Here is a 244629-nt window from a genome sequence, read left to right as displayed (position 1 = left end):
TCAAGAAAATCTTAATGAGACACACAGCACACACAGCCTCCAGCAAACTGACCTCTAGCCAACAGACCCAAGGCTTTCGTGAGTCCAGATATTCATCTTTTTATTTGACATAGGCAGGCAGAGTGGAGACGGTGCACCAGACTGCTTGCTTCCAAGGAAAATTTGATGCTGCAGGCAAGCACGTGGGTGCTCACGTGCACGTGCACCAGCGTCTGTGTACTTGGGTGTGTACACACGTACTTCACCTTTCATATTGGCCTTGTTCCTTTTACACTGGGGCCCTTTATGGTGAGCTGCGTTTACTTTGGGTGGTAGAAAATGGAACAGGAAACATAAAGCCCCATTAAGACTGTGGGCAAAGGGGCAGTTGCTTGTGGAAGGAAATCACTGTCGTGTGCCAAGCAGCCCCATTGCCCGTGGCAGAGGAAACAGGCTCCACTGTGTTAGCACCAACTGCTGACTTGTCCCCGGTTTAGCCACTGCCAAGAAGGGGGTCAGGGCGTTTGGAGCAGCTTTTAACCCTGTCAAGGCCACCTCTCCCAGCAGCAGCTGATGGCATCTTCAAACCCTCTCTTTGGCAGCAGGCATAGAAAGCCATGCTCCGCTCCTCTCCTTTCCTTCTCTGTCTCCACAACATCAGCAAGCCTTCTTCCTTCCCCTCTCCTCTCCTCCCCACCAGCTTCCCAGGAGGTGCAAGACCCTTGCTAGTGCTGGGGAGAAGGGAGGAGAGGCAGATTCTGGGTCACAGGAATGGAGGTGGGCTGGAGAGGAGATTCCACCAGGGCACAACCTTAAGGGAGAGGAAGAGGAGAGGGAAGAGACCTGACTTGGTGAGGGAGAGAAAAAGAGATGCCTTTAACTTGTGTAAAGTTCCCACAGTTCCCAAACCACCTCTGCATAATTGACGCTTTCCCACACTGTTGAAAAACCTTGAGTTCCCTCTGGCCAGAGTCACAACTTTCTGCTATGAGAAAGATGTTTTGCAGGCATTTGAATCTTCTTTGTGAATTGTCCCACAACTGTGTGTTTTCTCTTTTCTGTTAAGGTTGATTGGAAATTCAGCAAAGTGACTCATGGTGGATGAAGTAATGGCTTAAGGTGGCACACTGTTTGCACATTCAGCAAAAGAAAAGTACTATGGGTGTGAGCTTTCCTTTCCTTCTTCTCTGTTTGGTATAATACAGTGAATACTACTAAGTTTTGTTTTTAAATATAAACATCCAGATGTAGCCATAAGTCAGCTCATTTGACTTCAGTGGATGAGGAAAGCAGTTGGTAATTTACAGTATGAAACATGTATGAGTTTTTGTTATTGAAATATAGTTTAATAGTCTTAAGACATCATGGGAGTTTTGATCTACATAACCCCCCTTGGGAGCTGCTGTGGGGCTTCTATTTAGTTGCATTTTTGTACATAGTCTTTTATTGAAATAGCTTAGTGAATTTTTATACACACCCTCCCCTCTCTAGTAAGACAAAGATTCTGAGTTCAAGGGGTTAAAAATTATGCAATATAATATATTTTGGTAAACATACAAAAAAAGGAAAGAGGAAAATGTTTCTATATAGCAGTTTGCTGAACTGAACAAGACAAGATACTGCAAACGGATAGGAAATAATAAAAATTCCTTTCTCATTTCATTGCACAGTTGATGAAGTGACCAAAAGTTTCTTCACTGTGCTTTCTGAGAGACAGAATTTCTTCCCTTATGTATATTTGTGCTCTACACAGAAAGTGTTGAAAGATTACCACAAAATCACTAGGGATAAAAACTATCACCTTCAGAAGACACAGGCTTTAAGTGCATTGACCTAGTTTTCCAAATACTTGCAATTGGCTATAATGTTATGAATCATTTTACTGGAGCCAACAGGCTAGCTCACGATGGCAGAGCATGCCTAACAGCAGGTATTCAAATCAACAATGTCTACGTTCACTGAAGATATAAAAAACCCTTCATATTTGATCTAGATATTATTAACAGACTGCTATCTCTTAAACAAAAGTAAAAAGAAAGAATCAAAAGTCTATAAAAGACATGTTATAGCATCTCAGAAAGAGGAACTACTGAAACTGTAACCATTGTGCTGCCTGACAACACTGACATTTCTAAAGGCTCAGCCAAAACTCATTTCCCTACAAGTGGTGCCACTGAAGTCCGACAAGATTTCTTATGAGAATGGACATAATGATTTTTTCATTCCACATTACTATATACAGGCAAAAGCCACACTTAGACATACAGTTTACTGGTTATGAAGCTTCATTACTTGCCCCAGTTCATAACTTTTTAATGATCACTAGAAAATATTTTAATATTGTAGAGGCAAGATTATAATGGAAATTCTTTTTATACCATAGATACCATACAAAACAGGCCTGTCTTTGATACTACTTAAAATATCTTATAAGCTTCATATGGTGTCACTGCATTACAATACCTAAAAATAAAACCTGTTCTACTTCTTTCATCAAACTATTTTGTCAAAGAGCAAAACCATTACCCAACCAATGCAGCTGAGGTGGTGATTCCTTTCAGGTGTGTAAGAACTGTTTAGAACTGCATGCCAAATGGATACAAGAGTAGTACAAACTTGACTTACCATGCTTTTCCTTGCTACTCTGCAATACAAGTGGACTGATAAAACCTACCTTATTCCCCAAGTTCATACAAAATAAAGAGGCAAAATATTTAATCTCATATGCAGTACCAGCTTCTCTATACAAGCAACAAAAAAAACCCCTCTGTGTAGCACAACAGAGAGCAGAAATCATGAGGTCTGCATAGAAATGTCATACTGTTCTTGGGCTCACTTCCTCTTTTGAAGATGTTAAACTTATGGCAACTTCTACCTGCTGCACTAAATTATCTAAGTAATGCAGTCTCTAATGAAAAGCAGATAGAGTCTCTAAAAGCAGTCATCCTCAGTCAAGCTGCTTCTTCCAGTGAATTCTGAAGCTCTTTTTAAACAAGTCACATATTTCTTGCATTGTCTTTTCAGAGAACCCCATTCACAAGTTCAGAGCACTCCCTGCTTCCAGTAAACATTCTACAGAGCAGTAGGCTTCCATTTTTTTCCAGCCACGCTCAAAAAAATGTGTCAAATTAGTGCTGTTTGTTGTCAGTGACGTTCTGAGTCCATCCATGGAGAGGGGTTGAATCACCTGTTTGAGGGGTAAATAACCTTCTGTCCCTGTAAAGCAGAACCTGGAAATGCAGGTAAAGAATGAGTTACCTCATAGGATAAAGCTTAAGACAGGGAGACTGAAAAGGATTTGGAAATCTGAAAATCTGGATCAGACAGTGGAAGAGCGGTGAGAAAGTTTACTGCCCCTGTCTGACCTCCAGCATTGCCTCTCACATGAACACTGCATGATGAAAAAAATGCTTCCTGCTGAAACCTGGTGTTTTGGCTATTTCTGATATCCATGCTGCATGACAGAGAACACCATCCTGGTGGTGCTGTTCTAGGTTCCCAGGACAGCAGAGCTTCGCATTAGACTCAAGTCAAGGGCAAGCTGGATGCAAGGCACAAAGTACAATTGAGGATCTGACAGAAGGTTAAGCTGATCTCAAACTACAATTAACAGCCCAATGGCCCTGGCAGCTGAAACTACAGAATCACTGCAGAGGAACAACAGATATAAAGAGACCCAAGTACCAAGCAGGGAAGCTCAAGTGGACTTTATTATAGTTATTAGAATGTACAGGGACATTAGTGCACTGGTTCTTAATTCATTTCTCAAATTTAACGTAGGAGCCTTCAGACGCTGAAGTACTTGTACCAGCTCTTTGCTTTTTGCACATTTAGAATGTGTAATGTGGGACATCTTTAAATCATTTTCTGAAATATCCTTGAAGAACAACATAGTCAAAACCAGGCTAAACAATTTCTTCATAGACTGCTTGGTATTTCAAGGAAATGCTACAGATACCAAACATTTTTAATAAAAGAAGTGATTAAGAAGTGCTAACAGGGCGGTAGGATACAGATAACCAATTTTATCATCACCTTTATAGTCTTTAAAGTCCATTCTATTCCACGATCTTGAAACAGTACTTGAAAACTTCATTATAACACTCTTTATTACAAATATTTACATACTATATATTAGTACAACTTTTATTTCCACACTTTAACGATTCCATCCCTTGATGCAGTTACTATAAAGCCTTGTGTGGTCTGGAAAGTTGCGATATCTGTGATAATATCATGATGTCCGACAGGGAGAGACTCTGGACCCTTCCGAGGGGTCTCATCAGTGGGACCCAGTTTTTGCTTGTTTTGAATTTCCTGTACAAAAACAAAGTGAGAAATATTATTTACAGAAAGGTAATAATTTCAAAGGAGAATTATCATACATATTAGGTTGTATAAAGATCAAAAAACCTCTTAAACAAAAACAAACCCCAAAATCTCCCACCCTCTGATGGTTTTCTTAGGATTACTCCTTGGTTCATTTCTTTTCATCACACAAAACCCAAGTCTTAATCTGAAATGACATTACAGGTCTCCAATTAGGGAAAGAATGGTTTTTTTCTCATATTTATTTCAGTGACACTAACTACTAAGATTTGATAGTCGGGGGGGGATGGGGGGGGGGGGGTGGAGCTTTGAAGGGGATCACCTTTGAAGTAGCATTCATTCAATTGCACTGAAACAAAAGAGTGTGCTATTCAACTAGCAACATTGCCTGTTCCAAAAGTCACTCTGAAGGATGTAATAAAAACTGCAGCATTCTGCTACCATATTATTTTGGTTCCAGTACATCTCACAACACCTTGCTAAGATCCTACACAAAAGATATTCCAAAGACTGGTTAAAACCAAAAGTAGATTTCAATATCCCAAAAGAGACATGACTCTGGCTTCTGCATGTAAGTATTATTTGGTAAGTCTAATTCTGTCAAAAACAACTGCTTTTTTTTCTTTTAAAATAACTTCTTCCTAACTGCCTGAAAATGCAATGCTGACATCATCCATAAAAGGTAAGAGTGAGATAGTTATAATTAAATCCATCATGCAATTAATGTAATCCATGGCGCCATCCAAAAGGCAAGCAGAATAGGTGTCTATCAAACAAAGCAAAATACCTGAACCACCTCCGTGCCCTCAATTATCTTCCTGTAGTAGGAAACAGATGGGCAGTTAGAACTTCCAGCAACAACATATGATCTCTCAGGGTAGGCTAGATCCCAAAACCTAAAACACAAAAAAACAAAATCAAGTTGAGATGTTAAATTTTATCATCTTAATACAGTTGTTTAAAAGCTGTCTTGCTCTTATGATGAAAATGAGTGGGCACAAATGCTATATGCTTTCCACACTTAGTGGAAGACAGCAATGCAGAGAAATCAACATCCATACCAAGCTGACACGAGTTATTGTTTTGTTTCACGCAGCCTATCAAGAACTTTACAGAAGAGTACAAGTTGTGTTTCAGAGAAGCACCAAGTTTCGCACTACTTTTGCTGAGAACAAATTTTCTAAGCTCACTGATGCTTACTAATGAACACATCGTCAGCATTATTGTTTTGACTTCTTGGAGCTTACTTATGCAACGCTTGGCAAAATTTAGTACACCAGCAGGGGCGGAAGGGAAGGTGTCAAACAAAAATGTTGTTGGTTTTATTACCTTATTTTCATGTCTGAGCCTGCTGTCAGTAATATTGGATTACCAGATGCTGGACTACAGTATATTCCGTGGATGCTGTGAGGAGAAGGCTAGTAGGGAAGAGGGATATATAAAAATAAATCATCACCAATAGCTGTTGCCATGCTTCACAAAGGGAATGCATTCTTTGCCACTTTCATCCATCCATCCAATTCCCAAATGTTTCTGACAAATGCCAAGTTACTTTGTTAACAGGCCACATCTTAATATATTAAGGTAAATTGCTTCCTTTTATTCCTTATGTTTCACAGAGCAATGCAACAGATTTAACACTGCATAATGCTTTTTTGGAATCTTGGAAATTACATTCTCAGTGATGGCAAATGAGAAAGATTGTTTCTAACGGAATCAGGCAGGTGAATCATGCTGAAGAGCACATGGATGCTCAAATTTTTACACTATGAAGGCATTAAGGGACAGACATGTAACAGAAAACTAGCTTGAATCACAAGTTCCCTGTGTGCAAAGTCCATGACCAAAATGAACTCAACCTGCAATCTTTGTAGCACGTACAAATTCAAGTTTAGGTAGATTCCAGATCTGCATTTACAACATTTATAGAAGCAGCCGCTGTTAGCTTTGTGTATGTATTTGTGTTTTAAGAAAGATATCCAAGATTGCTCTTTCCCCAATTAACTCCTTGAAGAAGAGCCACTTCATGCTTTAAATGAGCAGTTAAGTGTAGTAGTGGCATTATATTACAGAAAGAATGTGCAAAAGAGCAGATGCTTACAGAAGTATGCACAATCCCAGAAACAGCAAGTAAAAGTAAGTACAAGATGCTACACCATGAATTTTGGCTTTGCCATAATCTTTACAGGCTTGACTGGCTCACGGGTTTTCTAAGAACATGACTGGATACAGCAAGTGAGTGTTACCAGTACATTCCACATATAGTGGAAGATACCAATGAAGATTCAGGTTACACTGCTGGTTTACAAAGGGGATTTAATTTTGACAGCAAAACAATTATGGTGCCAAAATAAATCCCAGGGCAAGTTCCTGGTGCCAAACTGGCAAGGCCACAGAGACAGGTAACTATACTGACGCACAGCATGGAGTCTGAGGTTGTTCTAGCCCTGGCTGCAGAACAGAAACAGGAAAAGAAAAGACGACCAGACCTGCAGTTCTGAAAGAGGAGGCGCACTGCTGGCCCACAAAGTGAAGCGTCGATCGCCAGTTTCCATATCCCACATGGAGACTTCATTATTGCCTTGAACAGCTACAGGAAAGATATTGCCAATGCAAAAAAATATAAAACAGGTCAGTTGGCTCTCAATACTTGTGTTCTACTGACATGATACAGAGGATATGACATAGAGACACTCTCCAGTTGCTCTCTGTAGCATTCACTAAAGTGCCTCATTTAGGAGAGTTTAAATGAAATCCGCTTCAATCTCCAACCCTTTTTAAAAGGTATTAAAACCTCAGCTTCCTCCCTAGATAACTTCTCATCCTTCTCTGAGGATAGATGGTCTGTTCAGCATGGTCATCAGGGACTTCTAAGATTACTCCTGGACAGGTAAGACAGCAATTCAAAGTTATAGAGTTCAGTAGCTACAATGATGTTCCACACCCACGTTTAGTGTGGACAGGCAAAGAATACTGTTCAAGGGATTGTTTACATGCCTGGCAGCAACCTAGCAGGCAAGGACTTTTTAATAATACTCCAAAGTGATGAACTTTGTCACTCATTTATTCTTTAGCAGGGAGGAAACAAACCAGAAAGCACAGAGAAGCTTGCTTTATTTGTATGTTTGTTTTTTTGGGTTTTTTTGTTTTTGTTTTTGGTGTCGTCCCCCCCCCAAAATTCATTTTATCTCCCAGGGTGGTTAATAACTAAAATAAGTGAAGCCTAAGAAGAAAGTAAAATATGAAACTCAAATTACTCTCATTTTACAGCTACTTTATCAATTTTGTTACTGTAGGATTAGTTTAAGCTACTTGTCCATTTCAGAATGTGTTCCTGACACAAACACTCAAAAGTATATGACAGTGGTACATGCAGTGGGGATGAAGCAGCTGTGAGCATACCAGATGGGGAATCTTGGGAGATTTTTGAAAGCTCTAACCCAGCTGGGTTAGATTCAAGTGGGAATTGGAATGGCACAACCTTTCAGTCTCTGCTCTACAGAGGCACTGAAGACAGTGGCAGAATTCCCATCATTGTATGTCACAATTTTGGGTTTTGTCTTTTATAACATTTTGTCCTTAAAAAGTGATGTGGTAGACAGCACGCAGGGAGGGACCCTCATGAGAGCTGTCATGCTCAGAAGATAAGAATTGTAAAGGCTGTCTGTCATCTTCATAATGGCTTAACACTACTTCTCCCCCACACCCCTTTTTTAATTTCAAAAACCCAGGAAGAGCACAGTGGCAGAACACAAGTATGAACCTTCCCTTTTTCCTCTCCCAAGCAAAGCACAAGAGAAACCACAAGGAAGAAAGAAATAACCCCAGCTGCCCCCAGGGCTTGAAGCAGAAGCTGAAACAGAAGCTGCTTTAATCACAACCTCTGGCAACTGTGAGGAAAGTTTAAGACATCTTTTACCTGCAATTACCCAGGACTGATAGACAGGATGCATGAGCAAGCGTCTGATTCGGGCCTTGGAAGGATGAGAATGGCTGGAGATAGGTAACTGAAACCTCATGTCCCAGCATGCCATGGTACCATTGCTTGTTCCTGGTGAGAGAAAGCTCCCCATAGTCAGAGGGATAAATATACGGGTTTTGCCCATATCCTTGTGCTCTGTTCCTAGGGAGATGGACTTCAGCCTCAAGTACTTAGAGGGCAGAATACTTCCCACAAATAGATCAGGACGTATTTCTCTCCTCTTGTTTGAGAAAAGCATGTTCTAGTCAAATCAGTTCAAGCAAAAGCTTGAGCTATAGTCATTGTAAAAGAAAACCAGAAAGGGGAGGGAGAGAGAGAGAAGCTAAGAAATACAGGCTTACCAATACACAGCCAGCACTGGTGTATGTCCACAGCAAATGAAGTTATGAGGCCTAACTTCAAATCATGTTTCAGTGTCCAAGCATTGCTGCCAGATCGCAAATCCCATCCAACCAGAGATCCATTAACTGTACCATAAGCCAGTACTGACTGGGCTCCTGAATTGAAGTGATGCATATCTACCACACAGCCATCATCCTTCAGATCTAAGGACCTGGGTTTAAAGGATAAACTAATTTAGAAACAGATATGACTCCCTCCAAGTTTAAGGCTTCTTTCAATAGCTAATGCTGAGCAGCATTTTCCTCTTCATGTCACTTCAAGGCATCTGCCAGAAACAACTTTCCAATTTTAGTACAATAGATGCTTACGCTCTCTCAAATCTCTCTGCCGATAGAACCTGCAAGCCTTCTACAGGCTAGTAAAATGCTGTCAGCAGCTCTTTGCAAACATAAACATAGCTCTGTGCTCTGGGACTGTCAGTGTGTTTGATATTTCTCTCCCATTCACGCTCCACATTTATGAGATATTCATCTACCCAGAGTTTACAGGCAGAAACACCCCTCTCCATGTTATACTGCCAGCACTGTCCTCAGTCACTTACTGTGTGTGCAAATTGACACCTTCAGGCACAAATGCAGTGTATAGCAAAAGGGAAAATCTGGTTTGTAGTTTCCATCTCCATTAGATTTGGCTTATTTAATTTCTGAACTTAATCCCAAATAAGACAGGACATTTGAGACAGATACCTTACTTTTACTTTGGACAGAAAAGAGGTCTTTGAGATGGTTGCTAGATTTGCCAGGGCCTGGACATGTCCCTCACTCAAGCTGGAAGATTAAGCTGTTGAATCAGTGCCAAATATTCAAAAACTGCTCATATGGAGAGAGGTAAGAAAGAGCTAAACCATCCCCAAATACTCCCCTACATAGCATCCCATCCCCCATATCTTTGCCACCTTACTCACATTAAAAGCCTGGGAGAAAAAATTGCAGGCCTGAGGCCAAACCACATGTTGTACATTTGTAAATGTTTATCTAATGACCTGTAAAAGAATCTCCAAAATTACTTTATAAGTGTTGACATTGTAACAGAGGAGGTAAGAAACTACCAGTCCCAGTGCATAAATAAAAGAATTGAGAACTATTCAGACTGACTGATTGTTTTAAGCTCATAACAAATCCAGTGACACAGGAGGCACCAGTAACCTACAGCTATCAATCCTCAGCCCTGCATGACTGCCTTTCAACCCTTCTTTATGAAGCAGGATAAGATCACGGATTACAGCCTTCCAAGTACAGCCTGGGCTCAGCCAGCACGAAGCCTGGAGCAAATCAAGGGATCTAATCAAGGGATATACTAACAGCTTGAGCTCTGCGGTGAGATTTAACTGCTCTAGGTACATACCTGCTTTGTATCGGATTAATTTTAGGAGATTTAGGGAGCTTTGAAGCTTCAATACCAAGAAGCTGGATGGCACCATTATCCGAAGCTATAGCCAAGTAATGCGAGCCTTGGCAGAACGTAAGTGTCTTTACATGTCCTCCAATCCGAGAGTAGGTCAAAATTGATCTAAACAAAAGAGAGACAGAGAGGAAAAAATAAAAAAGAGGAAATTTTTTCTGGCACATTAAAAAAAATTAATTCTCTCAAACACCTACTTAAAACCAATGACTCTTGAGAGAGCGCTCAAAATAACATTTTCTAAGTGTTCCAAAATTAGAAAGCAACACAGCCTAAGTTGCCTCTGCAAGCTTAAATCCTCATCTTTGAGCCTCTAGGTTACGACAGTCTCCAACTGCAGATGCACACATTTGTCTACCAGTAAAATAAAAGTCTAACCCAGACCTGTATCAACGTAGCATACTGTAGTTACTGTTATTTAACTGACACTGTGGTCCACTACATCTTTTTCAAAGTATTTTGAGACAGACACCCTCTTCTCCCAAAGGTATCTCTCTCACACAGACGGTCAGCCCCATACCACCCATGTTTCAACCAGCAATACAGCTTTCCTGCATCAAATATCAGTGGATGAGACAGTTAAGCATAAAGCTAATTTGTTCCAAAAACCTCAGATGGCTTTAAACAGCAGCACCAGAATATATATATGTCTGTATAGAAATGAAATCAAAAAGCCTGCAATTACAACTGTGAAGCAGTCCCTTTGCATTTGCTAGCAACTTTTTTTTCTTTTATTAACCAATTGAAACAGCAATCTAATATTTTAGAGTTGCATATAAAGAGGAACACCAGTATATTTCATTATTGGTACCTCTAGCACACCCACAAGTGATTAATATTTTTCTCCTTGCTCTAATTTATTTTGCACTCCAAAATAGCAGCCCCAAAATTCTATGAGTTTTAAATCTACCTGGTTGTAGTGGTTTTTCCTTCCATTTTTTGGCTGTTCCAGATTTTCACGGTACCATCGTTTGAGCAAGTGGCAAAAATGGAGTGTTCATCAGAGACCCGAATGCGGTTCACCGCAGACTTGTGTTCATGAAGGTGAGCTACCAACAATCCTTTGGGACGCCATCCTTCAGGGAAAAACAAACCCATAAAGTTTGGTGTTGATTTCATAACTTAATAGGAACGTGAAAATCCCCCTCATCCCATCCACCAACAGCTACACTGGGATATAGTTATTACAGCTGCAAAGCACAGAAGGCACTGAAAACACAGAGCTAATGCATTTTAAATATATAAAGGCAAAAGCCTATTTGCTTGGTTCTAAACTAAACCCTACTGGCAGATCTGGGTAAGAGTTTTCTTTTAGATGAGTTCCATGTACATTCAGTGAAATTCCAAAGAGCCCTTCTTCATAGACTTTGTAGAGATACTAGTGCACAGTTCTCCTGCTATCAGCCTATGCAGATCGCTGTGCTGCAAATGGCAACCACATAAATGCCCAAAATGCACATAACGAGCAACACATTTGAACAGACTTAAGTTCCTGGATTGTCTGTAGAGTGCCTGAAGTGACAGGCTCAGTGTGGCACTACATGCTACTTTGCCAGCCTTATGTACCTAATAAAATTAAATAACAGCCCTTCTAAATCTCATAGAAAATTTATTCCAGAACTTCAAAAATAAATTGAGTAGTTGAGTTGCCATGCAGTAACTCTTGCCAAGAAATTGCCAACATTTGTGCGGTATGTTTCCTCCTCTGAACTAAGCAACGCAGAAGTATCTGGCTGCATGTCTAACACACATCTACTATAGTGAAGGATAACAGCAGATGAAGATAATGAAGGACAGACCACAGCAAATTTCAGAATGAGACACAAACTTTAAATATGAACATTTTTCTGGCACTCACTCACTTGTGTGGCAGAGCAGGTCAGCTGCTTGTATTGGGACACGTTATTTCATAGGTTGTAAAACTCTCTTCAGAAGACAAACACACGGCTTAGCCAAGCTCAGTCAAGGTTAGCTATGTTCAAATGCTATCTGGTTGGACCATTTTCCTGACGATTTTCTACTGCTTCCCTTAAATTGACATGGTAGCTGCATATGCCCAGGTGTGTGCCTTTATGCTAGTTTTACCAAAAGACTTTAGCATGACCATGTTGATTACTGCAAGCGTAGCTGGTACAGATTCTGCTCCCAACATCTGGAGTTTAAGCACATGAAACTGCCATTAGTAGAAGACAGTCAGGAATCTCCATATGGGATACCCAACAACAAGCACATGGAGTAGAGAACACCAGCAGAAAACGCTGAGTACTAATCTGGGTAAATCCCAATCTCAATTTGGAAATTCAAAATTTAAGCTGAGGCCATAGGAAGTTGACTGTGATTTAAAACCATGTGTTTTTTCCCAGAGTGGCTGCCAGAGCCCTAATTAGCAAAACCTGGGTGTTGCTCCATTCTGGTAAAGAAAAGGGAACAAGAGGTAAAAATATCTCTCCTTCCACTCTGAAAGCAACAGTGTAGTATGGGAACACACATCTTCTCTTCGTGGCTGGGCCCTGTGTCACCGTCACCACTGCTGGCGGGGACAGGCTCCTTTGTAAACAAGGGCAGCTCAAACAACCCACCCCAGTATGTGTGCCACTGGGTAAGAAAACCTGTCCAAGAGGTTACAACACTCACAGGATGGCTGAAAATTTGGAGCCACCCCAGGCAAAACACTCACATTTCTCACCTCCCAACACAGTGTTTCTCCCCTTGTCAATACCTAACTACAGGCTGTTACAGGATGGCAAGTTGTCTGCCATATACCTGGTTACAAACAACCCACTTCAGAAAACTCACTGGATGTGGAATAATTGCTGGAGGTGACTTAGAAATTAAACTTATATTCACACTTTTAGGTAAGGCACAGCACTGAAGAAGCTTCTTGGGTGGAGTGTGGCTGACATGCAAGGAATCCATTCCACGGAAGTTCCCTAGGCCTGCATCCTTAGATGTTGGCAACGCCAGGGGAACTTGGTGTGTTGGCTCTAAGAGGAACTGCTCGGAGGGTGGAGCAGTGTGGAGGTACCACAGCCAGGCTCTGTGATAGTATGGGAACTTGAAGGTACCACGGAACCGATAAGCTGCATATTTGCTACCCTGGGCCAACAGCCTATCATGTTTTTGACAAAATGCTGTCCTTTTGGTGAACTTTGCTCATTATAACATCATTATAATACCAAAACACACCTCCATCCCAAAAGCTATCCACCTCCAAGGTGCGACCACCCCTCACTGAGCTTGCGCTTTGAATTTTTCTAGTTTATACCTTTAAAAGTGAAGCAAGAAAATTTTATACCAATCATAACAAAGGTATGTATGACTAGAATCACTCAAGCTCCACCTGAAAGGTAAAAAAATAGTATAAAATAGCTTAAGAGAGAAAGAATGTTAGGGAAGATACCATCAGATACCACTCTGGCTTCTGGGATCAGTCGATAGGCTGAGCCTCTCTTCCCCCCCATCGGGACGCCTTTGGGTAAGATCTGAACACTTGGTTATACCAAGTGTCTCCCCAGGAAACTTAGGAATCTCTATAGAGAGTCGCTTTATATCTTTTAATGCGTTCGTAGCCAGCAGTGTTACTCATACTCTTGGTATTTGCATGTGCTTTGCAGAGAGTGAATTTATCACTGGTAATCCAAAAGAACCTGTGTATCTGTTGCTTTAATAAACTGCACTATGCATTATCACATTATTTGTGAATCCGTAATCGTGATAGTTCAGTACACTGAACGCAACTGGACTTATAACACTGTCAAATTACTTTAACGCTGTTGCCTTAATCAACTTTGCGAAGCTGTTTCAGTGAAAGCCCTGAGAGGGCTCTGACAGGCAAACATTGACTCTGATGGGTGGCTACATATAGAGTCCCTAGAAAATAAACCGTTGACCAAGTCTGAGACTAAGACTGAACTTAGCCACACCTAGACTCCTCTCTGAGAAGGAGTTTAGAAAGCAAGGGGGTCCTGTCTGAACCTCGCGACTCAATGGGAGGGTTCCTCCCCCCAGCCACGCCTCAGACTCCTATGCAACAGTAACTTTTAACACAACACTGGAACAAAGCACACAACCTGGACTGCAGACCAGTGGTTTGGGTCCGTCACCACAAAGTTAAGGATCTCAGTTCCAGACCCTCTTTCATGGGTCATGCATGTATTTTGCCAAACAGGCGTTCTGCATAGCAGGCACATTTCCTAAACTAGTAATTTCTTCTTTTCCTCATCTTTTGCATTTTTTTCTTGAGATGATGATGTTTTGACCCCCCCCCCCTTTTTTTTTTTTTTTTTTTTTTACAACAACCTCAGTGGCCTGTGATTTACCTGGAGGTGGGGGCTTGCTCTCCCACTCAGCATTCTCCATCATCTGTTTGGCAAGTCTCTCTGCATTACACTGTTCTCGCTTCTGCTGGATCAGCTGCTGAAGATCAGTTTTGCAAGTGGTGATGCGTAACTGGTGTGCAGATGGGGAGGCGGTACTGGTCGGTACCTGTATGGTCGGTTTCCTGGGTTGAACAACTGTTCCATCAGATGCCTGTAAGAGATAAGCACTTAAAAATATATGCCTTACAGTCTACACACAGATAAATACCTACTCTTAAGATTACTGGGTCACACTGAAGAAGAGTGGAAAAATCTTTTTTATTGAATCAATTAGCAATGAATTAGCATTAAAATTTCATGCTTGCATGAAAACAATTAAAAATAGTGAAAATTATTATTTACAGAAAAGCTTAACCATTCATTTATTCTACCCTGTTTACCTAGCCTGTTCTGTATTCTGTTTGTAGAAACTGTAATGTGCTGTGCACACCTCTTAATATGATTATTACAGAAGCAGTTATTGCTCTCAAGACTGACAGAATTACAGGTTAGCTCTCAAATGATTATTTGTTTATACTGGGCTTTAAAAATAAAAGTGTGAAGTGTTTCCCTCAGTTCAGAGTGGACACTCATTTAAAGCTAGCAGAAGTTAATCTCCAACTAGAAACAGAACAGAAAGAAGTGTTCAGCATCAAGAGATGCCTCCACAGCCTGCAGGGCTCCCAGCCCATCCTTCTGTAGCCAGTACTAAGTATTACAGGTACGGGATGTCTAAATGCAGGTATGATGTGATACACCAGTTCCAAGTTAAAATCATGACATCTCTTCTCTTCCTCACAACATGTACCAGGGCATGCAATTTGAGGAAAAGCGTTCCCTGCCAGAACAGCTTACCTAATAACTGGCTAATTCACAAAGCCCCATCTCTTCACGCAAAGCATCTATTTGTTAGTGAAGCTCATCTGTCAAGTGACTAAACTTACTTCCATCCTCTCTCAATCCCCATTTTAAAAATAAGAACTTGAAAGTCAGCTACTCTGCTGGAGAAGACACCAGGGAATAGCACCAGTGTAAAATAACCTCCAAACAAAACAAGAGCACCACATCCCTATAGTTCCACTTGGCTTTAAAACCATTGAATCATTTCAGTTTAAGATGTGAAGACAGTATTTTTCAGTAATACCTGTGGGGAGGATGACAAAGTGGCACAAATGCCAGCTGAGGACTCTGAACGAAGTGGTTTCCCAGCCTGGATGCCTTCAGGATCAGTGGTTTGCCCATGTCCTTTGGGTATTGGCTGGGAGATGTTAGTTGGTTCCAGGGACCCAAACATGCTTTTCCATTCTTCATTTACATTTGAATCTTGCTTTACATGTTTTCTAGCTATAAGCAGTTGGGAGGGAGGAGGGGTAGGGAGAGAAAAAAAAAAGCCCCATAATCATTACAACATTCACTCAGGCTGGTCATTACTTTCAGACTAAGTGTGAGTCCAATGTTTACATGCCCATTTATTATTTATATACTTAATAGAGAAAAACATACTGCTAGGCTGTTTAAGCCAGCTGACAGGGATTTATGAGTCAAACAGAACACATGTGGCAAGTGCTCTGTTTACACCTTCTTAATCCTACAGTTGACTCATGCAATAAATCATTCCAGTATAGGGAAATTTTGCATCTAGAAGGCTGCAGGATTAGATGCCCCACGATAACTCCTTCTTATGAGAGTTATTGCATTACTGGCATAAGACAGGGATAAATTTGTAATAGCATAGTATGCAAATCATTGTCAGCATCAAATACAATCAGTTTCACATCACAATCACAACATCACCTGTACATTCAAGAATGTTATCTATAAATAGGAAATTTATTTTCAGCATTCCTCTGGAGTCACTTAAAACTGTAAAATATAGAAAGCAAAATGAAAACATGGGACAAATTACATTTGGACAAAGTCAGTGAAGAAGTTAAAGGCGTGAAGACTTTGCAGGTGACAGTTTTGGGTGAAGTCAATCAGTTCAAATATGGACTTCATATACTAACTTTTAAATCCTGTCCACTCCTGACTCCACAGGATGCAAAAAAATGAAAAATCCTGCACTTACGTACTTTCCTTTAAAATGATATGCAAAACATTTGCAGACTAGCATCTTAATTCTGTAAATAAGACGGCAATAGCTACTTGGTTTGTAGATATTTCTGTGTTTTTACATCTGAAAACACAGAACCTATCAGTGGGGTACAGAGGAGGGCCTTACAAGCTTGACAGAGCAAAGAGGAAGCTCACTGTCTGGAAGAGAAGGATTTTAAGGATACAGAGAACTGGAATAGAGTTAGCAGCAAGTGGATTTCAAAGCTAAACAAGGAAACATAAGAGGTTTTTCAAGCTGAAAGAGCAGCAGGCGACAAAGTAAAATGGGGGTGGATGAGCAGCTGAAGAACCCTAAGGTCAAAAAGCACATACTTGGTGGGTGAGCAACAGCTGGCACTCCTCAGTGCCAGCCTGTTTCAGCATCACACCTAGGCCTCAGTTTCCTCGAGGCTACCTCAAGAAAACATCCTGGATTTTCACAGTTAAAGAGCTCATTATTTCTTGAGAGGAAACAGAGATAGCAGAAATGTAGCCTTCATAATTTACACTGTTACCATGCGTCACTGGAGTCCTGTTTGTCACAATCAGCTAAACAACCTGTGCATATTACCACTGCAAATGCAAACTAATTTAAATACTCAGAGGGAAAATATCCTCATCTTTTACTGATCCAAAGAGCATTCCAGCACCTCACATTTCAAATAGCAGTAGTAATTTTCTTATTTCAACTTGATGAGGATGGCGATAGTTATGTAGGCTGAATTACTGAGAACACTTGCTGAGTAAATTAAAGACTTAATTCTTTGACCCTGAAAGAAAGGCTACACTTTATCTATACGGACCACAAAATATACCAACCACGTTTGTCATCAGGCTCCTGCTTTGTTTTAACAAGATCCACTTGTCTCCCAGTTATTCCCAGAGCTGACAAGTCAATCACCCCTTTCTGACTGCTGTCATGCAGGTGGCTCTGATCCACTATATTGGCTTTAGCTTTATTTGATTTTAACATAAAGTCTTTCAGTGCTAACAGTTTGTCTTCTTCCTCCTCAGTCATCCCCTACAGAATAAAAGAAAAGATATTATTATTTACTTTTGAACAAGAACATGCATCAAGGCATGAAGATGTAAGAAGCAGTAAGATTAATGACTGGCTCAGAAGTGGAAGGAGAGAGCACATCCCCAAAATTCAAGATATCAGTCTATCACTCATACAAGACTTTGGGTAAGCTGCTGTAGTATAAGAATCTCTTTCCTCCTCAGGAACAGGACTAGGAATAATGAAAGGGCAGAACAGCATTTAATGTTGGATCACTGTCTGATGCAATCTCCTTCGTTGCCACCTAGGCCATGCTTACAGCCCACAAGCCATAGGAAAAAAAAAAAAAAAGGAGGAAAAAAACAACCCTGAATCCCCCTCACACACTCTCAGCTGCAGTCCTTCCTCTTCCCAGTTCTCACTACTTTGTGCGGGTGATTCTTAGTGTTCCCCTCTTCACATATAAGCCTCAACACTTTCCAGCTCCCTTTGGCTTTTGCACTGTTACTTGCATGTCTATCTCTTCAACAAATGCATACTCTTCTCTTCAACACAATACACAGCACATATTCTGTAACACTGATACCATCACAGATGTGTCAGAAATCTGAGACATATAACTAAGTCTTTAACGAGAGGATGTACTTGGGAAATCCAAACATAAGGTTGCCCTATTTCTGGCAGATCTTTCCAGAATCTTCCTTAACTTCTGAACTCCTTGTCCTACAAGCATATACTGAAATCAATGAAGTCAATGGTTTGCAGGATTAGAACCTCAGACTGGGAATCCCTCAGAGCAGCAACTGCAAGGTTAGGGTCTGTGGAGACATAAAGAGCCCAAGAATCTCAAGCCTGACTTCCGAAGTACAAATAAAAAACAATCACTTGTGAAAGTAGCTTCTTCAACAGCTGTGCAATGGCAGGGTCCTCTGGGGGTGGGCAGTCAGGGAGCGCACCATTCCTCTTCTTCTGACGCATCTGAAGGTGTCGGAAGAGGCTTGTGATATCCTTTGATCTTAAGACATAATCAAATATGGAACGGCTGACAGGCTCTTTAAGTACACTGAGCAGGACTATTTCTTTATCTATCTGCAATTCAAAGAGAGAGACCAGTCAACGTGAAGGAGGATGATATCCATATAAACATGGGGAAATCTAGCAGTAAGTGCTGTCATCTCATGTCTACAATGTTTGCACTTTTGTTTTTCCTATAGCCTGAAAGTCAGTAACTGGACAACTGCAAATATTAATATAAAAATCAATCTCTTTATCTGAAGGCATGTTCTGTAAACCAGTTTCCAGCTCAGTCCTGAAGAGATGCTTTCAAACTTACAATAACAAAAAATTATGTAGGACTTAAAAATTATTGCACATGATTGTGCCTATAATCTAGATTCAACTTCTCCTTTTGTGAAAATAGTATCTTTCCCTGTGTTGGTCATATCAGATTTTCTCTGTTCTCTTTCCTTGTTCTCCCAGCAGTCTCAGAACCTTAACTTGGCATTGCTAAATGGGATTTAAAAGTCTACTACTAGTACAATGATATTTCAAGCTTTGTCCGTCTTTGTCCTACATTTACCCTGTAAAAATACCAACTAGAAGAGCTCTTCCCCCGTGTCAGTCAGATTACCGGGTTTCCTCCTATGTATACAAGGGAATAAGGATGCACAAGCACATAATTAAGTAATATTCAAAAGCATATTGGGACATTAGTAAACAGTCATAAGAAACTGATGAGTTAAGGCATAATTTAGAATCATTAACTGGGGCAGTCCTTATAAAGACTGTTCATTACTATTAAAACAGGAAAAAAACGAACAAGTTTCTATTGTCCCAGGTGGCGATTCAATGTCTGTTTGTGTCAAGAGAACATGTCTGGACAAAAAGTATTGTATGCAATCCAGACTACTTGCAGCCCAAACATTCCTTTGAGTTTACACTTTGATTTTAGTACTTGATCTTTGCTCTTTCAAGAGTAGGTCTTAAGACAGCAGGGGGGAAGGCAAGCCATATTCATTAAATAGGCCCCCAGTTACAGTCCCACAGTTAAATGACCAAACCTAATTGGGCCCAAAATTATGACATAAATGCTTGTATAAAAGTTAGAATGCTCAAAATAATTAATGGGAGATGGGGTTGGGACTGCAATTCTTCCTTCACAACAGTGTCAGAAGACCTCATTCCTGTAACACGCTTCTCATAGCTGACTGTCTACATGAAAAACAACTTCAATATGAGTCCAAAGCGAGAACTTCTTTATTACAGTCCAACTTAATGTTACCTGCTATTTGCTTACTATATTTAGTGTTACATAGCAAAGAAAAGATTTCTATACTAAAATGAAGCAGGAAATGAACAAGACAGAAATTTATCAATGCCTAAAACACAGCACAGGGTGTCTAGGGAGATGTAAACAAGGAAAAATATTATTTTAGTGAAGTTACCACCTGCATGGTTCACAATAAAATGTTAAACATGTGATGCAGTTTTCAATGTAAGTACTGCAACTGTTTCTTATTTAAACACCTGACAGGTGCATTCTACAGGTCCTAAAGTTATATGCAAAGATGCCTATATGATATTACCAGCATCATGCAGGTCATTCCTAGACATGTGCTGTTATGAAATGACTTAATTCATTCATGCTGAGCACTCTGCCCTTATCCTTGGCAAAGCACTGAAACACAGGAGTAGCACTGCTGAAATCCCAAGCATGGTAATCGCTACCTAACAGACTGCTCATGTTTTCAGAAGGTCAGGCCCACAGTCAAACATGTTAGCAGGGCAGGGCTGGAATACTCAGTCTTGTAGATGAAAGCATAGAATATAGAAACACTTGTTTCACAGCCAACTTTTCATGCCTTTTAGACTCCTATAAACTAGCACAATATTGCAAGAGTTTTATTGTAAACAAGGTAGAGAAGAGCCTGAACCAAAGACATACCTGTTGATTTTAGGCTTTGTAAAATGTTCTGCAATCTGCAACAGATTTGAGACAACAGTCTTTCAAACACAGAAGGCAATGGCCATTCTGTCAGTGTCTGACAGCAGAGATCAAAAAACTACATCGCCTCTAACAAAAAAAAAAAAAAAATCTAATATTCTTATAGCCAGGACCATGGCCAAGACAGACTTAAGAATTATGACTAGTCAAGATATATTCACATTAATATTATTTGAGGTATTACCTGTATTATTGGTTGTGTGATAAAAGGATGGAGGTATGGCATTAGCTTGCAGTAGACATCAGCAATATTCAAATACTGTGCTACCACAGTGATAAACCCAACTGCACCATACCGTATCCAAAGATTAGGATGACACAGGAAAGGTGCTGAAAGAAAATTAGGCTGTTAAAATATACCATTCATATTAAAGAGAGGAGATCATCCTGTATATGGCAGCCTGTGATGTCATTTCCTTCCCCTAGAATTACCCCCAAACTGAGCCTTCCCTCCTGCAGAGCCCCAAGGGTAAAATTTCTTATATTGAGAAAACCATTTCATGGACTTCAGTGTGCCCATGCTGCTCAGCTTCCTTGCTGTTGTCAAAAAGCATATTTTTCCTATTTATTCATTTCAATCCCTAATTGTCAACTCCAGATTTGCAAAGGAGACTAATCCAAAAATAAATCTCAACCTTATTCTGGACAATTATGGAGAATCCTAATACCAGTGATTTATTTTTTTCTTTTTAAGTAAATACTTTATTCCTTCCTTCTTCCCCTCTCTTCCTTGAATAGTCACTACTTATATTGTAAGATTATCAGACTCAGAAGTCCATCTCAATTATGTGGGATTTAAGAAGTTGTAATCAAGGGACTATATCTAGTAATGAGATATAATCACAGATCATCTGCCCCAAATTCTGAGTGCATTTGAAAAGCCATAACATTAGGAAGAAGCAGCCTACATCTCAAAAGATCAGTTAGTATTTTCTTTTCCATAAATAACTGGTAAATCTTGGGCATGTCTAAATTAAACTGATAAGCCTTATGAGGAAGGAGAGACCAACTCTGTATTCAAGGTTCTATTGAGTTAAGTGGGTTTTTATGGTGTTAGACATAGGATGAGAAAGGATCATGTATTGTCTGAAGGACTGGATTCCCCCCTTCCTCAAAGGCTGATGGGTAACAGTTTGCAAGTTATGTGCCTGATCAACTTCCAGAAGTAACCAGGAGTTTTTCTTTATAGGAGGTTGGCATGAAGAACAAGGAAAGATCTTAAAGCAGAAAGGTTTTGGACTAAACGTTGTTTACTGCTGTCCTATATAAAATCAGAGAAGATGCTTCCAATTTGTTCCACCAAAATTATTACTTTAGAGTTCTGAGCACTAACATGGTCCAACTAGTAATAGTTCATTAACACAATTTTACGTAGATTCTAAAACAGTACTATAGGTTTGCATATTGGACAGCTAAGTTGACGGTGAAGCTTTATGTAGTACTAAGATTTTTTTTCTTAACTAGGAAACAAAGGTATTCTCCAGTATTCCAACTTACCGATATCACAAGCAAACTCATAAATATGGGGTTTTTGCAAGAGCCCCAACTGGCACATACAAGTAAGAGCATTGAGGGCTTTATAAATAACAAATTCTTCAGCATCACTGAGACCTTGCTGAAGCAGAGGTTTCAGTATTGATGAGCTTTGCCAGCCAACGTAAGCAGCAACACCTGAAACATAAAAAGAACACATAAAAATCCAAAGTAGCACTTCCTTGCCTTTCCTCACCAAAGTTTAAAATTGCTATCCCACAGAGACATCTCAAAACAGATTATTAGTCATTAGAAAAAAAGGAAGCTGCTTTCCATTTAAAGTTGGACCAATATTCTGAAAACTTTGATAAAAGCAGATCCCTGTGCCTGTAGAGGTCCTTCCAGATGCCAGCACACAGCTGGCCAGCAGAAGTCTGAAACAGCAAGGCAAAACCAGAAGTGCTCCTAAGGGGTGGGGATACAGTGCCTACATTTGTACATGGAAAGGACAAGTGAGCAACAGTGAAAGGTTCTGTTAGCAGGATTTTGTCTTTTAACTTAGCAGTGACTGTAATTTGAGTATCATTCAGACTCCTGAAAAGACTGAACTGGATACTGGACTAATTATCAGCAAGGAACATCTATAACATACATTCGCTTAGCCACAAAAGAAAGAATCACTAATAGTCAAAAAGGAACTTTTAGAGCAATCTTCTAAAACTCTTCCAGCCTGAAATGACTGCAAGATTTGCTGTTTAGTTAACTAGTCTCAAATTATTTGCCATCATGAAGCCACCTTGATCCTAGCTTCAAAAATAAATCCAATTTTAAAACATATTTCAAAAAGCTTAGAAAGAAGCCAAGATCAAAGGCAAAATGAAAGTAACTCTTTTGAAGCTGCTGGACAAAAATATATCAACTGCATTGCAGTAAAAGAAACTGCTTTCCCTTTCCCACGTGAAAGTCAGCCACTGGCCACATGAAACGGTCATCTGGAATTGCTTGTTTGGATTAGACAACCCATCTACAATAATTAATCTCTGGCAACGGTCAGGGAGATTGGTGGAGGAAGATCAGGGACCTTGGTGGATTTCTGATCTTTCCTCTAGCTTTACATCCATCAAGCTAACATGCCTTCCCACAAACAACTTGACAAGTCCTCTGACCGTTCTCAAGAGAAAAAAATTATTTTTCATTGAACAGCTCAGGCTTATTGTTGCTATTGTCATATGTGGTACACAGCATAGACCATAACTGCCTCTGCTTCTAACCCAGTTATTTGGGATTGATAAATACCAGAAAAAAAAAAAATGCCTTCCCATCAGAATTGAGATTAAACATAAAATAACGTTATCGCTTTTACTCTAATAAGTTAATAATCAATATACTTGCTCATGTATTAATGCTGGGCTTTGCAACCGTTGCTAAAAGGAAGAGAGGAAGAAGGGAGAAATAGCACAGGTAAGAGAAATCCCCTCAGTGCCACTGTTACAGAAGGGCATCTGCCCACAGCCACAGGCACCAGTGCCTGCACATACTTAAACACCAGTTAGAGAGCTCAGTTTTAAAGATGTGCAAAAGCTTTAAGTAAAACAGCATAAAACAAAAATATAAATTTTGACCTTTATCTGAATTCTTCTGTGGAGGTTTTGAACAGATACTGGGAGAGGAGGAGGAGTTAAAAACATAGGTTACATGTCTTGACTTTTACACTTAATTGCCTCACATCTCTCTACATGTCTTTTGCAAGAAGCCAGGACACTGTGACCTGTGCTTTGGCTACCCCATTGCTACTTCTAAACAAATTCTGACAGGTTATTAGGATCACATCTTGGCAGGGTTTGCCCGTACAGCATTTTGTGGCTTCCAGTCATAATGGAATGTGTGCTTACCATAATGGCCCTGCTGGAAGTTTGATCATGCTTATTTTTCTTGCCATGCGCCTGAAGTACCATTTCCGCCCCCAGATACTACAATGGGAAAAAGTTTTCTTGACCCACAAATCCTGAGCACTGACTCTCAGCTATATTCATGTGAAATAATTTCCAACATACATGGAACACTAGATATACTTAACAGCTGATGTCATCACTGGTGAGATTTTTTAAATTGTTATTAAGTTTTCTGAGCTGACAGGAATCTTTAAGTGAGCTTTTTAAGGCACTAAAAAAATTTTTCAAGTTATAATTTTAGCCTATACCAATGCCTAGTTTTCATCATATGAACAGGTCTACTGAAGTTAATGGGACCATGCACACATGTGAAGTGATGCATCTACTAGACAGCTTGCAGAAATCTTAGTATTTACTTGTCATAATTTAGCTTTTTGAGTTAGTGGCTTTATCAAAGACTCAGGAAAACCCCAGCATTTACAGTTTATTTTTTATGTTAATCTAACCTAGACTTAAATGCCTCAGTCTCATTTGTATTAAATATCTGGAGTAAAAGAAAAATATATTTGTATTTACATTGTTTTGTCTTCACTCCCTAAAGAAACATTTACAGTCAAAAGTTCAGCAAAGTCTTTTCCTATAAATTATAGCAATCTTTATAAGAAAGGACTTTTATATGACTGTTAAGTTTCCAGGATATGCAAAAGCTAATTTATTTAGATTATTATCTCTCTACTCTGTTTGGCTGAAACCAAACACTTACCAACAATGCTGTCAAAGAAAGCTCCTCGAAGATGCCAGTCATTCTTATCATTTAAGAAAGTGATCATATGAGACAGAAGAACATCATTGGCTTTCTGACGTCCAAAAAAGACACAGAGACGTGTTATTCCATTTTCCATCAGTGTTTGTTTCACAATATTCTCTGGGTCACTTAGCAAAGTCACAACTTTCTGCTGAACCATTTCATGCAAGGCTTGCAACTCTGCAAGAGACAAGAGGATGAACATTTGTGTTGGCAAGAAACAATACGTGTATATGTACTACCTGCTGCTAAAGGAGTTACACTGATAAGTCATCCTGAAGAACGCCTGACCCAGTAAGATGGGCAACGCAACAGAACATCAACAATTCCAACAACTGGCTTACCAAAGACTTCAGACTAAGCATGAGGTCGTGGAAAAGCCAAAGAGTACAGAAACGTGAGACATTCTTACCAGATCAATACATTCTAAACTTGTCATAACTTCAACTAAGATGATCCAGCTCATTATATATATAGGTGAAATGCAGATGTGAAGAAGCATCAGAATGAGTCAGCAGCAATGTTACAACAGTAAACAAAATGCTTCAAGGCAATGCTGGTTTGATATGTTTATTTGACTATCGGTTTCAAAATTTGTGAACTGACAACAGATCAAGAGTATATTTTTAGTTAGGTAGATAAATTGGCTTCATTAAGGATACAGAGAGGAATAAACAATACTTGAAAAAGTGAGTACTTCCAATCTCATTAAATATCAGCAGTTACCCTAACGATACCGATTAAAAATCGGAAGATGATCTTGCCCATGGCTTCTACTCCATGATGCAACTAATATTTATATTAAATGGAAATAACAGAGTTGTTAATGCACTGGCTATTATTGAAAGCTGTACAAGGGAAGCTCTCAAACAAGTAGCACAAAAATTTCAGCTATTGCTGTCCGAGCTTTGCAGGGGTGATTACCGTTTGCCTGCAGTCAGAACACCAGCTAATTTGCTTTGTATCGTGACTCTCTGTCACATGAGTTGCCTTCTGGGTTCAAATTTCTCATGCTTGGTTTCTAAAAGGGTAAAAAGAATAGAACTATTCAAACTTCTTTCCTCCTTGCGTTACTTTCATCTCCAAGCTGTTTTGAGGGATAGCGGACAGTATTTCTTAGAAATACAGCCCATCCGATAGGGCTTCCTCTCTCACTCCTCAGCAATACTGAGCACCCCATGCCTTATGTGAAGGAACTTGAAGGGGATTTTTTATGTTTGGTTTTGGTAGGTTTGGGTTTTTTTTAAAGTATCATCGTGCAAATAGTTAAGAGATAACTGAAACATGCCTTTTTCCCTACCAAATGGAGTATGTGTGGGACATTTACCAATTATGATTAGTCACCAACTGATCTACTTAGCCCAAAAGAGGAATGACAGTTTTTAACCACAAACTTTTCCCAGCTTAGAAGACTTGCTCGGCATTGTTCCAGAAATCTATGCATCACTAAAAGGCACTGGAGTTGACACACAGATCACTTATTACCATTCCTCTTTCCCAAGGGAAAGAAAAAGAAAAGCCATCCTTAGGATTTTAACTCATTCTCTGTGCTACAGTTACAATACCACAGATAGCTGTGTTACTGCCCAATGGCATCCAAACATTCAGCATCTTCAGGCAAAAAGACAGACAAGAATTGCCAGGCACAGGAACAGAAAAGGAAGAATGACTGAAAAATACAGTACTATGACCATGTTAGAATTTGACAGGTTTTTCAAAGCTAATGCTGCCTGCCACTTCAACGGAAGCGGTATTTGGAATACAGCCATGTTTTTGCAGCGGACTTGTTTACGGGACTGTGAATTAAGCTGGATATGCAACCAGGCAGCCAGCTTCACAGTCAAATACCTTGAGAACTTTTGGAGAAGAAGTGTGCTTGTTTATATACTTTTTTGTCTTTCACAATGTTCAGAACAGAGGTGTCTGTTTCTGCATGAAGCTGTAACACACGCTTTGATACTAGTTGAGGCAAAGCATTCTTCCCATTTAGTAGGAAGGCTAAGCTTTAAGAGATGAGGAAGATCAGTGCTAACTAGGAGCTTTGGCCCATGATTTGCCATTATATGCAGGCAAGGTAAGTAGAAGTGACATTACCTGTGTCATAGTTATCACTAGGGTGAGATGTTTCATCCATTTCTTCACCATTTGGTTCATTTTCCATATTCAGATTTTTCAGCTGTACTAACTCCAGAAATCTCAGAGCTGTTTCTGCCAACAACGCTATGTTTTCTGCAGAGGAAAACATTTTGGTGAAGAATTGTTCTACTTTGCCAATTTACATCAGTCTGATGATCCCCCTGATGAGAGATTATAACCACTGACAATACCAGTCATGATGGGCAAACGGGATTGAAATTACACAACATGCTCTGGTCAACCCACTTCTGTTGACCCTGACCCCAGCTTTGCTACCAAGTACATCAAATCACACAGTACTTTTGTAAACAAGTGGAAAAATTGTAAGGATATCAAGTGTAACAAGGACTAATTTCAGTCTTCTAGAACTAGCCCTAAATGCCACCTAATCTCAGGCTAATGACTAAATAACTTGATAGAACTTAAAGACCAATTAACCTGAATTAACCAACATGCCCACATGGTAGACTGCAACAAAACAACAATGACAAACCACCACACCAGGATATGTATCCTAGGGAATAACAACAGGAGAGGAATCCCCCTTGAGGGCTGGATTCCACTTTTAGGGCATTTGTCCCCATATCTATCAATGCAATTTGGCACTGTTCTGCACTGTTTGGAAGCTGCTGAAGCAACTCGGGCTATATTATATGGGTCAGGCCACTGCTGTCACAGGAATCCTGTTGAGGCAGAAGTCCCACTTAAGCAGCCGTTCTTAGTGTCATCCTAGACAACAGCAGCATGCCAATGAAGCCTGTCCACAGCCCAGATCAAATGCTGTAAGTCACCAGTCTGACCACTTCTAAAAAGTGTGCTATAGTAACACAAGTTAACTCAGGTATTAGACTACCTTTAAATATATATATATATATATATTTATTTGAATTTTAAATTGCTTTCTTAAAAGAAAAGCTATTTGAAATTAAGGCAACTTAATCAGACTTAACCATCTACAGTTCAAATAACCTTTTCAAATTTCAGAAAATATTCTAGCTGTACTTGGTTTGAAAATAAAGTCAAACCACTGAACAAAGAGAGAACCTCTGTGTAAGGAGATGCAACTGGAGTCTATGGGTACTGAGACCTGTAGCCTTTTTGCACTTGCAGAAAAGGAGATTGTATTTTATTTCTTCCATTTCAGCTTATTTAACAAGTTCAGCTTCATATTAGTTCATTTAAAAATTCATTATGAATAGACTATCATTTTACAAGTTGGGGTTTTTTTTTCTAAGCTACAAATAAAAGTGAGGCATGAAAAAATGGTTCTTTCATAAAGCCCTAAAGGTGACCAAAAGCAATTGGTTCTATTCATTAACTATATATTGTCTTCAAGAATTTCTTTTATCAGCTTATTTAGTAAACAACAGAAAAACATCACCTGGAACATCTTCAACTGAATTCTCCATTTATAACTTTAAAAACAAAGCCAAAAAACTTAAAAATATGCTAGTCATAGCAAATAAGGGAACATGGTAAATAGCAAATATGGGCATGACTTCAAAGCTTCGTCCTGAACCAGGCAGAACTCATATATCTGAATAACATACAAAGAAAGCACCTGCTACGGTATAAGCCAGTCTATTACATAGCAAATAATGTAATTTCAGCCCCTGAATATCAAATTTCATTTTGTGGGAAAATAACTCTGAAGCATAGCAACACACTGATGCTTTAAGTTAGTTTCATATTTATTCAGGTCAATCAGGCCACTCTAAGTAAACAATGTGAGCTAATGAAATGTCAATTAAGATAAATTAATAAAAGCAGCAAAAGGGTGGGCAAGCTCAGAAAGCCCTCTTCACATTCTTAGCTACACAAAGACCGCTTGGACAAGTACTTTTCTTCGTTACACTCTTTCTTATCCAGGGAATAAAGCCAGGGCTGCTTCCCTGAGCATGAGGCTCTAAATTCTGACCCCTTACCTCAGCTGTGGGCAGACCTGCTGTGTGCTACATCCAGGCCCTAGCCCAAAGCACATGTACACTTTCTGCAAGTTGCTTTTACATGCAGAACTACAGAGAATAATTAATGTTAATTTTTAAAAAAGTTAATTCATCTAGCAGAGAGCAAGCACATTTTGTGGACTATTTAAAATGTAATTATTTACTTTGGGTACAGATCTACACTGGAAACTCATCTGTTAGTATAAGTCAACTCATTAATTATTAAGTTGCTGCCACCACCTGCACCAGTTAGCTTAAGTGAATACAGGTGTCTTTACCTGCAGTCATTTCTGAGACTTCTGGGGAGATTTACTGAAATAGAAACAGCAAGCTATGTGATGATTTTGAGCAGAGGAGAAAACAGTTACGGAAATACAGAAAAGCCCAAGATTTGGAGTTTTGACTGGATTTCCTCTTACCAGCATATGCAAGTCTGACGATGGTGGCTTCATCCTGGGCCAAGTGTGCAATGCCTGGCAGAATGTATTCTGGGTAAATGTTAATATCATTGCGTGGCACCTCTTTGACGAGAGCAAGAACTTTAGTTAGTGTCCTCACAGATTCTGCCCTCACCCTGGGCACAGAGTCGTTGCTGAAATGTAACAGATAAGGAGTAATACGATCCAGAAGAATCTCTACACTTAATCTTGGTGCTAAATGAAGAATCAGTTCCAAAGCAGCCAGTTTTGAATCACAGTATTTGAGAGTCTGTAAACAGGAAGTTATCACAGACACTAGAATAACCAGCCCATTCTCTTTTGTTTCTCCCTCGGCTTTCTCTGTGCGATCATGCCCACAGAGATTGTGAATGATGTTGTCCAGATCTTTACGTATGACCAAGATACGCTCATCTGCCGATACAAACGTTTCCTTGGCAAACTGGGCCATGTAAGGCTGAAGGAAAGTGTAAAATATTTCAGGAAATGCATTGTTACGTTGTTGTTTCAAATAATCTTCAGCTGCTAAACGTTTATCTGGCTCACGATGGACCATCTGAGTGACCTTGAGAAAGGCAGAAGTAGGAGGGAGCGGGAGAGAAAGATTAAAGGTTTAGACATTTGTAATACAAAATAAAAAAAACCCAAACAATAAGCAATTTGTCACCAAAGGAGGTGAAATAAACTACAAACAGACCACACAAATGGTTCTAATGCTGTAGTCCATCCTTACCAGTTCTCTGATACTGCAGTCTTCGATTTTGTTTAGGACTTGATCAGGGGAAAAGAGGCCATTTCTGTAAGCCAAAAGCTGAGATAAATCAAACAAGGGTACGCCTTCTGTGAAGAGCTCTGCTATTACACAGCCTGGGGAACAAAAATCAACAACAACAACAAAAGTCAAAGATGTCAGAGGATTATAAACAGACACTTTAACTTTGCTTTCTATATGCAGACAAGAACAAGCCCTATGTGACTCTTAGCTCGATTAAATGTAAGGCAAATGAGTTACCAAATTAACTTGCGGAAAGGAGATAGCATCTCGAGCTCCAAAAACTGGCTTTTACACTCGATCCCTGAAATATCTCCCAAGTATTTTGTTTCAAACATGCCAACAGCAGAGGAGTTTGCAATTAGGAAACATGAGGCAGCGACTTCAGCCACCTGCCAGCTGGAAAATACACCACCAGAAAAGGAACCCACATCACTGGTCACATGGAAGAAGAGTGCCAGTAAGTCAGCATGGATCAGGCAGTAGGTCAAAACTAAGCAGCCCTTTTACAGAAGGTAATGAAATAACCTCTATTTCCACAGTGATGCTGGGAGACAGCATATATTCACTCACACAAGCTCATAAGCACAGCGAGAAATAACATGATTGCTGAACACAGGACCCCCCCCCCCCCCCCGTTGTGTACGTGACACACATTCTCTTCAAAGGTCCCACTCCTGCAGTTTGCTCCCAACAGTCAGCATCTTGCTTTATCAGTGGAGTGCCCTGGAAGTTTGGTCATAAGAGCAGCTTATAAAATGAAGTAACCATTACTTTTAAATTCAGATTTTCAACCACTTTAAGGAAAAAAAAAAAAAAAGGCCAAACTTATGGCTTTCAAACTGCTCAAGACAAGCCCAAGACAGGCTCCCACAGTTGGACTCTATCAAGTATTTGCGAGTGGGACTATGACAAGAGCTTACTTAGTTATCCAACTTCCTGTCTCTCGGGAAAATGAAATGAGAAGGGACTTCTAAAGCCAATATTGCCAAATGGCACCAAAAGCTGGCTCAGTCCCCAGGCAGCTGGACCTTAGGTGAACCACTGACTGATTCCTCCTCTTGGGTCCCAAGAGGCATATGCTATGCACCCCCAGAACCTCAGCCACGAGAAGATGATGGCCTGTGGCCTACAGAACCATCTCCTTCCCCGGGCAGAGTTGAGTCATAACAGAAGAGTTTGTGATTTCCCTCCTCAGATAACATGGTGAGGCACTTAAGTTACGTCCCTTACTGTATGGTGTCTGTACTTTTTCTGTGAATGAATGTTTGGGGTTGGGTCTTATGCTTAAAAAAAGCAAGTTTTTCCACATGCTGTTCTCTAAGCCCACTGTAAAAAAAAGAACCAAAAAAAAAAGCACCCCCAAATAAGCTTTTCTGCACCGTGACACACAATCATAAACACCACACTGGTCTCTCCTGATGGCCCCAAGTACCTGCAGAAAAGATATCCATTGCACGTTTTAACTCCCCTCTTGTTCGCTGATTGCTATTTGCCAAGTCTACTAAAGGAGTTGAAGGGTCCCGCATGTTTTCCAACTCCGTAGCAAACATACTGCCATCGACAAAGCGCTCGGGAGCAATGTAACACGTTCTCCTCCGTGATGTGTCAAAGAAATAATTGAAGTCAGCGGGATTGTCTTCAGGAAGATAAGTTGGTTTAAAACTGGCAAAGTCAGTTAGAAGAACCCAGTTCCAGCTGGTCACCATTATATTCTCTGTTTTAATGTCCCCATGGCGGACTCCAGATTTGTGCGCTTGGTCCACCGCAGTAAGGATCTGGAAAGCGATCCACCTTTTTTCAATGTTGTTCAGGAATGGCCTAGTACTAATTCGATCATAAAGGTTGTCCCGTACGTACTGTCTGAAAAGCATTGCGGCCTTCTCTGACAGGGTCGCTTTCTGGAAGGGAAGGCAGTTCTGTGCCGAGTGTAACCTTATCTTCAGCTCCTCCAGCTCTTGCTTGTAGCTCGTCAGGGGTAAGGTGGGATCCTGAATGGCAAACACCTTCACGACCACCAGCCCCTCCCGGTGCTTGGCTCGGGCGACCTTGAAGAAGCGGGTGCTCCCCAGGCTCTTGTCGTATTCGAAGTCGTGGATGTCCGAGAAGTAGCTGTCCACCGAGAGGATCTGCGAGGGGGCGATGCCAGCCAGCTGGTTCCCCATGGCGCCACCTCCTCCCGGGCGCAGGCACCGCACCAGGGCTCTCCCGCGTCAGCCTGGGGAAAAACACAACGCGCATTTCACACAGCCCGCAGCGACGGCTTCACCCCGCTCCCCCCAGCCCCGCGCAGCGCGGCCCCCGCTCCCCCGGGCCCCCCGCCCCGAGCGGGCCCTGCCGCCGCGGCTCCCGCCCCTCCCCAGGCCCCGCCGCCGGGGCAGGGCTGCGCGGGACCGGGCCCAGGGGAGCGGGGCGCCCGGCGGCGGGGGTTCCCCCCCCCCCAGCACTCACCGGCGCGGCCCGACCGGCCCAGGCAGAGCCGGGACGCCCCAGCCCCGGCGGCGGGATGGAGCGAGGCGGGACCGAGGGCGGCGGAACCGGCACCATGAGGCGGGCGGGGGAAGGGGCGGTGCTGTGAGCTCACATCCTGCGCCGCCTGCGCGGCCGCGGGAGCGGGGCTGGTAGCCGTGTGGCCTGCGGGGCTGCTGCGCTGTCCCCGCAGCTTGTAAAGAAAGGAGTTTGGGAGTGATACTCGCCTCAGTGACGTAATTTCGGCTTTTGCTGTGATCTGGGCTGGTTATCTTCTGGTGAAGTGTTGTTGTTTTTTTTTTTGCTGGTTATATTCCCTGGAAGGGTTTCTTCTTGTTTTGTGCTTTGTAATGGGAAGAGGGGATGACAGTAGCAGTAACAGTGATGCGTTCAGGCAGTTTTTAAGTTATTTTTGTCTATTTGTTTAGCAACGTCAAGGAAGAGCTGAGGGGGGTACAGCCTATCTACTTTTGTGAGCTTGGTACTGACGCAGCGCAAGAAAGTGTTGGGAGGTCAGGTATGTTGGCAGAACAGGCCTTAGATGCATCAGTCAGGACCTTCTCTCGGCCGAGCAAACAGGAGAATAGCTGCCATGCTTCCTTCTCCTGATGCTTGCCGTTAGGTGCCTGTGGGGAGAAGGCTTGTTTAGATGACTTCACTACCAGGTCTTTCCTGAGAGGGTTTCATGTATCTGAAGTATGAGAAAAAAACTTTTCATAGCAAACTCGGAGTGAAACAAAAAGGGGGGTCTTTCTTATTGTTTGATCTGAAAGTGCTTGAGAGCAAGGAGAAGCCCAGGGCAGAGTTTGCTCATCCTTCCCTTTGCTTTTTGCCTTTCCCATGTTGTTTCTTTGCTACCTGTAACACATTACTAAAGAAGTGATGTTTGGGTCCCCTACACCAGTGCCTGTATGATCAAAACTTACCCAAAGATATGATTTACACCAGCCATGCACGAGGTCACTTAATCATGTTGTCACCAAAGTGGTTGGGGTTGTGCTAGCGAGGGCCTCCTGCCAGCAGGACTCTCCCACCAGCAGTCTACACCTGGAGGTTCAGCATGTCCCAGGGCAGAAATCTTAGCCCAGGCCTAGGGTTACGGTTAGGGCTAGGATGAGGGTGAGGAGAGTGAGAAGTAGGAAACCTATAGGCATTAGGTTGGTGTCTGGGCACAGTTCCTTCTAGAGTCGTAGCTTGCTGTTGTGCCCTTTCTTTCCCTTTGGGATGCCATGATCTGGACATAACTGTTCCACTCACAAGACCTTTACCTGGATGGCAGGCAGGGTATGCATCAAGTGCTGCCAAAGGGGATCTGGGAGAGAAGGAAAATAGAGTCAGTTTTCTGCTCTGCTCGTGGCTTGGCAGGTTGGCTTCATGCTATAACACTGATGCTCTTGACCCCCACTGTTTAGCTCCTGTCATAGCGGGTAGAGAAGGGAATGTGGAGTCGTGACTCCTGCGCTCCTTTTTTGACTTTGAAACGGACAGTAAGCTAATGGTGCCCTGTTCTGATCACTCCTAATCACCTAAAACTTCATCCCCTCCTTTTAGGGCATAACATGGGTGGGGACAGCTGTGTGGGGAGAAAACTGAGTGGCTGCTGGAAGTCTGTGGCTAAGTTGGACATTGATTGTCTTGTAAGTCAGTAAGTGGGTAATCAGAAAACCTCCATTGGCTTGTCTGCAAAACAACTATGTAGGGGTTACTCTCTCTAATGGAAAAAGTTAATGGATTTAAAGTAGAAAGATTTTCTCAGTTGAATCAGATGCATGGAGTACAAGTTCAGAATAAAGTATCTGAGGCTGTTTAGGAAGCATAAATCCCATGGAATTGACTTTAATTATGCTCTGGCTGTGCGTTCAGTGAAGAACAGAACCTGTATTTGTGCTACAACTTACTTCCTGCTCAAATTATTGAACCATGACTGTAGCTATAGCACCCCTTAAAAGGTTTTGAAACTGTCAGGGTTTGGTCAGAAGAAGGCCAGCCCACCCTGGTGATGTGCCTTTGGTGCTCTTTGAACAGGAAACACGTTACTGCTAGCAATGTAAGAGCCTACACCTCCCAAAACAGAGTGCACGAATGCTGACACTTCCCCTGTGACTGAGCACCCATCTCAGTTGTGAACGGACGCCAGAGACCGCAGAGTCAAGCTCCAGACTTGGCTGGAGAGGAGCATCTGTCAGCCCCTGTGGCTTAGCTGTGCTCTCCTCCCTTTGCTTGTAGGAGGTAAGTTTGGTTTTCAAAGGTAAGAAGGTAAGGCTTTATCATACTGAGGGCTTTTTGTAACTCCTGTAGGCAGACTGCTCCCAGCTAAGCCGTTATTTACTGCCTCCTAGCTAAGATGTATTGTCTATGCACACGGTTGTGCTGGGCTAGAGTTACAGTTCAAGCCAGTTTTTCAACCACTTGTCTTATGGTGAGAGCCTCTGCAGTGCTGCCAGGCATACAGCATGAGTGGGCAGAGGTGCTGAGACAAAAACAGTAGCACATTTTCATGCACTGTAATTGAAGTTAATTCTAGTTAAGCTAAACTGGCCACAACAAATGGAGAGGATGCATTTGTGCATATAGCAATAAAACAGAAAAAAGAGCGACTTGTGTGTATGCTCTCCTCCTCCCATTCCTCCCCTTCCTAAGTTATATACTGTTTAGCTGCTCCCCCAAATCGAAAACTAATAGAAGGGAAAACCTGTCATTTCATTGTTGCATCTTTGGTCCACATTTATTCAGATGTATACAGGAAGTAAAAAGAGACACTTACCAGTGGCTGTTGACCATGCTGAAGTTAATGGAAATGAATAAGCTGCCAAATACATTGCCATCTTTTCTCCCTGTTACCCAAATCTGATTCCCTTCTAAAGCAAACATCCATGGGTACCTGTGCAAACTGTTTTGCCTTTCATCATGTCTTGAAAACGTCAGAACTTCGTTGCTTCTACAGAGTTGAGCTTAGATGCAGAAAAGCAAAAACATTATGGTACCAGTAACCTCATTTCAATCATGGATGAGGATTGGAAATATCCTGGAAACTCACTGTGCTCAGTGCTGTGTCCTATGGACCTCCTGCCCCAGCACTAAGAATTTACCCCATATGTAGAAATGAGTGGGAGGGGGTCAACATGCACATTCTTTAAAAATAGCGGGTTGTCTGTAGCAGTGGGAAGAATTATGTCTATGAACCACAAAAAGTGCTAGTGCAAGTTAGGCAATGAAGGAAAAGATACTGAAAAAAACAGTGGGGCTGTTGTTTGGCAAGCTTAAAATCTTCATCATTGTGGAGTGTAGAACTGACCGAGAATGCCTAATGCAATGCTTATTAGCCTACTCTCCTATAGATAAAAGGCTCAAATTAATCACACTCAGACAGATTGTTTGTGCTTTGGGGTGTTTGTGTATGTGTCCCTTCCAACTCTTGAACCTACTAGCTGATTTCTGCCAAAGTTGAGAGAGATGCAGTTTCTAAAAATCAAATTTCTTAAAATGGGGAAGACAAAAAAAACCTCTGTAGGTGTCCTGGCTGGGCACCTGCTCTGACTTCCCAGGTTTTTGCTGACAGAGAATCCCCAGGGCAGACGGATCTTTTCCGTGTCTCAGCTGTGGGAAGAACTTCAAGGAAACATGAGCTCTTGTGGGACACCAGAGCTGATCAACCAGGAGAGACAACTCTGTAGGAAATCCCATTTCACTAATTCCAGGGCTTATGGAGGTATTAATGTTGTCTGAAACCAAAACTGCTTTGGAAGAAAAAAATAGATTTAATGAATCTCCATTCTAAAGCATCTTGGAATAAGAACAAAGCTTTTGAAGCTCCTGAATTCATACGTTTTACTGAAAAGGGCTTGGGAGGTTTTCATTTAAATGATTCTTTATGTCAGTGTTTTGGATAATTTTTTGCTTTTAAAAAGGCTTATTAATATATCAGTTTATCTGAATGGCGCTTTTTTCATTACTAATTTGTAAAGGAATTCAAGATTTGTGCATCTCACCCCGGATTAGTACATGTAAACATTTTAAAACCTTCTGCAGCACCATTCTGCTCTGTTAAACCTTCTGACAGTCTACCCTGCTGATTTAGCACGGCTTCACGACATGTGATATGGCAGTAATCCCAGGGACTTAAATGGGTGAGAGAAACAGTTTGTAGAATACTTTATTTAAAAGCACCTAAAGCAGGAGAATTGCCTGTAGTCTCCAGACTGACATACTGACAGATTTGTTCCCTAGTTATGTGCTAATCATTTTGGAATGAGAATCACTTGCCCCTGGATGCTTTTACCAAAGCAGCATGTACAAAATTAATTTCACAAAACTCAGCAAGAGACCATATGGAAGAGGAAAGTGATATTTATTTTAAACAAAGTTGATTTCAGACACTAACACGTGTTATGGATGTCACTCCCTTGCACTCCCACACTCCCACCACCACTTGGAAGCATCAAGACGTGTGTGATACTTTCATACGCACTTTTCTGTTAATGTTTCATTCAGGCCAAGTTTAGTATTTCTGATACAAATTTCTACAAGCCGCATAATAAGTTAAATTGTACTAGCATACACTCCTGCTGTTAGTTTATACTAGTACAATTTTCTTCTGCATCTGCAGCTACTTTTAACTTTGGGGGTTAAAAAGAGAAAGCAGGAAATGGTAAAACCAAGCTTGATTATACCCTAAACATACCTGTAAGCTGTTGAGAGTGCTTACCAACCACCTGCTTGCAGCGGGAGTAGGGCAGGAAGAATGTTTTGCTTTTTGTTTCAGAGAAAAATGGAAATTCACAGGGAGAAATTTCAGCCCATTTTGAGCTTCAAGTGAAAGTTTGGTAACTCTTTAACCTCAAGGACTAACGTATGTAATTTTCCCCCTTCCTACATTTGATTGCTCTGCCTGAGACTCAGAAATGGCTCTTCTGTATTAGCCACAAGTCAGGTAATGGCCATCTTTTCTTGGCCTGAGTCAGCTCCAGTGCCAGCCAAACACCTTACGCTCTTTTTAAAAATGTTTTAATTTTTTTTAAGACTATGACTATTTAGTCTTCCTTAGAAATCCTGGGTACAAAACCAAAACGGTGCTCTTAGGCAGTGCCTCCCTCGATACGTATTTCACGTGTCCTTCGAGAAAAATACCAGCCCTCTGCTAAATGCGCTGATCTTGGCAAGATCTGAACCTGCCGGTTCAGCCTCGGAGAGAGCCGAGCCCAGGCGTTAAGCCCGGCCCGGGCGTGCCCGCCGTCGCCGCGGGGTGGCAGCGCTGCCCCTCCGCGCTGCTCTCCCGGGCGGAGCCGGTGCTTCGCAGCAACCCCGGGGCTCAGGGGCCGCTCTCCCGGGAGGAGCCGGTGCTTCGCAGCAACCCCGGGGCTCAGGGGCCGCTCTCCCGGGAGGAGCCGGTGCTTCGCAGCAACCCCGGGGCTCAGGGGCCGCTCTCCCGGGAGGAGCCGGTGCTTCGCAGCAACCCCGGGGCTCAGGGGCTCCCATCTAGCTATGACCTCTCTGAAATGTTAAGTATTTCCAAGCGAGCAGATCTGCTGGAATCTTATTGTGTATGATGATGAGAATTTGGGAAGGACTAACAGGGTAGCTAGCACATTTTGGAAGTCTGTTTGTATAGGCAGATTTTATGGAAAGCGGAGACCTTCCGAAAACAATTATAATTCACCATTTCCAAGGCTTTGGCTTCCCATGCCCCACTTGTTCTTGTCTCAGCAGGAAATAATTTTACCAAAGACAGAGGGGACTGTTCAAGCATCTACTGACAAAAGGCTGAGTATTATATTGTAAATGCATCTGCTTATTAAATTATCCTTTGCTGGAATTTTAGAGGCAAAAGATAGCACAGAACTGGGGTTGAACATAACATTTCCAAGCAAAGAAGAGCAAGCAGGTCCTGGTTGCTGTGAAATCTGGATCAAATTAAAAGTGGTTCCTCTCTTGCAACGGAGATGATGATATGAGTGTGAGCTCTTTGAGAGCTCACTGAGATAACTGTGAGAGTTATCTGACTGTAAGCCTACTGAGATAACTCAGTTGTTAAGCAGAGTCAGCTTGCCTGGCACACAACTGGCAGGAGAATTGGAACGGCGACATCTGGGAAGGTGATGCAGGGCTGGGAACATCTGTTTGGCCAGTGGTGTTAGTTATGGGAATGTCAGGGAAGAGGACAGTGAAATAGTTATGGGCGGTCCCATAACTGGGTATGACAATTGCCCTCCCGACCCATGTGTGAGAGCAGCCACTGTGATAGTGGGTTTGTCCCCATGAGAAAAGAGCGAGAACAGAATCGCTGCTTTTCGTGATCTCCTCATGTAGACATACAGTATTAAAAACGGTGGCATCTTGTTCTTTCAGTGACAGCTTCCTGGCAGACAGAAGCAGTAATGTTTATACTGTGCTATCAAACAGTGCCCTTTTTCCTCCACTCTTACCCTTCCTCACTGAAACACTAAAATATCAGGGAAATCCACTCCTAGAGTCTTCTGTCTCGCTGGAGTCGGCAGTTATGTTTAGCTCTAAATCCCAGTCTGAAAACAACATCTAATATTGTCAAAGAATTTGATTATTCAAATTTGAGAGGAAAATGGTTGATTCAGGCACATCTTTAGTGAATGATCCATTATCAGATGCCTGGGATGGTTAGACATAGCAGATGCATAATTATGTACATCAGTGCAATATTAAGTTGTTAGTCATTCTTTATGGCAAAATACAAGCTAGTTTCTGGTTTTGATTAGCATCTCCATTACCTGCTCTCAGTAAACAGGTTGTTGGCTTCTTTTTTTTTAATAGAAATTTGCATGCATCTTCACCTTCCACATAATCTAGTTACCCAGCTGCTTTAATGTATGCTGCAACTAATAAATGAGCAGCTGCCATGGCTACTGTAGCCATACAAGTACAAAGAAAAGCTCTTCAGCTTTTAAGGAGTGGCTGGAGGCAGGTAATTAACCATGGTTTCACTTCTTGCACACAATGAGTGTGGAAAGAAACACACCGGGCTTCCCTGTGGGTTTTGCTTTTATGAGCACGTACTTCAAGGATTGCAACATCGCTGCCATTTCTGGGTACAGCAAGACAGTAAGAAAAAGCAAGGCTGAGTGCTACAACGCTCAGCAGAATCCTCTCTAGCAAATCCAGTTATAATTAAGCTGGCAGTAACAAAGGGGCCTTAAAAATAATAGCAGATTCATCTTTGGAGAACTTCCTTTTCCTGCTTCCTTGCCCCCATTTTCAGGCTTTTCTCCTTTGCTCTGTTCTCTCTACTGCTTCAAGAAAAGCACCTCTAATGCACCCAGGAGTGGGAGAGTGTTCACCAAAAGATTTTGCAACTTTTCTGAGCTCTTGGCTTTTTTCATATCCATGCATTGTCATTTATGCATCTTAATACGCTGGTCCTATATTTTTAAAGAATCCCTGATATTATAGAGCTATTAAAAAATCACTTTTTTAACATGCAGGGTAAATCACATTCTCCTATGTAGCAGATTATTATTTGGCTGTCAGCTCACAGGAAGAGGTCTGATTTCTGCCCACCAACTTCACTGGGAAGTTCTCGGTTGCCTATAACGAGGGTAAAATTGGGTCCAAGAGTGTTAAATTATATCTCTCCAGCACAGAAGAGCATACCCAGGTTTTCAGCCATATCACGCTATTTGCAAACACCAGTGAAATTCTTTTTTTGGTCTCACTGAGCCATGACAACATGATAGTCTCTTAGAGCTATAGATTGGATTTCAGGACAGAAATTGCTGCTACCAGCTAGTTTGAATTCTTGTAGAGAGAGGCAAAAATTCAGCCAGAAACTTGCTGCAAACCTGTACGTCCTGGTTGAGCTGTAGGCCAAGAATTGCAGCCTCTTTGTCTCAATAACAAAATAGTTACCAGGAAAGCTCCTGGTATTGGTTTATTGGAGGATATTTTCTCTCTGTCTCTCTCTCATGTCCCATTCAGAGCTTACTCTTCCTTACTTCACTCGTCTCTGAAATGCAAACCATTAGTGGTTGCTCTTTAAAGGACAACAATAATTTTAAGTTGCTATAAAATTAATCTGAAGCTGAAGTTGCATTTTCATTCATACTTTTACTGTTCGTCTAGTGTATTTTAAAGTGTTTGGGGCTTTGGGCCGAGCATTGGTATAAATCAGAATAAATACTTGGCTGACTTACTTGGGTATCTTCCTTCAGCAGTCTGTTTCTAGCTCACGGTTTGGCCTTCTTTGCAGCTGGGATACCTGTTTCTTTTCCTACCAGCTTTTTTTTTTTTTCTTTTACATCTTCTGTCTCAAGCAAAAAAAATCTTGGTTCAGCAGTCTAACATCTTACTTTGTGATTCCTCAACACTCTTTCCAGTCAAGAGTTTTCAAGCTTCTTTGACTTCTGACCCCGCAATCCACCTGTTTTTAAAAAATACTGCTTATTGCCTAACTTATGAAGTTCTCTATAATTCATTTTTCTGAGACAACAAATAAGAGTATGGTGATAACTGCTGGCATTGACTCACATTGCTGTTTGTGCCCAGCCTGCCTATCTGTTGACTTCAGTAAGGCTGCTAATGTAAGGTTTGCAAGCCTCCACAAGAAAGTATGCGCAGCTTCTTCTTATAGAGGCCCTTCTTTTAAAAATCCCTGTGGGTTAGAGTTTATCTCCCTTCTCTCCCCAGACCCCTTCTGATTCCCCAGCTGTGTTTTCTGTGGCCTCACTCCTAAGGCATATTTGAGCCTTGCATAATGCCTACCTGGAGAGGAAGGAAATAGTGATGACAGCCAGGTCCCTCAGTGGGCTGGGGAACTGAGTGCTCAACTTAAGAGGGGGAAATCAGCTTTTGTCCTTGGTCTCCACCATCCTCTTCTACATCAGCATCGACTGGTTTCCACCATCCTCTTCTACACCAGCGTTGACTGTGGGAGCCAACTTAGTAACTGGTGAGAAACTGCAGCTGACTTGGAGTGACTGGATGCCTCCAGAGGGGTTCAATTCTAGGTGTCCTCTGGGCTTCTGCAGTCTTTAAGAAGGCTGAGTAGGATGTTTTGTTGTCCTTCTGTAGCTTTTAACTGATTTATGTCTCTTTTAAACTTTGAGACAGTATTTGGGTAGCAAGTCAAGTGAAATAGTCCTCTTAGCATCTTTGGAAAATAATACTTTGAAGACCAGCAGAGAGCAACATAGTGGGAAAATATTTCCCATGGGACTTGCACGTTTTGGGGTGATTGTGTTTGCAGCCCTGGATCGTTTAGAGAATCTTTCAGCATGCATGCTGTAGACCACCAGAAAAAAAATGCAAAATTAGAAGCTAAATAACTGGATTTTCTACTGTGGTAGCATCCACTGGCCAACCAATACAGTCACTTTGAAAAACAGCGTATCACAACTCATCCTGGTCAAGATCTGAGTAGTGAAAGAATAGTGAGAGTGAGCTGGGAGGGTAGGCATCGCATCTACATGGCTCAGTGCTGGCAAACTCGCTCCAGATATGAGACTGGAAAGAGACCTCAAGCTCCTCTTGGGCCATACTTTTGCTGCGAAGCCAACTGATGGCAAAAATACAGGAGGAAGGACCACTTGGGGAGTTATGGCAGATAATAAAGAAACATGCCTTTGTAAGGAAATGCCTCTTCTTTGCACCACGAAGCCAGGCACAATCCTTGTCCTTGTGCTCTTTGAATACAGGGACAGCTTCTGCCTCCTACAAGAGCAGGGTTGACCATCTCAAAACACTTGCAGAGGAGCAAAGCACAGGCAAGGCCCACTCTCCCCCATCTGCTGCAGCTCAGCTGGCACGGCAGCACTGTATGAGGAAAACATATTTTCTTCCTTCAGTAAAAAGCCCATTGCATTAGAAGCATCAGGATGAATTCTGCTATGCTTCCATTTTAAACTAATTGTGTATTGGGGTATACACAAGATAATTTTAAAGCAAGATTTTTCATTCCCAGCCTGCAAAAGATGCCATTTTCCAGCTGCTAGAAAACATCATGAGCTGATCCTGTAATGAACTCTCTCATGTAAGAATTGCCTCATTACCATTAAATGTTGCCAGCTCTTAGATTTGTGTTCTGCTTCATAAATTCCAAAAAGCAGCTCAATATATTTAGGAGCTATTTCCCTGTTTTAAAAGGAACCAGAGTCTATTCCAGGACCCAAGCCAGATCCCTTACAGTTTAAATGAAGACAGATTGCCATGAGCTTATTTCAAAAGATGAAGAAAAAGTCTTTGCAGAGCAATTTCTTTTTTTTCCTTTTTTTTTTTTCTTTTTTTTAAGGAACAAGAACTTGTGCTTTTTGTGGTTTTGAAGAACAGTGAATAAGCCCAGCAAGATTACACTATCGTATGTGTCCACTAGTCAAGTATTAACATTATAATCAATTTTTTTCCCTTGGCAGAAGGCAATAAAGGGCCAGAATCCATTCTCCCTGATTCTTTATACCAACTCCATAGGGTTCAATTCAGTCCAAACCAAGGTGGAGCTGCTTTGGAGGGACTAACGATGAGGTCTGGAGGATTTCTCCCTTCAGTTGTTAATTTGAATATAATCTAGGTCAATGTTGACCACTTTAGGTCAGCTCTGTGTTGCCTGACTTCTGTAAAACAATGCAAATTAAATCATGATGGGTGGTTACTGCAACTTTTCACTTTTATTGGCAGCCTGAAGTACTGAATAGGAAAAAGAGGCAATTTTCTTTTCTTACCTAGAAAGGTATAGGCAGAGCAGCACAACAAATGTGTACTGTTATTCTTGTTGCATATGCCCATAAGAAATAGAATGGAATTTGCTACGGGCTGCAAAAGTACTTCACAAAAATAAATTCACCAAGGAGAATATCAGTTCTGAACTGTGGACCTTACAAATATCTGGGAAATCTGCCTGGGCAACACAGTATGTTGGTTCTTAGTGGACAGTGTTACATGCATGTTGGATTTAACTTATAAATCTTTCCCAAAGGAGCTGGAGAATGGAAAAAAACTATAATGCAGTTGGGCATTTGTCATTTTCCATTAAAAACTGGCTGCTTCCAGCATGTCCAGGCAGATTTAAACAGATGAAAGGGTCAACTAAACAATGATTGTACATAAATTAAGACATGAGAGCTTCCAGTAATTTATTTTATTTATTAAAATGCTGCTGTGATTTTGACTTTGAGAAAGGAAGTGCCTTAGAAGGATCAGAAGACAGTATCCCATGGCAAACAACCAAAATTGGATGAGTTCAAAGATGCAAGAGGATATGTATTCAGTCTGATCAAGGGAGAACATGCAGCTGTGTCCTAATAAAAAGAAATAATTGAATTTATTTGATCTCCTAGGGTTTTTTCCTTCAAAATCTATGCAAGAGAGCATTTTTTAATGCTGCAACTTGTTTTTTTCATAATGCCTTTCAAAACAAGACCTAGTGTCAAGAACCCCTTCTTTTCCAGCATTAGCACTGACATTTGGCTATTAGCGTGTTCATTACATAGGATCCTTCCTGCACTGCTCCTGGAGAACTGCAAAGCAGTTGGGACAGCAGACCAGCCTGGAAGGCCATGGCTGGACCTGGACTATGGGTTTCCCGTGCTTATTGGGTAGAGGTGTACAGAGGGGGAAAGCGCTGGGTCTGACATGACAGTGCCAAAAGAACAGACTAGACTAGACTTCTAGTGTAGTTAATGCTTGCATCAGCAAACCATTGGACTCTCTACAGGGACTTCTTTTATTATCTGAACCCAAAATGCAATTTTACTTGTCATGTCCTGATTAGAATTATAGCACACTGAAATTCCAAGTGTGGATATATAAAAAATTTAACCGTTGTACCCTATTCAGTCATCTCTTGCTGTTCCTCTCAGTTGAAAAAAAGTGGGTTTTCTTCCACATTTTCCTCAGAAAACCTGTTAACAATTATCATTTCTTATTGCAAGAAGGGCTGAAAAATTTGGCATCTGAATATCATCACCTTATGGCATGTTGTACCTGAGCAAAAGCTTACCCACACACTTCACAAAAGCAGAGTCCATGGGAGGAACAGTTGTAGCACTTTGAAGTGCTATTTATGCTGTCAGTTCTCTTTCCACAAATGTTTTTAAATCACGGATTTAAATTAAGCATTCACATTAATCACTCTCAAACTAATCAGTGAATCAATTCCAAATCTGTCAGCCAGTCAGTGTTGATACAAGATTTGCTGCATGTATACTCCCAAATTTTGTTTGCACAGTATTTTATTGCAAATATAAAAAGGCAAATGCAGTTGTCAATTATGAATGAAATCAAAATACAGTAAACTGAAGAACAAAACTGGTGTATATACCCTCAGCAACCTGTCAGTATGGACAAAACTACCTGTGAGTTGACATCTAGTACTTATTTGCTAGATCTTCTTGTAAATAATAAATCACCTTTTCTTTCTGCAAACAACATGAACCGTGTTCATCGCCTGAGATTCTTTACATTATTAACAGCTTGGCAGGGAGTTCAGAAACTCAGCTGAAGAAAATATTCAGGAGATCCTATATAGTTTATATTAAGATTCCATGCTGATCTTCTGTACGTATGCCTTCCTATTTTACTAGAAAGTTTCCATAGTTTTGTATTAGACAGGAAAGTCATGCTTTTCTACTTCTTTGGGGCACTTCCATACTGTAAGTATTCTGAAATATGATTTGAGTAACAAGAATCATAGAATCATTGAATGGTTTGAGTTGGAAGGGACCTTTAAAGATCATCTAGTCCAACCCTCTGCCATGGGCAGAGACATCTTCCACTAGATCAAGTTGCTCAAGGCCCCACCCAACCTGGCCTTGAGCACTTCCAATGATGGGGTATCCACAACTTCTCTGGGCAACCTGTTCCAGTGCCTCACCACCCTCATTGTAAAAAATGTCTTCCTCATATCCAATCTAAATCTTCCCTCTTTCAGTTTAAAACCGTTGCCCCTTGTCCTATCACTACAGGAAGGCTGGAATCTTTTTTACTCAAGTAATGCATACAGTTTGCTGTGTACTTTAGAAAGTAAGAGATTTCTATCAGTGCTGTTACGCTTTTACAGCTTCTGGAGCTGATGTGCCAAGGTGTAAATTTCTTCTCAGGAGCAGTCTGGCTCAACATGGGTCCTAAAAGAAGCCATGGCAAAACAAGGGAAGAAAGACGAAAGGCTCAGGTGCAAAGACCATACAGCCAACTCCCAAGTGACTGGAGAGCTTGAGTACAAAATAATCCTATTCCTCCTCTGAAGACAGTAACACACAGAAATCTGTCTTTGTAGCTAAAGCTGGTTACTTTCTAGCCTCGACATGCTTCAAAAAATTATTTCTATGATGTAGTCAACAATAACAGGCCATTAACTGATGAAAGCAGTGGTACCTTAAGAGCCTCACTGAGTGATGCGGAGCTGGGCCTGCATGTTTACTCCAAAAAGTGCCAAAAGACAGGATGTCCCTGTGTAGGAAGGAAATTCTATATCCTCACTGGAACAGTTTAGTATCTATGAAAGAAGAAAAGAACTCTGAGGTTCAAGAAGCACAAAACAAAGTCTTGATGATGTAGCCCTTTCTCCCAGTCTTTTTTGTTACCTGAAATACACCTTCGCAAATTAGAAACTTGCTAGTAACGATTTTCTTCTGCATAAAACCCCTACTAATGGGTTCTATTTTGTTATTTGTTCGCCTGGGCTGGCCAAGAGTATGCGGGGCAGAGTGTGCAGCACAGCCCCCTGCTTTCGGAACGGAGAAGTGGGGAATACAGAGGATTGCTGAGGCAGGGAGAAAACTCAGCAGGAAAGGGTTTGTGTTCAGGCACAGACCTCATGCCTTTTTCTTGGAGCTGTAGTGAGCATGGGGAGGGTGGGCATGGAAGGTGGGGACAATGACACAGGCAGGGTTTTATTGCAGTTCATCCACTTCATCTTTGGCCATAGCGGTAGAAACCCTCTCACCTCATGCTTTCAGTACAAGAGCCAGGGTCCTGAGCACACTGGGGCAGGCGTAGGTGTTTCAAGAAAGATGAGGACCATCCTGTTCTTGCACACCCTAAAAATCTCCACAGGAAGAGCCAGGTTTGGCTTTAGGCCTTGAAATTCCAAGCTGCTGAAACTAAAGCTACTCATTAACTGTTCATTAATTCCTTTCTAGAAGTAATTTATTCTTCTTCCCTTTTTATATCTCTTCCTCTGTTTTTGTGGCATGAAGATAACCTGCAGGGATAAATGGAAATGGGGTTTGTGCCCTTATTTCTAGAGTGATTTGGGTTGGTGGTGCATTGCTGGAAAAAACAGCCGTCCTAGCTGCTAGGCAATTTTAATAATGATTTAGACACTTTTCCCTTATTTATTGTGGACTTCTTTCTTTTCTTAGTTTCTTATTTTATTTTCCTTAATCTAAACATCCAGTTTATAGATGTATAATCATTTAATGTGAACAAAACATAGATTTCTTCCAACAGTGATTTGTAACAGTGATACAAAATTTAAAAGGAAGAAAAGCAGTCTGATACACTAAGGAACGTATAATATCTGCAACATATCTTCTTCATTGCTCTAACCTATACTCTCCAACATAAAAGCTTTGCTTTTCTAACTGAAAGACCTGCAGAAACACCACACCTGCACATTTGATTAGCTAAAGCTAAGCAAATCTGAACGTTAATTCAGTAGAATCCTCTGAACTGGTAGACAGCCAACTCAATTAAACAGCTATCCTGATAAGGAGAGGCAAAAATGCTTCTGAAAAGACTCGCCATGGCATAAAGTACCCACCAAAGTAAAACTACAGCAATAAGGAGATTATTCACAGCATTTAGTTTTTCTTTGGCATTTATTTCCTTATTATTACTGGAATCTCTGTTTGTGATGGAAGTGAAGTTTGGCATTTCACACTGATTTAAGAGCTTGCTAATACTTAACGCCCTGTGTCACTGACTGAATATATCCCTGTTAAGCAGTTTCACTGTCATTAAGTATAATTGTGCTAAATTAGCATCCATGGAGATGTCCCGGTTAAAAGGTTTTTACTATACCAGCAATTGTATACCAATAACATAATCCTGGCATGAAAAAATCCTGAGCAATAGCTAAGAGAAGGAATTTGTAGTTGCTCTTCAGAGCAGCAGGCAGGGAAGTGCCTCCACACCAGCATCTCCTGGGGCAGGAAAGATTGCTTTTCTCAGCTAAGTCAGCAAAATGGTCATGGTCCCTGAGCATTGCTATTTGATACAGGTGTTTCTCTAAAAGAGATGCGTGACCATTGCAGACCAAGGTTTGGCAGAATCCTGATTTTCAGAGCGCTCGGCTCCCTTGCTGAGTGGAAATTATCTGCAATGCTGGTGTGTCTCTGGCTTCCTCTGAGCACTATGCACAAGAACAGTTTGCCATACAAATTCTTCAAACGATCCTCTTAAGAATTAATGTTGGAAGAAGGCTTTTTCCTTTTTGAGCTGTTATGCTTAACATCTAATTAGCCCATGGTGTCAAGGCTAACACGGTAATTCTGTAGGCCAGACATTTCTCATGAGGAGTAAGGAATAATTTAAAACAGTCATTAGGAGCTGCATGGTCTTGAAAATATAAATTATTTTCACTTTATCTATCACTTTAGATAATTGTGCTACAGCATTCCTTCCAATTTAGTGCTCATTTCTGGAGTTACTAGGTAAAATAACAAGCTGACATCTGTACTGTATAATATGTTTGATTACCTGTATGCAGAAAGTGGCCAAAGAACAATTTCAGATAACCAAGTGATTTGATGCTTGAGGGAATTTTCAATATAATTAATCAACATCTGGGGACATTAACCTGTTTGCTTAAGAAGCATTTTTGGTTAATTGAGGTTCACAAACTAAGGTTACATAGAATGCAGAGCAACCTTTAGTTCAGCCTTGAAGCCTTGCACTGAAGGGTGTTTCAGAGGATTATTTGAAAAAATGTTTTTCATATCTAATAATTTGCCTCTTAACCATCCTTAATCACTTGCCATTTGATTATCTTTCATCTCATGTCCAGTAAGCTAAACTGACAGAAAATTATCTTCCTTTTTTATATAAAAGGAAGCGTAAGAGTTGGTCCTTACCTACATACAGAGAATCTTTGAGTAACAAATCTTTGCTTCCAGTAGTGCTGAAGCATGTTAAAGTATTATTAATTCATATTCATGTGCACACAACAAACAAACATATATTCTGAAACTATACTGATATAATCTATCTTTCACAGCCTGCTTCAGTCAAAGCACCAGGACTGTGTTAGACAGGAAGGAAAAATGAAATCCAGAAGGAGGAATCTCCACTGATCATGCCTCTTCCCAGCTTCTAGACATTCAAACCCAGATACCTGCAATCAAGAACTTCATACATGATTTTGACAATTAAGCAAAAAAAGTGATGGACTTTCTCAGGTAACCAGGCAAGATGAGCTGTATTGTCTGGAGAGTAAGGGGTTTGGTTTTATAGCACAATATTGCCTCCCAGAGATGACTGTTTATGCTACTTTTACTGCATTGTTACAGGAATAATATTACCATATAGCAAATTGCTTTTTCACCAGCAGCACCTACCTCCTACGTACCACACCTTCATTTGCACTTCTTGGCAACTCTTGCATGGCAGCATGCAGATCCCTATGTTGGCCTGGCATACCAGATGGGACGCCTTGGCTTGTGCTTAAGACTAGAAGGCAGGTTTTGTAACATTTTGCTGCACATTTTCATGTGCTAGTAACAGGAGCACGTGATCCCTAATTCCTGAGGTACAGCATCACTCCTACTCCCATGCCAAGCCTTTTCTGAACAGGCTCGGCCAGTTTTGCAACTGCAACAGTCATTTTTCTCTGATACCTATGGACAGGGACTAGAATAATACTGTCAAACCGCCTTTCGGATCTTGTCGGTAAAGAAGGATCTGCAAATGTGAAAGGCTAGTATCATAATATCTTCTAACGCCATAGTATCATATATTGCTAGTTCCTGGGTATTTGTTTTAACATCCTAGTAGCACAACATTTCTTTAGACTTTCAGGGCAGTTTTGAGTAAGGTCATTAAAATTGTCTAAGGAGCCAAGGACTTTCAATATTGCATTCTTTTATGTTTAGTTTTTAATTATTCCTTGTTTAATTCTCTCTGACAATTAGTGCTCTTTTCCAGCAAAGAATGAAAGAACATGAGTTATACATGATTTTTATATTATGTTCATTTTCTTAAGAAATTGCTGAATGAACGAATCACAGGGTCCACATTTTGACCAACGGATTACTCAGTCAACTCAACTGACCACTAGATTGGTCCATGTGTCGCTCATGGAAGTTGTGTAATTTCCATCCCTGAAAGTCTTTGGTTACAGGGCAAACAAATGCTGTGAGGAATAACATACACAAAAGTTAGGACAGAGCAATAGTCTATGTCAGTGTTTCTCAGCCTTTTTTAGTTGAAGAACAAGCCAAACTTTAAGCAAAGAAAGATATATCTTATTTGGTTTTGTCATAATTGTTTTCTTGTATAACTAAACAACACGTGGGCTGAAATGGGATCATTCGTGCTTTAATTTTTTTACTGTCATTTTTATTCATTTGTTCGCTTATATTTGGCTGTATATTTTGCTAACATTATGGGTTTTAAATCATTCAGTAAATGTGCCATCTAAGATCTGATGAGCCAGTGGTGGAAGCATTCAACTAGACAACTTCTACAGGTCCTTTCTATCCATTTGCGTTACAACTCGTTGATATGTAGGCATTTGCAAGTAGGTGTTCCCTGGCACCCAGCTTGCATCACTCACTCTAGACTAAGGATGCGAGATCTTCTGCATTCCTCTGGTCCTTTTACACACACTGTTAAGCTACCAGGGCAAACAGAAATGTTTACTGCTACTGTCTGCAGTCCATTCATCCAAATTTCATTATTTCCATGACCTTTCTTGTAGTAGCTGTGTGTAATGTTTGTAAAAGCAGCAAATTTTGAGGCAAGGGATTTGTCTATAATTTCTCATTTACTTCTAGCTGTTTTATTTCTCATGAAAGGTCCCGATTGACAAAATGAAGTGTAATCTGTTTAAAGACCAGCCAAGATAGATGCTGCTTTACAGCTAATATTTTGTGAGGTTTTTGTGAACTCCGAGTCAGTATGAATGTCAGCATGGGAAATATATTTAATCTTTCTGCACAGCTGTTTTTATCAACCTTCTCCTCAACCATTAATAAAAAGCTGATAAAGCTCTCAGGGGAACTTGCCATGATGCATACTGAAATTGGTTTGTCCAGCCTGTCCCTTCTGTTGCCTAGTGAAAGGTTAATGCTTTAAATTGGTCAGAGAGTTTGAGAAGACTTGGAAAAATTCAGGAGTGGTTACACAGGTGGTAAGAGGTCTGACCTTAGCCCACCATCTCACGTGAAATGAGAACACAACTCATTTCACGAGAAGCAAGACCACTTTTTTAATGGTGGGCTGCATTTTGTGATTTGCTAATTTATATCAATAGCTCAGCTGCTCCAGATGGAAACTCCGACTCACAACCTGGGGGGCTGCAGGTGAAGTGAGGGCAAAGCACTTCCCACCCGTCTGCAAGCTCCAAAAGGAGGCTGTAAGCAGAGTAACTTGGTAAATGCTATTCTGGACTAATGCTTTAAAAAGGGCTGAAAACCTTCTCTCAGTAAAATTGATAAGGGCATTTCCATTATTTTCAGTACAATCAGAATTTCATGCTGAAGAGGGAGGAATGTAATTTCAGAGTGACTACCATGACAGTAGAGACCATATGCCCATGATTTACCTAGAAAGTTATTTTTCTAGTGCCTGGGAATTTCTGTTTTTCATTTCAGTCAAAATTACTCTGTGTTTGTTGACAATATTTATTCATGACACATTGCTCTGCAGGATGGTCTTTGTTTGCTGTGTTTACCTGCCAGAAGTGACTCGGTCAGACAGTTGTGCCATTGGGTAAATGATATTTAGGTTAAAATGTTTGAATGGTCCTTGTGGCTGGAAGAGCATGTGAGTGTTGCTGATAGTTGTTCATTGTGTCCGTTTTAGAACTTAAAAGATACTGAGGGAGTGCTTCAGTTCTGAAAATGCTTTTAAGTGAAAAAAGGATAGTATTGTAAGTGAACTTTTGTATCGGTGTTTTGTGACCTTGAAAATGGTATCACAAGAATGACAAGTGTTTTCCTGTGAATTTATGGCCACGTTCATAAATGGCATCCTATAGTATCCCAGTGTAAACCCTTAGAAGCCCGACATGACTTTATTGGAGGTACTCTGGATTTACATCAGAGCAAATTCACTGGAAAGTGTCCTCTGATACCTCCAGTTTGAACTTTCATGTTATTTTATAATTCAGTACGGTAGTTATACAAAGGGGCTTTAATGTCAGCTGTAGAAACTAAAGCCTTTTGTTTGCAGCCAAGATGTAACGTGCAGTGCTCTTGTAAAATGCCTGTTTTGCCTTCTAGTGTCCCTTCAGCTTTTGGTAGAGAGGATCACAGCTGAATCTAAGAATGGAGGTAAGGCTTGGTTTTCATGCTTTTCGCAGAAAATGCATGTGGTAAACGCTCCTCTTAACAACTGTGCTTCATCTGTGCTACCTGTATGTACACGCTCATCACCGGACAAAATACATGAGGTAATTTTGCAGTGGATGGCAAGTGGCTGAAAGACGGAAACAAGCACACCTTGTAATTTAATACTAGACATTTGGAATGATTTGTTTTAAATGTTTAATAACAGATGCAACTTGCAACTATTTATTAGATCCTTAGAGCACTGCAGGTTTGTTTAATATCCCAGCTAGTCAGTGTAACCATTCTGTGGTTACTGAGTGGTTATTTACCGGGAAGATGGGGAGGCAACAAGAAGAATGAGAGTCCAGGTAGCAGGTCTGGGAGACAAACATGTCTATTCTGTCTGTGTCCTACACCATATGTAGGAAATGCTCAAATAGCTCAGTTACCAAACCTTTAATAGTTAAAAGTTAGAATCTAGGCCAGTGGGCAGAAAATGTTTTTATATATGGCTATTCTATCATCAATATGCAATGAATTAGTGGTGGCAAAATCCACTTTATAGAACACCAATGTTCACTTCATCATAGTGGCCGTGACAAGACTGACTGGGTACTGGGACTTAAAGAACCTCTTACCCTTGGGTGAGATTTGGCCTGTATTTCCAGCTGCCTGAGCTTCATGTCTTGTGATAAGAGAACTCCTTGCAAATGCATTGGGTAAATTATGCACAAATACTCTACCTGAGACACAAATATGGATATAAAGACTGCTTTCCTTTTCACCAAAAGTGCTTGTTTCTATCCCCACAACCTTCTCCTATCTCACACAGTACCTTTATTTTATTTCCATTAACGGGCACTCCATGCACCCGTTTAATCAAGGGAATGAAATAACCCAGTACTGTTGAATCAAATTCTGATATAGTAAAAATAAATGCAGTTGTTTCCTATAAGCAGGCTTCCCAGGTGGTTAACTGACAGTTTAGGCAAATGTTATTTTCTTGCACTGTTAACAATTTTTTGTTAAGTAAGTGTGTCATAATGCATTTATTTACAGAATCTTAACATTATATTGACAGCAGGGAGTATAGTGCACTTTTTGTAAAGTCAGTTTGAAGATTGTTATTTAAAGCAGGATCAAAGACAAAGAAGATAGGGACTTAGCTCCCATGAGGTGATAAGGGAAATTGCATTGAGGCAACAGAGCAAGAGGTTAGCTTTCTGCACTCTGGAATGGAGAGATAGGAGAAGCAAAAGGGAACAGCAGTAAAGCGTGGGGTAATGGCATCGTGTTATTTCATGGAATGCCCTGGAAAAACAAATGGAAGGAGAATAGTATTATGTCTTACACATGCACTCTAAGCCTCTACAGGGTGTGACTGAATGACCCATGTGCTGAAGATGGGCTTTAAATAGAAAAATGGGGGGAAGAGAGCGGTGAGATGCCCTGTTAACTCCAGTAGTGACACCCCTAACTCCACTAGAAACCCTATCTTGAAATGATCTCCTGAGAGCATGAAATGTAACTCTTTATTCTCCCACCCAAAAATCATAGCAGGTCAAGAGCATTCAATAACTTGATTGTTCTGTGTACAGGAAGCCCTTGAGGTGACTCTTGCAAGGAAAACCCTGAAATGGAGGCATGAGGAAAATGGAGGCTTCCTTTTTCATCACTGTTTTAAAGCCAGCAGAGCACGACTGGCATCAGCTTTCTGCATCAGATGGGAAAGTGGGTATCTTCTCTTACAAGATAAGTTGCTGTTGGAGAGCAGCAACAGCCTGAAGTTGCTTGGAGCAACTCGAGATAGGCTGGAAGTGCGCTGTATGTGACGCCTTAAGCTGGGCCCTATGGCATATACGCCCAGCTAGCTTTCGCAGTGAGCTCTCAAGAGCACTGTTTGAAAACCACTCCTTCAATCAAATGCATGTAATGCCAAGAAAAAATATTCAGGGATGGAGCGAGTTTTCCTGCACTTCAAAAGGCAATGTGACAAAGGTATAACAGCGCAGTATCCTAATCCCCAGTGTGCACATTCCCATTGCAGAGACATAGGGAAAAGTCCCTGTGTTTGCTACCAGCAGTGGATGATATCATTCGGCTGATGTCCCAGATCTGTCCCAGTTCTGCAACGTTACTTCTCAAATTTTTTCCATAATCCATAAAGTTAGCGAGCATTTCCCAGTTACATGCTGCATTGAATAATCCAAATACAGCATTTGTATGGTAATTTTCTTTTCTGACTGACATTGTGTACTGTTTCTCTATAATGAAAACTCGATTGAGTTTGGAAACAGCATTTGTGCATATTCGATGTATCATATTGATCATAACGGGGAGAAAGCCAAGAGAAGGCCTTCTCCATAGAAACGCAAGGTTACAGTGGGAATGCCGAGTCTTCTCTCAGTGATAAGTGGCACTGACACTGAGATTGCTCTGCTTGTTTATTCTCTGGAAGTATCTCTATACAATAAAATTTTTACTAACATGCCCTTTACTTTCCTTTTTAATCTGCTCAACATTTTGGCTGCCAGATTTGACAAAAACCAAACACATTGTATCATTTCTTCCCAAGAGTCCTTTTACTGGTATCTCTAAGCCTGAAATTTTATATTTGCATGTGAACACAGTAGTATCAAATCAGTCAAAGCAACTGGTACTTCTATAGCTATACCAGATCAAGGTCTGTTCTCAGTTACCCATACGAGTTCAGCAGTAATTTAGCTACACATATGTATAGTTTTTGCTTTTTAGAGTGATTCATAAAGGAATTTGACAGACAGAGGAAAGCTAAGAAGGGGAGCTCATTGCTACAGGATGGTGTAGGTGCCAGCAGTTTATATGGGCTCTTAGAGGAATTAGACAAATTCATGCATGAAAAATTCATCTGGGCTGTTACACCTAAAGGCACCACTTCTGGTGCAGGAAATCCTTGACCTGCAGATTGCTGGAAGCTGATGAAAGTACCCCGGGGAAGCGACGCTATGTGCCTGCTCCGCTCTTAGTCGGTTCTTTGTGCATCTGCTACAAGCCATTGCAGGAAGCAGGTCTCAGTGGACAGGTACTCTGACCGGGTACGGCTGCTCTTATGAATCGCTTAAGGCAAATGGTGGGACCTACAAAGAGAACCCCCAGGACTGTAACTTGTGATACAAGAACACGACAATACTCCTTCCGTTTGGCAGGAATGGGTGAGGACAGTCTCTCACCTCATGTCAGGGTCCTGAGGGCAGGGCATCCCCCACCTGGGGGTTTGGGTTTGGCTGCCTGGGCTCAGGGCCAGTCTGGTGCCCTGTGGTGCAGGTGGTGGTGTTAGGGAGAGAGCTGGGAGGACTCAGTGAGGTCCCTCCCCACCTCCTGTTCGCCCAGGATCTGGTTTTAAGCTCAGGCTCTGGCTCCTTGGGTCCCAACCAATCTACATTGCAACCACATCACGGCCATGCCCATGCTTGGCTGTGGACCCTGCTGATGCACGCACTGACCCTGACCCATGAACTAGCTTCCCAGCCTGACCCCGGACCTGCCTCATCACCCATGGCCTTGTCCGATGCCCTGGGCTCCAGGCTGTGCCTGGCTGCCCCCTTCCAGCCTGCCCTGCTCCCTCCATGAGGGCAGCAGAATAGGCCCCGGCTGGTGACGCCATGCCTTCCCAGCCCGCAGATCCCCCATGGCTCACAGCTACTGATCTCAGCTTTGTATCTCACTCCTTTGCTGTGCCACTCCAATGTCTGTAACCCACTCTGAGGTCTGATAGGCCATGACCAGGTCGTTGACCCAGTCTGTGATCCATTGACCACTGAGCATGGAGTAGGTGATGAACGGTTGGTGTTTTGTGCACCTGTCTTTTGGGCACCTTTAGCTCTGGGGCACAGGCACACACCCCAGCTGTCACCCCCCATCACATTGCCTGCTTGCCTCTCTGCCATGTGAATCTAGCACATGTGGTCCCACACACTGGAAGAAAAAGTGATAGGTCTGACAGTAATATTATGCTCGATCACGCAGCATCGTGAATCTTATAATTCAGTTACATCTTCACAAAGATTCTCTAACAATAATTTATAAGGTTGAAGGTTACCGTGCCAAACACAAAGGTTAGGGGTATGTATGGACATAGCTGCTCGATGAACTCCAGCAACGATGGTAAAGTGACTAAGGCATGTCTTGCCCAGGGTCCGTAGAAGAAGTTTGCCAGGGGTTTCTTTTGACTTCAGACAGGAGAAGATAATAAAATGGCCTGGGCTGGAACATGGCTTATGGCACACTTGTGGCCATAAGCTAGGATAATGGCTAGGATAACTAGGATATATAAGCTAGGATAACTCCAGCTACCAACAGATTGTCTATCAACATATGCAGTGTTCAGAGTTGAGAGAAGTTAATAGCACAGCATACTCTGCAATTGGAATCTGTTCATCTAATTTGCCTCATGAGACAGAAAATCAGTGGCAGGTTTTCTCTTCCTGCCTTCCTTGAGAATTCAGTGTCAAAGGAAGCTAGTGTCAAACAGCCCTGATGAATGATCATTTCTGTGCACAAAACACATAATTCAAGTTTCATTGCCCTTTCCTGTCAACAAGTTTCAGTGCTGTTGGGGAAGGACCATTTCTATGTTACCTTCCACCTCTGCTAGAATTGAACCATGTCCAGGCTCAGGATGAGAAAGTATATATAGCAAATCATTTAGACAAATTGCTTCCCTCAGTAAAGCATCAACTTATATTAACAAAACTTTTAAATGTTTAGTATTGCATCTGCTCTGTAATTTGGCTCACTGTAATTTTTGTTTTAATAAAAAATCCATTTATTCATCTCTTCAATATGCTGCAGTTCTGTTTCACCCTCTTTACAACTGTGATGCATTTTTCTCTTCTACTCAAAAATGTGGAGCACTTTTCCTGTCTGCTCATATTTCCACCTTACTGGGCCTAACCTCAGAACCTTGCTCTGTTTCTCTCTGGCTGATTAATTGATGTTTCATCCCTTTCCTTTTTCTAAAGATTAAGTTGGGGTTTTTCCTCGTAAGTCATCACATGTTGATTCATTTGTATTTTTGCTAATTCTATTCGTATTTCCTTTTGCATCTATATCCTCTCCTTGTGTTTTGGGTCAAAAGCATTATAAATAAATGCACAACTCTTTCCCTGTCTGCCAGGATAACTGCTTATAAAAGCCTGGTTTCTAATTCTTTAGAGTTGATGAGGGACTTATGCCCTGAAGCATACAGTTTGATATCCCAGCCTGTACCCTCTTTCTAATGAAAGTTCCCATTATATGCTTACTTGTCCAATCTTCTTTTGAATCTGAGTAACATTTGACCTCTAAGATGACCTGCAGCAAAAAAAATCCACATTTTAATCACTTTCTATTTTATTCAACTGAAAATCTAAAAAAAAAAAGATTTCTTTCCTGCGTTTTAGATGTGCTGTGGCTTGGTTCTTCCCCTGTGTAGGGTAAAAGTAAATAAGAGCTCAGCCATTCTTTGCTGTATCTCGTTCTTCTGCGCTGTCTTTTATTTCCCTCTGTGTCTGTCTCCTGCCTGCTCTAAACAGTTTGCATCTTTAAAATCCTTTTTCATATAAAAGCTTTTGTATGACTATTCATGACCATCGTCTGTCTCATGTCTTTGCATTTCTGCAGCTGTTTTTTGTGAGACGATGATATGTCTGGCTATGGATGCTCCCAGTTAGACACATCTTTAGTTTCTAAAATACAAAATAATACTGCCTCATCTCATTCTCTAGGCATACTTTTTTGATCATCTGTTCATAATGTGAGCAATACCTTCTGCCTGATGTCTTTAAAGTGGCTGTATATCCTCTGCACTGGAGATCCAGGCTATCCAAAACTGACAGCTAATTCAATCCTAAAATAATTTTTAGAGTGTGTATAAAGCAGAAAGAACAGATTGACATGCAGCTACTAGGAAGAGTGTCCTTTGATACATAAACAGATAAAGTCTAAACCAGACATAATTTTTTAGAATCCATTTTCTGAGTGTCTTCTTACTTTCAAATACCATTGTTCAAGTCAAGCATTTGCCAATTTACTACATGAAATTCAGAGCTTGTTGACCAAGCTTTTATTCTAAACTATCATGCTGATTCTTCCTTTTAGTTGTATGTAGGTTTCCAACACATTCTTCTTTTTATCTGATCAATAGAGAAATGAACTGGCCTGGGAGGTAGACCTTTTATAAACTGAGTCTTATAAAGTAGGGAATGTTTTTTGGAGTAAATGCTAAGCAGCTGAACTATTAATTGCACCTGGAGTTTCAGGTGCTCAGCACTTGGTCCTTATTCTCTACCAGCTTTCAAATTATATATATGCTTTCAATTGGATCCTTTATACCCTGTCATTGGCAGGATTCACATTCTCCACTCTAGGATAAGTCACATTTCACGCACTCACAATATCTCCTCTCCTTGCTTGCTTACTTCACCAGCCTCACATCTGAGACCTTCACAAAGACAAGAGGAAAAAATCTAGAATTACCTAGCAGTACTCTCCTTAAACCACAGGCTAGGCTATGTCTCTTTAAGTGAGAGGAACAGGCCCCAAGGTGAGCCCTTATAAAGCCAGTATTGCAGTCCCCTTCCTTTCTTCTGTGGTTTGTAGCAGTCTTATCAAGGGACATGTTCCTAGGGGGACATTTGGAAGGGCTTCAGAAAAGGAAAAGAAGAATTACAGACCATGAGAAGATGGGAAAAAAGGTTAGTTATTTTTGGTTCTCAGCTGTGGAATTATCTTGAGAATGGTAGCTATGTTTAGAAAGAAAAAAGTTTTACATAAGTATAAAGCCATAAGGAAATGTAGCAGAGTATATTGCGCAACAAGTTTGAGGAGCAAAGTTGAGTTGCTAGAAGGTGCTACTTCCTACTTTAGTGAAGTGTCTCCTTAATTTCAAGGAGAAAGTGGTATGTCAAATCTGGCAGAGTGCATGTTGAATTTCCCTGTTATTTTTCCCTAGTCTTATGTGAGAAATATTTTTAAAACCTAGTGCCAAGTGTTCAAGGGTGAATTGCTAGAATCACACTCAGTTTGATAAAGACCTTGCTGTTGTTTAGGTGTGAAGATGAGGAAGCTATCTCAAAATCAAGCAGCACTTCTGGCTCTTACTATAACTCTTTTGATAAGATTAAAAAAAAAAAAAAATTCGACTTCTAAAGCCTCTTATGGGACTCCTAGCAAGAATGAGTCTCTTATCCCTAAGTACATCTGCAGATCTAGCCTTTGATGTCCAGTATGCAATTTCTGTAAAGCTTGTACTTAAATAAGAGAGTGTTTTCTCAATAATCTGACCTTGTATGTATCTGATTATGTCTTAAGTAAGTGGGCCCATTAAAGACCAGGACTGTACTGTAAGTGTTCTCCACCTGAGGCAAACCTCCTGTGAAAGTGCCTTTGCATAGGACTTTTCTGAGTAAGAGATGGAAAACATTCAGATGAGTCCTCTCCAGAGCTGGAAGATTTGTGTGTCTGAGAAGGGGAAGGCTAATGAGTAAAGGCCCCCTTCATTGCAATACTTCTTCCCCTGCCTCAAGCATTTTCTGCTGGCTAGGAGCTTGGTGCGTTTTTGCATAGGCTACCTGATTTCCTGTGTTTGAAGGCAAAACTGAGGATAGTTACTGTGCAACAACTCTATAGGAAGATTAATTGTGTTAGGCAGACAAGACATCCCCACAATCTAATGTGTTGGACCTTGGGTGAGAGAAAGTTAGAGGTGAGAAGAAGCTCAGCTGGCTGCCAGGTTCACAAGCAGCGGACTTCAGCCTGGCCTTCCTAGCCCTACCGCTCCATCAAGCACCCTAAAACTAGCCCACAGTCCATCAGTACAGTGAGGAGCATGTTTTTGTGCTCCTTTGAGACATATGTGAATAATTAGTTGATCTCTTCTATTCAGACAAAGTTAATAGTCTGCAGTATATTATGTGTTTAGTAGACAAATAAAACACAGTGGATTTCTGTTATCTAACTCTACCATGACTTCTTGTTGCTATGTGTGGGAAGCTCCTTCAGGAAGAATTCGGTAGGAAAAAAGCCTTTCTCTGCTTCATAATCCTGTCATATGAATACAGAATTGCCTGGGCTACAATGTCAGAATAATTAACAATGAAACACCAGTGGCGAGGGAGCTATCAAATGGGATATCTCTGGATCAGTATTGGGTCTGATATTAATTAATGAAAACATTAATTAAGGTTTCTATTAAACAATCTGAAGATAAAATGAAGCACACATTGATCAAATTTGTAGAGGCCAAGCTGTAGCTACAGGATGATTGATCAAGAGATTTTAGAGTAAGAGGCAAATTTTAAATAGGGTGAGATTTTAATTTAGATAAATGTTAAACAATGCACTAGAGGGTGAGACTTTATAAAATGGAAGGCTGCTGATTAGAGATCGGTAATGCAGAGAAGAACTTAGGAGAGTGGGTAACAAATGGGGCACAAATCCCAATACCATGGAGCTTTAAAAGTACAAATAGCTTTCCTGGCTTTACAGAGAGTAAAAGGGAGGTTGTTTGTAGGACAGTGGCCGTAAGGATATCTATTCTGTGTTTCTAGTGTGGCAATGCAAGTGTAAAGCTTCAACCTGTTATCCATGTGAAATAAACTCTTTAATTGTGACCTCGAGGTTGGATGGTAAAGGAATAAAGTTTCTGAAAGCGATGTAGACCTGATAGATATGTGTGCACAGCCTCTGAGATGCACATGAGCACAGTGTGCTCCACTGACAGTCCACCTCAGCCATGTGGCCCCTAATCAGGCACCCCACATGTGATCCATTGATGCTAACTTCTGACGCATTCCTGTACTTGGCAAAATGCAGTGGGAGGGAGCTGCTTTGGTCACGGAAAATATAGCAGGATGTAAGTGTAGAAGTCTCAGCCTCTGTCTACCACCTTATCAACCTGTTCTGACCGGCTACAAAACTGAATTAACAGTATCATCTGATTGGTGGGGAAGGCTGGTGAACATGAATACCATAACCAAGTTTTGAGAAATCGGTGCTGCTTTTGAGCCTCTTTTTAGAGCTGTGGTCTTTCTTTTCTAAGAGTGACTTCATCTAGATTGAGGCTCTGGCAAAGCAGAGGTACCATTGCAGGCAGTTGCTTCTCATGACTTGGTATTCTTGGGAAATTAGAGATCTCTAGGAAGAAAATGGGGAAGCAAACTGCTTCATGCATGTGTGGGAAAGGTAGAAAAAAATCTCAAAATACTTCTGTGTCTAGGAGAAGTTATAGACCAGTTATCTGGTCAAACAGTTCCAAGTAAGCTATTTGCAACAAAACTTGTAGCATATATAGTTGTCTGTGTGAATGCCTCTGCACAAGAATACTGTATTATATTTGAGAAGCATTATGAAAACTCAGGTAAATTCTTTCTTGCAGTAAAATGAAATATTATATTTTGGCACTGCACCAACAATGAATCTGTACATTTGGGAATTAGTTTACTGGTGACATTTTTTAACTATATCTTCTTTTTTAAAAAGCACTTATTTTTAGGCAGACTCGATACCATTTGCATATACTTAGTACATTTTTTTATAGTAATAGCTTGTAATTTCACAGAACTGTAGAATAGCTGAGGTTGGAAGGGACTCCTGGAAATCATCTAGTACAATACCCTTGCTCAAAGCAGAGACAGAGCAGACTGCTCAGGACTGATTGTAGGGTTTTGAATATCTCCAAGGTTGAAGACTCCACAACCTTTCTGAGCAGCAGGTTCCAGTGCTTCATCACTATTACAGTGGTTTAATAAATAAATAATTATATTTTGATGCAACTTCCTGTATTTCAGTTTATGCCCATTACCTCCTGTCCTTTCACAGGGCACTGCTGAGAAGTCTGGCTCCTTCTTCATTTCCCCCCCTCAGGTATTTATGCACAGCAAGAAGATCCCCCTGAACCTTCTCTTCTCCAGGCTAAAAAGTCCCAGCTCTCTGTCTCTCCTCCCATGATAGATGCTCCAGTCCCTTAACCATCTTTGTGGCTCTTTGCTGGACTTGCTCTAGTATACCCGTGTCTTTCTTGTAGTGGGGAGTCTGTAACTGGACACGGACCTAAAAATATACTGTTTCATTAAAATCTTAGAAAATCTAAATCAGTGATGCATATTGAAGATAGAGTTTGCATCATTCAAAATAAAAAAGGACCCGGATCAAGTTTTAACTAGAACTGAACTAATATATCCTGCTCACATGAACAGGAAATTAAATTAGTTGAAAATCTTATACTAACAGCTATGCTGGAATTATTGTTATTTATCAAAGCAGTAAGGTGGGGGGAGATGGGGGAAGAAGCAAATTCTTATTGTGACAGTACACAAACCCAAAATGCAATACTTCCTTTACGCATATAGGATGCGCTTAAAGGATCCAAAAGCCATGGCTTCATTGGGATAGAGAAGTCTTTGCCCAAGGAACTTTGAAATGAAAGGTTTTGGAAGATGAAGGTCTCTGGCTGAGACACCAGGACGACAGGACAAGATGACAAAACAGCTCACAATGAGCAAGAGTTACATCTTGCTACCTGTCCAGCTACTAGCAGCTTGCAGGGAGGAGCAGGACAAAGTCTCTATTTGTTGCTCAGCTCATTATATGTATTTGCAGGGTGGGGGTGTTGTCTATATATGCGTATATGCATCTATATAGCTATACACATATACCTGTATAGATGCATATATATCTCTATTTTTTTCACTCAACGTAAAGAGAATTATTTACCTCTTTTACAACAGGATCTGGATGCTGTTTGTGGATTTTAGCTGCTAGTGATATATTTTGTCATTATCATTAAAGATTTTTATAATATGGGGCAGGGGTTGTCTAAGTGCTGTGTGGGAGCTGCTAAATTCACCTTGACTGATACCACATGCATTAGTTGAACAAATAGGTTAATGCTGTTCTTGTTGATACTGGGTAGTTGCCATGTCAGAGCTGAGGGGTTTAATCTGTTGTTTGGTGTTTTCTGAACATATAATAGATCATTATTTTAGTATAAATTGGGTTCGTTCCTAGGTAAAGCTAAAGTGTTTAAATGTCTTTCTTTTCCTTTTAAATATATCATGGCATAAGAAGCCAGGGGTTTCTTTAATAAAAACATGGGGCGCAACAAGAAGAAACTGTTCTGTCAGGTGTCAGAATGCCTGTTTGGAAATTTTTGTCATATTATTTTAAACCAGAGAAAAGAGAATTTTTCACTAAAACTCTTAAACTAAAACATTCTGACAGCTGATATGGTATGTTGAAAGCTTGTCTTTGCTTTCCTTGGCTTGTTACTGCCTTTCTTAAAGGGGGGCGGAGGAGAGGAGAACATTAGTGAGATGTACCACTGACTTACTCTTGTTAGTGCAAGTTTTTCTAGTTAAGAAAGCCAGTTCAATACTTCACTATTTCATCTCTGTTTCAATAAGAAATTTAAGGGGCTATTAAAGAAAATGTAGAATTCTGATATTGGCCAAGTCCAAGTTATGTAGCAACCAGATGATGTCCTCTTACACTTTCGAGGCTCCAGCCATCTGGGTTACTGCAGATGTTTCCCTTTGTGCTCAGTAAGTACCCATATGCAGCGTGCAAGAGGTGGGTGTACACGTGGCTGCTGAAGCACTGATGTTAGGCCAGCCTGAAACAAGCCTACTGACAAGTGGTCCATTCCTCTGGAAGAGCTTGGTGTCATGCACTTCAGAACTTTGCAAAGAAGCACCTTCAACCTGGTATGATTTTTCAGCAAATGGCATAAACCATTAGGCTGTGATCTTAAATAAAAGTTAAAGGTTATACAAAACAAATATGTCCCAGTAGTTGTCCATTTTAAGGAACCATTACAGCAAAGTGGAGCTCAATGCTTTCACCTGTTTGAATCTGTCTGTGGCTTGTGTCTTCAGTTTTACTATCCTTGTCGTTTTGCTTATTGTGATTCTGGCTTTGCAGAGTGTTTGCAATTAAAATTCTCGTGCTATAATGTGTCACTGATCTTCATAACATTCCCCTGGCTTCACAGCAACAAGCGTAATTGGCAATTTCCAGCGCTGACAACTCCAGTTTTCTTCCTCTGCTGTTCAGGTGGTCAGAGCCACACAAGTGCCAACAAATTTGATAAAGCACAGAAGCAGTGTTTCTGACTTGGCAGGGCTTTGTACCAAAGTGAGGGCAGGGGAGGTATTGTGCCGAGTGCCCAAAATTGGCTGGCATCTCTGGATGGGAAGGGAAATGAAACTGGAAGATCACCTTGTAAGCAGGCCTGGGTGCCATCCAAACAGATGGGCTGAAGTATAAGCAGCCAAGCAGTCATTTAGGAACACAAAATGGATTTGTTGAAGGCAGGTTTCCAAGCATGAAATGTCAGAATGGTTGCCTGTGTCAAGCCTCCAAACCTGAAGGGAAGGATATGTGCGAGTAGTGTGGGATGAGCTAACGCTGAAAACAAACATGAAAATCTGTCTTGGATCCTTTCCTGGGTCCATTGAAAGATTTTTTTGTATCTGTGAGACCTAGAAGGGATGAGTGGGAGAAGAGTCCTGCAAAGCAGTATTTCCCTACCACATGGATCACTTTCCACAAACTGTGCTGACAAGGTAAAGAAATTATTTCTCTTGCCTCCCACAGATGTTGGTGTGCAGGAGGCCCATAACATTGCTCTGGCTGGGTAGTCTTTGGCAGCTGTATTTAATATCTTCAGGATAAATTCTGTAGTTTTAGCCAAGCTTAAATAATTTATTATAGACAGAAATATACCTTAGTAAAGACTTAAAAGACTTTGAGTTAATCTCCAATGGCTGTGGAGTTGTAGTGAGGTCTGAATTGTCTTGCTGTAATAAGAACCCAGCTCCTCTCTGGGACTTTTCTGCTTAAAAGATCAACAACAACAAAGCAGGGAAAAACCCAACCTAAACTTCCATAACTCTAAAACTTTAAAACTTGGGATGGTAATTGATGGAAATGTGCTTTGCTGCTTTTCCATCCACTACAAAAGCCAGGCAAACACTTACTGCTTGTCTGCTGATCAAAGGTGCAAAGTAGAGAAGGGCTCACAGAAAGAGAAATGTAATGACTTGAAAGGAAATGAGTGTGCAGGTAAGATTCAAGGCAAAGGCTCCAGTTGCAAGCTAAGCTTTATCTGAGCTTACATTGTTATGCCCTGTAACTGGTGCCTTGCGGTTCCAGTTTAGAAAGTGGAGAATGAAAGAAAGCATTAATCTGGCTGAAATCCATATAACAGGATTGTGTGCGAAACAAAAGTGAAATCAGACAGTGCAGTTGGTGAAATACAGCTTGAGGAGGAGGGGGGAATATGCTAGAAACAGCAGTTTTCTAACCTCTACTGCAGCTGAACAGGCTTTAAGAGGCATTAAGATTTATTCTTTGTAGTGACAGGGACAGGAAAAATCAGGACCTAGTTACTGTTATTTTGTTTTTGCAGCAGAATATTCTTATCAGGAGTAGGCCTGTTAGAGCATGCTGTCAGAGAAATGATTTGCATTTGGTAGAACTGCCCCTCAGTTCTTCCAGCTCACACTGCCCTTGTGGCACTTTAACACTGCTCATTTGTTGTAGGCTCTGCATTTGATGTTTTGATTTTCACCAGTTGCTCTGCAGAAAAGGATTGTGCAACAGTCCAGGACTACTGATCTTTGGGAAGAGGCAGAACACATGCATTCAGATCTCAAACTCCAGACGGGGAAGCCTGTGCAGTAACTGAAATTGCTTAAATTATGGATAATCTGCTGCATAAGTATGTCTTCTCCTATTTCATAAAGCTTCCTGTCCATGCAATTTGGAAACTTGTATCGACAGTGAAAGACAAGAGGATTCAAGAAAAGGTAAAAACAAATTAAAAGAAACCTCCTTCAGTTGTAACCCTGTGGGTGACCTAGCTGTATCTTAAGCTATTTTAGCTATATCAGAAGTTTAGCTGCACTGTTTGCTAAGTGTCAGTATCTGGGAGTAATGGCTGTATTTAAGTTTTTATAAGAGCTTTGTGACTTTGAGAAATTGGCCCTGAGAACAAATAATTTTTGACTCTGAGGAAATTACTGGACACTTAAAGCAATTGGGGTCTGAGACGATGAAGCTTTAAGTAGTCATTGCCTGTTTGTTGAGGATCACAAAAATCCATATTGCACTGCTGTCATGAGCCATTTTCAGTGTAATTCCAGTTCATCTTGAATCACTCATCTCCATCCTAGCTGGCTGAAGGAATTGTTAAACTTTCTTTTACTTTTGATAGTCCTGAATCCCCTTGTTACACTAAGGGTGGTATATTTGAGAAAAAGAATTCCTAAATATGTATATAAAATAAACCAGACCTCCCCTCTCTTAACTCTTCTGTTAGCCATAAACATTAAGCTCTGCTGTTCTCTGCTGTATGGGCTTTGTCTCTGCTAAGAGGTGTTAATTAGTCTGAGATCAGGTGTAGGCACTGGTCACCATTTGGGCTCTTTGTCATGTAAATCTGTTAAATAAAAGGTTGAATTCTTGGCAGTAGGGCTTGTAACTTAGTTTCTTAAATGTTTTGGTAGATTATGATTTCTTGACTTAAATGCAACATGAATATCCTTAGAACTAAATTATTATCTGAAGTTGTTACTGTTTCACAAGGAAAAGGAAGCTATTTAGCATGGGGGGGAGAAGGGGTGAGTCTGGAATGGGGCCATCTCTGAGTTACTGGTTTTTTTCATGCAATATATGCTCAATATTAAGCTATGTGATGAGCAGCTCTTGTTATAGACTGCTTCTGAATGAAGTTCTGCATTCCTTTGAAACAGTTAAACTTCTTTACTCGTTGTGCACTAAATGATGTTGAATAGCATACTTCTCTAAATAAGAGGTCAGCAGGCAAAGAAAGGCACATTCCTTTCACATGATATATTTTGGAAAAAAAGTACCAGGGCTATAACTGGCGGGGGGGTGGGGGAGAAATCTGCTTTTCCTGTTTTGGTACAGTAATGTTCATTGTTTTCTTTCTTACTTGTAATGTTTTTACAATGGTTAACAGCTCAAGCACTACATGCTTAAAGAAACATGGTATTCATTCTCCTTGTTTTTGTCCGATGTTGGCAGGGCTGATACTCACCAAATACTAACATTTGCTGCTTTAACTCTGCAAACACAGGGGTGGGAAGTGCAGTTGAGCTCAGCAGGTTGCCCTGCATGGTGTTGAGAATAAGCTTTTTATTTCTGAGGATCACATTCTTTTATCTAGCAGGCTAAGTCCTTGGGATTGTTTGCTTAATACTGGCTCAATGCCTTTTAATAAATATTATCAATAGATGACTAACTGCTTTTTCTTTGAGGGTTTTTTGTCGTTGTTTTCTGAATATTGACCCATTAGCGATCTGGACAGGCATTAAATTAAAGCTCAGGAGGGCTGATGGATCCATGCTAACAGTGCTATTGTCATGTTCTGTTCAGACAGTTTTTCTCTGATGCTTATAGTGCTGCTTGTACAGTTAGGGAAGCAAAAATCACAAGCAGAGGATGTATGCAGGGCTAGTTGGCTAATAACTTTGAGTTGGTCAAGGTCTGCCGTGACAGCTGAACTTCAGAGGATGCACAGATCTGTTATAACTTGAACATTAATTGGTGAGATTGAATGGTTTAGAGAGCAACCTGTAACTTGATACTAAATTAAATCATTCCTTATGTGTAAGGATGTGAACATCTTCAGTGCAATATACTTCTGGCATCGCTGCTCCAAACAGCTGGAAGAAATCCATTTAATCCAAACAAGCATTCACGTGGTTATTAGCGTGTTAGTCCCAAGACATAAAGCTTTATCAATATAAAATGAACTGAATGTGATGCTATTATTCATTCTCTTTACATTGCCTGATATTATGCAGTGAATGTAATGAGGCTTGTTGAAGAACTGCTGTTCACTGTGATGTTCCAGAAAAGATATGCATCCTAGGAGACTTATTCACTGATCAAACATTTTAAATGAAATACAACATTAAAGTAAGTGTAATGGTTTCAATCTGACCTCAGCTTTGCATGCTCAGTTTAATGAGTTGCATTTTACTCTGGAAACTAGACAACTAAAAATCCCGTTTACTGGTTGCTTAGAAACTTTACAGAAACTGATCATCAGGAAGAGAATTACACATCAAATATTTCAATAAAAACTAAAGCTGTGAAATAAATGCGTATTGTTCAGAAATGATAGATTCTGGAAATTACCACAGAATCTTATGAAGTCCAGGAGATAAACAGATTATAAGAAGGACATGCGTATAAATAAGAACATCCAGACTTATACTAAGAAGGATAAACTTGCTTGCTTCAGGTATACAGTATGGTTTAGAAGACTGTTTCCATACTGGCAGTGTATTAAATGTTTCCTTTCTTGGATCACCTTCTGGAATTATTCCTTACTGAACATACCAGGCCCAGGAGCATGGACTTCATGGAATATTGGTATGATCCAATAATGGAATTATTTATGATCTTTAAGATTTTCATTCAAGATTGTGTTAAAAATAGGAGAGTTTTAAAGCACAAAAATCTGAAATATAGACCTGAAATATAGAAATGGTATGAAAATGCGTTTTACGGCTATATGGTAGAGTTTCTTTGAGAGTAAGTGACATTTTAACAGCATAGTTGAGTTTAGGAGTAATTCTGGTTAAATGAGGTTTTATCTAGACCTGCTATTTATTATGGGAATATGTATTTTTTACAAGTAATTCTTATTTCATTCTATACATTGAATTTTTCCATAAAAATTATTAAGTTCTTAGAAGGTATGAGCCATTTAATAATAATTCAGCTGGCATAAGGAAATGAATGAAACAATGTCCTAGGATGTGGAACAGTCATTGACAAAGTAGAATTTTTTTTCTTATAACTTAAAAAATACTCTTCAAAAAAAATGATAATGAAGGAACTTAGAAGATATAGAAAGGAAGACACCAGAGAGAAGGTGAAAATACAATGTATGTTTTGATATGGTTACTGCTTCTTTTGAGGGGCTGGAAAATCCAAAGCCCTGTGAATTTTAGCCTTAGAAGTGACTGCAAGCAATCCTGAAACAGCAGCTGAGTAGCCCTGGAAATGGGTTTTCCTCGGCGACTATGCAATGGGTTTGTGGTTTTAATGACATGGCCGACTAATCCCAGTCAAACCCATTTCTGAGTATATAAATCAGAAAACTTTGCTCCTGCTGATAAAGCTGTAGTATAGCTATAAACATGCCAGTTATTTTCGTGTCAAATATGAAAGGCCTATTATTTCAAGGTGTTTAAGAGGCCTCTCTGCTTAGATAAAATACAATAGAAAGTGTGTATGTGGCTTGTTTAATGGTGTAGATGCTGGGAGGGTTATCTCCTTTCCTTGAAGTAATTTTTCAATTCATTCAGCAAAGCAAGAAATAAATTTTGTCTTTGTTGCTAGTTTGAGTGTACCTGAATTAGCGTTTGAGTGTACCTGAATTAGCATTTGAGGAAATGACTTCTCAAGAGTATTGTAAGGTTACCTCCTTCCAAAACATGGCCGCAAAACTTAGGCTTCCTGTTGAAAATGCCAGTTGGACCCAGATAAAACTTTTTCCTGAAAGAAACCACAGGATGCTTTTTTCCTTTACAGTCAGCTTCCAAAGAACATCTGACCCGTGTTAAAGAAAATGGAGGAATCATTGTTTCGTGCTGAGCTTTCCTTCTGAATCCTAGCAGTAAATAGACATTTCTTACAGCTTCTCCAGCCAATTATTAGAATTATTTTTGAGCTACACACCAGCCACAAGATGAATGCTAAAATGATTTCCCTAGCTAACAGTTCATGCATAAGAGTGATACTATCAATGAGCTTCTATACATGAACATTAACAGATGGGGTTTGGCCCTTTAGGGAAACCACCAAATGAGCTCTGGGAGTCCACAACTGAGGCAGCACAGAATGATTTGTACATTGTGCTTGGCATTAAGAGTATGTATGTCTTTAGCAATTAACACAGCTGCTTTGGCAGAACCCTTTTTAGCCTCTTTTCTGAAGTGAGCTATATCTGTGCCTCTCCCCCAGTAACTGTGGAACTCATGGATAGAAAAGTCTCAAAGATATGAAACACCCACACACTTAATGAAAATAAGACTGGTAAGAGGGGAGGCATCCAATTAAAACTGCCTTTAAGAGCAGCATTTCATCAGAGATAATGCAGGGGAGAACAATCATGAGTACTTCATACACTAGAAAAGCTCCAGTCAGTGTTGTCACCTCTTGGGTATTAAAAAAAAAACCCAAAGCCTGCTCTGGAGAACGTATCTGAAAAAATCCTTGACTCAGATACCTGGTAGTGGTTGATTCCCTGCTGCAGCTTAGTCAGTTAACAAGTCAATCAACCAGAGGACACCAGACTGCTGGAGACCAGGCAGGATATTCCCCTAACTGTCATGGGAGAGCTATTCCCTGCCATGAAAACATATTTATCTTTCTCGAGGTCACAGTTCAATCACTGCTTTCTAAATTAATTTGATTAGAGTTGGATAATAGCACCTATACTGTGTTGCATCAAGCTGTGTTTCCTTCAAATCACTGTCCTAACTGTGACTGGGCAGGATTTGTAAGTCGCTGTAAGGTCTGAGTAGGAACAGAGTACAGTTCCTCTTGTGAGGATGTTCTTGTCACAGAGCTTATCAGATGTTTGCTTGTGTAGTGCATTGTTCTTTTGCCTTGCCTTTTGTTTTCCTCACAAATGGCAACTCTGCCCAGTTTAACAGTCAAAGTCTTATCTCCAAGTAACTGTTTGAGGAAGACAGTGCTCACAAAGGATGGGTCTTTAATCAAGGAGAAAAAAGCTTGCAGGCTGCATGCAAATAGGAAATAAGGTACACCCTTCAATCAGTATTTAACCTTTGGAATCATTTATCTGTTGTCAGCCCATACTCTGAAATTTTGGTTAGAGGTGCTTATAAAAGATTTCATATATAGATGAAATGGAGGCTGTAGTCTTTGTGCAGTTTACAGACAGAAGTTCTCTGTTACATATACAGTCAGCCTGGATTACAGAAGTAATTCCTCACAGCTTTAAAATCTACATTAGTTGAATCAAAATGTCACTGTTCAACTTTGTCTATAAATGTAGTCATTATATACCAGGCAACATTAGTATGCCTGAATCTGACATATGTTTGACACACAGTTCCTGAAGCTACAGGACTACAGACATTTTAAAGGACACATTTCATGTCCTCAAGTGACAATCTAAGACTTTTGCAAGAATCAACTGTTCCAAGTAGGAAAAATTTCAGACATCCAGTCAGCCTGGAGATGAGATACTGAGGATGCAGCTAAAGGGTCTGAACAGGACACATTACCTAGTAAAAGACCTAGCAGCGTTTGCTGAAATAGCTGGCACTTGATTTCTGCTCTGAGATTTATAGTACCTCCTATCACACACAAGTTAACCTCTAGCTGGAAATGATGCTTTCTCTTAGTGTGTATAGGAGAGATGAGATCTATTATTACCAGTGTTGTAACAGTGAAAATGCTTGTATTATGGCTGTGGTAGTCCAAGTGCTACTGTTGGGTTAAAAAAAAGAGGGGGGGCACCTGTAGTCTGGCTTTGGTTTTGCTTTTCTAAAGATTTCTGTATCTAAAGATGCATTTGGTGTAGCTGCCTCAAGTTTCCAGTGTAAGTGCTCTATGAAATATGTGGGTATTACAAATGACATAGTACTTCTCTATTAGGAAAACGAAGAAATCTATATGGCTATTAATGAAAACTTCATTATAATGGCTTTAGACATGTCAAGTTTAATAATAGTGGTATACTTTTTGGTATATAAAAACTATGCATATGTTAAATTTGAGATGACACGTTAAAAGTGCTGCTTGCTTTGAATGACTAAAGTGCTATGATTTTTATGGTTAAACAGAGGCTTGACTCATTTCTCTAATGAAACATTTTCCCTAATTTCTGTTCTTTGTTGTTCTGAAGCATAAAAACTGCTAACTGATTGCTGTGTATCCCTGGGGTGGTATGTCCAGAATCTGAAATACTTTGTGATTCTCTGGGGCTGATGGGTATTATGTTGTTTAATATTTTACGCTTAACACCATCATGTCAAAATGATTCTTGTGTCCTAACAGTTCCTTGCAGTTCACAAATGCATTTGGAAAACTCGGTCTTCTAATAGAGATGGGTGGCTTGGGTATCCTCTTTGTCATGTTAGCTTCTTACAAGCTCATTTGGATCAATATTTGAGAGACTGCATCAGAAGAAATCCACATTTGCTCTGCCACTTTCTACTGTATAGTTGCACAGAAATTCCTGTCAGGATTGTATGAAGTTTTCCAGGGATGTGCAGATTCTTCTTTTTTCCCCCAAGTAGATTTTCTTCTTGAATTATGATAATTGATATTGAAGCTTGGATGTTTTGCCCCTTCAGATAAACATCTTTGAATTAACCATCTTATGGTTGAAATATAAGCTGGGTCTGCACTGCTTTGTGTCAGACACAACTAGTCAATTTTTCAAGCATATGCTACGTCTATCTATATACACACATTTTAAGATGAGCAGGTTTTGGTATTGTCATAAGAAAACAGCAATTAATAAAAACCACTTGAAGGAAGCACTACGCTAAACAAGGATCCTAATCTTAAGGTGTTGAGCTTCTGCCTTTTTGACAAAAGCAAAGAGGAGCTGTGGTTCCTTAGCATCTTGAAGAACTTATCTAGCTGCTTATGGACTGTGGCAGCTCTTGATTAATGGTTTACACTATTCAAATCCTTATTTTAAGAAGATGAAAACTTATTAATCGAAATGGTCAATGCTTATTTATTTTTTGGAGTCTGAGATGGTCTGCTGAAGAATTCTTATATCGTTGACATTTAAAATAGGATTGTATTACATTTTCTGAAAAATTATTTTTCATTTAGGCACTTTTAGTGACACTGTCATCTCAATCAGATATGGTCAGGTTCTTCACTTAGGCCAGTATCATGAGTGAATGGCTGCTGCTGACAACTATTGCTTGGGGAGCAGGGGGGAGTGGAGCAGGCTGGCTGCCACTTCTGAAATCCAGTAAAATGAAACACCTTAACAGAATAGGCAGTGCAGTAGAAAGCTTAAAGATTAGAGAGAGACTAAGCTGGACTTTTACAGCGTTATTTGAATAACTGGTAGAGCAGTGTATGTAAAAACAAGACAGTCAAGGATTGAAGGCCAAGAGAAAAGATTTCAGAACTAAGGTACATTCCATTACTGTAGATTTATTTGTGTACAAATAAAACACATTATTTTTAATTTAAAAACTCTCTCTGTCCCATCCCCCTGTTTCCTCCCTTTTTAAACTGAATAAGTCTGCCAGATACTGATGGATTAGATTTAATTTACGGGACCTTGTTGTTAACATTTCTAATGCCACTGAAAGACAAGAAACCCACCAAAATTTAGGTAGCATTTAAAGTTCTGAGGCAGTCAAACAAAACAGATGCTTGTGATTCCTGTTTTCTTAATTGAATTTCTTCAGCTGTGCCCTGTCAAACTAGCTATCACACCATCAGATGTACTGAACATGTGTTATTATTAAGAGGTGCTGGGCTCATGTGCACTCAGTAACACATGTATATATTCACACTTCTCCCCAAGAAATTAGACAGAAATATAACAGCCCTATTTATTACCATATTTTAAAATGAATTAGAGCAGAAAATTCTCAAGAGGCATTAAAAAAGGCTAGTTGAAAATGCTTGTGAATGCTAGAAATTCCAGGACTGTCAATCCCAACAATTACAAAAATGACTTAGCCTTTCAAATTCTGATTTCTTTTCAGAGAAACTTCATTTGGCCTTTCTGTTCAAGTTTTGAGGTTCATGCTTTCAAGCTTTTCTATGCAACTGAAAGGATTAGAAACTTTTTTCAGCATAGGCAAAGCATCTTTGATTATAATTGCACAGTTCCAGGAACCAGCATGTAATATCAAAGAATATGATATTAAAGCCCAGGAACTGCAAATGCTATCAACACAGCAGTATTATAGGAATCGGGCTTTTGGTTGTAGCCTTTCTCTGGTGCTCATGCCATGCCATGCCTCTTTCTTCATGGTATTTGCTTTGCATCCACAGGAAGTTTGTTATAGGCTACTACAGCCTGAACTCAGGACAAAGGGAGGAACCTGAATTAGTGATAGCAATCTTAATAGTGGTTGCCTTTAACGTGTGGTATTTTCAATGAGGGCTAACATTAAAAAAAAATATTTGCAACCATCCTATATATAGGACTCAGAAGTGCTGGCATTGCTGTGAGAAACTTTTAAACCTGAACAAATTTCATGTAGTTGTTCCTTCAATTACAGTGCTCCAAGAGGCACTGGGTTTGAGCAGGGCTAATTTTGCATAGAAGGACAGGATGTCAAGCCCCAGCTATTTTAAATGCTTGAAAGGAATTACTGTCACAAATGATTATGCTGGTTCAAAATCATGTAAACATAAAAAAGACTACTGCTTAAAGATAAGTGCTTGTGAAGCTTGTATACCTGCAGTAAACCTGGAACTCATTAGAAAATATTTGCTAAAAAGTTCCTGTTGGGATCAGAAGCTATTGTGTGAAGGGCAGCAGAAATGTATGAAGTCACTTGTTCTTTTCTTCAACATGGATGTAATTCTTTAAGTGGCCTAGGTCTTGGGGGGAAAAAAAATGGTGGTTTTCCTTTTGTCACAAACTGCACAAGAAAATGCTATTTGAAACGTTTTGGCAAATCTAAAAATGGACCTTATTTTTTCTCACTGATTTTCAGTTTCTCTGTTAGTTCTGCATTCTTTACGCTTTGACCCTAGAAATAGGATCTTGATTAGACTCTGTAGGATGTAATAGCTTAATTGCTGCAAAGCTTAATTTCTTCAAACCTAGCTCTCTCTTCAGATATTCTGGTGAGGCTACGGCTCAGGGTGTAACAGACTTTATCAACAGGAAAAACGGAAACACTAAGGTTAGCTAATTTAAAATCCTTTGTAATCTGTCCCAGGAAGTGAAAAACAGCATCAGCCTGTGTACACATGTTGAAGATGTGAGGCTGTAAACAACCAAATACCAACTTTTTGAAAAGGGAAAACAATTTGGAGTGAAAATTACGGGAGATATAAAAGACAAATTTTTAAAAGCACCTGGCTTACTACAAGCTATATCTACTGAAAAAAATTCTTTAGGTGTCCTGTTCTGCAACTTCAAGAGTAGCAAAATCAAGATTTTTGGTTCCCACTGCATACACACATAAGTAACTTCTAATTAATCCATGTTGCTCCTACAATGTCAGAGGCTTCCAAAGATAGGTGGTGCTTTTTTTTTTTCCCCTGGATGGATGATTTTCCACAGGTCAATGAGTGATGAATCAGAAATGTTTACAGCTTGATATCTTTTTAGTTCAGCATATTAAATAAGCCATAGATATATGGCTGGATAGATATGACTAGATATAACCTAATGATAGACAAACTAATGATAGATATAAACATATAGATTTATGATTAAGTAAATCATAGATATGATAGGAATCATAGAAATACACAATGCAATATATATTTGATGTGATATGACAAATACGATCTCATAACAATAATATCTCAATACATCTTACAATATGATAATATTATAATATTCTGACCTTAAATATAATATATGAAATATGTCATATATATGATAGAAGTCATATCTCTGATTAGATATAAACAGATTCTGGGCAGTTTTCAAATAGTATATAGAATCTTTAGGGTTATAATTTACTTTAAGCTGAACTTCAAATAGGAAACAAGCTTTTCAGTGATCTATCACTGCCAGTTTCTGTAGTCTATAAATAAAGTGGTATCCTCAGAACTCCTCAATAGATCTGGATTACGTTGGAGGCCCTTAAAGATGGAACGGGAACTGCCTAATATTTTTACTGAAAGAGAAACTTCTTTTTTTCCTTCTGAATAGGCAGTTGGCATGGTGAATTTGTACAGAATGTCCCCACTAGCCAGATGGTGGGGAGGAGGGCGTACGGTACAAGTTTCAACTCTTTTTAAATTAAATCCCCCTCTGGTGCTTCTTGGCTTGTTGCAGATGCACAGAATGCAGCTGACATTAGTTGCTGATTTACTGGAAGGGAGAGAGGGGCACCTGAGGGCCCTTTTAACCCTCCCATTCAACAGGCTGGTGGAATATACCCTCCCAATTCATAGGATATAGCCATGGGGTTTGTCCCTCCCATATCCACTCCTGCCAATTTCAGTTAGGGCTGTATCCAACCCTTGGTGATATATGGACTTGAGTATGTGATCTATTATTTAATGTAAGAGTTAGGCTAAAGATGGTGATGTTGCTGGAAAATATTCTAGCACCTATTTCTAAGGCAGTTAGGAGCCTTTTTGTGCTGCTCTGAAATGTATGTTTGTTTTTTAATTCCCTTGTGCTGAAGTTTGATATTCATCAGCAGTGGTGTGGGAACACTTCTGAGCACTTGCTCCCATCTCCGTTTTGTCCTAGCACAAGCTTGTGTAGCTGGGTAGGAACCAGGTCTGAACAACCTTGTTAAATTTGCGTATTTTTACTAAGTGTACTTCACGAAGTTTCTAAGTATTACACAACCTGTGTGTACAGTTTTTACTCCTCCCCTTGCAGCCTTATTGTTGGGGTCGATTAAGAATGCATCTGAATACAGATTTAGTCTTTCAATTCACCACTTGGGGTTACCTTAAGGTTAGGGGTCTTTTTACAGTAGAGCACATAGCTGCAACAGAAGCAGGCTACATCAATTGCTTTTATCTGTAACCTCTACCAGCTTTAAAAATGTGACCTCAGACTACTTTTGTTAAGACATAAGGGAGGAAGAAAATCCTCTGAATACTTGACTTCCATTTATGTACACATAGTAGTAATTCTGAAAATAAAAAGGGAAGTGAATGTGAGCTCTCCTGTAAAACAAAAGTTTATAATGAATTTCTCTCAACCTGAAAAGCTACTGAGTGCTTTCACGTGATAAAATTTTTGGCTCTGAGTCTGAATAAAATTACACAGTCCAACACATTATGTTTTAAGTGGTTTATCAAACAAATTATCTTATTCTTGCCAGGAGCTGAAATCTTATAACTACGTAAACATCTGTATACTAACTGCCAGCTCTTTACTGAGTATTACCTTCACCCCATTTTACCCCCACCAATAGTCTTGAAAAAGAATTTCCAAGTGCCAAGAGAGACTTGGCAAGATTACTTGTCTGTAATATATGCAGCATTCCTGAAATTCTTGGCATGTTAGCCTTGAATCAGTTCAACCTAAAGTACTTCACTACTGCTGGTTTTTCTTAACTGTTTATAGTTTCATTGTTGAAACACCTTTATTTTCCACCACAGCCATCTTACTATACTGCAACTGAAATATTGTAAAAGTAAATGGGGTGCTCTTCTTTCCCATTTAACGAATTGCAGTAATCCTTTGGCAAGACACAAACCTTTACTAGGGAGCAGTTTTCCACCTTCTGCTATACTCGGGCCATAACATGACTGTAGCTGCAGCTGATGGTGCAGAGGAGTGGTACCTGTGTCCGGTAGCAGACGTCCTAACAAGGCATGTTGCCTGCCTCAGCTCAGGCTTCCAATAGTAGCTTGCTTCACAGCATATTCCAATTATAGAGCACAATCTCCTTGGATGTGTCTCTTGGCTTTCCCTTACAGGCAACAGGAAACTAGCTCTTTACTTCACAAAATGAGTAGGATTGTCTCTGGAAATGTGAAGCCTCAGTAGATAGGATAGAGGCACTTCTTCTGAGAGCTTCCACTTTAGCAGTGAAGCTTTCACTGGAGTAGTCAACTTTGAAAACAATCACTGAGGGTAAAACAAACAGCTGAAGAGTTCTGTATGCCCTAAATGAAGGGTGGGGAAACCTCTGTGGAAAATATGCAATTAATATTTTTAACCATTTCAAAATTGTGCAGCTGAAGGAAGAGAATGGCGGGTGAGTATGGAATATGTGGGAGAGATGAAAGGTATCAGGAGAAGTATAGAAGATGAAATACAGTTTGAGACAACAGTTGAGTGCTATGGTCAGAAAACGAATTCATCTAGTCTTTCCCTGGAGGAGAGATTAAACCAGATTTTCTTGAATCCTTTGAGAGTGTATGTTCATTACAGTTCAAGCTGATTTAAGGTTGGAGCTCCCATAGTCCTGCCACTGCCCCACACTGCCTTCCTGTACCAATTCTGGGAGTTCAGCAGTAATGCCTTTTTTGAGGTAGGCGTTCTTCTTGGCTGGATCAGTCCCCCCGAGTTGGGTTACCAAGAGATGACAGTGCCAGGGCCAGCACACAGGAAGCGCAGAACCGACCATGAGCAAAAGGAGAATCACAAAAGGCTGATTTTATGTCAACTTAAACTGCTGTGGTGCTGCACCCCCTCTCTGAACGTAGAATGTTAGTAGGGATGCTATTTAGAGATGGGATGAGAGGGTTAAATTTAATGTTGTTTTAAAAATCAGTGAAATCTAATTTAAGACTGCCATAAACCAAAGTTCCTTAATTAGCATAATTGCACAGTGTCAAGACAGGGCTGAGCTAAGGTAATTTGAAAATGTAGCTATGTTTCTTACATCTTAACATGCTCAGATTTATAAAATGAAATGAGTACTTGTTTCCTATGGGAAAACTGTATCACTTATCATCTTTTAAACTTAGGGAACTGACTTTATATATATATGTATGTATATATATATACACCCATATATAAAAGCATTCAAACTTTATGTAGAATTACCATGGATTTTTCTCTGGAGAAATCTATTCAGAGATGAGGTGATTGCTTCTATCAGCTATCAGTTGAACAGCATGGATAGAAAGGATGTGGGGAGGAAACATGCAATACAGGCTTTACAAATGATACATGCCATTTAAAGTGTGTAAATGAGAAGCTCCAGTATCATCCCTCCCCTGTCCTGACTCCAATCATACAAGTACTCTGTAAAGAACTGTAAAAGCACTGGTGAGTTTTTGACATCAAGATGAAAGTCAACAAATAATGAGATTAAATCAAATGAAAGTCCATCTTACCAGAAGTAATTTTTTCTTCCAGAAAAGCTAATTTGTGCTCAGTCTATTGAGGGTGGTTTGAATTATACCTAATGCAAAGTAAGTAAATAGTTGCGAAGCCTGTTTTGACAGAAGGATCACATATTAACCTTTTCTGCCTCAAACTGAAGTGCTATAGAAAGCTTTGTCCATATCAAAATCCTATTGATGCTATGATTCAGTAAAATGTTTCCTTTATTATAATGCATAAATAAAATTCTCAGGAAATTATCAAAATTTGTAGTAATTTCATTAGCATTACTCAACACTGACAGAATTTAGACAAACACATCTTTAAACAGGATCCTTTGAAAAGATCTGGAAGCTCACTTCAGAGCAACAAGTATTTCAAGTGCTGTTATGGTCTGAAAACTGACTTCAACAGAATTCTGTATAATAGATCTCCAATCTGTGAACCATGCAGTTATAGGTATCTTTGTTAGTTTTATTTTTTTGTTTTTACTACTTCTGGTAGTGCTGTAGCACAAGGGAGTAGCTGAAATGAAGTTGAATTGATTGTGATCCTGAAGACTAAACCAAACTCGAAGTTAAGCTTGCATATAAACTTGCTGCAGGTTAAGACCTATCTGTTTAATGCCATTAGACTGAATTCTCCTTTCTTTCCAACTGATCGATGGTACTATCTGGAATGTCACATTTATTACCTTCTAATTTTTCCAAGCCTTCCAGAGGCTCTTAATTCTTCTGAAGATACAGAAAGGCAACTAAAAGCAACCTTTTGGGTTGCCTTTAGATTCATACAGAAGACAAGTATGCTTTTTTACAGCTCACTATTAAAAAAACCAACCAAACTATTTTATCAAATCACTGTTTTTCAGCCCTGAAGGCCTAGGGGAGCACAGAAAGTACTGAAAGCTGCAGTACCTATTTATGCTCCCCATACCTGTTCTACTCTTGGCTGTGCCAGAATAACAACTTCTGATTCTGTTTGAGACATCTGTATTTACTGATCTGCTGGGTTATTCTGGACATGAATCAGTTTCCACATAAACTTAGGTGTTGGTCAGTTTGAGGTTGTGATTCTGAGATAATCTAGTGGCTCCTTGCTGCTGAAGGCCACTTGCAGGAGGAAAGGCTGACTTTACCATCAACAGGAGGTAAATTAGGAGACTTCTGAGAAGAAAAGGATGGGGGGGGAATGGGGTGGGGAGTGGTGACAGGATGACAGGAACTCTTTTTTTGGTGATGCAGAACACTTAAGTGGTGCAATGTGGCATATAAACCTGACAACACACCAAAGGAAGGAGAATGCCTGGGGCTGGGGGCTGCTTAAGTTTGCATTGAATGCTCATGAAACCCTGCTCTCCTAAATGCAAGCCTATTATCAGCAACTTCACTTGTTTTTAGAAAGTATTTTCAGGTCTGCAAACTAGAAAGAGAAAAATAGTGATCTAACAACCGTTAGGATGTTCAGTCTTTTTGCCCCCAAAACCTATGAGTATTGCATATCCTGCCAAGTACTATTTTTTAAGAAGAGATTCTAACTGTGAAGTTTTAGAGGTTGTTTGGCCTTTCATATTTGAATTTGTAATTGTTCTTCTAATTTGTATATGTATTTTCACTGGAATTATTCAGTTGTGGCTAGACATGTTTGCTCATTAGATATTCAGAAGAGCATTTTATTGCAAAATTTTTTTACAAGATTAAAAAATGTAAAACAAATATTACTGTAATTGGTGAGTACGACTGGCTACAACTAGTTACTGTAAGCAAAGCCTTTTTTAACTTCAGACTATCTCCACAATCATATTCTAATAATGTTGCTTTGGGTTGCCAAATAATGCCTTTGCCACACACTTATGAGGCTTCCTGAAGATACTAGGGCTGTCCTAATACTCCTCTGTATCAAGGTCACATTAAGGTCAGGATTTTTTAAGAAACAATATTCAGCAGCAGATGGAGATAAAAGACTTTGAGCATTGTTTATTAAACAGCCACTGTCTGTAGGTGTGGAGTATGGCAGAAACAGCAATATAACTTTCAAGGATGGATACAGTCCTGGTATAATGCAGAAGAGGCGCTTCCCAGCTGCCTGGCAGCATCACAGGCATGTATGATTGGCAGATGGACACAAACGTGAAAGAGATTAAACCCTGGAGATGAAGCTTTTTTAGTTCTCACTATGCAGCAGGGCTTGCTTTTGATTTTCTCGTCCTCTTTTAAGACACATGAACAAAGAATGTTTCTTAATAGGCAGACTTTGTCCCTGATATTTAGATCTCAATAGCTCCAGTTGTAGCTCAATAGCTCCAGATCTCAATAGCTCAAAAGCTCCATTACTGAGCTCAACAAGCTCATTAATGTTCAAGAATTCCCTTCCAATCTTCTCCCCAAAACTTCTCATAGCATAGTGTAAAGAAGTCCAAATATGTTGTGGATGTAAACAGTATTAGGACCTACAGGCTCTGGGTTATTTTCCTTCATGAAAATATTTACATATTTTTTTTGTATTTAATGGTAACATCTGATATTGAAAGCAAGAGCTACCTGTTTTAACAAAGTAACTAAATGTTTTTCCTAATGAGTTATTGTACATCAGTTTTGTGTTGAAATTGAGGCATCATAACTAGTGTCACAAGTAGCTCAACATGGTTCTTTGCTTGCCTTACGAACAAGTTAACAGCAGCAGTATCTTGGAGAAGAGCCATTGCTACGATGACAGTGCTACTTACTTGTAGTGGGATACTTCATGGGGTGACCACGGAGATATTCAGGTAATGTGGCAACTATATGGGACAGGTCTGAAATTATGCATTAGGTATTCTCAAACAATTAACCTGCTCATTGGCATCTTATTGTCCTGAATGCAAATATCTAGGGCCCGTACTTTAAATCAGCACTTGTAACTCTCTTTACCTCTCACAATATATTGACAAGTTTATATTATTGTAGCACTCAAACAAATTTATCTTCAAGAGCTTCAAAAGAGGAAAGTACGCTGTTTAACTTCACCTTGTTTAGCTGAGGAATTCAAGAGGCATGCTATTATGGGTTGGGAGATTTAATTAAAATGTTTGAAAGTTAGTTCTGTTAAATGCTTCTTATGAACTGACAAAGACTGATTTTAGTTTCTTCTGCTGCTTAAGAAAAACAAAGACAAGGTGACAGGTCGTTAATCACGAGATGTCAATGCAATTGTATTTCTCAGACCATGTTGTCATGCTCCTTTAGAAACGGGGTGTAAAGCCTACAATTAGCATGTCTCCATTAGATTTTGACCTTGAAAGTCAAAAGGCATTTTGTTCTTACTAGTCCTGTGCATCTTACCTTAAATATAAAATTTATTATCTCAGTGGAAATTACTTTTATTTAAAAACTTCCCCAGCCTTGGAGCTCAGCACTGGAACTGTAGTTTCAAATAATATTCCTTTGGCGTCTAATTAAACATAATTGAACCGGTAAAGCATTTTTTTCTTTCCGCCGTACTGAACTAGTGATAAGGGTTGATCGTTACATGACTGGTAGCTAAAACCAGGTTTTAAAAGTAGCCACTTGAAGTGTTTAAGATTTTGTATTGAGCCTTTCTTTTACTAACAGTTGAGAGGACACGATAGTTTCGAATCACCAGACAAATTAACCAGACTGCAAGTCTAGCCTGGGTATACTGTAACCCTAGAAATGGCAGCTGCTCCGCGTGTGACACTCGTTTTCATACAAGCACTGCTTCGGAGACACACAGCATGGAAGGCGGCAAAGAAAAAACCTGAAGTGAGTGGCTGTGCCGGGAGTGCTTTCCCACGAGCAGGCCAGGGCACGGCCCTGGAGGGCCGGCTTTGGCTCCCAGTACTGGCACGGAGGCCGGTGGGGCCGAGGGCACGGCCCGGGCTCCTCTGCTTGGCGACGGCCCCTCGGGCAGAGCTCGGGCCAGCGCGCTGCAGAGGGCAGCGGTGCTCCCCGCTCTCCGGCTGCCCGCGCCGGTCACTCTTCAGGCAGCTCAACGCTGCTCCCGGCTCCATCTTCCTCATGGTAACGTGCTTTCTGCCCGCGCAGGGAGGTGAGGGGACCTCGCCGTGGAGGTGGGCACCGGGGGCTAGGCCGCCACGCGGAGGGCACCTCCAAAGCTCCCCGCTGGGGCGTTTAAACGCGTTTATTTTCGTGGCTCGCTGCGCTGTGGCTGACGAGTGCGGGGACACCAAGGCGGCCCCCCCGGCCTCCCGCCCGCCGCGGTCAACAGGAGCAGGCGCCCCCTTCTTGGGGCGCAGGCGCCCGTGCGCGCGGGGAGGGGGGGATCCGCCCGCCCTTCCGCTGTCGCGCCCCGCCCCGTCCGCCGCCTCTCCCCTCCCCCGCCGCCCGCGGAAGTGAGAGGAGCGGAGCGGAGCTGAGCGGGGGATGCGGCCGTGCCGCCGCCGCTGCTGCCCCGAGCCACGGAGGTGAGAGGCGAGGCGGCAGGGAGGAGGCGGCGGCGGTGAGGGAGCTGCCGCTTGCGCCTCTCTTCCCCCTCCGCACCACCACCATTACCCTGCTTCCCGCGGCGGCCTGCGCCACAGGGTGAGCGGGCGGGGCCGGGGCGGCTGAGGGAGCCGCGGCGGGGGTCGCCGCGGGCAGCGCCGGGGCCGCCGAGCTTCAGGGAGCCGCCGCTTTCCTTTCCTTTCCTCCGACAGCTCCCCTTCCGCCTGGCGCTGAGGAGACGAGGTGCGGGCAGGGCGGCGGGGGTGGGGGGTTACTTGGGGTGAGCGTTTATTTTTAGGTGCGGGGCGTTCATTCCGTGCGGAGCCCCTCCCCGGGCGGGACGAGGCTGTTCGCGGCGCTTGTGGCGAGGGGGAAGCGGCGGCGCTGCTCTGTGTTGCTGTGGCTGCTGGGCAACTAATCCTAATCCTTGGTGGCCTCTGACAGCTCTCCGGGCTCCCTGTGTGCGTGTGCCTGCTCCGCGCTGGTGTGAATGGAAAGGCGGTGGAGACCTATAGGGTTCGGCTGTGGTGATTTTGGTTTTTGTCTTTGGTGGTTTTTTTTTCTTTTAATTATTTTTTTTCCTCTTTTAGCGCTGGTTTCTCTTGCAGATGTTGCTGCAGGTGGGGGCAGAGGGAGCAGTGTGATTGCCTGGGACCTTGGGGCATCTCTCTCTTCACCTTTCAGCTCCCACTCCAGTGCTGCTGTTGCTAAAGACTTTTGTAACTATCGACTCAAGTACAATTTCGATGGAAAATGAAGGTAAAGGTCTCATCGGAGTCACTGACTTCATTGGAGCTAAGAGGATTTTTGCATGCAATTTGGTGACAACTCCTGCTGGTGTGTGTGTATGTTTTACAGTTCCAGGGTTTTGCAGGGTTGCTCGTGTGTGTTAATCTCGTGGTAGGAATTTTGATCTGCATTTTGTAGTTTTAAGAATTGTAGGGCCATCGTTCTTTATTTGTACTACTGCTTGTTGAACTAACCAGTCAGATTTTATTCTCTCTTGACAGATATTTGAAACATCTGTTGAGTGTTTTAGTGCTCTATGTGTTTGGAATAGAAATATCTTGTTTTATTTAGATAGGGGCTTCTGAGCATTAGTTGCTTGGTATTTGCTTAGATTATATGCTTTTGTTAAAATTTTATCTTTCAGGGTGAAATTGAGAAGTATTAGTTGCATTTTGTGTTGAAATATTTTTGTGCATATTCTGTGTTCTTAAAAATGACTTAATTTTGCTCTCTTGGACAGTATTTGATTAAAAAGTGTCACTGAAGTTTCGAGTTCTACCACTTGAAAGATCTGGTATAAAGCTGTAAACTCTTACGTACTGAAAGAAGTTGCTCTATTATGCTTTCTCCTTGTCTAGATGGAAGTGACTTAATCCAGGGAGTTGTTTCAGTTTTTCCATGTTGGGCTTCAGTTTATGCTCTGGGAACCTTGAAAGCCCCTTTGCATTGGTCATAGTGACTGTGAGCTTCACCGATTTTTTTTTTTTTTTTCCTAGTTGACTCTGGGTGTTGAAAATCACTGAAATGTATTATTTTTATTACTACATATAATAAAAGAACTGTTGTTTCCCCCCACCCCGCTTATATCATCAGTATTCTTTGAAGATATTAGATGGACTTTTTTTTTGGGTGGCTACAGGATTTCCTTGCTGTAGGTTGTTATGTGAGACATAGGAGCTCCTTTTCCTCCCACCCCATTTTGAAGAGAGGTGCTTTTTTAATAGTTTGACTTGAATGAAGAACTGGATTGAGTTTGTGGTGTAGACTAACTAAAGTATTTTCTACAGTTGGATATTGTTCTGTTTTGAAATATGGTTGTCTTCCATGACTGGAAAGTTGTAGTAATTGTGAAGTCCAACCTGTGTTGAAAACTATGTAGCTTATTATAATTTGGCATTTCAGAACTCTTCTAACTTTAAAATAATGTTAGCATTTTCTTAATTCTATTGATCGTGTCTTCCAACTGAATATTTGTAATAAAGAGCATGGTACTTGTCAGGTAGAAGGAATTTTGGAGTGTGGGGGAATGTCTCTAGAAGGTTGATCTTTGTTTTGGGAGGCTAGATGGCTGATGGAAGTAGCGTCAGTCCCTTTGCATTTCAGTCACTGTGTTGCAAAGAAAAAATTTTTTGAACGGGAGCACTGGGGGTGGGGGGAAGCAAAGCAGATATAATGCCATTGAATAGAACTACACTTAGAGGGGAAAAAAGTAGCTGTCTGACATTTGTGTGCCAAAACCAAAATGGCAGGAAGACTTCTAATGCCTTTTAGTTGTATTACCAAATAGTATATGATAGATGTAGTTTATAATCAAATTGCATATGATAGTATGGACCATTCTAATTCTTCTGAATGCTGGTAGCACAAAGATGGCGTTTATGAAGCTTCTTATGGAATAAATAAATTATGTTTAAAAATTAGTAATATTTGTATGATAGAAGTAACATTAAAAAAAAGCTTTATCTAGGGGAAAAATAAAAGATTATCAGATGTGTATTTCAAAGGCAGAAATAAATGCTATGGTTTGTTGAGGGCTTGCAAAATGGCTTTTGGAGGTAGGAGGAAAGCTAAACTTCAGTATGAATAAAAAGACTGAGTAGGTTCTCCTAACATTTGAATTACTTCCTCTCCGCTCTTTCCACTCCCCCATCTCATAATTGAGTTTCCAGACAGGCACATATATTTACAACTGTCTACTGTCAGTTTTGGTGTTCTTGGTATTTCTGAGCTCTTCTTTTTCTATCCATTTGACGTTTTGAGACAGCTAGACACTAGCAGCTTTCATATTGGAACTTTTCATCACTCTTAGAGGATCCTTAATGTATTTTCTCCAGGAGACAGTTGAAGAATCTTTGTAGTCTTGTAGAACAAAGATTACAGTTAGAATATCTTTAAACTTTTTTTTTGTTTTGCAAGTTTGAGTTTGAAAGGTCTCTTTAGTTTGGATATTGAGCAAGAGATGGCAGATATTTTCCCCCCAGTATTTGGATGAATATTCAAGATTGGGAAGTGATAAGATGGTTTGGAAAACTGATGTTTTCCTGTGTTAATTCAGTTTTCATAAGCAGTATTGTATGTTTACTCTAAGCTAGTTATTGTTTTGTCCCAAGACATTGTGGTTCCTGTCTCTTGTGTTGGGATGATTAAACTTCTGCAAAAATTCATGTGTCTTATGGTAATGGTGAAGAGAGAATTTCCCATCATAGGAAGACTTCTGCTTAGCTCAATAAATCTATGATTTAGAGGAATGATGTTTGTATTTCTGTTTGGAAAGATAGAATTTTGTGACCTCTTCCCATAAGCAGAGCTTTTTCTTAAACTGCAGGCAGTCAAGAGAACTTGCAGCTGTTTAGACAAAACATCACTCTGAGTGCAATTTGTAACTTTTGTAATTTTTTGATCTCTCCATTGATGTCTTTGGGATGGTTTAAGTAATTTTCTAGCCTTGTAGTCTGAATTCTTTTTCTTTCTTTTATCACCATCTTCTAGATTGTGACGGGTTCTTTGTTCTACTGAAGATTGTCTTGTCGAAGACTGCCTTTTAGTAGAAAAATAAAGAATACAGTTTAGGTTACATCAACTTTGAGCTTCTCTGCTCTAAGGTCAGACTATGATTACAAACACAAGTTGTTAAATAGGAGTACTGTTTTGTTACGAAGGCCTTCTGTAGCATTTGTTTTCAGACCATGAAGTGCCTCACAGAAGAGGTCAGAGTAACATTTTCCCACCTGTAAACCAAAAAGACTTTCCAAAATCATGTAGAAGATTGGTACAAAAACTCAGACCAGACTTACTGTAAGTAATAAGAACATCATGTGATGATTCTGAAATCCTCCTTAATCTTCATTGTGTTGAGTCCTGGTAAATTTCAGCTCATCTTCAAAGATGACTGTTAATTTCAGCCTATAGTCTGTCAGTAATAATTTCAGGATAATTTTGATAATTGGATGAATATTGAGACATAAGTCAAGAATTTTTTTTTCTTTGAAAAAGATACTTTAGTTCTTCAAATAATCCTGAGATGACAAATGAGTTGTTTTTGTTTGTTGTGTGCTTGAAGTGCAGTTGAATTTCCTAGTGAGTTTCATGGGTGTTTTTCTTAAATGGTGAGAATGGGCTTAGTTGCTAAACTAACAGATGGAAGATCAGTGAATAGATTTTGTTTCTTGGGGGCAGTGAGTTAGCACCCTGGACTAGCTCATCACGGATTAACCAGCTGTAAGTACTGACGAAGGGGTGGAGCGTGTGTACATGCAACTGAAAACGGAGGGGGAAGGGTTGCCTGCGGCAGCAGTGACTTAAAAACAATTTAAATTGTTCCAGAGTGGCATCATCAGTTGTTTCATGAAAATAATATCCAAAATAATAAGAATGAAATTTGTGATGGAAAATGTTAGAAATTCTGAAATGGGCTTGGAGTTATCACAGCAGTTCATGTTCCTTTTGACATGTAGAAGATTTCTTAATAAACTAATAGGTGAAACAAGAATTTTAATATTCATTGATTACTGTTTCTTGCCATCTGCAGCTTGCAGAAAATTAGAACCCAATACTTTATGCTTATGTTGCCAAAAAAGTCACCTCTCTTCCCTTAAACTTGGAGGATAAGGTGAGAGAAGATATATTTTTTTCTTTTAAAGTGGAGAGTCTTCACTGAAGACGAGTTCTAGTAGATGTCTTCCTGTCTTTTAACAGTGCTTTGATAACTTAAATATCTGCTAAGTTAACGTAGCACTTGTCTTGCATTAGAAAACATAGATTTCCTTTTCAGTTGAACAGTGTCATATTTTGATCTGTTGTTTGACTGGTTGATGGAGCATTAGATAGTTTTAGTCTTTCCTTTCCCCTTTTTTCCCATGCAGATAAATCAGAAATGTTAATCTATATAATCTAGCAGTGGTTCAACATGGAATCTGCTTGAGTTCAGACATCGCAGAATGTATGTTTATTATTCTGCTATCTTTGTAACTCCTTTACGTGGGGAGTCTATAGCATCTCTTTGTAGTGAGTCAGGAAAAACAGTGGTGTAAGGAAAATGCAGACAATTGTCAGGGTAGCTAATTTAACAAAAGAGAAACAAACACTTTTGCTTGCTTTTTTGGTGAAGAGTTTGACAAGTGTGTGGTGATCTTGGGATGCTCTTCTGTAGGATTGAATGAAATGATCTCACTATTGCTGAAAGAAGATCTACTCTCAGCTGTGTTCCTGCGGTATGTGTTGTCAGCTGTCATGGTTGTTGAGTTTGTCCGGCTTCCTAGCTTGGCAGAAGGTTAGCCCAGTCCTTCTTTCCCCTTGGCCCCTGTTGGATGGCTTTCTGTTGAATTAGCAAGTTGAATGTGCTCATGAAGCATCCAGTTAATGTCAAAACCAGTGAGGGACAAAGCAGTGAGACCTCCTCCTTTTAGCATAAGCAGACCATTAGCTTGACTCGCTTCTTTATGTAGTCATAGCTTCAGTTCAATATAAATTCACCCATAGATCATGGTGGAATTTTGCAAGAGTGGAATAAGTTAAGTAGATTTTAGTTGAGACCTGCTTTTGAATTGGTGAAAGTTCCTCCAGGTGATACCTAATTGACACTGGGTGATAAAATTGGCATTTACAGTGTGGTTTGTAGGAGCTAGAAGGAATGATAAAGTTACAATGCAGAGAAGGAAAATAAAATACAATAAGGTATAAATTTGGGACAAGCATCTGCTTCTAGTCATTTGTTTTGTAAACATTCTGCTCTAAACAATTAGAAGGGATAAAATGGATAATGGGTTAGCAGATGCAGCCTACAGAATCTTTTACAAAGGCTTTTAAAATATTTTTAAGTCATAAATTTTCTGCAGCACTCTTTTCTGCATACATAATTCACAAAAAAATGCTTAGTGAATACAATGTTGTTGCTTTCTTGATACTAATTATAAGAAAGCTTATTACAATAAGCAGAGTAATTATGCAGTGAATTATGTTTGCATTTAAATTGGCACTGACACTAGCTTGGTCCTGAGAACTGTTGTAAAAGTAAGTTCAGGATTTTTTTAATTAGAATTTTATTTTGTCACATTGAAGTAATTGCATAGGTGTCAAGGATATAATCAATGATTGGGTCTTGGAGCTTCATTCATTATTTCAAACAAATACTGAGCAAATATTTCTATTGGCGTTTTTGCTTAATACAATTATATGGCAACTAAAGTCTGCACATGCCATGGATACATTAGTAGTATATCACAGGGTGCTAAAATTCTTTATTAGTGTTTGCTGTTCAAGTGCCATCCTTCATTTTGAGAAGCTCAGCACTTCAAAGTGTTATGAGATAGAAGCAGACTATTGGAGAGGAGCCATATGATCTTATCTCTAAGCTTAAATGTTCTCTTCTAGAAATTTAGCAACTCTCTGGAAAGATAAATGACTGATATTTAGACTTAAAGTCTTTTGGCCTTCAGCTTCTAAAAGGCTTCATGTGAATCAGGATTTAAGCAGAGGTGTATGCTATTTGGAGTCAAGTGAGATAGGGCCATCAGCGCTCTCTTCCTTCGGTGATGAGTTTCTGAACTGACCCAGTGCTCTTATACATAAACTTTGCTTTCATCAAGGCATTAACATTGATTTGATCATTTTAGTGTGTGCTTAGGATTCTGTATCTTTTTGTTCTTCTGATTAATAAGTAATGACAAATGTATGAAATGTTCAGGCAGACTTTTCCAGTGTTCAAGGAGTTCTTTTTGAACAGGAAGAATCAAAGCAGAGTATTTTTGCCAATCAAATACAGATTGGTCTGGTGTGTTTGTCAATGCATTCTTAGTAACTCTGATGCCACCTCAAGGCTTTCAGCAACCAGGCTTTAAATTCATCATAGTACATTCTCCAGAGTATACAGAAGTACTCTAAATGGTAAATCTTTTGTAGTGATTGAATACAGAGTTTGAATGTTTGGCATTCTTAAGTTTCAACTGTATACTACCTAAATGGGCTAAAGGAAGATAAGGTGGTTTGGACAGACATGGTGTTGGGGGGTTTAGTCTGAATTTTTGTTGCCATTACTCCTACAATCTACAGCACTGCAGTCAGGTTAAGGTATCATTATTTTTGTGAAATATTTTTTCTAGCTAGAGAGCGGGCAGTTGCCATTCACAAGGCTTGCAAGATAACCACATGGAATATACTGTGATTACAGAAAATTGCTCAGCTTTACTGTTGTGATGGTAGCCTCAGTTGAACTAGATGTCCTACTTTCCTTTCTATTTTTTAAATTAAAGAAGATGTGGTGAAACATCCTGAAAGAGTAAGATGCATTTCACATTGCAGGGAAGTGTTTTTTTAGAAGATATTTTTAGTACTTAAGTGTTTTTAGTACTTGAAAATAGTTCTTGAGCTTTATAGACTACTGTAGAGTTAGTAAGTTGGATGTTAAATGGAGCATTTTAGTCTTTATTACATTACCTGAAGTAGATGGGGTTGGGAGTAGGTCTCTCGTAAAATATTTTACAACTTTTAAGATTGGGCAAACCTTGAGATTCAAGACTGTTGGTGCCGGTATTCAGATTTCTGTTTCTTAGTTGGTCAGAAATGCAGAAGTGTTATGTACCAAGGAGTACAGTTCTGCATTATGGCTGGTGGTTGGCCATAGTGAAAGTCCTAAGCACTGCTGAAATAGTACTCAAATACAAGGCAGGTTTTTTCAGGCTCATGGGGCAGCCTAGCAGGTTGTTCTCATAATTTGCGTATTTATATTTCTTTGGTTAACGATGTCTGTGCCAGGTTGAATATTGCCCTTTTTCTGTAAAGTCTTACGAAACAGCACAGAATAGCAAGGGGCTGAAACTATGTGACCTCCCAGGATAGAAATTACTCTGCAAGGAGAACTCATTAATGCAAATTAGGGTTTCTCTTTCCTTCTGGCTTTTCTAGAGACAGAACTTTTCTGTGTGCTCTTCCTTTGATATGGGGACTCCTGGTAAAATGTTTAAACTAAAATACTGTTGAATAGGAACAAATTCCTTTGAATGTTAGAATACAGGGCTGCTGCAGCCGTTTCCCCAGAAGTGAAAAATCATCACACTTTTCCAAAGGAGTCCATTCAAATGAAGACAGTAGACAGTAACTTCAAAGCTTTCAAAAAAGTATTTCTTCTCCTGTGCAAGCAGTGCCTGGGAGAAAACAAGTGGCTCATTAGTCTTCAGATTTCAACCTTTTGGGGGTGGGAAGGGACAGCTCTTTGCAGTGGCAAGTAAAATACTCTTTGCAAATTGGTCATGGATATTTGTGTTGAATGAGCATTGGCACTTTACTTGTTGCTCTAAGAAAACAGCGTTATTTCCCATAAAGGTATTTGTCAGAGTATAATACTCTCTGACCAGGTTCTTTTAGATAATCCATGTATGGAGGGTGTAATCTTTAATATAAAATGTGTGTATTTGAAGATATTTGTTACGTGGGATTTCTGATTTAGCAGAATGATACATTTGTGCTATGTTTTAAGTAATTTTGTAAGTTACACTTAGCAAAATAGAGAAATTGCTATACACAGTTCAGTCACAATACCAATGTGATTCCCATTACCAGTCTCTATAAGATGCTCACCATCATGATGCTGGGCATCCCCAGTCACTGAAACAAATATGTGGGTTGAAACCAGCTCAAGCCTGTTGCTTTCTTTGAAATATTGTTGGTTGTCCAGTGCATATGTTGGGCTGAGCCACATAGCCAGACCAGCACAGGGGGATGTATAACTCAGACATTGACATTCTTTTGATGAAATCAGGGAGAAACATTTACACCACCCGCTGTCTACTCAACTGATATAATTGTTTATCCCAAGCAAAGGCTACTCTCCAGTCCCCATTGTGTTGAGGTAAAGTTAGCCTCTTTGCAACAGCTGTGGTTAGTCACACCATACATTATTTCCTGAGCTTCATGGGCGCATTGCCCTTGCCTATCTCCTCTGAGCCTTCTGTTATAGGGGTTTATTTGCCAGTCACAGTATTTTAGTATTTTTCATATCTAAATGTACAGGGTTTTGAGACTCATTAGAGAAATTGCTAGTTGAGAATACAGCAAGTAATTGGTCTTTGATTTATTTACATATGAGTTACAAACAACTATATCAATGCAGTCTGTATAGATGAAGCTTTCCTGAATGTAACTTCCAAATTTCTGCACACCATTAAAAAAATAGTGCAAAAGCCAAGAATAAGACATTAAATAATGGAATTTACTTAATCAAGGTAAGTTTGTAACTAGTCTGCATTTGTAGTTTGTGAACTTAGTTGCACTGATTTTTATTTTATTAAATCTGTACCCCCCACACTCAGCTATTTCCACCTGCTTCTTTTGTTAGCATAACTGGTGAATTTCTCTGGAGATGTAGTTCCTGTTAAGATCAGGCAGAATTTCATGGAGGAAGTTGCATCATAGTCACAACCACATTGGGTATTGCTTGTTCCAGAATGGTCTGAGGGCTCTTCACATGCTCTTCTCCACCCTGCCTCCACTTCTGGAATCCTGCTATGCATCCAGGGTTTGCTTCTGGGTGTACAGTTGGTCTAGGATTTACTGTAACTATTGAGCCTGCTTAATGCTTTTTTTTAAATTGTGCTTGGATTTTTGCTGTGTCTTGTCATCACGTGGTCATTTTCTTTGTCTGGGACCTGTATTGAGGTTCTAGAAGCACCTTGCCTTCTAGACAAACGGGGGAGGCAAAGGTGCATCTAGTGAAATATATATTTTTAAGGTAATTGCTAGAAAGTGACTCTGTGGAATCACAGTCATGATGCTGAGCAATGACCTATTTAAATGGAGAGTTTGAAGATGCACAATAAGGTGGTTAAAGATCTGGATCTCCAAAACCTCTAGCCACCATCTCCTAATGAGTAGGAGAAGACTTTGCACTGATGCTTCATATCTGACGGAACTGACAGAAGAGAGGGTTGCTTCCATTCTGGGTTAGAGTCTTTTCCAAGAGTCTTTTCCTAGTGTGAACCGTTTCCAAAGTCCATGTGCGCACACATGGAGACTCAGGCCTCTATGCCCATTGACACCTAGTTGCTCTCTAGGCCTGTGTACTTTCAGGATGCCAGACAGTGCAGAAGAGGTAAGGGCTTGGTATTTTATTATGTTACCTTGTGCACAGATGTCTACAGTAGTTGATCTATCTGTCGTTACCCCTCCACACCTGCCATCCTGGCTCTGAATTGTACAGAACTGGAGAAAAGCACGTGCTTAGTAGGATCTGAGCTTTCTAAACCTTTTAATATACATCACATAGTTTGATCATACAGAAAACTCAGGAAATGAGAATCTTGTAAGTGTCAATCTGTTTTGTATTCAGTGAAACACCTCTTATTATGTTGTTGAACAGTATAATTTTTTTCATTGCAGGGAAGGCAGATGAAAAATGGAAGCTAATTCTTATGGTGGGTGAGGAAGTGCTGATTCTTTTGGGATCCCAGTAAGAAAGGCACAAACACTTGCAAGGCAGATCACTGTTAATAACTCAGAAAAGGTGATAGCAAGGTATAAAATCATATGTCCTTTCTGATGCTGGGAACCCTGAGATGATAGGGCTTTGGACGGATCTCTAGTCAGGGCATGGCACATTAGATCTCGTCTGTTCTGAGTTCACCAGTATTCTTACAAGGTTTTGCTCACAGTACAGGTTCATCAATCACCAATAGCAGTCGGGTCTGGAATGTGGGCTTTGAAGTGTACCTTGGACAACATGCTCTAATATCCTTATCTCATTAATAAAGCTGCAGTTCCTGAGCAGGTGCATGTAATATTTCAAGTGGAAAAGACAACGTACTGTACATATACTTAATGTACATTGATTAATTACACATTGATTATGTGTACATTCATTAATTGTACTATTGATTACACACAGCATGATTTGGTAGCAATCACGTGGTATCTGTGATACAGAGGCATATACCTGGATGTGGTCACTAACAGTTGTGCCACAGTGTTTCCCAAGAACTGGCTCTATTAACCTGCAGTTTGCCAATGAAACTTCTTGTGTGGTAGGGTAAATAGTTCTTTCCGAGAGCAGAATGCCCAAACCCAGATGCATTCTTGGCTCTCAGGTTTCTGAAGGAACTTTTCAAAGAAAGAAGCAGCGTTTCTCTTTACCTCAACTTAAATGTCATTGTTTTCTAAACCTCCTTTTTTTTTTTTCCCCACTTTTACTGTTCTCAGTTTTGTTTTTACACCACCTTTGTATTTTGCACTTGCAGGTCAGTTGAGTAACTGCATGTAACATTTACAGGACTTTATATTAGCTAATTAGCCAAAATGTTTTGGTCACAAATTTTTCTAAAAATAGATTTTGCTATGAGAATGTTCTAAATTCTTAGACCACTCTCAGTGAATGTAGGTCCTGCCATTTGCATTCTCTGAGGAAGTAGAGCTAAAATTTCCGCTTAAAAAAATAATTGTAAAAGTATCTTGATGTTAGTGAGCCCTGCTGATTGATAATGGACTGTTCCTGCTAAGCTGACAAACAGGATGGTTGAGGTAGGTTGTTGGTACTTGGTATCAGTCATGGTAGAAAGAGGGTAGGCAGAATTTTGTAGTGTATGAGGAAGAAGAAACAGTAACACATCACTGTTAACTGGTTAACTAGATTTTTCTTGAGAGAAAACAGAAGGGAACTCTGAATTTCTGGTAGTGTAAGCCTTCCAGACTAATTTGTATTAATTTTGATAAACATACTTTGGTCACAGTTCTGTGGTCATATGATTGATGCATGTTTCTTGGTCTAGAAATGGTGGTGTGTACGTTGGAAGTGGTCCAAGAGAAGTCCTTCCTGAGGCAGCTGTTTATTTTTGTTAGTTAGCATCATGCTGCTTTGTTCCTTGGTAGAGTTAGCTGCAAGCTGGGAATGGGAAGCTGTGCTCATAGCTCCAAAAGCTTCAGTGGTCATGTATGTGCTGCCTGTCTGATATAGCAGCACAGGCCAGTATCATTTCTTAGCCCAATTATCCATATTAAAAACTTGGCCTGCAACAAAGTACTGAAGTGTTTTAAGGTATCAGCTGATAGATGCTTGAAAATTAATTGCAGCATAGGATGGGAAGACATCTTACTATATGTGGGTTGATTCCTTTAATATAGAACACTGTGGTTTTGGGGATAGCTTCTGTTGGATACACTAAAAGGTGTTGCAGAAGCCCAGATCTCCAGTGTGCAGGTCTGGGCAGCAGTGCAAAGGACTGTAGAGCACTTGCCGACAGTATGGAATAAGTAATCCTTTTTTGCTTTGTGGAAGTAGTGCATAGTAAAGGCAATTATTTGCTTGAATATAGTTATTGTGTTCCAGCAGATAGCAAGCACTTTTTCAAACTTTTTTTTTTGGACATAAATCTGTTGGTGTAACCCACTTTTATATTTTGGAAGGTAGTGATGAAGGGAACAGTGATCAGTTTCTTATTGGCTAAGCAATTGAATTTAATTGGTGGCAAAGTGTTAGATATTTGAAACTGTTATTTTCTGAACTACAAGTAGTTTAATCTACACAAATTGTAGAAGTTTTTGAGAAATTAGATGAGGATCCATCCAGAATTGTCTTATGATATGTAATTTTGCTCTAGAGAAAGGATCTGGCTATAAAAAGACCTTGTGAGCCTTTATTTTTCTAATCCTATACCAGACTCTCCTTGTAGATTTTTTTTCACTGCGTACAGTACAGTATTCTTCATAGAAGTGGGAGATAATATGAATGAAACACACATTCAGAATCAATGCCTTTTTGAGGTTGTTGCAAACAGGTTGTCAAAATAGGCTTTGTTGTAGCACAATTCTTCTGTGCTAATGAAGATTTATTTGGAAAAGCCTGATCTCTGAGAGTACTTTAACATTTTTGTTTTAAGCATATTTAACTTCTTAAAATATTGTCAAAAAGCTTGTTACTATACTTCCTGAAGTCCTAATTGATAATATTAGGGAAATGATCAGTTATATATCCTTTTTTGGAAGTGTTATTTGGGTTTAGCAGCCATGTCAGTTGGTATAGGGAAAAAGATTTTTCTCAGCACTAAAACTTGTAATGACTGTCAGTTCATTTCTGTCTACTCTTACTGGGAAAGCTTGGTTGCTCAGCATTTTTGTTGCGAATGTGGAGTCATCTTGGTCAAAGTCATATATTTTGAAACAGCACTTAGGCTTAATGGTTTCCAGCCCTGAACTGGTATTTGGTAGCTAATACCTTGAATGTAGTATCTATTTTCAATAAAAAATAAAAGCTGGTACTTAGGATGGGAAAGCTTAAAGAAGAGAACATGAGCTAGTAATTCGGTAGGGTGTTTTATCAAAGAAGGGAGATGTGGCAAAATTGTGGGTGAATGTTTGGCTTAGAAAAGTGTGTGGTCCAAGAAAACTGAAACAGAAGTAAGGTTAAAATCCAAAGAAAATTAAGTATAACCATTTAAAATATGAAAAGTTACTATCTCCAATGGCAATTCCCTGAGAATTGAAGTGGTTTAACTTAATGTTGGTTTGTATGTGTAGGCTTAACAGCAGCTGTTACTGCGTGTGTTCTTAATTGCAGAATAGGTGAATTAGAATGCAACTTTCTTCCTAGGGACTGAATCTTGTGAGCATCAAGTGCTTCATGGATGCTGGTAAAAGTGGTGGTACGCTTAACCAAAGGCTGGCTGACTGCATGGAAGACTGAGTGGTCATGATGATGCATCACTTTCCATGGTGAAGTTTTATGGAAATGAACTTGTATATACCAAAGAGTATTTTGTAAGGCTTACGGGCACGATGTATTCTTCCTAACTGAAATACCTGCCATTCTGCTGCTGTTGTGGTCAGCTTAAGCTGCTTTAATAATAGTTCTGTTTTGTAGAGGGAGTCTTATGATGCTGTGTTCTGTGAGAAGCCTTAAACTGTGGAGAAAATGTTTTTGTCTCTGCTCCAGAGTAGTGTAACCTTATTGGTGTAAGGGCTTGTTAGCATTGGGTTTTGTAAAAAGACCCCTTGTTAGGAACAGAATTATACTCATGATTTTGTTTTTCTTCTGATGTTGAAAGTAATAGTTCTTTTAAAATACTTTAAATATACATATGTGGAGAGAGAAAAGTCTGTTATTTTGTTGAACCATGGCTGAAATATTTTTTGACTCAATTTCTTGTTTAATTTGAAACATGTAAAGGTTTCAAATTGATGACTGATGACTTGCTTGATAAACTGATAACTTGCTAGGTAATTTTTGTAAACGTATATCTTTATAGTGTATAATAATGTGTATTCACCATCATTTTTAAAGACGACTTACATCAGTGTATGTACTTAAGGTTTCAATAAGTACCTAACCAATGCTGAAGTGTATTAAAGTCACATATTCTGTAATACTCTAAAAATTTGGCCACAGACTTTCTAATTCTGGTCTTTGCATAAATGCATCATTAAAAGGATAGTAAAGAACAAAACAAAGCTCTTTCAGTGGAATGAAATATGGGAACTGGGGTGGAGATGTGGCAGAGTGTAGCTGAGCTTCCATTCTTCGCCCTTGCTGAGCTGCACTCCAGCAGCCCAGCTGCTCAGTCCTGCTGGCTTCAGGCTACAGAAAGCTGAGTGGGGTCCAAGGGGTTCCCCCTCTCTGGAGGCCAGCAAACACATTGTTACGGTGCAGTTCTTTCGTCTGCCATCCCCCCTGCCCGAGAGCTCAAACCCATGCCCCATATTACACTGTTTCTCACCTTAATCTCTAGACCTGCTTTCTTACAATTACAGTGAAGGAGCAAGTCTTGTTGGTTTACTGTTTTGTTAGGAACTACATGGCAAGTGTAGAGAGTTTCCAAGGGTTTCTCTTGAAAGTGAAAGCATGCGAGTTCCAACTGTAGCACTTTCACCTTTGTTCATTGTTCCTTTGGGCCCCTGGGATGAAGTCTTTGGAGTCTATTTAGGTAAGCAGCTAGAAGAACAAATACAGAGTTGAATTTCTCAGCTATCGTATTTGAGTACATGGCAAACAGCATGTGGTATAGAAAATGAAGATTGTCATACGTTTTTTAGGGTGTAAAAATGCTGGAATCTTTTAATGTAGTGTCATCTTGAAGTACTTTATCTTATATTTTAAGTCTAAGTGTCCACAGAGGAGATTAAAAAAATACTTACTGTCTTGTATAAAATCATAAAACTGCCTATTCAAATTCTGTGCCTATTCCATTTCTGTGGTATGCATGTTTGCATGTCACGTGCCTTTGAGTTAATGGAGGGGGCGTGTGTGTGGCAAGATGGACAAGATACTAATTATGGGTGCAGTCAGATAGTGAGGAGGAAGAAAGTATCACTCCAGCTTCTCACTTAATAAGCAAGAATTTTGAAACTCTAAAGCTTCATAAAATATGAAAGCAGTGCTAAGCTGTGGGATCAATGTTGCTATTGCTCTGTTCTGCAGATCACAAAATTTTAACTTCCTAAAATTACAGAAAAACATTACTTTTTATAGCATTGACTTGAAGCTTTTGTACTGTAGTCAAGTTTTATGACTTCACTTGCATCTGTGCTCTTGTTTGAGGTTTTCTTAATGTTGTTTCTCCTTTCTTTGGGTACAAGAAAATGTAAATAGGCCTGCTTTGACCACCTTCATTAATGAGTAGAAAGTAGGGGCAGGGAGTGAAAATTAGCTGGAATGATTACTTTCTAACCAGGTATTGACAATAGTGAGCTAAAGGATTATGAATATATTTAACTGTTAGGATCTTTGTCATTGCTTAAAGCATCATTACAGAAATTAGTCTTCAGTTGCATGTCCAGTGTTTTCTTTTTTTATTGCAGATAGTACTGCATGAAAATAAGCTGAATTGTAGATTTTTTTTTTTTCTTTTTAAAGTGCAGATGGTTATCAAAAACTACCTTTTAATGGCATTAATACTGCAATGCTCTGGTATGTGGTGTTTGAAATGAAATGTTAGTGCTCCCCTTCCCTTCAGACTTTGGTTTTGTTTCTTAGGTTGCACGTCTTCAAAAAATCCCTGATGGTGACAATGAGACAATGATTCCTGTACTGTCTTCAAAAAAAGCAAGTGAATTGCCAGTTGATGAAGTTGCAAGCATTCTGCAAGTAAGTGATTTTGCATCTCTTAAGAAAGCACTGATGTTTCCAAACAATAAGTTTGATATTTCTTAAAGACGGATCTTGTCATTGAAAGTCTATGTGTTATTATGCAGTTTGATATTAACTATTGTCTACTTCTAAAAGTATGTTGATTTTTAAATTGTTACTTGAAATGCTCTAATCTCTGATTTTTTTTTTTTTAATAATGGGTTTTTGGAGGGGGGATGAGATTCAACTTGAAAATGGTCAGATTTCTGTATGTTTTGAAGATTGCTTTTTGTTAGTAAAAATGCTAGAGTCAATCTTCCTATAACATTTTGTTCTGTTTTTTGTAGCTATTGCTTCCATTTCTCTAAGGTATCCTTAATGTCCTTAATTTATTTTGGTAGCCTCCATTTCAAGTGGAGGAACAGGATTGAGAAAGCTACCCATTGACAGATTTATGAACCATTGAATCTGGGTTAATTTTCGTGATAGATGGTCTTTTTTCATTTTCTGTATGCTTGACTGCTTGAGGAGTACACCATGATAAATGTTGGTCACCGACAGCTCAAGACTTTGAAGCTATTGCTGTGTCATTTGCCTGAGTAACTGAACTCCTGGCATAATCCTCAAGAGTCTGAACTATGCCCACAGTTTGGCTTGTTGGAGAGTTTTCTGTAGGGAAGATCAACAATCATTTAGAGATGTGAAACAGCATCTGTTTCTGTAGTTCTTCTGTGAATTTTTTGTTGAAGTACTCTTAAGTACTGCCAAATTGTGTTTTACTATAGTGGTTAGTTAGCTTTTATTGTCATACAAACATTAGTACCAAGCTTGTCTTTCTGATGTTGGCCAAATTTTTATTATCTAAGGCTCTACATTTAGGTGTTGGAATTTATTTTGAAGTCTAGCTTATCAGTGTAATTGCTGACTGTGTTATTCTTTGCATATTTTAATAGGCTAATCTTCAGAATGGCTTAAAAAACTGTGAAGTTTGTCATAGACGGGCATTCCATGGATGGAATGAATTTGATATTAATGAAGATGAACCACTGTGGAAAAAATATATTTCCCAGGTTAAGATTTTTGTCCTTTCTGCTTCTTGGTTTTAATGCCTGTCAGTAGTTTTGCTCTTTATTACTTAGCTTTTGTGTGCATGAACCATATTCTTATAAGAGTGGGGATACTCTAGTAGAATAGGAAATTGGAACTTCTATAATTTATATCTAATTTACCTATTGAAAAAGGTTTTTTTAGGTACATGCCAGTATTTTAATTACATGATTTGTTCTTGAATGTATGTTCATAACTAGCCAAAGGGTACCATTCATAACTAGCCTGAGGGCTGGAGAAGCAGAATAAAGTTCCCTGTAGGCAAAGACTTGAGCACAAATCGCACTAAGGTCCGACACAAATGCGTATGACTGGTAAACATTTAAATGGAACATGAAGTATGAATACCTTGGTAGACAAAGGAAATCTCAAAGCAAAACCACTGCCTTTGAACTGAGGGTGGGGGTGGGGCCAGCCTTGATTCTGGTGTTAAGCAGAACTGGCAGAAGTCAAGTGTGAAATTTTTTCCTATTGATGTGACTTATTGTGTGTGTGTGTATATATATATATATATATCTATAAAAGCCCGTGGAGCTTCTCGAAATGGTGTGCAAGTGCCACTACTTCCTTCTGCCCTCCCCTGCCATCCAGCTACACAAGCTATTTACAGCCACTTTTCACACAGAAGATTTTTTCTAATGAATTTGTAATGTTAAACATTTTGATCAATGTTTCCCGCACCTTGTCTGAGCAGCAGTGCAGTCAAGTTCTAGAGTAAACCCTGAAGTAATAGATGGGTAATTCTAGAGAAACTGTTTTACTTGAGAGTGACTAAGAAGATATTCAGTGCTCTGCTGATGACAGCAGTGGGAACATCATCACATACTAGCTGTCTTCTGGCATTAATGCTTTATTTTCCCATGTGTAGTGTCAAACTAGTCAGATGCATCAGAACGGTTCTAAAGCATGTTAACCAAGTCTATTTTAGGTAGGATTTATTAAGATACATATTTGCTTTGAATGTGCTTATCGTGTGCTTTTAGAATGTTCTTTGCTTTAATTGTAGGAATGTTCTTTCTTGTAACATTTCTCACAAAAAGACCATGTTAGCAACCAGCTGTCATGTAGAAGCAAGATTCTTTATTATTTTAGCCTTAGAAATGGAAGAAAGCATATGATCTAAAAGGAAAATTTACATCTTGTAAAACAAGAAATAATGAATTGAAATTAGGAAATATATTGCTGCCTTGATAGTGATCAGTTGCTGGGAACAGGATCAGCGTGTTACCTCAAAGACATTTTGAATATATTTCAGCCTTCTTTTTGTCTGTTTAAACAAATACAGGAGATTATTCTTTTTGTCTTAAAAATGTGAATCAAGAAATGTAAGAAGCAGTTTTCTTCTGTTATGTATTGGATATATGCCTTTCAAGGTCTTCGATTTAAAAAAAAAACCCAAGTAATCTGAACTGTACGGTCAGATTTTGTTTGCACTAGTAGGTTAGAAATATTTTAATTATAGAATAGTAAGTTTCAAAAATAGATTAGATGTGCTTTGAGAGGTAGATAAAATAGTCTTTCTGTCAAGAGTATTGCTGAATTACTGTTCTGTTTCATTTCAGTTTAAAAATCCCCTTATTATGCTTCTCCTGGCATCTGCAGTCATCAGTGTTTTAATGCATCAGTTTGATGATGCTGTCAGTATCACTGTGGTAAGGAACTAAAATTTTATCTTCTTTGAGAGTACTTCAGAGTGTGTGACCACATGTACTTTCAACATCACATGAATGCCAATGTGGGATGGGATCACTTGATTCTAATTAAGGAATTTGATTTCTGTGCTGTCATTAAATCTGTTAAGTTTGTGACTGGATTTTGTTTTTTTTCTTCTTCACTGATAGTAGTACGTATCAGAATACATCAGTAAATTATTATCTGGCTGCATCTTGCATCTTTACTCTTTCATTGATTGAAACGCCTGTCTTCAGGCATTTGTTCAGAGGAGCAATTTTTGGTGTCTTCTATGTAATTTTTATCTTAAATAATGCTTCAGTTTCAAATTGAAACCAACATAAGCCTTCTGTGAATTTACTTGAAAGATGTAATCTTTTAAAACATGAAAAAGAAATGTAACCTGAACTCTCTAGAAATAGCAGAAGGAAGAGAGAAGCTGAAATAATTAATTTTTGTAGAAGTTTGCAGTTAAATAGGGTGCTAAACTAATGAGCAAATATAGTACTGCTAAAGACTTGTCATTGCAAATGACACAGAATAAAATTATAATCCCTTTGACCTTTTTGGGGTGATAGTTGCTAACTGAAAATTGGGATTTCTGTATGATCAGAGGCAAGTTCTAGCTGTTTTTTTGTCTTTGCTGAGCTCTGCACTCTCTGAGTTTTACTTTTGCAATTAATTCAAGGTAACTGGAGGTTTGCTCCTAACCCCTCTAATTCTCTAGAAAGAATAGTTTTCTTTGGAAGATAAACTATATGGTTTCTTTAAGAAAAACCATGCAATTTTGAATTTGAGTATAGTGTTAGTTTGGAATGGTCTGTTTTCATAAGTTGAATTTAGGTAAATTATTGTATTATGAAATGTATTTAATTGTTGTGGCTGAAAGTTGAATTATTTCATGGTTTTTTTCCTTGGTTAGTGCTCTTAAGTCTATTTCCTAACCCTCTTGAGCAAGGCAATGAGAAAAACAGGACAATTAGTGTAAGGGAGTATTAATTTCTGCATTCTATGCTACAACCTGAGAAGGTGTCTTTAACAGCCTCATCAACATTGGTAGAGGTGTCTTAAAATATGGAGAAAAAGTGGTTGAGTTAAAGTTCATAATTTGTGGTTTTTGTATAACTACTGACTAACCTACCATTTAGTCTTGTTATTAATGCCCACTTTTTCACCTAGTGAATATTTGTTTTGCTTCATTTTCAGATAATAGTGCAGTTTTTCTGTGACTGTGCTCAGAGCCTTAGCAACAAAACTAATTTGCTGGTAAAGATCAATGATATATATTTCTTTTGGTGGCAATGCTGGCTTGAAGCTTTTGCCATCTTTTTAGCTCTGCTGATACAAAGGTATTGTAAAGCTTTTTGATCTGGATTGGGAACTGATGAAGACTTAAAAAAAAAAAAATTACATATACCTTTTCCTATTTGGAGGGCATTGGCTTCTTGATGCAAGCCATTACACGTAGACACAAGCTGAGAGACTGACGTGAGGCTAGGAATGCAAAGCTGTGTGGGGTAGTGTGAACTGTAGAAGATAATATTGCCTCCAAAACAAACATGTGTAGCTGTTGTGGAAATATTCCATGGAAAGATGGAATATATATAGTTATTTACTAATATTCAGTTGGTAAGGCTAAAGTTAGTATCACAAATAAGGCAGATTTACTGGATTTATACTTTATTTAGTTAAGAGTTCTTCAGGAAAGTTTTTCCTCTTGCAAAATGGTAATATTTTGGTTAATTTTTTTTAGTAGTTACAGTACATACTTTAAAGGTTTAATTAATGGATGTTGTGTTATGGTTCTGTAAGAAAGTGTACCAACACAATTTCAGTAACAAGTTAATGTAACAGAACTCAAGTTGAGAGTGTATTGAAGGGACAGATACTTTGTACAGAATTGATCTTTGTTACTTCCTGTAATACCTTTCATTCATGCACTCACTTCCACATCACATGCTTACAAGCCCCATGATGTTTATGTTGAAGTGTTGTGACCAGAATTGTGTGTGATATGGGGGACTGTGAAGGCTTGCTATTGAGGCCGTAGTACTTATCTTGGATTATTCCTCATGAGCAATTTTTTTTAGCTTTTTTGTTTGGGATCTCTGGGATCTTGGCTGTTTGGGGTGTACTCAGTGTCCTGTCTCACTCCTTGGAAGTCTTGGGCAGAGTTTGAGTCTCATCCTCCTCTAGTTCTCCTTGCTGGAGTATTTTATGGCTCCAGACCTGTTCTTTAGTTTGCTACCTTATCTCTAGTCTTCAGTTTATTCTTAGTCTTTCTGTTATTTGGTTATTTGAATGAAACCACGACTGTGATGCTCTGTAGCAGTTAACATGTCATTCTTTGAACCTTTGTTCTGTTCACAGAGAACACCATTCACACTTCATTCAGACCAATTCTTCTATTTGTGTCATGGATCTCTCTTCACTGCTCTCTTGCTCACTTTAGAAACATGGAGCAGAGGAAGTTTTTCTTCAAAATTGCTATCTAGTTATTAATCTTATTTTTAGTAAAATCATGTTATTGAGTTCTTGGACATCACTAGAGCAGATGTAAATAGATAATGGCATCGCTTTTATAACAGCCCCAAGGGATACCAAGTGATTTTGAGCATAGGAAAGTTTGTTTCCAAATCATATTGTTAATATGTAGTAACAACTATGGCTGAGCAAAACCAAATATTGTCACTTACTTTCATGGCCATTTGGAATTCTTTTATTTTACTCACTTTTGTTTTCTTGCAGGCAATACTCATTGTTGTTACAGTTGCCTTCGTTCAGGTAAGACAGCTGTTGTCCAAATAAGATTATTGCTTTTATGGAAACTCTTCTATTTATAAGACTGAAGTAGTTGTCTTGATGTATTGTGCTGTGAATGGCTGAGTAAAGAGCTCTGTGCTTTCATCCAAGTCTTTTGCCTTTTCTAAAGTGCATGATTTGTCCTGCTGTAACTACATTAACATTTATGCATCTATATGGGTATTATACTCAGCCATAAAATAGTACTTGTAAAGAAGCACTCAGAATAAACACTGTTGAAGTACTTTTAAATATTTAACTTCATATAAAATGGATTTTGAAAATGTAGCTCTGACTTCAATTTTGTACAGAAATTTTACAAAAAATAAGTTATCTTTAAGTAATTTTCTAAGTCATAAGAAAATTTTCATTCTGTAAATACCCAGCTTCACTCAGTATGTGCCTAAACCAAAATTGCTTTGTCTTTGTGTTCTATATCTTTGTTTACCGTAATTCTGTAATCTGTTTATTGAGTTGAGATTAATTGTGATACCTTAGTTCTCCTGGGGCTAAGAGCATGAACGCAGTATTTTGTTACTAACTTGTTAAACTGTAGAACTTAATCATGTGTCTGATCCCTGAGTTTAGAAGCATTACTGCAAGTATTACAAAGCCCTGAAGATGTCAAAGGAAAATGCAAAGGACCTCTGCTATTCTTTCAGAAGAAATGCATGTAGGCAAATTCTTAAACCTGTAAATTTTTCAGTGTTTGGACCATATTTGCTTTTACAGTGTCTAATATAGAACTGCTGAAGGGCATATCTTATCTGATTGTTTGGAATATTACTTTAATACAACTTTACTAATAAGATAAGTTTCAGTACATGTAGATATATCTTGTTGTTTAACTCTTGCCTGTCTTAAAAATATTATCTGCTTTATTTTTTTTAATGTCTCCGCAGGAGTACAGATCGGAAAAATCTCTTGAAGAGCTTAGTAAACTTGTGCCTCCAGAATGCCATTGGTATGGCATTGTTTGTCCTTTCAGTTCTAAATTAAGTCGTATTAAATTCAATCTGAAATGAGTAAAAGAAAGATTTTACTGAACTTAATGCCTTTATACCAAGCTGTTATGCTGACACAGAATGTGCTTTGCTTTTGCTCATTTTAAAGACTGTTGTGTGGGCCTAAAAAATTACTCCATGTTGTTGCCCCTCTGATCACTTCAAATTATATTACTGATGTGTAACTTCTAAGAAACAAGCAGCAAAATAGAAACAGTATTTTGCTGAAACCAGTAACGCTGCAATGCGTAGTCAACAGTGTAAATGCTTTTATTTGACAAAATGCCAGAAAACATGTTCTTATGCTCTTCGTGTTTTTACCTACAGTGTACGAGAAGGTAGGGTGGAACATACACTTGCAAGAGATTTAGTCCCAGGTGATACAGTCTGCCTGTCAGTTGGAGACAGAGTCCCGGCTGATCTACGGTTATTTGAGGTATATACCTAATATTGCTTTAATATTTAATAACTTTTCTTAGAACAGAGGGGAAGAGAAGATAGCCACTGGATACTAAAGTGCAATAAGTGTTATTGTTTGGAATTTACAACTATATAGATAGAAACTTTGAAATAATTCAGTTCCCAAATGTAATTGTGCATTCTTAGCAATATATGTAGTTCTGATTGTAGGACATGAAAGGAAAGAATTTTCCAATTTTATGTAGTAATGCATTCTTGAAAACTTTAGTTGAGTACTTTTTCTCAGTGTTAAACAAGTTGTAAAAATAATTGTTTTCAGTCTGAATTATAAGATATTTTGGCAGCTGGTGCAGGTGATTTCAAGTCTTTATTTGCATTAATCTTTAGGCTATAGTTTCAGTGTTCTCTGATAATGGAATATTGGAAAAAAAAAAGGGGGGGGGGGAAATTGTGCCAGTGTAATCTTTTCTCTCTGACACTTTTTCATCAGTGTGTGTTGTGATATCTTCTAGTTTACTAAATATTTGATTTGTAGTATTAGTGCTGCTGGAAGTGCTTGAGTTGAAGCAATAGCACTGTAATAGTACTTGCAGATTCTCTAAAAATGGAGTGGAGTGTATATATGTTCATCTTGCTTTTGATGGTTTTGGTTGAATAGTGTCATGTTACTTTTCTGTCAGATTGGGCAACCTGAGGATGCCCAATATCTGAGCTATCTATCATGTTAAAGTAATTTCTGGATATGATGAACTGTATATCCAATATATCCACAGTTGATACTGGATTAATGCAGTGCTCATTTTATAGACAAAGCCCAAATGAGCTAGTTTCTGAGACAAATTTGTGGCGCTTCTGAGAAATTTGTCTGGATCATCTGCTGTTAGTCCCTGTAGTGTAGTTAGTACTTGAGTGGGTTTGTTTTTTGTGACTGCAAACAGTTTCTCCATCCCTCAGCAATTGTATAGTCTCTGCATTGGTATGAAACTGCTGTTGTAGCAGCATCTACTTTCTTGCTCATAAGCTTATAGTGTGCTATGACAGCAGCATGCTTGGACCTCTTACAAAGGGAATTAGAAGTTTCTCAGCTGTCTGGAGCCCTACACCAGATGAAAATTTGTGCCATCTTTATATCAACTACTCCTGCAGATCATTTGAAAATAAGAACATGTAATCTTGTTTTCATCTTGTCTCTACTGGGCATTGTTATGGGGCGGTGAGTTTTAAAACAAGTTAAATGGAGATCATCTTTTCAGCTAAAGAACTAGATCTCTTCAGCACATTCTGATTGACACTGTCCTAGAAAACTGTAGAAATGGTAATTAAGCGCTGTTTACTTTCTGAAGCCTTTCATATATGTGAGAATAAGTTTCTTCACTGATCTAATCGTGCAGGGACAATCTCGTTTTCTGAAATGTATTTGAAGACCTTTTCTGGCCTAAGTTTTTTATATGCTAATGAGTGGTCCAACAAGTTTTATGGTAATCTTCTCTAAAGCCAGATTATTACATCATGAACTAACATGCCTATAACAGTGTAGGCTTTGAACACAATTCCTTTTGGTCCTTTGGTAGTGATAAGTATTTCAGAGCTCATGAAACACTAAATCTGAACAGTAGCAAAGTGGCATCTTCATCCTGTTTCAGCTTGGAATCTGAGGAATACATCAGAAGTATGAAATTACTATAGAACTTTCTGGGGTTAATAATTCTTTATGGCTTTGATTGAAAGGTTCATTGCAGTTTTTGACAAGTGTCCCTTTTCCTTTATTGATACAGCATCCATCTTTTAAAAATGGGTACTACACTGGTAACTATTTGAGAGAATAGCAGGAATTAGAGGGATTTGACTGATCAGAAAGCACTTTAGTAAAGGTACTATCCTCTTTTAACATTGACTAAATTATTTTTGATCTAGCAGCCTGTGTTCATTTTGTTGTCCAGCTAGAACTGGAATGCATCAGAGTTATCGTGCCACTTAAAAAAAACCAAAAAAAACCCAGAACAAAACACCAAAAAAACCCCAACTTGAACCTTGGAGCAATCTGCTATAGTGTGGCAGTACTGAGAGCAATGTAACTGATTCTTATTTGCTCTTTGTACGTGGTATCATTTCAAAGAGTTTTGGCATGATAAATTTGGCAGTTTATTATGCATCCTTTAACACTGATTTTCTTGTAGGTTATATTAAAATGTAGTGGTATGGTCACCAATAGTGGCTTTATACTTTTTAATAATACAAAATTATTTTACTTAAATTTTGTCATCATAATTTAATGATTCAGGCTTTGACTCTCTTCAAGATTCATTTAAGTCAGTGGATTAATATGCAAGAATTGATGTCAGTTGAGGAAAGACATTTCAATTGACAATTTTTATAAATTATTTTTTGTTTTGGATTATATTTATAGAACACAATTTTTATTTTCTTCATCTGTCAGCTGATTAATGCAGAATAATTCATTTTTACCTTTTGCTTCTGTAACTGCCCCCACATGCTACCAAAAACCCCACAAAAGTAAAACCTAAAACAAAAAAAGGCAGCTTCTGTTCCTCTAGTCTACTTGACCATTGTCTGAATAGCATTTTCCCTATAGAGACTTTGTGAACAAAAAACACTGTATGAAATATGCTTTTTGTTAGCAAGTTCTTAATGGACCATGATAGGAGGAAGTGGACAGAAGAAGAGTTGAGAGGATAATATGTATGTGCACTTGCAGTCCCAGTTAATTATTTTGTTTGGTGACTGAATGCATCATAGTTGCAACCTCTTGAATGTTTTATAGAAAAACAATCATGACCATAAAATTATGAGTAAACTTCGACTCTTCAAAGTGAGAGCTTGTTGCATTGCTGCAATATTCTGTAGGAGTGCTTGTTGCTTTGCTGATCCTTAAAATATGGTTGCTATTGACATGGTTTTTTTACCATATTAATAAATTGGATGTATTTTTACTGGACAAAATTGGGAAACTTCTATTAAAACTTCCAGCTACTTACAAAAGATTGTCATCCTTTTTACCTAGTCCATGTATTTTGTTTTCAAAGGCTGTGGACCTTTCTATTGATGAATCCAGTCTCACGGGTGAGACAGCTCCTTGCTCTAAATCTACAACTCCTCAGCCAGCAGCAACCAATGGAGACCTTACTTCTAGGAGCAATATTGCTTTCATGGGAACATTGGTCAGATGTGGAAAAGCAAAGGTAAAATCATTATTCATAGGGAAGAATATTTTCCTTGTTTCAACTATTTGAAGGCAGTTCTTATTTTTAAAGTTCACCTATCAATTGAGAAATGTACTTTAATGACTACATATATTTTAAGTTTTTCTGAAACAATAGAAATGGAATAGAAATATAAATTTTTACTGGAAATATGGAAGACTTTACTGTGATACACTGCAGCGCTTTTCTCATTGGTGCTTTTTCAGACACTGGTTTAAAAAGAAAACTAATCTAGCACCAGGAGAGCTCAAATTTATAGGGAGCAGATGATGGGAAACTCTTCTGCCTAGGATGTGGTATTTTCCATCTAGAACTACATTCACGTGTTTGAAAAATCTGTAACTGAAAATACAGTTTTGGCTAGTGTTAGATAGGTCTTATCCTATTTGAGTTTTGTTACTGGTAGTTACTAAATACTTCAGCAGTACACAGTATATCAGTTTGTTTCACAGAGGCAAAATGTTTTTTAGCAAAAATATTTCCTTCTTGTGCCAAGAATTAATTTTATAAACAAAGCTAACAAAATTGTAGCAGGCTAAATGGCATTTGCCCACTATTTGAGTCAAAGCTGTCAAGAGCAACCACTAACACTAAAATTAAACTTCAGATTTGAATTGGCTCTATTTCTGGTTTTTTTTAGGGGATAGTTATTGGAACAGGAGAAAACTCTGAATTTGGGGAGGTTTTCAAAATGATGCAAGCAGAAGAGGTAAGAGTGAATATTTAGAAGCAAAGACATGTATTTTGTAAGTGTATATTTCATTCATTAAAACTTTGAATTTATTCCATAGGAACTTAGTTAAACTTAATTACATTGCTTAATTCCACATTCAGTGGAACAAATACCATTGCAATTTGTGGAAGTGTATGGAACTACATTTGTGCAAAAGGGATTTGTGTGACAGATTTGTGTGCTGCATGCACAGGATTGTTTTCCCTTGATTAGCAGTGTACTTTGGTGTTATGCGTGCATCTCTTGCTGCTTCATGATCTCCACCTTAACCTTTTATAAGCTCCCTTTGACTCTGGTATAGCAAAGTCCCACAGTGATTTTTCTTTATTGCGTTACACTGATCCACTCAGACTCTTGAGTGCTTTGTGTATCTAGGGCCTTCTGGCTTCTTCTCTGGCTGCCTGACAAATGTAGGATCATAAGGAGACAGTCTGCCTCCAGCTGTGAGGACATCATCAAGCATAGTATAGGCAGCACTTTTTTTTCCAGATATATACATTTTTGAAATCTGTCAAAACAGAGCAACTAAGGGCATTAAATGCATCACCGACCTCATGTTGTTAGCTGCAGTGCCTTACTACGCCTTTCAAGGGAACACTACTATCCAGTCACCAAAGTGGTATCCACTTTAATACATACGTGACAAAAATATGATCATCTGTTGAACAGTACTTATTTTGTATTGTAACAAGTGTAATTATTAATGGAAAAAAATAACCACAAGAAAACCCCCTATGTGAGCATTCTACACCAACAACATTCTGAAATATCAGAGCACTGTGAATACTGTAGGGTTATTTTTGATGTTTATATTACACTAATCTCATTTTAAAAGTAAATTTTGAAGGTAAGAGTGAATCAAACTTGATACCAGCTTTCTCATATAGAGTGTATGGACTTTTTTCATAACTTGTTGAACAAAGATGATTTTACAATGACCCCGTCTTCCTTTTTTGCCACACTTTCTATACTGTAGTCCACCATATATTACTATTAAAAAACCCAAACTCACTGGCATCCAATGTAAAAATCCACTTTCCTGAGGTTTTTCTTTGTTTTTTTTTTTAAATTAAAATTTTTGCTTTGTATCCCTTCCTCCTGTCTATACTTTTTTTTGGCACTAGATTGTCTAAATATTTCCATATTTTTCTATTGGCTAAACTGAATTTTCTGCAGATGACTAACAAATTCCTTTTGAGATATAATTGGACTTCCAGGGCTCTAATTCCTCTGTCTTGAAAAATCAGTTTTACTCTTGTTATCAAGAACTTTTTGGTCTTGGAAGAAGTGCAGTGGCTTTTAGTCAGCATGATTTATTTATTTATTTTTTAAATAAAATCTTTGATACGACCTTTTGTATTAGATTTGCTGTAGACATCACAAAGCTCCCGAACAATATTTCTAATAAATTTTTCATTTCATTGAAGTGTTCTTGAATCTTCTTGAATTCTACACAAGAATGGAACAGAGTAGTCTGTTTTCACAAAGTAAACATATGGAAACATAGGGTATAACTGCATTTTATTCAGTGACAGTGTCTTGAAATTTGCACAGCTGAAGTAATATGTGATACAGTTCATGCTTTTTAACCTGTGCTTGTTAACTACTGCACGTTTACTATTCATCAAGGCTCCAAAGACACCTCTGCAGAAGAGCATGGATCTCTTGGGAAAACAGCTTTCCTTGTATTCCTTTGGTATAATAGGTAAGAGAATTTATGTAAAAGAATTACAAATTATTATGTAACTGAAAGTAATGTGTAGGCTTGCGGAAGTGGAAGGGCTTGATCTCTCTCTTTAAATACTTCGACTCCTCATTTTAATGGTCATGTTGAGTTTATGCCGCTAATCATCTGAAGATTACTAATGTAACATAACTTTCATCATAAGGGTATTTACTTGCTGCTTCTTGCAAACATACTTTTCTGACTTGCTTTTTGTCCTCTAAATGCTTCCTTTTAAATTGCAATGTGTCTTGTATTCTGATTCAAGGTGTGCATGAGTACCTCACTGCTGGTGTGATTGGGCAACTTGACTGGCAGAAGCTTTCTTCACCTTTGCCTTACTAATGGAATCATTCTTTGACAGTGAAAGAAATAATAGATTTTTATAGGTAGCACAATGATAAGCTTGGTTTTGGCTATCTGAGTTCTTTTTCTTTTCCCCATGAGGCTACAGTACGTGTTGGTTTTATATTTATCGTGATGACTGTTTTCTTTATAGGAGTTATTATGCTGGTTGGCTGGTTGCAAGGAAAGCATATACTTGATATGTTCACAATTGGTGTGAGGTAAGATTTTTGTTTTTAAATGGTGTAGAACGTGCATTACAGCAAGCGTCTGAAAGCTAGCGATGTATATTATAATCTGCTTGCACACAGATTCTGCTTTTAAGTTCACAGAAGTAATTAAAAATGAAAATGGACTTTGTGCTGTAAAAAAGCAAATTCATACTCATTTTTAATGATACGGTATGTTCTTGTCAGTCTCTTAAATTGTGCATTTGTATGGTGATTTCTGAGTGTCTTGTGGAGCATCTGCAAACAGACGGTAAGAGTTGTACAGTTTGAATTTCTGTCTAAGTAAGTAAAGAAAATGTAATTTTATAAGTGGCATCAGACAAAACTAAGTTACTATAAGCCTTGAGTCATGTAGTTCACTAGCTCATTTTCTAGTGTATTATGGAAACTTAATCCCAGTGTGTTGTCTGCTGAGAATAACACTGAATTTAGATGATCTAACTTTGTACTCTTAGAAAAGTTGCTGAGTTGCTAATTAGGTGGACAGTGCATAAGGCAGAAGTGTTTTAAATCACGGGATCAGACTCTGAAGATTACCCTTTTGGGGCGGGGGGGAAAGCACCAGGACCTGCATCTTTGAGCATTGTGTAGTGAGTTTTTGTGATCTTGTTTACAGTGTTACCAGGGTTTTTTTTTGGTTTGGTTTGTTTGTTTGTTTTAAATGACCTTCTGTGCCATTCCAGCACTTAGCTTGCTGTCACATGGTGATCTGGAAGTAACAGCTGTGGATCAGTGGTCACTTGAAGTGGTGGCATTTCCCAGTTCTGTCTAGTGGTGACTACACTTACTCTTCACAATCTGGGCTGCTTTACACAGGCCTTAATTAGTGTTTTGTGTAGGCAAAACAGATGTACAATTGATTTCTCCCTCCCTCCAACTTTTCTTCATACTTTTGCATAAGTAATGAGTAGAAATGTCTTAAGTTATTGCATTTTGTTACCGTCTTCAGTGTGTATCTTATAATGAATGGTATACAAGTAGAATCACATGGCAGCTGTTTCCTTTCACTTTTAACCTCAGTGAACAGAGAGCTACAGAAACAATGATCTGAAGTGTAAACGCAGCATTACTACGTATTCAAGTATGATGTTCTAAGACAAGATTTGTATATTTACTTTCATTACAGTTTGGCTGTAGCTGCAATCCCTGAAGGACTCCCTATAGTGGTAACAGTGACGCTGGCCCTTGGTGTGATGAGAATGGTGAAGAAACGGGCTATTGTAAAAAAACTGCCTATTGTTGAAACTCTAGGTATGACTTGACTAACTTAGAGATAGTGTTTTGATACAAATGTTAGAAAATCAACACAAATATTGATGATTAATGGTTAAAATAAAGCAGATATTCTTATTTTGCTAGCAATGCGGTGGTATCTTTAAAACATTTCTAAACTGAATGCATTTTACACAGTTAGAATTCAGGTATATTTTTGTGGGCCCTCTGACTTTTTTTTTTAAATTGAAATAAACAGTCTGTCGGTTAATAGCATGCCACACTAGCAATACTCTAAACTGCGTGAGTGATTGGATGTGTGGAGTACTCTTTATACTTGTTTGCTGTAAGATGTTCTTGTTAAATAAGACTTGTAAAATGTTTTTTAAACTAAATTTGGTGTAAGTTTAGGAATGATATTGACAATTGGAAACAAATCCAAATTTGAATATTAGAAAAAGCCTTGTAATCATAATGCACCTTCAGGATGTTATGCTGCTCATATTAAAACTTAAAATCATTTAAAAACATTAAAGCTTAAAAACATTCTGTACACAGTTTCAGTCGTGAAACATGTAAAGCACAGGACATGGAAAAGGAATAGAAATACTAATTTAAATAGCTGCTGCATTTGAATTTCTTTTTGCATTTGAAGATTGGAAATATTTTTTTCTAATGCGTCTAGCAGAGTTTCATTAGTGTTGCAAGGTTTTCTGGTGCTTTTGCAATTCCTGCTATTGTGTCCAAAAGTCTGAAGATACTGCAACACTCTTTCAAAATACTCTTTTCCTGAGTTAAAAAGGCATATACAGATTTCACGTTTCTGTAATCTTTTTAATCTTATTAAAATTTGCAGGTTTAGTAGTAAGTCACTCTTCTGTGACAAAAGTGTTGTGGCTATTGTTAGATAGACATCGTACTCTTTGATAAAGAAGAATGACTGCTGTAAAGCAGGCTCTTGGCTTTCCTCCTCACCAGGAGTTGCAATTGGGATTTCAGTAACGTAGTTTGAGATACAGCAGAATAAAATGAAGGAGAGGTAGTGAATAGAAGTATTCCAGACGAGTTGTGAATTTGGGATTTTAATTAGTTTATTTATTGGACAAACTTGTGAAGAATGTTGTACAGCTATTCATTAAGAGTTGAAAATTGGCTGTCTTTGTTAAATCTCATTTTGTTTTTTCACAAAGACAGCTGCGGTATTTCTAGCAATTTGCTTGTCTTGAATACTTTTGTTCTTGTTAGTTACATTGTTCGAAACAAGCATTGTCTTACAAATGTTAATTGGTTATTTCAGGTTGTTGCAATGTAATTTGTTCAGATAAAACTGGAACTCTGACAAAGAATGAAATGACTGTTACTCATATTTTTACTTCAGATGGGCAGCATGCTGAGGTATGTAGTGAGACTCTGTTAGACTTAAATTTTCATTTTTACTTTGTTGTGTGTATCCGCTGAAACATGCTTGAGTATACCGCAGGTAAAGCATCAGTTAAGAAAGCGTAAATTTGTTGCACTAAACTCCTGTTCCTCAACTTCCAGCTAATTCTCTTCTTCAGCTCATTTAGTATTGCAGCCTTGAGCTGTGTTATCCAAACCTTCTCTGGTTACAGAATAATTTTTTGTATAATATGTGAAGTTCTTAAATCTCTGCATGGCTGTAGGTTGCAGTAAAAGACAGATGCTGAGATACAGTACAAAGACAAGTTGAGAGATTGTTTTTCTTCAGTACAGATAGTTGAGGCTATTTTGCTGTTGTGGATGCGTAAAAATAAAATTTGCGTGTTACAAACATTTGAAATAGGGATATTTAGCTTTTGGCTAAAGGGCAATTTATTGTGTGAACCTTCATACTGAGTATGTACTGTCATTCTTGCTTTTTCATAATGGATGTAGTTGGAAGTAGGAGCAGGACATGAAACAGTGGTTGTTGAGTTTGGGGAGTTGCTGCAAAGACTGAAGTAAATGCACAAAAGAGAAGCAAAAGCAGCAAGGTGTGGAACTAGATATGGTTTTGTGGGAGTGTTTTAAACAAGTTCTTAGTCTCAAACTCTTCTTGACCAAGGGTTTTTTCCACATTACAGTTAACAGAGGGTCTTGTAATCGACTTTTTGTAAGCGTAAATACTGGCATTTTTTTCTTATTCTTTCCTGTTATTTACCTTTGTTTGCTTATACATCCTGGTATCTATTTTTCTATTCTTAGAATTCAGTAGGAATACTGTAATTGCTTTTTCTTTACTACTAGCACAATTTGTTTACATCTGGGTCAAATCAGCTCCTTTTTCCTAATTGAAAGAGAACTTGAAATGGCTGTAAAATATATTCTCTGCTAATACTGTAGACATGAAGACTTTTTTAGGATCCTAGTGGGATGCCTGGTTTTATGCACTAAAAATACAATTTTACTTTTTTAACACCTCTCTGAGGTCTCAGCTGAGAGGCTGTTCAACTATGGTTTTTCTTCTTACTGGATGAAAGTAGGACTCTGCTCTGTACTTCCGTTCCCCTGCAGGGGGTATGCATTATTAACCAGGATAAAGACGAATAGGAGAAAAACAAATTAGAAAGCAAAAGAAAGAAGAAAAAAAAGAAAGCATGCCTAATACTGTAAGGAAATAACATGCACTGCATTTATGCTAAGGAATAAGATTGCTACTTTTTAAAAAAAATTAGTCTCTAATATATTTCATTGAACTCACTTGCCCTCAGAGTTTTTATTTCTTAATCTAGTACCTCCTACATTAGAAGCTGAGTAGGAGAATCCATTCACACTGAGTAAAATCAGTCATTATGAATGGCCTCTTTAAAATTTTCTGTAATTTGTAGTAAAAAGCTGTGATTAAAACAGTTTATGAACCTGGTGAACATTACGTTGCACACTGCCTTTGGCTGTTTGTCTTTCAGGTTACTGGAGTAGGTTATAACAGGTTTGGAGAGGTGATGCTTGATGGTGAAGTTATTCATGGTTATAACAACCCATCCATTAGCAAAATTGTTGAGGTAAGATCTTGGCAGAGAGAGGTGAGTTTTAATTGATGATGTAGCACAAGAGCTTTGTATGGCATTTACTTTGTGTTCTGTTTTCTCCCCTTTCCTTCCTCATCTTTTAGGCCGGTTGTGTGTGCAATGATGCTTTGATTAGAAACAACACATTAATGGGGAAGCCAACAGAAGGGGCTTTAATTGCACTTGCTATGAAGGTGTGTACTTGATGGTGGTTTTTGGATTCATGGCAGGTGGGAAGTGTGTAGAAAGTTGTGATTTGGGTTTTTTTTTCTCTGTTTCTTCTCCTTTGTTTCTCCTAGATTTGTATTGCAACTGCTCATCTCCTGTGTTTCTTTTCTGTTGGAAATCTTTGGGCATTCTGAAAGATGAGATAAAATTATTTAGAACTGAAGTAAAATCTTGCACTTAGTACTGTCTTTTTACCTGCCACAGGCTAATTTACCTGTTGAATATTGATTGTGCTGTCTCTTTCCCAGTTCTCATCAGAAGCAGTAAGAAGTTGATAACTGATGTATTGGTGACTGCAGCATTTATAGTGCATTTTAAGTGCGAGGCACAGGTAGTTTGAATTGCGGACACTGTGATTAAATGTTTTGGGTTTTTTTTTTTATAATGCTGTGACACACCCATTACAGCTACTGAGAAATGTGGCAAGGCATCTTAGCACTTGATTTTTTTTTTTTTCTGTGATGGTGAATAAACTCAAAAACATTGAAAGATGAATGCATTACAGTCTTTCTCTCCTTGTGTAACTGAGGCCCGAGATGTATCTATCTTCTTGTTGAGACTCATTCCAAGTCCCCAGTCTTTGACTGGAAAGGACCAGAGTGATGTTGTTTTGGCAAGAGCTCATAGAAACTGAGAAGAACAGGAGTCTTTCACATCTGTTGCTGGAAAGGGAGGTAGCAAAGGAGTTGTGAAGCTCTGTAAGTACTAAGAATGGCGTATGGCAGGCTGCTGCTTCTACATCTTCTTTAATCGTCACTTCCTCTTGGACTTGGTTAAGAGTAGAGCATGGAATGCTGCAAGTTGCATCAGGTGTGGGGAGAGAACAGCATTTGAAATGAAATGCATTTTGTCTGGAGTCTCATGGTTAGCTTCAGATCAAATGTTTGGGTGATTCTGATCACTAAAAAAAGTCATTTCAAGTTGGATCATTCAAATTTAAAATCAGTGACTTGCCTTCTCCAGACTTTGCTACAGTCTTGTGTTACAATTTTGTAGGCCCTCCTAGCAGAGAAATTACATAGAAGATATTAAAAAAAAAAAAGCATCGGGGCGATAGACATGTTTTGTCAAACCAAGAGCTATGTTGCTAGCCATTGCAAGACTTGTGTTTGTGGCTGGTCGTAATCTACAAAGTATTTCAAGATCCTTGGATCAAAGATAGTATATAGTGTTAAATGGTCTGACTTATGCTGAAGCCTGAAAGAAGCTTCTAGGTTCTTTCAGTGCTAGTTTGTCAGAAGCTTGTCTAAACTGGAACAGTGTGCTCAAAAGCAACTTTGGAGATGAAACTGTTTTTTAACTAAGTAATGATTGTTAACTAAGATGTCTCAGCAAGTCAACAAATCGCATAGCTGTTTGAAAAGAAAAGGTCCTGACATTGTGATGGTACTTCCGTTTTTTACAGATGGGTTTAGATGGACTCCAGGAAGACTACATAAGGAAGGCTGAATATCCCTTCAGCTCAGAACAGAAATGGATGGCTGTTAAATGTGTTCATAGAGCACAGCAGGTAAACTTGAATCACTGTTTCCTTGTGCACTGGCTCTGTAGAATGGTTATCTACCTTGTTTAATACCCTCATTTTTCACTTCAGAAATTATGGCAGGCTGATAGTAGTGCACAGTCCTGGGAATATGGTTTGATAATAGACACAGTTCTAGTTCAAGCTCTGAAGTGGAGATTAAGAATCGCAAGAAGTTATTTCCATAAAAGGCATACTGAGAAATTATTTTAAGTATTTTGATATCTGAAACTTTGAATGTATACCTGGCTGGTTTTTATTCCTTCTCCTCGAACATCTAAAGCAATTCTGCCAATCTTCTTCTGTTTCACTACATAGTTACATAATGAATTAAGAGCAAGAAGATGCATTGATGTTCAATAGTAAAATTTCTTTTGTTTGCAAACACAGGTTTTCTGATTTTGATGCAGACAGCACATTCCCCAATGATGACAGGTTTTGTTGATGTCAGCAGTGTCCTGGATTATCAATACAAACCATTCTTTAAACTCTTTTTCTATCTTCTGGTGCTTTCACATACATATTTGCATTCATATTTCATTTAGACCAATCTGAATGTTTTTGTTACAAATATTGACATAGTCACTGCCAGTCTGATAACTGGAGCCTTGTAGATAAGGTCTGTTGTTGCACATATCTTGGATGTATGGAAAATTTCCTAGTACTTCTGACCAAAAAAAGGCTTGCTGACAGCGTTCAAGTATCACAGTAAAATCTTTGCTTTGGAAACAAAGCGTTTGACTGCTTTTATCTGTATGGATAATATGGTTGTATTATCCTTGTCTGTATAAAGAGTAGTGAGCAGGAATTGCTATGTGATTTTCGTCTATGTAAGGATTTACTGTGTTTGTGGTTTGGTGTCAGCATTTTTCAAAGATTGAAAAAATTGGTAACAGTTTTAAAGGGAGCATAAATGATTTGAAGGCTAAGAAAATGCAGTGGGATTAGAAACTTAGAGCTCTATCAGTTAAGCCTATCGGAAAGATTGAGGTAACTTGACTACTGTGCATAAATACCTTCACAGGGAGAAAATAGATATATTAGAAGACAGCTTTTTAGCCCAGCAGGGAAGAAAAGATGAGAATCAGTAATTGGAAATTGAGCTGAGGCAGCAATTCGTAATGGAAAAGTGGGGAAGGGAAGGAATCGGTTGATTTAGCATTGGAGTTGTGTTCCAGGTAGGTGGTGGATTCTCAGTCCCTTGATATCTTCAAGGCTAGATAGCTGTCTGGAAAATACTAGAGTTGTTAGGCATGGTACAAGGGTGCAGGTGATGTTTAAAGACTTGTGCAGCTGGTCAGGTGATGAGATAAAGGTATTTCAGGTCTAATGTTCTGTGTAGGTTTCATTTCTGTCCTTTGCATGGTGTCTTTAGTCTATAAACTGTGACCTGCAGTGTCTAATGTGTATGATGTCTACTGAAATGAGATATTGATTATTAGCTTGGCTCTTTTGACATTACCACTTTTGAACATACACTGTATAGAAATACTCAAAACAACAAATTTTTTGGGTTTAGAAATGTAACTTTGATTTGTGTTATGTCCTGAAGACTCTTTAGAGAAGTACAGACATGCCATTCTTCTGTGTGCATGTGTATGTACTTGTGTGTGTGTGTATATATTTATATACACATACACACGTGCACACAACAATTATTTTTCCTTCTAGGACAAACCTGAAGTTTGCTTTATGAAAGGTGCTTATGAACAAGTCATTAGGTACTGTACATCATATAACTGTAAGGGGCAGACCTTACCTCTTGTTCAGCAACAGCGAGAGCAATACCAGCAAGAGAAGACATCTATGGGCTCTGCAGGACTTAGGGGTAAGACTGTTTCAGTGTCTCAAAATAACATTTTTTTTTTTTAATGGGACTGTTTAAAAAAAAAAAAAAGCACTAGGATTTTTTTGTTCAGTAAGTGCCACTGGGTTGTTTAGTTTTTCTTTAAAATGGGGGGGGGATGGATGTGGAAAAACAGGTGCCATTGCCTAAGGCCTGTATAATAACATGATTAAATTGCAGAGGGTGAGAAAAGGCACTGCTGGTTCCTGACATCTCTTGCATGTGACTATAACTGAACAGTGCATTTATACCTAGTAACTTCTATATCTCATTATAGATTTTTGTGGATTTTTAAAGATGTGAATGTGCTTGTTTCTATTACTTTGGGTCCTGGCACCTTTGAGTTAGGCTAGCACAACGGACTGCAGGTCAGAAGATGCCATTAGGATTATGTTTTGTATTCACAAGGTGTGTAGATTTTTAAATAAAGCTGGAAGTATTTTTCCCAAGATGATTGATAGGAGGTGATTGTGGGCAAGCATTATACATGGCTGGCTTTCTTTGGCCTCTGTAAAGAGACCTCTAGGCTGTTAAGTCCATCCACAGGTTTTTAATGTGAAGGTATAGGTACTATGTGGCTCAGGAAATTCCCAAGACGCAAATTACTAGAAACTGAGAGGATTTGCCAGGAGTGGTATCTCTTTGTGCTTGTTTTGTTTGGACAGTCATTCTTTGTGTCTGCTTCAGACCACTGTCAAACAAAAACCCAGGGTAGTGTTTTGAAAAAAGTGAATGTGCTTTTCTGTTACAACTCTAATGTCATTTAAATATATTCAAATTAAGATTTCTACTGTAAAAGACATTGCAGAAAATATTCAGCATGTACTCAATAAAATTTGCCTCTCTAAAAGAAAAAAACCACCAAAGCAGAAAATAAAAATACGTTAACTGATCCTTCCTTTCATCCTCTTGCATAAAAGACTGTTCATGTACAGAGAAACCACAAAGCTAGATGCTGTTCTCTTTCCACACAGTGAAAGTATAAACACTTTAATCTGAGAACAAATAGGAAAGTTATCTTTAAAACCTGGAATATGATGTATGTTTGATAAAAAGACTACTCTTTAGAAGAAAGGAATATACATAAGTAGGCTATTCTGAATACTTAAGATAACAGACATTGCTACCAAGGGTTTTTTTTTTTAAATAAATTTGCAATTCCCACCCTTTGCTTTATGCTGGCCTACTAGTTCAGTTAGGTCTCATTTCTGAACATCTTCTTGTGATAAGTTAATTTCAAGTGGAATACTTGGATGAATGAAGCTACTCAAAATGTTTTCAGTGCTGAGGCCTTTGGTCAATAAGCAGACATAGTTGTATGCCATTAGTTTTCATTTTTGCAAACAAATATTAGCAGTTGTTTTAAATGCTGATGTAAATGCTAATTTTTTTTTTTTTTTTGTGTCTCCTAAAAGTTCTGGCCTTAGCTTCTGGTCCTGAGTTAGGACAACTGACTTTTTTGGGGCTTGTGGGAATAATTGATCCTCCACGGACTGGTGTAAAAGAAGCTGTTACTACACTTATCACATCAGGAGTTGCAATAAAAATGATTACTGGAGATTCACAGGAGACTGCAGTGGCCATTGGTATGAATAGTCCACTTCCTTTCATTTTTCACTTGTTTTCTGTTTTGGCAACGCCTAGGTAATTGTTATGAAGTGTGGATATTAAGCCTTTAACATTTGTGAGTTCTGTATGTTGGATATGGCACTCTGGAATTAGAAAAAAAAACGACAGCCCTAGCCTGAAGTGATACTTTGGTTTCAGCCTGTAGTTTTTTAAATTTGGTTAATGTATGACTTTTGCTGTTTGAAACTATGTATTTTCTTACTGTATTTTATTATAAGATATGCTTCATTTCTGATTCTTACTCTTATACCCTCAACATCACTCTCCCTACCCTCAGCTTTGGATGCCTGTCTTATAGCAACAGGGAGAAACTAAAATATCTGGTGACAGTGAGCATTTAGGATTGATATGGCACTTCAGTACTATCCAATACAGTTCTGTCCATATAACTAAGTTTGAAGTTTAAGTGCTATTAATAAATATTTAAACAAATTACTTAACTTTCTATTTTACAATATAATACATTAAAGTACAGGTTCTTTAGCCAGAATACAAATTCTTTATGTACAGAATGATGAAGAAAAAGTTGAATGTGCATGTAAGTACACCCCCAAACTAGCAGTACTTCCTCAAAGGGCTTTTTTTCCTTGTCTCCCTCGTTGTCATTTTTCATTTTCTGTCTTGTTATTTTTGAACTGTGGATTCTTTAGAGAGGCCTGACCTTTTGTGTTTACATGGCACCTGACACAATGAGGTACAGGCCTTTAGACCTAAAAGGTCTAAGGAAATAAACATCTGATTAGAATAGACTTTGTAGCATGTGTTTGTTACTCAAGAGTTCAGATAATGGACTCTCGTATACAGAATCAATATGGTGTTAAGATGTTCTGCTGTAGGCATTTCAAATCTGAAATGCTGCAGAAAATAGTAGGTTTAAAAAAAAAAAAGGTACTTAGTGTTTTAAAAGGGTACTTTATTATAATACCTTTTTTATTATTTATTTCCAGCTAGTCGACTAGGATTGTATTCCAAAAATTCACAGGCAATTTCTGGAGAAGAAATAGATGATCTGGATATTCAGCAGCTTTCTCAAATAACACCAAAGGTTTGTTTTGATATACTACTTACTGAAATGCAGTGGAGGATATATTTTATATTGAGAAATGCTTTTTTTCTGTGGAAAGCTAAAATGTAACTTCTGAGATCCAAATAACATGGTTCTAATAGAAGTAGGTGACATAGTAAATTACCAGAGGCTTTTAGTACAGAAATACAGAAGCTGTCCCAGATCAAACAAGTATCTTTTGGTTTGATGTATGACCATATGAAAATGTATTTCTTTCAACTCACACGGTTATCTTTTTAGTGAGTTTGTTACTTTTGTCTCTTTTGACAATTCAAGTTGTTTTTTACCTTTCAGTGCCTACATTGGAACTTTCATTTTGCCACCTCTCACTTTCAGTGAGCACCATCAACTTTTTGTATTGTTAGACCATTTTATTTCTTTGAGTAGCTAGCTCAGCTCATATATATAACCTTACAATTTGCATGTTCAGACAGTCCATCCTTTTGTAATTCGTAAGAGGAGCTGTCTGTATCTTTAATGATTTTTAATTGATCTGAGGTCACTGGTTGAGAATTTTGAAAGGGTCTACTTATTAACTTACTGCTTAATACTTTTTAGTTATTAAATAATTAAATGTATTAGCCAGTGTCAAAGCTGTAAATGTGAAGGCATAATCAAATGCAATTTAGGTTCAGGCTTGGCTATGTTGCAAAATTTATGCATCGAAATGCTGCTCTGTTTGCAAAAGACTGCAAAATTAGACTGCAGTGTGCTTGAGTCTGATGTAAGTAAGCCAAAAGCCAATATTTACAATCAAGAAACATGCATGTCAACTTTGTGTCTTTCCTTGGTGACTCACAAAAACAAACTTAGTAAAGTATTGTGTAGCAAGTAATAATTTTTGGTTTATTTGGTAATACTTGTTCTTAAGGGCTGTCCACCTTAAATAACTGAAATAGCTACAAATTTACTTTGTGCATGTTTGACCTGAGACCCAATTTGTTTTCTAGGCATTTATTTAAAATCTTATTAGGAATTAATTAAAATCAACCAATAAGATTGATATCTGTGTACAGACTAAAGTGGCTGTCAAAGTCTAACTTCTTATCCAACTTTTAAAAAGGAAAAATAGATGTGAATGCAAACAGTATGGAGTTTATGGATAACTAAATTCCATGTGCTCAAATTTCAATTCACAGAGAAGACCATAGACAAAAAAAAAGCTGAAAAATAATAATTCTTTCTAAGCTGGAATCTTTATTAATTAGCTTTAAAACTCCAATCTGTTACTAATATGCTACACAAACTAGTAAAATTGAAATGTCCTGAGTAGCTTGCCACTAGCGCTGACAAGGGAAAAGGACATTATTTATAAAGTCAGCATGGCAATTGCCTGCATGGATTTAGTCAGCAAGGCCAGCAGCAAGCCATTATAACTCAGTTGCTTCACAATTTCAGAGGGTTTTTAAATTGCATATTCTTTCTTGAAATAAGTAGCACCAACTTTTGTCTACCAGAACACACTTTGACTGTTCTCTGGAACTAATTATTTCACTCTATTAAAAACACAGCTCACTGGTGCTTCAACTTTAGAGCTAATAAGAGTGCAGTTGGCCTTTGATAATATTTTTTTATCCTCTAGTTTTATAGAATCCAGTGCAATTCTTTACATTTCTCAATTTTTCACTGCGTCTTCATTGTGCTTTTAACAGGTTGCAGTATTTTACAGAGCCAGTCCCCGACATAAATTGAAAATTATAAAGGTATGTCTTACTAGAGGCTCAAATGCTGGACTGTTGCTATGGGTATTGTTTATGGGTACTGTTTGTGGTGCCTTTACCTAAATTATGATGTACTACAGTGCATCAAGATGAAACCAGAAATGCATTTGGTTTGAAAGTGAAGTGTATTTGAAAATATTACCTAGAAAAATGCATAGTGTCCACAAGAGATAGGCAGCTGCTGATAGGCAACATCATGCTTGCTTCTATATAGGGAGTTAGGGGTCATTGAGATTTTGTGTCATATTGCAGTGTAATTGACTAGGAACTGGGAAGAACCATATTTCTGATACTTCTCAGAACAGGATAAAAGGGCATGAATTTCAAGCCATGAGGTAATGCTTCCATTCAGAAGTTAACAAAAGAAGGTAGCAAAGAGGAACATATTCAGTGTAACAATTGGAATAATCAGAAAAGCAACAATAAGGAGAAGGAAGTTGAACACAGACAGTTGGAATATATTGAGAATTGTTAAGAGGGTCACAATGTTAAAATGTAAATACAGTATCTTCTTTCTCTAGAGTTTTTTACTTAAAGGCAGATTTTATATACCCTAGGTTTAAAATTTAGGCTATCTGAATATATGAACTGAAGTTTAACCTGAAATCTTGTATAAAAATTCATTAAAATAGACAGCTGCATATTATTTTTTTTTAGGATTTTACAGTGAAATTAGAAGAAATTGGGGAGGGTTGGGGCAGGGTGATGACACAAACCCTGTATCTAGAATAATTTTATAGGATGGGTTATTTCAATCCCCGATTTAAGCTCTCTTCCCTTTCTTTTCTGTAGTCCCTGCAAAATAATGGTGCAGTAGTAGCTATGACAGGAGATGGAGTGAATGATGCTGTTGCTTTGAAGGCTGCAGATATCGGTGTAGCAATGGGACAAACTGGAACAGATGTTTGTAAAGAGGCAGCAGATATGATCCTCGTGGATGATGATTTTCAGACAATAATGTAGGTGGCATTTATGTACATACCTTGTGCTATGTAGTTTTAATGAAATGTTGCCTGGGTTAAAAACAAAAGAAATTCCCTGAACCTGTAGATGTAGAAGCTGTTAATGAGTTCTCAGCTAAGTCAGGAGAATCATCTTTATGGTGATTACCTGTATTATACTCTTAAAAAAGAGCTGGGAAGATAATAGTACAAGGGGCATCTAAGCATTTCTGTCTTTTTATGTATGTTAATATAAGAATCTATTTACATATTTAGACCTTTGCTACTTTGGCCTTGTACATAGATCAGATGTAAATAACAAAGAGGTTGTGCATATATGTGCTATAAAAACTAACCTGTATTTCTGCTTCTTGAACTAGAATTATGGTAGTAGTATATTTGGAAACATAAACTGAAGTGAAATTGAGTCAGCTGTCAGTAGGATTCATCTTAATTTAATTTCTTACTTCAGAAGCATAAATCTTATGTAAAAATGAGAGAGCATTCCTGTCAAGATTTAAAAATTTTACAGTGCTGTGTTTGTTTTCAACTCTTTAAATGTGGTGGTGTTTCAGAAAAGGAAAGGAATATAAGTTATTTAAATATCACAGGTGAAAATAAGTTACCAACTTCTAGTAACCAGCTATTTGTTACTTGTTCTTTTTTTTGTTTGTTTGGTGTACTTCAAAGAGCATAGCTAAACTTATCTTATTTTGAATTTGATCCATCTGACTTTTGAAGGTCGTGGTTGTTGGCAGAGCTGGACTGTTGTCTAGTGAGATAGCCTTCATTTCAAAGTTATGCATCAATCTCAGAACAGTTCAGTTTGTCTGAAAGTATGATGCTTAAACCTTGGGAAGAAGTGAAATGTGGAAGTACAATAAAAGAAAATCTACCTAGGTAGCAGCATGTCAGAAGATGATCTGAGAGTTCAAAGGTTTCCATACTAATTCAGCCAACAGCAATGTGCTGTTGTGCAAAAACAAAAGAGAAGGGAATAATTTTAAGATATTCAGAAGAGTACACAGGAAGGACATCTGTGGTAAGTACTTAACTTGGACTTGATGAGGCTTTTGTTGGAATGCTTTACCCAGTTTTGCTCACTTCATCAGGAGAGTTCTCAACAGGAGAGTGAAGAGAGTGGTGAACACTAAGGGAAAAAATAATGTATGAGCTTCCATAGTTTTACATCCTTCCCCCAACCCCTTTAATCTGTTTGTCTTAAAAGTTACAAAAGAAATGCTGATTAATTGTTGTTCTTGGCTATTGGGGCAATGGAAGAAAGAAATCAGTTTTATTTGCAGCAGAGTAGACTTGATTTAGGTATTAGAAAACACTTTCTCACCACTATAATTGTGATAATGTGATAGGCAAGTTGCGATACATGCTAGAGGTTGAGAAGATGGTCTACGCATATTTCATTCTGGTGCAGTAAGAATACACAGTCTTTTAAAGTCATGCTATATATCTGTTTTTTAAAAGTGTGTGTGGTTTTTTTAATTATCTAACTTGAATCGGAAGGTCTTATCAAGGGTGATGGTAAATCTTGAACAAGGAGGAGATTTTGCCATTGACATTTCATTTTGAAAGTTAAGTTAAGCAGCTGGAAAAATAACTGTTGTGATTAATCTCATAGTCAAGTTGAAAAACAATGCCAATGTTACAAGAATCTCAACTCCATTTGTTACTTTACATTTGAATTACTGCTTAAAGGAATATTTTTTTTGTCCAGTGATGTAATCTTTGTTTTTAATTGCAGGTCTGCAATTGAAGAGGGTAAAGGAATTTATAATAACATAAAAAATTTTGTTAGGTTTCAACTGAGCACGTAAGTTTGAAAAGTTGACAATATCAGAAGGTTCTAACTACATTGTGAATGAATCAAATCATCATGAAGCAGATGCTGCATAAATTCACATGAACATTGTAAATTTCACGTAGGATGCTGATATGCTATGCTTTTGAATTTTCAGTATTCTGTATTTCATTTTTAAAGAACCAGAAAATAGTGCAATAAACAAACATCTGACTTTGTCACAGTTCTTCCTGTTAAGATGTGAAAAGTCAGTAACTCAGAGGATGGAGAGAAACAGCATAGCTACCTTTGGGTCCTTGTTTAAAGGAGAAGTTAGTGTAGTCATTCCCTCCTTAACCAGAACATGTATATCAAATGGAGGAAACCAGGGAAACAGGAGGTTAGTTTCTCTGTAATCCATATACTGGTTTGTGGAACAAGTTAGCTCTGTGAAGCTGACTTCCTTTTCTTGCATATAAGGATCCCTCTACTAGCTATATCATGTGTACGTAAGACAAGAAGACAAGAGTTCATTAAGCTTTAGTTTCAAAAATTTTGTGAGTTTATCTTATTGAATCTGGATTCAGGAACATGGTTTTCCTCTTCGCCATGTTGTTCATGTACTTTTTTGAAGCCTTCATGGCATTTCAGAGTGGTTGAATAAAGTTGCAGAAATTAAAAAAAACAAACCAAAACCAAACAAACCCAAACAAACAAAACCAAAACACCCCCCCCCCCCATGCCAAATACACCCCCAAACCAAAAAAAAATCCCCACCAAAACCCCCAACACAACAAAACCCAGAAAACACTGAAAACTTGCATAAAAATTGTAAGAAGTGTTGTATACTTTGAATCTTGACCAGTGTCCTGCATTGGTAGAAGACTAGAAACGTGCTTCTCAAAAATAACTAAGCATAGATATTCTAGGCAACTGTGCTTGCCTGTTAGCCTTGGGAATGGTAGCCTCAGGTTTTTGACAAGTTACCCCTTCCCGCCCTCGCCCCCATCCCTCTTTGCAGGGAGAGCATAATAGGGTTCAGTAGAGTGCTAAATTCGGAATTATTATAAGCCTTGGTCTCTTCTTGTTAGTTATGAAACCACTTAATCTTGCACTGAAAGCAATTAGCACATACTTGTTCAGAGAGGTTTCTAATACCAAGCTTGCAAACAGCTAATCTGTTTTCAGTCTTTTGCCTAGCCTTCTCATCTTGCTAATAATGAGGGGTGGTGTAGGTATTTTTAGGGAGCTTGGGTAGTACCTTGCCTTGACTGATTAGTCAAGCTAGTGACAGGTACACAGTGGTTGTGTTTACATCAAAAGTGTAAAAGCAGTTTGGTTTTCAAAATCATGTTTAGAAGTTCTGCTTCTGGCACAATAAAAGTATAGGACCCAGTTCCCCAGTAAAAAAATCAATTAGGTGAAGGTGAGTGATAATTCTGAAATGTTATCTTAAAGTTTGGGAGGTTTTTAAGATGCAAATTTGCTGTCTTTTTATTGCCAAAACAATGCTGTTTTAAATATGGATGGTGTCAAGATGAGTATTCTAAATGAATTCATGCTCTACCTTTAAAGTTAGGCTTACGTCAGTCATGATTCACACTGTCAAAATATGTATCTACTCTTAAACAGTTGAAGTGTTGATTACAAAGCAGTTATCAGTGGATCTTCAGAAATGTTCCATGCTGACAGTTGTAAAAATGGATTCTTTCAACAGGAGTATAGCAGCACTGACTTTAATCTCACTGGCTACATTAATGAACTTTCCTAATCCTCTCAATGCCATGCAGATCTTATGGATCAATATTATTATGGATGGACCTCCAGCTCAAAGGTAAGTTACTACTTTAAATTCTATTAGAGATCTGTAGTCCTTTTATTTCAGCAAGGAAAATGGTTGCTCATAAAGGAAACTCTCTGAAGTATTAAACTTCAGTGAAATGTTTCTGAAACAGCAACTTTTTCTTTGAATTACAGTGTTTGCAGTATAGTTCTACGTTCATTCCTTTTGGTTTGCTTTAGCATCTAACGATAATTACGGGGGCAGCATGGATACCTAAAGATCCATGGATACGCCCATGAAACTTGTATGCAGGATTCTGGCTTCCCTCTGAGTTCTTCCTCTGACCCTCTTCACTGCAGATAGATGGTGAAGAGAGAGGTGGAAAGGAACTAGCTAGGTTGATCCCAGTAACAGAAATGGGGAACATAACTAATATTGCAGCTTCCTTTAAAATTAACATCTGGTAACTTTAATACTGTCTGATATCGTGTATTTATGAACTCTCAAACTGTGGTGTTAGAATATTGCCTGTTACTAATACATACAACTCATTTTTCTGAAAATGAAGATATCATGTGCTTATTGGAATTAGATGATTCTTAGGCTGTAGAAAGAAGATTAAAATCTTTCTTTCAGCTCAGAAAATCTAATCCTTAAGTTAGAATCAGTCAATTGTTTTTATGATGACAAAAATCTAAGATGTTCTTTTAATTGTAAGTCTTGGGGTGGAGCCTGTGGATAAAGATGTTATTCGGAAGCCTCCAAGAAATTTGAAGGACAGCATTCTGACCAAAAACCTGATTGTTAAAATACTCGTTTCATCAATAATTATCGTGTGTGGAACACTGTTCGTCTTCTGGAGAGAGGTATGGCAAAACTACAAAACTTAAAGCAGTAACAAACTAATTTTAAAAGTCCTTTTTATACCAGCAGTTGGAATTCAGAATTTTATGAACTTAATTGCAAGTTTTGTCCATGCTTGTTTAATAATCTATTCAGGTAGCAGATTAGAGAGTAAGATTTTCAAAGTAGTTGTTGAAATGAGGAATACAGTTTTACTCCCCAATCTCTATTTTAACACAGATTTTTCCAGGTCCCAAATCTACTTGGGAAACCATGCCCATAGAAAGTAATTGTATAAGTCTTCTAGCCAGGCTGTTATGTAACAGCCATTTGACTTTCTTTTCCCAGTAGAGAAAAACGTTGTTTGAACTTTTGGTAGTGCATCATAGAATTCTTGGTGTTCCATGTGCTTGCATAAATGTTTGTCAGGAGGCTTCATTTAATCACAGCTTGGAATTACAAATTGTTGTAAGTTACAGGTGTGTAATTTTTGTTGTACGATTTATTAAATCAGCTTGGGGTAAACAAGTTGCTTTTGCTTTCATTTACTGGGTAGTAGAACTTCAACTATTGTAATAACTTTGTTTAGCTGTGGAGGGTTTAAAGCATGCTAAAGCCATTTCACTTTCTTTTGTTGGCAGTTAAGAGACAATGTAATAACGCCTCGAGATACAACCATGACTTTCACCTGTTTTGTATTTTTTGATATGTTCAATGCTTTGAGTTCTAGATCTCAGGTAAGTGATTTGTATTGTCCTTTTACACAGTATTTACACAATAAGCAGAATTTTCTTTGAGGGAGATCTTGCTGTGTTTGTTTCAAATGTTTTCCTGCAGATTTACTTCACATCTGCTATTAAGCTTCAGAGTTCCACATATTTACTAGGTAGGCTTTCTTAAATTACAGATAAGTATAAGTTTCCTTCATTTGTTTACGTGATGCAGAGCTGGTAGTAATGCTTCTGTCGGGACAGAAGCAAGGAAATTTTTATTAAAAGCTCAAGTGTGATGATCCTTTGTATTGCTGTGTAGACTTGTTTGTTTTGGGTTTTTTTCCCCCTGAAAATTCTGTCAGTTCAGCATCTTTGCCAGAATCTGAAACTTCTTGAAGGCCTTAACTTTTTTATTTTGTAACCCTAAACACATAATCCAAGGAAAATTTCTTGAATTGTTCTTTCTGTCTATGTTTTTGTTTTAAGGAAGCAAGTCTGAAATTTTGTGCTAGTTGGAGAGAAGTACATTGCTAGTATGCATTACTGCATTTACTCTTAATTTGCAGTCTATTTTCTGATGTTGTTTGTCAGGGTCAACAAAAACACTTCCTTCTAGTGTAGAGGGCACCTTCTAATGCACTGTACTTGCAGAAAAATTAGCTCAATATACAAGTTCTTGACTCTGAAGACAAGATTTGTACTCTGTTTACCAGAGAGAAAATGCAATTAGCCTGTTCAAGAACTTGTTCTGGATTATCTAAAAGGTCAACAATAATTTTTTACATTTTTCTAAAAGTCTGGATTAAAATAAATTGTAGTTACGAATTATTTTCTCTAGATTATTAAGATTACATGTACAGTGTAATGTGTTGTTTATTTTATAGGCAAAATCTGTGTTTGAGATTGGACTTTGCAGTAACAAAATGTTCTGCTATGCCGTCCTTGGATCTATAATGGGGCAGTTATTGGTCATTTACTTTCCTCCACTTCAGAAGGTTTTCCAAACAGAGAGCCTGAGTGTCTTGGGTAAGAACAGTTCCCTTTTCAAAATTGTACATTAAGGATTAATTTGTAAATGAATTAGCTGATGGTTCTATAAAAGCACTTTCTGGCTGTTTCCATACAACAGGAATACAAAGCCTGCTGACTTTTTTTTTTTAAATACAAATCCTTTTAGATATATTTTTCTTTGGGAACCATGATTTAGATGCTTATGGTACACAACTGATCAGTGCGTTCTTAAATTTCTTAGGTGCTTATGTATATTGGTTTTTTAATATAAATTTTGATGCAGGCAAAAACGAAGCATAGAGTTTATTGAAGTTTTTCAAGTACTGTTAATCTTGCTATTTAGCAAGTTTTTTCTCAATATAAACACCTTATTTAGAAATATTGATCCTTTAAATAATCAACTGTATTGTTGTAGGATAAATAGGCATGAGGATTTTAAGAAGCTGTAGATACATAATGCTGTTGGCCTCATTAAGACTTACATTGATTACTTCTGCAGTTTTCTGGAGTTAGATTGTCATGAAATACATGGTTTTTATATAGTTCTTTTTATTGTAGTGTCATTTCTGATTATATTAATATTTTCTCAGTATGAAGTTAATTATGTTGCTTAGTATTCTTTGTTTTCATAGGTGCTAATAAAAATAGGGTTATGAAATACTTTAGAAGTTTGAAATATCATGCCTGTACTTAGGATTTGTGCATAAACTATGCATGTTAATCTTCTGGTCCTGCAAAAATGGATTCTTGCTTCATTTCTCCTGAACTTACCCAATGATTGGGAGACAATTTGAAAGTCTTGTAAATCTTGTTCTTTCATAAGTCTGCCCTCAGCCTTAAATAGCAAATTTAAAAAAGGCTAATTAACTCTTTCCAGATTTACTGTTTCTTCTGGGACTCACTTCCTCTGTGTGCATAGTGACTGAAATCATAAAGAAGTTTGAAAGAAGCAAGGAAAAGATCCAGAAACGTGGAAGTTCTTCTTCGTCAACTTCGTCTTTTCTTGATGTATGATGCATATTGCATTCTTTTGTTTGCAAACTTAGGGATTGCTGTCTAAAGATGTAGGAGAAAGCAAAACAATATTTGGAGGATAAAGAAATCCTGAGGGCTTTTGACAAGTCCTTTGTTTCACTGGCTAATGATGAACGTTCATGTTTCAAGACTGTTTAGAATTTAACTTCCAGCTGTGGGAGTAACAAATGAAATTATGCAACTTTGGTAACATTTTTCCTCAAACATAAATTTACTTTTGAGATTGAATGGGATTTTGTGTGTGGGGGGGTTTAAATTAAAGAAAGATCTAAGCCCAAGTCCCATTTTCTGCACTTAAGATATAACTGTGTAAAATCCTTCTCTTAGATATAAATATTTTAGTTTGTTTTTATTTAAAACATTGTACTATTTTACTTTTATGGTGGTGGGACTTTGCTACTAATAGAAGGATAAAAAAATATTTCAGAGGCATTCCACTGAGTTTAGAGTCTGTCACAAGAGTGCCATATTCTAGCTACTGTATTTATTTACTTTATTCTGCAATGTGTAAGCGGCTCAAGTACCTTGTGCTACAGTTTTTTGTATCCCGAGTTTGTTTTGCACAGGATGTGACCGCTGTCGGATCACTGTTTTTCTTTTCTTTTATCTGTGATTGAAAAGCCTATACTGCAATTTGAAGTAAATGTTTGCTTTTCTTAAAAGTGTGTTGTCTCTTTGTTTTAAAAGAAACTGGCGTTTATACCAGATTAGCATGCTTTGTTTTGATATAATTTTAGATACAAGCTTTGTTTCATGTCTTGTTCCATATTTACTTTAGCTTATGACTGTTAGATCACTTGAGTGATTATAAGATAGTACTGTTATTGAAATGATTTGTAGTATATTGAATTAGAAAATGAATGCACAAATCCTCACTCTAATGGCAAAAAACCCCACCCCTCTTTCAAAGAAGCTTGGTTTTCCTTCCTCTTCCTTCTTCCACCCTGATCATAAAAATAAACTTTTTACTGGTAATGTAAATTAATTTTTTGACCTACAGAATGACTTTTTGTGGCTAGAAAAGCATTATAATAGAGTTGTGTCTTGATCTGTTAAAAGTATTTTTAGTATATGATGATGTCTTAATACTCTAATATTCACTAACTGTAAACGGTGTTCTTCCTCAAAATAGACTTGCAGCTGTTGTCATCAGTCTCCTCTCATCAGAGTAAGACTCATCATCCCTTGAGGGGAAATGCAAGGAACAATCACCTAGGGAGTCTTGAAAAGGGGATGTCTAAGATCTCCAGTGGAGTTGGAGATGTAATGGTATCTCTTTTGCTTGAAAGCATGTGGATACATATCTTTCACACTGTAGCCTGAAAGTGTAGCATTGGTATTGGCTCTGGGCCATGCTGTCACGATGGTCATCCTGTCGGTTAATGAGGAATTGTTGTAAACAGGCACCGGGATATTTCTGCACTTACTTTTGTGGCTTGCCCCATGTGCCATGCTCAAAGTCTGAGGAGTTCATGGAAAACAAGGCTGTTTGGAAAGTGGTGTATGAATTTCTCTGCTAAGAGGTTATTTTAATTGTTCTTTTTTTTTCCCCCCTGGAGATTCCCAGATTTGGTCAGGAAGTGGGGCTGCAGGCAGGAAATGAGTGCACCATTGAGTCTGCTTTACACATTCAGTTCATCCGTTGCTCTGGCTGACCCTGGGGCTCCTCAGTATGGACTACCAACGTGATGGAGCTCTAACTGTGTAAAGGGAAAGACTGCAGCATATGGCACTCACCTCTTCCTGCAGGATGTTACGTGAACCACTGAGCTGGTAGGGCCTGAACAAGATGACCTCTTACCGAAATGCTCTCGTGCTTCACGCAAAAGTTTATTTCCAGCAGTTCTGCCTTTCAGAAGTTGAATAGATTTGTCAGTGTTCTTTTGAACTATTACCATCTTTGGCAAGTGGAGCTGTAGTTGTTCAATATTGTTGTAGTGTGTTCGGTATTTCAATACAATTCAGAACACTTATTAATAAAATACTTAATGTTCTTCAGTAAAGACAGACAGTAAAAACTGTTGCCGTGAAAAGTCGAAATCAGAACTCAATAGTCGGGATGACTATTAAGCAGGTATTCTTTATTGCAGCGCTGGGCAGCACTGGGGATCGCTCTGCCACAAGTGCTCCGCCAGGTTAGCACAACACATCAGTTCATATACAGAAAAATCATACATATTCATCAGATCTCCTGAAAAGGGCAGTTTTATGGTGATGAGTTCCCGGAATTCATTTACATAGTCCAAGCATGCGCAGTAAAATTAGGGTTAGGGTCTTTTCACCCTCCCGGTGGTCTTCCATAGTCTTTCTCACGTTGTCCACTAGTTGAACTTTGGGCTTCCTTTGTCCATATATAGTCATTGAGTTAGCTCATCAGTCCTTCGGCCTTGGAATGTTACAAGGGGGTCGATTTAAGCTAGTTCTTTGGTGCTTATCTTTGGCACAATCATCCGGAGTTCCTGTTATCAGTGATTTAATTAGGAAGCCTAACGAGCTTGCTCAAGGCCTACTTAGTCCTATCAGTTAAGAAGTCACAGGAAATGTCCCACCATCAACTCTGCTCAGCAGGTAACCAAAACCGTCTTTGCAGGGGAAGAGAACAAAAGAGAACAAGGATGTGAACAAGGAGTGAAACTAAAAAAAAAAGCAAGTCTATGTCTTAGTCATGGATTTAACCCTTTCATAACTGACAATGCATGCTGATGAAGAATCTCTGTAATGAACTTGGGTTTTGAGAAAATACAGCAACTATGCCTTTCACATAGTAAGTCTTAACTTGTTGTTGACATTCTTCCATGGGATTTGACTGCTTTGTGTTCTGCACTTGGTCTTGGAGTCCCAGAAATCCAGATGAGTACAGAAGTGCAGATGAACACCAATTTGTCATCTTAGCTTGGAAGTGTTATTGCCTAGTCTTTAAACAAATCTTACACAGTACCCCTTTCCCAGGACAAGTCTCACTTTCTGAATAAGGTAAGTCTAGAAAAGAAATAAAATTTCAGTCTCTTAAGAACAATTAATTCTGTCTTCTTCTTGCAGAGTGAACTTAATTTAATGCAATTCATGTTAAACATGCCAAACTGAGTTTTGCTGTGTTTTCCAATGGAAGATGAAATAATAACAAGCAATTAATCTAGCTCAATCTCATTATTTATGAAAAATGCGTGGACTAAATTCCATTGCCATTTTTTGGCTCCACTCTTGATCATTACCACCTAACAGCAAGTCTGAGAGATTTTTATCCAGAACAATTGAGTCAATAGTGGGATTTTTGCACAAAAATTGAGGCACTTAACAACATGGAGTAAAAATAGACAGCAACCAAGGAATTTAGTTACTCTTAGTAAAGCATGGAATAGATAACTTTTCAGTTTTAACAAGTAAGAGCCTTTATTTATTTATTTTCCCCCCAAAGAAGACTGGAAACCTATCATGACTCAAAAAGGAAAACTGGAACATTTGATTTAAATTCTGAATAGTAACCCTAGAATCAGTAATTATTTTCTTCCACATACAGGGTTGGTGTTTGCAATGAGGTATATGTCATTTTATCAGCAGCAAAGAACAGCTGAATTCTGCATTGAGAAATTTCCAGTGGAGTAATTCTTAATTGTCGAGTCAGCACTCCCAAAGGTATTCTCAAAATTCCATGTGATCGTGGCAGCGTTTTTATCCAAAAGTGGAATACTTGAGTTTATCCCAGTCTTCCAAACCTATCTAACTGAAGATATTGCTTCTCAGCAAGTCTCAAGAATTTTTGTTCTCCAGCATTTTTCCAGTATGGGATTCAGAGTAAATTAAGATCTGTCTTCTCACAGCACTAACGAGTGGAATCAAACATGCCTGTATCTTTATATTTAAGACTTATTTTAAATGTGACTATTTCTGATGATTAAAAACCATAAGGAACCACAAGCTTGGTAAAATGACAACATGTGGGATGATAATGGATCAGAGGATGATTTGGATGATTAAGGATTTAAGTTTTAGGTACTAAAATCAAGAACTTTAAATTTAACCCCTTTCAACTTAGAGTCAACTGATGGAAATGTGACCTTGCAGACTGCTGCAAATTGAAGTCTATTTAGAAATGGGTTGTAAAGGTCTAGTAAGTTGCTGTAGGGTTGAGCCTAGGTGCCATCTCCTGGTAGTTTAATAAGTAGCAGTTTTGTACTGGAAGATGTTAGCTATTACTGTCTCAGACTGTATCTCAAAACCAGTCTCATTAATTTAATAGATGTTAAATCTATTCTTATTGAATATATTATGGCAGTATCAAGACTCAGCTGTATGATATCAGAGACCATTCCTGTAAGTCACAAGATCTAGTGAGTTACTTTTCGTGTGGATAGCTGTCAGATAGGGGACATAACCAGGACTGAAAACTGAGCACATGATGATGCAGTAATCTAGCTTGAACTCTGGTAAGTAATGGGCAAAAATTTAATGATTAAAGGTGGAAATCATGATTCTCCTGAACGTAAGAAAAGGTATATGGATTCTTGAGGAGAAAAAACCCAAATGTAGTAATTAGATTTCACATGGGGAAGACATGGGAAAAACAAGTTTTATAAGAAAAGCATTGACTAATTGTGCTGGAAAGTTAGTTAATACAAAGCACTGAGAAATACTTATTATGTAGGATTTTTTAAATATAAGTTGTTTTTCAGTATTACCATGTTGATAGTAAGGGTTTGTCATGCAACTTTTTGTATATCGGAGCAAGTTAAACAGGTCTGTTAATTTTACAGCCATTAGAGAAAGGAGGTTAATGTGAATGACAACAGTGTGTTAATGGCAGAAGAATGTACAAAATTACTCTGAATTAGCAAACCTGCTGAAACTTGCTACCATGCGATAGCTTTGTGTATGCATGTAAGCATTTAACTCACATACCAAAGGGGGGGGGAAGAGAAGCTGAAGTTTCTCCCCGAGTATAGTTCAGTACCTGTAATATTGCAAGTGCAACTCAGTTGCCACCAAGTAAAGCTACCTCTCCCTGAAAAGTACAAATACTGCACCTGTAAAGACTGATTCTACAATATTTTTAAACTTGTCAATTTCCATTTCAATCTGATCTGTAAGATTGTAATCACTGTGTTGCTCAAACACAAACTTAAAAATTCTTTATATTGGATTTTTGGAAGTTAGAAGTGTTCAGGGAGATGGAGGGATAGCCAACTATAAATGTTCATGAAAAGTATTCCTCTAAAATAGTCCAGCTCTGAAATGCTGAACGACTTTGCTCTCATTTTCAATTAGACTGATACCTTTAAAGAAAAACAAAACGCCACAACTTTTTATACAGCACCTCTTTTATAAAAGTTAGTTACAAAAAAGTAAACTAAAAAAATTCCCCGAAGCAAGAATTGCTGGTAAAGATTGAATCAGGAACTTGTGTGAAAACAGCTGAGCAAATTCCAGTAGTCACACTTTAATACAGTTTGTTCCATCTGCATAGCATTAAAAGTTATTTCAGGAATAACACTTTCAGTCATCCACTCCAAGTGATGCAAACCTATTAACGTTGCATAAATGCTGAGTTTCTGGTATAGTACACCTGATGGCCTTTTTTTTCTTAGTAGATCCTTTCTTCTTTTTGCAGGACTCGGATTTGGTCTTGGTCATCTTCTGAAAGAAGTCTGGAGCTACAGTTGACTCCACCCTATTTAACAAAACCTGATAAAGCTGAGTCATTTTTGGAGATGAACTAAACATATTTTCCACTGAAGGTGTTGATTTAAGCTCTTGATGCAGTCTGTGCACAAGGGTCCCATTGTAAAGCCTGCTCAAAGAACAGAATCATCATTTAGAATTGCACCTCAGTAGGATAAGTACAGAAACATGCTGTTTAGTGAAAAAACAGATCTTGGCGACATACAGGATCCAACAGTGGGCTCCTAAGGGATACCTATTCTACTCAATATTTTTCTCCATATTAATATCTTTAAAGAAGAGAGTTCAAATGTAGTCAAATGGGCCACAGGAGTGTGACACAGAAAATAAAACAACATGTGACGGCATTCCATCAGGGGCTTGTGTGGAAAGCAGATCTCTGAAACATCCTTACCTAGTTAGGTCTGGCTCAGAAAGAGGAGTGCAGAGTAGCTGGTTGAGATACAATCCCATCTGAAGACAGCACTGCCACTGGCAAAAACTGTGTGCAGCATCTAAATCAAAGTCTTTATTTTGCAATTTCTTTTCCTTCCATTTTAGAAATTCATTATATGCAATACTGTCATCTTCAGCATGTATAACTGTGGGATCTAGGTTATAAATAAAAAATAACATGCAAATAAATGTTGACATGCAAATAAGTGTTCTGCTGTGAACAGTATGAAAGATGTCTGCAATGTATAGGGTCTTCAAACCTCCAGTTCTATTTCAGGAAGCATCAGTAATGTTTTCAAGTATCTCAAACTGAACTTTAAGACATAAAATTGAGTAAAAAATTCAAGTATCGATATCCATGAGAATGTGAAATTGGGAGTTCTATTTGTTAGGTAATCTGCTACACTGTTCTGTGAGTGGATCAATTCCAAACACAATTTCCATCTCGCTCCCACCCACTTGGGAAGCAGGTGGCAACCATGTCACTCCAGTTTCTATCAACTAGAACCTAAAGAAACTGTGTAACCCTGGCATGTGTGATCTTTGCCATCAAATGAAGGACTCCTAGAGGAAATGCCACCATAACTAATTAGGTATAAATATTACTGAAAATTTCTGTGATCGTTTACTACTTTCAAATTCTCTCAACGCACAGCGCCTGTACAACTCAGCATTTTTAAGTACAGATTATTTTAGAAAAACTCACAAGGAAAAACAAAAATCTATCAGAATCCATCAATAGTAGTTACTTGCTTTTGATGCATGAGTATGTTAAGCTTATTTTTGTAAGTTTTGTATCTAAATTGATCTTTTAGTCCTAAAGAAAGCATTTATAAATGCAAATTAATGTTTTACGAGATGGCAAAGCACTGTTTTACCTATATAAAATGTTAAATTGATGGCTAGCACTGTTTCCCTACTCTGTATCAATGCAAAGAATGTGACACCTCAGGATATAGTGTAAATCAATGCTAATTCATCTGAATTTGGACAACTCACCATAAATGAGGAAAAATGAATTATGGTATAGATTTTCATAGTAGCTGAACATCTAAAACTGTATTCTTTGGAGACATACCTGGATCATTTGTTATCCTGTGCAGTTCTCCGGATACTATCATTAGAAGTAAAGCCTTTAATTGATGCAAATTAACTTTTGGTTCTGAACAACATATCCAGTAACATGTTACAGCGACAGGGAGTTGTAAGTGACTGGGGATAGAGTCTAGGAAACTCATTTTCACTCCTAGAGTCTCCAGCAAAAGCAGCTGACGGCATGACATGGGTACCTGAAAATAAATTAAAAAATTGGAGTGGAAAAATAAAGGTACAAGGGTTTATTTGCCCATTTCCAAAAGGCAAATAAGCTTGTGTTTAAACTAGCTAGTACTTCATGTTTTCGATAAGAAAATTAAGTTTCACAGATATTCGGAACAGGAAATATTTTTAAAATACTACTTAAGCTTTAAAAACTACACAGTTGTCTGTTCTTGAGATGTTGAAAACATGCTTATCTGTAATCACAATGAAATGTCAAGTGTGAAGCTTGGATTTTTCACCTGTAATGTATTAATCTCCATGTTCCCTCTTTGTTGTGCTACTTAACTTCTAAAAAGTGGTGTTACAAACTTTGTCCATAACTTCATGCATGCAGCAGCCGGTTCAATTGTAATTCGAGTGTTTTGTAAATCTTGATTAGGATGGTTTTGCCTATTCTTAGGCAGATATCCCCACAGTAGAAGACAAACTGAAATCAGTTTTGCCTAGAGCACTTTAAATGCAGAATAACCTTTCTTCTAACCTTCTGTTGAATTGATAATTCCCATATATTTAGTAAGGAGAGTTGTTATAATAGTGGAAACTCAAATTCATTAAACAAACAGCATACGTACCAAGACCAAATTAAGGTGTCATTAATGTTCCTTAAAATCCCCAAACATGATTTTCCAAACTCTTAAGTGTTTGCATATTGCTCGTTTGAAAGACCTATAACAATAAACCTGCGTGTAGGCCTTTAGATCCATAGCTAGCTGTAGCATTTAATGGTCGTAGTAGCGATAGACTTGGTTCTTAGACGAAATAGTCACCAGCAAGTGATAAAAACATACAGCACAGCCCACACACAGAGATGTATTAACAGTTGATCTGAATGCCAGAATGGATAGAGCATGTGGCTTAAATATGCAGTATTAAAAGACACAGATTGTATTTCCAGATGTTTCAGAAGTCACTGCATACAAAACCTCAGTTATGCAACTTTGGGAATGGGAGATTACTTTCCATTCACAGCAAGAGTTACAGTCTTAATCATTAGGATTTAAATATACAGAATTGCTAACGGTGACTGGAACTAACCTAGCACAACTTCCCTTTGATTACAAGCTGTTTTTCAGGTGCTGTTCTGTCTGGCAAGCAGCAGGGGTCCATGTTAGCAGGACGCATACTCGTGGCAGGTAAAATTGCTGGGCAGCTGCAAGCATACATGAAATAATGGTGATTTTTAGTAAAAAACCATGGGTCAGATTTTGTTTCAGAACATTGCTCTGAAACATTCATAGCTTGATCAAATCTAAATTAAGTTTTGCAGTGTTAAATTGCACTTTTCTAAATTTCATGAAACTGAGTTCCTTCCTGTAATTATAAAAGCAAGTATTAGTGTAACAGAATACATAGGATGAAAGAAGGGCTTAGAATGGAAAATGTTGGCAATACTACATATATACACACCCAACTTTTCACGTAATTTGTCTTGGTACACTTGGGGGGGGGAGGGTGGGAAAGGAAGAAGATAAAGGCAATCTATGTAGCTTCTCAAGTATCACAAGCCAAGCTGAGAGCCCTGTAGGTACCTCTCTATTAAGTAGTTACTTACTGAGGTGGCCTTAGTTCAGGCATCACATTTAGCGACCAGCTGGCAAACATGAGTCCCAACTATTTTTTGGTCACTTCTGAAACACTGTTAACCGTCATCTGTTGTGACAACCATTTACCTCCATTAGCTTGTCCAAAGGAAAATGATCATCACAAAAATCTGCGGGTAGGCTTGCTGCTTGAACAAACGTTTTTTTAAGTGTCTTTTGGAGTCTGTCAAATTCGCATACAACTGGCAGGTCGCCAGCCTGCTTACTTGGAGAAGAAGCTTCAGTATTTTGAGATACTTTCAGAAGCAGTCCATAGATAACTTGTCGAATGGGCAAGGCTGTGCTATGTGCGCTAGGTCTCTGCATGTTCTCCACCTGAACATGGAGGAAGGTACTTCTTAGTATCAGGGCATCGCTGACGAACGGGGCCAGCTTACCTTTGGCCAAAGCATCGAGTACCCACCGCGGTAAGTCTGCTCTCCTGGCTGCCTCACATTCGTACTTTCCGTTCTGAAAAAAGTCCTCAAGATTCACGTCAGAGGGGGTATAATCCTCCATTGCAGCGCACAGAAGCTCCCTTATTTCTTCTCTCTGGTGTTTCTTAACGTGTTTCAGCACGCTGTCGACAGCCTCGGCGGGCTCAGCAAACTGCGACAGCCAGCTCAGCAGCCCCTGAAGGCGGACGTGCTTCCCCCCCTTCCCCGCCGCGCAGCCCCTCGGCAAGCGCACCCTGCTGAAGAACACCTCGAGAGCCGCCAGATCAACGTAGTCGTTCCCGTTCAGGACGGCGAAGAGAGGGAGCAGGCTTTTGTTGAGGCGGCTGAAGTGCCCGCAGAGCTTCTCCACGGAGAAGCAGCGAGCGGGAACGTAGCAGCCCTGCGCCCCCTCCCCCGCGCACACGCTCTTCCACTGGAAGTGGGTCAGGGGGCAGTAGCCGCCCGCCAGGTCGAAGACGCAGAAGTCGCTATCGAGGGAGAGGACGGGGCAGCCCCAGCGGTTGGCCAGGCCGGCGATCTCCCGGTCGGCCTCGGCGAAGCACTGCACGAAGGGCACGCCGAGCCGGCCCAGCGCCTGCACGAAGGCCTCGCGGGTCAGCAGCGGCACCAGGCAGCCGCCGTCGCCGCGGGAGAGGCCGTGGGCCGCCCGCAGCCGCTCGGCGGCGCGGCCCCGCAGCGTGGGCAGCTTCCTGTCGTCGGCGCCGCGCCCGCCGTCCAGCACCACGAAGGGGGCGACGCGGCAGGCCCGCAGGCTGCCGAAGAAGTCGCGCACGGCCGCCGCGAAGGGGCCGTAGTCGCCGCCGCGGCGGAAGTCGACGGCGGAGGCGAAGCACAGCCGGTGGTAGAGGCTGCTCCCGTCGATGACCAGCTTGGTGTCCCTGACCCGCAGCTCGGTGAAGAACGCCCCGCGCTCCTCCACGAAGCCCGTCAGCCCCAGGATGCCCATGGCGGCGGCTTCTCCCCCGCGAACGGCGCCACGCTGCCGGAAGTAGTGCTAGGAGTGACAGGCGGAGTCCTCCAATCAGAGCTCCTCTTCCCGCCCACTGGTTCTCAGTACGCGTGCGCGGCGTCTCCTAGCGACGGAGCCGCAAACAGGGGCTCGGCGGAGCGGCCGGGGCGTGCGGCCGGGGCGTGCGGCCGGCCGGCCTCCCCGCAGCCCGCTTTGGCTTCCGAGGCCGGGCGAGGTAGGAGGCTGTGACCGCTTCCTCTTTTGCCCTGGGCTGGCAGCGCCCCGCCTCAGGCCATCCCGAGGGGAGCCGGAGGACTCTGAGGGACGGTAGTCCCCTCCGGCAGGCGGCCCTGGTGGCCGTACGGGGCCGGGCGCTGGAGGAGCGGAAACCGGTGGGGGAGGTCGCGTACCTGCCGGCGACCCCAGAGAGGTCCCGGGGAGCACTGCCTTCCCCGGAGGGGTGAGGAAGGGGGACCGGATGGAGGCATGCCGCCCTCGCCCCTCTGTGTGAGGGTAGCTGGGCGGGGACGTGGGGGCGCTGCATACCTGTGTGTGTGCCCCCAGGCCCTCGGAGCGTGAGTTTTGAGTCTCACACGGTCTGTTAACAAGGTAATAACATCTCTGAGGTTATCCTGCGGGATCTCGGCTTCCTGAATGTGTGTCAGGGAGGTACTAATTAGCCTCTTTGGTAGTCGAGTACATTTGACCTTGTTTTACCATCACCTACAAGCTCCTTTGCTACCGACACTACCAATAAAATCTTTCTTAGTTATCCTTTCTCTGGAAGCAGTGAAAAACTGAGCCAACTGAGATGATGTGACTTTCGACTTGGCTAGGTTTATAAAGATGTTGCAGAAAATAACAATGGAGCCAGTGTTCAGGAGTTAATTTTTTTTTTTTTTAAATGAAGGAAAAAAACAGGAATGCCCAATTTTTTTTTATTTTCAAAAAGTTTAAAGGAGCAGGCCAGTGAAGTCATTGGCAGGAAAACATTCAAGGTAGTAAATAGTGAGGGTATTTGGAGTTTAAATAGAAAAACTCTGGAATTTGTACTGCAAGGGGAGGGGGGCAGCAAATGTTGATGTAGCACAGGGGTTCTTAAGGAATAAAAAGAAAACCTGATAGAATTGGAAAGTGGCCTTGATTGGCAAAGAAAGGTTTATCTTGGAGGCAGAAACTGTCAGAGTACATTAGCCGTTGCTAAAGAAACCTGAAGGTTATGTAAAGGAAACTAAAAACAGTATCTTATACAAGTAAAGGAAGGTCAGGGGAAGAAGTGGAGGTCAGGGGAAGAAGTGGAGGTGCTGTGCACTTAGCATATGTAGGTGGAACTATGGAACCCTAAACAGCAACTTTGCTTTAGCTTACAACAAAAAAGAGGAAGGAGACTTCACGTTAGCCAAGGAAGAAGGAAAAATAAATAAAATGATCCAGACAATGTAGTTGTGTTAGTTTGGCACCAGCAGTCTGCCAGGCTCTGGAATGGGGCTTGGGAGGGAAAGAAAATTAAGAACATAAACTGTTTACCAGAGTGTTACTGGATAGGGTATACTGGGATTTTTGAGGAAAAAGGGGCTGGAGAGTTGATTTCTTTTGAGTTATCTCTAGTTGTTCTGAACTTTAATGAAGCAATTGATGTACTGCTGCTTGGGAAATACCTGCTCAGTGGGAGAAGGTGGACAGTGGTAAAAAATACAAGGAAGGTTGGGCTAAAGGTTTGAGAGAGGTAGGAGAGGTTGCCAGTCCTTATACTTCTCAAAGAATCAGTCAGTCTTATGGTTGAGTCAGGCTCTAGAGTCTATTGACAGGGTGTTTCTTTCAAATGCAGTGGCTCAGCAATCCATCTCTTCTGTGCCATTAAAATGTGCCTGTGACACCACAACAGCAGTCACTGGCGCCCCTGCCTTATAACACTGTTCAGCAGTAGGTATCAAAGCAATTAAGAAAGTTATATGATAGTTATTACTATTATTATATATAGAGGGAAACTGAAGCATAGAGAGCAGTAGGTGAGAGGCAGGGTTGGAAATAAAGCACAACAATTAGACTCAATGGGCTACTTGATCTCAAGCATGATACTGCGGTGTAAAGGACTGTGATGTATTCCTAGGGCTCAAGTAAGTAGGAAAATTTGAAGGTGAGTAGTGTTAAGTGACTCTTCTCAAGAAAAAAAGGAACAGATAGCTCAGCAGTTTTTGTAAGTGTAGTTATTTCCAAAGGTTATGTATTTCAAAGCTATTCTATTTGGAATTTATGAAGGCATCTGTAAAACAGCAACTTCTAGGAGAATAGAATAGCAAATGAAAAATATGTAAACTTTGCAGAACTGGCAATGTAATATTTTATGGAGTTCATCTTCCTGTCCTCCCCTCCCCCACACCTCAACGTGATCCATTTATGCTTCTTCAGACAGATTTGGAGTTACAGAAGAAGTAATTTTCTAGCTGACATTCTTTACTTAGCATTTGCATTTCAAAATTTTTGTCACTGTTGCTATCTGAAAGAGAATACAGGAACAGAATCTCAGGAGTGCTTTTGTTTAAAAACCATATGGGATTTGTATCATTGTTAAGATGGCTTGTAGTAATTAAAATTTGGTTGTGTTTCATAATATAGTGACACTGCAATGTCAGGCTCTTTGGTACAGTGTGATAGCAGCTCAGCAGATGGCTATTAAAATAGGTTCTTACGCACACACACACACTGTTGTAAGATACAGATTTGTAATCTTCATTTAGGCCCTGCATTTGTTAGGAAGTGAAGACAGTGACTTGGAACCAGCAGTTATACAGCTTTTAAAATTAAGCAATTTGTCTTTTCTCTTCCAAAACAAACAAACAAAAGCATTTTGATCTGCTTGCATTGACATTAAAATGCTATGGTGAGCAAACCCAGTGTGGGCACGCTGCACTGCAGCAGGCAGTGCTGATAGATAGTAGTACTAGTTGCACTGACTGTAGGATGTTGCAACATCTTTATTTGTTCCAAAGTATCCTCAAGCACAAATGATGCAGGTGGCATTATATAAAGGCAAGGTAATGAAAGCAATGTTGTTTTATTATGTGCAGTAAAACACCTATCCTTTATCATTTGGAATGAGGAAGGTTGAGTAAAGAAAGTTATTCTAAACTCATGTTCAGTTATTGAAAACCATAGAAACACTAGGGGTTTGCCTTTGCAGTCCCTATGTTTGGAGAATTAGGACCTCCGTTAGACAAGAATTCCGAATCAAAGCTAAATTGTTAGAAAGGTGGGTCAAGAAAGAATTATCACAGTGAAGGAGAAATGAAGAACTTTTGGAAGAATTGGGTTTTTTTTTAAAGTTTTGTAGACTTGTGGGCAGCCATGAAGCTCTAATGTGCAGAAGATATTAGTAGTGAATCACATAGAAGCTGTGCGGTCAGCACTGAAACAGTTGCTGAAACCTGACAGGCAAATGAAAGAGCAGAGAAAACAGCTTTGTAGTTATTGATGGGAGTGAACTCAAATTACAGGTGGAGATTATGCTTCAGTATATACAAAAATCATGAAACTTGTATCCTGAAATGCAGATGTTTTTGGTGTTGGGTACCGTGGTGGTGTAAAGACAGGTGGTGAGGAAGAGTGCCATATCTAGGGGAACTGTCAGGTGAAATACAGGTGTAGTTGTCCTTGCAAAAAGCACTTGAACTTTTAAATAAATTAATGTAAAAGCACCTGCATTTCATTTCCCCTGTGTTATCAGTTCAGTGAATTCATTTAATGTTGATTTAGAGGAAGGCCGACTATGTCACATCTACGTTATCTGGAGTTTCTTTATCAAGTCTGCTGCCCACAGCTTAGCAACTAATGATTCCACTTAATATGCGTTTTGCTGCAAGCTGAGCACTATAAGCACTGCCATAGAATTAAATGAAGATTTTAATAATAATACATTGACAAATCTATTTTTTTTCTGTTTCAAGTGTTTCCTGTGAACATCCGTGGAAGAGTAAAAGGATTTGAAAGCTACATTCTAGAGAAATTTGTGTAGTTTCTGTTACACAGAGAAATGCTGAAATTTCAAGAAACTGCTAAGTGTGTCACTGTTGCCAGATTTAATTCTGCTTGCTCAGATGCTATGATTGCAAGAAGATACACTATTCAGAGGAAACTTGGCAATGGAAGCTTTGGAAGTGTATATCTGGTTTCTGACAGAAAAGCAAAACAAGGAGAAGAATTGTAAGTAAACCCTTCACATACTTCAAATAAAAATGTTTGGAACATATTTCTTGCATTGTAGACGTTTTCTTTGTATTTATGTCTCACGTCTCAGTTTGGTGTTACATTGCAGCCTTAACTGTTTAACTTTAGTGAGGGCATAAGATAGGAGCACACTTTATGCTGACTCAGCATTCCAACTGAATCTGGTTTTGTTTAAAATAGTTTATCCTATATGTCTATCTTATTGTGCTTTTATCTAAGTCCTTTTTAATTTACTTGTGCAAGACAGAGTGGATGTAGATAGAAAATCTCAGACCCTCATCTCCATAGTGATGTATACCTCTGAAGCTTTGTAACATAATATTTTTACTGTTTTTATTATTTGTAACTTACCTATTCCCCAGTGTCATACCTGGGGCAAGTTGGTAATGTAAGATACCCACTGTGGAAAAGACCCTTGTATTTACTCAGAACCAAGGTAAATTTTATCATTGTCCTGACAAGAAGCAGGGCAAAGGTATATGCCAGGTTTCACAAATTTGCTCTTCTTTGTATCAAAATTGTTTGTTAAAGGTTTAAAGCTTTATAATTTGTAAGCTATCACTTTGTAATTATGTCAGTAGATAATATATGTGTGTGTAATATAATTGTATAGTTTATTTTTGAGGTCTTTATGTTTTATAAATAAACTCAGTTCTTGAAGTTCTTTCTTCAGAACACTTACTAAAGTGCTGGGCATTTGCCTTCCATCCCATGCTTATCCATCTTCATGAACATGATGGTTTTGTTTTAAAAAATGTGGAAGAAGAGAATCCTTAGTCTAATCAGGTCCAGCTACTGCAATATCTAGCTCTATAATGCTTCATTCAGTTACACATACCCATTAAAGCATGGAACATTTAAAGGGAGCATGAAAATGTCAGAATTTCTGAATGTATTTTAACGGCCTTCCCTCTTCATTTCTGATTATTTCTTATTTATTTACTGTAGATAATGGGGTTTTTTTATAACACTTAATTGGATGCTTTCAGGAATCGATTCTGTGTCCTTGTAAGGACTCACATTGTTGGAGGGGTGTCAAAAGAGACTGTATTGTATTGAAGTCCTATTTTTTTATAATTGAGCTGTCTAAATGAAACCTGAGAAGGAATAGTTACAGAAATTCCAGTAAACACCTTTCCATTTGCTGTATACCTAACTGATAGCACTTTTTTTTTAATTGCCAGCAAATCTTCATTTTTTTTAATTTTTTTTTTTTTTTTACCTGCCTGAACTTGCACAGGTCTCATCAGTTTCGTTGATAAACCCTTTAGGATTCTGAAGCCACAAAGACAAAAGAACATTTTCAGAGTGTTGACATTTCTGTATGTGAGTTTGATGTTGGGTGCCTGGGTAATGCATTAGTGGCTGGACTTCCTGTTGTCTAGAACTGTGTTTGTGTATCTGTTTGATACTTACACCAAGTGAAATTTATATGTGAATATTTTTGTTTTTATCCAATCAAATTTGTGAGGCTTTTTGTTTAAAGTTTGAAACATCTGATCAATGTGCTTTTCAGCCAGAAATACATTCTTCCTTTAAATATGGGGGTCTATCTGTCCTTATTGACGGACACGTTAATGAGCATCTATATGATAAAAGAGCTTTTTCTGATTCATTTGTGCATCACTTTTGCTATTTATGACAATGCATTCTTGGCAATATTGCTTTAATAAATATGCAACCAAGACATAATTATTTCCTTGTTTTCCTTCTACATCAGTTTACAGCTTCTCAGCTCCTTGGATTAGGGTTAGAGGCTAGTAAGCTCTTAGCTCTTTCCAGCTGGCTTGTAAGACTTTTGGATCTCTCTTAGCCTTAGCTACAGTTTTCTACAAAAATGTTCTTTAATGAAAACTTTCATTAAAAACAATAGAAAATATTTTTCATTTTCTTCTTCTGTTTAAAATAATTTATCATGCAAATAGGGTGATAGGAACTACCTGAGCTTCTAAGACCCTTCAGAATTCAGCTATTACTGAACTCATTCTTAGAATTTTAACAGTATAGTGAAATGAGTGTCTCCACACATTTGCTGCTATAGCACAAGCTACCAAACTGCAAAAACAAGGAATGTGTGCTTTGCCTTTAAGTAGTTATCTCTGTTTTTTTCCTTAAGAATTTTTCTTTGAGAACTTTAATTCTGAGTGACTGTGTCTTGAACAAACATTCACTTCCTGCAGCATTTCATGTCTGTGTTTTGTTAGGGATGAGGCTGAGTGTGTCCTCTGCCATCCTCGGGACAGAGGCTGAGTATCAAATGGCATATTCTTTTTTTGTTTTATCGGTCTCTTTTTGTGACTACAACAATATTTAACAAGCCAAAGTGCTAGTGTAATACTGTAGTTCATCCTTTCATCACTAGGGGGTACTTGCGTATCACAGTTATTTATTCCTTCTGCGCCTCAAATGTAGCTTGAAGAGCAGATTCCCCCAATTTTCTATCAGTTATATGCTAACAGATGACAAAAATACTGGCCCAGATGAACATGAAATCTCAGGTAGCATAATGAGATAGAGTGTAGACACTTTATTCTATTTAAAAATACTGGTTTCTTAAGGTGGTAAAATACACATTCTCAACACTACTTTCAAATCAGAAAATAATCTTGTATGGAACTGTACTGGTTACTGCTTCTGTTATATTTTCCACTGGGAGGTATAAATATACTTTTGAATGAAAAATAAGGTGGTTATGTTTCTTACTCTTTAAAAATAATAATCTTAATAAAGCTCCGAAAGCACTTTGGCAGGAAAAAAAGGAATTGAGATATTTAGGTCCCAAATGACCTCAGCGGAATTAGAAGTCTATTTGTATTGTTTTGGAGATGATCTAGACGATGCTGAGACAAATGTTATATACAGCGTGAACTCAGCCACAGGTAGTTTCCTGAAAATTGCTATAGTCTAAAGCAGTGTGAAAGAGCATAGGAATAAATTGTAAGAATACAAATTCCCAGGAAGAGTGATGCTCTGGATATTGGTACAGAAGCTGTTTGGGGATATCTTTTTCAATTTTCCATTAGTGCAATGTCTACAGAATAAGGTTATCATGGAATTTCATGTATGCTCAGCGAAGCTTTTGCATGATTTTAGAAATAGTTTTTGGGCATGCCTCGTACTTCACTGCCCCTCAAGGATCTTAGCTGTGGTGAGCCAAGTGTTATGCACAGAGTTGCTTCAGCTGGGAGGGAGAGAGGGTTGATTATTTAGAGCATGCCTCAAGTTAACAGACTTATTTCACATAAAACTCTCCACATAGAGCTGCTTGGGCCAGCAATGCTTGCCTGTCTTAGACATAACTGCCAGCTTCATGCTGATCTCCAGTTCTGTGTATGGATGGGATCAGGATTACTGGCTTTCTGAGATTATACTAGATCAGAAACATCCAGTGCGATATGGTTGAGTTGCATACTCTATAAATAATAAGCTTATGAAGTACTACAAGTATAGTAGCATATGTAGGTGTCTTAGTATAAGTCCCTATTTAAGTGTTGCATAGTACGACACATTACTTGCCTGTTACTTTAACTTCCTAACTTGTATTTTTTGTAAATTGTATTTTCTGCTAATTTTTTATGTTCATGGTCCTGTGTGATTGCTATAATTTTGCCTTCTTTTTTATTAGATGACTCTGAAAACCTTTTTCATTTTAATTTTCATTCCACCCTGTCTCAACTAGAAAATTATGTACTGCTGTAAACAGCTGTCAGTTACAGACATAACTAAAGAAGCCAGGAAAATCCCTAGTCATACAACACATCTTCTTGTGTCGATGAACTCCTTCGGAAAATAATAGTTGCAAGTCATTGTATATTCTTAAATATACTTTCATAGGTTCTGCTCACATTTAAGTTTACTGAGCAATGGCTTCTCTGCTTGCATTGCTTGTGTTTTATGTTTTTCCAAGGTATATTATCCACAGTGGAGAGGGAGAAAACCAAACCAGTGATTAGTATTCTGGAGTGAGATGGTGCCACCATGGGGTTATTTCAGACTGGCTGTTAGACTTAAGGATCGCACTTACCTCATTCTGAGATATCTACTTTGTGCAGACATGGGATGAATAACTTTTCCGAGTTTCATAATAATTTTCTAAAAAGAAAAGTGCAAGCTCTTGATTTTAGATTTATGGCTAGGGAAGGTGACTTTTGTCTTCTGTGTCTGTGTAGAAAGTTATGCTGTCTGCTGTACATCTTCTACAAGAGCTTTTGATCCTGTTGGATGATTCTCACAGAGTATGACAGAGGGTTAAATATCTCAAAGATAGAAGTTCCTGCAACTTATGTGAAAGCAGGCAGCAGAGTAGAGAACAAAATTAATGTCCTCATAAAGAGAAAGGCCAGAACCTGGGAGACTCTTCACTATGAAAGAAGTTTCTCATGTACTAGGCAATCCACACAGGAGAGAGAGCATCAATTTCCCCCAGTCTTGGAAGAAACTATGGTCAGAATTTATATCATCTTAGACGCGAAAGTCAGTTAAACGCAAGAGATGGACGAAAGCAAGCCTCTTAGTTCCAGTTTACAGAGGATGGCTTTGTTGGTGTATTATTTGATGTTTTCCCTGTTAGATATTTGCAAATCTTCTTGTTTTGAGCCAGGTACTGTACATTCACTAAAACTGAGATCGAATTGCTTAATGTTGACACTGTCTTTCCATTCTAGTGATCTCTAAAATGAGCTCTGGCAAATGTTTATTTCAAATTGCAAACTGATTTAGCTAATATGTGACTGGAGTCCAAATAAGGATTGGATGCTCCTGCAAGTATTTGCTGTGTTTTTTAATCTTTTCCAGGGTTTGAACTGAATTTAGGCACGATAGATGGGAATGCACATCACTAGTTGCCCATTGGTGGAGTTTCACTAATTTTTAGAGGCTCTGAGTTTGGCTTTTTTATTAAGAAAAAATGGTAGTTTTAATTTGGGTAAAAACTACTTCTTATGTGGTTTTGTTCACTTTCCTCTTTTTCTTTACAAAAGTTGCATTGGTAATGAAATTGGACCTAAGTGTCATTTTTTTTTTTCTTTACATCTGTATAATTTAATGTTACTAGCAAAGGATAAACAGTGCTACTCAGTCACTTTTCTGGACCCGTGTATGCCCACCATGGAATACTGTCTGTTAAGAATGACTCTTTGCATGCATTTAGCACCTTTACCATTCTAGGACCTGAAAACACTTTTCAGAGCTGTGAAGTATTTTTATCCAGTTTGCAAATGGGCAATAAACAGGGAGGTTAAACAGTTTGCCTGTGTTCATGTAGCAAGGCTGTGGAAAATAACTGGGCCACTACTTGAGAAATCATTCCTTCATATCTTAATCTTGCTAACTATTAGCAGAACTCTTAGTTACACTGTAGATGCTTGATCCTCATCTAGCGCCTAATATCATGGGGGTCAGTTCTATAGTTTGGAAACAAGCTGTTCTGTGCATGGCAGGAAGGAAGCCTAGTTTCCTGTAGACTTGCATCCTCTGTTCCCTTAACCTACCACAAGAAGCCCTACTTTTTCACCACACATGTTGTGACAACATTCCTTTTTCTGGAATGTCTCCCGTTTTCTTTTACTTCCTCTAATCATAGCTCCAGCTTCTCCCTTCCCTCTTGTATCCCTCCAATATTTGTATTTTCCTTCTGTATTCCCTAAGTAGTGGTTGCAAGAGAGGCAGGTCAAGCCATGGTGGTCCCTGAGCTCGTGCACAGGTGAGATGAATGGTATACATACACTGGCCATTTGGCAGCTCAAACAACGTGTAACTTTTGAGACAGGGGCCACTAAAGCTCTTGCACTTCCTACTTAGACCATTAAATAAAGTCATTTTAACATCTGTGAAATTGCCACCCTTCTGACAGATTTGGTTGAAACTGGACGGTAACTCCCTAAGTTGAATAGTGACTGCTAGACAGACAATTTTTCCTTGGTAGGCAAGACTACTAAACGTAGGACAATTGGAAAAATTTGGAAATGCTGGTGGGACAACTGCACTATGAATTCTTCTGCAACTTTCCAGTGTACTTGGTATTTAATATCTACCTTCAGTTCTTTGCTAACATATAGTATGTAAATTCTTTGATGCTTATTAGATCTTATTTGATAGGAAATTCAAGTCACACCCATGTGTGAATACAATGCCAATTTTGTTGGCAAAGTATCAGCAGCTCAGTAGTTATCAAGCCAGTACTGTATTATAAAACTCTACCATCTCAATGATCTGCTCAAATGCAATCTCTAATTACAAAGAGAAGGAAGGCATTTCAATATTGTGTCTAGGAAACAGTTTATATGCATTTTTGTAAATGAAGGGTCAGTATAGCTTTTAATTTACTGGTACGTTCAGAGAAAATTTACTTAAATTTACAAATGACCTCCAAAATGCAGGATGTCTGCAGTTGTTTGTTTGGGTTTTTTTCCCAGATTCTTGACTTGCATATGATTTTGCAAAAGTCTATCTCAATTTTTGAGGAGTTTGCTTTTGTTTCTGGACGTCATGGACCTAGACCTACCCAAAATAATTAGATAACTTAGTTCATATAAAGAAAGTAGCAGGATTGTACCAGCATTTTTACAGCAAACAGTAATATCCCTGCAGTCACTTCTATACCAGTCCCCCTGAGTAGCTTATCGGTTAATTATAACAGGTAATTATGGTTAAAAACGAAGTCTTTTATAGCAGAGATTTACATTCAGCAGTAGTCTTGAAGGACAGTGCTATCACTTCTAGATAATGAATGTCCTAATCAATCGTGCCAAGTGAAGCTCTGGGTTAAGTTTCACTAATTCATAACCATGCATGGGCAAGCAGCTGAAGTACACAGTAGGCATTAGGGACTTCTAGTTCATAAATATTCACAAGGTACTTATATGTCCCCGTGGTGGAAAGCACACGCTGAGAAGCGCCAAACTCCCTGGACTGCTCCTGTGTGTGGTAATTGTGGGGTGTCAGCTCAACTTCTGCGTCTGACTTGCATTATACCATTAATCCAGACTCATGCTATGATTCCTTGGAAACTGTGCACTTAGCTGAATAATTTAGCAGATGACTTTCAATTATTTATGACTTCTTATAACAAATGAAATAAAATCTAAAGGTGGAAGAGTTTTGTAACTTAGGAATATCCAAGCGACAACCAGCAGATTGCTGTATCGTTATATCCCTGTGTTTGCTGCCTGTTTGCTTCTCCGAAGGTATACCAAGGGAATGGTCATTTGATATTGGGTTGACTAAAACAGTAAGAAATGACTCCCTGCCAGTTGTCATGTGTGTGTTTGTCTAATCGTGCTGTTTTCCTTTTTTCTTCTCCCTCATTTAAAAATAAAACCTAGAAATTAAAACTAGAATCCATCAGGTCACTTTAGATTTGTGAACAGATACTCATGATCTCCTTGGAAACTGAACAAAGGCGCATTTCCTACAGGACCTTCCTGATTGCTGCTTATTTTTAAATAAGCTTTTCTTAGTGAACCATCTTTTGCTCGGTTCAGTCAAGTGTGCCTTTGCTTCTTCATGTAAGGCTCAGGCTACTGTGTACCAGCTAAGCTGCGATCACTACTAAGATGGACAGTCATTCTTGGCCCCAAATAAGAGATAATAAGAACATTGACAGAGAGGTCTCGCTGATTTAGCTAGAGCGGTTTAAGAAGTTAACCTTCACGAGCTTTCCACTCGAATGGCTGAGCGTGACTTTCATATTCTGTGATCAATGCTACAGGAGTCATGACCAAGTGTCAAAGTCCTTGCTGAAACCTCTGTAACAGTGGCTGATGCTCTTGTGCCTTAGTTTAAGAGTACACCTGCAAATGGAGGTTGCCAGAGAGTGAAACCGTCAATGTTTCATTTCAGTTTTGGTAGGCAGTTGCAGCTATGGCTACAGTTGTTTCAGTGCAGGTTCAGAGACCAGTGTGATAACCATGGACTCATTCAAAGCAGTTCTCACTGGACACTGTGTGGGAAGGTGCTTTAGTGTCTACTTCCCCCATCTCTGTCAGTGCCCAGCTTTTCCTGCAGCCCAGCATGGCATTGAAGGGCTCCTCACCAGCCTTTGGCACATGGAGTTAAGGAGCTGCAGACCTCCCTTGCAGCGGGAATGGGACAGTGCTGAAGTACAGAAGATGGAGTTACAGGTTAGATCCTGCTACAGCTCTGCATTCCTCTCTCCAGTAAAGCTATGCTTATATGCAGCTACCACAAAGCTATGGAAACAAACACACACATGCATCTTCACAGAGGGATGCTCTGCTAAAATTCGTAGAACAACAGAATGGACGATTACAACACATGGGAATGCAAGAAATGGACCATCTCACCCTGGAACAATATATTTAGAGCTCAGTGTATGAAAGTTTGGAGAGTCCCTGTGCTGGGTAGTCTCTAGTGGGGGCTGCAGGGTAGCTTGGCATTGGAGCGCAAATGTGAGATTTTACACTGCCCATGTTGGTGATGGATTTGGCAATGTAAAGCTACAGCCATGCTGCAGGCCTTTGCACAAGCAATTCCTTTGTTAAAATTTCTAGTTCCCTCATTTTACAAAAATGCAAAGCCTGATATTCTGTGGGTTCTTTGAAATCAAAGGGTGAGTACTTGGAACATCTTGGGACCTTTTGTTCAGCTGGTGTAACATAGGTGCCTGTGAAAATTCTCTGCAGCAATATCTGATACAACTTTTACATCTGCTCAGTCATCTTTTTGAGCTTTGGTGGTAATGTTAATGGTTTTTCTTTTTTTCTTTCTTTTTTTTTTTTAGCCCTCTCCTTTTAGTATACTTTGACTAAGTAGCCCACTTTTTCATTTTCAGCAGGATTTGTCCATTTGACTGGGGTGCATTCTAACTAGGTCTTTAATTTATGTGAGTGGGAGGCAGAGTTCCTTAAAGAAAATACTACTTGGGTTTACTCTAAACCTTATCCCCCACAGAGCTGAGCTCCTGGGAGCTCAGTGCTGCAGCACCCACCACGTTGTGATCTTGTGTGCAAGCAGTGAGTGGTGCTGATGGGTTAAGTTCATCATTTTTTCAAAATGTTTACAAGCATCATTTTCAACATTGAGCAGAGAATTGTTTTTAAGGCATACTTGGTAAATTACTGGTTCTTTGAGGTGCATGGCAGAGACAGAATTTAATGATTTTGTAATTAAGCAAATGCCTTGAGATCACTTCTGTCTCATTCATTTTGTTGAAACTGATGTTTAGTTTTTATGCATTTGTAAGCTAGCTCTACAAGAAAATGGAGAGGTACAGTATTATTACTTTAGGTTGAACTGTGACCAGCTGCCTCAAAGATGTGGTATGTTTTTGCAATATTTGACTATGCCTGTCTACTGTATCTTGTTGCAGTTTACTCTTGTTGGCAAGGTGTTTTCTCTTAAGTCTGCGTCAAGGATGTTGTCATTCCTTTCATGCGGAAGAGCCTCTGGCTCTTTGTTGCATTCAGTACATTGTAATGAGAAAACTGCTGCAGTGAGTGGAATAAATTCTGGATTTGCTGGACAGTCAGTGATATTTTTCCTTCTTTTTTTCTGTTTTTTTGGTTGTGCTCATGTGACACATTAGTAAACATAATTCCTAGTTCACTGTTTCTCTTACATGCATGGTGTACCCTTTGTGTGTTCTAAAATAACTTTTCAATGTTGCTAGGTAGTTGCTTCATTTTTGAATTGCACATGTTTCACAGATTTTTAAGACCACAGTATCATACTCGGGAAAGCTAGAAAGTATTAAAAGATTTTTATCTAACAAAAGATGTTATACACAATTAATTTCCTCAGCATTGCTTGATTCCCTCTGCCTTTGATTGCAAACTATTTAGTAATATGCTTTTGTAAAGCTATAAACTGTCCTTTTATCTCTTTCTCCCCCTGCCCCCCCCCTTTTTTTGGTACCATAGATAATTCAATGCATATCAGAAATAAACATTGAAGGACATGCCTGCTGGAAAGAGACATGTAGGAAGAGTGAGTTTTCTCATTAAAGTTGCAGTAATTAGTATTTAAATTACTTATGGGAATTAATTCTACTGAAGGGACAATACTGTTGACATTAATATCCTTGCAACATTGAAAGGAACACAATTCTGCTTACAAATATATTTACATTCAGGAAAGGACCAATTAAATTTTACATGAGGAAATGTTTTAGTTGAATTTCTATGGAATGCATTCTTATAGCAATTATTAGTGTGTTTGGTTTCCCTTTGCAACTTCCTGTTCTTCAAAAATGTCTGTTTTCTGTAAACTGATTCATATAGATCAGGTGATACGAGGGTCTTTCTTCAAAATTTCTAATTGAAACTAATTTAAAAATTTAAACTAATTCCCATACAAGGAGAATTCTTTTTGGCAGATGCTGTAGCCCAAGGCTGCAAGTTGAAGAAATGTAACATGGCAATTGTGAGATGTTTAATCATATTACAATGCTTGAAAACAAAATGCTGCATCCAAGCTTTAGGTCTCTAACGGTATCTCCTTTTTCTAAAAGGGAACATTAATTAGCAGAGAGCAGTTAACAGTGAAATGTATTGAGTATGTGTAGTGAAATCTCAATGGAGAAATACCTGGCTTAGATGATTTGATGTTTGATGGAATTAAGTCTTCAAAGATACGGAGAATAAACAAATTATTTAGTCCTTGTCTCATTTCTCTCTCAAATTCCATTTAGGTTAGTGGCAGCATGACATTTAATTACATTCTTAAACAAGACTAGGCTGTAGAAAAAAGGATGAATGAACAGTAGATGGTGATAATGCAACATGTAGAGATAAAGTATTGCTAAAAAAAAGTACATTCACAGGTACTTAGTCTGTACCCCATAATAATTTTTAATAATTTTCCTGAGTAGACACAAATTTCTTCAGTTCAATCACAGTCTATTAGTATTTGATTTAGAGCTGAAATGTGTGAATAGACTATAAATGTAATTACAATTTTTTTTCATATCTGTCAAAGAAAAAAATTCTAGCTTTAAAAAACATGGTTTTAGAGGAAAATTCTTCCTTTATTAATCAATGTCCACTTTTGTTTTGTAATTTTTAATCAATGTAGATGACAACCCAAAATGTCCCAAAGAATTATTCAAAATAAATACATTTGAATATCTAAATAAATAATGTTAATGGGTGCTTTTGTGCAGTAGTAATACAGCTTGTTCAGTTCTGTGGAGGATAACACAAGTACTCTGCTTTGCTTTATAATTATTGATTTTTTTTTTCCAACGTTGGCACATATGGTTGACCAAAAATAATTTGAAGTATGCCCCTTTGTATACATGAGATTTTGCTCAGTACAGAAGAAAGTGATATAAGCTGTATTCGTTAAAGCTAATTTATTTCAACAGTGTTCTCTTTCATGATCTTGTCCCAGAAAATACATTCTCATTTCTTTGGGATACGAATTAGGAACTGTTAATTTTCAAATAACCATAAACTGTTTACATCATGAGCTGAACTGTTCAGTGTTAGTGCATATGTTAGAGCATTTGAAAATTAGGCATCTCGAAAAATGTTTCTAGGTGCTATAATTGTGACTTGCTGATGGAAATGAAAAGTGAATCATCCATTTCACTTGTAAATTTATGAAATCTCATCACCATTCAAAGATATTTAAGTACTGTTAAATTCTTTAAAGTGCTTATTCAGAAAATGAAATTATATTTAATCCATCTGCGGATATTACAGTGCTCATATAGCGATTGAATTCTTAGTGGTTAACTCTGGGATTATCACAGAATCATAGAATCATTTAGGTTGGAAAAAACCTTTAAGATCATCGAGTCCATCCATTAAGCTAACACCGCCCAGTCCACCACTAAACCATGACCCTAAGCACCACAAGGACAGGTCTTTGAAAGACCTCCAGGGGTGGTGCCTCAACCACTTCCCTGGGCAGCCGCTTCCAATGCTTGACAAGCCTTTTGGTGAAGAAATTTTGACCAATAACCCATCTAAACCTCCTCTGGCGCAACTTGAAGCCGTTTCCTCTCATCCTATCACCTGTTTCTTGGGAGAAGAGACCAATCCCCACCTCTCTACAACCTCCTTTCAGGGAGTTGTAGAGAGCGGGAAGGTCTCCCCTCAGCCTCCTTTTCTCCAGGCTAAACAACCCCAGTTCCCTCAGCCACTCCTCATCAGACTTGTGCTCCAGACCCTTCACCAGCTTCGTTGCCCTTCTCTGGACACACTCCAGCCCCTCAATGTCTGTCTTCTAGTGAGGGGCCCAAAACTGAACACAGCATTCGAGGTGCGGCCTCACCAGTGCCGAGTGCAGGGGGACAATCACTTCCCTAGTCCTGCTGGCCACACTGTTTCTGATACAAGCCAGGATGCTGTTGGCCTTCTTGGCCACCTGGGCACACTGCTGGCTCATATTCAGCTGTCTGTCAACCAACACCCCGAGGTCCTTTTCTGCCAGGCAGCTTTCCAGCCACTCTTCCCCAAGCCTGTAGCGTTGCATGGGGTTGCTGTGACCCAAGTGCAGGACCCAGCAGTTGGCCTGGTTGAACCTCATACAATTGACCTCAGCCCATCGGTCCAGCCTGTCCAAGTCCCTCTGCAGAGCCTTCCTACCCTCAAGCAGATCGACATTCCTGCCCAACTTGGTGTTGTCTGCAAAAAGTAGTTCTTGATGTTTATGAATGTTCGTGAACAGCACGAATAGGCTATTTTGGAGGACAGTAAAAAACAATCATTGGTGATTTTTATGACTTTACTAATAAATCAGTAGTGTTCATAGGAATGACAAAAGAAGCCTAGCATTTGGTTTAAGGAATTGTGGAGCCATACTTAGGTTTGAAATGGGTTTATGGCTTGAGTAATAAATCAGTAACAGCCATGGGAATGATAAAAGGAGCCCAACATTTGATTTAAGAAGTTGTGTAGTAATACTTAGGTTTGAAATGTTTTGGCTAATAAGTAAACATATATATGAAAGTAGGAACAGCGAACAGCACTCATTGTTTGTTTTCATTTGAAGTGTGGTAATCTTCTTGATTTTCCCACAGAAATCAAGTGCTCTTAATTTACTGTGAGTGTTTCTTTCCTTAACTAAAACCAAGTATTCATTCTAGGTAGGACTGATTTGTGTATGCTGACTTTTTGCATTTCATGATCTCACCAGCTCCTTCTTTCCCTAACAGATGAATTAATGTCTTTAAATTATCTGAGCATGCAGATACTGGTCCTCCAAATATAATGGATAAAATGTAAAGAATGATTCTTTTAATGTTTGATACTAAGCTGTAAACAGCAGGAAAGCCAGCCACTGGCACCAGGCAGAGAAATCTGGTAAGATTATTAGGAACAGGATAGCTGTATGTATGATGGGTAAGGATTAGACGAAAATTACAATGGAACTAGAAGACCAGCCTAAGTGAGGGAAGTAGATTCCAGGCAATAGGCTGCCATATAAAATCAGTAAAGTATCTTAACAGCAAATAAAAACTGGATGTGCGAATGTGCAAACGTGAGAGGTCTGAAAGGAAACGTGAGGGAGCTGTAATGCCTGGCAAGGTACTTTACGTGAGAAGTACCTCATGTGCACAGTGGAATGTCAAATCAAAGGGAATCTGTAATATCTGGATGTAAACTGTACAGAAAGGACAGTTAAAGTTGGGGACAGGCAGGACTATATATAAAAAATTAGATTCCAGTAACATATTTTCAGTGTGGAAGCTATCAACAGAAATCTAAAATGATGATTTTAGAACTATGCTGTTGCCTGTAGCGTGCAAATCTTATCAACTGTACGATATTCTAGAAAGCAACTGACTGTGAGAAGCAGTAATGATGGGGGACTTCATCTTGTCTGTATGCAGATGGTGTCCTTGTTACTGAATTTCCCAAACAGTTTTAGTACGGTAGAAGCTGTTGTGCAGACAGGACTTGTACATGAGGGTTGTTGCCTGTCGATCATTTTGGCCCCCATTTGCAGTATGATACCTTCTCCGTTTGCCATTTGATAAATAGAATTTGAGACATCATTAATTAGACAGGCACTCATTTTAGTGTTTATGACCAATTTCAGATCCAGTTGCAGACGAGGTGATACATTTTTACAGAGCTGCTGGTGGTCCTTGTACTCAGGAGTTACCAGGGTGAAGAGGTAGTCCTACAAAGGTCAGAGTGGATAGAAATACAATACACAGTTATGGGTTATGCCACAACTCTCCATATTGAATTCAGGATGACTTGGAAATATAAACTATATGGAATGATAAATTCCCAGCTTTGCACACTGATTACCTGCTAGCAGGTCTTGCTAATGTCAGGCTGCAATTAACTGAACAACTGCCTGTGTAAAATGAAAATTGTATTTAATTAAAACCTTCAAATTTTGATCACATATTCCTAGAGCACACCCTCTCTGTGGTATTTTGACCTATTTATTCTTGACATTGAAAGAGTTATATTTCTTTTACTTCATTATCAGCAAGCAAATGTACCTAGTCAATAATTCATGTTGCAGTTTACTCAGTAAAGGGAGTGCATTTTGAGAAAGGCTGTCTTCTTTCAAGAATTGTATCTGATCCAATAAATCAAATTATATAATAATAAAGTATGTCATCAATGTAAACAAATACCAGATGGGTTGTAAAACGTTTAATTTTAGATCAGTGCAAATAGACTGAGATAAACACTGCTGTGGCATATTGTCAGTCAGTAGTAAAGCTCAGAAAGGATTCCCACTGGGTGTCCGTATCCTGGAGGATTCCACCTTTGTGCTTGTTTTTCTCTTGTTTTAAGTCTTGCTCTATTTATCCCCATTTGCTCCACATTATTGCACTTACAGACGCGGTGTGCTGGCCTGGCTGTGTTTCAAAGTGTGACAATGCAAGCCAGCAAGGTTTTGCTGACGAAAGCCGGGGTTCCTGGGGAGGTCTGTGAGCCTGTCGAAGCGCGGGCACTGCGGTGCAGGGCAGCTGCTTCTGTATTGTGGGGAGTGGGCTTATCTCTCATGTTATTTTCCCTCCCTGGGGGGATGAATGCTGTTACCTGTACCAGACCCAGCTTCCTCCAGGATGGATGTAAATAGTGACAGCTGGTGCTTTTTACTCTTAAGATGTGAATGCATTCACTACAAGACTCTTTCAGTTGTGGTCAGTTCAAGATGAAGTTCAAAGTGTCTTTGCGCTATTAAATTGCAAGGCTAGCGTTTTTTTCCGCACAGTTAAAATCTTTTGTTCTGTATTTAAGTTTAAGATATCTGCTAGCACTTCTGTAACAAAGTTTTCTAGTTGTGTGTTCACTGACATTTTATCTTACCTTTAGGGACATGGTTTAGTGGTGGACTTGGCAGTGTTAGGTTTGCAGTTGGAGTCGATCTTAAAGGTCTTTTCCAACCTAAATGATTCTATGATTCTATTATCTGCTTATGTGTCTGTATTCTAAATTAAGTGGAATTTATAATAATAAATACATTTAAATTAGTTTATCTCTTTTAGCATTATATCAAAAGGGGTAGTTTTAAGTATTGTATTTGAAGGGCATCCACATTTTAGTGTTTTTACCTGTTTTTCTGTATGTGCCACCTAAATCTATGATTTCTTAGTTCATGCAAATAGTTTTGGACCTTTTAAATCCTGCTTAATACTTGAGCCTAAGTGGCAGAAAATATAGGAGCAGGTTTTATGAAAAAATTCGACTTTCAGATGGACCTGTATACTCCAGATGGAGTCTTGACAAAATCTTAGGAGAGTCTATTATTCCCAATATCCATAATAAACATTCATGTCACATGCTTCAAAAGGTTTGTTTAAAATACTTTGTGTTACCTAACTATATGTTTCTTAACTGTTCAATGCATGCAGATTTTCAGCAGATGATACACAAGTACAATGGCTGAATTATGAGCAGTGATAACTTTTTATTATAATCCAACCTTAAAATGCAGGTTGGATCATATAAACAGAAAGACTATCTCCTTCGAAGTGTAGAGCTGTGTTCTCTTGATAGAGGGGAAATGCAGTCAGGATTGTTTAGCTAAGAAAAGTCTGTTCTTTTCTTATGATTACTAACCTTTTTTCTTTTTTTGATAGGCAAAAAGACTATCAGCTTATGGATCTATCAGCCTATTTGGCATCACCAGGGATGCCAAATTTGAGTTATCTTAGGAGTCCTGTAGATCACAGAAAGTGCTCGTTTTAGCTGCCTGTTAGGACAGAAGTTACTTGTGTAAATAATGAAATGGGGTAGAGTAAATTTAAGTGCCCTTTAAGTGCTTTACATATTGAGAAGTACAGTTAATTTACATAGATGACATTCTGACTGAAGACTTTTAGCTTCATTGTTTTTCTTCTAAAGTTATCAGAAAAGAACCACTTTAGATCTGGAGACTATTCTTCATTTTCTCTGTGAGACTTCTGAGACCCTGACATAACTTCTTTGTCAATACTTAATCAACGTAGAGTTTTTTAAATTTGCATTTTTAATTTTTAAGCGCATTTACTAAAGTAGATGTCAAGAGTTTTGCAGAAAGTATAAAGTCTGGTTGTCATCTTAAACTCAGTAAAATCAAACCTTATCTACATGCAGAAACAGTACACGCATATACCAGTGGCATGCAGATATGCTTAATCTTGATTGCATCATAAAAGTTTTCTTTCTAGATGCAAATGACTTCCAGTTCTGGATATGAATTAGCATTGTGTTGCAGAAAACCAATGCCTTATTTACAAAAGTACATTTCCTGATTTCTTCTTCTGGGAATGAATTTTAATAAGAAAAACACCTGTCTTGTTTTCTGACAGCTGATGACAGCATCAAAATCACTGAGGGACTAAGATGACAAGCTATCCCTACACATCAACACATCAGGCTTTTATTGCTGTCTTGGGTATACAAAAAACTTATATTAAGTGGTGTTTAACAAGGACTCATTCTGTTTGACAGTTCTGTGACATGATCTATATGAAGGAAGGAATAATGTCCCTATGTTAACTGAAGATGAGAAGATTGCAGTAGGTATTAACTGTCTGTGTAGTATGAAGCTCGTCTGTAGAGATGCAGACAAATCAAACGGCATTTTTTTCATCACACTGCCAGATGGGGATTAGGCAAGTTTATGTAAAAATTCACTTAGTCAGAAACTGATGGTTGAGATTTAGGAAGACATTTTCTTATGAAGAAATACAGCTTTTATTCCTTAGATCAAGTGAATGACTGTGGTTTTATTGCTGTCATGTTTAACTACTGTGACTTTACAACCATGCAGTATTGAATGGGAAATTACTAAAAGCACTGTGAAGACATCCCTTCAGTGTGGAACTTACCTTCCTTGTATTCAAAAGTTATTGGAAATTCATCACTTTGTTTCAGTAAAATACCATGATATTCTCTAACAGTCTCAAACTGTTCCTTCAGACGTAGACCAATGACCCGTTCTTCAGTGGCTGGTAAAGTAGATGGAATGGCATACCTTTTGTGTGATGTATGCCTTTTATAACCGTTTCATCAGGAAGATCCCAGCAAAATATGCTTCCTCGTAGTGCCCTGCACTAACGGTTTTTTTCCAGGCAAGTTGACAGTAAACTCCCCAACTCCAGGTACCCTATAGAGCTAAGTCTGAACAATTTCTCCTATGGCATGTTCACATGTTGAAGTTGAAGAATACAAAAAATCCATAAATTTTTTTCAGCTTCAGGGGGTTTAGGGCCTCCCAAAACAAATGTTAAACACTGAAATTTAAAGTTATTTGAAACAGTAGAATTAGGTTTCAGCCACAGATCCAGATTTGCACTTTCCACTTAGGTGTTCAGGTGAAGGGCAGGCTGATCTTTAGAAAAAAAATAAGCATCCTGATTTTATCACCAGAAAAACAGTCAGAGAAATACTACCCTCTGTATGACTCTTCTCATGCCTCCATGGAGAGACTTTGGCAGAAGCAGCAAAACCAGTTTCTTGCTACTTCTTATTTCATGTATGAATCTTGAGCATGTGCTCTGAGTGGGTTTGAAATCACTTAGATTTGATTTTTTATTTATGTTTATTATTACGCACTAATCCATAGCACTGAAAACATGTCATGAAGAAAACAGTGCAGTAGGGAGTTAGTGGGAAAAATACTTCAAAATAGTATTTGAAAAATGTTGCTTAATCGCTATTGTGACTAGCATATTTATTTGCATTTTAATGCATTCTCTTTGTTTACCCATATTTGCCTCATCATTTAATGTTGCCAAATACTTGGTTAATGTTGTTATTTTGCATTTAAAGAAATTATGATGGGTTTTTGACCATTATGTGATTTTCTATTTTTCTATTTTTATTAATATAAAGATTTCTTCTTTTCCTCTAGAAAGGTTCTAAAGGAAATCTCTGTTGGAGACCTAAAGCCTAATGAAACAGTTGAAGCAAATCTGGAAGCACAACTACTCTCCAAATTAGACCATCCAGCCATTGTAAAATTTTATGCAAGCTTTGTGGAGCGAGATAGTTTCTGCATTATCACTGAATACTGCGAGGTGAGACTTGTAGATTACTTTGAAGAAATCTGACAGAATGTGTATGTTAAAATAGGGTCTTAAAAGAAATCTAGCTCAGTTTTCTTTAATGTTTTAGTTTGAATTTTACTCTTATTTCTTACTTGTGGTATCACCTGCTACTTGTTAAGCATATTTAAAATACGCAATGTTACCTGCTCACATGAGACTCATAGCTCATAGACAAACAAACCAGAGAAGAGGAAATTTTAAACACAAGTTCATTTCATTCACTATAATCAGTATTACAAGAAAGACTTAAACGCAGACACATACCAGATCTGTGGGTGAACTCAGAAAGGTTTTACCACATATGTACTACTGACAGGTAAGAGAGGATGAAACTGGGAGTACAGGGGCACAGTATGACATCTGATGTAAATGAGGAAGGGAAAACTTGCTTGTGATTTGGAAGTGATTACAAGAAGCTCAAGCCTGATCATATGGATGATGAGTTTGGTAGCAGCATTTGCTTTATGAAGTGGAGAATAGTGTGAGTCAAAGACCAGAGTTTAGAGGATACAAAAAATATGAAAGCAGGATATACTACAGTATAGCTACCAGGTTTTTTTACTTCAGCATTTAGTTTAAAAACATATTGATGAAATCTGTCTTAAGGCTTTAAAAAAAGAATTTATACATATTTAAGCCAGCTTTTTAAGAGTTTATATAAAACAAGTGCCTACTTTCTATTAACTAGAGATGTGCTGTTTTAAAAAGTATAATCTGTTATACATACAGTGATCTTTTTATGAAACTGTGAAGCAGAATTTTCAGTTGTGCTCTGCTAGATATTTGAAATGCTTTGGAAACTAATGACCTTGGACTACTGGGTTACCTGTACACCAATCAGACTTGTATTAACTAAGAACATTTCTTCAAGCGTTCAGCTTTGGTGTGAATAATTAAAGCAGTACCATTCCTGCCAGTCACTGCTTCCTTAGAAGCTTTCTTTGATGACAGTTAAATGCCTATTTGTTGCTGGGATTTTTAAAAATTAAATCTGAAGTGTTCAATTCTGTTGTGCAATCTGAGTTTTTGTTCACATATTATTTTAACACCTATGCAGAAGCTCTTTGCGTCATTCCCTGAATGTCTGACAGCTGGGGCTTGATGGAAATTTGGTATTGCCAACTCTCTGTGGAAATCCAGAGCTCAGAACTGAAGGATTATTCTAACTGCCCAGATATTTCCATGCACTAAGATTCATTTTCTCTCTACCCGTGGTAGAAAGCGGCCCAACATCAGACCAGTTAAAGCTACAGGAATAAATGAGCCTCTTTCAGCAGCATTATAGAGCAGGACTAGTGGCTTGGGTCCACTGCTTTTTTCTTTTTTTGTCTTTTTTTTTTTTAAATCTGGAATAAAGTTATAGATTAATAAAAAAGAGCATAATAGCAATCACCATAGTAATCACAAGCTGCTGCAGCACCCCTTGGAAATTTTTTTTATTCAGGCAATGTAAACTACCCTGCATGAAAACATTTCAGTGCGGAGTTACCCTAGGATCCAGGATCCATGTAGTCAAACACATGAGAATGTATTAGAGCAAGGCAAATGAAGGAGGAGGAAATGGATGCGTTGGCTATGCAGCTGAATCTTTTCAGTTTTGAGTCTGCTAGGTCAGGCCAGAATGACAGTGGGTCCACTAGGATGTGCTTCTGACTCCTTCCGAAAAGGATGTACTGTGTAGTATCATTGCATTTAAGCAATTACGATGTATTTAATTGAATGTTCAGACAAGGAAAGTACAAAGCAAGTTTTCGTATAATGCTATAAAGTTTCTTTTCTATTTTATTGGGAGTATTTCCAGAAGGTATACTTTTGTATTTACTTATCCATAACCTGCCTTTGTATGTGGTGGGATTTGGATCTTTTTACCTAAAAGATGCCTGTTTAAAGCACTGATAAATTGAGAATGAGAAAAATGTATTGCTACCTGATCCTTGTTTGGAAGTCTAGTACATTCAGTTTATCATGCATAGAATAATTACCAGATTGGCAGTAATTGGTACTCTTGGGCAGACTCAAAATAAAGAATAAAAATTAAGCTGGCATGGAAACAGAACTACCCTCTGAACCTTACTCTGCTCCAAAGTACTGTGACTGATTCATTAGGCAGAGTACTTTGTTCATTCTTGCATAAGTAGCATAGAGTGAGCCTCCAGTGCAGCTGCCCCGTGCTCTACCTGTCCTGTGAACAAAAGAGAACATCAGTCTCCATTGCTCAGCTGACATCTTTTATTATAACTGAATTCACTCAAAATTATAGAAAAGAAGTATATGTGTTCTGTTTTGATCTTCTTTTTGAGCTTCTTTGGCAGTTTTCCTGACTCAAAATCTTACAGGCAATATAGACATTGTCAGATAAGTCAGATTTCAAACAAAAATGCCTTCATGAACCCTTGAATTTAATTTTGTAACGTAAGTTGGACTTCAATAAAATATAGTTTTTACAAAGTAGTTACTTTAAAAGTTGCATCATTTTAATATATCATAAACCAGAACTAGTTGTACTTTCCCCCAGACAATTATTTCTGTCTCTTCACTGTGGTCTCAGCTGTGATGTGAGTATACATATGCTAAGGAAATCTGAGCAAAAGGAATAACTAAAGCAATCAGCGCCTGTTCACATTATCAGCTCTAGATGCTAAGCTGTTTTAAATAAGTTACTGGTGTATTTGATACTCTTGACATTTAAATAGAAACTGCAGCTTGGAAACTCCCTATGTACTTAATTTGTTAAATTCCTTATAAACTTCATTATACTAACCTTCCAAAATGCAAAACTGGGTTAACAAACTTCTTCGGAGTTTCATGGCACCAGTATTTCAGCAAATCTTTTATGATGCATTTTTGTTTTCCTTTATTAGACACAAAATCAAAGTTAAATTAATTGTAGGACATTGAGTCTTCTCTGCTTGAAGGTAAAAATCCATACAGTTACTTGAGGGCACACGTAGTACTTTATTAAACTGCTTTTGTTCTCCTTAGACCTTTTGAAGGAAATGTCCCCCAACTTAAGAGAGTACCCACCAGCCTAACACTGTAGGTCCTACACTTCGTTTCTTTGCATTTTTCATGGCAACGTGTGATGGTGATACAGGACACATTGGGACGGGGAGAAACGGTGACTGGAGCCTGCTGCACTTCATCTGTCCTCACCTGGGTAGTACATAGTCCCTTGTGGCCAGTAGCCAGCTGACACACGTTTGAACAGCCCCTTAGTCTTGGGCTATTGCTACAGTTGGCTCTGGATGGTCTGGGGCAGCTGTCTGGAATAGGTGAGTCATTATTGTCGAGGTGTGTTGAGTAGGTTCAGACACAGCCCATCTGGTTGCCATGCAGCAGAGTACCCAGCAACGCTTTTTCTTTCCTTCCTCTGCTCTGCTGCAAGCAACCAGGGGGAAGCTGTTGAACATTTGGAGTTGCAAAGGGGAAGCAGCTGCCGAGAGCTTCAAGTTCCCAGAAGAGCTTCTCTCTGGGCTGCAGCAGGGAGGCAGATGGAGAGCTGAAGCCATAGTCCCTTCCCTAGGGAATGAGATGATTCAGACATTTCAATTAAAAAATTGCAGGACATTGTCAGGGAACACATTTTTCATATATGACAAAACATATTTTCTTTTTTTTAACACATTCACTCTTGAATGTTGTAACTTAGAACCTCAGGGACCACAGAAATTACTGTACATTCATGTCCAAGTACAGAACAGAAATGTATGGATCTTCAAGGACAGAACCTGCTTATTTTGTAGCAACAGTATGAAGCATGGTGGTGTTGGGAACAGAAAAACAAGAAATGCTGAAGAGATCATAAAATGTCGTGAGTCAGTGCAGAGAAGAGAAGGGCTGATGATGGGAAATGGTGGTACAGGTACAGTTGTACAGGTTAAACTATTTTCTCGTATATAGCACATAAAACTTCTGATTTTATGCAGAAAGTATAACATAAAAGTAATGATTTATGGAGAATAAGCTGTCCCGATGTAAGATACTTAGTCACTAGAGTACAATGAGACTCACAGTCCCTTTGCTCTGGCATTAGTTACCTCAACACAGTGCTTGCCACTAATGTGTATTCTTGTAGACAAAACCAATTTATTTTATAAACTGGATAAACAACCAGCTGACAACCATCTGTCTACTTTTTAGCAAAATGAATAGTTTTCGTATAAGTCTCCTCAAAAACCTCTTTCATCGTGCTGCTGTTCAACTGATTTTTCCAAATATCTGACTTACAGTTTTCAAGTAATCTTTTTCTGTATATATTTTATGGTTTATTTTCACTGCCTACTGTGTGTCATATTGCTCCATTTCTAGTGTTACTTTGAGATCAACTGTAGTTTTAATGAAGTATTTACAATAACACATGCTACAGATTCTTGAAGGTTTAATTCTGCTTTGTTTCTGGCAAATGTGAGTTCGGAAGAGGGACAAAGTATCACAATTAAAGAGACTGTATTTTAATTCTTAAAAGAACAGCATGGTTTCTTTGATGCTGACATAGGTATTTCAGCATAATAAATGAGAGTGTCTCTTGACTGTGCAATGTTTGAGTTAAGTGGAAATGCTTTTCCCGAATTTAGAAAACTTATTTGGACCCATTGGGGCAGTTCATTTTACTTGATTTAGGTGTCTACATATTATCCAGTCAATGTAGGCCCTCATCATCAACCTTTGCAGAGAAACAGCATTTCTACAACATGATCCATCTCTTCCTAGGGTATAGACAGCTAGATGGCAGAGATAATTGCACTATACAGGTGCCTGTTCCTTTGTGTTAACTATAAGGGGAGTTTGAGGTGACCAGCTCAGATATACATGTCTAAAGTTGGGTGACATGAAGTGAGAACAGTTGAAAACTTTGATGATAATGTGTAACACTAAAAGAAAAATGACCTGCTTTCCCTATGGAGCTCGACTGCTTGATCTCATTTTGATCCTTAGTTGTGTATGCTTTTGGTGCTGGGAGAGTTCAGAATTCATGTGCAAGCATTAATTTTACAGACTACGTGGTAAGGAGCCTGAAGGTCTAAGAAAGTGGAGTCCTGTACTTTGTTGAAGGACAAGACATTTTATAAACTTACTTTAAATGTACAAATATGTTGTGATATTTTTCAGGGTGGAGATCTAGACTTTAAAATTCAAGAGTACAAAGAATCTGGGAAGATATTCACCCAAAGACAAATAATAGACTGGTTTATACAGTTGTTATTCGGAGTCAACTATATGCATGACAGGTACAGTCATTTAATATGAGAGCATTTAGCTTGGGAGGGGAGTGAGTAGACTTACTGACTAGTAGCAGATATTCAAACAGAAATGAAACCGTATGAATTGTCTTGTGTTGGTATAAAGTCCTGTTCACCAAACTGCTGTAGTAGATGTTGTATACCTAAAGTGTAATTAATTATCTATCCTGCAAGAACATTGTGTATTATATATTTTAGCAGCGCAGTGGTAGATGTCTTTCAGCATTAGAAACACTTTTTCTAAGAGCCAAGTGAAAAATTTAGCACAACAGAAATAGTTCAATATTGTTAGAAGAAAATGGATTAAAAGGTTAAAACAGTCAGCTTTTTCAAGGGGAATCAACAAGGATGTCCTGCAGATATTTAATGTGAAGAATTCACTATATATGCCTGATATACTCCCACTAAAATGAGTGCAGTTACATACATGCATTCTTTGAAAACAGACATTACTTTTAACAGCACATCAAAAATTAACCTAAAAAATGACTGCAGGTCATCCAGGCAGTGATGTGTGGAGATCACACTTTGTTTGAGCAGCGGTAGATACAGATGAATACCTACCTGGTCATCTCCACGGGTGTAGTTCTTGCCTGCAATGTGACTTAGGCTGACTTCAGTGATCTAAACAGTTTCCTTGTTGCCAGTGTACTGGACAAGTGCATGAGCCCTGTCTGGTCCCCTTCCCACGTCATCCAATGCTGTCACTTTTGGGGTAGGTGGGACTATTTAGCATGGTATGAGGGAGACTGAGTGCTGTGCTAAGCCAGGAGCAAGAGGCCCAGCTTGCTGCCACCCTCACTGAGAGCTGGAGGAACAGCCGAGCAAGTGGGAATACAAGGCTCCTTTCCTAGCAGCTTTTCAGAAACAGTGAGCCAGTCAAAGTTAACCCAGCTCTCAGCATCTTCTCTTTTCCTCTGTCTCCTCCCTGTTGTTTTTGCCTATTGGCAGCTCTGAAATGTCACATTACTGAACAAGATAGAGAATCCTTTCTAAAGAGCATTGTAGCCCCAAAGTCCAAGATTTTTCATCCTGCCAAGTTGAACTATTTGGACTATTAGTCCTATTGAACTTTTAGAAATAAGAATGTCATTGCTGTAAGGACTGTCTTAGCAGAGGCTAAGGATGTTTGTCTGTAATCACCTGCATGTTTTGGGGAAATGAGCTAATCTGCCTATAATAATGGCCTAAATTATTAATACAGCCAGGGAGGAGATATTGTTTCTGTTTAAAGAATAGGTTACACCCAGAGTCTGGAGATAAGAATTCAGTTTTTTTCAAGCTGAATGTAAATTAGAATCCATAGTCTTCTATCCTGTGTGAGTACTCCGAAAACAAGATTACTATGCACTGGGTTGAAGGTGAAAACACCACATTGATGTAGCTGTTTCAAATATCTTTCACAGCAGGGCTTGGGCCAAATTTGGTTGCCTGAACTTGAGTTGCAACAGAGCAGTAGGTAGAGATAGTCACCTGTCACCAAGAACAACCATTTCTGAGTTGAGCTGAAGTTAAGTATGTGGGATAAGTTTGACCTAAACTGATAGATGCCTGATGAGTTTTTGCACCTACAGCCTCAGACTGTAGAGAGAAAAGGGCAGAGTGAATTGCTGTCCAGGATGCAAGAGCATTTTGGTTCCTAAATGCCAATTTATCTGGGGCTTGTACATCAAGTGTTGCCCCGACAGGCTGCAGTGATGGAGCACAACAGTGTGAGAAGAGAGCTCTCTTTGGATGCTGTGCTCTTCAGCATTCATCTCAGGCCAAAAGGACAGAGGGAAATGGAAATACAAATCCTGACCGTTTAACTAAACTAGCAGTTTGGGGTTTTTTTTTTCCCTTCTCGAACTTCAATTTAACAATTTATCATTAAAAGTTTTGATAATCTGGAAACTCCACTTTTGATGAAATCCTTTCTTTAATGTATGTGTTTAGAGGATGCATTGTGCAGACTAATGAAGAATAATAATAACATTGCAGTTGGACTAGATGATCATTGTAAGTCCCTTCCAACTGAACTATTCTATTCTGTTGTATAAGTTATTCTTTTTGTCTTTCATTTTCTGTATTTCCTCATGCCTCTTTTATTTCTTGTTTTCCCATACATCCCTTTTGTTTACTCTTCTCTCTATTTTTCTCATCTTCTACTTGTTCTCAAATACATCTTTAAAAAAAAAATCTTATAAATACACTTTCTTTGGTAAATGTGTATATTAAATTACTGGGTTTCCTGAAAAGTAGTTTAATTCTCCAGTGAAAGCAGCAATTTGATTTTCCAAACAGCATTTCATTTTCCCTCTTTGAATCATAGCTATTTAATAACACCTCTCCAGACACATACAAATGACTTGACAGTTTTATTTTTATTTGCATTTCCTGTATTGTATTGTGTGTTATTTGACTGTATGCACATTAGAAAATTTAATCTTTATCTCATTAGAGTCAAACAATAGCTTAAATGAAAAAGGTTAGGCTTAAAAGAATTTAAAACTACTTACTGAAATTAATCTGAATTACTGAAACATAATAACAGCCCTCTGTTTATGTATAGAGGAGTCATGCATGATTTCTTCTCTACTGATATGGAAAAAAGCTGTAATGTATGTTTGAACTACATCCTAATGCAAAGAAAACTTTTCCCTAGAATTAGAAGCTTGAAATGTTCATTACCTGTGGTTTGGACTTCCTCGTGCCATTCCTTAGAAAATCCAGCTGCTGTGAATGGGAGTTTTTATTCCAGAGCAGCAAAAATTACTGTTTCTGGTTTTAGGCATAGACTATTCACTTGGTTGTCTTTCTTGCACAGCTTTCATTGAATTTTTGCACTTTTTGAAAACTCTTACGCTGGAAACTTATTTTAAAACAGGACTTTTTCACTGCCTCAGATGGTTTTTCTTTTGCTGTGATAATAAAGATTGTATAGATTAGACATTCCTGTCTTTTACTTATGCTTCATAAATCCCAAAGGGGGCATGAATATCTTGTGTTCATTATGCTATCTACTGGCTATTTTGCATAATTAGAAGGATTTTTTAATTTTAGACTTGAAAGCTAAATTATGTAGAATTAAATAGATTCAGTCATCGTCTGTCATTGATATAACCAGAGAGAGAAGTAAAGGAGCGGCAACATAGTTCAGTGGTCTTACCTAGATAGAGACAGTTAGCATGAAACCATCATCTAGTCTCTCTGGCATACTTGTAGCCCAAAATTAATCCCACAGCAGTCAGGCAATGAGACCATTGATTCATTTAACCTCAATTTGAATAAAGCTGACCATTACGTTATCCATCACTTTGCTAATCTTTTTGAACAATATGCCAACACAGAGATTTTTATAAGGTTACCGCTTATGCAAACAAATCTATTGCTTTCAATCTACAGGATAGCAGGTTTTGCCCAAGTACTTTATCTGGATTTCACGTTGTCTTCCCTAGTACAGGCTTCAGATTTATCCAGAACCTCTTACTTCTCTAAATAGTTCTTTAGACAGAGGAAAGAGAAATTAATTGCTGAATATTTCACAGCAGTAAACTACTTCAGCTTCAATCAGCTTCACTTGCTGGTATGTTGCAGAGGAAGCGTTATTCAAGGAGGCTGCCCACTGCTCAGTGCTTCGTGCTGCTTTTTTATGACTATGAGACAGCAAGCGGGTACCCTATAGAACATAGGTATGGGTATATTTATTGCCCAAGTTTGAAACTGTCCTTAAGTGTTAATTTCTACCCAAAATATCAATAACCACTTTGGTGACTGTCAAGTTAGATTAAGTTTTGCCGGAGTCCAGTTAATTCATGTTACCTTTATAGGTCTGTCTTTTGCTACAACAAAAAGTCACACTCTTTCTTAAGCTAGATTTACAGTGCAGGCTCAATATTTATTTCTCACTACAATTAAAGTAGTTGTTTCAGTTAAGGTTTCAGCTTGTAACTTGTTTATCTTCTGACATATCCTGGCAGTATAAGGTGGCTTGCATTGAGAGACATAATGGGAAGTTCCAAAGAATCACCCCAAGTATTTCTTAGTCCTATTAATATATAAAAGCATCTTGTAATTATTGGTAATGCAAATAATTTGCATAACATTGTCATCAAGATATTGCAAGTTTATATTAGCATTACATTCTAATTCAAACTAATGGGACCCAAACATCTTCTCTTTATCACCTTTTCAAATAATATGCTGCTGAAAGCTTTCTGGATAGTTTTTATACATCAAGATACCTGCTATTCAAATCACAGATATCCAGGAAACTTTTAGGTTCAAAGAGTCCATGGTTATATTTCTACAAAGTAATAAATAAAAAAAAAGCTTAAAACCTAACAACACTCAACAACAATATGCAAGATAAATCTAACTCAGCAAAGTCTTTGCACTTCTTGCAAAGACTCTGTGTGATGAATGGTAAGGAAAGACTAAGAATCTAAATTAACAGAGCAAGATTTATAAAAAACTATGTGTATATATAGGCTTATGAAATAATAATGAATATCACCTTAGCTTAATTTCCTTACTGATGTAAATGTATGATGAGTGTACATGTATTGCTCAAGAAAGGTGCCAAATAGAGAACAAATTATTTATAAACATCAGTGGAGGCATACTGAATAAAACTTTCATTTTTCCCAGTGTGCAAACCTTTCTCTACAAGCATTACTTTCAGGATAAACACTGGAAAGATTGCCATAAGAAGCATAAATAACTATTTTCTTTATGCCCTATAAAAATAGAAATGTTTCCTTTTCATGCTCAGTTGTGCTGGTTTTGTCTGGGATAGAGTTAATTTTCTTTATAGTAGCTAGTATGGGGCTATGCTTTGGATTTGTGCTGAAAACAGTGTTGTTTCAGTTGTTGCTAAGTAGTGCTTATACTAAATCAAGGACTTTTCAGCTTCCCACGCTCTGCCAGGTGCACGAGAAGCTGGGAGGGGGCACAGCCAGGACAGCTGACCCCAACTGGCCAAAGGGCTATCCCATACCATATGGCGTCATGCTCAGCATGTAAAGCTGGGGAAGAAGAAGGAAGGGGGGACATTCAGAGTTATGGCATTTGTCTTCCATTGCTGGCTGGGGTTAAACCATGACATCAGTCTATGTGCATACTAAAACATCTTCTAGTAGTTACTATTCACATTTTTTTCCCATTTGTGAACTGAGTATATTGAATTTAATAATTTTTTTCTCTTCTTGCAAAAATTATTTTCAAATGAGCTGTGGACTAAATTGCTTATTGAAATTGTGCATTAGAATATGTATTTTCTAGTCTTAATATGGAAACTATTTTGGAAATAATTTCAGTATCTCAATGCATAAGACTTTAATAATTCAATAAAATTTGAGATAATACTTGAGGATTGCTCAATCTATTACTATATTTGTTTTCCCTGCCCACATCTCAAGAATCTTAGACCCTCTGTTCCTTTCTTTATCTGTTCTAAATGGCTGAACAACTACTGTATTTGTGTTAGCAAATACAGTTTATGTAGTCAGTATGTACCAAATGCTATTGTAACCTCCTCCTGAGCAGAGCTGCTAACTGTGTTATCAAGTCATAAGGAATTTAAAAATGGATGAGTTCTAGTTTAGTTGAGGTTGTAAGGAACCTTTTGGAAGAGTTATTAACAAGAATTAATTGAGAACATGTTTTGTATACTATAGAGATATTTTATTTTCCTAAGGGGATGCAGAATTACTGTCACACATTAAGATTTCAAGAAATTGAGAAGATGCTGTTTGTCCCCGCATGGTGTGTAGCTTATGATGTTGCTTCAGTCTTTGATGGAAAAATAAGTGTGTAAAAGCTAGTTGTTCTTTTTCTTTTCCTTTTGATCTCTGTCTTTGTAAAGTTCTTTTATCTTCCACACCATTACTGTAAAATTTTGAACCACTAGCCTAGTCTATAAACATATTTGTCTTTCAAGTAATACATTTTCTTTGAAAGAGAGTTTCCTTAGCTTTGAGAATCTCTTATTGCTGTTTTTCTCATCCCTTATTCTATTGTGAGACATCTCATTCTTCTGGCAGAAAATAAGATGTAATGCTTTTAAGGAGAGCCAGATAGGAAGACTTGCCTTTCTCCCTTCCTCTGCAGCTCATGTTAAGCCTGTATCTGTATTCTTAAGCTGGGATCCCTGGGTGCATTTTTGTTATCCTGGCTGCTTAGGCTCTCATCCTGCATGTGGGTGTCTGTGAATGCACCTCTGTGTTTATATGAAGCTCCTTAATGCCATCATCTGTGCATTGTCACTTACAGGGTTAGACTGTAGCAGTGGTGGGCTGGCCTTCCTAACAAGGAATGAAGATAAATACTTGAGATACTTGATAAGTGACTGTGAATACTTCAAGTTGGATGAGGTTGAATTTCCTTTTATATTCCAGGCGAATACTTCACAGAGATTTGAAAGCCAAGAATATATTCTTGAAAAATAATCTTCTTAAAATTGGTGAGATTTCCATACTTTTTAAAGATGTCTTTTATTATGACAGAACAGTCCAGCAGACATTTAGTCAATAAGGAGATTTAAATAAAGTCATATCTGATATAGCATTTTGATTTGTGGTCAAACATTTATTTGACAGTCAGACACAGGAATAAGGGCCCGGAGAAGCAATGAAATCTCCAGCCTTGAGGCTGCTCCAAGCTTGAGTGGACCTGGACCTGAGCAGCCTCATGTAACTTGGAAGTTGGCCTTGCTTTGAGCCAGGGGTTTGAATCAGATGACCTTGTGAGGCCTCTTCAAACTTACATCGTTCTATAGTTCTATGATTTTCTAGTGGTTTTATTTTGAAGAACTATAGAAAATTGTTTTTTCCATATTTTAAAATTCTGGCAGTTTTTTTGGATGTACAATCATTGTATTGTGTCTAACAATAAACCGAAAGAGTTTGTATGAATAGATACAGATTTATGGAATTTATATGAATAGATTATTGTTTCTGCTGTTACTTTTAGGGGACTTCGGAGTTTCTCGTCTTTTGATGGGTTCATGTGATCTAGCAACTACATTTACTGGGACACCATACTACATGAGTCCAGAGGCACTGAAGCACCAGGGATACAACACAAAATCTGACATTTGGTGAGTAGTCAGCATGCTATTTCAGTTGGATTAGGCATTTATTTTCTAGGTCAGCATTTGACTTTATTTAGGAACTACTTTTCTTTTAAAAATGTCTCCCTCTTGAGGTGCTCACACTTCTCCACTAAAATTATTCCAGGACATCTGTGTCATATGTTGCAATTGGAAGGTTTGCTCTTTGTGTTAAGAAGCATGTAGTTTACTATTATTCTGGGTTATCTGGGAGTTCAATTCAGGTCCAGTCTCTGCCATGACACAGGATGATTGTAGACAAAGTTCCAGTTTTGCTAGGAAGGGGAAAACTTTTTCTTTCTCATATTGAGAAAGAAGAATGGAAAGAAGCAACTTTCTGTGAAACTTCCAAGTGGACAAGGAAAGAGTGATTCCTGGTGGAGAGGGAAGCAGAAGGACCTTCTTCAGAACTGAATTGAAAAACATTGGCAAATGCGCAAATGCGAAAAGGTACTTGGAAGGGGAGCTGAAAATGAGAGTAACTGGAGTGTTAGGACAGAAGCAAAAAGGCACTCTGTTTTATAAAAGGCTCAAAGGTAGAAAGAAAAGTGTGAGTTCTACACTTGGCACAAATTCTTGAGATCAAGACTTCTGAGGTGATGATTAAAGAATCAAGTTGAGAACCTGAGATCTGTTGAAAGACTTTAGGAAACCTTTAGATGTGCAGGTATTCCTGCTAAGCTAAGATGAGGAATGATTTTTGGAATGGGAAAAATATCTGCCTTGTTTATATGTGTCCCCTAAAACATCTCATTGTGTTTTAAGATGATGGTTAAAACTATTGTGTTTTTTAAAATTCTGTCACAGTATTTTTTTTATAAAATGTGCTTTGTTTCTTCTCTTAAGAGGTGGTTGTTTCTGTAGGTATGCTAATCTGAAGGTTATTTTTAAGAATATTCCCAATCAGGAAATTTCCTTTGTAAAACATTTGACCACTGGAATATAGGTTATTTACTTGATAATTTACTCTAGCTTCTGCTCAGTTCTGCCTTTTCAAAATATATCTGTGACTGCAAGATATAATTCTAAAAGTTAAGACCAGTCATCTGTACTTTCAACTCGTAGCAATCATTTTTCACAGTTAGCATGTTCAATCCAGTCAACGGATGTGTCAGGAATCTCATCTCATGGTCTGCGTAGCCGAACTGAGATGGATTTGATGTCAGATTCTCTCTTGTTCATCTATGTCAAAACAAATATCAGTTAATATATGTATTCAATAAAAATATATTGAGAGGAGATTTCAAAAGGTGTCAAAACAAGTAAACAGATAGGAAAACCTGCCTTTTGTGCTCTATTACTGTAAAGAATAATTTCTTTTATTGCAGTTGAAATGGAATGTAAAATATATATTTAAGTTCTATTAGTTGTTACAAGTCTCAATCCATATAAGTCATTGAAGTTGTACAGAGTAAATGAAAGCAGAATTTTGTCCAGTATATTTATAGATGATGTGTTGATCACCCTTTCAAAATTTAAAAAATAGCAGAAATGTCCCCACCCGCCCCTGCAACAAGTCACTAGCTATTAGCTTTCTGCTATATCTTATGCATTTTGTAATCTTTCCAAAGCAGTACCCAGAGCACTCATCCAAGTGTGGAACTGCCTTCAGTAGGAGCTTCTTGGCCCTCACTGTAGGGACACTAAGGAGGAGGTGCGCCCTGACTCACTAGACCCCCAGCCCACAAAGAACTTCTCTTTCTGAGCCAAGAAACTCTTTTGATCAGGACTTGTCAACTACCATGACTCATACATTTGATTGATACATTGGTCATTTCATGTCTTCATTTAATATTTTAATAATGATTCTGTTTGATTTGTTTTTTTTGCATTTGCCCCATTTAATGGGGGCTGAAACATGGGAGATCCCTGAGCATCTGGGGGAACCCATCCTGGAGGCTCCAGGTGAGGTGAATCTTCATGTCACTTTGCAGGAAGTTCAGTTGCTCATGAAGAAGTTGCCTAAGTCTTTTATGAATACCTGAAGTGACGTCCTCTCTTCAGACTTGTCCTTCTGATCTCTAGCAAGACTCAAAATATTGCTCACAAAAATTCGGAATTACAAGTGTTCCCATATTAAATGTAAGAAAATGTAAACTATCTTCTACAAAAGGCAGTTATTGCTATCTTGCTACATTATCATGGTCCTCTCACTGTTCAGTCCAGTTAATCATTGTTCATTGGAAAGACCTTAATTTACGCTGCGTTAATGATGTGCTCTAAAGAGACATTGTGCTTTTCAGGTTCACTGAAATGTTCTGCAACTGGCTCTTCAAAACTGGCTTGAATATTCACAGTACAGTGGCTGGTGCAAGAAGTATTGTCCTTTATAACCCAAGGTCAACAGATGTAAAAAGCTTCATGTTTCACAGTTTTTACATACAGAGGAAGTTCTGCAATTAGGCTCAGAGAAGCTGCAGTGTTTGTGGTTGTCCTCAGTTAAAATTTCAGGGCTGGAGTTCTCTGCTATTCCATGCTTTATGCCAAATCTTAATTCACAGGAGGCAAATTAAAATTGCCATCCTTGTTTTCCTTACCATCCCTGAGCCTGGACTGGCCAGGCAGCAAGCGAAAGCCTTTGTAGATGACACGGTCTGGGGTTTCCTCCTTTCCAGGCCAGGAGCTTTCTCGGGAAGCTGGTCCCAGTTCAGGAGTTCACCAACCCCTCTGCCCATCGGTGCTTCCTCCTAACGAGCCGGCAGACAGAGAAGAGTCCGTGCAGCGCCGGCAGCCGAGCTGGGACAGTGACTGGTTCAAGAGGCCAGGACGGGTGGAGGATTAGCAAGTGATGTGTGTGCAGACATTTGGCAGCTGGGACTCACTCTTACGTGAGCACAGCGTGGCCCAGAGGCACTGTGGTGCCGGGGTCCTGGTGACCCTTCCTGGCCTTACACACCGCGTGGTGGGACCGGCACTGGTGTTGAGGGTTGCCTGGCGTTCCCATGCCACCAGCGCTATGGCACTGCATTCAGTGTCAAGCAAGCTGAAGACTGTATGTGTCATTTTAAGGCATTTCTTAGGGTCAGGAAAGGTGAAGTCATGTGGTGGGACGTGGTTGCAGTCTGTTTCTCTGGGACAGTGAGTATTTTATAATTTATAGAAAACAGAATGCAGAGGGAGCCGTGTGAAATAGCCAGTAGCCTGTTGGCTAAGATGGTCCCCGGTGGTGTGAGGGACCAAAGTTAGCGTTTCTGGTCTGAATCAGACAGAGCAGAGACCTTGGTCTGAACCTCTGATGTCCATGAGGAGCAGCTGGGTAATTTTCAAACCCTTCCAGGCAAAAGTTTCATCAAATCTTTGTGGCTGACAAAGCCTCCAAACTTCTTGTTTAACCTAAGTTCATGTTGCAGTGACACACTCTTTCACTGGAAAATGCCTGACCATCTCTGTACTTATAGGGACATAACAAGTAGGAGTCATCCCCTGTGATACAACCACATGTGCTTTGCATATATGTTAGATCCCTTGGCCTTAGGCTGATTTAGCTTACTATAGTTCTTTTGTTTTACAAGGCTTGCATGGTTTTTATTTTGTTATTTGGGAGGGGTTTTTTTTAAAGTATTGTTGGTAAGAAATAGTGGGTCAGAATCTACCCAGATTACGTCAATGTCACCCAACTAAGACTGTTGACGAATCATGGCAGAACAGGTCTCCCAGCACCAACAAGTACAGATGGAGTCCCATCAGCAATGTTATTAAGAAAGCAATCAGAGATCCAGGGGGATTACATGAAAGTCTACCAACAAAGTAACAATTTTAATCAGCTTTTCTTTCAGTCCTTGCAGTGACTAAAAATCATCACTCCAGTCCAAACAGACTTGGGCTTCGTAACATTAGGCTGAGAAGAATCAGCATCCTCTAACTCCCAGAACTATTTGAACAAAATTAAAACATTTCTTTCCAGGGAAGAGTAAACTAAAAGCAGGTACTTAGTGCATTCAGGGCAGTTGTGACTACTCACTAATGCATTAGGTGAGCACTAACTTTTTCTCTGAGGTTTTCTGAACAACAGGGGTACATTTGTAATTTCCATTATCTTCATGCAACCTAGAAAGCCCAGACTTACCAAATAGGTCAATGATAACTCCTGCAAATGGTCCTAAAGCTAAAGGGTGCTGTTGTATCTTCCCCAGAGATCTCTTTTGTTCCAGAAAGCTGGGGTTCCCTTGGCACAAGGGCTGCCAAAGAGTTTAGGTCCTGATTTTTTCATACTGGGAACAGATCACTCTTGCCCATCCCAGTGGAAACTATCTCCCTGTTCATCTCTTGAATAACATTACCAACATTTGCCTGCCCCTAGTAGTTAGCCTGTATCGCACCTGCAGTTTTTTGCAGGTTTTCTAACTGTGGGAGCTTGGGGTTGCTCAGATGAGATTCTGAAATCTGTACTGGCTGGGAGTCTGCCAAGAATCAGTATAGGTCCTCGAGTGTAAATACTGAGTGCCTGTCTGCGCAGTGGCTATTGTAACTATATCATCTTTTGTTTCTGAGTGGATGAGATAAAGTGTATGCAAACAGTTATCAGCAATAACATTTCTCTCTTCTGTTCAAAGCTATAAGCATATAAGGCAAACTCCATCCAGGAACTTTTCAAAGGATTTGTGCATAGTATATGTTATAAATTATCTCAGAGGCAGAAATGATAACAGAAATAATTTAGTTGAAAAACAAGTGCTTTTTTTCACTTAGAGACTTGGCAAATTCTTTACAAGAGAGGTATAAATAACTTCCTTTTTGTCTTCCAGAGACAAAGCAATGTCACAGTCACATTTAAATCCATTGTCTTCCATCAAGTACTGTCAGATTTTGACAGATGGTTTGTCTGTACGGTTTGCGTAAATTGGGCTTCCTACACCACAGATCACTTCCATTTTAACTGTCCTTGCTTCTCTGTGTTTTTCCCCCAATTTGTCTTTTTCTTTAATATTAACAATCCAAAAATGGATATTTTTTTTTAACTGCCAAATTTTATGTAGAATAGTTACCAAAAATAGCAGTAAAAGCAGTGAAGACCTGAAAAGCAGTGGCTGCGAGAGTTGTGATGGTACATGTGTACATGTACATATTCCTTATAGACTCTGGGGTGAGCAAATTCTTAAGACCTTCTGGTACGATCAGACTGAGAGATATAAGCCACAAAGGGATATGCATTTAGATTTTCCAGCTTTTGGAGTTTAATTTAAAAGCTAACTTGGATCTTGCAGCCTTTGAAGGACTATAACATACAAAAGAATAGAAGATGTTAAAAGGGCAGCAATGCTTATGTAAACACGTATCACCAAAAACCTCAGGGTGGTTTCTCCTGAGAAGGGGAAGTTAGAGGTCTGTCAGTCAATATCATAGAGAATACACTGAAGCCTGTCCAGATGCTCCGTTTTATGATGTAATTGAGCATGAGTGGCTTTGACGTGAAATGATCATACATCAGTTTTGCTGAAATGAAGTGCTGTTTAAGACCTTTGGCAAACCAATTCACAAACATAGGGCGCCGTCAAACCAAATGCTCTGGCTGGATAGCTTAATGACCATTTTAGAATTTTAAAACACTGGCAGTTATAAAAGTAGTTAAATTATATGTTTGGGTCACGTGCAGATCACTTATGGGAATCGGGCAGCAATTTTCTCTTGCTGAGTATGCTCCTTACAAGGTGCTTAGACCAGGACTGTAGAAACACAACGGAGAAATGCAGTCTTGAGGCAAAAGCTTGGCGGTAACTCCCTCGGGCTATCGCAGCTCAGCAGCCATCCTGGGAAGAAACAGCCTTGTTCTGGGACCTACTGCAGCATTTCTCAGTTTAGGAGATACTTATTTCATTTCAAAGAACTGTATCCTGCAGTAAAAACTTTATTCTTTTCCCCTCATTTTTCTTTTATTTTTTTCCTTCATTTTTTTCTTTCGTGGGACAGATGGGGTTTTCCCTGGGTAGCCTGTTCGTGGCCCCGGCTGTAGCAGAATGCCCTGGGTGTTCTTTTTATCTCCCTCCAAAACCTCAGCTGTAGTCAGAGTACTAAACTAGATGAATAAATGGGCTTCCCTGATGTGGCAAATCCTGTGCTCCTAATGGCTCATTAAGCAATTTTGAGCTGCCAGAATCAAGCAGCCTCCAAAGTAGATTGATTCTGCAAAAGGCAGTTATTGTACAGTCTGTCAGGTTGGGATTTTCCTTCCTTTTTTCTTCCCTCTGGCTGGTTTCCATTTTTGTTTGATGCTTTCAGATGCCATGTGCACAGACAGGGTTTTTTTGTTGTTCTTTTTGGTTTTAAGTATTTTCTCATGTAGTAAATATATTGTTTCAGAGTTTGAACATACATCGTAAATATAGATCATCATCTGTGTGTTACTGTTTACTGATTTTGGAAGCTTGAAAGCTGGTTGAGAGTTAAATCTTTGAAAAACTAGGCAATTATTTTTGTACCTCAGTAGTTGGTCTTTATGCAGTTGTTAGCAAAAATGTTCTGCTAATTGTTTTCACATACTGCTTTGAAAAGTACGCCTATTCCCTCTCCTCTTCCTTATTGGCATTGTACATAGAGCCTGGGTTTCAGCTTTAAAATGATTTGCTCTTGTTCTTTTATTGCCAGACAGACTGAATCGTAAATTATAAATACCACAATCAAATACTACATTAAAAGTTGCTCTGATATTTAAGTTGGTTACTTAGATGAGTCTGTTCCAGTAGCTGGCTCTCACCAGCATTTTCTATGACCTTGGTCAAGTCACTCATCAGTGCCTCAGTTCTCCTGACTGCAAACTGGAGGTAACACTGAGCGTCCTTCAAAGCCTGGAAAGCTCAACTCCCCTAATTTTTAAAAAACATTTGTCAGACAGAACCCAGTTGAAGTGTAAACTGTTATGAATAGTCATTATATAAATTATTATGAGAGTGTTTATGTTAAAATGTTCAACTTGTTGATCTTTTATGATCTCCATTAGGACTGTTGAATAAGAGCCTGGTAAATAAGGTGATGGTAAACCAGATGCCCTTTTAAAATTGTTTGTAATAATTTCTCCTGGTTTTTAATGATTTAAAACTGACAGTGGTTCTTAGCTAGGTCTCCAGACCTACATGTTCAGATTTATTTTCTTCTCCAAATAAAATTTTGCGGAAATTTAGTTTTAGATGTTGCACTATGATGCTCTCTTCTAATATTTGATATTTCTTTGAGTACAAACCAATTTCATAATCTATTTTGAGCATGTGGCCAATAGAAGATACTTCTATTATTTGAAACTGGCATTATGTAATTTGAACTTGAATTGTAGCCTCAGTTTGTTGTCAAAAATTAATTTGCAAAACCAATTCAAACAAACGTGTGTCCAAACACTACTAAACTATTTTCTCAGTCGGTCACTAATTAAAAAACTTCCTTCATAATTTAATGAGTAACTACTTAAGGTAGTTCATACAATAGGGTTTTACTTTATTTTTACATATATATATATATAGGAATATGTGTATTTATGTACAGAATTTAAGTTTGTGCCTGCGCTTATGGAAATAGAATGATGATTTCTCCTGTTTACAAAGTTACTGATTTGTGATCTGAATAAAGATATTTCAGATGAAATGGATAGCATGATAATTAAATATCCTATTCCCAGGAGAGAAGGGCATACAATTGTGATTTTACTTACTGTAGTGTCACTATGCATGCTACTTTCAAAAATATTGTTTATACTATTCCTATTATTTTATTCTTCAAGGTCTCTGGGATGCATTTTATATGAGATGTGCTGTATGAACCATGCATTTACTGGACACAATTTTTTGTCTGTTGTGTTAAAAATTGTGGAAGGTGATACACCTTCTCTTCCTGATAGATATCCAAGCAAACTGAATGCTGTGCTGTGCAGGTATGTTATTTTCTTGTTTAGCAGGTTTTAAAGTTAATTTGGAAAATTGCTTAATTATGACTTCTGGTTTTTAATGTTTCAGCATGTTAAATAAGAATCCTTCATTGAGACCAGCAGCAGCAGAGATCCTAAAAATCCCTTATATTGATGAACAACTAAAGGTATATAAGAAAAAGCTATAGCTGTACACTTACCATTAGAGTATGTATTTTGCAAAAGCAGAATGGAGGTGGAGAAAATGTGTTGAGAAAAAATAATTAGATAGCAGTTCATGGGAACATTAATCCAGGGGACTTTCAGAACTAAATTACAAATATGACTGAGGCAGCGAGGCAGTGAGAAATTAAGCCCTTGTCACATAACATGCTGAATATATCCCCTTTTAAATGTTATGAGCAATAAAGAGAACGGGCATTTACGTGTAACAAGTGCAGATCATTCGGGCCTGGGTACATAGAATATCTAAACTGTTCTGGTTACTCATAGTTTCAATGAAAAACAGTGCATCTTGCTCTTTTGGTCCCTGCTTCAGTGTATATATTATTTGGCTTTCTAAGAAGATGGGGAAGGAAACTGCTCAGTTTTTACATTTGGTCTGTATTGGATCATAGATGAAGAGTCTGGATCACTTTAGCCTCAAGTGTTGATACCACTTCTATTTTATTTCCTTGCAGAATATACAGTACAAGTTCACAAACATGACTGTGAAAGACAAGGCACTTAACTGGCGGAAAGAAGCTGCTCCCATTTTTGATGCTGTGTAAGTATTTTTAAGTGTTTTATGGGCAGCAGTATATGAAATTACAGTGTTGCCAAATAATATAATTGTAAACACTTGTGTTAATCTCGTAGTGCTTTATATTTAGAGGGACCCATTCCCCAGAAATACAGAAGAGCAACCACATTAGTGAGATGCATAATTAAGATTTAGGGGGGAAAAAAGGATTTGCAGATCAAATATTTTTATTATATAACTGTGTAAATTGTGCATGCATGTGTAGTATATGCATATGTTAATTTAGTACCAATTGGTATGTAAATTATGACCTTTTTACATTTTGAAGGTTTAGATCATCATTTTAGTTATGTCATGATCATTTATAGTGCTGCTGTTTGTATACCTAGTAACTATTGAATGTGAAAGCTATGTTTCCTAAATGATGCCAAGCTAAAAACGTATACACTTAAAGTAATATTCAGCTAATACATCTGTAGGATACTATTATATTTGTCTTGTAACTATAGTGAGAAATTAAGGCTAGCTATGTTTCTTGGCTCTTACATCAGTAGTGCCTTCACACATGATCTCTCTTTTAGGCAATGAATATATATTAAATTAGTTAATTGCATTAAATTACAATGCTGCAATGATTAAAGCAAATGTCAGCATGGGCAATTTCATTTTGCCTTTGTAAATTATCTCTGCAGTTTCGATGGCAGCTGGCCCTCCCCTTTGCTTCCTGTCCCTGAGTTTTCTGTACGTGGTTTTGTTCTGTTAGGAGCTAGCAAGCTCAAAATCAGGAGTTTGTGATCCTGTGCGGACGCAATGGACATCCCTGTTTCTTGTTTCCTCCAAATAACTGTCAAGACTTTAACAGCTATCTGAAATGTCTTTTGAATTACTGGGTAACAGCAATAAAGAAGCCCCCACTCCAATGCAGAATTAGCAGCGCCTTTGAGGCAATGGGCCTTTCCCCTTTGGTTTTTTGTGACCTCTGCTCTCGGAGAGGACCCACAGTTTTGCAGCTGTGGTCACTTTGCAGATGCTGCCAATTCTGCTGCTTGCAAGCACCCCTTCAGGAGAGGTGGCCAGCTTCAGCTTTTCCAAACAACATGTTATTTAGTATCAGTGCAGGAAGAAAGCAAAGCAAAGACAGTGGAATTCAACACAGCAAAATCTTCTGTACATCTTTTTTACTCAGTTTAACTACTAGGAGTGTATCTGTAAAGCTCTCATCTCTGGAAATTATGGTTTGGGTTTCCACCTTGTCACTTCTGTTCTTGCTCCCTCTTGTTGACAGATGAGTCTCTGTCTTTTAATCAGAGAAAAGTTCTCTGTTTTGGTATAAATAGGTACCTTTAGTATAAATAGGTTGTTGAACTTTGCAAGCATAGATGTAAAATGCGACAGTAAATGATACCTGTATTGGCTAGTAACAACTATCTAATAAATAACAGCAAATGGAGCCGGCTGAGACTGCTGTCAAGTTTTTGGCCTTACTATTCTGTATGATTGCTTCTGCTAGAAATAACCCTTTGCTGGTATACTGGAAATACAAGAGTCAGACAGGTAGATATGGAATAGACAGGAAATACTACATGTATCTTTTGTCTATGGCTGCTGTATTCAAGTTGATTCAATTAACTCTGAGATTCCTGCGGAAGAGGCGGATTCCTGCCTCTTCAAATTAAATACAGTTAACTGCAGAGATGTTCCTTAGAGATCTACCTTCAATAGTTTTGGGGTACTGAAATCTTGCCCAAATATTATGCCAACTCTATCTGAATTATACTGAGTATTTAATGCTTATTGAAACATAAAGTATGAGAATCTACAAGAAACTTTTAATCCATGCCTTTATTTTGTGGGTACAAGATTTCAAATTATCTGTATGCACCAAAAGATTGTAGATGCTTTGAGGAAGCAGTATTTTTACCTGCAAAATATATACCCAGACTTCAAATATCCCCATGCTTCTAGAACAGACTGATAAAACCACGTTCTATTATTTGTAACATATACTATGTTTCATACCTGATCCATTGTCATTAGTTTGAATATATTGAGTCTCATCACCTTCCAAATGGACATCATATATTGACAGAGCTAGCATGTGGGGAGGACATGAATGTGTATCCCAGAGTCTATAACTATTCTTGTTCAAAAGCAAGTCTGTAGTCTCTAAGAGAAAGAGCAAGTTCTAATGACAAACATCATGTTCTTATACTTTTGTTAAAACAAAATAGAAGGTCAGCTGCTTCTGTGCAGAGTTTTAGAGCTCCTAAAAATTATGGAGCAATGGATAGCAACTGTTTTTGATTGAACATGGAAATTTACCTTGAGGTTTTCAAATTCAGGGCATCAATTTGAGAAAAAAAATCCTAGGAGAAGCTTCACTATAAATTATCTTCAAATGTGCTGCAGTCTGATTCTTTTTGGCTAAATATTTGGAATATGCATAAAGTCATAATCTTATTATGGCTGTCATTGTATTTATGAGAATGTTAGCTGTCTGTATTGCTACTGCTAAGCAAAATGCCAAATAATTTCTGCAATCCCATATCTAAACAGGTAGGTAAAATGAAATAAAAGTACCTGAAAAATGGTAGAGAGCAGAAAAGTGGAGGAGAAATAATTTAATCATAGTGAATTTCACACATCTGCTGTAATGTAGCAATACTGAATCAGTGTACAAGGAGCTGCTTGTTATGGTGTCCTCCCCAATCATTGCTACTTTATATTTATGATTTTTTTTCTTACCAGGAATTATTTTTGCCATGTATAGTTGAGTCTAATTTCTTCTAGTAAAGGCCTCTAATGGCTTACTTTATTCCAGTCCCATGCAAGTCATAAATTTTAAATATTTAAGTAAGCATAAAGCTGTACAAGTTTAGTTTTGACTTGGATGAAAAATGGCTTTTTTTCCCAAGAGTTTCTTACAATTTAAATTAGAGTTTTTTATAGGGGACAAGGAATATGTCTACATTATTCATGCTTGAAGAGTTAGTTCCATTATTATGAATAATTGAACTCTTCTTGTCTTTGTCTTTAGTCTTTCATATTTCACACTAATATTCCTATCTTTACACTATTTCCCTCTATAGTCAACATTTGAAAAGCATAATGAAAACTTCTCATTTATTAAAATCCTGATTTAAAAATGATAGTCCAGAAGGGGTGTTGCAATTTGTATGGCTACAAAACTGGGCTCTTAAATGAGAGCTCAGAAGCACATTTATCTCATAAGGGCAAAAATAGTAATTTGAAATGAATACTTGATATCATAAATATAAATAATAGAAAAATTTGGTGTAAGTGAAATATGACTGCCAAGGCATTGCAGACTATGGTTTAATTTTTGTAATTACTGTAGGATGTGAGATAAAAATCTGAGATTAATATCCTTTTCCTAATATAGGACTAATATTGCTCTCCTGTGTTGATAAATACAGCTGAGATACATATGTCAATAGTTCATGCTCAGCTTTCAGAGATGGTCTTTGGAGACCATTTTACCGGTGAATTGCTATTATTGATTAGGACCAGAAATTCAAGTGGACAACATGATAATTATATCTGTCATTAAAGACACATTTATATTCTCTTTTATTCTAGACAGCTTGTAACAATCAATGTAAAATATATGGGCGATACTGCTTTTTTCTGTGGTTCTCGTTTAAAGACTGCCTTTGTACTTGGGATATGCTCAATAATGAAGCCTGACAGGGTAAATATTTCACTGTGCTTCAACATTTATTCTTTTAAGGAGCTGAGTTTACTTTTTTCCATTCTCACCTGAAATGCCTGAAATGATTCACGTTCTTCATGAATCTAAGTCTAAGTTTAAATATTTCAATTTAAAAGAGGGATTTTCTTTCCAATCTAAAGTCTATTTAGTCTGTTATAGTACCCGTGACTTTCTAATTATTCCATTTGAAATGTCACTATGTTTCAATATCAAGTCAAAATACTGATATTTACATTTTTATATGACAATGGGCTTGCATGCATTCAATTTCAGGCAGAGGAAAGTTCATTTACAAACTCTGCAGGAACTGTCTGAAGTACAGAAAATGACACCACGGGAACGAATGAGGCTGAGGAAGTTAAATGCTGCAGATGAGAAAGCAAAGAAGTTGAAGTAAGTTGAGCATAACATTAGCATTGTGCCCTAACCATCCAGTTTTCCCCGTCCAACAGTCTAACGAGAGAGTTAGAACTGTCAAGGTAAAAATAAAAATAGAAAGGGTCTTCAGCTACTCAAAGTGAGTGGGGATTTTGGATGAGTTAAATCACAGTAATTTTTTATGTAGGAAAAAAAGTCAGAACATTAGCCCAAAACTGGTACTTTGAGCATTGTGTTTCTGGTTAAATAAGTACATGAGAGATTTTCATGTGTGTTACAACAGGAGATTTTTTTTTAATGACTTGTCATTTTAAGGATTGCACAGTCTGAGGAGCTGGACATTTAGTTACAATCCAGCTTTTCTAAATTGTTTTGGCCTGACAGATTTGCCAATAGAAGTTAATAGCTCAGAGGGCAGTCTTATCAAATAATCAAATGGGGGGAATGGACATGTTAGAAAGGCTTTATGATTTATGTTTTTTTTTATTAAGTGCATGAGACATAATAAAAGGGGAGATTTGAAGGAGAATAAGTACTGTTTCTCAGTGGAATAGGAGAAACAGCTGGAAAGCTGTGTGTGTACACATGGATTCCTTTTTTAAATAAAAAGAAGAATATACTGTTTTGATGACACACTTGATTTTTTCCCAGTTAAAAATATTCAATGTTTTATTTGGTACGAATGAAAATCAGAAAAGCACCACATTGATTTTTAATTCTTCAAAAGCATTTTGCAAAGTACAATGTAAATTAACAAATGTTTGCTCAGTTATTTATAGAGGATATTAGCGGGAATAATTATTTTTGATCATGAGAGTTGGCATCTTAACCCTGTCATGCCAAAGCAAGTTAGCAATTCAGTAGGGCAGTGACGTCCTAGTACAGAAAAATATCGCAAGGTGACATGAAGTCTGAATTTATGGCCTCAGAAACTCTGCAGCTACATACACCTGCAAATCAATAGCAATTCCAGTTGAGTGAAAATGCTCAGTGAAATCATGTCCTAGCATTACTTGTGCCAACTTGTGATGCCCATATCCAAAGGCTACAAACAAAAAAACCTGAAGGCCTTCATCTCCTTTTGGAAAATATGTCTTATCAGCATGTATGTCTGACGCTTACCATTGCATTTGATACTGGAGATGGTATGTAAATTTATTCTCATTTTAAAAAAATCTCCTTGAATTGAAACAACTGTATAAATTTAACACCTCTTCTGCATGGTGTTTTCAATAATATGGTAGGCCAATTTTTGTACTTACATGAAATTTATAAATAGGAAGTCTGCCCCTTTCATTTTTCAAAAATGGATGGAGATTAGGAAATGATACTAATTGTAGGATAGTTCTACTTTGCTTTTAATTTTCTTTACTTTCTTGCACTTCAGTGTTTTCTATTTAGGTTTTCATGTTTATTTCCCCAGCAACAACATTAAATAGATTTATTTTGTAATATAAAGGCAACATATTAATCTTCAAATCTTGTTCTCAGTCATGAATCTTTAAAATGGATCTATATTCAGCTCTGGGTTATTGCTAGCTCACTCTCGCTGAAAGTATTGGAAACAGTGCAAGACCAGTACCTTCTCAAACTGGAGATCTGCTTTCAGCAGTACAAATCTAGAGATGGATGGGAAGGGAATATAGTAATGGAAACTGGAAGAGCTGCTTAATGTAGCACCTGGTTTAAGTAGTCCCATACAGAAAAACGCAGTTACCAACTCTCTCCCAGGTGAAGTGTTCCTAGCATGCAAGTGTTGCGTGCCTGTCTTCAGCTGAAAGGTCCCTGGACTACATGGTGGAATAAAGTCCAAAGTATTTAAGATCTTTGGAAGAAACAAAAAAGACTGGGACTAATAGTTTACTATTTCTCAATTATATTCCGCAAGTTGTGAAAGCAAAATATAATAGTGTTTGGAAATAAGGCCTGAAATGTATTTGTGAGTTCACTAAAACTAACCTCACCTTCAGTAGATGCCATGAACATTTGGCACCAAATTCTAATTATGGAGTTTGTTTTTCCACATCTACTTTTAGAAGATACCTTTGTGCAGTCCCTGATATCACATCCTAAACACTGTAAACACAAGTATTCTGTATTTACAGACAGCTGGCAGAAGAAAAATATCAAGAAAATATTAAAAGAATGCGAGAATTCCGGTCCCGTAATTTTCAGCAGCTGAATGTCAATGTCTTACATGTAAGTATGGGCTGTTGTTTCGGAGGCCTCATTTATGCACATTCAGTGTACACCACTTTTCTGTTTTCCACGCTCTTTCTTTAGCACTAGAGGCACAGTCCTGTTCTAAGACTAATAATTTGGAAGTGCATCAAAGTCTGTGGATCTGTGATGAGGGAAAGTGCATTCAGTTATTCAGATATGGTGCACCAAACTCTCTATTCATTGCACAATTTTCTTTTATTAAGTCACCCTCAAATCTAAATCTGCTCTCTGAAGTGTACTTACTGACAGTCTGTGTGACATCAGGGTTCAGAATACATTAATTTTCAAGATAAGTTAGAATTGTAACACTCTAATTTGGCATGGCTGTGGGTTCTTTTCATTTGATTAGTTAAGAATATTAACATTTCAACTGGCTTTTTAGTAAGAATGAAGTCTTGGAATGACTCCCAGTGTAAGCTGTCCTTTGCTTTTAAGCTATCTGCAACAGAAGATAGGCCTGTTCAATTCTAGCACTATGTCTTATCACAGAGGGAACAGTGTCAGTCTGGAAATGGTGAGTGAAAGCATCACAGAAATAATGAGGTTTTGGTTAGTGCTTTCTCTTCTACCTTTTCTTTTGCATGCAGTCTAGTTTCTATTTCCCATTGTGTCTGGGGAAAAAAAAAAGTTAAACCCATCTCTGCTTATAGCTGAGTCACTACTGATCATTTACAAAAACGTTAGCATTTTTTTTTAGTGTTTGCCTAATACAAGTCCTGGCAGTTGTGTAGATCAGGGCAACCATTGTATTGTGATCCTGATGAAAGCTCTAACTGTACCTGTTTCTCCATGCTGCTTTGTTCGACTAAGGAGTCTGATGAGCAGACCTCAAAATCCCTAATTCATACTCAGCCAGTCATTACATGCGACTATGTGTCCATAGGACATGATGAACCAAGTGGAAATGAGACATCAAGTCAACTCTGCATGTCTGAACTTACAGACCATGGTAAGAATTCAAAATTTGATGTTGAAATGAAACTTCCTATAAACAAAACAAGATTTGATTTTGTCCCTTGTAGTTAATTTATGGTGGGGAAACTGCAGCATAAAAAGTGGTCAGATTTGTAAAGTTGTCAAAAAAATTACAAAGAGAGAAGGGAAATAATCTAGGTGAATGTATGTACAGCAGATGTAGAGCAAGGTTATGTGGCAGGAGGCCTGTGTTCCCAGAGTTTGAGTGACCTGTGAGCAGCGACAGAGGTGAACGCACCTTCTCCAAATGAGATGCTGAGTTAGAAGGAAATAGCTTTTACTTTGCACATATGAAAGGACTGGTGGTAGAAAAGCATTTCCTAAGTTCTCTCTCCAGTGCAAAAATGAGTACAAGAATTCAGAGCGTTTGTACCTTTGGTACACTTTGATACTGTTTTCTTTGTAACAATGAGAGAAGCAGATGAAAACTCTTTAAACTGTGCTTACCTATACTGTCCTCAAATACTTAGCCACTGTCTAGACGATATGAAGTACTATACAACATGTACTTTTGTGTAGATAGATGAACAAATAGTCAAACTTTTCAAAAAGAGTCGGTCTGTGGAAATGTTGTGCTTAATGAGGAAAATATTTTTAAGAGCATATTTATATGTTTTGTTTCTGCAATGTTCTGGAATAGCGTTGTACTCTTAAATATTTAAGAATCATTGTGTAAGCACTATTATGGTGAAAGATTTTTAATCAGGTTAGAATCTTGCAAGTATGCATTAATGTACTTTTAAGTAGGAAAACTACTTTTCTCTAATAGCTCTGCCTTTTAGTGTTGGTTTGTGTTTTTCTGTGAAGGTATATGCCATTAAATTAAAGGCATCAAAATCAGTTTGTTTGTGGTGGAGGTGGGTTTTTTTTTAATAGCAAATGACTTTTTTCTTTCAGTGTAGCCTCATTTATGTCTCTGTGGTTGGCTTGCTATTTCACAGTATAAGGAGGGATGACCTGTGTAGGAGAGAACCCAGCTGCTAGTAATACATCCTGGGGGTAGGGTGGGGAAGCTTGCAAATAGAGGACCAAGAGAAAGCAGTAAATGTGGGTGGGAGACGTACCAGGGGAAGCATAAAAAGATACCTAAATAGAAACAGAACAACATGCATGAAAGGAAAGAAACTGATGTTTCTGCCTTTAGAGGTCATTAAGCTGTTAAACTACAATGACAGAAATTAGATGCATTTATATCTGTGATGCAAAAGTTGGGTCAATCCATTGTACAAAACTGAATGCAGGTTTAATTGCTTTTGCCAGAGTCTCTGACACTGAAGTGGTGGGTTCATGAGAAAAAGGAGTTATGGATAGGCAAGATAAATCACATGGTTTCTTTTCTTCTCTTTGTGAATTCCTTGTTATTCTTGAAGCTGATGTCAAAGCTGTTAGTCTATTCAGTATTCATACTCTTCTTTTCTTTAAACATTTCAGTGCAACCATGCATGTCCTACATGTCTAATTATTAATTAAGTTATTAATGGCACCTTTGTATTTGAAAATGTAGAAACAGTTCCAGCTATTGATTTTTCAATAGAATTTGGTTCTTGATCAATGGGCTATACAACAGAAAAAACAAGAAAACTAGAAGCAAGGTTATAAAATGGTTTTATAAAGTTGTCTTACATGTTAATAAATCTTGCTAACCCATACTAGGCTAGCAGACGTTAGACTACGAATACCAGACTAACAACTAAAAACAGTTGAGGAAGGGGAGAAAGGCAGGAGATAAGAGTCTGTTCATGAATGCCAGGGAGGGTCAGCAGCAGAGTTACTTCAGGGCAGACCTAAAAAATCCTCTCAGGAGTGGGAAAACCTGGTGGGGAACAGCTAGGGATAGTACCCCAATCCTAACAGGAGGAAAGTTCAAAGTATCTTTGGCTCATATCCTGCAGTCCTTAAAAAAATTTGCAACATGAACAGAAGAGCAGGGCTTGAAGGACAGAAAGACCAGGCTCTTAAAGGGTTAGAGAGAGGCACAGAAAATAAACCACCTTACACTCTGCTTTCACTGAAAATTATCTAAAGCATTATGAAACACAGTTGTGTGTCATTGGGGAAGGCATCAAATACAAAGCTTAAGGTTTGGCTTTAGTTAGTAGGTTTAAAAACCATGGCATCTTGATCCAATTTTAGCAGTGGTAGTCATATTTACTGAAAGTTGGGAAAAAACAAGGCAGTGTAGTTAGATAAATGAAAATCATTATGACAGTTTGGGGTTTTGGACTTCACAGTGGACGAGTTTCAGCAATGTCAAAAACATTTAAATGTTGTAGACTTCCCTGAGAAGTTTAAGCTTCCCTCTGTGTTTGTTTTACGTAATCTGCAATGATCTTCTGAACATTTTTCATTCTAATTAGCATCCCTGTGCACTTGAGGAACATTTAAAAGAGTTGTCTGAAATAAAAAATTGCTGACCAATTTGTTAGTCTTCAAGCAGGTTTTATTTTTTGGAGTATGAAAGCGACCTGAGTGGACCCTGTACTTTTGATGTTGAGATGAACTCAGTGTATTACAGAAAAGGTTCATCTAGATTGTTGACAGCTGGTACAAGTTCTTCAGAAACTTAAAGGAATAATCTGATTCTTACTCTTACAGAGAAATGCTGCAGGCAATAAATTCAGTTAGTTCTTCAACATCATCTTCCTTACTGTGCCATCCAGCTATACTATGCAGATTTATTCTTTTCTCATAGAGGCTGGGAACATGGCTGAGTTCTGTGGGACTGATTGAGAGCATGGTTTTTAAACCTGACTGTTCAGATGTCACTTGCTAAGCCAGACCAGCTTGTGATGGCTGGTACACCTTGGCATGCTGTTGCCTTTCTCCCTGTTCACTTCTGGGATTCTGGGCACATGTTCTGCAGCATCCTCCATGCCTCAGCAGAAAATGAAGAACTTGGGGAGGGGGAGAGATCAAAGAAACATGAGCTTTTGCAGACAGAAATCACTTTGAAAATCATCTGTGCTTGCATTACTTAAGCTCAAGAAGAAAGGGATCCAGTTTTAAACTGGGAGTGGGCAGCAGTGAAAAATTATGTGAATAGCAAGTTATGCTATTTTTGTTTTAATGAGCCAAGAGAGGAAGCTGTGCATTAAGCACACATATTCCAGAGCCATTATCTTGCCTCCTGTTGGTGCTCTGCTAGAGAGAAAGTGCTGTCCCCCAATCCCACCACTTGCTTCTGTTCCATGGAAAGAGTACAAGCTTCAATTTGACCACCAAGTCCAGACTGTGGCTACCATAGGCATCTACTTGCACTGCCCCTTTCCTAAAGAATTTGACCTGTCTTATACACTCTGGAAAGTTCCCCCTGCTTCTCTGCATAGAAAGCTATTCCTGGGCCAAAATATTGCAGTGCTTGTGAACCTTTTTACTTCTGGCTGTTTCATGCCAACACTTTTAAGATGCATTGCCTTATTGCCTTGCAGCTTAAGTAGTTCTCTTCCTTCCTTTGCTTATTCTCCTCATGTTTTTATAGGCAGCAGTAATCCTTCTGTGTGATACCTCTGTATAATACTTCTGTACTATTCATACATTTTAACACTGATCACTTCCGTATTCCTTCCTTAAGATGCTTCCAAGCTGTTATCTGCCAATTTACAATAGATTGTTTTGGTTTTAATGCTTAAACTCATAACTCTGTTCTTTGAATTTTCTCCCTTTCCATTATTCCATTCCTCAGGGTCACCCAGTGTACGTTGTTATAATATGCTGGTCCTGCTTTGTATGGGTGATGCATTCCAGCTTAGCTTCTGGAAAGCAGTGCTGTGCATACTAACTCCAGCAGAGCAGACCTCTCCCTGGCCGGCTGTGCAGCGCTGCTCTCAGTTACCCAGCGGCGTGTTGCTTCTGCGCCCTTCCCACCCTCCTCGTGGTCAGCACGCTTGCTGCAATGGGAAGCGTTTGAAGAGATGCTCTGCAGTGCTGGCCGAGCTTGCAGGGAAATCAAGTGTCCTTTCCTAAAACATCAGCCTATATGGTTAGAAGAACTCATAACCACACAAGGATGGGACATCCTCTTGGCATGCAGTGTCAGCAGGATAAGTAGTCAGGCACACTGGGCTATTAAGGAGTATCTCTGTAAATCTTCAGGTTCTGGGACTGTCTCTCCAGTTCCTTGATTTAGTTGCATTTTGCGTGCGTGCTAGAGCAAAGGATTCATCTGGTTTGGCTATTACTTCTCTCCACACTACAGATCTTCAGAGTCATGGCAGGTGGGTAGGTATCATTCCTTGCAATAGTGAAGGTTTAAAAATGTGCTTTAAATTTCTATTTCTCTTAAGTTACTACAATGTTTCTTAACAGTTTTGCATCTTTTACTCATACAATCTGGAGTAAAAAATGTACCCTTTAATTGTAAAAAGACAGGCAGCATTGTTGCTAAGAAAGAGTCAGCTAGGAAAATTACTTTTATAATTATTATTAACCATATTAAGTAAAAGGTTGAAGTGGTATGTTGAGTATTTCATTGGAATGGTATATATTCTTACCATATTGTTTCAGCTAATTAGACCACTAAGGCATTCCTTGGAAAAGTAAACCTTTGTAAATATAAACCAATGAAAAATGGCTTTACTCATTTGCAACTATTTTATGTAATAGTTTTAAACGGCATTAAATTTTTTAGATTTGTTGATTGGAAACAAAACTTAAAAGAAATTATATTTTGATAATGAAATATTTATGGAAAGATTTTTTATAGTTGTATTTAATATTCATTGAAAAATGTTGATGTCTCCATCTTATGTGTCCAGGAATTTATGGAACTGTCATCAAACAAATAATTTAAAACTAGGGTGAACAGAGCAGTTAAGAATATATTGTACTACTGGGAACAGTTTTGCTTTACTATAGTTATCTTCATGTCTTTTCCATCTTCAGTTTCTGCAAGTACAAGCAAGAGACAAAAGAGCTGAAGTAAGTTTTGTACAGAGATTGTACTCAGAGACACTGAGCCACTTGTCAGTGTTAAATACAAATACTTGTGTGTCGAAAATATAGATGTGTATCTGTACACTTCATTTATTTTCAAGGAATAGCATAAAATTGCTAATGATTAATAACTAAATTCCCTTTGTATTTTGGTTTATCTTTTTTCTTTTCTGCTACATTTCTCCAGCTCATTTTATTGATTAATGATTTCTGAATATTAAAAAGTATATTTTGCAAATCATGGCAACGAAGCAGGAATGGGCAATACAAAACGTGTCAGGATAAACCTGTATCTGTTTTTCCTATTTTTACTGATACTTGTCTAGGAAATAAGTCATTCATCCTCTCTGATTATCATCAAAAAGAAAAGCCACCTTGCAATGAATTGGTTAACATGACTTCCCCCCCACCCCCGGTCTCTTGACCCATTTCTTTATAGAAATTATATCCATTTAGGCTAGGATAGATATGCCAATGTACATTTTTCTGGCGATCACTGTACGATCAGTGCATGTACTTGGCTTACAGTAGTGGTTTCGTGAAAATAATGGTGAGGCAAATTCTGTTGTAGTGCTGGCAACTAAAGGTCAGTTTACCTATAAGAAAAAAAAAAAAAAGCTGTAAAAAAGAATTGTCCGTATTTAACTGCTTATTTCCATGAATGATATTGACTGCAGCTGGAATAAAATTATTTATTTTCTAAAAAATGAGCAAAAATTATAGTCCAAAAAATAAAAGTATCCATGAGCTACACCCAGCCTTGATGTTATGGATGAATACGGTCGGTGCCTTCCTATGCCAGCTAGAACAAGGCTGTTCCAGCTCGGCAGGTTCATTAGATGTTTAGTGTTCCTTCTCATGGGGTCTCCTTCTAAAGAGCTACTGGAACCATCATGTGATTAATGCATTACTTTCTGGTATAGCGATATAGTTCATCTTCATCTACTAATTAACTTTATTGAGCTCGTAGTCTACTTTTCTGATTATACAAAAAAGTAACCAGAAGAGCAGATGTCCGTTTTCCAGAGAACTGGATATTGAGAGAAGTTTCAGATGCTGAGGGTCATCTTTTCCATGGATTTTGTAGTACTGGTAGACCACTGTGGCTTTTCTGTGAGGGCTACTACACACTGGGCTAGGTAGGATGGAAAATTGGAGCTCTGTCACTACATCACATCAATTATTTGAGTGCAGGTCCTTTTGCTTTGGTTACAGTGTCTTCTAAGGAAGCCAGATTTTATGTCATAATTCCTCTCAGCTCTGCATACAGCTTGGTTCCTCTTGACTGGCTCCAAGTTTGCAGAGGTATTTAATAAATAGGAAACACTAGTTATGAGGACTTACTTACTTGTAATGAATTGAGAGAAATCTTTATCAGAGCATGCATTGTACTTATCCATGTGGGAAATTAGTGTGGAATATCTAAAGGTTCTTAGTTTACTACATATAAAATCCTCTAAGTAGAGAAGCTCAGTCTTTGCAGCTGAAAACAGCATGAAGAGCAAGGCATAATCCCGTTATACAACTGTAATAGCTAAATGTTCAAGGTTTCTGATTCAATTTCTACAGTAGAACTTGCCTTGAAATTGGCTACAAAATCATAAACTGTATCTAAAATTGCTTCCAGATAGCTCAGTGCAATTACAGATGCAACAAAAACTACCATTTCCTTACCATCATCTTTGATCCTTCTGATTTAGATCCATTTTTACAGTTGAAAGATACTGGGTTGAAAGCTATCTCCATTACCAAAACCCCATACTTTTTAGAGGAGCCATAAGGAGCATTAAATTCAACAAGCTACAGGCATGAAAGACTAACAGGCATGAATACTTAAAGCCATGCACTGGCATGCGTGGCAAAAAGTGCCACTTTATATTCCTATCAATTTCACAGCTGATGAGACATGGTAAACAAGAGTAGGAAAGATTTTTTTTTTCAAAGTATTCAATAAATTATATATGCAAATGCATCCATATTTCTAAGGGCTTGTCCTCATTGCAGCACTTAAGTGCGTGGAATGAAAAAGACAATGCAGCAAAACAACACTGGACGTAAGGGCCACCAATAAAATATTGTATCTTGCATTTATGGATTGCCAGTACATTACTAGTTGGAGCTTCACCTGTGTTCACATCCATTTCTGTAAGAGCCCCAGGTCTGCATAAACTACCACTCTGCTCTTAATAGACATGTTTGTGTGTGGGAAGGGGTCAAGTTAAAGGAGCAAAATAGCTTAAGCTAACTACTTGTGGTATTTAAATTCTTTGTGCAGAAAAAGAATGCAAAAAATTGAAGGCATATAAATTAAAGGGAGATATTATATGATCTCTCTGATCTGTATTATATTCCTTTTTATTTCTGCGTACTGCAAAGTTTATAACATGTTAAATTCCTTAGCTTAATATGTTGTAATACATTACATCTGGCAAACCCCTGATTTCATTACAATTCCAAAATAGCTAAGTACGTTACAGTAATTGCATACATTATTTCTATATTTCCATTGCTAATTGTAAGTTATGGATATACTGCTTTGAATTTCAAGTGGACAAAGTTCAGTTGACTCTCAAATAGGAAATGTTCACTCATTATAAAATATTGTGGGTTTTTTCCTACTCTGTTACTTTTACTAGCTTCGTTGAAGGATTTTCAAGGTGTTTTTTAAATCTTGGAAGGTTAAAAGCCTGTCATATTTCTGAGCACATCTTTAAGCATCTCTGCACATGCACATTTTATTTAGTGCCTGTAAAACGGGTGCTTATGCATACTGATTGGGTAACTGAGTAACACTCCAAAATATGAACATACAGGCAATCACACCGCTCGAAGGCTTTTAGGAAAATCATGTCTTGTTTTGTTTTTCAGTCTGGCAAGTCAAAATAGAACAGAATAATATTTATAATAAGTGGCATTAAGCACCTTTCTGAATTATTGTTGTTATAGTATCCTTTGTAACCAGAAGGACTTGTCTCAATTAAGAAGATAGTGTTGCAGTGACTTCTAGGGTGGGTTACTCATTGGTCTCCTCTTTCTTATGGTTACCCTACTTCCAGGTTTATAAGGCATATGCCCTGACTAGCTACTTGCTGAAATGATATGGGATGCTTGCTGAGAGAAGCTTGCCTGTTTAGTTCTGGCATTTACAGCTACCAGTCCTTCAGTTGTCCTTGGCACATGGGGTGACAAAAATCCTGAGACTTTCGCAGGGTTTGAGGGCGTAGGCATGCTGGGACTGTGCCCCTCTGACCTGCTCATCTGTCTTGTGTTTTCATTGCTCGGTTTCACACTGAAATCCCACCTTGTCCCAGATTTAATTAAAGGAATAGTAAATCTGATTTATTCTAGCAAAAGCAAGGTTTAACAAAGAGAAAAATGAATCAGTGCTTTTTTTTGTTTTGTTTTTAATTGACTGAAATGTTTTTCTTCTTGTTTAAGGAGTTCTTCCCTAGAAGTATTGCCTTTGGAGAGCTGATTTCTGCTTTGGTTATAGCTCCCCATTTAAACCCTTCTTCCATGAGGGCAACCATAGAGTTAAAGAGATATTCTTGGGAATTTATGACATTTTGGAGTCTAACGTTTACGGTAATTTAGACACCTCTGTGTAGAGGCTTCTATGCATTGTCCATTATCTTCAAGTTTTTACTCAAATGCTTTAGCTTATTTGATGGCCATCAGGAATTGAACTCTACTCATAACCTCCTCAGGAAACCTTTTCCAAAGCTCTGTACTGTTCGGTATGCCTAGCTACTTAAATCTTTCCACAGCTTCACAAAAATTCACAGCTTGCTTCTTACAAGAAGTCTTGCTCTTACAGCTTCCCAGAGGGAAGCCTGCAGAATGAAGTCTTTACACATCAGTTATTTAAAAATCCCAAACACTTTGAAAGTATGGGAGAGAGCAAATTATGTTACTCTATAGCTCCTACTTTTTTCTGATCTATTTTTCATACTGATTTAGTTTGGCATTGATAAATAGAGCCTACCTCAAAATTCACCTTGGTCAATGACTACAGTTAAAATGATTCTGGCCAAGTCTTTTTAAAACCTACACAGGAAGTCCCTTCACTCCTTCCAAAGCATTATGTTAAAAAACATTTACAAAACACTGTGTGAATTTAGGAAGCAATTAGAAGCAAACGCACCAAGACTGTATATGTACAAAAAATACGATATACTTTTCTATAGCAGATACTTTCAGATAATTTCAGTGTTTTAAATCCTCCTTAGAAAGATACTAGTTTTTATTCCAGGTTGTCCTACTTGCAGGGCAATATAACTTTACCCTGCACTTCAGCCTCAAGATTAAACTGATGTAAATAAAGATGCACCAGACATTTACTTGCAAACAAAGCATCTGTGAACAGGATGGTGTTGAAGAACACTCAATAAGAAATCTCAGTTCACTCCCCAGTTGCAGCTTTCTGGCTCACTTACCAAACTAAACAGTATTTCTGGGGAGCTGGGCCAAATTATATGGTGACGTAAGAAGCTGGAGCCAATTCCAAGTGAGGGAGAATTTGCTCAGAAAGTAGCTGTAAATACTGAATTAGTTTGCAGTTTCTACCAGTTTAGCTTTCAGTGCGTGTGATTGTCAGACAACTAGCTGGAGGAAATGAGAAGGTGACAGCAATGAAAGAGCTTGGTTTTTGTTCTGCTATTTCATCTGCTCCACAGATCGCCCCTGCGATCTAGCAAATACGTTGACTTTCACCAGTTCATTTCATCTAGGTGTTTAAGGTCTCAATACTTTTTTCCTAGACTTGCTTGGTTGCAATAATTTACTTGTTTTTGTACTTGTCCAACATATATTACTGCTTATATGCAAATTAAAGGTATTTTACATCTTTGCTACATCCAGACTCTCATGCGCACAGCTGCTTACACCAAGTTTGGATCTGAACTGTTCCCATTTGTTTTCTACTCCTTCAGTAAGTTCTGGTTGTGAAAACATCCCCAATTTATGTCTTAAAAATGGCATTCTTGAACTGAATCTCGGGGAGAAGGAAAGGACTGTCTTAAGGGGCAGTTTTTTGTATTAACACGTGGGCTCTTTCCTTCCCAATGCTGTCGTCATATTGAAAGGGAAAGTATCAGGCCACCTCTGCCAGATTCAGCAGCAAAACTGAGTTTTTATTCGAAAGTATGCTTTGACTGATCAAAAAAGTTTAAAATAACTCAAGGACTAAGGTAGTTTTAAATTGATGTTATAAGGTAGCTTCATGCTCATTTTTCCTTTAATTTACAGCTCTTGCTCTGTTCCTGCTGGAAACTGTGCAAACAATAGGGCAACGTTTACAATAATAGGGCCTCTTTGTGCATAAAGGAAATGGCTTCCAAGACTCACTAAGTGCTCCCTGTTACTGACTACATCGCTATATTGTTCTTTCTCTGCATTCATCCATCAGTACTAAAAGGATTTCTGAATATTTGGAAAATTTTTAGATTTGCTGAACTTTAAACTGTGCTTGAAAGGCAGCATGGCATCATCTTCATTGTCACTGCCTAGCAGAGCTCTCATTTCTGTATACACGACAATTAGAAAATCAGAAGAAAAAAAAAAACAAAACCACTCAGCAAATTAGGGAAAAAATGTGATGAAAGTGTTCCTTCTTGCTGTTCATTTTTGTTAACAACCCCTTTCAGCAACTCTTTTTTTCCTCTCATGCTTTGCCTCTCTACATACCGATAAAATACTGGGAGGTGGAAGGTTTGGGGAAGAGAACTGTGTCCTTCAAATAAAACATTTTTCTCAGAAATTTCATTTTGCTTAAAAAAAGAGTAATTTTTCCTTGGAAAAACATTTTGAACAAACTACTTCATTTCTATCATCAAGTAGTAGACGAGCCCCATAAGGCTACTCTGATTTACATCCTCTTTATCTCTGTTTTTCCTACACATTTCACAATAGGTAAATCGTCACTCAGTGAAGCCCACAAGTGAATTGAAGCTTTTTTCCTTTTTAAAATGCTAAAAGGAGAATTATAAAATATTGATGTTTAGCTTTGGTTATATTTCTAGTTCTCATTTAGAACAACCCCTTTTACTTTACGTCTGTGCTGTACGCAGCCATGTCAGAAGGTAATTCTTTTAATGACTTCATAGTCCTTTTGTGCTTATCCAAAAGGATCGTACAAGACTTTCATGGGCACAAAAGTCCTGTTACATCCCTTAGTTCATTTCTTAAACAACACATTTTCTGAGATCCTTTTTCAGCCTAGTTTAGAAGAGCCGGACAAAAGCTTCCACTGACTTTCTGAACAATGAAGCTTCAGAGCTTAATAATGCATATCTCATCTATAGCTGACCAAAGGATGGCGATTCTCTTTGGTGGAAACTTTTAAAGTTGAAGTTTTTTGTCTTGCACTGGAAAAAAACCCCCAAACCCATCTGAGTGAGCTTAAATTATAATAATGGAGTTATCTTATTTTTCCTAATCGTATGAGTATTGACCTGAACTGCAGAGGGGTGCAGAGCCCTTGCTCCCCTTTGCGGTAGAATTTCTCATTCAGGATTATGTAGCTCAGAAACATATCTCTATGTTTCAAACCTCTCTCCTAGCGACAATGCTTCAGCTCTTTCTGTTTTCTCCCTTGAAGGGAGAAATCCCTTTCCGTTTTCTCCCTCAGTCATAACTGATGCACTGTTCTGAAGAGTGCTGGCCAGCCCTGTTTCACCATCTCCTTTTGCCAGTGATTTGTGAGAATGTGTACACATTGCAGGGGCATACAGAAACAGGCAAGTTTCTGCTTAGCTTGTGAGTGTGTACATAAATATGTGCACACACACAAATAGATCTGGTGTAGTTCTAAACAGTTTGTGGAGCATCATGTAACCATAGAATCATAAAATAATTTAGGTTGGAAGGGACCTCTGGCAGTCTATAGTCCAATCCCTGGCTCAAAGCAGGTCTGATCAGATCGGGTTGCTCAGGACTGTGTCTGGTCAAGTCTTGAACACCTCCAAGGACTGAGCTCCCACAGCTTCTTTAAGCCCTGTTCCAGTATTACATCACTCTCATTGTAAAAGTTTTTTTCCTAATGGCAAATTGGAATTTATGATGTTCCAGCTGGTGTTCGTTGCCTCTTGTCCTATTACCGTGCAACTCTGAGAAGAGTCTGGCTCCATCTTCCTTTTATCCTCTGAGCACGTAGTCATAGAGAGCAATAAGGTTTCCCCTTTACCTTCCCTTCTTAGGGCTGTATGGACCCCGCTCTCCCAGCCACTCCTTGCACAGACGCTCCAGCCCCCTGCCCAGCTTGGGGGCTGCTGTGGCATTTGCTCCGGTAGCTAATGCCTGCTCAGATGGGATCAAAGTGGAGTTTCTGATGAGTTTCCACAGAAAAGAAAGGACCAGAGGCACCTCTGCATTATTGGTGTGGTCCTGCTGGTGGGCTGTCTTGCAGCCCAGGGCAATGCAGAAGGCAGAGGAATGCTTTGCTCTGCTCTTGCCCTGGTCCCCAGCGAGGCTCATGTACAAAGCCTTGCAAGAGGGGCAGCGCAAGTGTCTGTGTCCTGCCTCCCCTTCTTAATTTTTTGAGCTCTCTGTGGCGGTGTGTGGTAGCAGAGAGGTGGTAGCCCATAACAGCTGCTATATAGCACTGCTTTTCAGTGTGTTGGGTCATGTCACTGTAACGGTAAGAGTGCGTTGTATCTCATGACAGTACATGTTTGTCAGAGCACTCGAATGCTTTGCTCTTCGCTTTGCTGTCTGTAGGACTGCGCAGACTGAGGAGTGTAGCTACGTGAAACTGTAACAACTTTTTTCCTTAAGATGGGAAAGTGACAGCTGAGAAAATCTGCCTTTTTCCAGAGATGCAATGAAGCCTTGGGATTAAAAAAGTACAATAGTCCTTAAGAGCCAAGTGTGACTTTGTTACTGTGAATACAAGTGGTGAAAATGTTCATATGTTATACCGTTCTGTTTTCTTTTTCTTTCTCCTTTTTTTAAATAAAAGGGGCCTTACTTACTGTCTTCTGCATGCACTGCAATGTGAGAATACTGCATCAATGCACCAATTATGACTTCAAGGCAAGAGAAAATTAAAGATATTTATCAAAGTATTTTCATTTCTTTGGAGAAAACTGTTGTTGTTGCCAAGTTACCATGCTACCTGAACAAGCTCTTGGTGGACTTAAGCAAAATATTACAAGTATCGCATTCCTTTGTTTTCTGCATAGCTTGTCTTCTTGGGAAATAACTGTGCTTTTATGATTTTTTTAGATAATGGGTTTTTACCCTTCCTTCCACTATTAGCTTTATGGTAATATATAGAAAGAAATCTAAAGAGAATGTAGTTATTCAGAGCTCGTTTTCTTTTGGATATCTAATAGCAAATATCAAGTGTCTCAATGCTATACCTAAGCCGCCTAGCAATACATAAGCAATAGCTGAGTTTGTTCTGAATGAAGTGCTTTGTAAGCAAATAGAAGGTACCGTGACTGGCCTTAGTGCAATACGCACAGCTAGATAAAACGTAATGTATTTTCAGAGATCATCTGACAGATCAGGGGGCATGAGGGAGCAGAAGCAGCCATAGACACCTTCCTTTGTGCTCCATGTGAAGCATATGTGTGCTGTGTCAGAGGGAAAACAGGCATCTGAGGGACAACTATATTACAGCGGTGTTGTGGCCATCAGGCTGCACGTTTTACCAGCTGGCACAGTATTAGAAGCTTTTTTTATATTGGATGTTACCATCACCTTTCTTTTCCAAGGGTCCACGGGGAAAGCAGAGTCCCTGCCTACCATGCGTGTGCTGCACAGGGTGACTTTGTCGCTTGCAAGGAATGGGGTGATTTGCACTCGCTGTGCTCGGGCAGGTCAGGAGTGCTGTGTGAGCAAGGGGGTCCAACGGGCTGCAGACAGTGTCAGGACCTTCCTAAATGTGATGCTGTTCTTCTCCCAGTCCAGCTGTCGAAATGAAGAGGCAGGGTACCCTGAGTTCTGCAGCAGTGGTTTTGTCTCCTCTTTCGATACTATAGACTTGACGTTCACCACGCTAGCATGACTTTTTTACCCAGGTACCTTCCAGGCACAAATAGGCTTAATTTCTATTTTATGTCAGAACAAAGGACAGGGTCAAGGTCCTGGCCTTGGAGTTTATGCTAGGCTCTGCAGAAGTCTGTAAACAAAAGTCAAACAGACCTAGCCCAAAGATCAGCATTTTTATTAAAACTACTTGTCTGAAAGAATGTACCAAGGAGTTTTCTTCTGTGCTACATTGCTGAGGTGTGCAACTGCATGGGTAATGTTCAGGGATGGTGGCAGTAGCCGGCCTTTTGCTACCTGGTTAGTGGAAATTGGGGGTGTGTGTGAAATATCCAGGACCATGGGAAAACTCGGGTAGCAAATGGAGGATGGACTGCAGACATGGAAATGGAAACCTGTGGGGCCCGACCTCCCCTGACAGTGCCTGCCCTGAGCTGAAAATACCAGCTTACTCAAGTTATCTGCACTTAGACTTTACTAGGCCAGCATGGGTACAGCTCGCTATGTTGATTTATGATATCTGCTGTGCTAAAGCCAGCTTATGTGTTCTTGAAATTTGGCTGATCCTGGGTCTCAACTAAACAAGCTGTTCTGTACTCAGATTAATTCAGCAGAGAACCAGAGATGTGCCCCTGCATCATGCACATGGATGACTAGGAGTTGGCTCTACTTAGTAGGACTCAAGGAACTGTTATATGGAACCATATAGTCTAAATGAGTATGTTGATGTTTTTGAAGGTGCATTCTTTAAAGATGCTTGTCATAAAACCAGGAAGTTTTAAAGACTTGTATTAGCTAAATCCCAAGTTCCCATCCACTGGACATGCCGTCTTCTTTCAGAAATATCACTTGGAATAGTTTCTGAATCAGGGCCAGCAAACTTCTATACCCTGGAACATCTCTAGTGTCTGAACTAGCATTTAAAATTGCATTACTGAGCTTGGATTAACTGGCCGTATATGAACAGCTGTCAAAACAATTTCACAAAAGGTAAAGTGAGCAATTCTGACAAGGATGCAAAAGCTGGCATGGAAGTGGGATACAGGCAGTGCCAGCCCCACCACATAGTTCAGAGGCTCCAGCAGTTTTGGCTGGTCCTGGGCTACCCACAAGTTAGAGAGCTTTACTGTAGCCAGAGCAGACATTTTGAAGCTAAATTTATGAGTAAAAAGAGTGATTTTGATACTGTGTTTTGTTGGGAAGGGGAGGATTGTGTTTTTTCGTACAACAGTAAACAAATACAGAATGTGGGAGGAGAAGACGACTCGGAAAACACTAGCATAGTCCAATGTTTGCATTATAACATAATAAATAGGCTGGTTCATATGTATTTGAATGCATATATACACATAGGTAGAATGCAGATGAACCTAATAAAATTATACTAATCACAGGAATGACAGCCTTTGTGCAAGAAAGAAAAATTAATGTTCACTCCATCTGGAAAAGGAAATGTATCTTCATTTAGTAGTGTTCTTCCCATGCTAAAAAGGAATGATATTTAAGGGTTTTTTTAAAAATGCAGTGTTCGGCTTTTCTGTCAAATGGCACTTCGTAGAACTCAAACAAGTAAACACAATAATAAATTCTTTTGTGGGAAAAAGTTCTTGGGTTGGGGGGGTTCTTCTCCTGGAAGCCCATGTATTGATCCTCTTTTTTTAAACTGAGAAAAGTGAAAAATAGAAAAAGGAAGGATTAGAAATTGTCGCAGTGGAGCATGGTGCTGTTATGCAGCTTCCATAAATATCTTAAAACAGAGAAACATGAGTGAAAATGTGTCAGCATTTTGGAGGTAAATCAAGTTTACAAAAAAAGGAAGTATTTTTTAAAATACTCTGGAGACAGTACATAGTAGAGATAATATCTCAAGAGGAGAGCTTCAACCACTTAGTGCAGCAGATAAATACATTTTCACTTTTTTCCTGAGTTATTAGAATTATTCCTCCTGTCCAAACTCCAATGTCTTTTAATGGATTTTAATTGTATTCCCGTGTTTAAATCCTTTTGGTATTTTTCTCCATGAGAAACAAGTAAAAAAAAAATCTATTAAGAATTTATAATGGCATATTATTGGAATTTAATTTATTTCAATGCAGTAATATTTAAGATAAGTTAGTTTATAATTCTTTAAAGTGGTAGACTTAATTGGAGGGAAGAGTGGAAATCAGCATTAGCTGTTAGGACTATGGTGATTTATGACAGCTGAATATTAAGCTGTTTTTGTCTTCAACTAACATTTCTTGTAATAATACCAGGCAAAGACAGATACCAAACATTTTCTTTTTGAAAACTGTTAGCATAAAAATATTGTTCCTGGGCTTGGTGTAACTTATCTTGATAAGTCAGCAAGGGACTGCCTAAAATCAAAGCATGGGTCTAGCTCTGCTGGAGTACCTCTTTCCGTGAATGCTTAGGGCTACTGATGGGATGGCTGGTGAGCTGGGCTCCCTTGTCTTCTGCTGCTGACCCGTGTCTCCCATGGGCAACTCTTTGCCTTGCAGCTTTCTGTCTAGAAAAGTGGAGATTCTGCTTTTTATTCAAATAGTCACCACAGTCCAGCATCTGCTTAAAATTCAACATATGTTTAGGTGCTTCTGCTGAGAAAGGACAGCTTGCTGAAGCAGGTGCAATCAGGCCTCGAGCTGTTTCACTAACTCCTTACTTACGGAGTCTGGGATGCTAAAGGATTTCACCTGGAGCAGAGTGGCTGGGGTGTTTTTCATGCTGTGACGAATATGTTGAGTTTTAATAACAATTATTGTACTTCATAGACTCATTGGCTATATTAATATTGCACTCACTGCTATTACTAAAACTTGTGATAGTAACAAATTGAGAGAGCATGACACCCAAGTATTCGCAGCTTGACTTTACACCAGTTTCTTTTATTTTGTTATGCTTTTGCTTCAGGAAAGTTTGGAAAAAGGTATAGATTTTATTTCTTTTATCTTTTAAACATGTGCCCGGTATATATTATTTTCCATTTTAGCTTAGCAGTTGTATTCGCCACAGGTTACGTGTGTTAGAGAAAACCAAACTGGGGCATAATTTCAGCTCATGAAAGCTGGATTCAGTTCAAAGCTGACCCTGCTTTGACTAGATGATCCCATGAGGTCCCTTCCGGCCTGAATTATTCTATGGTTCAGTGATTTCAGGCCAACATCAATATAGATCCTTTGAGGTCGTTAATTTACATATCATGAGGATCTGACCTTTTGCCAGAGATAGCTTTAACACTGTTTATCATGTCATCAAAGATGAACACTTTAATCTGAGAACCTATCCCTTGATTTCAATTACAGAACGCATTGCTAGTGACATAACATGGGTGGTACAAAATCCATTTTATCTTTTTAACATCATGCATACTGTCTGTCTGTATACTTTAAACTCATAATTGCCTTTAGAGATCCCTGAAGACCCAGCAATTGCAGAAGAATATTATAATGATGAGTTTGAATCCTGTTCAGAAGGTAGTGAAGAGGAGGAGGATGTGGAAGCATCACAGACGGTCTCTAAGACAAATCACCAGGTATATGTGACCTTTGGGAAAACAGCATACACTTGATGCTCACGGGAAAATTAAACTCCCGCCAAGATTTTGTCCTACTGACATTAGTGAAATTTGGTTTTGTTAGGAATGTGTGTGTATGTCAATATCATGAATTAATTATATGTGTATGCGTATGTAATTCCTCTGAGACATTGATGAGAAAGATTCTTGCATTCCTTCAAGATTAAGGATAACACTCCCATGAATGCCATAAGGCAGATTGTTGTCAGTAAACTTCCTTGTTACTGTAAAACACTCAGAGTGGGGTTCTCATGTGTTAGCTGTGGGTGATTTAAGTTAAAGCTGAAAGTATACTTCAAGCATAAGATCTAAGTTCCAGCTCTAATTCCCGAGGACAGATAGGCACCTCTAGTTGCTACTTCTTCCTGTTGTGGAAGTTGCCACTTCTTCCACTTCTACATCTTTTCTAGGACAGTGTGATGAACTGTGAGCCTAAATAACTGGAACACTTGAGCAGCAAATCTGTAGACTTTCCCAAGAATCTCAGAAAGCGTCAGTAAAGAGAAAACTTACTATTGAAAGGCTTAAAGTAGCTTTATCAGGTGAGGCTGCTACAAGAAAGTCTTAGGGATTGTAGTGTGAAGAAGGTTGAAGATTATTGGAAAAGGCACCTAATTTAGATCTGATCAGAATGAGCTGAGATGAATCTTGTCTCCAGTGATCAAGTCTCAGTGAAATCAATGAACTTAAATGCCCAAGTCAGTTTGGAAAATGGATCTTCCTAAGGTATTCAGGAACAAGTCATTTCTCCCCTGGGCCACCAGCTTAAAGCATTGCGTACAGTGCCTCTGAACGGTACTGTCTGACTCTGCTCGGAACCATACATGTTATTCTGAGTTCATGTGAAAATTTTGCAGAACAGTGTGTGGCGTCTTTTGCATTTTAGGGAACCAACCATGTATGCTAATACTCTTCACTAATTTATAAATAACTTGTACTGATTTTTGAAAATTTTGAACCAATAGCTTCTTTAAGATGTAGTTTGTAAGGCAAAAATAAAACGTTTGTGTGAGAAATCAGAACTACTGATTTTCTACTTCTACCACAGTAGCAAGGGGTCCTGAATTTCTCTCACCAGTTAAACTTGAAGTTTACTCAGAAACAGCTTAATTCAATCTAGAAACGTCCTCCTAGCTTTCAAACTAAACACACAGGATGTTTTAAAATTCAGGATCAGTTTATACGGTACTGGTATAAAGAAATTATTAGTCAATTGTAAATCAGTGGAATACCTATCTTTTAAACTAAGGGAGGACAGATTTAGACTGGATTTAAGAAAGAAATTTTTTACAATGAGGGTGGTGAGGCACTGGAACAGGTTGCCCAGAGAGGTAGTGGAGGCCCCATCTCTGGAAACATTCAAGGTCAGGTTGGATGCGGCTCTGAGCAACCTGATCTAGTTGAAGATGTCCCTGCTCTTGCAGGGGGTTGGACTAGATGACCTGTAAAGGTCCCTTCCAATCCAAAGCATTCTATGATTCTATGATTCTATGATCTAAGACAATGCTTTTTTTCAGTTTGCTGGGTCTGTGTTTACCCACAACACACAGACATGCAAACACTCTGTTGCCCAGAAAGTCTACCACAAGATACTCTTGAAAATAAATTATTGCTCACTTTCATCAGACTCTGAGATAATTTTTTTTTTTCTTTTTAGCACGCCTTTTAAAATTTTCATTCAACTTTCATTGACGGTATCATTAACTGTCAATCAATAGTGGTTTTGAACAGGCAGACTGCTGCTTAGAATTAACGAAGGGCAAAAGATAAAAATAGATTTCTAAATAATGCAGAATAAATTAGGTGTTGGCAGTCAGATCTGAGCAGCGACATTCCCTCATTTTGCAGTGACTCAGAATTTGGTAATGACAAGAACTGTCACTGTCACCGTGGGCTGGAAGAGCTGTCCCACTGGCACCTCTTGTCTGAATCCAGCCCCGATGGCCCTGAGGCTTCGCTTTACCAGCAGTCTGTGTGCACACAGAGCATTAACCCTCTGCGAACTGGCCTGCATAGACTGACTAGGAAGCACCCCCTGTGACCATTTGCCTTTTAGGACTTCCTCTATCAAAGAAACTAATTGGCTGTCTTTGTTTTTTCTCATGTTGACCCCAGCACCTTAGATAAAGCAGAAGTGTGTTTCTGGGTATTGACACAAACACCTTCTCTTTTTCTTGGGAAGTGAGCATGATTTTCAGTTTTCCCTTTCTCAAGTGAAAAATTCAGCAGTAAGTCTGAGGTCAAACCAGACTGAACATAGCTGTGCAAATCTGGACACCTATGTCTGAACTAACTGAATGGAAAGTCTGTACAGTAAGGGGAAGTAAGCAAGCATTTTTAGGGAATAATGTCATCTTGGTGTAAATATCTAATATAGGTTAGATGGAATATGCTGAGAGGTCTCTCTGTCTCTCTGGTGATAATAAAGGGATCTACAGTTATATTAGCATGCATGGGACATCTTCATTCTGGATGTCAACAGTTATGGGAGATGAATCCCACTCAAAGGTAGGTGGGATCATGCTCAGTATTAATAATAAGCTTCAAATCCTACCAAAATAGATTTGATCTTGCTAGTACGTAGCAGGGGTTTGCTTCTGCAGTCATTTACTTAATACCAGAACTCCTACTCCTATTTGTATGACGGGATTCATACTCTTAAACTCTTTCTTCAAAAATACCTTCATAAATTAAGCTTTTGGAGGTGTGTGCTAATAAAAAATTCATTCCACTGCAACACAGGATAAGGACTTGTAAGATATTTACCTTCCTAATCTATGCAAATATCTCAATTTTCCAATGCCAAGATTGCTTTACTGGTTACTTCTGTGCAGAGGGTGCAGAAATGCCGTGTCTGGCAGTGCTCCCTGGTGACCCCATTACTTCAAACAATGCTTTAAAAAAATTCTGATGTTCGTGCAGTAACATGGGGTCAGAAGAGTCATCTAATTGAACAACACATTGGGGTGCATGATGTAGAAAGAGATCAGAGCTATTTATTCAAGCTATATTAGGCTCCCACAGATGTCAAGACAGACCGAGAAGTAGTGGCCTTACGTGGGCTGCAACATTTCTTCAGTTAAGAAGGTAGAGTTAGGCACTGGAACAGTATAATTTTAAAGGTTTAGGATGGGAGCCGAGACAGCTATTTTTCCCATGTTGATATCTTTCAATACAGCCTGTGTGTTTTCAGCTACATTGTCCAGTTGCAGATGTGGAGTTACCACCAATTTCAGACCCTAAGCACATCTGGACCTCTCATCTTGGTTGTAGCATTGGAGTTTAGTGTCCTTTGTTCCTCTCTTTTGGAGCAGAAATGCAGAATGCCAGATTTCAAGCAGCAACTTGCCAATTACTTTTCCAGACCTCTACCTCTTCAAGCCACTAGCTCTTTTCCACGTTTTTTTCTAGGAACACTGTTTTCTAACTGTGGGTAAAACATGAAAGAGAATGAGAAACTGTTTCTAAAAAAATTTTAAAATTATGAAGCTTAAGAGAGGTTTCATACGGTTGGACTCGATGATCTTAAAGGTCTTTTCCAACCTATACAATTCTGTGATTCTGTGATTCATCTTGAAAAGTTAGTGCACGGTGAAGCTTTCATTGGCTTTGATGTAGCTGAGATGCTAATGGATGCTTTTTACTGCAGTTTATCACCTTGTTCTTTGTGTTTTCTTTTAGTGACAATAATAGCAAATTCGCCCTCTTCATTATGACAAAGTCTACTAATGTGGTACATTAGCTTCCTATTTTCAATTTCCAGGTTGTTTCTAAGATTGTCAAACCAGACGATCAGCTGGCATAAATTATCAGAGCTCCAGCGGCTGTGGGTGGTCTGTGTGCTGTCACCTAAAAAGTGCTCCGCTGGATTCCTAACACGTGCCTTGACATGGCCTGTTGCCGTTAGAAAGGCGTTCATTCGTTCTGAATGTGAAATGTGCCCCTCTTCTGCGCATCTGTCAGAGTCCCTTGCCTATTCTTTAGGGCTTTGCTTTCTCTGCAAAAAAGAGAAACATTAAAGAAATAAATTCAATAGGTAAGCATGTTAACTAAACCGCTAAAGTCCTCTTGGGTTGCTAAACCCAAGTGGAGAAAAGGCATAGGTAGTTTCTACCTCAGTGTAGGTTGATTAACCATTTATTCAACTATTTACCACTGTGTGAAAACCACATTCTCTTTCTCATTGAAATTTTATTTCAAGATAGCCAAGTTAAGCCAGCTAGTTTCCTTCAAAAGCAGTGGTGATGAAAGTGGAGAAAGTGTATCTTTTGCCTTACAGTGTAATGAGAAAAAATCATCTCTGTTGTGATATTTGGAGTAAATATGATGTCCTGTTGTTGGAATTACAATCTTTATCCCATTAAAAAAGAAAAAACTGTTTTATTAAAGCAATTGTATTAATATTGTATGTGGCCATTTACCATGTTTTTGTCTGTCTGTCTATAGATTTGCAGTTAACTGTTAGTGATAATGAAAATAAAAATAATTACAAATTTATATTAGCAGAAAATTAATATCAAATTTTAGTTTTGAATTAAAAATATTTAATAACTTTTTAATGAAGTCCTAAAGGTTCATTTAATCTTTTTTTTTACAAATACAGAGAAGTTATATCCATAATATTAAGTCTGGCTCAATTCAATATTCAATATATATTGTATATATAAATGTAATGCATTCTGTAGCATTTCTGGGGCACTTTACTGCTAACTGGCAAAAGCCCCAGTTAAACAGGTTCAGATTAACTTGGTCATCTGAGGTAACTCAGGCACTTTGGATGGGCTGCAGAACTGGAAAACCTGGTGCTGACTTTATCCAGCCAGGACCCCACAGGCTGCTCCAAAAGGGCAAAGAGGCTCCTTCAGACCTATGAGCCTTTGGGTTATCTGTCGAAATGGCCAACCAAGAAGCTGATTCCCATCTTGCAAACCTCAGCTAAAATAGCGGAGCCTGTTTCAAATATAAGCCTGTGAAACAACTTAGGGTGATAAGAAGTTAGATCATGCTCATCCATAACAGCTCTCACTTGCACTGAAAGGTCACTAACCAGCTAACAGTCATTGCCAACAATTACTGTTATCCTGTTAAGGTATACTGGCAGTTCCTCAGTTTGAGAAACTTAGAATGAGTGTTTTGAGTAAGATCACAGAGAAATATAAAGCAGATTGACCTCAGCTTCTACAATGGACAATATTGTTTCTTTTTATTCCAGTGTTTCAAATTTTAAAACCATAGGCTTCTCAATATTTTTTTGAAATACAGATTTTTGATAGATTTTTCAGCAAGGTCAAGATTTTGACTTTCAGTTTTAAATAGTCAAGAAATGCCATGTTGTCAAATGTGATGTGGCAGTAGCTTCTAGAAACTCAGAGTCCAAGTTTCTCTTGGACTTTAATAAAATTGTGATCTAATTCCTGGAGCACAATCATTGCTTAAGGACCAGATCTTTAAATTTCATCTGTGTACACAAACAGCATTTCTCATGAAAGGTATCATGGCAAAACTGTTAATCATCTGTCTGGTAACAGAATACTTGAAATAGAAAAGTCCTGAAATCTCTGCTTAATTCAATTTTTTTCAGTTAGTCATTGTTACTAGATATGTAAGTAGATGCAATCACATGAAACGTAAGTATTAACTTGCAGTGGGCAGCTATCATACACATAAGACATTTTGGCATAGTTAAGAAGTACATACTTGCTTTTTTCAATGTAATACTGTTTCAGATATTCCAGGACTAACCGATGATAAAATGCTGGTGTATTTTCAGATATTGCACACCACCCTCCACAGTAAACATATCTTCTTTAAACTCCATGCACAGTTGTTCTACACACTTGTGTTCTGCAAGGAATCTGATGTAAATAATTGTTTGTATATAACATCATTCCCAAGCCTGGTGTTTTAGGAGAAGAAAAGATAGAAAAAGTCCCAAGCAATGTAGACTCTTTGTAGTCTAATGTTGACACTCATTGGCATAAGTGATATCCTTTATGTTTGTGGGATCATACCTCTGGTACATAGTGTTTATATTTAAGTTTGTGCTCACACTAATGCTATTCCTTATTTCATTTATCCACAGGACAGTGATATTGAGGCAATGGCCAAGTATTTGGAGAGTGTCCTGAATAATAGCTCATTGGGTAAGATGATATCTCTTCTTTAAATGTAATAGAAGTGATTATTAGCAGTCTGTATTCATCACAGTCCAATTATTTCCATTTTGCAACAAAATAACTCAAAAAATGTGTTCTTCTTGAAAATTGCTTCCTTAATCTACTGCAGAGAAGTATAAATATGCCAAAAGAAAAGGCATACACAGTTAAATGCTTTTGTTGAAAATAATAGAGCCATAAAGCATGATGGTCAGAAGTGTGGAATGTTATAACAAAAGATTTTAAAAACTTGGCTTCTGCCATCTTTTCTCCAGAGGAAAATATTTAAGGATATGTAGGTTGTTTTATAGTTCCTAGTACTGGTAACAATAAGAGAAAATTAATTAAAATATTTTGAAAATGTTTTAAAGTTATGTCCAGGTTTGGATAATATTTATTTTATTTTACAGTATCTCATTACAGGCACAGAAAAATCACTGAGAATTTAAGTTTGGAATTTAATCCTAAAATCTCCTGCAAGTTCTCTCTAGAAATTTAGAGTTTGAAAGCCTGGTTTCTTGTGTTCTACTTAAAAGCTAAAAAGAAAACTTAAATGAAAGAAGGCTATTTACTGAGGCTGGTGTAGTCACTGTCCTTGAAGACTACTGGGTTGAACTGTGCCAGCAGCAGCCTGCATGTGGGTTGCATGAAAACCCAGCTGAGTTCCCAAAGGCTCCCAAGGGAACCGCGGTCTTGTTTAGCTGCCTCATTTACACTCATTCAGTTGGGATAAACCTGACTCAGTATTATCTTGTGGCTCTGACACGAGAATCTAGGGGAAGCCTGGGAAATCCTCCTTGTAGAGGTTCCTCCAGTGCTGAGCTGTTTCACCCCTGCTTGTGAGCATGGACTGATGGGAAGAGAAAACCAAAGAAGAAAAAGGATGACAGGGAGTAATCAAAGCTGTGGCAGTCACAGTCTTGTAGCCACTGAATCATGTCTGGTCACCTTCTGGGTCCTGCATCAGGGAGATCCTTAGGACTGAAGAAAGGAATGTTCACGTCCAGTTTGTCTTCATACTAACAGAGATCCCACAGTCTTCAAATTCTGCACTCATTTATGCATTTGCAGCATCATTGTCTGCAGTGGGTTTGCAGAAGTGGAGATAGGGACAAAATTTAGCTCTATGCTTCAATATTTTGTTATTTTAATGAAAGAAAGGAATTGCCTTGAGAGCTTCTGGGAATAACCCAGAGTATAAGCCAAAGACAGACAGTGATATTTAAAAAAAATCTTAGTATCAAAGAGACTCTTGTCTTCCTCTTTTTCTTTCAGTATTAAGAGGATGCCTTTTTAAATTATAAGATTAAAGAATTAAATTGTGCTTTAATCATTAAAAAATGCCTGACCACTCTGTGCTGAAACTTAAAGCCTTTCTCCAAGCTGAGGTAGTAATTAGGTTTGTATGATCTGTTCCAAACAAATACATGTGATGATAATAACAGAGAAATCTGCTAGGGTCCCTTTTATCTTTGTATGCTCAGTGTCACTTTAAACATTTACTGTTTTAAGTTAAGTGCCATGTATCCATACAGGCTGTGGGGGATGAAGGAATTGAGAGCAGCCCTGCAGAGAAGGACTTGGGGGTACTGGTAGATAAAAAGCTGGACATGAGCCAGCAATGTGTGCTTGCAGCCCAGAAAGCCAACTGTATCCTGGGCTGCATCAAAAGCAGCGTGGCCAGCAGGTCAAGGGAGGTGATTCTGCCCCTCTACTCCGCTCTGGGGAGACCCCACCTGGAGTACTGCGTCCAGCTCTGGGGCCCTCAGCACAAGAAAGACATGGAGCTGTTGGAGCGGGTCCAGAGGAGGGCCACAAAAATGATCCGAGGGCTGGAGTACCTCTCCTATGAAGACAGGCTGAGAGAGCTGGGGTTGTTCAGCCTGGAGAAGAGAAGGCTCCAGGGGGACCTTATTGCGGCTTTTCAATACTTAAAGGGGGCTTATAAGAAAGATGGGGACAGACTTTTTAGCAGGGCCTGTTGCAATAGGACAAGGGGTAATGGTTTTAAACTAAAAGAGGGTAGGTTCAGAATAGATATAAGGAAGACTTTTTTACAATGAGGGTGGTGAAGCACTGGCACAGGTTGCCCAGAGAGGTGGGAGATGCCCCATCCCTGGAAACATTCAAGGTCAGGTTGGACGGGGCTCTGAGCAACCTGATCTAGTTGAAGATGTCCCTGCTCATTGCAGGGGGGATTGGACTAGATGACCTTTAAAGGTTCCTTCCAACGCAAACCATTCTATGATTCTATGATTAAGTTCTTCCAACGTCAAGCTACAAAGCTGCAGTTGGGATAATTTTTATGTGTTCACTAACATTAATTTATAGTTTGCTTTTTCTTCACTGTGCTGCAAATTCATGTTACATCCAAATTTTCTTTATATGGTGCATTTTACATAGGTTAGATACTTGTTCTCTTTGTTCACCCTAAAGCTAGTTATGTCCACTTTCAGGTCTGCATTTCTTTAACTGTCCAATTCCAGGTCTGCATTTCTTGAACTTCTAGTTGGTTATAGCCATGGGATTGCCAGTGCCAGCCTGTGCCTCACATCTTGTCATCCCATGACCGTAGTCCTTTACACCTCATCCTTTGTCCCCACTTTTGAAGGCATCTGCTGTTGTACCAGGCCTGTATTTCTCTACATTAATTTAATTGAGTTAGTTATAAATACATCATTCTACACAGAATACTACTATCCATCTAAAAATGCAGGTCCACAAAAATAAGTGGAAATAAAACAAAATAGCCAGAACTACCTGGTTATTAGAAGAACTGCTGTTACAGCTTAAGCAATTCAATCAAAGTTCCTGGCAGGTCAAGACAAATTCAGACAAAGCCTGAAGCCTTGCAAACTCAGGTCCAAGCATGTGGCCTGGTACTAGCAGTGGCAATACCATATTACTGAGCTACAGAGCTACAACATCATTATAACAGCTGCTCCTGAAAACAGTATGGATTTCATGGCAATAGTAGGGCAGATGCAGAAATCTGGCCTGGACAGAATTTCTTGTAGTGTCTTTCATTGTTAAAGGTATTGTGAAAAAATTCTGTGCCATTTCAAGCAGATGTTAGAGAACATCTGAGTAGAATAAAACTAGAACGTTTTTATGTCAGCAAGGTCTGTGATAAAGAGGATGCAATAAATATACGTTGTTTCTCCCCAGGTGGAGTTTCTTTAGTATAAATCTCAGTTTATACTGAGGTAAAAGGGTACTTACTGAAGGGTTACTTTCTGAGAAAACTCAGTTACTTTTGAAGTAACTGAGTTTTCTCCTCAGGAGTTCCCACTGAGTCACTGTGAATACCAGTGCTTTAGTGTCGTATAAGGTTCATTTTGGGTTGGCTATACATCTCCATGTGGAGTATATTTGAAATAAGGTAGTCCATGCTGATAAAATTTGAAAAATTGGGAAGATCCCAGAAAAGAACTGCAAAATGAAAGGAAGTTTGAAAAACTGATTTTACAATTTGCTAAATATGCTTAGCTTAGAGGAGGACAAAGTTAGAGGCAGTTGGGTCACTTTGTGTTGTTTGTAAACTCAGGAAAAGACATCTGATTCTGAGGAGCTTTTTAATCTTGTAGAAAAAGGCATTGTAGGATGTCATATGTAGCAGTGAAAGCTGAAGAAAAATCCGAAATCCAAACAGAAGTCTATGTTTCAGTGGAGATAATCTCTTCACAACACATAATGGCTTACCATGAGATGCAGTAGATGTCTATCACCAGTTATTGGGTTGTTAGCAGAAATGTTGGTAGGAATGCCTTTGGGCCATAATGTGTGAAAAGTCTCACCAGATAATCATAATCACCCATTTTAAATGTAAGTACCTGTGAATAAATGTCAACCAGAGGATTTGTTTCCCTACATATCCTTTCATCTGCCCTTTGACAGAGTAGGAAGGATGCAGTGAGAGCCCCAAACTGGTGCTCCATGACCTGAGAGGACAAAGATCTTTTGCCCTTTTGCCCTATGTTCTCTGCAGTACTGGGCTAGACGCTGGGAGAGGATTTGTCTTTGAAATACATTTAGAAAGCCACAATACCTGGTTTTGAAAAGTCAGTGCTCTTGTTGTTTCATTTGATTTTGTTTAATGAATCAAGAATGATATATTGCATAAAAAATGCAAATAGTTATCTGGCCACTTTTTGAAGAAGCATAGTTCCTTGTTCTATACATCCTTGTGTTGATGTATAGTTAGGCAAACTGCTCAAAGCTGGGTGCAAAATATATTATTAATCAAGTAACTGCTTCTAGGAAAATACGTCTGATATAGAAGTTGGTGTGAGTTATGAATCATCCCAGGAAAACTTTTTGAGGCTTGTTGTAGCAGCAATGTGAAAAGCTCTTACCAGTTTTCACTGAGAACTCATTTTTTATGACATACTACACCCTTGCAGCATCCTACAATCTGTAGTCCTTGCAGCTGCCTCATAGTACCCAGAAAATCATATTTAATGGAGAGGAAGATAGATATTAGTTTGTGTGCAGAGAAGAAGTTTTGCTTGGCCAACTGCCAGTGTGGAGAGTACACAAAGTACAAATTATTTAGCCTGAAATCCCAGAAAAAACAAGAAGGATGTCTTTAATAATGAAATGTTGGAGGAGAAGGAGATATTGTAGCAATAAATAGACTGAACCCACTAAGCAGAAAGAGTATACTGAGCTCTTACTACAGTGATATATCTTGTAATATTTATTAGTTATACAAGAATTTAGCTGAGGCCTGTGGTTAAATGTACTCTTTCTTAAGAGAATGCAAAGATTATATTTTCCTTAGACCACTGGTACTCAGGGTGTCAATGTTTAATTGCTTTCGAAGCCCAGAGACACACATCTGGACCTTAATTCTACACCAACTCAAAGAGGAGTGTGCCACCCAGTTAAGTCATGAGCATTGCTTTGCACAGTGCTTGGGGTTTCATCAGGGCCACCCTGAGGACAGTGAATTTTCCAATGCTACTAAAGTAATTGAATGCTTACAGACCCCATGTAAAAATGTATGGATATGCACATGTAGTGTTAACAGTATATGATCAGGAAATGCTTTTTGCATCGATGGGTGAAGTTATTGGTTGCTAGTAAGAACTGAGCTTGTAATTTTTCATCTTTTAAACTATGTTAACTATACCTCAGTTGTAATACTTAGGCACCAGACAACTGTTAGCTATTAGGTGTAAAGAGAAGTTAGGAAAATGTTTTAAAAAGTCAAATCATTTGTCCATAGCCAGATAACAGAGTCGGGAATCAATTTCTTCTGTGGTTTCTCTCCATGCCTGCTTCCTATCTTTTGAATCCAGCAAAGCTCTGAATCCAGCAGATGCTGTGAACGATTCAGTAGGATCCCTCACGATAGAAAGTTTTAATATTAGTATTCAACCTTATGTGATCAGGATCTAGAATCATGTAAGACATAGGAGCATAACTCCTGGGAAGGCCATGATTATGCATTCCAGGGAAGCATTCAGTACTCTCTGGGCTGTCTATACTGCTCATAGCAGGAAGGTAGCTGCGAGCTCCCTCTGGCTGTATGTGACCAATGTTAATGCAATCCAGACTAAACCCTAGCTGAGTCCAAGGTAAAAACCCCTGCTAGGAGGGGAAAGTGTGTTCAGTTAGACAAGGCATCGTGTTAACGTGTTTGTGTGACTTTTGGCTTGTTCGTATCCTATGCAGAGCCCTCCCGTGTCTGTTCAGAACTTGGGTGCTGTGTGCCACAGCCCACACATTTACACAGGATGTAGTTCCACCATGACATATGTTCTCCTCTTTTGGGCAGTGAAATCCTAATGCCAAATATTTTGCAAGAAGAAACTAAAATAGCTGCTTTGTTTGGCTTAGCAAATTGAAAGCTGAAGTAGGATCTTTTTTTTCCAATTATAAACAAATGAAAGGAGTATGCAAAATGGAAGGGAAGAACTGAGTAAGCCCAAGGAAAGGACTGGCACAGGAGAAAAATGAGCAGGAACTGGCCAATAAAGAACTTTTGTTGGAAATTAGAGGAGAGATTTTAGCCACCAGGTCACAGTGAGGCTCTAGAATTGTCTTCCAATGGGAGCAGTAGGGGCAATAAATAAATAAATTCCTTAGGTTAAGCAGGGACTTGTGTGATGGCATGGCAACATGAAATTGCAGGATATTTGAGCTGCCAATCCTGACAGTCCTCTGTGATTCAACGTTTCTGTGTTCCTGTGGATGAGTACCACAGGAGTCTGTGAGCATTAGGTCCTTAAATATTGCAACAGCCCACAAAGCCTGTAAGCAGAAAGAGTGTGCATGTATGTATATAAATATGTATATTTCTCATATATATATGTATTTACATATAGAGATATGGTTTTTTATATATATACACATATACATAGAAAGAGTACCTTCACCTGAAGGGGAAAGTGATATTATAAGCTAAATACTTTCAGTTTACAGTAATGATTAAGCTAAAGGAGAGACTTGCCTGTTAGGAAGAAAGTTCTCGCTCTTATAAATAAGTGCGAGAACAATGGAGGAAAATATATATTGTCTAAGCAAATTTCATTTTGTTGAATATTTATCTGTCCCAGAACTTCCTCAGGTGACTGTTCGTTCTGTTGTAATGTAATTCCCTGTACACTACACAGAAGGAAAATTGTTACAGTTCTGGTGCCTTTAAGCTATAAACCTACTTGTCCCTCAGAAAGGAGTTGCCCTTAATGTGCATTTAATAATCTAATTCATCTTTAATTAATGTGGCACTACCTTGTGAGAAACAGGAATAGTCTTCCTCCTTCTGACTGCCCTTGACTCCGCAATAGAGCTCAGGGGATGAAGGTGAATAAGGTTACGTGTCTGTGCATTGATTTGTAGGCTCGGGGACTGTCATCAGAGTGTCTCCAGGGGCGCCCCAGGGATTCAGAGCTCTCAACAGCACTATGGCTGAGACGAAACTGAAACGCATGAGGGAGTAAGTAGCATATTTATGTGTTACCAGTATTCAAAGAGGATGGATCTGAAAAACTGCAGAACACAGCAAAGAAAACCATGTGTTGTTTCCCCATCCCAAAAAATCCCTTCAGAAAAAAAAAGTGGATGGTAAGGTATTCTTTACAGACTGGATGCCTACTTGCCTCCACAGAGGATGAAGGTTGACTATCACTTCTGATTGTTTTCTCATAATCTGCACAATCACTGTCATCCTTCCAGGATCTAGTTTGCCTTCACTGCTGTCAGTGTTGTTCTGAACTTGGCTTTCTTTATTAGCTCAGCACATACCCATAAATCACTTGCAGACATCCATGTTCCCACCATATTTGCTCCCTCACCCGCACTTCATTCTTGCCTGGAACGAAAGACTAATGAATTTGTTTCCCATGATGATATGATGATTTAAACCAAACATGATTGCTGCTGTTGGCTAGGATTTTCAAATGAGACAGAGGAATTTACATGTGCAGCTCCCTTTGGAACTCATTGTCTAATTGCGTTCAGCATCACTGAAACCCCAGCTTTATTAATAAAGATTTCAGTGTCTTAATAAAGCAAAGACCTGTGCTTCCTTTTTAGAATGTACTGGTTAATGTATCCTGAGCTTTTATCTTGATTCAGTAATTTCTGGCCTTCCAAGATTTATTGCACCCTAATTTAGGTACTGATCAGATAATCATAATGCTATGTATTATTTCTGAACTCAAATTTTCTTTGCAGCGTTGCAACATTCAACTGATCTCAGATTGTAAACTCTTCAAAAAAGGGCAGTTTTCTCTTGTGTGGGTGGACAGTGCCAACAATATGGTGGATGGTATCAGAATACAAATAAGTTCAAACAGTTAATACTAGTAGTTATTTAAGCGAATCCCCTAACGAAAATGAATGCAACCACAACAGCATTGATGCCAATCACTGTTCAAAACAAATTGCAGTGCCAAATGCACTGTGTATTCAAGGGAAATACCAATTAGATTTACTCCAGATAGAAGTTGTTCAGTTTTATGATATTTCAAGATGCAGCAGCTCCTAGGGATCACTTCATGGCTTAGCCTTTATTGTGCAACCAGTCAGCAGGTCTCACAGCCTGCCACTCTGATTGCTTTGCATTCCCTTTTCATGGAAAGTACTTAAAAAAATAAAAAAATGCATCATGTTGTGCCAACTAGTTGCAAGGTGAGGTTGTTTAGTCAAAATGCCCACTAATCTTACAGCCTTCACCTTGTGTTCTCATGGTTGCAGGATAAACCTTAACTATTTGAACTTCATGGTCATTGCTTTTAGGGCTGAGGTATGATTAAATCACTTGCTTCTTTCATATTTTGTTTTTCCAGTGCTGTTTCATGGTTTTCACAGTTTGTTGGTTCTGATAGGATAAGCACGTAGTGGTGGTTAAATGATGAAAAATTTGGAAGTGCTGTTATATGATCCTTTGGAAATGTCACATTTCAGAATAGTTTATAAACTAGTCTATAAACTAGCTTTTCATATGCCAATGAAAAGCCTGATTAACTGCAGTAACTCACATTTAATGCATTAGACTTCCTGGTTTTGGAACACTTTCCTAGACATTTCATTCCTGAATGACGACAGTCAGCTGGGTCTGTAGGCCTAAAGACCCACCCAACCGGCATCTTGAGAACTTCCAGCAGACCATACCCATGAACAATTTTCAAGTTACATTCATTAAGAGAACAAATTGGGGGGCAGGGGGGTATGTTTTGTGTTTGTTTGGGGTTTTTTTGGTAAATAAAAGTACAGCTCTCCTTTTGTGCACTATAATAGCTACTTTAAAGAAGTCTGTCAAAACATTTACTCAGGTTATTGCCCGTTCTCCTAAACATACTATGACCTTGTCATTTGCTGAATATATAAAGGTGAGTGAGTATGTTAATTGCTTGGAAGTTAGGGTGTTAAGAAATAAGTGAGTGAGCATAGTGCTGAGCACACACATACACAAGGAGATCCCTACAAAGTCTTACACGTAGCCAATTTGCACACAGAGCACAGTGGGGGAATTTTCAGTGGCGAGAAGGAAGTACGTCTGGCTGCAGGACGATGCATGAAGCCTCAGCTGCTCTGCTCATCCCTCAGTGAACTTCATGTGATGTGTTGCACTTCATCCACGCAGCAGTGCCGCTTAGGCAAGGCTAATATAATTCAAACTTGTGCTATTCAGTTTTACTCAGGAAGCCACAGACTTATGGTGAGGTCTTCCAGTTGACAGCCTCTAAGGAAAGAGAGAATGTGGGTTTTTTGTCTTAAAGAAACTGAGTAGCTGGAGTTCTTATGAGGAAACAGAAAAGAAGAGCAGTGGAGACAATGTGGAAGTGCAGTGAAATCTCTCTAGGTGGCAAGTCACTATAGAAACAGAAGTATGAAGGTTTGGGATTGGTGCCATTTTCAGATGCTAACAGCAATAGATTCGGATGAGAGAGACTCTTTTATGTCATGAATTGCTCAGACAGTAACCATTGTGCCTACACGTTACAAGTAACATTAATGAAAGAACCTCCTTAGTTCTGAAAAAATGGTAGATTAATGTAAAATAACATGGAGTCTAACAGCAGAAAGGCCTTTTAGCCATTTTTAATTGACACGTGAATGATATGAGCTTGCAAACAACTGCAGCAGGGCAGTGACTTGACAAGGTGTGATGTGCTCTTTGATTGAGTCATTGCAGTGTGCTGCACTGCCTGTGTTCTTTGACAGTAGAGAGAATTGCTGTTTATCAGAGTGCCAATTTAGGTAGCTTCTACTGTATTCTTGTGCAGGGCTTTATACCTGTATTTATACATATATGTGAGAGGCAATTTGTGCCAGAAGTTCTTACAGGAACATAGAAGGAAGCCATGGATGTTCTTGAATATGGTAGGTGGGAGTCCTTCGTCTTCTATTTTAAGTAAAAAAAAGGTTCAGGGCTTAACCTATAGACAGCCTGATAGTGTTTATGATTCAGTCACCAGCTTCCTTCACTACAGCCCCTGAATATTTCCCCTGGCATCTTCTTTCCAATTCCCATTGCACTCTGTTCCAGCATTTTGAACTGCTGTCCTCTCAGTAAAAGTCATGATAAAATCACCTACTCCAGTGACAACAATTTCTAATTTGTTATACTTGGTATCAGTATTCATTATAAAGTTTATAGCAGCAGAGATTTAACTTTACCTTTCAAGTGGAGTTCATTCTCTCAGCAAAAATTTCTACTTCAGTGCTAAGCATTTCGATATTGGGATCATCTGCAGTGTTGATAAGAAATCTGTTTCTTGAACTAGCTCCTTCAAATGTTATCTAAGCTTTTTCTCATTATGCTCCTTCCCAGCCTTGCATGTTAACAGTGGGAAGTCAAGCAAATATAAAAATCAGAGTTGTGTGACTCGTATTCTTCATATTGGGATTTTAGGCTGAGGAATCCTGTTCGGTGCAGGAAACAAGAGAAGCCGTTTCTTGGTATTTTCTGTCCTGGCCACCATCCCATTCTCACGGTGGTTGCCATCCATGGTACTGGGTAACTTGGTGCATGCCTCAGTCTGAGAAGCTCTACTCTCACATGCTATCCAGAGCCAAATTATCTTCACCAGAGAGATCCATGAGGAAAACCTAATGTCAGTTCCATCGATGCTCTCCTATAGAGACTTTCCAACTATGCGGCTCAGAAGAGAACCAAGCTGTTCTTCAGAAACAACTCCTCAAGCCAAAGCTTTTTTTTCACCATCAGATCAAACTGTTTTACCACCTATTCTTTTTTTTTCCCCTGAGGTCCATATAGCTAGTCAAAGTCTTCTTTAGAAGATGTCAGAAGCTTTGGCAGTATGCATTGCTTGAAAGATTTCCTTGTCCCTAAGGAAAGGCTTTGGAAGAGTCATTGTAGCAAAAACTAGCTTGTTTTCTGCCAACTTCTGAAAAACTTGGCAGACAAACCCAAAGCTTTCTTCAGGCTTGGACTAACAGCACCGATAGCTTGTAAGAGGCTAAAGAGGACAAAATCTACATTAAAAGAAACAGACCCAACTTTAGATCTCTAGCTGAAAAAGTTTTTCTGCTTCTTTTAAGCTTACTTTGTCTTATTCTGAGGCTCTTCTTTCCAAGTTTTTGACCACTTCAGCCATAATTTAACCACAATGAAAGGCCTGGCAGAAGCACAGAAGCCTGTGGAAAGTCTTATGATGCATGGTTGACATCTCAAGTCTGTGCAGGTTCATGATCTAAAATGGAAAAGTGAAGGTGAGAAATAAGACAAGCGTGTGCAGAAATTTGTGGCAAGAGCAAGCCTTATTAGGGGTTTTGGTGCAGTTGGCTATATTCACAATTGCACCTCCCTACGTTATGTAGGATTCGTATCCCAGGTGTCCAGTGAGTGGAGGCTTCCCCTTGAAGCCTCTTCAGCACTGTAGTCAAAATTAATTTCTTGGGCTTTGTAAAATCAGGATTTGTGTTTTACAGAGTAAGGCTAGTTTTGAATAATGGAATAGCTATGGAATAGAATGTATATCTTGTTCTCTCTTTCCTGAAAATATAAAGAGGAATAAAAACATAGGAAATGAAGAAAAAAAACTTAGTACAGAGTGTTTTGTGCTCCTTTGTGGAGGTATCCATGAATATATACAATGAGTCATTTTAATAGCAGTGAACTTTAATATGCAGTTTAGAATTCAATAAAATGTATGTCAGTAAAAGGAAAAGGCTTTTATGCCCCAAATTTTAAGTAAATTAAAATCCTTTAGCACAGCAGTAAGCACCTTTTAGTCAGTCCCTGAAGTCTTACACACAGCAGCATACCATGATCAGGCAAAAGACTTCATCATCACCTGCTGAGCCTAAGTAAAGCCGTCTTTCAGCAGTCATGGAGAAAAGGCATTTGGTGATATTTTTATTCTGTTCCTGTGAATGCTGATAAGACTATTGGTTTAGACTGATGAGCAGTATGCATATATGCTTCTTGTGCTTGTGATGTTGGCATCAAATGTATTGTTTATCTTAAAAATTCAGAAAGAAAGGTCATACTGAAGTCATTGAATAGGCACTGGATATTCTTTAAGATAAGTAGTCCTAAAAATGCCTAAAGTATAGAAGGCTTTTTGTACATTTATTTCTGCACATTTTTGAACTATTGCAGTAAACAAACTGATTATTTGATTTAGTGCTTTTTTAGATGTTGGGGGGACCTTCCTAAGGGCCAGCTCTGAGCCTACTGAAACTGGTTTTGTTATTGACATCATTGAGGGCAGCTTTAGGTGAAGGCAAAAGCAAGAATATAGAAAAGCTAGTTGGGTTTTTAGACTTCCATAAAAAAAATTCTCAGTGACCTTTCAATTGGCATTGACTGTCATGTTGAAGGTGTCATGATGTAAACATGCATGAGGAATAAGATGTCTTCTCACAGACAAAAGACATATTTGGTAAGGAAGTTTATTGACACTGTCTGAGCTATGACTGTTTTTTTCAGACGAATAGAGGACAGTATTCTTGAAGGTATTGATCCTGAAGTGGTTTTGAGCATGAAATTTCCTCTTACACATGCCACAGTTGTTCTGTTCAACAACCCATTTTCTGGTAATAATTTCTGTCTGGTGATCCCAAGACATCTTACAGCATAATTGTAGCTTTTTGCTTCTCATGGGCTAAGCCAAAATATTACTTACATATCCATCCTCCTTGTCACAGTCTTTCTCACATCTCATTTTTAAAGGCCAGTCTCCATCTCTTAATTGTTTAGGGCCAAATGAGCTCACTACAGAAACACATTAAACATCTTAGCCCATGCATTCCTCTTTCTTTTAGTGTTAATCTCTTTCAAGATAATTGCACAGTTACCTTCCAGACCCAGATGTGAAGGTCTGAAGTATATTGATTTTCCTGTTTGCTTTACAAGCAAGTGAAGTGAGAATACAGTAAAACTAACCGGGAACACTAGGAGAATTGAACCTGCCTTTACATGACCAAGCTGGGAACTTGGTTCTTGGCTCCCATCAGGGAGAAGTGAGTGAATGCTCTTGGCTTGTGAGTCTTTGCTGTCTGAAGGCAACGACTGAGAGAAAGTGGGAACAGGTGAATCCTGGGCTCTTCCTGCCTAAGAAGAAATGAAGGTAAGCGAGGCAGTGGCTACTGCCCAGAAGTGTGGGAGTCCTCTGCAGCAGAAGCAGTAGTCCCCCCTCAAGGCTGAAGCTGGAGCTGATGGTCTGATTCCCCAGGCATTTTCCATGGGTCTTCATTCAACTTCTTCCCATTGTCCATGCTGTTCCCCTTTCCACAGCAAATATGGGCTGCCTCTCTTGTTGTCTTGGTCCTCTGTCTCTTCTACTGCTCCTCTCCATCCTGCATCTGGGGATTGGAAGAGCATATCACCTGCCAATGCCATCATTTCAGCAGTTCTTAGCAGCTTTACATTCGTTATGATGCATTTTGAAATGAATAAAGAGAACGAGCTCGGTGGCTAGAGTGAGTGAGTCTATTAGGGCATGATTAAACTTTGATGTATTTTCTTGGGATGCTCATCCTGGTGCTCATTTTGCACATTACTTGAACCTCAGGTCCAACCCTTAAAATAAAGTGTAAGATTTTGTGAATTCACTTAGATATGTAAAGAAAACTCAGACTTTTTCAGCTTCTCTACTGAGCTGCATGTCATAGATCCATGAGCCATTCTGTTATCCTGAATCTTTAAGGATTTTTTTTAAGTGGACAGTAATGTCATAATTGCTTTAGCACTAGAGAGAGTTTTTATCCAGTTTGAAAATTGCATTCCAGTAGCAAAACACATAAAATTATAAGTATAGCCTCACTCATTTTAAAATGTCAAGTAGCCCCAAACACTCAAAACATTAGGGGAATTAGACTAATACATCTTTTTGTTTTGCACAAAAAGCATGATTTCCCTAGTTTCTTGTGCTGTGCATACATAATGCATAGATTGAGCTGTTCAGTTTTCTAGCACCTTGATTTTGTCAATAGTTTGCAAATGTGAGAATGCTTTAATGCGGCATTAATTATACAGTCTGTTTTCAATACGGAACCACTTGAAGAACCTTGACACTATTTACTAGATGCAGCATTGTGACCTTGGGAGGTTTACAGAGGCATTTGGGAGAAATATAGGTAGGGAATACGCAAAGGGCATCCACCAAACCCTTGCCAGGACTACCACTGTTTACTGTTTCCCGTATTGCTTCTGTCTTCATCTGCTTGCAACTCTAATTCTGTACCTGTCTGTAGGAAAAATCTGTCCCTTTCCTTCACCGCATTTTTTCTCAATCATCACATAGTGATTTATTTCTTTTGTATAGGGAAGTCATTAAGGTATACATCTCATATTCCCCATGTGGAAGGAGGTGTGAGCAATGCAGAGCTGGTATCATAAAAAATAGCCCAAGGGGTAAAACACCAGAGAGTGGGCAACATGCAAACTATCTTGCATGAAGGAGAGGTTAGCAGACCCAAAACACCGCATTTGCCATCACTCCAAAGGGAGCAGCCACCACTTCTGAGAGTGCAGCAGCATCGGGGGTGGCTCTGTCACAGGTCTGCCTCCTTCTGCAATGAACCTCCTTGCTGAGCAGCTTGTTTTCATGAGTAGTTGGTCTTCAGAGTTTGGAGATACCAAACCAACTGTACTACGTTTACAGTAGTACATGTACTATGTTTACATTAGCCAGACATGGCCAAAGATTGTGACAAAACCGGAGGATACTAGTACTTGTAAGGCCTAACCTTGCTCTTAGTTTTAAGGTAACGCAGTAGACATGTATCTCCATTAACATTTTTCTGCAGGAAAGTAAGAGGAGCTGAGTATTGGAAAAATACACTTTAGCTTAATGCTGATTTTTCTGGTTCAGTCATGTTTCAGAGTGAGCCTGGGTTTTATCTTTGTGAATCTACTAGCTGAAACGAATTATCTAGACAGTATATTATGATTGTTATGTTTCTGTAAATGTTAATAGAAATCTTCATTATTCATTTATATGCCATATTTTCAGGCATCTAGATGTACAATTATTTGATTTTCCAAGAGATTTGAGACAGAGGAATGACCAGGTTCCTATTTTGAAAAGTGTTCAGGTATTAAATGTTTACTTGTTGGGGAAAAAAATAAAAGGATTAGACCTCTATCTACCTCTTTAAATGCCTAAATAGCTCCGTGTAGCTTGTCTTGTTTTGATGAAGAGCCAGAAGAAACTGAATGCATAAACCTTTCTAGGCCTTTCTGAAAATCATAGATCTATTCTCCATAGTTGGTAATTGCTTTTCTTTCTTTCTCTATAGTATGGTGTAGCCATGGAATTGTATGGCTCTGCCAAAGCATGAATTGGCCTTAGTCCTGTTTTGTGCTACGAACTTTTTCCAGGACTACACATACGGAAAGGGACCTGAAAGAAGTTGTGGACTTAATCCACCTACCTTCAGGCCCCTTCGAGTGGATACAGATGTGAACTAAGCCCAAATGGCTGATGTACAAAAACTTTACACAAACAGTTATTTGCGTGTATATGTTAGTATCTATTTTTATGTGTACATATATACTTGTCATAACTGGGCATCTCAGGATCCATAGCAGTTGGTATTTTTTTAACTTTTGAAATGTCTTTTCGATTGGATTAGTTAAAAGTATTATTACTTTTATGATAACCTTGTATGGTTGTTTAGCATAGTTCAGCGCTTGAGTGCTGCTTCATCTCCCACTGTTGCTGTAGGGTACACAAGCCCAGCTGAAGGTTTCGTTAGTAAATTACTATGGGACTTGTGATGTTTCTATCAAGAATCATCCAGCTCCATACCAGCTGATTACATTCATCTCTCCATTGATGCACTTGATGTGTTGACAGCCTTTTAATGAGACTGGCTTGTTGGTAACTCAGAAATGCATTGTTTTACATCCAATAGTAACATGTAATACAATATGGCTAAAGACAATGCTTGGATTGAGCAAAGATATATGTAGTAATATTTAATATTATGATTGTTTCATTGAAATGCATAAGTCTGTATCTTTTCCTTTTTCTGATGGGCAAATTGTTAGTTTTATAACTGTCATTTTGGTGTGAGACCCTAAATCACGCGAGACCCCCCAAAATTCAAGCCATGTAAAAGGAAATCAGCATTAACTCTGAATTACCACACAGCTGAATAAAAGAGATTGCAGTTATATTCTTAAACTCTTATGAGAACTGTATATAATTATTGACTTTTCAGAGATAACTACTGTATCCTTGCGTGCCCACATTCAAGAAGCAGCTGTATACTAAGCTGCTCTTCAGACACGTGTGTCTAAAACAAATGCATTGATAAACAAAGCAAATAGCATCAGGTATGTGTTAAATGTGCCTTGAATTTTTGCTTGATCTTGATCAGTGATGCTGAATGAGTTAAACTGATAACTTGTCAAAGATTCTTTGTATGCCGTGACATTGTTAAAAACCAGGATGTTGTTTAAAATAATTTTAGCAAGGCTAGGAAATCTCAGAATATGTATAAAAAGACTGCAGCCCGGGAAAGTGTGTTTCAGGAAATTCTTCATGGGCACTAAACAGTATCGTTTTCACCTGTCTTACCTCCTGAAGAATAGTTCTATCTAAGCAAATTGGTTTCCTCTTTCATTTTTAGTATTGGCAGTAAATTTGTTAATATTGCAATATTCAGGTTTGATTTAAATGACCATGTTTTGTTGTGATTTTTTTTTCTGTGGGAAAAACTAAAAAAACATTTCCTCTTATACAAACTATATTCTAAGTTAGTAGTAGCTAGAATTCAACTAGCAGCTCTGAATTCTAATTAACGCTTCTTCCAAGAGCAGATGTCAGCTTCAATTCCTATTTTACAAATTCATTTATCTCAGAAAATGAGATGCATGGAGAATATTATTGTTGATATTTCTTCAGCTGTGTGTCTACAGCTTTTAATAATAAGATCCTTCTTAGCTCATGGGAAAACATGTCCTAAATATGCTTTAGATTTTGTAGGTCTTTGAAGTAGGACATCAGAGACTTTTGTTTGCAATCAAATTAAGGTGCTTTAATTCAGGAATTATGAAGTAATTAAGGATGAATTATGAAAATTACCATTGTGTCTTCAAGTGAAGAAATTTTCATTCAGCAGTAATATGTTGAAAGTCAAAGTCCACTGAGGCTTGAAGGTGAAGGTAAGGGCTAATATTAGCAATTCAGATTTTCTTTTACTAGCTTTTATATAATAATTCTTTCTATTTCCTTTTTTTTTTTTTTTTTAGATAAGCCCTTTTCTTGGACTTTGCCATACTTTTCACGTTCCCAAGATTTAACAGCTTTCAGAACTAGAAAGGTATTGCCCTACCTTTAGAAATAAGTTCCTAAAAAATAAATCATGGAACATATAATGCACTTCTCCTAGCAGATCTCAAAGGGTCTTTATAGAGCAACAGACAAGCTTTGCTGCAAAAGCAGTTTTGAACCCAAAGCAGTTTCTTTCAAGTTTCAGAGAAGTTTTCATTATTCATAGTCAGTAATGTCAACATACCAAATGACAGGAAGATAACTTGAGAGGAAAGGGACCTTTTGTGTTGTAACTGAGATAAACCTGTTTGTTTACTGAACCATGAGATGCTCTAGCTGATATCCTAAGATTTTCTGGTACAGTTAGAGAACAATATTTTGTATGAGGTCAAAGATATGTAATATCCTGATTCTTTTGCAGAGTCATTTCAGGAGATAAATGTAACAATCTTTTTCACCAAGATTCATGTTACTACTGGTTAGCTGCAAAGTGGCACGATTGTACTCTATTTTAAAGAGAAATATAAGGTTAATAAATTAATGCTTAGAAATAGCATGTTCAGGGACAAATCAGAGCTGGATATATTGATGGGAATCCTCAGTAATACTGCTGGACTCCATGGGGATACCCTTGAGTTAGGGAGAACAGAATTTAGTGACATCTGCTGAAATTATTCTTTCAAAGATCCCTGCACTTGCTTTTATGCCCCATGAGCCCTAATCATGACTTGCCTCAAGATTTGCCTCCTACTTTACAATATGCTTGTTGGTGTAGGATGCAGGCAGCCTGGCTGCATCCAAAAGGATAAATAAATACCCACTGGAATGGATATTCCACGTCCAGAAAGCTTCTTTTTTAAGGTTTACATTGAGGTAGCTGTGAGTAACTTTAGTATTTTGAAATAACTGAATTTTCTGTGGTCGGCTTAGGAGCCGTGTGTTTGTTGCCCGCTATGGCAGAGGTGAGATGTTATTGCTGATGCCTGATCCAGAGGGACTTCCATGGTGTTATTCTGCTGTGCTCAGCAGTGACTTGTGCAGAGCGTGGTGACTCGGCAGCCGCAGAACCTCTCCTCGCTCCCGAGCACCGACCACACCGCAGCTCCCTGGAGTGTGGTGAAAGCTTGGCGTTTGCGAGCAAGAAGTGCCACTTCCCTTTGGGGGTGGATGAGGAAGAGCAGAATGGTTTTAAATGATAGTTGCTATCATGCTGAATGACATTTGAAAGTGAGAAGCTGAAAACCCCCTTAGCTGCTGATTTGTGTCATAGTTATCCTTCAAGGCAGGCAATGACAAGCTGTTGAGAGATATTAACCCAGCTGCTAACGCCCACAGAGGAGTGCACACTTAAGCATTAATCTTGTTTTGTGGCTTTTGTCAGTATTGCATAAAGGTAGGTGTATTGTAATTGATCTCCAGACCACAAAGGAAATGTTAATATGTAGCTAGTAGCAGAATAGTCAAAATAAAGACCCGCGGGATAATAGCAAAGTCTTTGTTCACCCAGGGAAAGATTTACAACTTCCTCAGCCAGTTGAGAACACAACATTATTATATTGTCAAATTTTAGTAATTTTGCACTGATGCGTAGGAAATCAACTGCAAATCACCAGATAGCCTGATAAATTCATTTGGGCCCAGATCCACTAAATGACTTGGAACATTTTTAGACACCCTGAGCATAAAATTGCAGTTCTCAAGGCTCCTATTTAGCTCCCCTCTAGCACTGGCAATGAGTCAAAGTGGTAAGTGCCTATGATTTTGCTGATATTCATACTGCTTCTCACACGCTCAGAAGCGCCTTACCCTCGATAGAACCAAGTCCCTATCTCATGCCCAAACCCCATCATTATCCACGAATCAGATATCTGTCTGCCTCTATGGCCTTTGGGGCTTGTTCCAGTTAATTTTCTCTAGGCGCGGATTGTGTGCTGCACAAAAGCTGGCAGCAAGAGGCATTTTATTTCAGACCACAGCTTCCATGGATGACATGGATGACTGGCATTATCTGCTGCCCAGACGGTATGTTGGTGGTCGCAGCATGCCTCCAGGCTATGGACGTCCCCAGCTCTGGGCCTCCTCTGCCTGGAGCACTGAGACTGCTCTCCGCAGCCAGAAGGAGTGAGGGAAGTTGGGCTCACTGTTGAATCTCTTGCAGTTTGCAGTGAGAAGGCATGCTTTCTGGGCACTCACTTACACATGGTAACCTGTATTTCGGTCCCAAGGACTGAAGGACTCCAAGGACTGCCCATAATATTTTATCCAGGGACTGTTTCATGCAAATAATGTTTGCACATACCTCCAGTGTTGTCCTTGGTCTCCAATCTATCCAGAGTTATCCTCCATCATTGCTCATTCTCTTCTGGCCCAATACATCTGCTTTCAGACAAATCAGAATGAAGGTGAAGGAGAGTCCTTTGTTCCCCAATCTGAGTGGTGATTAAGGTACTGCTCTGGGAGGTGTGCGTTTGAATCTTCTTCTACCCCCAGGTTTCCAGCTCTCTGGGTGAATGCTCTAACCATGGACCCTGGGATAAAAGGGGACAACTGGGTACCTGTGTGGCCATGTGGAATTGCTGCGAGTCCTAGGTGGGCAGAGGTGATTCCCAACTTTACTAAAGCCAGGCAGGTGTCAGATTTAGGATATGCCTTTCTTCAGTTGTGGTGGGCTCTTGTTTTGGGTGGATGCCTTTCTGGGATGCCTGCGTTATACAGGGAGCTTAGGGTTCAACCACAGACCTATGAATTTCATTGCATGAACAAGATGCTTAAAAGTTAGGAAACACAGTGCTCAAATGCCAGCAATGAATCCTTCTGTGTATCTAAGCCTTTGTAACAGAGTGAAACAAAAGAAAGAATGATCTGAGATATGACATTTAAGCACATTAGTGTATATCATCCTGGGTCAGACCCTTGGATGGTAGAGCCTGATGTAACTCCTTTGATTTTAGCATAGCGAAAAACAATTTAGGGCAGTGTGGGATGGGGTTCTGGCCCACAAATCTTGTCAGAGTGATGAAATCCCAGATGTCAGGTATCCCCTTTGCTTGTGTAGTCTTGGCTGAGAGAAAGAGATGATGGCTCATTTCTGTGGGAAAACAGTGAGTTTGTAGGTGAGTGAGCTATAAGAGAGCACAAAGAGAGTAAATGCCAGTAAATCAGAAAACATGGCCAAATGGGAGTGTAAATGGGCAGTCTGTACTTCTTTGCTGGTAAGGCTTTTAACCATTTCAAAACTTGTAAATGCAGGTGTCCCATATTTCATGTGAAATAGAAGTAACTATAAACAGAAGGGCAGTGCAAAATCCATAATTGTGCCCCTGTAGGACTTCACAGGGATGGAAAAATATCCCCTAGCACGGGATCGGGGCCGTAATGTGCAAAGCTTGCTTTCCAGGAAGCCACTTCCCCCCTGCCTCCATCAGGATGATAGATTCACTCAATAATGTCTGTTTGACATTTACTGTCTTAGATCCCACATTTCTGCCTCTGACAGACAATGCATGATGTGGTAGCAGACTCACATTAATGCAGCTCTCAAGTCCAAACAGAGCCTGATGTCTTCTTTTGTAAAAGCAGGTTATAATTTTTATTAACTACCCCTTAATTTTCAACCTATGAACATTTTTCCCCTAATTCTATTTTATCAGCTATTATACAGATTAGCTGATCTGCATGCTCTGCCAAGCTTAACTGAAAAGATTCAAGTCTGCAGGTCACATTTATTAGCAGCAGCAATACTCCCGAGGTATGTGTTTGCTTAATTTTTCATCTTTAAATAGAAAGGACTGCCAAAAAATTAAACATACTTGTTTAAGAGGGAGAGAGGAGTCAGTGAAGGCATTGATGAAGTAGCAGTGATTTCAAAATAGCTTCTCATGTATTGATCTTTAACCATTGGAGAGAAATACTGTGATATTTCTGATGAAGTTTTGTGAAGAAATGTACATTATTTGCCAAACAAATCCCTACTTAGCTTTCTGTGGTAATGTAATCCCTAGGTTTCCAGTATCTGAGAATTAATCACTTCCAAGAGTTTTAGTTTTCCCCTAAACAGCACTGTTGGTAGAAAAAAAAGGGCAGTTTCTAGTTATGGGAAGTAGGACTGAGTTGGGTCTGGACCTGCAGAGATTACAGCTTGGCCCTGTGGCTTCTGATCCTGGGTCTTGGCTTTCTCTGCCCCAAGTTCCCCATCCGCCTCTGTGTCAGGAGCCAGCAGGAGAAGTAATGTGTAGCCGAGGGGGGGATCACAGCTGGGCATGACCGAGCTGCAGAAAAGCAGTGAGAGCAGGCGGGATGTGAGGAGGAGTGTTTCCTCCTTGTGAGATCAGAGCAGTCATGGAGGATATCCATTGGGCAAAAATACCATATTAGATGTATTGTCCATTTTTTACCAGCAGTAGGTCCTACTATATATAACAACAGGATTTTTCAGAAGTCTCTTATATGCTAATAAAGTGGTTCTGTATTACTGAGGAAATGGTATGCTTTCATACCAAATGAAGTCTGAGAAACAATAAAGTAAAATTCCTCGCAATGGTTTTCTAAGAATGGAGGAATTTACATAATGTGGAAATTTTACTGGCTGCAATCTCACTGTAATGATGTTATTCCTCAGCAATAACAGGATGACCACAGATGAAAAGCAATTACCCCTTTAGGTGAATTATGCTATCGGGTTAGATCAGATGGCCTTGCCCTGGTGTTAGACGTGTAGCAAAATCAGTGCAAAATCAGCAAAAAAATTACAGCTGGGGTATGTGATGGTTTTGGGGGGCAGCGTGCAGGTTTACCTATTTAAACTGCTTTTGGGAAGCCTTGTGCATGCTCCCCCTGAGCCCACGTGCAGAGTATTAGAGTGCTAAGCCCTAATGCTGGCGCCAGGAGACAACTCTGATCCCTTCCCCTACCCCTGTACAGCTCAGAAAGGGCAACCCTTGGCGTGGCCACGAGCCGAGCGTGCCCCAGCGCCCTGCTGCCCTCTGCCCCAGGCGCTGGCCGTGGAGCCTCCTGCAGGCATCACGAGCCCAGGGCCATGGGCAGCTGCCCGCGGGCAGTGGGCACTGCCCTGCAGACAGGAACATGTGCTCTGCTCACGCCTGGAGACGTGCTCTGCTCATGCCTGAGGCTGTGCTGGCCAGCACGCTGTGTGCAGAAGTGGGGAGCAGCTCAAAGCCCCCATCCGAGACAGTATAGACTGTAAATACTGTGAATGCGTGCTAATCCTTTATAAATAATAGGCAGCTCACTGCTGCAGTGATAAATGAGGCAGTTCCCATCCTGGGACAACTCTGGGGGCCATCCTCTCAGTTTTCCATAGTCTAAATTTGTAGAAAGCAGTGTGTGACAGAGACCCAGTGGAAAGGGAACATAAGCACAGCTATTCAGGCTGAAATTTTGGAATACTATACGGTTCACTTCCTAGTACCTCCTTTTTGTCGAAAAGAATTACCACCAAGCAAAGTATTAAGGCATGAAATATTTTAACATGCTAGAGACACAATATGTATAATGCTTGAGAAATATGTGAGAGCATTAGAATCTCACATTAGTTTCTCACATTAGAATCTCAGATACAATTATTTTATTTTAGCATGGAAGAAAAATTTGTCAGAGAAACCTTGTTCAGATATGCTGAGAAGCTTTATTGAAGAGGTCTTCATGAGACCATGGATTTCCTGGAAAAGCAATGATTGCCCCACCTAAATACTCTTGAAATCTCAGCAAAATGCTAGTGGGAGGGAAGGATGCTTACCACAACTTTACCTAACCAAAATAAGACATTTTTTTAATGCAAACTGCAGATGCTCCTGCAAGGTGATCCCAATTAGTCCAGCTCACTTTCTAACAAAGTGAAGGGCATCATCACCCCTAAAATGTGCAAGTCTGACACTAAAAGATAATCAAATCTCAACTGCTCTAACATATAAAAGTCTAGCGAATGAAAACAGCACAAATCCTGTGGCAGATGTGTGCAGAGTGGGTGTCACCGAAATCGGGAATCAAACTCCTTAACACCAATGTAGTATTAAGAAGCAGGCATTCTTTATTACGGCGCCGGATGCACGGGGGATCGTTCCACCTAGCGTGCATACCGCAGGTTACGTCAGCCGAAACTTATATTGTCCAGTTACATACATATGCATCAAATTTCCTGGAATGATCATGCATATTCATTCTATTTCCTGGAACTAATTATCATATTTGCGTGGTCATTGCGCAATCGTCCTTGAGCTCCGAGGGGCTTCCGTGGGGGTCTCTGGTGGTCCTTGGTGGCTGTACAGGTGTGTCCTTTAGCTGACCCCTTCTTCTGGACATGTGCAATCCCACCTTGCTTATGTAACTTGCTCCCCTTCTTCATGGTGCATGGTTCCTAACAATGATTTGGCACCCTTAACACAAACCAATTATTCTAACCACCCTCAACTCGCTGTCAAGATGGGCTGGGGCTGTACTGGGAACATAGCAGCATGTCCGTACTACGCTTTGTCCAATTGTCTTTGGGCACAGTAGCATATCCATAGCCATAGGTGTACAAACACAATATTAAAGCATTGTCTAACCTGCTCCTATCTCTATGTTGCTTAGCTACAAAAGAAAGAACTAATAATTTTGGTTACATCTGGTTACATGGGCAGATAGTTTTCGATCTGCTGGAGGAAAATTACTCCAATATTTTCATCAAAATATTATGAACCCATCACTGAGTGGAAAATTTTATGTTACCTGTGACTTGTGATACATGAATTTAAAGATGTTTGCCTTTAGAAAAAGAAGTGCTGTTCATTGTCTCGCAGTTTGCAAATGGATCTTCTTTATAAATCAACATTAAGAGCCTGTGAGTGTATTCTTTGTCACTGAATTACAGATCTGTCTTCTGATAAAAGGAGAGTGCTGTAGGAAAAGAAAGAAGTGTCAGTTAGCTCATGCTGAGCTTGTACAATGGTTTCTTTGTTATTTGTTAGAAGCTAAAATAAAGCAATGAATCCTGAAATGTGTTTGTTCACATAAAATGCCACTGGTATACGGCTGATGGGTTGCTGTTTTGGTTTTGATGAAATCCAGAGGCAATAACACATGTGTGTATACCAGGCTTGCTGTAGATAAAATGTCGGATTCAGCATGAAAAGAAATCTTGGTTTGTAACAACTACGATGGCCATGCTTCCCATGACTTTACTATGGCCAGGTTTTTACTCCTGGGCTCTTTGCATAACAAACAATCATAGAGAAGTTCCACAGGGAACTTTAGTTCCTTGTACTGTCGGACAAATAAGGTACATCATTATATCATTTTAATCAAAGGTAGCTACAACATTTAGAAAAAATCCGTACTAGTTATTGCTTGTATTAATATATAATATGTGAATTAACTTTTACTTGACCTTTATGTAATATTTATCCCCAGGTCTGCCATTGGGAAGCTGGGTGCGGAGGTATTTGAGGCCGTGTACAGCTATCTCAAGCAAGCGAGACAGCAGAATGCCAGTGAGGAGGAGATCAGGAGACGTCTGGAGAAACTGGTTTCTAGAGCAAGCGATTGCTTTGAAGTGGATCAGCTTCTCTACTTCGAGGAGCAGCTACAGGCTTCAGAATCATGTCTTCAGCTGTAAAAGGTGTGTCAGTAACAGTGCTGGAAATGGCAAGGAGGAGTGAAGGTGCTGAGCTGCCTTCTTCAGGCCAGCAAGCAAGTACAGGAGGTATTTGGAGGAAACTGCTGAGGTAACGTAGTACATAAGCATGTGGGTGAACTCTGTGTGAGAACCCAGACTGCAGTGAGAAGTGGGAAAATATGGTACAGATTACAGGGTCAGGAAGAAGAACAAATGTTTGTGACAGTGGAGGGGAGGATTCACCGTTACCAGAGTCCCCTTTTTTCACCACTTAAGGCATAAAGAAAGGTATTCTCCTGGGCCTTGGCTGGGTGTCAGTCCTGCGCTCAGAGCATCGCTGGCAAAGCTGCCTCTGATGGAAATGGTGCAGGATTAGACTCCAGCTGCTGTTGATTCCTGCGCTAACTGGTCCTCATGACATTTAAGCTCATATTTTTTGTACTTTGGCAGATTTACCCTTGAACATACATGTATATGTACAGCTACTCAGCCGCTAATTGTCTTGTTATTGTTAATTGTTCAAAAGGACTGCATTTAATCTGCATGACTTTCAAAGGAACTGTGAAAATTCAGGCATATGTGTATATTTATATACATATATACATGCTCACATACACAGAGATAGGTATATATATCCATAGAGGCAGAAAGATGTCTGACCATATACTGTACATGTGTGCATGTATAGAGACAGAGACATAAGGCTGGAGCTATAGCTGACTCTGGTAACTAGGAATCCTTGCTGCAACTTTTAAATCAAATTCATTGTACACAGATGGAACAATAAACTAACTTTTTTGGCTTGTACATAGTTACTGTTAATGTTTTTTCTTGGTCTTTATGCTCCCTTCTTCATATGCATCACACTTTTGCTGATTTCAACTGTATATCATGCTCTGATTATATACCTGATGTTTTCCTTCTACCCCTTCCTTCTTTATTCTGCTTTCTGAGCTCCTTCATCCATCTGCGTAAAACACTACAGGATAACAAAGTGGTACAATCTATAGAGGAATCTGAAATGAATTGTGGACCAAATTAATTTTAGGCATCGAGCCATTAGCATAATCCTTATTTTCCTGATTTTTGTGCTACAACTCTTAAAGGACTCAGGGACTGAATTAAATAAATTGAAAGAAATTAATAACCTAAATATCAGAAAACATTGCTATTTGACCTGAGTTATTTACAACTAAGGATACTGGTATTGATAGTAAAGTAAGCAGTGCTACTAATCCATCTTTGTGACATGCTTTAAGAGACTCAAAGGGAAGGGTAAAAATCTTAATCTATCTCAGCAGCAACACAAACTGAGGAAGCAAAGGACATGCCCAGCTACAGAAGATGTGGCATTATACTTCCAACTCAAAGTAATAGGAGATTCTGGCATGTCTGATTTCAGCTTTTATTAGGAATACATGGTATTACAAACCGGAGACTAAAATCCACTGTGATGTTCACTGAGGTAGGGAAACATTTTTTTTTTCTTCTGTGTGGTGGTTCAGATCCCATAGGTGGAGACACAGTTTGAAGCACATATTCTCAATCAGGTTTCAGTCTCTTTCCTGTTATTTCTTCTTGTACTTATACTCCCCATCCTCCTCAACGTTCTGTCTGTGTACCCACTTCCATATTTTTTGCACGTGACTTCATTTAAGACCATTTAAAAACAGAAGTGCCAAAGTCCAAGATATAGGAGGAGTGCTTGGATGTTGCAGGGACTAAAAAGTTCATAAAGCTAACAATAAATAACTAACACATAGTGAGAATAATGTCAGAGGGAGATA

At 38.8% G+C, this 244629-nt stretch overlaps 4 protein-coding genes and 1 long non-coding RNA gene across 18 annotated transcripts; 3 read left to right on the top strand and 2 right to left on the bottom strand.

Moving 5' to 3' along the window:
- Nucleotides 1-3671: 3671 nt before the first annotated feature.
- Nucleotides 3672-32576, bottom strand: PIK3R4 (phosphoinositide-3-kinase regulatory subunit 4). The gene is made up of 20 exons (XM_072853861.1): nucleotides 32462-32576; nucleotides 31446-32228; nucleotides 29972-30105; nucleotides 29221-29803; nucleotides 26814-26948; nucleotides 24678-24899; nucleotides 22047-22220; nucleotides 20734-20879; nucleotides 18431-18634; nucleotides 17365-17566; nucleotides 15596-15795; nucleotides 14413-14623; nucleotides 11004-11169; nucleotides 10037-10201; nucleotides 8632-8843; nucleotides 8228-8359; nucleotides 6798-6898; nucleotides 5638-5726; nucleotides 5096-5204; nucleotides 3672-4296 (listed from the first exon to the last, which is right to left on the bottom strand). The coding sequence occupies exons 2-20, from the start codon at nucleotides 32173-32175 to the stop codon at nucleotides 4126-4128; spliced, it is 4086 nt and encodes a 1361-aa protein (XP_072709962.1). The 5' UTR covers nucleotides 32176-32228; nucleotides 32462-32576; the 3' UTR covers nucleotides 3672-4125.
- A 37-nt stretch (nucleotides 32577-32613) lies between these two features.
- LOC140648204 (uncharacterized) lies at nucleotides 32614-56674 on the top strand. The gene is made up of 5 exons (XR_012041143.1): nucleotides 32614-32757; nucleotides 34505-34708; nucleotides 48654-48834; nucleotides 51880-51930; nucleotides 53526-56674. It is a non-coding gene; the product is annotated as an uncharacterized lncRNA (long non-coding RNA).
- Nucleotides 56675-65567: 8893 nt separating this feature from the next.
- ATP2C1 (ATPase secretory pathway Ca2+ transporting 1) lies at nucleotides 65568-133997 on the top strand. Of its 9 annotated transcripts, XM_072853852.1 has the most exons (29): nucleotides 83253-83472; nucleotides 83964-84132; nucleotides 96950-97071; nucleotides 99329-99439; nucleotides 100375-100491; nucleotides 102091-102180; nucleotides 104948-104983; nucleotides 105904-105965; nucleotides 106333-106441; nucleotides 109470-109625; nucleotides 110287-110355; nucleotides 112009-112084; nucleotides 112602-112668; nucleotides 113804-113928; nucleotides 115187-115284; nucleotides 116796-116891; nucleotides 117002-117091; nucleotides 118531-118635; nucleotides 120319-120475; nucleotides 121909-122079; nucleotides 123070-123167; nucleotides 124841-124891; nucleotides 125702-125868; nucleotides 127610-127678; nucleotides 129363-129479; nucleotides 130147-130294; nucleotides 130913-131008; nucleotides 131869-132010; nucleotides 132873-133997. In XM_072853852.1, exons 3-29 carry the CDS (start codon nucleotides 97069-97071, stop codon nucleotides 133007-133009), a joined length of 2763 nt encoding a protein of 920 aa, XP_072709953.1. In that variant the 5' UTR covers nucleotides 83253-83472; nucleotides 83964-84132; nucleotides 96950-97068; the 3' UTR covers nucleotides 133010-133997. The 9 variants fall into 9 exon arrangements, with proteins under 9 accessions (XP_072709944.1, XP_072709945.1, XP_072709953.1 ...); XM_072853846.1 differs by lacking the exon at nucleotides 96950-97071 and having other exon boundaries at nucleotides 83982-84132; nucleotides 132873-133996; XM_072853845.1 differs by lacking the exon at nucleotides 96950-97071 and having other exon boundaries at nucleotides 132873-133996.
- Nucleotides 133998-138333: 4336 nt separating this feature from the next.
- Nucleotides 138334-143513, bottom strand: ASTE1 (asteroid homolog 1). The gene is made up of 4 exons (XM_072853853.1): nucleotides 142132-143513; nucleotides 140220-140430; nucleotides 139101-139296; nucleotides 138334-138815 (listed from the first exon to the last, which is right to left on the bottom strand). The coding sequence occupies exons 1-4, from the start codon at nucleotides 143443-143445 to the stop codon at nucleotides 138521-138523; spliced, it is 2016 nt and encodes a 671-aa protein (XP_072709954.1). The 5' UTR covers nucleotides 143446-143513; the 3' UTR covers nucleotides 138334-138520.
- A 32-nt stretch (nucleotides 143514-143545) lies between these two features.
- NEK11 (NIMA related kinase 11) lies at nucleotides 143546-243608 on the top strand. Of its 6 annotated transcripts, none has more exons than XM_072853855.1 (16): nucleotides 143546-143683; nucleotides 147393-147648; nucleotides 165949-166114; nucleotides 171254-171372; nucleotides 177762-177826; nucleotides 178336-178462; nucleotides 186180-186329; nucleotides 186412-186490; nucleotides 187004-187089; nucleotides 191072-191191; nucleotides 193282-193375; nucleotides 194210-194348; nucleotides 211705-211829; nucleotides 217954-218014; nucleotides 224873-224969; nucleotides 242638-243608. In XM_072853855.1, exons 2-16 carry the CDS (start codon nucleotides 147479-147481, stop codon nucleotides 242840-242842), a joined length of 1803 nt encoding a protein of 600 aa, XP_072709956.1. In that variant the 5' UTR covers nucleotides 143546-143683; nucleotides 147393-147478; the 3' UTR covers nucleotides 242843-243608. The 6 variants fall into 6 exon arrangements, with proteins under 6 accessions (XP_072709956.1, XP_072709958.1, XP_072709955.1 ...); XM_072853857.1 differs by having other exon boundaries at nucleotides 143582-144057; nucleotides 194283-194348; nucleotides 211707-211829; XM_072853854.1 differs by having other exon boundaries at nucleotides 143582-144057.
- The last annotated feature ends 1021 nt before the right edge of the window (nucleotides 243609-244629 follow it).

This window comes from Ciconia boyciana, chromosome 2, assembly GCF_034638445.1.
Source record: "Ciconia boyciana chromosome 2, ASM3463844v1, whole genome shotgun sequence".
NCBI classification, from domain to species: Eukaryota; Metazoa; Chordata; class Aves; order Ciconiiformes; family Ciconiidae; genus Ciconia; species Ciconia boyciana.
This window is presented reverse-complemented; position numbering and strand designations above follow the sequence as displayed.

Coding starts and splice junctions, on each gene's coding strand:
- PIK3R4 (XM_072853861.1), bottom strand. CDS start 32,175: ATGGGGAACCAGCTGGCTGGCATCGCCCCCTCGCAGATCCTCTCGGTG. Junction 6,899..8,227: donor TCAGTCCTGGGTAATTGCAG/GTAAAAGATGTC, acceptor TCTTTCCTGTAG/CTGTTCAAGGCAATAATGAA. Junction 4,297..5,095: donor AGGGCACGGAGGTGGTTCAG/GTATTTTGCTTT, acceptor GTTTTTGTACAG/GAAATTCAAAACAAGCAAAA.
- ATP2C1 (XM_072853843.1), top strand. CDS start 65,646: ATGGATAATCTGCTGCATAAGTATGTCTTCTCCTATTTCATAAAGCTT. Junction 106,442..109,469: donor CTGATCTACGGTTATTTGAG/GTATATACCTAA, acceptor TTGTTTTCAAAG/GCTGTGGACCTTTCTATTGA. Junction 122,080..123,069: donor GGAGACTGCAGTGGCCATTG/GTATGAATAGTC, acceptor ATTTATTTCCAG/CTAGTCGACTAGGATTGTAT.
- ASTE1 (XM_072853853.1), bottom strand. CDS start 143,445: ATGGGCATCCTGGGGCTGACGGGCTTCGTGGAGGAGCGCGGGGCGTTC. Junction 139,297..140,219: donor CAGGATAACAAATGATCCAG/GTATGTCTCCAA, acceptor TTTATAACCTAG/ATCCCACAGTTATACATGCT. Junction 138,816..139,100: donor TCTGAGCCAGACCTAACTAG/GTAAGGATGTTT, acceptor TTCTTTGAGCAG/GCTTTACAATGGGACCCTTG.
- NEK11 (XM_072853855.1), top strand. CDS start 147,479: ATGCTGAAATTTCAAGAAACTGCTAAGTGTGTCACTGTTGCCAGATTT. Junction 166,115..171,253: donor TTATCACTGAATACTGCGAG/GTGAGACTTGTA, acceptor GATATTTTTCAG/GGTGGAGATCTAGACTTTAA. Junction 186,491..187,003: donor ATATTGATGAACAACTAAAG/GTATATAAGAAA, acceptor ATTTCCTTGCAG/AATATACAGTACAAGTTCAC.